General features: G+C 36.6%; 8 protein-coding genes, 1 long non-coding RNA gene and 2 pseudogenes across 16 annotated transcripts; 4 read left to right on the forward strand and 7 right to left on the reverse strand.

The window, feature by feature from the left end:
• The first annotated feature begins 3,435 nt into the window (after positions 1 to 3,435).
• LOC132160942 (uncharacterized) lies at positions 3,436 to 5,975 on the forward strand. The gene is made up of 3 exons (XR_009438087.1): positions 3,436 to 3,715; positions 3,806 to 3,870; positions 3,985 to 5,975. It is a non-coding gene; the product is annotated as an uncharacterized LOC132160942 (long non-coding RNA).
• Positions 5,976 to 6,042: 67 nt separating this feature from the next.
• Positions 6,043 to 10,751, forward strand: LOC132160941 (MTRF1L release factor glutamine methyltransferase-like; annotated as a pseudogene).
• A 1,232-nt stretch (positions 10,752 to 11,983) lies between these two features.
• On the reverse strand, positions 11,984 to 16,333 carry LOC132160943 (cytokine-inducible SH2-containing protein-like). The gene is made up of 3 exons (XM_059570693.1): positions 15,757 to 16,333; positions 15,062 to 15,216; positions 11,984 to 13,196 (listed from the first exon to the last, which is right to left on the reverse strand). The coding sequence occupies exons 1-3, from the start codon at positions 15,774 to 15,776 to the stop codon at positions 12,706 to 12,708; spliced, it is 666 nt and encodes a 221-aa protein (XP_059426676.1). The 5' UTR covers positions 15,777 to 16,333; the 3' UTR covers positions 11,984 to 12,705.
• Positions 16,334 to 17,364: 1,031 nt separating this feature from the next.
• Positions 17,365 to 30,445, reverse strand: LOC132160944 (twinfilin-2-like). 2 transcript variants are annotated; one of them, XM_059570694.1, is made up of 9 exons: positions 29,955 to 30,366; positions 24,157 to 24,335; positions 23,627 to 23,722; positions 22,832 to 22,936; positions 22,707 to 22,721; positions 22,133 to 22,258; positions 21,888 to 22,038; positions 21,672 to 21,793; positions 17,365 to 18,169 (listed from the first exon to the last, which is right to left on the reverse strand). In XM_059570694.1, the coding sequence occupies exons 1-9, from the start codon at positions 30,049 to 30,051 to the stop codon at positions 18,002 to 18,004; spliced, it is 1,059 nt and encodes a 352-aa protein (XP_059426677.1). In that variant the 5' UTR covers positions 30,052 to 30,366; the 3' UTR covers positions 17,365 to 18,001. The 2 variants fall into 2 exon arrangements, with proteins under 2 accessions (XP_059426677.1, XP_059426678.1); XM_059570695.1 differs by lacking the exon at positions 22,707 to 22,721 and having other exon boundaries at positions 29,955 to 30,445.
• A 1,984-nt stretch (positions 30,446 to 32,429) lies between these two features.
• wdr82 (WD repeat domain 82) lies at positions 32,430 to 37,962 on the reverse strand. Its single transcript, XM_059570696.1, has 9 exons — positions 37,571 to 37,962; positions 36,558 to 36,655; positions 35,914 to 35,980; positions 35,726 to 35,825; positions 35,523 to 35,639; positions 35,274 to 35,429; positions 35,111 to 35,180; positions 34,883 to 35,025; positions 32,430 to 32,861 (listed from the first exon to the last, which is right to left on the reverse strand). Exons 1-9 carry the CDS (start codon positions 37,729 to 37,731, stop codon positions 32,832 to 32,834), a joined length of 942 nt encoding a protein of 313 aa, XP_059426679.1. The 5' UTR covers positions 37,732 to 37,962; the 3' UTR covers positions 32,430 to 32,831.
• A 666-nt stretch (positions 37,963 to 38,628) lies between these two features.
• Positions 38,629 to 41,316, reverse strand: LOC132160487 (ciliogenesis and planar polarity effector 2-like; annotated as a pseudogene).
• Positions 41,317 to 46,721: 5,405 nt separating this feature from the next.
• Positions 46,722 to 128,430, reverse strand: LOC132160947 (calcium-dependent secretion activator 1-like). 7 transcript variants are annotated; one of them, XM_059570703.1, is made up of 31 exons: positions 127,825 to 128,428; positions 107,687 to 107,800; positions 104,785 to 105,117; positions 93,487 to 93,567; positions 92,905 to 93,138; positions 89,656 to 89,777; positions 83,912 to 84,023; positions 81,975 to 82,114; positions 81,284 to 81,350; positions 80,952 to 81,060; positions 80,536 to 80,748; positions 68,976 to 69,112; positions 68,704 to 68,891; positions 67,342 to 67,443; positions 66,252 to 66,315; positions 65,916 to 66,039; positions 63,802 to 63,870; positions 62,958 to 62,990; positions 60,970 to 61,076; positions 60,437 to 60,466; positions 57,802 to 57,958; positions 57,501 to 57,642; positions 56,381 to 56,542; positions 54,122 to 54,277; positions 53,845 to 53,992; positions 53,332 to 53,406; positions 53,146 to 53,229; positions 52,899 to 52,931; positions 52,692 to 52,799; positions 49,325 to 49,429; positions 46,722 to 48,035 (listed from the first exon to the last, which is right to left on the reverse strand). In XM_059570703.1, the coding sequence occupies exons 1-31, from the start codon at positions 128,161 to 128,163 to the stop codon at positions 47,859 to 47,861; spliced, it is 4,065 nt and encodes a 1,354-aa protein (XP_059426686.1). In that variant the 5' UTR covers positions 128,164 to 128,428; the 3' UTR covers positions 46,722 to 47,858. The 7 variants fall into 7 exon arrangements, with proteins under 7 accessions (XP_059426686.1, XP_059426682.1, XP_059426680.1 ...); XM_059570699.1 differs by lacking the exon at positions 63,802 to 63,870; XM_059570697.1 differs by lacking the exon at positions 62,958 to 62,990.
• A 16,154-nt stretch (positions 128,431 to 144,584) lies between these two features.
• On the forward strand, positions 144,585 to 149,771 carry LOC132160489 (synaptoporin-like). Its single transcript, XM_059570161.1, has 6 exons — positions 144,585 to 144,663; positions 145,599 to 145,763; positions 147,201 to 147,319; positions 148,267 to 148,465; positions 148,614 to 148,805; positions 149,257 to 149,771. Exons 2-6 carry the CDS (start codon positions 145,740 to 145,742, stop codon positions 149,572 to 149,574), a joined length of 852 nt encoding a protein of 283 aa, XP_059426144.1. The 5' UTR covers positions 144,585 to 144,663; positions 145,599 to 145,739; the 3' UTR covers positions 149,575 to 149,771.
• A 19,374-nt stretch (positions 149,772 to 169,145) lies between these two features.
• Positions 169,146 to 171,283, reverse strand: LOC132160949 (green-sensitive opsin-1). The gene is made up of 5 exons (XM_059570704.1): positions 170,828 to 171,283; positions 170,514 to 170,682; positions 170,026 to 170,191; positions 169,691 to 169,930; positions 169,146 to 169,571 (listed from the first exon to the last, which is right to left on the reverse strand). The coding sequence occupies exons 1-5, from the start codon at positions 171,186 to 171,188 to the stop codon at positions 169,458 to 169,460; spliced, it is 1,050 nt and encodes a 349-aa protein (XP_059426687.1). The 5' UTR covers positions 171,189 to 171,283; the 3' UTR covers positions 169,146 to 169,457.
• A 16,551-nt stretch (positions 171,284 to 187,834) lies between these two features.
• On the reverse strand, positions 187,835 to 198,091 carry LOC132160950 (sodium- and chloride-dependent GABA transporter 2-like). The gene is made up of 15 exons (XM_059570705.1): positions 197,907 to 198,091; positions 196,963 to 197,156; positions 193,287 to 193,421; positions 192,659 to 192,799; positions 192,500 to 192,581; positions 192,210 to 192,342; positions 191,461 to 191,595; positions 191,245 to 191,348; positions 191,028 to 191,152; positions 190,662 to 190,774; positions 190,432 to 190,569; positions 190,223 to 190,325; positions 189,892 to 189,992; positions 189,422 to 189,592; positions 187,835 to 189,302 (listed from the first exon to the last, which is right to left on the reverse strand). Exons 2-15 carry the CDS (start codon positions 197,150 to 197,152, stop codon positions 189,147 to 189,149), a joined length of 1,827 nt encoding a protein of 608 aa, XP_059426688.1. The 5' UTR covers positions 197,153 to 197,156; positions 197,907 to 198,091; the 3' UTR covers positions 187,835 to 189,146.
• Positions 198,092 to 199,406: 1,315 nt separating this feature from the next.
• On the forward strand, positions 199,407 to 208,513 carry LOC132160951 (sodium- and chloride-dependent GABA transporter 2-like). The gene is made up of 16 exons (XM_059570706.1): positions 199,407 to 199,588; positions 199,706 to 199,781; positions 200,960 to 201,159; positions 201,318 to 201,452; positions 202,338 to 202,478; positions 202,555 to 202,642; positions 203,520 to 203,652; positions 203,915 to 204,049; positions 204,658 to 204,761; positions 204,973 to 205,097; positions 205,175 to 205,287; positions 205,526 to 205,663; positions 205,794 to 205,896; positions 206,312 to 206,412; positions 206,547 to 206,717; positions 206,806 to 208,513. The coding sequence occupies exons 2-16, from the start codon at positions 199,759 to 199,761 to the stop codon at positions 206,875 to 206,877; spliced, it is 1,782 nt and encodes a 593-aa protein (XP_059426689.1). The 5' UTR covers positions 199,407 to 199,588; positions 199,706 to 199,758; the 3' UTR covers positions 206,878 to 208,513.
• The last annotated feature ends 3,580 nt before the right edge of the window (positions 208,514 to 212,093 follow it).

Consider the following 212,093-nt stretch of genomic DNA (forward strand, 5'->3'; position numbering starts at 1 on the left):
TAATTGTAGAGTATCACAGGCCATGAAACCAGTGCAGTGTTACTTTTCCTGGCAGACATTACCAGTTTCCCTTAATTACACACACACACACACACACACACACACACACACACACACACACACACACACACACTGTGAGCTATTATCACAGATTTGCTTTAAGGACCAAAAAAAGTGTATAAAAAGCTACATGTTTTTTTCTCGCTACATCTTTTTTCTTTTTAATAGTTTGAAACATTTTCCTTCCTTTGATATTGTTCTTTAACCCCCTTTATTTTCATTTTCTGTCCTCTTTCTATTACTTCTACACTTCTCTCAATCTCATATTTATTGCCTCATTCCTCTTTGTTCATATAAGGAGAGACATTCTGACAGACAGTGTTTCAGGGGAAACACAGGACTTACAGTTTAAATCATGTGTAGTGCTGCTCACAGATAGACTGAGGCTACACACACTGTAACCCCTGCAGCACACAATAACAATCAGTCCCATCTGTCTGACAGCACCAGTCCTCCATCCCCGTCTCTCCTCACGTGATCTCTGCAGTTCTCTTCTCTAACTCAGACTGCAAACAACAAGTCCTTTCAGATGCTCTATCTTTGAAGTTTGTGTTGTCACAATACTGGACAATGTGCATGAAATAAAATCTAAGCTCTAAGATGTATATAAACAATTACTAATAGCCAAATAATAAGTTGTTATCTGGAAGTTATTACGCAAGTAAATGAAATTAATCAGGAAAAGAGGCACATTCGGGTCAAAGATGCGTCACGGAATTTCAAGTAATTCAAAAATCATATTATTACATCAGTATTGTTTTTATCATATTGCACACGCAAAACAATCGAAAGGGGTCTTTAGACCTGCTGCACCTTAAGTAAGAATTCATGGACTTTAAGTGGTTTTCAGTTTGAGCTAAATTATAATGTAATTAAAACCAAAATACGTAGCACTTTTAAACATGAAGTAATAATGCACTTGCGCTCTCTAGTGGTCATTTCAGATCTCAGTTGAGGGGATAGCGTGAAATGATATTCAGTTTAACACATTTAATTGAAGCGTGTAGCATAAATATAACAGACAAAACAGCGTTTTCATTGAAACGTTATGTGCCTTTCGTTTGGTTGCCGCGTTATTCTATTATGGCTTTTATTTTGAAATCTGTAAGAGCATTGATGCGCACTAGTGACAGGAAGTCCGCTTCATGTACACGAATCGGTTCATTTGTTCATTTCAAAGCACTAGTTCAAGCAATAATTCGTTTACTGTATACTTTTACGTCATTGCAGTGGAACCTGACATCCATTCCAATGAAGTATTTTTAGTGACATAATGTTGTTCATTAAAGTATTTTTTCGCCCCATCAAACAGCTACTATCAGCTCATTATGAAACGGACAGGTCTGAGCTTTCTCGTGATAGTGAATAAGTCAGTGTGCCCTTATTTCATATATTATTATTAGCATGTAAGTTTCATTTGCCTATTAAATCTTAATCTTAATAAAGCAAGCTGTCTTGTTGAAGTATGTGCAATTTATGGTATAACAACCCATATAAAACGTGATTTAAACTACTGTACCAGACGTGAAGGGGAATGAGGTTTATTCGTGCTTCAAACGTGTCGACCAAAAAAGCACCTGTTAATAGTCTAGCGTAATTCTTCTAGAAAAAATCTTTTACTCTTCGGTTTTTTGTCTACTCGTTGAGAATTGGCGTCTGTGATGATAACCGGTTTCCAGGACACATGACGAAAGAGTTTTGTAAACTGAAAAGCATCAATTTAATTAATGAGTGAAATAACAAGGCCGCTCCGGTTCGTTGAATTGATTCAAATGATCCGACAGACTCATAAGATCGATTCGGACATTAGTGGCACACGGCGTCTGATGTTACTTGGATCAAAAAGCTAAAACATGCAAGTTACATAATTTCATCGGACAGCTCTTCCACGAATGTAGCAGCTCAGCGCTGATTGTTAGCTCGATTAGCTTACAGTACAGAACGATCATGTTCCAGACAATTTGGATTCTCAATCAATTCATGCACAGACAGAGTGGAGTGTCAAAACACAGAGTACGTTTTGAAACCCTTATGTATTTAAAATACAATAGCTCTAATCAAATCAGCAAATCAGGGTGTGGCTGTGGTCAAGTGCAGCAGAGGGCGCTGTTGCTCCTTCAGCAGACTGCAGTGTCACAGCAGAGAAGGCGATCAGACTGTGGGCCCAACACTTCACACTGCACGGCATTTCAGAGCCCGGTCTCTCAAGCCAGTACATAATATCTCATGTACTAGGCGAAAAAACTGAGAGTTTCAGTGAGTTTTAGTCTTATGTCCCCTATAGTCCCCTATAGTCTATAGTCTAAGACACTTAACCCCTAGTTGCTCCAGAGGCGTGCAACCTCTGACACACACATATATATATATATATATATATATATATATATATATGTGAGTGTATATAGCAATTGTAAGTCGCTTTGGATAAAAGTGTCATCTAAATGTAATGCTATGCTATAATGCTATTTACTAAAAATCTGTTGTATAACTAAAAAAGTGTGCAGGAATTTAAATAAATAAATAAAGTTACTTTTTTAATTCGCTCCCATTCCTTCCTCTTTACAAAATCAAAGGAATGCCTGTTTCCCTTTCCATGACACTGTGTCCTTGTCTGTCTTTGTTAAAAGCTGGACACTCTCACTGACAGGGAGAGAGAAAAAGTCTGGGAATTATGCTCTAAATGCCTCACAAGGTACTACGTTTCATTACAACTTTACTGTTTTTAATGATTAAGGCCCTGTACACACACGCGAAGGCCTTCACAGAACTTCATTAAAGTTGTTTTGAATTTAGTTCTTCAAAATGTTATTTGTCATCCATTTACTCTCTTTAGATTAACACTAAACCATTTCCAAGGACTTTTAACTTCCACCCACTGATCATTTGTTATTAATGTCTAGCGAAGGACAAACTAGTGTTTCAACCGGTATGTTGCACTAATGCATATGTGCAAATAATAAAATGAAAAATTGGTAACACTTTACAATAAGGCCACATGAGATGAGGTTAGTTTCTGCTTGAACTAGCATTAAACAAAACTTTAGTTACAGTTTTCAAAAATACAGATGTTGGTTAGTTAGTTAATGCCAGCTTAAATAATATTAGCACTAACATAATATTTTTGTTCACTTTAACTGATGTAGTTAACTAATGTTAGCAAATAAAAGATTGCTACCACAAGATTGTACGAAGTAAATAAAGGAACAATGAGATGTAAACAAAACTGAATGAATGAATTGACACGTTCAATACGATATTTCCTTAAATTCACAAAACAAAACCATTTTACTCTAGATATGGGACTGATATTATTTAGTTAGCTGATTCGTGAAAAAGAAGCTGACAATTTGCAAAAACACCAGAAGATAGTGAAACAGAGGTGAAAAACTTCAGTGTCCTAGTTAGCACATGTCTGAATATCGCAAAAAAAAAAAAAAAAACTGAGAGTGGACTTGAGATGGACGTGACTTTTTGGATAAACACAGGCTGTGTGTTTGAAAACATGTATTTCCATTTGGACCCGCTAGTTTGTGTGCGTGTAGGAGCTGGTTAGTCTGGTTCACAAGGAACTCCGCTTGATGCAGGAGGAATCGCACACGACTGATTTATGATATCTGGAGCCATCTCTCTTAGTTTACTACACAGCATTCCACAGGTTTGCACTCGCCGTCTTTGTTTCTAATTATTTATCTTGCTCTTCCAAGTAATGTGTCATCTTTAACATCTTTACCCACGATTCTTTAAGCTCAGGGTATTTGCTTTGTATCAAAGCCAGACAGCAGTATGTCTTACAACGGAAAATGCAAACAGGTGACCACCAGCACCTTTGACTATATGAAGCTTCTATATTTGGATCTTAATGACGTGATGATTTACTATTTTAAGTCTTCCATATGTGTCATCGTCCTCTTTTGTTTGTTCCAGACTGGGTCTGCAGGACAGACTAGATTTTCACCATTTATATGTGCTTTAAGGGTAAGAGTGATTCAAATGACACAGAAAATCCCACTCAGCAATGACTATAGTCATAACAGTTAATTATTATTGTGAGACTGACTTCCTGCGAAAGTGTCCATTTTTGGTCAGCAGCACACAACAAACGTCATTTCTGGTCAACTTGCCTATTTTCCGTCCCTGACTGTTATCTGGTGATTAATTGTTAACAGCTTTTACACACAAATGTCACAGGAATGTTTTATTGCAAGCTTATCAGTAACATAATGCAGATACATAATATATGTTACTATTCACATAATAATAATGTGTAATAATGTAATTCTAAAAATCAAGGCTTCAGGCTGATGTTGTGCTTTCACATGGACGGTTGTGGCTCTAAACAGAAAATAACATTTATGTCACCACATTGAGTATTTCCTTTAGAAATGGTTATAAAATGGTTCTCAGGAATAAGCTATCGAGATCTGTTACCTACTTAATCGTCATGAAATTGAATTAAACGAGTATAACCATAAGATGTAATTTTTAAGATCCAAATGAAAATGAATTTAGATGGAACACACACCGAAAGTGTATTGCTAAACTGTTCAATCATCTGGATTCAGTTAGCCTTTCTAAACAGAATGTGCTGACTGTTTGTGTGTTCGTCTTGATCTTGAATCTAGCCTGACAGATTTGAATAAACAAAGGTTAAGGTTCATTTGACGAAAGCTGACGGAATGGAATATTTCTTAGGGAAAGTGTCCTTTTTTTCTCTCTCTCTTTCTCTTTAAGAAAGCCATAGGGAGATTAAATCCAAGTCAAAACTAAATGTGTTTTGCACATGTAATTTTGATCCTTTGTTGGACTCTGTTAAGTATATAGAGAGGATCTGCAGCGTGAGGGAGTGACTGGCATCTTTGATTGTCCCTTTTCCTTGATTTTCTCTCTGTTTGTTATGATTGGCCGAAGTGAAAAGCGCATTAGTCACAAGCAGACCTGCACGTAATCCACAGCTTCAGAATTCCACAGAAAGCTCCACGGATTCTGTAAAACTTGAATGTCAGTCATTCAAAATACATCCCACGTTCCTTGTATGTTTATTTACTAAATATTGTGGCTAAATTTCATCATGCTCTCAAATGCCAATAATAAGCTCCATTGTCCATATTCCAATACATGACAGAAAATTTCCACCCACGATCCGTGAAGAAACTTTAAAAAGAGTTCAGAGATTCATTGTGGGGCCTTATCATAACATTCATAATTGATTTAGCATTAGCTTGACTTGAGCGCTGGTAGATAATCGAGAATTTGACAGATCGAGCCAGACGGTTCAGCCCAAATCCTAGAAGGGCCTCTAAGGTACTGACATGGAAATGTTCTGCTAATTCCAGGGATTTATTGGGCTTTTCCTGTTAAAGCTTGTGCCTCTCTTCCCACTAGATGGCATTAAAAACACTTAAAAACTTAAAAAGCCTGCCTGAATGCTAAACATCAGATTTTTAACTGTCTGTGGCCTACCCACATTACTATTATTAGATTCTGAGATGAACTTGTTTGCTCTTTAAATGCTGCACTTCACTGACCACGTAAATACAGGTGCTTCTGCAGAAATGTTACGTTAAAAAGTAAGTGTTGTTTTGGGTACCAAGAGTTGTGTTTATTGAGCTAGCAGGCATAAATGGAGGCTTTTCAGGCTTATTCATGGTTCATTGACACTAATATATGTTTTGACAGCCAATTGTATACGTCATATGCTGTATGTGTGAGTACAGTACACATACATGAGAAAATCAAATACTGTCTTACTACTGTATGTACATATAAATAGCACCTGATACAGTTTAAATTGTATATAAAATATACGTGCACATGCACAGTGCTGTTCAAAATTTAAGTAGTGCTTTTAAGAAGTCTGTTATGCGCACCAGGGAAGTATTTATTTCATACAAAAAATATATAGTAAAAACAGTAATATTGTGAAATATTTTTACAATTGAAACAACTTGTCATTTAATTGATTTTTTTTTTTTTTGTGATGTCAAAACAGAATTTTTGATAGCCATTACTCCAGTCTTCAGTTTCACATGATCCTTCAGAAATCATTCTAATATGCTGGTTTGGTGGTGCTCAAGAAACATTTGTTATTATTTTTAATATTGAAATCAGATGTGTTGCATAATATTTTTTTGGAAGCCATAATACATGCTGCTCTGTTGCATTTTTGAAATAGAAACCTTTTGTAACATTATAAATTCTGTTTGATCAATAAAATACATCCCTGCTGAATATTAATTCAAATCACTTTGACCTCAAACTGTAACGGTAGTGTATATATATCTATATATATGCACAACTCCTGAACATATCCCAGAAACTACATTTTACATTCGTATAATTCTTTTCTTATCTGGTCAGTATTGTTATTTAATGTACAAGCTTTTAATGTCCAGTGCAAATACTCGTTTTGCATTTGACAACGAAAGAATAAAAATGTGTTTTGTATTACCAGACGCAAATGCGATACTGAGCAAATGCTTTCAAGTCAGCAGCCCTCCCTTCTTGCTCAGTCAGGACATGGACACTTTACAAACAGAGATACTCAGGTTAGGCCAACATGCTCAAAATGTTCTTTAACCTTTGTTAAACATGCCTGTTTGAGAACGTCTCAAGTAACCTTTTAACCGTCCCCACCTCTTCCCTTGCAGGTTTGAAGACCACAGTGCATTGGAAGGGGGTTTGGACGGGCTGTCTGTGATTTGCCCAATTCTGTCTCTGAGCTCGAAGCTCTCAACTCAGTGAGGGTAAGAAGTGTGTGTTTGTCTAAAACCATCATTTGTGGTCTGGCAGAGAGACTGGTTCACTTTGAATATTCTTGTGTGTGTGGCCTTTTAGCCGAATGCTGTATAAATAGTATGGTATAATCGCGCTAAGAAGCTTTCCCAGCATATCTTAAATGCTTCAGGGAATCGAGTGCTACACAGTTCTCTGTAGTTCAGTAGATAACAGTATTCCAGGGACTAGAGCATTCTCCCAGTGCTCATCCCACCCTCATCACTCCCAAGACATACACATACACACATGCATACACAATAACAAATTGTGTCTTTGGTGATGAGTTGCAAAACCTGTCTTGTGTAAAGTGATCATATTCCATAGCCGTAAAATGACAAATTTAATAAGCATTTCAGCAAACAGATGAGTGATAAACTCAGATTGGCCTGAGTGCATTGCACGTGTCATTCTTCTAGTCCTTGAACGTCAGATGGTCTATATAGGGTTTCAGATTTCCTTGGGTGTCTTATGTGTCCACTTAAGACTTGGTTCTTTCGAAGAAATGGCACATGCTGTCCGTTCATGTCCTTTGAGAACCTCTATTGAATGGGGTTATATATCCTAGCATTAGCTTTCAGATTTTCCATCTCAGACATAGTATTCTTCATGATTAATGCCTTACGAGATTGTTTACTTGGTAAAATGTCTCCTCCACTCAATCTTTTCGCTTTGAAATGCTTTTGTCTGCCCCAGGCGTGTTTACCTCGAGGTCGCCCCATGCCATCCTCCAGTCATTCAGCAGCTGATAGAGGAGAGGAGGCTGGGGTTGCTTTATCTGGAAACCCGCTGTGACCTCACCAACAGGTCAGGTTCTTCTGCTAACATGACCTACCTTTGTTTTGTTGAGTTTTGCTACAAATGCCTGTCAAATGTATATTTGCATTCCATGAATGTTTCTTCCTAGACAGGAGTCCGTGTTACAGTGTGAGTATGAGTAATATGGAAATACTAAATAGCAAATAAGAGAGAGAGAGGAAAAAAAACATAAAAACTGTGATTTCAAATCATGGAAAATCTTAAAAGTAGTTAAGTATCACATACATTTTTATAATGAAAATTTAGTCATATATAATATTATTTTTATTTATTTTTTCTATATATATATATATATATAATTTCTATTTACATTTGTTAAAAAAATTACATTATATTAATAACAGTACTACTAAATATAATATTTAATAATAAAAACTCTTTTATATATATATATATATAACATTTTTTAAAATATAAGAAAAAGTAATTTTATGTACATATAAATGAATATTTTTATGTGTGTGTATTACAGTATGAACAGTCGTGGCCAAAAGTTTTGAGAATTACATAAATATTAGTTTTATTAAGTTTGCTGCTAAACTGCTTTTAGATCTTTGTTTCAGTTGTTTCTGTGATGTACTGAAATATAATTACAAGCACTTAATACATTTCAAAGGCTTTTATCGACAATTACATGACATTTATGCAAAGAGTCAGTATTTGCAGTGTTGGCCCTTCTTTTTCAGGACCTCTGCAATTCGACTGGGCATGCTCTCAATCAACTTCTGGGGCAAATCCTGACTGATAGCAACCCATTCTTTCATAATCACTTCTTGGAGTTTGTCAGACTTAGTGGGTTTGTGTTTGTCCACCCGCCTCTTGAGGATTGACCACAAGTTCTCAATGGGATTAAGATCTGGGGAGTTTCCAGGCCATGGACCCAAAATTTCAACATTCTGGCCCCCGAGCCACTTAGTTATCACTTTTGCCTTATGGCACGGTGCTCCATCATACTGGGAAAAGCATTGTTCTTCACCAAACTGTTGTTGGATTGTTGGAAGAAGTTGATGTTGAAGGGTGTTTTGGAACCATTCTTTATTCATGGCTGTGTTTTTGGGCAGAATTGTGAGTGAGCCCACTCCCTTAGATGAGAAGCAACCCCACACATGAATGGTGTCAGGATGCTTTACTGTTGGCATGACACAGGACTGATGGTAGCGCTCACCTTTTCTTCTCCGGACAAGCCTTTTTCCAGATGCCCCAAACAATCGGAAAGGGGCTTCATCGGAGAATATGACTTTGCCCCAGTCCTCAGCAGTCCATTCACTATACTTTCTGCAGAAGATCAATCTGTCCCTGATGTTTTTTTTGGAGAGAAGTGGCTTCTTTGCTGCCCTTCTTGACACCAGGCCATCTTCCAAAAGTCTTCACCTCACTGTGCGTGCAGATGCGCTCACACCTGCCTGCTGCCATTCCTGAGCAAGCTCTGCACTGGTGGCACTCCGATCCCGCAGCTGAATCCTCTTTAGGAGACTATCCTGGCGCTTGCTGGTCTTTCTTGGACGCCCTGAAGCCTTCTTTACAAGAATTGAACCTCTTTCCTTGAAGTTCTTGATGATCCTATAAATTGTTGATTTAGGTGCAATCTTAGTAGCCACAATATCCTTGCCTGTGAAGCCATTTTTATGCAACGCAATGATGGCTGCACGCGTTTCTTTGCAGGTCACCATGGTTAACAATGGAAGAACAATGATTTCAAGCATCACCCTCCTTTTAACATGTCAAGTCTGCCATTCTAACCCAATCAGCCTGACATAATGATCTCCAGCTTTGTGCTCGTCAACATTCTCACCTGAGTTAACAAGACGATTACTGAAATGATCTCAGCAGGTCCTTTAATGACAGCAATGAAATGCAGCGGAAAGGATTTTTTGGGATTAAGTTCATTTTCATGGCAAAGAAGGACTATGCAATTCATCTGATCACTCTTCATAACATTCTAGAGTATATGCAAATGGCTATTATAAAAACTTAAGCAGCAACTTTTCCAATTTCCAATATTTATGTAATTCTCAAAACTTTTGGCCACGACTGTATAATTATATTTTGTGTGAATGAAAATATTTGTTTTGTTGTTTGCTTAATTTCAGTGAAGTTTGCAAGTGTCTGACAAACATGTGGGAAAATGTTTGGAAGTAATAAATGTTCATTCCATGAATGTTTGTTCCTAGACAGAGTCCTTGTTACAGTGTGCTTACATGAGTAATGTGGAATATATTTGCTATTGAGCAAGATGTACTCAGGCATTTGTCTTTCGTGGAAGGTTTTAACTACGGTAATTTATTATTATTCCCATGAGAGGAGAAAAAAAAAGGAAATTTCATATAAAAATTCTGATTATATAAAATATGTGTGAGCTTTTGTCCAAGAAAAGCTGCCTCATCGCTCCATTATTTGTTGTAATTTTCCATATTCCATACAAAAAGCAGCCTGTAAATGAAACTAATGCAACCTTAGTAGGCAAATCTATTACCCTGTTATCTATGGGTGCCAAGTCAGCAGTATTACATGTTTATAGTATACTGGTAAACACACTATTCTTTTTTATTTTATAGGCCACAGATTAGCATTTTACAGAAGAAAGGAGAGGATGGATGAACCGAAAGGATAGTGGAAAGACAGGAATAAAGACGATCATTTGGTATAACACCACACTAGGTAGAGCTAGAGATTTCACCATAAGCAGTTGCCCATTAAAAAAATGCCTTCAGCCAAACTGCATAGGGCACACTGCCAGTCTTCTTGCCATCCTGCCAGTTCCCAGCATGCACTGACTTAAAATCCCTGTCAATCCTACCGAGAAGCTCGTTCTTGAAAGCCGGCGACCACGGGTTTCTATTTGTTTTGTGCTGTAACCTTCTGTTTTTATAGTTTCTATGTTCACTTTCCTTTTAATTGGTGAGTGTGTGTGTGGCTGTGGTTTGTTGTGGTGAGATTGCATTGATTGTATGTGCTCAGTGTGCAAGTGTCAGGGTGCAGTAGGCTGAAGGTAATTATTGAGGCCTTTTCTAAGAACTCCCCCTCCCAGTCCTGCACTAGTCTCTCCCTGGAAGTAATGCGCTCATTCTGTGAAACAGCTGGCCCATTGCCGCTAGCTCGCTTGCCCACAACGACAGATAGACAACACGACATGCTCCGCTACCGCAGTGTGTACAAGTATTCTGTCTTAGTCTGCTAATGAGTGCAACAGAATTTTACACACTGCCTCTTTTCTGTGTATTAGAACATAGTCTAAAATGTATTTATTTATTGTTCTTGTAGACTTGCAGTGCTATAATAATATTTTTTATACCTTTGTTTTAATGCTTCAAAATTTTATATTTGTATCTATAGCAACAGTTTAGACTGGAATCTTATTGAGTAGATAAATAAGAACCTTTTTCAGAGCAACTGTTAAAATAGATTTCATTGATTACCTTTTAATACAGTTCTCAAATTTTTTGCATATAAAAGTTATTTACATCACCAGCAAATTTATGTAAGTTTGCGCAGCACTGAGATCGAGTTTCAGAAAAAGCTCTGCCTCGGTTTCTGGGAAATTCTAATCACGGTGCACAGTAAGAATGATTCACTATGAGGACAAAAGGATGGAGAAACACGGTTTCTATGTTACTGTATACAGCTTTCATTTTTCATTATCAATATTCTGTCGTGCTTGTTCATCCCACAGCTTTCTTTTCAATACATTCATTTCAGCAAACATAAAAAAGGAGGCGTTTCAAATTGCTAAAGCTTGATGGTACAATATATTGATTCAAATATTTCTTAATGGCTTATATTTCTAAAATACAAATGGATGAGATTTTAAAAATCCCTTGTTAAATCTGTAAATTAAAACAAAAATTATAGGCGTTTCTAATTGCAAAACCTCTACATATGACAAAAGTGCTACAACATTTTAAAATAACTTGTCGTTTCTTATATTCAATAAATAGAAAATATTTTTAAAATCCCATTTTGTTATTAAACTTATAAAACATTTAATTAACGGTGATCTTTCCTGGACATCAGCTGTAAAACACTTATGGCCCTTGCTCAGAATAATCTTGTATAACACATTTTGTCCAGAGATGATTAACTAAATTGCAAAGCAATTTCATGCACATTTGCTCATCTAATAATCCTATTATTCTGAGATTATAATTTTGAATGACCTGGTTTGATAATCTTACTGGAAGACCAGTACGTAGAAGAGATTGGAGTCTTGTTTGATTCTCTGTAGCACTTGTGTGAAAAAAGGCTTTCTTTTTCTAGTTACTCAGCATCTACTCTCATCATTTTTTCCTTTGCCATGCATTTTACATAATTGCACTTCTATAAATAATTCTTAGAATTATTCTCAGAAGTAGCAAAAGACACCAATTTAATGATAAAATACTGGATAAATCCTTATAAAGTAAATTTGATTGTCACTTTTATTAGAAAATGAAGGATTATTCATCCATAAATACATACAAACTCCACATTGTGGGCATATAAAAAAAAAAAAAAAAAAAAAGGGATGTAATTCTCGATTAAAATAGTCCAAATAAAAACCCAAAATCACTGCATTTTACTTTCAAGGAAAGAAACAATTCTAGTCAAGGCAGCGCAGTGACTAAGCTCGCCTTTATCGAGGGCTGAAGACCAAGCTACGCATGTACTTCTCGTGAGCTCAGAGTTTCAGACAAGATCAGTGTTCTCATTTTGAACCGTTGCTAAAGGGGGTCACGTGACCAGTACAAAAGTTTCATGAACATTCAATTCATGTCAGACCCCAAGCCTGTGGTTTAACCTCTCACACTTTTAACAGTATGACACAAAAGTGGAGTCGCTTGCTTCTTCATGAGTTAATTTCTGGACATGGCTTGAATCAGTCCAACTAGGGTATATCTATCGATGAAGATAGACTTGCTGACCATCAAAAACTTGCTCCAGAAACAAGAGTCACTCTTCAAGTGGTTAACACTGGTTTTTGACCCAAACCTCTGATTAGGGCTGTGCATGTAACTTGCCGCCGTCAAAACATCAGCATCCAGCTCGTGACTGGCCGTGGTGTGCATTTCCATGGCGATGTCAGAGCTGGAAAGGGTAATCCTGAAGATACTGCAGTAACAGTCTTGGTAGAGGCAGGCTCTCTGTGCAAGTGGTGTGTTTGTTGATTACCAGGCGAGTGAGATGTTGCAAAGAAGGGAAGGCTTGAGGACGATGCATCGGCCGTTTGAGTTTTAGCAACACCGCACATTCCTTGGGGACCGGAGATGTTACGTGATCAGACTCCTCTGTCTTTTCCTCCTCCACTTTGTTCCTGGAGCCCACGTAGTGCTGCACGAGGCTGGGGATGTTTGGGAAGGACTGCAGACGAGATCTGGCCGGGGAACTGGAGTCCAGACGGAAACGTCCCAGACTGTACTCGATGCGAACGTTCGTGGGACCGCGACCAGTTTTAACTGACAGTGTCAACATATAAAGAGGGTGGCTGCTATCCCGTATCAGGAAAGTTCCCTCCGAGGCCCCCTGTAGGACAGAGTGGGCCTCATTGGCAGAGATGGCACCCCAGTACCAACCTGGAAAAAAAAAAAAACAGGAGGGATTATTGATATGGAGTTGTTATTGGAGACTTTATACAAAAATCACGAGAGGTCAGAGAGCTGTACGGGTCCGATTTTGTAAATCCGCACCCGCCCGTACCCGCAGTGCTTAAAACCGCATCCGACCCGTTTTCCGACAGCAGCACTAATTAAAATCCGCACCCGACCCGCTTAAAATAGAACCGACACCCGACCTGCACCCGAAATCAAATCAGTTAAGCCAATCACATTAAACACACTTTTTTCAAATTTTATTGCTAGGTCATACAGAAGTTATTTATGGAAAACTCTTTTTAAAAGTTTTATCAATCAATTGCCCGTATTTAATAAATAAGAAGCAAATATAGCAGACAATGTAATAACCTTAGTGTAATTGACAGAATTACTAAACAAATATTTTGCTACCTAAAAGTTAAATATTTTTTGTGTCACGCATGCATGCCATTCTATTTGCCTCATATTAAATATAAAACGTATGTGGAGTGATATTTTTCCAATGTCTGGACTCCTTTAATAATGGAGTATATAAACAGACGTTTCAATATATTGGTATTAAATGCATTTGAGAATTTATATTTCACGTTTTTACTGCAAATGTCGAAATACGTGCTCTTTGGTCCATCAGTGCTTGAGTCACTGATCACATTAGAATAAAATCTCATAATAAAATACAAAATTGACTGGTTTATGAATGTATATGCATGGTTCTCATCAGTCGGAAATACAGATAAACACTTTCATTTGTTGTATTTTTGATCCTGAAAGAAAACAGAACAACAAAAGAGCGAATCATACCACCGTCTGAGGTTGTGCTTCAAGTCGAACGCACCCATTTTTAAATCGTTCACAGCTGAGCATCGCGAGAGGCGGATCTGCGCCAGAGCGCACATGTGAATGAGCTGCACAAAGTCATTTTCAGATGCAATTAAAAAAAAAAAAAAAACAACAACCCTGGATAGCCTAGATTAGGCCCATATTCACAAATGTGTTAGCTATGGAATGAAATATCTGATATTCCGATTGTACATGCAAGTGGAAGTGTATTGTTGTTTAAAACCTTTATAACGATCGCGTTAGTTAAGCTGTATGCGCGATATAATTTTATGACACAAATTTTGAAATAGGCTTAAAATCAAACATTTTAATTCAGATTCTAATATATATATATATATATAGAAAACAAAAACAACGAAAAAAAATCTCTTACATCTTTTACATCTGTTAACTAATGACTCATGCAGCCATTCACGCGGTTGTGATTTTTTAAAAAGTGGAACGTAGGCCTATTTTTACGTTTGCACGTGACTGTTTTGAACCCGTGTTTAGACCCGTGTTTCCCCTGTGTCCGACCCGACCCGCACCCGACAGTTGGATATTTTTCACCCGTTTCAGCCAAATTTACAGGTCACCCGTCCAGTGCAGGACTCTACGAGAGGTCATTATACACAGCAGGTGCCTTTAGAGGCCTTTCAAAATGTTCTATTTTTTTAGCATGTCCCCACCCCGGTTTCCAAATTCTCATGTAATTTAATTAATTAGTTAATAAAAAATTTGAATTACCAGTAAGCTAAAAAGTACATTACTGCCTTACTGAAATAAACATTCTATCCCTAAATAAAAAGTAATAATTTACCTTTTAATTATAGCTTAACACTTGATTAAACCGTATACTACAAAACCATAAGGGAAAAGTTGTGTTTCATAGAATGACACTTCATTTATGTATTTATGAATGAATGAATGCATACATGCATATATGAATCCTAACTGCCATTTTGTTATAATAATAATAATAGTTATTATTATTATAATAGATGCAACTTTTTAAATGTGTATTCTACCTGATGCATCCAGATAGGAGAAATTATTGGAGATAGATCTGAAATCTTTGCTGGGGTCCCATAAGGCAACAGTTGCATGAATGCAGCGAGGAGAGGAGAAGGTCACCACCGGAAACCGGACCATTGGATCGGCGGTGTCTTGCAAATGAGCTGGCCTGGGAAAATAATAATAATAATTTAAGTATTTAATATGCACAGAAAAACACATTTAAAAGAAACTGCTTACTCAGCTTTTTCATTTAGTTAAACTAAATGTTAATTCTTAATAAGTTTACAGAGGCATAATAAATAAATAAAAAAAGAGACCCAAAAAGAAGGTTTTGTTTTTTCCCCCCGTTACCTTATACTTTATTAATGCCACATTAATTATTATATTTCGTGTTAATACACATTAATATAAATAAAATCAAGATTATTCATTAGGTTGAATTATTGCGGAAAGATTATAATCAGACGGAGGTGTTTCACGGTTCCAAAAAAAAGAAACCTTTTCAACAATAAACAGATTACGTATGTATATTTATTATTGTTATTATTAGTAGTAATAATAATTTAGGAGTCGTTTTGTCTTTCACACAAAGCTTAGCTTCATCAACAAGAATGTGTGGTATTTCGTTAATGAACTATTATTAGGAATGTTGTTATGGCTGTATTTTGTTGTGATAATTTAATAAATATGGGTCACTAAAACTCACCCTTGGACGCACAGAATCATTCTCAAGACGTCTTGTTTGATATCGTCCGGATTCCTTAAAGTTTCTTTGTTCCTGAGGTTTTTACTCGGACTTCCAAAAATAATCTAGTCTTCCTTGAGCGATGACAAACAGTTCACAGCGTCAGGACTGTCACAGTACTTCAACAAACTACGCGAGTACGTTAGATAACACGGACATGGTGTTGATAAACGAGCGGTGTTTCTGTTCAGCTAGAGTCCTAAAACTGAACAAGAAGCGGAACACTGCAGGGTTTGGCTTGTTCACTTCGTCTGACTTCTCAGAATTGGTTTTCTGAGAATCCCCCCGTGTTTAGCGCCTCTGACGCCATCGGCAGCACAGCTCTGTGAAACCCACAGAATCAATCTCCTCTTCTTTGTCATTCAAGCATACAGCAGTCTCGTGAGTAATGAACTAGCACTGGAATGGTCTTTGAATGACTCATTTGGAAGTTTTATTATGGTGATTGTCGGTAATTGCTTCCTGGTGTTTGTGATTGAAGTTTGAGGATGAAAACGGCGTTTCTCGTTAAACCGCGCGTCAAGCGTTCCAAGAACTTTCCAGGAAAGCTGAGCGCCTGCCCTGCGTTAAGCCAATAAGGTCCCTCCCCTCGTCAAGGCCCCGCCCCCTGTAGCTGTCATCGAATTAACCATTTGTTTACTGCTGAAATCAGTTTCTGAATAAAGACAAATCCTCTTGGGACCCAGAAAAACATTACTCGTAAATTTGAAATTTAAAACATGTATTAGGCCCTTACATTGAAAGACTGTTGTATTTCGTGCACATTATATACATTTTGACGCTTTAATGCCTATACGTTTTATTTAGTGTTTCTGACGGAGAGTTTATTCTAAACGCGTGTTTTCACTGCCATCTAGAGGCCATGAGGTGTATCCAAGATACAGATTAGCAGGAATGCCCTTTTTGCTTTTTTTTTTTTTAAGAATACATCTCGATTCACTAAATAATACTGACCACCAAACACTCAGTGAATGTTGTTTTTATTTATGCAACAGTATGTTCATAAACAATAGAAGAAAGGGCTGTAGATTTTTATTTACTAATAATTAGTTTATTTTTATTAAGATTATGTTGTAAATGACCTGTCAACCTAATCATTGACCAGCCCACAAACACAAAAACAAAAAGAAGACAGAAAAAAGAAAAGAAAAGAAAGAAATATCCATGTCAATGTCATCCAGGAGAACCATAATACCCATAAATAAAATACATTAAACCAAATAAAATGTGTTTTTTTTTATTGATAAAACTCTACACTTTATTTATGCTGACAATGAATGATTTTAAATATTTCACTTGTTAGTTGCTGAATTATTCACTAAATTGGACATTCATATTCTCAATGCTGGAAAAAATTTGATATGTGACAAAAATGTTTTATTTGGAATTGTTCTGATTAATAACAGAAGTTTGTACACAAAACTGTTTGACAATGGATACTGTGGACCATGATGTAAGTCAATGACTGAAGATATGAGACATGTTAAAAGAAATTGAAAACCCAACTGTAACTAGTTATAAAACAAAAATTGTCATATCATATTTTAAAAAATATGAATCCTGAAATGAATTTGGATCAAATGTCTAAATCTGAACCTTTTAACATATCCGATTCTTGCTAGATATCTGTTACTTAACCAACTAACTCTCACGTAGCCAAGTATAACATTCTGTCTGCGTGTCACATTTGGCTCTGGTGTGAATGTGTAGGTATGAGTGTATCTTTTTCTATGAAATGGCTGTAGGTTCTGTAGGACTTGTGACTGCTTCAATTTTAAAAAAGCTTCTTGGATAAAACGTATTTTATGTTTTTAAAAACACATTTAAAGCATAAGCGATCTATCATGTTTTACAATCAACACTTTTAATATGCTTAAAATGATATTGTGTTTTTAGTGCGTATGTATGTATGAGATTATGTAACAAAAATATGCTCAGAAAACGTACAGATAAAATAAATTCCTGAGTTTTTCCTCTTAAATATGTGCACATTAACACACCAAATGAATAAACACCTAATAACATTAAGTAAAAAGTAATACAAGCCAAAGAAAGTAAAAAAAAAAAACAACAACAACTGAGTATTCCAACTTTTCCTTCACACTCTCTGCAGGATGGACAATTTACCCTGCAAACAGGCATAAAAAGGGAACATTTAGGGTACAACTAAAGTTCATTTCTCTCTTCTTCTTGCTTTCTGTCCTTCCTAGCTGTTGCCACCATTCTCTCCACCTCCCTTGATCAGACGTTTGTTTCCCCTCTTCCCAGCAGGGCCACGAGGTTTGGCGAATGCTTGCTTGTGGGCATGCTGCTTAGGATGGACCTCATCATACAGATAGTCCTCTGTCAGCTCCTCTCCACTATCTATCTCCAACTAAAATGAACAAGGACACATTTACAAACACAAAGATTTAGAAAAATCTGTTTGGTCACCTTTGTATTGCATAGAATATATTAAGTATATAACTACATATAAAGTGTCTCCTTTTCATTAAAGTCAACATGGAAAGACATTTATAACGCAGTTCATTCCATATTGTGACATATTTCTTAATAGAATAAGATATTGAGTGAGAATTCACATATCTGACGCTGGACCACAAAATCAGTCTTAAGTGTAAATTTCGAAATTGAGATTTATACATAATCTGAAAGCTGAATAAATAAGCTTTCAATTGATGTATGGTTTATTAGAATCGGACAATATTTAGTGAGAGATACAACTATTTGAAAATCTGGAATCTGAGGGTGCCAAAAAATCTAAATACTGAGAAAATCACCTTTGAATTGTCCAAATGAATTCTTAGCAATGAATATTGCAAAAAAAAAATTAGGTTTTGATATATTAACAGTAGAAAATTAACAAAATATCTTCATGGAACATGATCTTTACTTAATGTACTAAGGATTTTTGGCATAAAAGAAAAATTTATATTTTTGACCCATACAATGTTTTTTTGGCTGTTGCTAAAAATATAACCCAGCAATTTAAGACTGGTTTTGTGGTCCAGGGTCACATATAAATACAATCTTCTGCAATGAATGGGTGCCATCAGAAAGATAGCCGAAACAGATAAAAACATCACAATAATCCACAAGACTCCATCACTTAACCTCTTGTAAAGTGAAAAGCTGCATGCTTATTTTAAACACATCCATCATTAAGACATTTTCAGGGTTCCCACTCTTTTTCAGAGATCATTTTCCAGGACTTTTCCAGGACATTTCAAATTTCATGATGATGGGAATAAAATATAAGGATCACATATTCACAGCCTAAAGTAATATATTCCTCTCTCCTCTCTTAGAAAAAGCATACAATTTATGGCTATAACCCAACTATAAAATCAGAAATGCACCAAATACACACACACACACACACACACACACGTCTGGTTCACTATCCTGCTAGAGAATCTCCTTAGACATAATGGTTTTTATACTGTACAAACTGTATATTCTATCCCCCTACACTATCACAGAAAACTTTTGAAATTTTAACATTTTCAAAAAAACATCTAGTATGTTTATTGATCCATTTCCCCCATGGGGACTGCTGGCTGGTCCCCACAATGTAGATGATCTCAAGTTATGCTATCCTTGTGGGGACCATTTGGTCACACACACACAGCTTCTGAAGGTAAACTCTACACTTTATTTTAATGAACACATTATAACGACTGCACTTTTTTACTGTTTGAGTTGGCTCAAACTCTCTTGCAACTTTTCCAAGCTTTGTTTTAGAGCTGTTAACTCCTCACTTTTGTCTGCGACACTTTTTCGATAGGCATTTGATTTTGTCAGTAAGGTGAAGTCATGCTTTCTCTCTGCCCCGACGGCCATTTCATCTGCCTCTTTCTGCATGGTTTCAATGCTTGGTTTCGAAACTTGTCCCGCCTGGAAGTGTAAGAAACATTTTGGAATTCTGCTTTATGGTGTGTGTAGACGTGTATTAAAAACATTTTGTACTGTGCAAGAACCTCATCACACTGAGGTGCAGTGTACCAACCAGCATTGAGCAAAACTTGCAAGAGTTTTTGAAACATTTCTCTTGAATTATCTCTGTTTGCAACCATGATCACAGGGTCAAGGGAGCTCAAGTGCCACACAGCTGGGTACATTAGGGGACTTCTCTCCATCATTTTCTTGCAAGTCATGGAAAGGAAGGAGACATTCTTTTTTGAACAGCTGAATTTTTACAGGACGTTCCTTCCTTGTGTTAATTAATGTTCCTTATTTAATAAAAAAACCCACTAGTAATAATCTAGTGTTTTAATAAAATATCAACGAACAGTATATCACAATTGTATAAATAACGCAACAAATTTAATGTTTTAAAATAAATACAATTTAGAATAGAAAGAGGAAAGGTAAGATGCTTTAAAAATTAAACTATTACCACCAGCAGATGGCAGCAAATAACAGTCTTAATGAGTGAATCATTGGAATCACTCTATCAAACGATTCATTCAAAACGCTTTAGGAATAAAGAAAATGACGGTCTTCATGAATGGGTCATGAATCGTTTCTCAAAGATTCAGTCGGCAAAGAAACGTCACTGTACTGTTTGTTGCTAAGAGAAACGTCTGTTTGGAACTACTAGGTTGGTGAAACAGAGCAAACAGACAATAGTACAATAGCAAACGTGCCTTTATATATACGTTTATATAAGTACTATTATATACTACCGGCCTCCGCCTCATGTTCACAAGTCTGTGCTGCACTATGAACATGCAATTATCGCTGTGCATCGCGTCAGCATTTCATTTTCACTTCCTATATCGTTCATAAAACAGGTTTGGGGAATTTGGGTCTGATTTGTCATGGGGATGCAAGACGCTCCAACGATTCTAAATAAAATAGACTTAACAAATCGATAACCTTTTCTCAGGCAAATGCCGTCACTCATGCTGTAATTCGCCGTGCAGACCCCTTGCACATGCGTATCAAAATAATTACTTTACAATAATATTAACATGTAATTAAATATTACTTCCATACCAGTGAACATTTGCTGCAAACATTCGAGCACTTAGTTTCTAGCACCTGAAAACCGGCAACACGAGACAGCGTCATACGTCACAGGGGGCTTAAACAGGTCACGTGTCAAAACTCAGCATCCCTAAACAGAGCGCTTTCTGTTACGTTAATTGTTTCAATCAGTTGTCGGTCAATTCTTTAATGATCAAGACAACAAGATTTTTTTCCAGGACAATCTATGTTTTCTCTCATTTTCCATGTGTTTTCCAGGACTGGAAAATTGGTCATTAATATTCCAGGATTTCCAGGTTTTCCAGGACGCGTGGGAACCCTGATTTTAATCTTCAAACCATTTCTTCTGGATAAAATATGCTTTCTGCAGTGAAAAAGTAATTCTGTCTAGATCAGGAGCAAAGTATGCACAGATCAATTGCTCCAAAAACCGTTCTAAATGGATGTCAATGGATTTTGATGTGAGGAACAAAAAAAGGGGATGGACATTTATTAACATTAACATTATTATGGATTATAGACTCATATTTTGGCCAGAATCAAAGATTTGAAGTTAACATCTTGAATTTGTTTCTTTAAAAATGCAACTTTTCACTTAACAAGACATTAACTGATAGACTGGAGTCATGCGGATTACTTGTGGATTATTGTGATGTTTTTATTAGCTGTTTGAACTCTCATTCTGATGGCACCCATCCACTGCAGAGGATCCATTTGGGTGAGGGAAGTGATATAATGCTCAATTTCTCTAAATCTGTTCAGATATTCATCTAAATCTTGATTGGCTTGATTGGAGTAAGCAGGGATGTGTTTAATTTTATTCTGACTTTTAATGAAGTTCTGAGCTTGTAACTCTTATGCTGGGAGAAATACTTAGTTTTTACCTTTTTAGCCACTTCTAGATGGAAGTCCCTCTCTACTTCTTCCAAAAGTCGACTCTTACAGCTGGAATACAGCATCCTTTCCTTGATGCTGCAGCTGTATCCTGGCATCGAGTATATGAACACTATGAAAATGAGAGAGGAGGACATGAATAGTTTGCATAACTGTGATACATAACTATACACAATGAGGTATGTATAAGGAATTGAGTGACTAACCCACAGACTCGAGGTAGTCTCCCTCATGTGAATGTTTGTAGAGGAAGAAGTGGTATCTGGGTGTATCGAGGGGGATCCGGCAGGGTAGGTCACGGATTTCTGTTGGGCTGGTGTGCACGAGTTCAATTGTCTCCTTCTCTGTATCTAGCTTCTATATAAAGAAAACAAGAAATTTAAAATTTATAGTCAGTTTGTTAAGAAAGTATTTTGGTAAGAACATATAAATGTGTGTGTCTGTGTCATACTAGTTGAATGTAGTTGATGCGTCTCTCTGCCAGCTGCTGAAGAGCACGTTTAGCATCGGCTTGTAGCGGGAAGGCAAGACCCTGCAGAGTCTGATGTTTGGGGTCCACACTGATCTCAGTCTTCACCTACAGACAAAGACACAACCAGTTCGTTGCCAATTTCACCACTGTACATTATGTCCTGCCATTTTTAAAACATTTTCCCAAACAATTCCAATGAGCTACCCTGGCCTAGTAATATTTATTTTATTTATTTAATTTGTTTATGCAGGTCAGAGATGGTGGATAAGAGTGGAAAGAAAAGCAAAGTATTAATATGCTGGATGAGTGTTGATGACCATGGCCATGTGGATCAGAGTAACAAAATGTTTTTAAGATAAAATGTTCTTATATGTCAAGAAAATAATGTAATGCACTGAAGAAAAAAACTCTTCATGGTCCAAAAAGCTTACTTTTCTTTAGGCAAAATATATATATATATATATTTGTCCTTAAAGTTGGAAGTACGCTGTAGTGTACACAGCACACATACACACAATACTATTTTTATACTTAATCTAACGACAGTACTCACCTGTTTAACTCTGCCCTGCAACCACAAAGATTGAACATAGAATATATAAAAAAAAAGAGCTGAAATAGTTCATGGATGTTTACTACGATTATGCTTTTTTATGTATGTCTACAGTCTTTTCTCACCTCTGTGATTTTAATTCGCTGTAGCTCTTGTTCAGCTGCTGTCAGAGGAGCTGGTGCAGAACATGAAGTCACATGTCTCAGGTACCCCTGAAAACAAACGTCCTCCTGGTGATGGTGAAAAAAAGACAAAAAGCTTTATTTTATGTGCATTTTTTATGTTAATTTGCCAATTATTTTAATAACTCAGAAATAAAACACTTTTTTCTTTATAAAATATGAAATATATTATTATGTTTATATTAATAATTGTTTTAACCAATGTGAATAATTAGTAATCAACCAAAACTGATGTTTAAGATTACATTTAAGTTAATTATTGAATTATAGATTTATTTCTGGCTTTCCAGACAACCTGAAACAGTCCTTTAAAAATATAAAAATGATAAATACTATAAACTAAATATACAACTTCCTCCCATAAAAGTAGTTTGTTCACTATTTTATGTCAATGTATACTATATATTTATCCCTTTCTGTGTTGACCATGACTGGTAATCATTTCCAAGAACATTGCCAACAGCCCCAAGTGTCCAGTTACTAAATTAAGAAACATGGTGGTCCACTCTGTAAACTTTTTCAACTGTAAATAATCCAGCATCAGGGTATTTGACTGACAGCTGAAGACAGACGACAGCTGGTCAGAGTCCATACATCAGCACGTTTGTCATTATAATTTCATTAGTCCTTCACAGAGGTGAAAATGTAAAGGTTTGCATCTAATATTTAAAATATTAAAAAACTATAGACAAAACTACTGACCAATTTTACTACCATAAAATATTCTTCAGCTAGTACCTCGGCTGTGCCGAAAATTTCATCTTTGACGTGTCCACCACCAAACTCTTTCTTAACTGTGGCACGAGTGGCAGCATACAGCATCTTTTGCCGGACCTGTAGCAAAAGACAAGTTATCACTTTATTAAATAAACCATAACAAAATAAAATTTTTGTTTTTTTAACAATTATCACGTGATTACGTTTTTACATTTTCTGAAAAAAAAAAGGGCAGGGTATTCTACTGGGGTTTCTAAAATGTACTGAGTGTTTCAATACATACAGATGCAGTTGCTAGTGTGTTCTGATTGGTTGCTAGGAGGTTGCTTTAAAGTCCAAAGAACCCTATTTCGACAAGCATGCAAATAAGATTGTTCTATCTAAATATAATAAAGGTTCTTGAGTGGTTTTTATTCTTCGGTATACCAAACCTTCTTACAGCTGTTTTTGTTTTATCTGGAACGCTAACAGTGTATGTTTATTTGAACAACTGAATGAGCTGTTTCTGCTAATCAAGCTTCACATCGTCATGTCTGGATGTTAAAACTTACAGGAGACTGGTCAGGTGACCAGGAGATGAAAAGCCACTCATAGCCTTGAGCGTTCTTGGTGTCCAACCGGTATAGAATGTAACAGGGCTCGTGAGGGTCCAGCAGAGGGAGCAGGAAGTGGTCATAGTCTTTGTCCCAGCTCTGACGTGGCTCTCTGTATGCCCCCAGCACCAGCTGCTCTAAAACACACATTAAACAGCTTTCTCATTACAAACCTGGTGCAACCAACATCACACACAACAACCCCAAAAATCAGTTGTGTAATTTTATATTGCATCAAGTAGATCAATTTAAATGTGTTTAAAAGGCTAGGCTTGGGTAATGGCCTGCTGCTGATAACAAATAAGTGAAATATTATCCATTATCTACATCCTGCTATAAAAAGAGCATGACACACCTTGCATCTCACACCCAATATAGCACAAGCTGCTTAGTTCACCTAGAGACACGTTCACACTAATACACATGATTTCAGCCTCCAGTTATTTATATATTAAACAAACCAGTACTGAGGGATGTCTGATAACACAATATATTCTTGTCACTAATATAATGATAATCATCTCATCTTTAATGACCTGAAACATATTGTATCTTACATATGCAAACATACACTTTACTTTTAATAAAATTGGTCAATGGAAAATTGATAATACGTCTAATATTATTTCATATATAATATAATATAGAACTTTTATAGAATATGCAGCATTATAGATTATGTAACCATAAATTATTCACAATATAGAAAACTATGACCAACTTGGCACATAGAAAGTCCACCATTATTAAAGGCAAAAACCCATAAGCGATTGTTGGAAAATGCACTTAAGGGACATGGTGATAGAAAAAAAAAAATTAGATGAGATGAAAATTTTTATTTAAACACTTCTGAGTTCCTCCAAGAACCTTTGCATTGACTTGCAAAACTTTTGTGATAGAAATAATATGAGGACAATGGAAAAAAATAGTTCCTATTGCATACATAGTATGATAGTATTTTGAACACAATTTATATTGCAACATATGAGAATATATCATAAAAGACATAAAGTTACAAAAACATTAAGAGTTCCATTGAGAACAATAACAATCAGATTTTTTCGCTACAAAACTGTAAATTTCCATCATAAAAGGCTCATCATCGCAACAGTTCTAAGAAGCAAGTCATGCTCATATGAAAAGCAGCGTTCATATTTATGAGTCTGGGTTTTCTAAATTCTCTGCACAGTGACAGTCTAGTGTATAATGCAGACCACTCACTTTTAAGACAGGTTTTCAAATAATACTCCATTATGAATCCAGTGGTAACCATTCTAATATAATGAGTGATTAGATCTCTCTATTATTTTCGATTATATCTTGACTGTATTCTCTCGTCAGATAGTTAATCACCCCAATAACACATGAAAAACAGCACAGCATATATAACTGATGTAAGCACTTTTAATGTTACAGATGATCCTACTGGTTCTCCGTGTCCTTAGTCTATTGTCTCATTTTACAAACTTCACACTGATCACATCACACTCAAGCGCATGTTATTTGCTTCCTGAAACGTACAACCCAGAACACCCTCTGTAACCACTGTAATGTAGCACTGGCTTCATCTTTTCTAATGGGTCACTTTTCTTCCCAAATGCTTTACCGTTTCCTGTAAACAGTGTGCTGTGCTGGTGCACATCCTCCAAAGCCCTACCTCAGCTTTCAGGCATCAACACAAAGATTAACAGCTATGGTTCTCAGTATTCATCTCTTATCACATCAATAATCTACTTACCAGTAAATCTTCCCACTTCCCTCCCTGCTGTCCTCAGCTTTTCTTCATACATAAAGACATAAGAGTGCTAATCTAATGGTTTCTGCTGATTTTAATTAAAAGCATTGAAAATGTTTACATTTTATTAATAAATTATTATTTATTTTGAATTTAAAACAGTAAAAAAGGTTTTTGAAATCAGCTGGACATAAAAAATATATATGTAGTTATTTGGGTTAATGTTATGTAAACAGTTCATCCCAAAATCAAAGACAAATATGAAATGACATTTTGCATAATGAAAATTAATCATATTTTAGGACCATTTTTTCATTACAATTACTGCACTGCATCCTTATATAAGTTTATATAATAATATTTCCCATTATTCTCAATAGTGCATTTCTCTTTAGATTGTGAAATGTTAGAATGATAATTATTTTTGTATATGAATATATATACACACGTACAGCAGTATTAAAAATTTATGATAAATAATCATAATAAATGTTTCTTAAGTGCATACATATTAGAATGATTTCTGAAGGACTGTATGACACTGAAGACTGGAGAAATATTGAAAATTCATATATGCAATTATAGGAATAGATTACATTGTAAAGTATATAAAAAAGAAAACAGTTATTCTGAATTGTAATATTATTTTACAATGTTACTGTTTTTACTGTATTTTTTTAATTGCATTTTTTGCATTTTGACAAATACATCCTTGGTGAGCATATACAAGACATCTTTCAAAAACATAAAAAAATATACCAAACATACTGTATATAAAGTAGTGCTGTCAAATGATTAATCGCGATTAATCGCATTCAAAATAAAAGTTTTTGTTTACATAATAAATGTGTGCGTGCTGTGTATATTTATTATATATATATATATATATTTAAAGAATATAAATTATTTAATTATAAATAATATAAATAATATGAATATACATATATTCATGTAAATATTTTAAAAATATATACATGCATGTATGTGTATTTATATATACATAATAAATATACACAGTACGCACATATACAGTATATTATGTAAACAATTTTTTTTTATTTAGGATGCGATTAATCATGATTAATCATTTGACAGCACTAATATAAACCTTATATAAAACAAATATTTCATTATTGGATGTGCTTATTTTAAATTATTTCTAAATTATTTCTTAAAAATCTAAATGGTCCTACAACATGCTTGCTTTCTTATTCATTCATCCATTCAATCTATGAATTTCATTCTATGACTTTGAATTCAATTGCTCATGTGTTTTTCAACAAGGACAAAGTTGTTGGTTGCACTGCTGTACACTCCTTTGATAACTTGTTAATCAAGTGCAATCATGGTCGAGGCCTGTTGATTAAGGCATCTAAAGTTTGTGCAGAGCAATTGAAAGATTTTGCACCTAACTGAAATAAACCTTTAACGAGCACACAGTGAAAAACAGCTAGCACGTCAATAACCAGATCTAGCTCAAACATCATCCACCCACATACACGTTACAAGTCCGAATGACGTTGGAGGGGGATTTCCTGATGGTCTTTTGCAGCAGCTGCTATTCTGAGGTTGCACACATTCCAGCTATCAGCACAGACACATACTTTCCATCAGCCTTTTACTCACCCCTTTAACAACACACTTACAGAAAACTGTTTGCACATATGTGCCAATTCAAAAAGACAAACATATATCTGCCTTCCTCCTGTCTCCCTGAGTTCTGTCATACAAATACATTCATTGTAAAGAATACCACACATAAACACAATCTGGCTGAATAACTGAGTGTCCACACCTCACTGCCTTCAAGACTACAGCTCAGTCCTTTTCCTATCACCATGAGCACAGACAGGTCCTGACCACGTGGCCTGTGCTAACCACTAATAAGTGTTGGGATACACATGTGACTCAGTCACCAGAAAGATCCAAAACTGCATTGACCTGTTTTATCTTTCCTGAAATATCATCTCTGTGAGACTCAAAGGAACCCTATGAACCCAAAACAACTCAGTCTATTCAGATCCAGACGTTTTCACACACTCCAGGCGTCAGACAGACAGCAGACGAAACATAGAGTGACAACCAGCTTGACGTTTATACATCTGTGGCTAGATTAGGCTGCTGGGTGTTAGAACAGCTGGAGCTGTCCAAAATGACTGAACAGTAAACCTTTTATACCTAATTGTATACAACCATCATGTAGCCTGGACAAAATGGTCCAACATAATTGCATAGTTTCATGTGAAATGCAACATAAGTTTATTAAATCACTAATAGTTTGAAGCTAAAGCAAACTAAAAGGTAAAATGAACAACTCATTTTCTCGAAATATAAACTATACTATATTCAAACGTTTGGGGTCATAAGGATTTTTTTTACGTTTAAAGAAAAAGCTACCAAGGGTACATTTATTTGATCAAAAATACAGTAAAAATAGTAATACTGTGAGATAAAATTACTATTTAAAGTAACTATTTTCCATTTGAATATATTTTAAAATGTAATTTATTCCTGTGATAGCAAAGTGTCACATGATCCTTCAGTAATCATTCTAATATGCTGATTTGGTGCTCAAGAAACATGTATTATTATTATCTATAAGCAAAATGGTTTAGCTGCTTAATACTGTTGTGGAAAACAAATTGTATTTTATTCTTTGATAAGGAAAAAAATTAAAATAAGATTTATTTGAAATTGTAATCTTTTCTAACATTATAAATGCCTTAACTGTTATTTTTGATCAATTTTATGCATCGTTGCTTTGGAAAAAAATATATAATTTTTTTTTCGAAAAAAAAAAGTCTTATGGACTTCATTTTTTTTTCTGAATGGTCAAATACTTCAATCAAAATCACATTTTGTTCTGTTTCGTTTGACTGGAGTCATGTGAGAATACATGCACGCATCACAAAGTCATGTAAGGTAATGACAGAATGACATCACTCAAATTCGTTTTGCCCTTTTCTTCCCAGCAACTGGATCTTGTCATCTGATAGTAAGCTAACATTTCAACAGTACCTGACACTCTGCCTTGAACGCAAATGCACTCTTCCACACGCACTTTTATTGCAACAGAGACCTGTGCAATCCCTTAAGAACCATTCAGTTTCCACATCAAATGATATGTCATCTGACCTACAGCAGCATGTGAACACAACCAAAACACATTGTGAAATGTGTTTTCTTACTATTTACTCATGTCAAGTGACACCTGGACGGTAAAACAACAAACAAAAAATCCCACCTAAGAACAAACAATAAAAAAACAACAAATTCATATAAAATTAACAATTGCAAAATTAGATAATCAAGTGACAAGTGGATAATGTGACAATATATCAATTCATTGTATAAAGTAACAGTACATTATGTCTAATTTTGTCCAAGTGTCTTTCTGACATCTTAGTTGTTACTTAAGTACAGATTGTAGTTGGATCTCACATCGGCGAAAAGATATTATGGTACATATACAGGCATAAATGACCAATTGACCTTTAAACATCTGAGCTCAGCTGAGCTCTTAACCGTTTAGAAAGTGAAAATCAAGGCAAATAATTGAGTGAACACTGAACTAATAAAAGGCACCAAAAGGTATTATGGTACAACCATGTTTGTTTTTTGGACAAGATATAGTGTAATATTAATTAAGGTTGACCTTGGAGTTGAATGTAAATGCTATGGTACATGAATGTGGTAATCGTTGTAGCATTGTATTGCCATTTGACACCCTTAATGTACATAAGTACATAAGTGTCATACTAAAAGTGTCATAACACTATTGGAAAGTGTAATCCCATTAAACACTAATATTTTAGCCTTCATTATAGGATTATGATAGTTAAGGTTACTTGAGTGTTGAGCTACAAGCAGGATGTTTACATGTCTTGAAGTAAGCTTGGTTTATTGGTCAACGTGTGCAATAGCATTTTTCACTCACAAGATGATCTCAATGCCTTAACCTTTTCTAATTCATTAAATTCTCTGTAAACCTCTGAACCCCTCAGACCCTCTGCTCACTTACCGTCTCTGATCAACACCTGGACGAGGCGTCCGGTTCCACTCCGTGCCCGGGCCAGAAACTCCCTCAGCTCTTCTGTAACCACCAGAACCAGAAACATGGCGGGTCAGTGTGGTGCCTTCCTACCCGCCAAGGGACCTTCTGAATTTGGATTAAGCTGGACGCACAGGACGGGTCACCTGGACGATCTTCTTCTTACAAATGATCTTCAATCAGTGCCAGAGCTGTGAATTATATCAGAAACAATGTAAAGGCAGCAGCATGAAGTGAGAGTTTGGTGTTTGAGAGACTGTGTGCTATCCAAGCGAGAGGGCATGTGAGAGCAGCAAATGTGTGAGAGAAGGCTCTTGTAACTAGGACGGGATCGTGTGTGCTTGCAGAAGGAACCTGATCCCTCTTGCCCCAAATTTAGCAGGCACACCGTCTGGCCTCGGGTAACAGCCTGACCATCCCCCAGCACGGCCCCGGGGCCAGTTGTTTAAATCTTTTGATATTAACTTGAAAATATTTTATTTATGATTCATTTCATGCCCCTAAACCACACTGCAGACTCAAAACTCTTACCACCCTCCTCTGGGCAGGTGAGGAACTGCATTACTGAATGAGGTAGTTTACTATGCTGTTATTAGTCAGCAACTTCCCAGCATAATGATTTCGCTCTCTCATTCATGGAGATACTTTGTTTATAATACTTGTTTATAATGTTCCAGATCCAGTACAATTCTAACTTCTCAAAAAAAAATTCTGTGGTAATTAACAGCTTGATTCTGTTATCCATAAATAAAAAAACAATACAACATATTTCTGTATGTTCCTTATAGTATTTTTACAGTTGCTAATTACTGTTTAGTTTGATTATTATGATGAAAAAAAAATTACAAAACCACATTCTAAAAATAAAGTGTTTGCTAAATGGATGAAACAACAACAAAAAAATAAAAATAAATATGAGAACCTATGATTAAATAAACTGTATTCAATATTATTCTAATTATTTTTACCATCTTTTTTCCATTATACTGTATAAAGCAGGCCTACAACTTATTATTTGTAAAATAAAACTTATGTTATTGCTTTTGGAAATGACCATTTCTAGGAAACTAACCTTAATCAGACATATTGTTATGCGTTTTAGTTCAGTTTAGTTCTAGATTTTGAGCTCAAAGTATGTTAAATGAAATTGTTGCAAATGTTCACATCTCTCTCTCGGCGAGTACATTCACCCACTTGGAAGGGTTAAGATTTGTGTAAAATAAGCCTACTTCATTTTGACGGGAGGACATTTTTGCAGAATATTCTCGCACCCTGTTCTCGTCTTGAACCCACAAACAACATGAAAATACAGCTCGTCATCACTGAACGGCGCAAAAACACAAACAAGATATCGGTGTAGCTCGCAGCCCCCTCTGTTGGTGAAAATAATCCCTACACGACTCCTTTTATTTTTAACAATGTATTTTAAATTAAGGGCTGTTTTGAATGTGCTGTAAAACAGGGACATCTCGGTTTAGTCGGATTCAAGACACCAAAAACGCGATTGTCTCCGATAAAAATTGTCATCTTAACGTAGACTAAACTGAAATGGATAGTAAATTCATCTTCTTTGATGTGAAAAACAACTAACCGGTGCTTTTGGAACTTTATTTTTACGTAAAGCAACAGAATTTAGATCACATCCGCTGTAATAGCCGCAAAACATATTTCAGCGTGAAAGTAAGGCTTTCAGGGTGAGGCGTTGAACAAGTTTTAATATTATTAACATGACCGAACCAGCGTCTTGAAAAGCTGAATTCAAGCGATGCTTCCTAAATGCACAAAATCATATATTTCCACTTTTTAGACAATTTGACCTTTTCTTTGCATGCCTCAAGTGTTCAGTTCACACAGACACAGTTGGTTCTTTTGTAAACACTTTTTTTTTTTAACACACCTTTAAAAATTGTTTTGAGGAAATACAAAAATAAAACTAAATAATCCTATTTTTTGTATTCAGATATAATTGCATATCATTTTTAAATTAGTGGATTTCATTTAAACTGACTTCCAAATAAAAACAAAATTAAGATAAAGTTGGATACTAATAAAAATTAAATTCTGTGACTTAAAGGATCCTATGGCGGTCATTAAACCTGCTGACAACTAACCAAAGAAAACAACTGAAAACATCGATTTGGATGCAAAGTAATCTCTTGAAAGATTGAATGAATTAAAGAGGTAACAGCTACAATAACACCATCTCCATTTGAGGCAATGAATTAATATTCTCCCCCTTTTCTCTCAAAATCAGCATAAACACTGACACAACTGTTTCCTCAGTAAGTGCAGTGTAACTTGACCATTAATGAAACTCTAGAGGGGTGGTCAGTGTGTATATTTGTATACAAGCAATGAAAAAAATGCCAGTTTTGCAAAAGCAAACTACAAAAAACAAGAAATCAAATCCCAGTAAAAGAACGGCTTAAAAACCACATCTTTGGACAATTTTATGAACATGTTTAATTTAAAAATGATTCCATTGACATTTCTTCAGACTCACAGGATGCTAAACCTACAGATGCTGAATTCTGATATAATTTGATTAGCTAAGATCAGATCTGCAGAAATGTTTCACTTCACCTCCCGCACAAGTCAATTTGATTGAGCATTTTGTTACAACCTTATAAACAAAACAGAACATTTGAACAGATTACTTTACAGTGTTTTACAAAACAGTTTTAATGATACAGATATAAAATGAACAATGAATTACAACTTGTCAATCTATTTACAGGTCAAAAGTCTGATGGTGAGCAACTCCATGTGTGAAACTCCCAGATTAAAGTGAATGATGCCGCCTGCTGGAAGAACACGTCACAGAGGCTGATGCCTGACAGCGGCCAATCAGTCATCAATTGTAGGTAACCAGAATGCCTGTGGAGGTGAGATTTTAGCATACATATGAAGTGGTTGTCAAATGGTGCACAGTGACTACTACAGTAGGTCTGCACGATTAATCAAATGCGATTGTAATGCATATCTTCCAGTGAAGCATGGTTTTGTGATCAGAAGCAAATCTCCACCCGAATGCCCGAGGGTGCTCTCATGCTGAAACTACAAATATGCCCCAAAGAAAAAAGGAAATGAACGTTGTTCCAGGGTTGTTGCTAGAAGGGATACCGCCGCGACTGGAAACTAACAATGTAGCCATAGTTCACTGACAAGCTATGCAAACGACTTTCATAATTGCGCAGTTTAATCGGTCTGCGATTATGAAAGGGGCATTAGGCAAAAGCTGCAATATTCATGCATGGATTTGGTCAGTGAAGCACGGTTCTATGATCAGTAGTAAATCTCCCTCTGAAGGTCAGAGGGCGGTAGTTGGGTAAACAGAAGCTTTAACTTTTATTGATTCAACGTGACTATAAAACACACGACTATCACGGCTTTGAATACTCTGAAATATGTTGCGTGCCTTATTCTGTGTAAGAAGCCACATCATCTCACAGAAGAATTTATTTTAAACATACAACTGACGTTATGAAGGGAGTTTGGAGAAAAACCTGTTATTAAATAGGGGTGGGAATCTTTAAGGACTTCACGATCCGATCCAATTCCGGGAGTCATGTTCCGATTCCAAAACGATTCTTGATCTACATTTGTTCCTATTACATCCTTGCAACTTTACATTTTAACCAAAATTGCAGTTTCTATGGTTTTTGTTTAGAGTTGGAATCTCTATATGTCAGTACTGCCATCTTAAAAATAGGGGTGCGAATCTTCAATGGTTTAACGATTCAATTCAATTGCGATTATCATTATCAACTCAGTATCACGATGCATCACATTTTCAATATTACTGCACATGGCTACATTTTCATATAAATTTTATATCAAATTTAATTTATGCAATTTTTTTTATTATATAGGCAGACTACTTTTTAAAACAATTACTTATTTAAAATAAGTGCTCTTTAAGTATCCGAAAGTTTACAGACAATAGGCTAGATATGGAGTTCTTTTTACCTCAGCATTATTGCCATTTTCTTATTACTGATGAGGTCACAAACAGTGGCAGCTTTAACAGGCTGCATTTACACTAATTCTGATTACAGAACCAGCTTTACTGACAAGATGCGCACGACTACCACATGCGATTTATCATGCAGCCCTACCTTTTGCCTAATCACAATTTCGATTTAATTTAGATAAATTGTGCAGCCCTAGTATTTATACCACCGTAATTTGGCCTGCAGGGGATATATGGCAAGTTTTTAATTGCTCTGAGCACCCATTCCTCCTTTTAAGGAATATTTCACCAAAAAAAAATTAAAATTTACTCAACTTTAGGCCATCCAAGATGTAGAGGAGTTTGTCTCTTCTGAACAGATTTGAAGAGCTTAAACATTATATCATTAGTACACCACTGGATCCTCTGCAGTGAACATGTGCAAATGTGTCAGTGGATTGTGACATGAAAAGGACAAAAGGGGGTGGGACTCCAGTGTTATTATGGATTATAGTCTTGTATTTTGGCCAGAAGGTTAGAGAAAAAATCCCTTTATTGGTCTGTTTCTTACAAACGAGCAGTTTTTCACTTTACAAGACATTAATCAATGGACTAGAATAATTACTTTTAGATAATTTTGATGTTTTTATCAGGTGTTTGAACGCTAATTCTGATGGCACCCATTCACTGTAGAGGATCCATTGGTGAGCAATGTCGTTAAATTTCTCCAAATCTGTTCTGATTAAGAAACACCCTCAGGTCATTTAAGACGTAGATGAGTTTGAGTACATTTTCAGCAAATCCTCCATAAATCCAAACAACAAATAAAAACTACAAAAATGAACATGCAGTATATGTTTCACCAGTGTAGGGAGGGTGTTATTCCATCTGGACTGACCTATAACAAATATATCAGATTTATTTCTACTTTATGGTTCACTCTTACCATGTTAGAACAGGCACTGGCAAAGGTCATGAATTTGGGGTTAAACTGTAGACAGGTGACTGGACCAGTGTGCTTTCCATCAAGAAGTGCTACTTTCATTCCACTCTCAGCATTCCACACATGGATCTTTCCATCTTCAGATCCTGGAAAGCAAAATGTTGAGGAGACAGGCATCACTCTCTGTGAACTTATCCCTAGTCCTTTCAGAATCTATTGGTGAAGACTTACCGATCATGACGAACTGAGAGTCCGGCGTGAAAGAAGCCTCTAGAATGACACCTTTACTGTTGTTATAGCCCTGCAGTGAGGACGAAAGACTCCATGAGACACACTCTTAATCTTAAACACAAACTTTGACAAAAGCCTATTCAAAATGACACTAATTTCTCACCCCAAATGAGTGGAGCACTGCTCCTTTGAAGGCATCTAGCACTCTGAGTGCTCCTCCATTGGTGGAGACCAGAATGAGCTTTCCGTCATTGCTGAACTTGAGACCCGTCCATTCACATGTTCGCTCATACTGTAGTTTAAATGTGGCGAATGGACCCTGAGGCAGAAGGTGTGATACAAATGAATACATTTTTACCATTTAAAAAACAGATATCACTACTGCTTCTAGGATGCAGTTTAATACGATTACCTTATCAAAGGAGCGTAGATCGTAAAGTTTGACCATCTCAGAATTCACTCCTGCAGCAAAAATCAACCCCTCTGGATCAAATGAACACACAGGCTTCCCTTGCAGGTGCATGAGGCCCTGTAAACACAACCAAGATTCAAATCTAGCATAGACTAACAAGAAAAACACACACTAAACCAAAATAAAAATAAAAAAATGCTTACCTGACAGTTAGGTGAGCGAAGGTCCCACAGACGAATAGTTTTATCAAGTGAGCCAGAAATGAATGTGTCATCAACAGGAGACATAGACAGAGCAACAACCCTGAAACAAGATACAATACACAAACACAGGCGCTATAACTCGAATGCCAATAAACAAGAAAAGAAAAATTAATGTCACAAACCCTCACCTCTTATTGTGTCCAGGAAAGTATCGAATGTACTTATTATCATGTAGGGACAGGTATCGAATAGTATCTGTAGTACCACATTGGTAGTGAGAAGAAAATATCAGTATCATCTCAAAGGAAAGCTATAAGATTTTACACATGAATTGATCAAATGTACTGTATATGGTGTCAGATGAACAGGCTCAACCCTGGGCAAGGCAGTAGTCTGTACAGTTAGCTCCTTAACAGGGCAGAATAACAGACCCTAAAAACTGTACAAACAACTACCTCAACCCAGAGCAGGCACAGGCAGAGCATCAGCAGTAAAGCTTTGAGAAAATCACTTAAACAACATTAAAATAAACTAAACAAATGATTATAAGTAATGAACACCTAAATACAAAAATAAGAAAAACAAATGTGCATTTAGTGTAACTTAATATGAAATCATATTATATTAATATGAATATCAAATATATAGAAAATGTTATAAAAATTGTCTACTTTTGGGTAAAATAAAGCATATCACACTGCAGGAACATATTCATTGTTTTTACTGACCAAAAAAAGGGTACAGTTAACATTTTATCCATAGTATGGCAAAACTGAACGGCATAGGAACTGCAATGCAACATAATATAAAAAGACTATATAAAGAGTCCTACCATCAATCTTGTTGGAGCTGTAGACGACAGTGTTGGCGGCATGGGTGTATCTGATGAGATCCACACCATACTTCTTACTGTAAAGCGTCCGTTTGGGTCTGATATAAAGGACAAAATCGGAAATAAATAGGTTAATTTTATAGCTTATTTAGATACGCGCCATTCTGTGTGTATTATGAAACACTTAACATTAAAAATATACTGGACTTTACAGAAAGGTCACAAGGCGGGCTTTGAAGGAGGCGTGGATGCTAACGGTTAGCACGCGACCTCTCATTCAGACTGTTCATTCGACTCATTTTCGCGAATCGGAATTCGTTTCAAAGATCCGGTTAAAGATTTGGCGGATCTTTTACGTCATTTCGTAGTACTTGACAACCTAGCGAGGCATATTACTATAAATCCATACAGGTTATTAACCGGTGATGACTAAAAATTCATGTGTTACAGTTTATTTAGTTGCCGCAATGATTCAGCGCATAAAAACTTAAAGACGCTGGGTTCATTGAGCTAGTGAACCGGTGTTCTGACAAATAATGCTACCTATCAGATTATGCTAGCAACACTGTATTTATCATACTGTAAGGGTAGGTTTAGGGTTGGGGTAGGTGTACATGTTAATAAAGCCTCACACCTTATTAATATCATGCATGAAGCAAAATCTGATAGGTAACACTTTTCGCTATCGAATTATGCTACCATTGGTTTTAATGGGAGGTGGCATTTTTCGACAAGGCAGCACAAATCGACAGAACACCGGCTCAACTGATTCAACTTAAACGAATCTGAAATCGCTACCGTACATAAACATGTCCAAACTACAATACTCTCTATGAACTGTAAAACTCATAAATCTCCTTTATTATTACTGGGGTAATCTTAACCTTTCACATTTCTCACAGTAATGCCCCTGTAACCAAATTCAATGTTTTAAAGCCCGTTAAGACCAAATCGACATGGAACACCAGCAAGTTGTAGAAAAAACCACAATGAGGAATTTATAAGCGACTTACTTTCCCTCCTGGCAGTCGTACAAGACAATCGAATCGTCATCGCTACTCGATATTACAGTTTCGCCATTTGAACTGAAGTCAAAGCAGTTGATTTTGTCCGAGTTCTCTCGGAAAACCTTCGCAACCCTGAAACTCCGCAGCACATTGTCTGTGAGCTTCATTGTGGCCTTTCTGCCTGGCCAGGCGTTATGGGTTGTTTAGTTAAAAACAGCGAGTAGATTGGAATCTGACTTATCAGTGCTGTGTGTAGCGAATGTTTTATAATATTTTTTTTTCAAGTGAAAATAGTATCAGATGTACATTTCGTTCACGTTAAAAAAGCCCGCCGACAAAATTAATCAATGAACCGGTTTACGAAAAACGAGATGAAGCTAGAGGGAGTAAAGCGGAAACAAAATGGCCACCACACCTGCGGATGTTTCAGAATAAAAGCCCCATGTCGACTTCAGCTTAAAGTCAAAGCAAGAGGAAAAATTATTTAAGGGCCTGGTTTATTGTACACGCTTAACATTGAAGCCTTCTACAGAGGGTATTCCGTAAAAGACTGTTTCAAATAAATGCAGGGCTGAACAGACAGAGGATTTTGTTTACACCCTACAAGATGAATCTGTTCTCTCTCATATATGATATGCTACATTCTGCACATTGACATCATACTAGCCTCACCCAAAACCCCTGAAGCAGCCACTGGTATAAAAGTAAGCACTGCACTGATCTAAACAATTACAATGAGCATCAAATGCTCACCAGTTACAAAGCAGACAAAATCCCTGCTGATGTGGACCCAATGTCAGTCACATCTTCTCTAGAGAAAGGTGGTTTGTTGAGCATTGAAGCCCAAAAGCATACAGCAAAATGCTTGCCAATCATGGATTCATTCAAAGAAGTGAAAACCTAATTCTTGGATGAATTTTTAAGCATTTTTTTTTACTTTAATCTGTTTCCTTCTTTCAGTATTGCACTAAATCAAATGGGTTATAAAAAAAAACAAATGTTAAAATTTGTATTTATTATTCACTTCATTATATAATGAGGTTCATGAATATATGCACATAATGTTTTTTTGTTTCAACTGTCTTGAAACTACAAGCAAACTCATTTCATGACATTTTAATATTTTTGTTCACCATTTCTTGACTCACAGATATTTGTCACTGACTGAAATGACTAATAAAATGATTTAGAAAGTGAAAAATAGTAAGCGGTATTTAGAGTGTTTCCATAGCAGCAAATTCCATCCATGAATAACCAATCCTTGTGAGATTGAACCACAACACACATACAAGCTACAATGATCTGTGAGTCTGTTCCTCTGAGAGCAGCCTGTGTGGAGATGGACACAGATGAAGCAGCCATACAGTCTTGGTGCCACAGGTTTTCTGCAAAGGACATTTAGTAGAGGTGCTACTTCACCAAGCCCTGCACACACAACACCTCCTGCTCGAAAGACCAGAAGACCCCAAACCTCTTGAAAACGTGTCACGTTGCTCTCTGTCACGTCTGTGTGCAAGTCAAATCTGCACTGTTAAGGGCCATGACAATGTCACATCAGTCTAATTTTAGTACAATATTTTAAAATGTTTTTATTTTTATATTTTCCATTTTCATTTTTGTCAGTTTTATTATAATTTTTTTTAAATATAGGCCTATCTATATAGTTTTTATTATTTCATTATTTTAGTACATTTTATTTCAGTTAGTATTTATTTTATTCACATAATCACACATAATCACACATGAATTTGAAAGTAATTGTCAAATAAATGCTCTCAACTGGTAAAGGATACTTGGTGTCAATGACCAAGTTAACCACTCGATCCGAATGTTTTGTGATCCCTGATATCTGATTTGAAAGATCATCAAAGGACTGGAGCCACGATCAGTGAAGGAGAAAAGGATGGCATCCACCTTTTCCTTACAGGACTAAAGAGAGATAAATGACACCATTAAATATCATAGCCTACTTTAAAATTATACATTGAAACACAAAAATGAAAATTTACTCATCCTCAAGATGTTCCAAACCTGTATGAGTTTCTTTATTCTGTGAAATGACGAAAGAAGATATTGATGGTAACCAAAGTGCTGCTAGTCCCCATTGACTTCAATAGTATTTTTAGCCCATACTATGGAAGTCAATGGGGACCTGCAACTGTTTGGTTACCAACTTTCTTTAAAATATCTGATTTTATGTTCCACAGAAGAAAGGAATTCATACAGGTTTGGAACAGCATGAGAGTAATAAAGTAACTCAGTAATATGATGGAGATGCTCACCATTACCATGTGGTCAAATCTTCGTATTGCACTTTCCCCACAATCCCACAGCTCAAAGCGGAAAACAACACATGGCCACTCTCTTTTAGTCTTACAGTTTTTTTCGATTGCTAAACGACAGTGAGCACAACTGGAGTCACATGTGCAAAACTCTAACTACAGTCTGCACAGCAGCAGTTCATGTGGACCAAACTCTAGTTCGTTTTTCATTGCTTGAACACAGTGTTCAAAACTCTACACACTTATCCCACGACTTTAACCACAACCTGCACAACACTGTGGATTTACAGCACTTTGTTCAAATGCTAACACACTGCTGTCAAAACTGTGAACCACACATTCAAAACAGAATACATTTCAAACACTGCTGATTGCAATTTCAGGATTAGCCCTGAAAATTATTTGTTCGAATTACAGTATGTACTTTTAGTTTCTACCTTTTTTTTCTCATTACTGTAATTCCGTTAATTACTGCAGACTAGTGAAGCAAACTGCTAATTTTCATTTACCTTAAAGAATTGTTATGTTCTAAAAAATTTGATAAATCATGTGAAAGAATGTCACTGTTTTCTTTGAAGAAAATATGACTTTGTATGAAGTCACTGAAATTGTTCAAACAGTAAAGATGAACAGTTTGTATTTTCTGTATTAGTGTTTGATGCTAGTGTTTTTCCTCTCAGTGTGTTCTGAGTGACAGTGTGTGTTATCTCACTGAGGGTTGTGTGTAGTGTTTGGCTGCACTGAGCCTGTTTTGAGCCATGTGTTAAGAGTTGGGTTGCTTGGAATGAGTTTTGCAGGTGATGTGAACTGTTTAGCTCAGGTGACTGTTGGCAGTGCAGACTGTAGTTAGAGTTTTGCACATGTTGTGCTCACTGTCGTTTAGCAATCGAAAAAAACTGTAATGTTTTTAAAACGTATTCATCAAAAGTACCTACAATAAATGTCTTCAGGAGAAAATCTTTTTAATATAAAATAATATAAAATAATATAAAATAAAATAAAATAAAAAGATGTACTTAAGTCATTTTAAATGTATGGGTTGTTTACCTGTGGTCTCATTTTCCGGACATTTTGTCGAGACAGACGGGCAGCAAGAGCGCTTTTCCCGACTCCGGTTTTCCCTGAGGAAGACTTTGTAGCGAATGACATCATCATTCATATGAGGAGGTGTCATTGGCACCTCCAAGAGCACTTCACAGTAAGTTTTATAAAAACCACTCAGTTATATAAAAATTCACTTATATGTTGGATGTAACAAATACTTATTTTTGTTGTTCTTTTATTAATCAAAACAAGAAATACCTGACCAGAGTAAGGTAAGAAACATGATGCCTAACTGCTGTATTCATGGTGATCATCCTTACCAAACTTTCGCCGTTTCTTCTTATGCAGAATCCTGCTGAAAAACTCCCTGCTGTCTGGACAGCGATACCAGTCCGACACGATTTTGGATCCAAGTGGGACAGACATTTTAATTTAGAGAAATCAGATAAATTAAGAGGCTATTGTGTTTACAGTATTTCACAATTGCTAAAACACTAAACCCCATTCTCTGAACCCAATGCTCAGTGGGCTAAACCCATTTGTTGAATCAGTCACTTTGTAGGCAAAATCTTAAAAAAGTTCAGGTAGTTAAGACACTGTTTGCAAATCCCATCCACTCTTTTTGCAAAACTCTAAACACATTCTTACTCACTAAAACACATTTTGCACTGTGTTGCAAAATGGTAAATACATGTGGCAAAAGTTAAACACAACTACAGCACAACTGTCATCATTTACACACAACAATTCAAAATTGTTCACACTTGTTTCTAATGATGTGATCAAATCAGTTCTAGAATATAAGCCAGTACAGGTGGCCCAGGTATGTTGAGTGTTGATACCACAATGGATGGAAACAATGTGAGAGGCAGAGGAGGAAGAGTTTGTGTAAGAGGTGGTGGACGAGGAGGAAGAGTACAAGGACAACTGTGGCCACCATAATCAGGACATTCAGAGAAGAGAACAGGTAAAGGTATTGTTTTTCTAATTTGACATTTGATATAGTACATCAGTTTGTCAATAGAAAGTCAATAGATTTATATTACATATAAATGTGAGGTCCATTACTATTGTTTCTGTATGTATACATTTGTAAGAGCATTTTCCCTTTTGTCGAATTGCAAGACTACCAAATGAGGTTGGAAGGACTCCTTTGTTCTCCCAACAGCAAGAGGCTCTCATTGTTGATATGGTCCGTCAAAACAATGTCATCTGACTGCGTGAAATACAGCAAAGACTTGTAGAAGACAATGGAAAGTTTGAAGCTATCAACAGTGTCAGCCCTTCTACCATTTCCCGTGTCCTCCATCGCAACAGGGTAAGCATCAAGTAAGTGTACAGAGTACCCTTTGAGCGCAATTCAGAAAGGGTCAAAGATCTATGATATCAGTATGTGCAAGGAAGTGTACACTTTCAGCACTGATGCTTACAGTACAAGTTTGTAGCCTACAGTTATTGTCCTATACTGTTACTGTAACTGCACTACATTCTAGTGTATGTAAATCAGGATTTATCTCTTATATATAGAGGGTGTTTGAAATGGATTGCTTGGAAAGGCCCCATGAATATATTTTTGTAGATGAAGCAGGGTTCAATCTGGCGAAGAGGAGAAGGAGAGGCTGGAACATAATTGACCAACGTGCCATTGTGGAAGTCCCTGGCCAGTGTGGTGGCAATGTCACCCTATGTGCAGCCATAAGCAATGGGGGGGGGGGGGGGTTCTCCACCATCGGGATGCTGAGGCAGAATGAGTCTCTCATTGACTTTGATTTTGCAATTGCACAATGTTTTGTGTAACACGCTTTGCATTTAGAGTTGTCTTTGTTCTTTGGGCTTACTTTACAGTTTTTTTGGATTGCTTACACACCAAAATTAAAAGTAGTACACTATTAGCAAAACCTTACACTCAAGAAGCAAAACATCAGCCCATATTTGCACAACTATAAGCACATTGTCAACCTCACACTTGTTGCAAAACTCTACACACAGTGATTTGCAAAACACTAAACACACTTAACATACATTACACACAAAAATCTATCATGAAGTCACTTCCTTGCAATACCAAAGCACTGACTGTCAAATTACCGCACCGTCCAACCAATTGGTTCAACACAGTCATCAGGTGTGGAAACAATTGTTTGCTCAATTGTAGACACACCAATCAGGTGTATAAGCACTATAAAAGTTCATTGGTCTTCAAGCACAATGGAAAGAGTCAGACAAGGACAAGAACGAGGAGGAAGAGGAATCAACAGAGGAAGAGAAAGAGATGGAGGCCATGCTGGAGTTAGAGGAAGAGGAAGACAAGGTGCTCAAAGAGGACCGAATCTGACGAATGAGATCCGCGCAACACTGGTTGACCACGTTGTCAACCACGGCCTGACGCTGAGGGAGGCTGGACTGCGAGTACAGCCAAATCTAAGCCGATACACAGTGGCAAGTGTGATAAGAACATTGACTGGAAAATAGGTATTGTAAAAATATCATCATATCAAAAACATCTGCACAGTTTCAGTAACTGCTTACAGTACTGTATTCTATGCACTATCAGCATTTCTGTTACCTTTTCCTGTGAAATTACTGTACTATTGTATACTGTTTTTTTTCTACATAGGATTGAGGGTCAGGAATGACAAGGGGGAAGGCCTCCTAGCACAGCACAGAACAGCACGAGTGGGAGATAGTGTAAAGGCGATAATTCAGACACACACAGGAAGTTTTACCCTTGTCATACACAAGTAACAGACTTACACCAAAAAGTCTTATAAAAATACAAAATTTATACAACAAATAAATAAAAAAACTAAACACTTGTATGCATAATCAAGAGCAAAAAAAAAAAAACATTAGATGTAACTGCTACAATTCAAGGGCTCGGAATAATGTCAATCTGGCGCCCTGGTTAGACAGCGAATGAGAAGGGCTAACACACAAACCACGCCAATAAAGTCATATGTAACAGCACACAGTCACACGTGAGATTTACACAGCAAGGGCAAATAGCAAGTTTAAATACCGGTGTAACACTTCAAAATAACCCCACACATTAAGGAATAATGGTAAAACTAAATTGGTTTGATCAGTACAAAAGCCCTAAAACCAATTCACATATAACCAATTAAAAATAAAACCCAGACGAGCAGCCAGTATACTCCTAGACCGAGAGAAGGTTACATAAGCAAAACATCACAATTATATTATGCATGGAGCGGAGTTTCATCGACACAGTTCACAGTCTAGTCACTCACGACCCCGCCCACTTGGCGCTTGTAGTGTAAAGGGAAGAGGCGCTAGAGGTGAGGTGATGGCAGCGACCCACACACGAAAATCCCAGCTCCAACGACTCCCAGGATTCGGTGACCAACGGGAGAAACCGGAACTGTAGGGCCGAGCTGAGAGACAATGGGAGGGCAATCAGTCCCAAATAAACACGTCAGTGCCCACTCTTTCGTAAACGATCAGAATTACCACTTCCCTTAATATGAGTAAATAGCGCGCGTTGATTGTTCTCGTGGGCCTCTCGCTTTCAGGAGTCAATCGCGTTTCGTTGTCACTGCGTGGAGTCGAATATCCAACACATCGGCACAAAGGCAGTCGAGCTTGTCTCGTTACGGTCTCTCTCACGGTCCAGGAACGCCCCCAAAGAACTGCATGCTGGTTCTTATATTCAGTGGATCTACTAATCGCGTTGTACCACTGGCTCATCAGTAACATTGAACACACCTGCAACCACAGACTTGCAAATACACATGTACACCTGGTAGACATTAACCCACCCTCACAAGGTGTCAGACAGTCAGTGTTATCCTCCCGTTACAATTGTAAACATGGTTTTGGCCAACAATGCTATAACACTCAATCAGCTCCAAGCTAACATTGTCAATAACCACGTCAGATTCAACAATATCCATCAGGTCTCAACATCAACACTGGCACGCATCCTAAAAAAAAAAAATATTCAAATGAAGCAAATTTATCGAATGCCTTTCGAGCGCAATTCCGAAAGGGTGAAATGACTGCGGCATGATTATGCAGAGGTATGTATGTACTCACTTTAGCAGTGTGATCTTGTATACTGTCTCATATCTTTTACTGTACTGTAATATGTATACTAGATCTACACTGAACTACACAATTTTGCCTGACACTGTTCTTCAGAGAGTTTTACGAATGGATGGAGAAGAGATTCAGCATGAGTTCATTTACGTAGATGAGGCTGGGTTCCACCTGGCAAGAACACGAAGGAGGGGAAGAAACATCATTGGCCACAGGGCTATAGTCAACGTCCCAGGGCAACGTGGGGGTAATATAACACTCTGTGCAGCCATTACACAGAATGGGGTCCTCCACCGCCATGCCCATATGGGCCCTTACAACACAGCACTCATACTTCCATTCTTGGACCAATTGCACAACATAACCGCAGCAAATCAAATCGATATGCAATACATTGTTGTCTGGGACAATGTGTCTTTCCACCGCTCTGATGGAGGTAGCAGCAATACAAGGATGGATTCGCCATTTAAGACGTTTCTTTCCAAGGTGTCTTGCTAATTACAATGCTAATGCCTGCGATGTTGATGAAATTCTCTGGCCAGATCCAGCTAGGCGAAGAGACAATGTCTAGTGTTTTTTTTTTACAGTAAACTTGCAGTACAATATGTAAAGTGACATTTTGTTATGAATCTCCATGTCAACATTTTGGGCTTGTTGAGAAGTAAATGAGTTTCTTCAGTCTGCAACATTGGTCTTGTGTTTTGTTTGGTGAATTTACATTATATTTGTACTCTGTTGATGGTAGCCTACTCTAATCATAGGGAAGTAGAAGTGCTAAAATTGTTTTAAGTTTATCACAGCAGAGTGTAACTCGTGCAAACAGAGCATAGTAATGTGAAACGTGTGTGTTTCATATGGTAAAAAAAGTGTGGTTTTTACAGTAAACAGAAGTGTATACTTTTTACAAGAGTGTTTAATTATGCAAAGGATCTGTAGTGTTTTGCTAATTGGGTGTGTGGTTGTGCTAATTGTGTGTAGTGTTTTGAAAACACGGGCCCTGTTTTGAAAATCGTGCTTAAGCAATCCAAAAAAACTGTATTTTTATGCTGAAAATACAGAAATTCTATACTGTATTACTTGCAGTACTTACAGTTTGCAATATATTTGCTGTAGTTGTGAGTTATTTACTTTTATGGCAAAATTATTTTCTATATGCAATTAAAAAAATTATCTGTAACTACATGCCCTGGATGCTGTGTTGTCAATTTTTTGATATAGTGTCTAATGAATGCTGATGAGTGTTTATATATTGACTGGCTGTGTTTATGTTTTGAAAGCATTGTTTGATTTTGAGCACAGATCAAATGGTTTTGAAGCAAGTGTTTGATTTTGCCAGAAGAGTCCGGGGTTTTGTGAATATAGTTTAAAGACTGGGCTTTGTGTTTAAGAATATTTTTGAGAATATGGGTGAAGGTTTCAAGAAATGTGTTTTAGCAGTTGTGAAATACTGTATTACGTGATATTAAGGTACTTTATCTGCGAGAACGTGAAGCCAACTAGGTTAAAAGTCATGATGAAATACGTCAAAAATGTCCATTACAAACCATTGTAACGCCAATGAAACTGGTAAATATATATATATATATATATATATATATACACAGACACACACACACATATATATATATATATATATATATATACACACACACACACACACACACACACATTATATATATATATATATTATTTTTATTTTTTTTAAATAAAGGATGGAGGTTATTGAATCCACATTCGCAATAAAGAAAAACAAAATCTACAGGTAGCAAATATTAGTACATCATGTTATCTTTATTGAGAGGCCACAGCTCTTGCATATTACAACTGTTGGCTTTGATAAGGCAAACGCAAGAATGAATCCACCAGCTAATTGACACAGAAAAACAAAACAAAAAAGCTTTTGGAGAAGGTGGATCCCACAGGCATGCAGCAATGGCTCAGAATGCAATGTACAGCATCGTATATACAAAAACAATAGTGAGACCCCAAAAATGGCACATAGCAGTTTCAACAGTTCTACCATCATAAAGAGAATGACTTTAATTGGACATACAAACTTAAAAAAGAGAGATAGAGAGAGATCCTCTGTAAAAGTGAAACTGAACCAAAAATATAGCCGTTTTTCGTTGTCATTTCTGACATCTAATTAAAAGACGTCTCCAATGAGATATCAAAATGGAGGTATGGCGATATTGCATTTCTAGAATACCAATTCATTTTCATTTTAAGATGCCTGTGAGACAATGCCTTGTTGGATATTTGTGACATAGGGCCACAGAGCCGCGACACAAATAAGGAAAAAAGTACAATGGATATGTGGATATGTGCAGACACCGAAGACATTTACAGTTAACAGTTTTGAACTTAAATACAGAGGTTCATTTTTAGTTTTGAAGCAGTTGGCATCCACTTTAAAAACAGACAAGACAAAGAAAAGGCTCCATACACTCATCTTCACAACAATGTACCATTAATGTATGTAAGAGTACGTCAAAGAAGCGCCATATATGTAATTGCATTGGACAGGGACACACCTAATAATCTCACTCGACATTATCAAACAAATGGTACTCCATATTGCTTAGGAACACATAGAAACAAATTCCTCAAATAAATGAGTTGAAAAATTGGTGCTAGTTTGTTGTTCTTTATTATGTTATGACACAGCTAAAATTGCCAATCATGGTCTTTGCAACGTTCTTTTTACTCTTTAGTACAATTCTTTGATTTTTAATAGTTTTTTAGCTTCGTTTGTGGGCAATTCGAGCTGATGGGGGGAGATCCTAGAGTGGCTAACAGGGTAATCAGAGTTGATACATGCATCTTACGTTATCAGGCTAAGTTTAAAGTGTTGGGGTAGGGTTGGATAGACGGGTCGGGTTCAGGGTGGCACCGGATGGCTCGATGCTCTAATCGTCCTCCTCGTCTTCCTCATCACTGTCTTTCATCGAGATGCCCTGCATGCCCCCCTCTCTGACAGAGGCAGTGGCTTCCTCCAGGGTCAGTCGGTTCCGTACCGTATCGTACGCCTTGCTGTTCAGTGTAGAGTCAAGAACGCCTTGCAGCCTAAAATCTCTGTATTTCTTCTACAAGAATGGGAGATATAAGCAGGCATTATACACACTATCAGGGTTCTTTGCCCCTGAATGTTTAAGCTAAATGCCTGTATGTCAAACAAGACCAGAAAGAATAGTGATACTAGGGATACAAGCTATTACAATTCTGGACAGTACTGATAAATAGCTGATATTAAAATTCTATACTATTTTGTCCAAATTACCTACAGTGGCATCTAAAAGTTTGGAAGAATTAAGATTTTTAATGTCTCTTATGCTCAACAAGGCTTTATTTATTTGATTATGTAACAGTAATATTGTGAATTTTCAAATAAACTGTATTCTATTTGAATAGGTTTTAAAATGTAATTCTTGTGATGGCAAAGCTGAATTTTCAGCAGCCATTAGTCCAGTCTTTAGTGCTACATAATCCTTCAAAAATTGTTCTAATATGTTTATTTAGTGCTCAAATTATTCATAATGGTTCTTATAATTATTAATGTTGAGATCAGATTTTGCTGCTTAATATTTTTATGTGGAAAATGTGAACCATTGGTTTTAAGGTTCTGAATAGAAAGTTCATTGAACAGCATTTATTTGAAATATATATATTTTTGTAACGTTATAAATCTCTTTCTTTTCTTATTATTATTAATTTCTCTTTCTTTTTTAATAATAAACCACATTTTTAAATGTTAGCATAACACGCTTTCCATAAAAATATTAAGCAGAAATGTTTCTTGAGCACCAAATCAGCTTATTAATGGCTGCTTTGCCATCACTAAAATAAATTACATTTCAAAATATGTTTAAATAGAAAAGTTATTTTACATTTTACTGTATGCTGTAATGCAGCATAACAGACTTCTTTCAAAAACATAAAAACGTAATTATTCTAAACCTTTGGCAAACAGTGTAATTTCATTTTTAAATATTGCAAGTGAATTTAGGAAGCATAACATTATAATGCACAGTATGAATGTATAAATGTATTTTTATGTTGAGATTTGTAGTGTTATTAAATTATTACAAACTTAAAGGGAGTGTTATATGACAAATATATATGAAATATATTCTACATGTAAGAATAAGGGCAATGAGGATGCATAATTTAATATATATATATAACAGCAAATACCCAACAGACCAATACTGATAAATTAAAGAAACTCAATATGGTACCAATTTTGTGCATCCCTAAGCAAAGTCTTAATCATAGAACGGAATCTAGAACAAGACAGTGTGGTTTTACCTAGACTACAATCATACCACAACAGCTTCAGAGCATAAGCACTTCCATGTAACTTAGAAAGAATTACCTTTACAATCCTGATGAGGATTTTGAGTTGATAGACATGAAGCTGTTGGTCCATGCGCTCAGTCAGCCAGGTCGCCAGCAGATTCATAGTGGCTGTATACCATTGCTGCAAAGCACAAAAACACAGCATTCTCCAGCAAAACACAGACAGACAAACAAACTCATGCAAGAGACCAGCATGTGTAGACATACAACATAAAGACATACAGTAACAGCCAAACGCGAGTAAACCCACAACACACATATTCACACACACATACAATGATACCAACATTTTTACAATCACACCCTCACTTAAAATCAAGATTATTAAGACAAAAAATTAATTCAAGAGCCAGAAGTATGACCATCTGAAAAAAAAACAAATCATGCATTAGGAAATTGCATAAATAATAAAACAAACACTTACTATGCCCTACATTTACAGCTCAATACAAATCAGGTTACCTGAAATAAGCTTGAACAAAGCCATATTCTAATCAAGTCTTCAGTATTTGAACAACTGAACATATAAAATTTGATGCTTTCCCCCACCCCTTCACCATTAATCATGCTGAATATTATAAAACAGCACCTGTGTATGAATGACTGTGAACTTGAAGGTTTAAAAAGCAGCACTGAACCCAAAATCATACTCTAAAGAACCCAAGATGCAAACAAAATTAGTGCAGTCACAATCAGGATTCTCTGAAACTCATAAAACATAAGAATAAGGCAGGCAAAAGAGTGTTGTACTGTTATCTTAAACCATATCTTCATTAGGAAAAGCTCATATTCATGGATATTCAGAATGCTTGTAGTTCAAAGAGAACAGCACATGTGTGGTTCAATGAATGATGTAAACTATCATCTAGAAGAGGAAGTGCTGTATCCTATGTGCACAAATCAATCTGAAGAGTTTTGAAGTGGGATATTATCAGTTCCCAAGAGGTACAAATAGCCTTTACCATTTAGCCAATCCTTTTATATGTATATATAATTATATTACACATATGATTTCTTATTACTTGATATGTGACTGTGAATTAAATCAGATTTCTCGCTGTATTAGGGTCATCTGATGGTTTGATCAGCGATTTCTCTTTACATCTGTCCACTTCAAAGAGGTGACCGGTCGGAGCGTGCAGTGCATGCAGAGAGTGCAGGTGAGTGTACAGGGCAGAGAGCTGTGTGTGTGCATAAGGTGGGATTTTTAGGTCATGCTAGAAGATGTACACAGGAAGATTATTTGATTAGAACTCATGCCACTCGACAGAATGTGATCAAACAGCAGGACATTTAGAGATAAGTTCCACTTTGTCCTAGTAGGAACGCAGAATGAATCGGGATGCTGTCTTTGGGTTAGGATAATGTGAGTACAAAGTGTTAAGAGAGGGAGAATGTTATGAAAATTACATAACAGACGTACAGAAATGCAGTTGCATGCGATCAAAATCTGTAACACAAGTTGCATAATACAGCAAAATCACCACCATTCCCCGTTCAGACAATAGATGATGCTGGAAGAGAGATATTCAGCTTGGAAAATGGAGAGCTTCAGATTCCATTAATGTTCTAGTCACAAGATAGGGGATTTATTAATTTATTTGTCTGACTTTTATGCATGTATGCAAGTAATAACTTTCCTCAACAAGATGCAATACTTTCGGTTAGTGGCTTGTTCACATGTCTAATCTTGAATGTAATTTTAATAGTTGAATTAGCAAGTAAAAGTGACTAATACAGTTAATTGTTTTTGACGTACAGCCCTCAGCTGAATATGCCTTTTGACACCTGACCTCATAAGACCACACTGAACCTTACAAATTTCCACAATTTCAGTCTGTTTGACGCAACTGTCAAAAATTCAAGCAAAATTTCAGTTAAACAGAAACATGCATTTTTCTAGCTGCTATTCATTAATTTGCCAATCAACAGTCATTATATGACAGCTGCCCCCCCTCAATTTTACCATTTTAATAACTGCTTTTGATTTCATGCCTCTGAGCCTATCACTGATGGTGATTAGTTTGGACAGAATTCTCGAGAAGACTTTTTAATAGGGACAGACTGAAACTTGAAACTATAAAGCAAAAACAGGAGGAATCGTGCCTGATTCATTGTGGGTCTTTGAGGTTGGACGTTTAATGCACTTAGCATAGGGAAAAAAACCTAATGCACATAACAAGCACTGAATTTTAAATAAAATAATAAATTTAGATCCATGCATAAGATGTGTGTTTCACAAATGTTCCAAACACAAGCAAGTTAAGCTGCAAAAAAGTTATGGAATAGACTCCCTAACAGTCAAACAGACACTCACACACACACACACACACTTTTTTCCACAATATTCTGATACATACAACTCAAAGTATGGTATGACACACACACACACACACACACTCATATTTATACAGGAAACAAAATACAGAAAATTAAGTAATAATAAAAACGCTGACAAACCCTCACGCACACACACACACACACACACACACACACACACACACACACACACACACACACACACACACACACACACACACACACACACACACACACACACACACACACACATTTGTATCTAAAACAACCACTGGTCCACACATCTGTAACATTTCTTATTAAAATATATAAACATACATGTATGCCATTGTGTAACGAAGACACATGTTCACACAATCACAAAGGATTATTTTTCTAAATAGGACAATGCTCTCTTATACTCTGTGTCAGATGGTATTTAAAAATTAGGGCTGTCAATCTCTTACAAATGTTTTATTAAATTACATGCATATAAATATTAATATTATATCAATATACAAAGTGAAATAAAGTGTAATTTTATGAAAAGCGATGAGGTATTGATTTCTTAAGTTGCAAAATATATAAAAGTGATCCTATAAGCTTAAATTACTTTGATGGTTTGAAAATGTTCTTTTTTTAATAAGGTATTTAGTAAAATTGATTTGCTGTCAAGGATTTGGTAGTATACGTCACACTTTTCAGGTCAAAATTAAATAATCGACACATTTGAGAGCACTGTCTTATAAATAATCCACTTGGTGACACTTTGCCTCTTAAACAAGAAACCGCTGTGAGCATAAAGTCCAACGCACGTTAGCTAACACAACATCAGAGCACAAAGGTCCAATGCATCGTGGCTAATGAAACACCAGAGCACAGAGAGCTGGAACGGGAAGTCACAACAATGAGACATTAGGGAGTTGACTGAAAGCTTCAGGTCATGATTGGCCTTATGTGTCTGGATGTAAGGTCTCCAGGTTCGGCACTCAAAATGTGACTTATCCCTCATATGCCCCATTGTTTTGCCACATTTTGGATGGGCCCTCTTATGCTAGGCACGGAGGTTACGGCATCTTACTTACATCAAATAATCTCTCTATATACACCTCCTCATTGACCTTATCTCTCAGAATATCCTGAGAGTGACGGACAAAGGTCACATAGCCATCCGCAACGTCCATCCCTGGTTTCTGTTGAAGAGGGAAACCAGAAACAGAAAATGTTAGTTTTGTATGGATTTGAATGAAGAAGAAATATTAAGTAAAGTATTTTAACATTTTTATACTCACTGGGACATCCACATATTTTGATGCTGCTTTCACCTGAAATGAATAAAAAGTTTGTATCAAGCACTTCTGAGTAAAATCACTCTCCTTTTAAATAAGTTTAACACCTTAAGTAATTTTCAATGTACAGTAAAGCTACGCACCACAAAAATGACCAGATTAAGTGCAAATTACATTTAAAAAAAAATGTGCAACTTTAAAAATCCAGCATGGTTCATATTAGAATTGGAAAAAAGGAGATAATTCTTACTGTGAAGGAGAGGAAGGAGGAGAAGAGAGTTCCCTCATCATACCTGGAGATCTTGGCAAGTACGCTCTCCAGAATGACCACAAACTGTTCAGGTGGCACAAAACCAATAACTCAATGACAAATAATTCAACAAGAGTTATACCGATACAGTACTCCCTTGACGCCAACCATTTTCTCAAAACCTACCTTTGCCACCAAAAAGGAAATCATGTCTTTTACACTTTCTTCAATAAGTTCATCAATTTGAGAGTGGTACTGCTTCTAAAAAGTAATGACAGATTTGAATACTTAGACAAACTTATACAGTGGATTTATAAAGCCAAAGATAAATTCATACAGAAATAGAAAGTATGGTCAAATCCATATTGAACATAAAGTTGCCGGTGCCTGTACAACCAAATTCACACTTGTATGCCATTAAAATACATTGATTTACCAATTAAAACATGCATCCTTGAAAAATGGAAGAAAATAATGTCTTTGACCCTACATGAAATTGTAATTAATTGAGGCGTTATTATTTTTCTCATAATTTTCTAGACATCTTGTATTCTAGACATCTATTTCTGTGAAAGTATTCTCACAAAGATTTGCATAATGTTATTAAATCCCAGAAAATGTATTAGGTTTCTTTGACTTTCTTTGACAGTATAGATCAAGCTTTTGTATGTCACAACAGTCAGAAGTTTTGCCAATTACCTCCTGGCCCAATTCCATGGCACAAAGTTTAGCAGACTGGTCCTTGGCATCCACCATCACATTGAACATGGTACATAAGGACAGTGGGATGCGGAAATCTGTGGAACGGCTGCTTTTGGTCAGCTTAGATTCAAATGCTGCCCTGGTGCTGTTGACCAGCAAAGGGTGTGAAGTAAATTAGTCATCTTGCATGAAATTTCATTCATATTTCAAAGACATAATTTTAAAATCTTCATGTATAGCTTCAATAGTTTTGTTAATAGAGATACTATTTTACCGTTTAACGCTTGTCTCAATCATGTCACTTGACATAAGCTTCATACGGTTATCCAAATGTTTGGCAAACTCTTCTTCTGGCCAATGTAGGTCCCTGATGAAGGTCTGTAGGGCATCCAACTTCCAGAACAGATCTTCTGATGTTCCAGAGCCATTGCTGCCAGGTATAGTAATTTATTAGAGGTCAAAAGTCTCAAATATTAAGGAATTAAGAAAGATGCAGAGTATCTAAGACTTTATAAGATTGCTTTATTTTAACCATACACCAACTGGCGCTCCCAAAATTTGACCCTCAGAATTGGCATGTTTAATTTAAAGCGAATGTAACCGCACAATCAGTCCATGGCAAAATAAAACACAGGTGTGTTTACAAAACACATCAATAACCTTGCATTGTTGCTTGGTTATTATACCTTATAGGACTGACCTGAATTCATGCATACTTTGCTCTGTCAATTTGGAAGGGGTCTGGGAATGTCATGGTGAGAGAAGGCTTGCACAGATAGAGTTACAAACTAACAGATGCTAAATAAGATGGTGCTTTAATATGAAGCTAATGCTCTTAATGACATCTGTTACCTAGTAGGAGAATCAATGCTTTCTTAGTGTTAGTGTTTATTGTTAAAGACAACTCTATATGGAATGTAATTCTTAAAGGGATAGTTCAGCATATATGTAATTTCTTTATCATTTACTCACCCCTATATCACTCCAAACCTGACTTCCTTCTTTCTTCCTTGGAACACACACACTGCACAAAGATATTTTGGAGAATGCCTTTGTCCATAAAATTAAAGTAAATGGGGTCCAAAACCTTAACTTTTATTGTATGGACAAAAAATGTTTGGATATGTTTTTCAAAAAAACACAGAAGATTTGGAATTACATGATGTGAGTAAATGATTTTAAAACTTTGGGTGAACTGTATGTTTAAAACAAATATTGAAGTCGGTAAAGGGTAAGGTCTATTGACAAAAATGGAGGAAAGATCAAGCTCTCTCTCATCACCCACACCCTCTGAGACTAGGAGCTCCCAAAATCAAAACACATCATGCAGTCAACTCTGAGGACGCTGCCATCCTGAGTAGAAAAAGGTGTAATAAGGGCCAGGGTTAAAGAGTTAAAACATAAGAGTGAATTATGTTTTATGGGGACTGCCACAATCTTGGAATTCGTTAGGTTCAAGACCAAGTAGAACTGTTTGAAATTCCTCATTGAAATGGGTTTGATTCGGTGACCTTATACTGCAAATGTGATGTTGTTCTACTCTATTTGTTGAAAAAGAAGCCAACTCTGATGTTTGAACTCTTTAGGTGTTAGTTTCTACTGCCTTGGATGCCAGCTACACTGAAGTAATATCTACTTCAGAGCATCAGCTACCAACGCAATGACAGAGCTATGACCAGGCAGGGAGTTGCACCAACCCACACCCACTGGTAACTTCCACACAAAACAAACCCAGTGTCTCTTCATGTTTATACCACCTTTTCTGTCTCAGCTATCCTTCAGAATCATTTTTCTTACCATTGACATTCTGATGCTTATACCAGCTCAAACCCTAAAGTCCTAGCATAATTCATGCAGGCACTTATAGAAAGCACTAACAAAAGGAATTTTAAATATTAGCTAAATATTGACTACAACAGAATTGCTTAGAATAGAAACACTGAAATGAACTTTTTGAAATGACTAAATACTGAGAAAAACAGAAATGAGGAGATAACTTTCAATTAAAAGAAAACTTGTTTTTATTTTTTTTTAAAGTTGCTATCATTATTGTTTTATTTATGGTTTTAGTCCAAAAATAGTTGCAAAGTGTGTTAACTTTCAGGCCATCTACTTGTTAGTTTGAATGATAGAATTTTATGTGAATACAAAGCATTGGCTTGGCTGTAGGTTTGGGTTGCAATCCAGATCTCACCACCTCAGTCTAAACTCAATGGCATGCACAATGAGGAAAATTAAAAGCTTTTCAGTTCTCATTTCAAATAACAGATCACATGAGCCTGTCTGTCAAGTCTGTCTGACTTGACATGAGAATGATTCTAGAGGTGAGTCATCTTGCCCTGTAGGTATTCTATAGAAAGAACACAGAAAGTCTGATATAGCCATCGTTTAAATGTCTTTTAACTACTGACAAGTTTAGCAAACATCTTGCAATTCAGTGATACTTAATGGGAAGTTAACTAGCCCCAAACATTTTCATGCCAAGAAGACTTTTGAATACAACAGATCTCAGGTAAATGCATTGAATACACACTCAGAGTCATATATAGCAGCCATCCAGGACGGAGTGGAAAAGCTAGGCATTTGTGGAAGGTTAACAGATAGTCCTGCTACTGGCACGGGAAGATTTGGTACTTTGGGAATTTGGAGGTTCACATTTGGTAGATTCACATTGGGCAGATTACTTGTTAAACTCCTGCAGAAACAGACAAAAAAAAAGAAACAAAAGTCCATAACAGTGGCAGTGTGGAATGCTGCAAATAAGCAATGTAAGACAGTACAAAAAAGAGAAACTGAGAAATGCAAAAGACCATCTTCACACATAAAGAGCAAATGTAGGGAAGGAATCTAGAGCACATTTAAACAGAAGACCTGAGTAGAAAGAAACTTGTGGTCAATAATATCGACAACAGCACACTTATATAAAAAGAACGTAAAAGCAGAATTTTTCCACAGGAAGAACAAACATCAGCTTGAAAGATCTGAGGACAGTGGTGGGGATTTAGACTTACAAACAGACAACAAACAAATGAGGAAAACTATACTGACATATGATTCTCAAGGGGCATACACTTAATTGTCAGAAAAGTATTCTGTTAGGCTGGGAATATTTGGGTAGGAGGTATCTTTTCTAAAGATAGCAGGTTATCTAAAGATTGTTATCTGTTCGCTGGGAACTGGTATGAAATCATTAAAATAAACACGCAAACCAAAATCAAGCATGACAGAACAATTGATTAGGACATAAAAAGCATTCTGTTTAAAGCGCACAATATGAGGGTTAGTTCACAAAGAAAAGATGGAAACCTGCAAGACACTGACTGAAGTCTATCCTGATAGATTGTGGACTTGTTGAACGTCCTCTGATGTTTGGCAGCTTTCTCATATAAGGCATGGTTAAAGAGGTTACTCGAAGGAATGACATTTTTTGCAATGGCGTGAACAAACTTTCAGACTTTACCTGAGAAATCTAACTGAATGCTAAACAGTTTCATTTGATTAGCTGTATAGTTTTGCAGAGGATATGCCTGTCCCTGCAATCCCAAATATATATACACAAGTTGTTTTTTAGATATTTGTTTTGTGATGTTTTTATTCTGAAATGCCCTGGCTCCCGGTCACTGCACACATTGTTGAGCAAGTGGTGGTCTTACTTTACAGGCTCCCATGACTCCCGCTCAAATCCCCTGTGAATGGACTGAGCGATGGAGGATTCCATAAGATCCACATATCGCACCACAAGAGGGGCGTACAGGTCCTGCAGATGTTTGTGGAACTTTCCATTACACAGGTTATCTGTAAAACCAGAAAAAAAGTAGGTTATGACAATTATGAAAGTAACATGCCCAACTTCCCAATTATAATCATTTAATTAGAATGATAACACATTTTAGTAATTTTGGGGAATGACAATACTATCAGAACTGTTAACCAAATGTTGCAAGAAAAACTTACAGTCGGTACGGAGGAAATCGTTTAGAAGCTGAAAGAGTGGGAAACTGTCCCAGCTCTCGGGAGACTGGATCTCAAGAGCTGCATCCATTTCAACTCCATAGAGTGACAGGAAGTTCTCGGCATGCTCCACCATCAGGTCTGACCACCATGCAAAGGCCTTGATAGTCCAGTAAAGGAAGAAAGAATGCAAAAAGAAGCAGAGAGTTAGAAAATCACAAATGTATTGGATAATCTCAGGTAAGAAAAAGATTGTAAACTGGTTAAGTGTCTGCCATATGGTATTTCACATATTCAGTTTATAATTCTACTTCTAAAGTAATGGCTCTTCATTTGATCAGTAAGAGTTAAAATGAAGAGAAGTAAGAGTTTTTGTTCTAATTGGTTCATATTTTGCTTCAGCGTTAGAGGTCATTATGTTAATTAACTAAATAGATAAGGCTTTCAAGTAAACAGTTTACAAGCGTTATGGTGATCAGTTTACCATTATTGAATTTAAAACTTACATTAGACCATTTATAAATTTGCAACACAGAACATTATACTATATATATATATATATATATATATCTTTCAAAACAAAGTCTAAATATTGTAAAAAAAAAAAAAAAAAAAAAAAAAAAGAAACCTTTCACCATAAGAAGTAATTGATGAATCTTCTATCAATTATTGCATATCTTAAGAATTCAGAGGCCCTCAGAAGAAACATGTAAGTCCAAATAAGACGAAAAATTAACGAAAACTACTTTAATAAGATGGCCTGACATTCAAGTATAAAAAAATGACAATACACCTTAAATCTTGTGTTGCAAATGTGTGCATATTTGTGACCTGAGGTCATTTTTCCTATATCAGGTTAACTCCCAGTGGAGTCAAGATGCCAGAGGAGGTGCAGTTCTCATGCAAGTGAGGTAGAAATCCCTGCATGCTTTTGCCCTCCAAATGGAAGATGTAGTTCAACCGTTCACATCACTGCATCCCTACCCTTGGGATGGGGATGTGTCTTGCAATCATGCAACATTGCCATCCCTGATACACCAAAGTCTGCAAGTAAGCAGTCGACTTCTTTACTTGGCAATGCATATGGTTTGCCTGAATATTCTTTAATCTCTCAAAGTGACCATATATTTTGGGCCTGTAGTGGGGGATTGAGCTGGAGTTTCTTCAATCATTTAGGCTTGCTTGCAGTCTTGGCATAAAACACTTTTCTTCTAATAAAACAACCGACCAGTGATAAACCCATTCAGGGAATTTATCAGCCTTTTTAAGAGGCATAATCCTTCCCTTTGGTTGCATGCTCTGTCTTTTTTTACCCCTCTAAACCCATAGCTTCAAAGAGCCCGAAAACATTTCTCCCAAATCCGTTCTGCTATAGGGATATCAAGCTCTAAGACTAGACTTACCATAGAACTTACCTGCAGGCTTCATAATACTTGAAAAGCTACATTGGTCATAACGTTGGGACCAACAAATATAGAATTTGCTAGTGTAACAGTGCAATGCAAATAGCTGAGCTTAACCAGACAGACAAGTAAAAAGTGGGGTAGAAAGCGATAAGAGGCGCCAAATCCAAGCAACCCATGAATCTTTCCCCAAGGCCCTTCTTGCTAATCTATGAGCACTGGGTAGGTGTTAACATTAACACCCATCTTGACTAAATACAAAAATCATACTTTAAATTAAAATTAGCAAGAGCGGCCCTGGGAAGAGGGCAATGTTATGACATTGGTTTGGTCATTTTGAGGAATTGTGAAGTCCATGTGCACTAGCAGAAGGCAACACATCTAATTGGGAGAAGTTAGGGTGACACAACTGGGTGGCGGGTGTGTAAATGTAAACATTCCCCTGGAAGCAAAGGAATCATTGAGCATTGACCTTGCCAGTCAGGGACAGAAGCCTTACAAGTTTGAAGGGAGACTTGACAGGCACAATGCTGAGAGATTAAGACGAACCCATGTCAGATGCGGCAAAACATTCCTTCATGTTGTGAGTAACAGGACATTACAGGGGAAGGGAACCCTTCATAGCTCATGCACAAGCCAGTAAGGGGCTTTTTCACTGCATTCATTTTGACCACATACCTCTTTTCCCTGCAACATCACCATGGAGTGAATGGTGAGGAAAAACATGAACATGTAAAGCGTGATGTATGTGCAAAGTGTTAATGTGTGCACAAAATGTTGATTATAAACAATTTTTCTCAAAAAGTTTTGATAAAAAGTAACAATTGCAAGATTTAATTCAAATATTAGAAGATATAAAGATGCAATTACTGTATGTTTGGTTGAAATGGCTTTCTATATTATAATGTATGATGCCACCAGTTGGGCAGTGAAGCATTGTAGTTTTAAAAAGTAACAGATCTACAGATGGTTCTACCATAATGTCTTGGCACTTAAACTAAAATATATTATGCTCATTTGTGAATCAGTGTGTGAGGAAGGCGATATTTAAGAATTTCCCAGAAACCCAAGAGACCAACTCTTTATCTCAATTTCATCATGCTCTTTAAGCACCGTCTTGCCCCATTCCACCCAGACATAACAGAAAAGCCCTTAACTGCGTGAATCGACATGCTTGAGGGAAAAGTTACACTATGTGATGACAGCTTAGGAAAAAAAGAAACATGATACTGTACCGACTGGTCTCCTGTACTTGTGACCGCAGCCTGTTAAGCATATTCAGAAAGATACAGTAAATCTGTAAATTTTAGGAAGACCATGGATTACCTTATACTTTAAATTGCATCTCGGAATAAAGCCAATTATGCATTTGTTCTTGGAGTAGTAAATGCTGAAACATGCCAGTTATCATAATTACAGCTGAAACCCATGCTTGACTCTCTATTCATAATGCATCTTCAGTTATGTTCAGTACTAGCCATTCCAAAGTAATCTGTCTAACATTCAGAACACAGAAACAGTCTGTATATTCTGAGGCTTTCTTTAGAATATAGATCCAGGTAAAGTGGATTAGAGACCTGGATCTCACGGGAGAGTGAACTCTTGCCGTCACACTCATTTCCACCAATACAAATTGCATTGTGCAAACTGCAAAGCTGACTTTTTTTTATTAGAGAGGAGCCACTGGCCATTTAAATCAGCTCTATTTTGTATTAAATAAAAAAGAGAGTGAATGTGGGTGAAATGGAGAGAAAAAGTCCAGACTCACCTCAGCATGATGGTCCTGGTTCTGATGTAGCACTTCAATGACTAACTCTGCCAGGCGGATGACATGCTCCAGTTTTTTAGCAGGCGTAGCTAGGTTAGCTACATTCTCTGGAGCAGAATGATGGGAAGAAGAGGGATGGTTAATATTACAGTGATTGATTAATATATTTATCCTATGAATCTCTGATGTCATGAGCACTACAATGCAGTCTGAAGAAGCTAAGGTCATAAATACCTAACTGAGCATGCAGAAATGACAACACTGTTGATGACACTCATAACACTTCAAGAAAAGATGCCTAACTGATATCGGAGAAAATAATGGACTTTTTTTGTAATCTCTGAGGCAAAAAAATAAAATAAAAATAATAATAATAATAATTGTTTGGCAAGCTTGCAATTAAATTGGGGTTCAAAAGTCTGAGACCACAAGTGGTTTTGCTTTTTTCATAATTGATACAGACAGTATATATATTGTGATTACAAAGTATATTATTAGCATTATAGTTGAAGTAAATACAATATTAACACATTTTCATAGTATTTTGGTTTCTCTTTTTTCCCAGCAGCTTGAGCTGCATGAACTCCAAACCTCATAATCATGTTCTCCAGCATGATTTAATAATGTTTCAAAGAATACCTTGTGCATCAATGTACGCTAAGATGAAGAAATGCAGAATCTTTACAATTACATATTTACATCATAACTGTTCCTAAAGCCTAAAATGTCAACTACAGGATTGAATTCTAGATGTTTGATGTGAACACAGACATTTGGACCCCACTGTAAAAACCTTTAGCTAATACTGCATTTTTATGTATCTAGGTAAGTTACTAATAATTTGTAGAACTTCTCAATGCTGTCTAGAATTTAAGGTCAACACATGAGAGAAAAAGCAGACCAAATTGTCAGACATATGCAACACTTTGATGAAATGAGGACATCTGGGCGGACACACAATAGTGTTTCTGGTTTAACACATTACCAACTTTTGTCTGAACAAGATGAAATGAGAAAATAAAAAAATAAAATAAAATACCAACCGACTCAGCAATGCTGAGGTCTCCACTAAAGGAGAAAAGAAAATCTTTAATATATTGACTGAAATGCTACTTCAGTCATGAAGGACATTACTTATTTATCATTTAGTCTGACTCTTTAATCTTGGTGTCTAGTGTGTGTAACATTCACTTTTATGCCATTGGTTTATCAGTCTGTTAAATTCATGGCTTATTAACGGGGTTGTGGGGCACTGTACTGAAATTTACTACACTCTGAACCATTAATATCTGATATAAACTCATTCTAACTCTTCCTAAGGCCATGATGTCATCAACACAACATGATAAAGTAATGACAATGGATTTGATGATAATCTAAGATTATCATTATCCAAATTTCATACTTTATCTATTTCCAATGTGTCTAAAATGTTCTGGTCATGTCAAGTTTCTAAGACCAGGACTGGGAATTAATGAAGCAAAACATCTCTTAAACCTATAAAGATTTAGAGAAAACAGTTTGCAGCAAAACCAGTTGAGAACTATTTACTTAGATAATCTATGGATGCCAAGATTCCGATATTCTTCAATTATAATCTTATTCCCAGTACTTCAGTGAGAAACATTTGCATTCATTCTACCCTCACATTTTAACACATTGAAAAGACTGCCACTGAAATATTTGTGAAAGATAGTATTACTTCTTGTAAGTCTGCATAATGTAGCACCATTAGGCAGACTGTTCACTACTAAGATTTTCAGTTTCTATTTCTAAAATCATAATATAACACAAAATAAGTTTTTACCCAAATTTTGTGTATATTTTTATAGAAGAATACTATCTTCACAAAAAAAGTACAAGGGAGATCCTTGTGTCGTGGTGTGTACAGGACTTTCAGACTAAAGACATTTTCCCTGTAATTGTGTCATGTGCATGTGCCAGGATGTGTTGAAGGGGACAGGGGATGACGTCAAACATAGCTTCACCTGGATCCTTCTGATCCTTTAGAGTTTTCTCAACTTGAGAGAGAAAGAGAGAGAGAGAGAGAAAGAAAGAAAAAGAGATTTAGAGCAACATAAGAAGAGGGAGAAAGAAAAGGGAGAATTGGGGGAGGAAAAGGAATCATTCCTCAAGGTGGCACGGTTTAGCCCAAAGTTGGTGCAGCATCCCTGTTAATTTCACTCTTTGTTGCTCTCCAGAGAATAATTGTGGATTTTATATAGAATAATAATAAAAAAATAAAAACAATGGCAAACAAACACACATTTAGATATTTACCTGGAATGACAAGAACAAAATACACAGCAAAATATCAACTGAACGACATACTGAACAAAGAGACAATAGCCATTGTTCGCATGACAAATCAAACACAGTTGTAGTAATCACGAACAAGACAAACTTGTGATGTTGGAACACATAAGTCATAGCTCGTACACGGGTGCTAACTCCTGCTCTCCTGGAAGCTCAGTCACCTGTTGATGAGTCTGGAACCCCCCAGTGAAACCACCTACCACACCACAGTAACGATATACACTCAGACAAAGTAAAATAGCGAGCAAAGTAAAAATGCATTCAAGTCACAAACATGAGCTTCAACCAAAAACGAACAAGAGGAAGATGAACAGATGCATCAGTCATGTCGTATTACAAACAGATGGAAATCTCTGCCAAAGGAATTGGAATCGGAATGTTATTGATCGTTCTCTACTCAGTGTCTGTCATCTGTGTGAAAATGGCAAAACAGTAAATTTCCCAAAAGGATGTGACATGGAAGACTGAGTTGATGAATGAGAGGTAAAGAATGAGGGGTGCGGAGTTGTTACTCACGGATGGTTAAATCCATCACTTGTGTAGCCAAGGAGTAGACAGGATGATCATACATTTCCCTCTTTTTTCCTAAAGAAAAAGAGGATTCCGGCATGCAAGAGTTTGGGGTCAGAGGAAAGGGGGTCAAGGGTTGAATATGGTGAAGGGATGTCTTGTGTTAAGGGAGGTTCTCATCAAGAAATCAGTTGTCGGAAAAGTTTGGATAATACAACATAATGTGGTGGTTAAACCCCTTAAACCACAATCACCCTTAAATTCTCACTTAGAGACAGTAAAAATGAGGAACAAAGTGGAAGTGGATAACTTTTAAATATGCACTACTGTTCAAACGTTTGGGCCCAGTAATTATTATTATTTTTTTAATTAATGCTTTTATTTAGCAAGGATGCATTAAATTGATCAATGTTTTTTTTTTTTTTATAAATAAAATGTTCTTTCAAACCTCTACAAAAATATTGTTTGTTTTCAACAATAATATCAAAATCAGCTTATTAAAATGGTTTATTGAGGATCATGTGACACAGAAGTAATGCTGAAAGTTCAGCTTTACCATTACAGAATAAATTAACTTTTTTTTAGTACTGAATAAATAAATGTAAAAATATAAGAGTTATTTTAAATTGTAATAACATTTCACAATATTACTGTTTTTACTACATTTTAATCAAATAAATGCAAAAAAAGTTAAATCATACTGACCCCAGAGTTCTGAACAGTAGTGTATTGTTCACCCAAAAATGAAAATGTTGTTATTTGAAACACATACGATATTTTTCTTTTTTCATTGGATTTTACTGATATTAAATCGACTGATTTGTATGCTACTTTTTCAGTGTTTTTGTACTTTTCAAACCTTTTCAGAACGACCAGACAATTTGGTGTATGGAAAAGTGCTGCTTAGATAGTCAGGAAAATATATTTTTTGTGTTCCACTAAAGAAAAGAAAACAATATGCATTTCAAACAGCAAATCTGAGTAATTTATGGCAGAATCATATTTGGGTGAGCTGTTATTTTAAGGATATTGCACCAATTTCGTGAGAGAACAAGCATCAAAAGGCCCTGATAACGTGTTCTAAAAGATTGTCAGCCATTTGTGGTTTGTCTCTCTGTTCGAAATAAGCAACAGAACCAACGATTTGATGAAGTAGAGGGTATTCATCCAGAAAGAGGATTTTAAACATCCTCAAAACCAGCCCACAATGCCTTCAACTCCTCTTCAAACAGACACCTCTCCTTACTGCCCATCTTTTGCTTCTTAGTAAGCCTTTTTCACGCTTGTTGCCCAACCTGGAATTGTTTCATGAATGCTTCCCTCTTCATCTCACTCCTCTTTCCCTCAACCTGTTTCCTATAATGGGCTCTTCCTCCCTTCTACTGCTCCTTCCCACATACTTCATTTATTTCACTGCAAGATCCGTCCCCATTTCTATGTCCCTCTCTGACTAATTTTCCTTGTTCCTTTTCCTCCTCCGTAACCATTTCTCTACCCTGGTGTCATTTATCATCCTGATCTGAGCCATAATAATAGAAAAGGGAATGTGTGGAGAGCATCTGAAAAATGTCCAATAGTCTGTTATTGCAGCAGATAGGAAATGGTAAGAAGCTCTTCTTTGTGTGGATTTGAATGCATTTTTACACACAAGTCCACAAAAGGAGAATGGACAAGAATACATTTAAACTTTTCTTGAAAAGAAAGAGAGAAACAAAAGCAGTAATTGCCTTAGAATAAACAAGTATATTATTCCAAACAAGACAGATGCTGTGCAATTCAAGAATGTAGTCTGGTGGTAAAAATAAAATAAAATAAAATAAAATAACAAAAAGCCTATGTATATATTAACTTGCAAACAACCAAAATACATCTCCAGTTTAGTTACCCAAACCTAAATTTATTTTCCTCTCACAAACTGAAAGCAGAAGAACAGATTATTTACTCAAAGCACTTTATTCAAATATAGACCACAGTTTATGCATTTAATTGATTCAAATGGATGGAAGCAGAGTAAAAAAAAAAGTCAAATAAGTACAAAAGTTCCCTTCTGGTTCAAATCATAGCATGGTTAAGTGCTTTAAAATCATAATGCTGTGAAAGAAGAGGGCAATGCAAGTCACCTTCCACTCTGGCGTAGTCAGTGATGCGCTGGTAGTTAATTTGAGCTGCTTGCTCTAAGCATTTACGAATGACAGCCTTGACTTCCTCTTGCGGGACTGGGGTCACAATGTCCTTCATAAGCACCTGTGAAACAGGACAAATCCAAATTCTAGTGGCATAAATTTTGTTGTTCTGGTATGAATGAGTCATAGTTTAAATTTTTTTTTTTTTTATGTGCAATGATTCATGGCAGAACAAGTAAACAGACAGGCGGTACTGAACAAAATACCATCAATTGCTTCTCTTTTCCTTCTATTGCTGCTACTCTGAATCTATATAAGCAATGTTGTCATTACCCTCTCCAGCAAAGACAGAGTGGCTTTCAATGCTCCCTCAGGGCGACCGAATGGAAAGCAATACCTACAACAAAATAAATTACATAGAAAATTGTAGAAAATCCTATACAATTATTTTTTTGCATGTAATGTTCAGAAAACTACTGAACAGAGTACATCAACTGTTCTCAACTGGTGGGTCAAAAAAATGGGTTATGGACAGCAAGAAAAAAAACACAGTGCTACATGTGAATAATACAATGTTGCTGAAATGCAACCCCTTTGAAGAAAAGACAAAATGCTTCTCATATATTTTATGGCTGACCAGGGGCGTTGCACAAGATCCTGGGCCCTATGCATAGGCAGTCCTGATGGGCCCCCATGCCCCCCCCCCACCCCCCATGAAAATATCCAGGTAAAATAAAATATCCAGACTTTTCAAGGGCCTTCTCTTCCTTTGGGGCCCTGGTAATCAGTACTGGTTTTACCCCCAGTCCAACGCCCCTGTGGCTGACATCAGTAAATTCACTGACGTCAGTAAATTCAACCCCTTTAAAGAAAAGAGAAATGCTTCTCACATCTTTTATGGCTGATGTCAGTAAATTCAAAATCTTCATTATTTTTCTCCAAATGAAAACCATAAACAAAACCTTAGAAGGTAAAAGACTGAGCAAAATGAAAACGCATCCAAGGTGTCTTGTTTGAATTGCACAGGCTATAATTTGAGCTCTGTTGGTGAAATCACATAGATAAGTTTATGCACATAATGGCTGTGCATTCCTCATATTCAGCCTAATATAATATTTGGCTCATCATTTGTTCCATGCATTAAGCTGATAAATCATTTACATTTTACATTACATTTACAAAACCTTGGGTTTCCCTACTCGGCCTAATAATTTGCACATAGTTGGACCTATGCAGTCCATGGTGATATATTTTTTTATTGTATGATTTTAAAAGACATTTTTGTCTAGTTCTGTAGACAAAAAGATTTAATGAGGTGTTGGATCGTCACTCAATGTCCAATATAAAATCAAAAGAACTGCTGATGTATATAGTCTTTCTGCTTGTGAAATGTTCAATAAAAGTCTTACATCTACATACTCACCTAAAGTTTGTGATCTGATTCTCCAGAAGGACACGTAATCGCTCTTTGATTTCCTCAAACCGTTCTTTTTCCTCCACCGTTACTGTTCCAAGACCATCAGGCCTGTTTTACAAGCAAAACATGCCATTATTTGCAAATTGATTAGGAAAAAAGATCAATGTTGAGTCAAGAGGAAAGTGATACAAATCAAAAGAAACTCTTGAACTGGTGTATTTGTTATTACAACAACTAATTATGATATTACATAATTGCTTTTTAAAGTCCTGTATATTTTCAGTGAAAGCTAATCACACCACATTAACATTTCAGTATGCAGTATATCACACTTGTAACAATAAAATACAGGCCTGGCACACTGAGTGCAGAAAGAACATCTAACCAGAAGCAATGTCTGGCTTTCTTAAATCTAATACACTGGCTATAAATGTATTTGTCCCCAGCAGATGGGACCTTGATGTGATACTCTTGGGGCGCATTCTTTCCAACTCATTTTTTATTTATTTACAGCTATTGATGTTACAATACTCCACTTGGGCATCATATTGCATTAAAATGTATTTAATACACACTCAGCTGCAGCACAATAATAAATATACTTTCAACAAGTCAGTGGGAAGAGAAACCTAAAGTAAACATGCTGTACAAGTGCACACAGGCTTGAATTCAATGAATTTAAAATGATCCTACTTATTGCAATGAATCGGTCAGTAATATTGCTGTGAAAACAATCAAGCTTTTAGGGTTTTCATGGTCTGTTACATGCGTTTACACTTTTAAATTCACATTTTATGTTTATTGGTTGAAGGGTGAGTAGAATAATGTAACTTCATTGTACCCAGTTTTTGAAATGTATATTATTGTGGTCATAGACCAAACCCTTGATTGATCATAGTCTTACCTTGTGCTTTCAGGGGCCAGCTGTGTTTTACATTTCCTCTTTTTTTTTGACTCCTTTTTCCCGCCTGACTTTGAGCCAGCCCCCTGTAACTCAGACCCCCTCTGACTATCAGGAACATGTAATGAATGAGCAACACAATGAGATTTCAAAGTAAAATAACAAAAGGGAAAAAAGGAGAATGGAAAGTGTAGTGGCTGAAACAATACTGCTGTGGTTCGAAAAGTGGAAAAGAAATGAAAAAATGATTGAGAACAAAAGACACAACAAATCAAACAAAATTTGGCAAAATTATAAAGAACATTCACAGGGAAAAATATAATAAATGCTAAAGCAAAAGTGCAAAAATATGCTGATGACTTGCAAAGGGCCCTTGGCTCTCCACCCTTGTTCCTGCTGCCATGATCCATATTTCTCCAAACATCTAACATCCAAGTAATTCGGTGCATCCGTATGCAGGCCTGTACCTGTTGCCGTGAACATGGGAGGCACAGAACGCAAAGCTGTAGTGCAGCAACGTCGGGTCGATCATGTTTCCGGCATCTGCCCTCTCCAGAAGGTCGCCAAGATAACACAGATGTCTGTGGCATCCTCTCACCCCATTCCGAGCGCAATATTCATCCAGAACAAACACCTGACCCGGGCTAAACCATCCCTACAATTCCAACAAATGGGTAGACAGTTTGGAAATGTTGCATATAGTTGCTTTGCATTGAAGTCAGTGCAAAAAAACACTTACCAGACATGCAAAGTTGTCATTTAGCCTGTGGTCCAACGTGAGCCTCTGCACCATCTCGAACAATGAGGCATGATCAAAGCTACATGGGTTAGCTGAGATAAACTCATCCATGCCGTGCTTCTGTGCCCTGTCAGCATCTATTCCAGCCATTCATGGGAGAGGAAGGGAGAGAGGGTGGGTTCAAGGAAGAGGAAATTAGCAAACAGCAAGGAGAATGATTTGTTCTCCTCCCACCACTAAACTAAACACCTAGAATGAGTACTCTATGGCAAATCAAGGACATTGAGCTTTCACATTGTCAACTTGCAGCAAAAGTCAAGCAGAGTTCAATCGGACCTAGCAAATGTGGAACTGAGTAGTAACCCTCAGCTCACATTCAGTCTAGACGTGCATGCATGAGCTGATCTGGGCATGGTCTCTTCATATTCTTTCAATCAAAAGCTTTTCAGTGTAAAAGCCACCGATGGCATTGAGGAAGTGGTGCAATTCCAAATGAAGAATTTTCATGTATTTTCTTTTGCATGGATACAATAGATTCTGCCATTCGCAATTTCAAAAAACACTTATTTTGAGAGAGAAGATGGATTGTGTGCTCGTAAAAATACTAGTAGCATTTTTGATATGATTGACAAACATAGAATTTTCTACTGTAAAATTAATAGCACATCTGCAACAACTAAGTACTGTATACTCAAAAGTTGTTTATGATGTTTATGATGATACTGAAAGACCCATGAAATGGCTTGCCAAGCACAGTTTTCTTTTTCATTCTAAAGATTTGATTTGACAGATACAGCATATTTTTGGTCTAATTTCTGTTAAAAATCTGTTTGTTTTTTTTTTTTTTTACATTTACTAGCATATAAACTACCATTTAAAAGTTTGGGGTAAGTTCATGTTTTTGGAAGAGGTTTATTTAATCAAAACTACTTTAAAAACAGCAATATTGACAATTTTCAACCATTTTCAATTTTAATATATTTTAAATGTCATTTATTCCTGTCAATGGCAAATCTGAATTTTCAGCATCATTACTCCAGTCTTCAGTGTCACATGATCTTTCAGAAATCATTCTGCTCAAAAAACAGTTGTGTTGCTTAATATTTCTGAAGAAACTGTGGGTTCAGGGTTTCTTTGATGAATAGAACGTTAAAGAACTTATTTAAATTTATTTAAAATAGGATTCTTCTGTAATGTTAAAATGCCGTTACTATAACTTCTGATCAATTCAATGCATCAAAAGTATAAAAAATAATAAAAATAAAATACCGACCCCAAACTTCTGAACAGTAGTGTAGATGCTAATAGAAATGACATAAAAGCCACAAAACAATTTCATGGGCTTTTTAATATGCTAAATGGGGGGGGGGGGGGGGGGGTCAACTAATTAGTCTTTGCAATTTTCTAAAGTTCTATGCGCATATATTTGTCGGAGAAAGTAGTACAAGAAAAGTTATTTAAAAAAAACTGGCCCCTTGATGAATTACCTTATTAGCAACAGAATGATAGAATCTAAATCTGTGCAGTGATGAGCGTGCTCTAATGAGAGAAAATGTGAAGAAAGAATGTGCATCGTGTTACACCAATGATTAGGGCGTATGTCTAGATAACAACAATGATCTCACACCTTTTTTTATGAAGACATATGGCTAAAAATAAAGTGCTTAATCTAGTGGAGGACAAATAAATACTATCCAGATCTGTTTAATTAGAGGAACTTGGATCAAGTTATGTTATCCTTTGGCTGAGTAAAGCATTGCTACAATTATAAAGACATAGACTAAACTAAAAGAGAAGACAAAAAAGAAAGAATAGAGGCACAGGAAAAGACACAAGATTGAAGGAATGAAGAACTCACTGAGGAAATTAGCTAGATAGACAATGGACAAATTGAATGGGTTGAGAAAATATAAACATGGCAAAGAAGCCCTATGACTAAGGAACTCAGGATGATAGAGAAAAGAGAAAAAGGAAGTGTAAAAATATATAACAGACTCGATGAGTTATATTAACCATGGAACTGTGAAGAATTAAGAAAAGATAAGATAAGCTAATTACAGGGTAAACCTATGAGATTTAAGGATTTATTAGCCTTATTCATTTGCATGTTTTCATTTCATAATTATACATTAATTAAAATAATGTACTTCTACAATCCACACAGTTTTGAATCGGCTTATGCACAACCGTTGTGCTGCATTCAAATAAGGCTAGGACTTATGGGGATGCTAATAAGCTAGGAACCATTATTAATATTATTTTACTACTATCAAATTATTTTTTAGTGGTTGTATATGATATTAAATTGAAAATGGGTGTCTTTTACATGCAGTAACACAGTGATACACTCCACTGTGCTTTCCATTGTCATGCAAGAAAAGGAAAGAGGAAGAAAAAAATTGCAGTAACACTTTCCGCTTGCCTATCCATTAGCATTTTGTATTTTTCTCTTAGCATTTGCAAGTTGACAATACTGGAAAAATTTTCAGTGTGTTCATAAGGGTTGCTGAGCACACTGACAAGCAAGCCACTTCAGTGGCATGCCAACAGGCTAGCATTACGGTTCTAGTGCAGGTACACGGATTTAGCAGGAAGCCAACAGAGGCTACAAAGTAATTACAAAGTAATTAATTCATTCTCTGGAATGGAGGATAATCAAAAAAGGAAGAAGATAAACTTGTCTTTCCATCAGCATCTGAATGGATAACATGACATCAAAATGCTCAGCTACTCAAGCAGTATAAGGGCAAACACACAGGTGCAAATAATGAACTACAGTACATCTCTGCTAAGCTCTACATTGGGTTTAGGGGACCACTTCAAATAGGCCCATTTCCACCGGACGAAAGATAATCAGGAGTATTTCTTGGTGAGGAGGGATGGCAGTGCCTGCTCCTTCACATTGGCATTCAGAATACTCCACTTACATATTTGCCAACTCTTGTGAAGCTCAAGTTCAACAATAAAGAAATTAGTTGAAAGGCAAGCGAACCCTCAAGAGTAAAGTCCAAGCAGTCAAAAATGTTGCCGTAGACAGAATTGATTGTCAAAATGCAATCAAAATTTGGATTAGTTACTCATCCATGCAAAGACTGTCTATTAAGTGACAAAAGAAACTCTTAAATTCTCAGAATTGGCTCAAAAGATTAGCAGTCACATGTTTTTTTTTTTTTTAACTAAATGCCACCTAATAGTCGATAACCAATAGAACAAGACAAACCCCCTTCCACTTTACTCTGAGGGGTCTTGTGATGCCAATGATGTTTTTGTAGAGAAGGCAATTATGCAAATAAATCATAAACCATATTAACTTAGGTAAATGATAAGTACAAACGCACTAATTTACATGCAACCTAAACTGGCAAGAATAATGAAAGTTTAAAAAAAAAAGTTTTTTTAGTTTTAACCATTATCAAAAAGTTCAACGGAAAAGTAAAATAAGCTACTTTGGTCTAAGCCATGAGTAGTGAGATTTGAAAGGAGCAGAAAAAGAACAAGAGAAAAAGGATAAAGAGAGCACGTTGCATTGGTCAGATAATGGTTTTAGGATTATCTGACTGGTGCTAGCTAACAGGTTAGCACTTACCCTTGAGTCCAGCTAGAAGACAGCAGGGTAAGAAGGGACAAACCAGAATAACATAAAGACTAGCAACAAGGCTGAAGGAAAAAGCAGACACGAAAACCCTGACTCCACTACAGCTGCAGGACTAAGGAAGGGTACAAGCAAAGCATGAACGGAAAAAAAAACACAACGTAAAATACAACGACCTGTATTCAACATGATAGTGCAGTTTGAACTGGTGAGTGGTCAGATTGAGTAGTGAAAGAAAGAAAGAAAGAAAGAAAGAAAGAAAGAAAGAACGAACGAAAGAAAGAAAGAAAGACTATATTTTGGTGTTTTACGTTGTGCTCTGCTGCAGCTGATTTTGACAGGATTCTCACAGGTGCACTGTATTACTGATACAATCTAAATCACTGAAATATTTACTAACACTGTACTGGCAAATACACTTACCTTCAGACATATATTTGAATGCTGGTCAAATGTGTATTTGATGCCAGTATCAGCTTCTAAATTAATTCTATGAAGGTACTGCATCCAATAAACAAGAGAATAAATCCAGTATCTATTTAAAGTTCAAATTATAAGCCATAAACATAATTCAGGCTGTCAGCGCACCTCAGAATATCACAGCTTTCAAAGTACAAAAACATTGGTCACACTTTGCAATAAAGTTCTATATGTTTAAAATAGCTAACATGAAATAACATTTTCAGTTATTTATCTATAGGTTAATGTCTACATATACATATACATTTTAACAGTTCCATAAATTAACATTAGTAATGTATTATGAATGAACATTAATTATTTATATATTAACATGTATATTTATATTAACAATATCCTAGATCAATAACCCTCCTTAAGGAGGGAGAACGGAGATGTCACATTAGTGACCAACGAATTGGGATCTCGCTTTTAAGAGACCAATCTACTTCCAGTTTAATCTAAATGAGCCAATGCACAAAGTGTAAGCATAAAAAGGCAGCAGGTGCAAGGCATACCAGGTTTTCACTGAGGAGATGAGCTGGTGAACCGGCCGCTCAGTGGTGGTACAGCAGCCGTGGTAACATGACGTTATGTCTCCGTTCCCTGAGGGTTACATATGTAACCAAGATGTTCTCTTTTAGTCACTCTTGACATCACGTCAGTTACTTACGAATTGGGATTCCCTACAAAAGCGCCATGGATGCTGCCCCTATGTGATATAAACATATATGGGATCCACTTAGGTCTCACATATAGAACCCAGCCTTCGGTTCCTTCTAAGGATTTATTGAATGAAGGCCTGGCGCTGGACAATGTGCCATGTTTGGCTGCCGAGGGGATGGAGGAGCTTGACATTGTCTACAGTACAGACACCCTGGAGCAGTTATAGCAAGCTCTACAAATATCTGTCAGTGCCACAAGCCAGTGCCCAGGAGGATGCAACACTTCTAGTAGAGTTAACTCACAACCTGAGTGGGCAGGGCACATCCTATGCCTGATAAGCCAGGGTGATGGCATCCACAATCCAGTGTATACCACAATCCAAATGGCCTTCCCATTCTGCCAGACTCCATAACAGACAAAGAGCTGGTTTGATGTCATAAAGCTTTCTGTCCAGTCTATATAGCATCTTAAGGCCCAGATGGGACAAAGCAAAGCTAGGGCTGGGTCTGCCTCCTCCTGGGGGCAGCGCTTGCAGGCTCAATCCTGATCCCTGAAGGGATTAGTGGGAACCTTAGGCACATAGCCGGGCTGGGGCCTCAGGATTACCTGGGAGTCATCTGGCCCAAACTCTAGGCACAAATCATCAACTGAAAATGCGTGCTGGTCCCCTACCCTCTTGATGGAGGCCAGTGCAAGCAGGAGCAGAGTTTTCAATGAAAGAAACTTTAGCTCGACTGACTAGAAAGGCTCAAATGGGCTCTGCTGTAGTGTTTTAAGCACTAGAGACAGGTCCCAAGAGGGTATGGAGGGGGGCTGGGGAGGATTTAACTTTCCCATCCCCCTAAGAAACCTGATGACCAGGTCATGCTTACCTACTGACTTCCCTTCCACGGGTCATGGTTAACAGCATTTGCAGCAACATAGACTTTAAGGGTGGAGGGAGACAGCCTTTGCTCCAGCACTTGCTCCAAAAAGGAACGCATAACCCTGATCGGGCATCACTGGGGGTCTTCTCTACAAAAAGAACACATCTCGACAGTGAGTGCCACGCTGCCACACCCACCTCGGGACTCGGCCATGAAGTTAGTGCTGAAGTGGTCTCATATGCAATACTCCTTACAACCACCTGTAAGTGCCACTGCAGCTGCCATATGTCCCAGGAGCCTCTGAAATAATTTTAGTGGGACTGCAGCCCTGCCCTTTAACACATTCAAGCAGGTCAGCACTGACCATCCATGTTCCTCTGTCAGTGTTGGGGAGTAACTAGTTACATGTAACGGCGTTACGTAATTTAATTACAAAATAAATGTAACTGTAATCAGTTACAGTTACTAAGAAAAAGTGAGTAATTAAATTACAGTTACTTATGAAATTTTTAAAGATTACAAAGGGGATTACATTTCACACATACACATACAGATTTAAATGATTTCTTCTGAGACACACGGCCCTATAATTTCCGCGATGCAGAAACATAGTCTGGTTCGTAGAATCCAGTCATAAAAAGGGGATTGCTATTGCCTAACGCGGACAGAATATGCCACATTTTGGACAAATAAATCAAAAGTAGGTCAGTACACTTGAATCAAAGCATGGAGTAGTGTCTACGAATATTGAGCCGCAAAAGACATTATGAATCCTGCACGTTCTGAATGTCTGTGGAGAACAGGCGCGGACCGGACATCTGGAGAACCGCGACAATTCCCGGTGGCCTGGCAGACGATTTGTCCCGCTATTTTAATATTATTATTGTATAATTGCCTGCCGAATGTACTGTACTAAAGCGATCATTTCCGAATCCGCCTTTCGATAATTACATCTCTAATAATTCAATTCTAATAATTCGGTTAGTTGTGACTGGCAATGGTTGGGCGCGCGCGCTCTCCGCGCCTCCGCCGAACGGTTTGGATCAGACTCAGAGTAATCAATGCAAGAGAGAGAGACCGGAGTGGACTGTAGCGCACAGCTGGAGCAGAGAAGCAAAACTACTGTTCAGGGTTTCCAGTGCAGGTCAGTTTCATCTGTAAAGATGCTATAGTAGTTTTGTATTTGTTCACTTAGTCAAGGAGCAACAGCACATTGATCACACTCACTCAAAATACTGCATAAACGACATCATTATTATCTATTGTAATGTTGCAGTAGTAATTAAGCTGAAAAATAATGAGATTTTATTATAGGTTTAGTTGAAGCTACGACAGACAACTACACAACCCTTACGAAAATGTATGTTTTAATATTTTGCTATAAATCCAGAGACAAAAGTTACTATTGCCACAAAGCACACAATACACCATGCCACAAATTAAAAATTATTTTACAAATGTATTTATTTAAAAACAAATACAAATGGTAATCCATTTGCAAATAAATAAAACAAGGTTAATGTACTTTTATATAATAAAAGCATGGTAAATTTGTGTGAGAGAAAAACATGACTCATGAATAAGGATTTTTCTATAAATATATTGAAGTGATGCACTCATTTTGACATGTAGGCAATTTAGAAAGTATAGTTTTGTTAAATCTTGAGTATTGAAGTCATGAGAGAGATGGATAACAGGGCAAAATAAAGAGACTGAAGAGAAAAATAGAAGTGAAGGTGCAGTTCAGGAGAGAACTTTTAATTATTTTGCATGTCCCCAAACTAAAGATTTATACCTTTTTTATGTCAGGCCCATACAAAAAATAGTGTTGTCCATGAATTTGTTTGTATGAGTTAGAGATTTCCTGGTCTGAAATTTTTTTTCCCAGTCCACCCCTCATGGAAATTGATGCAGACTTAGGCCTACTGAAGCTCGGAGTGTTTTCGACCTCTGCCGTCTCGATATATTAGTACATGAACACATAAACACAATCTCTATCATGAATCACTTCATGAGCATTTAACTTGTTTTGAGAAAACTATCATCATATACAAAGAGCAGCAATGTTTCAGGAGTTTAGTACACAGAATAGGAGGTATGCTTATTACATAAACATATTTGAGTTGATGTATATGCTTTTATTTATTATTTTTTAATTAACTTTTTCTTTCCAAACTATTGTTAGAAGCAGTGTTTCCTGTAACTATGCAAAGATTTGGTTTCAAAAAAAGTTTCACTAAACAATTTCTTATGATTTTAAATTTGCATTGAACTTCAGATCAATCTTAAAGTAAAATGCATAACTAAAGTCTGATTGTGTGGTGGATGTGTTCAAATTTGATCATCATAATTCAAGTGATGAAGGATGGTGAAAGTCTGACAGTATTGAGCTCTACTTTAAGGTTAAACCTGCATAGTGTAAATGTTGACTAACGGTTGCAAATAAACATTTATTAGAGATTTTTAAAAGTAATCAAAAAGTAATCAAAAGTAATCAGTTACATTACTTTAATAAAGTAATTGAAAAAGTTACACTACTATTACATTTTAAATAGGGTAACTTGTAATCTGTAACCTATTACATTTCCAAAGTAACCTTCCCAACACTGTCCTCTGTGAAGCTTGCTGTCTGTTCAACCAATCCAAACCCCATATAGAGAAATGAGATCCAATGGAGATCTCCATTGGGGAGAGTTTGCTCTTTTCCAGGTGACCCGAATACCCAACAGGCTGAGGTGCTGTAGCACCAGGTCGCAGTGCTCGCACAACTGATCTCGAGACTGTGCTAGTATAAGTCAGATGTCAAGATAGTCAAGGATGCAAACACCCTGCTCTCTGAGGGGAACAAGAGGGGAACAAGAGCCCCCTCGGGGAGACTAGGACAGCCCGAAGGGTAGGACCTTGTACTGGTATGCCCTTTCTTCGAATACAAACCACAGGAATGGTCTGTGGTGCGGAAGGTGTCCTTCATCTCGGGGACAGAAGCACCCAAAGATGTGTTTCTGCGTCAAAATCTTGAACGGTAACTGGTGAAGGGCCTGGTTCAAGACATGCAGGTACCCTGTCTTGGGTACAATGAGTAAGGGTTAAAAAAAAAGCCCGTCCTCATATCAGCTGGAGGGACCGTCTCAATCACATCCTTTGCCAGTAGGACTGTGATCTCTGCATGCAAGACAAGAGCATCGGACACTTTCACTGTTATGAAGCTGATGCAGCTAAACTTGGGGGACTCCGGGCAAACTGAATCATATAGCCAAGGCTGATGATGAGTGAGGTCCGTGGAGATTTCAGTGGAGATTTCCACTCGAGCCCTACCCTCTCGGCGGCTTAGGAAAGCATAGCTGTTATTTCCGGATCCGATTCAGGCATTGCTACAGTCCTGGAGGACGGCAGCACAGCCTAATCTTCCTCTCCAAAAAGCTCCAGCTCACCCTCCGATGCAGCGATCTCCATCCGATCGTCGATGAGGAACGCCAAAGTTTACTGTTGGTATGCTCCTTGTAGAGGGCCCAGCACACTCCATTGACAGCTTAACTGGAAGCGGAGTGCAAGAGGAGCGATGGTCCCCTGAGGGTTGGTTCCCTGGAGGTTTTGCCATCACTGTTACCCTCAGAACGCCTGTGCTACTGCCTGAAGTAGCCCCTGTTGACTGCCGCCATGACAAGAACTAGATCAGGCAGAGGCAACAGAGCTCCACCCCTTTGAGGAAACGGAGTGTGGCCCACTACTCCGAGATGATCATCTTCCCACAATGAGAACATGACTCATTCATATACGCTATCTCAGCATGCTAAATGCCCAGGCACATGAGGCAGCAATCGTGACAATCACCCAGCACAAGGTAATGACCGCATCCAGAAATGCCCAGTTGATACAATGTCTATATCAAGACCCACATCATCTTTACAAAGATGTAACGTCAAGTTTGCCTCTTAACATCATCTTTAAAAAGACGCACCCGTAAATGCTCTTTTAGAGAAAAAGCTTTTTATGCTGAAGCACGCAGGGGATATGGCCGCCTGCAACACAAACAGAGGGTAGTGCAGCCTGATCTGTGCAACCCACTCGACAAGGGAAACCACCACCACTGAAGCGCCGTACTGCCAACACGAAGAGCTCTTAAAGAGCGTGCTGAACTCGTTCAGTCTTCTTCTCTCCAGACAGCAAGCAGTTTCGGGCATGAAATCCATGCGGGCCAAATGTGGGCCAGATCTGGGCCGAAACTGCTTGCTGTCTGGGTCTCAATAGCAAAAAGCTGGTATGCATGGCACCTGCTGCCTTTTTATGCTCACACTGTGATCAGCTGCAAATAGATGCAATAATCGCATGCCAATGTGCATTGGCTCATTTAGTTTACACTTAAAGTACATTTGTCTCTCTAAGCAAGATCCCAATTCGTCGGTCATTGACGTGACGCCTTGAGTGACCGACTGAAAGGGAAATAATGTTTCCAAAGTGAACCATATAGTAAAGTGTTATTTTTTTTGTTTTTGTTACCAAAACAAAAATACTCAGGGATTGCACTACCGTTTAAATTTTAACTTAATCATTGTGTGTTATTATCATACTTAGTAATCAATCAGAGTAAATAATGTATATTTAATATATAAAATCAAATGCGGTTATCAGAACCTTCATAGTATTCTAGAATCTGCAAAAACCTCCTGCAGCAAAGAGATTGCTTGTTGGTGTGTGTATTGCATGTTTTATGTTCCACTACTCTGTGCCATTCAAGACCACCTGGGTTGAAAGGGAGGGTGAAACATTTACACAGTGTAATAATGTTTCAGAAGGGAGAGGGTCTGTCTTATAGTGAGAAAACTGAATGGCATCTGAACTTGTGAGGGAATCATCTGACCACACGAAACATTCACAAACAGGATAAATAAATCAATGGAAAAACACAGAACCTCTACCTTTAGATTTTGTATATGTGGTTAAAAGGTGAGTTATATTTAACTGAAAACTTATTTGAACAGTGTAAAAATTCCTTTAAGACACATTTTGTGATATAAGACATTGCTATGGACAGATGCTGAATTAGATGCACACCAAAAGACAAGGTTCTGAATAGCAGGATCTATTATTATTTTGATGCTTCAAAGTGATTTGATATCAGTGTGAAGTACTATATTTTTTTACTTTAACAGGTGTTTAAATTGTTGGTGAGAACATTTAGCAGAAAATATATCTTTAAAAGGTGTTAATAAAAGTTTTAAAGGGACAGTTCACTCAAAAATGAAAATTCGGTCATTATGTACTGATGCTTGTGTCATTCCAAACCCCCAGAACTTACTTTCTTCTGTGAAACACAAAAGGACACAGCATGAAATTGCATGCAAATCAACAATGGACAGGGTTCAAGCTTCCATAAAATCATTAATTAAGTCTTCTGGAGAAATATAAATGCAAAAAGTATGTGTTCTACAGAAGAAAGTAAGTCGTATGGTTTTGAAACAACATGAGGGTAAAATATATCATAATGTTCATTTTTGGGTTAACTTTACCTTTATAAATAGAAGCTGGTATTGGCTGACCACTTTAAATTTTTATATTATATTATATTTTATTTTATATTATTTTATATTAGCTGAAAAGCCTTACATATGGATACTAAAGCTAATCAGGAGTGCATAAGGGCAGTAACAAAGACATGGACATTAAAATAAACACATTTTCCCACTCTACACACTTGATCTTACCTTTTCCTGCTACTTGTGTAGTATGCTGAGAAGGTAACATTGCTATGACATATTGAGCTACTAATTCAACATGAATTAATTATTCATTATTAATCTGTTCTATCTACTGTACTTTAGCCCGAAATTATGTATTGTCACTATATGTGAGTGGTTGTGGGGCATATATTATATTAAAAACCCTTGCTATTTATTTAATTTACTCGCCATCTCAGCTTCAGTCAATTTTTGTCCTGATTGACATTGTGGTGAAATGCTTTACTAGTATGTTTACTTACAGAACTGAGAGATGGGGGCATCCATCTGCGCCGCAGCTCCACCCTTAGAATTCAGTTTCTGGACCTGGGTGGGTGGGACGGGTTTGTGTGATTGGCCAGTAGCTCGATACATGGCCTGCACCCATAGGATGCGGTCCTGCTCATCATCACTGGCAAAGATCACAGTGTCACCCTCCTTCACTGCATTGAAGAAAGCCCGGCCTCCATCCAGACCTGTACACATAGAAATAAAAGAAGTCAACTTCAAGTAAATTCATGTTGGTGGATACACCAAAAAAATTGTTTGCTGTATTACAAAAAAAGCAAAAACAAAGATGTGGTTTATTATGTTCCACTAACGTCTGAAAACCATAAAGAAAGAATAGTTTCATTAAAATCTGGTACATAAGAGTAATCTGTGTCTGTAGGAGTATTACCTGGCTGTGGGTCAGTGTAGTCCACAGTATAGCCATCTAACTGCAGCAGCTCCTGTGGTTCTGACTTCTTCTCTCGATAGCTGCAAACGGCAAAGGTATACTGACTCACCTGTAGGAGAAAGATAAACAAATAGTATTAAAATGCTTAATATGCCATATGAAGCCCATTAGATTGTCTGGGTTACATCTGTGTCATATGAGCTACTTAAAATTGTACATGGTTTATCAGGCCCTGATGACCGCAAAGGCACTTCATATTGAAGCCGAATCAAAACTTTGTTACATTCATCCTATTTTACACTCACTCAATTTAAATATATAAAAAGATATACCTGAACCAAGACAAAGAAGCGCTTCTTCCATCGTTTCCAAACATTTTTGCCAACAGCCCATAAATACCTAAAGGAATAATCACAGTATTTTACTTCAACTCATACATACTCTCATACCCTACCATTCAAATACTTGGGTTCAGTACGTTTTTTTTTAATAGTTTTATTCAGCAAGGATGCGTTCAATTTTGCAAAAGTGACAGTAAAGACATTTATAATGTTACAAAAGTTTTTTATTTTAAATAAATTATGTTCTTTTGAGATTTCTATTAATAAAAAAAAATCATTAAAAAATATATATCATGGTTTCCACAACAGCAATAATGTTTAATTTCAATATTGATTATAATAATAAGAAATGTTTCTTGAGCACCAAATCAGCATTTTTATTGATTTCTGAAGGATCATGTTATACTACAGACTGTAATTATGACTGCTGAAAATAGAATAGAATACAAAAATTTCACAATATTTTATTGATTTTACTGTATTTTTACCAAATATATTTAACCTTGGTGATCATAAAAGACTTTTAAAAGAAAAAAATCTTACTGACCTCAAATGGTAGAGAGCAATAAAGTACATAGTGTCTCATTATATCATGAAATAAAAGATGTAATGTCTGGATGATACTGTTTTGAAATGCGATCTCCAAATGAACTGAAGACTTTTATTGATGAGTATTCCTTACCCACAAGCTTTCATGTTCTGAGGTTTGTCCATGCGCACAGCCAGTTTGATCTTCAGATCTTGATCAGGGCAGGCCTTGGTCACAGTCATCTTGTGGAGCTCTGCCTGCTTTGGGCTGTTAGGAGTCGGGTGAAGAACCACCTAATCATTCAACAAGAGAGGATCATGATTATAAATCCATCTGATCACAATTCCTAACACCAGACTGAGCAATCACAGAGTGAGAAACAAAGCTATCACCATTAATAAGAACAGCAAATCCAAAATTAAACTTCTGTAATTATTTACTCTCTCAAATGCTGTTCCAAACCCGCATGACCTTCTTTCAGGACACAACTTCCATTTTTGGTGAGCTATCCCTTTAACATGTAATCCTATAGCTAGTGTCTGCCCTGGAAACTCTAGACATTTTCACACAAGAAGCAATTCGTAAACGGATAAACCGTTTGTGTGGGTATGGGAAAATATCCCTGAGTCTGGGTATGAGCTGATAATGACATATTACTTTGCCAGTCAGCGTTTTCAGAGAAATTCTCCACATTCAGTTAATTTTGGCTCATGTGGCTGTGTACTAAGAGTTAAACTGTTCAGCTCTTCTCTTAGCACCTTATCAGAGAAGAGCCAGTTTCTCTCGTATTTTCTCCTGTGTTTTTCATTATCTCTTTTCTCTGTCTGAAAAGTTGGCATAATCTATTTCTTAGCTAGAATTAAAAGCTTAGAGATGCCTGTCTACTTTAGTCTTGATGGAGACACATTTTTTAAACACTGTACCAATCTAGCATCCGTCAAGGTCAAAAAGCATATTAACAGTGTCATAATTAGAGGACCCTCAGTGTCCTTGAATGTAGAATGTTTTTTAGATTCCAATTCATGAATTCTAATTAAGGTTGCAAAAAAGATGGAGAATTGCAATTTGAATTTGGATAAAATGTACATTTAAAAAGAAATTACATTGCTTTAGGTTTTAATAATAACATACACACACACACACTACTGTTCAAAAGTTTATGGTCGAAAGATCATTAAAATGTTTTTGAAAGAAGTCTCTAATAATCACCGGGTCTGCATTTATTTGATCATAGATGATTTTTCAGTAGCTATTACCCCAGTCTTCAGTGTCACATGATTCATGAGAAATCATTCTAATATGCTGCTGAAACATTCTCATAATTATGAATGCTACTTAATATTTTGGTGGAAACCATGATGCAGGGTTCTATTATGAATAGAATGTTTAAAAGAACATCCTTTATTTGAAACAGTTGTACTGTCACACTTTTATGGCTGAGTATCAATATTATTATTTATTTTTTTATTCTACGGACCCCCACCTTTTGAACTGTATTTGTTCAGTTGAATCATGGTAGAAAATCATTTCCAAACTATAACTGAGTACACTATAATTTACTCAGTATTAGATAACAATTAGATTAAAATTTTATATTGCTTAGTTTGTATAAAATTATCTGAAAAATATAGGCATTTGTGATGCATGTGTTTAACAGCATTGTACTTATCATAGCCTAGTTAATAAACAAGTATAATTAGCCCAATTAAAAAAAAAAAAAAAAAAAAATCCAGAGTGGTGAGGTCAATTCGATTCGAATTCTAACTCTTTAAAAGGAAGCCTGTTTTGTTCAATGGGAATATAACCTCTAAATGAAAAACAAATATTCACTGTAGAAACAGAACAGGGATTTGATCTGCTTCTTGTCATTCTTCTTGTTTCTTTACAGGGATTTTCAAGCCTGTATATTCTTTTTTAGCCACAGGCATCAATCAGCAGGAGAACAAGGCAAATTGAGAATTATAAAGTAAGACATCACTTCTATAACACCATAACAACCACAAATAATCCTCAAACTCAAAAAAAAAAAAAAAAAAAAAAAAACTGATTGACTGATGTCCAAAGCCACGAAAAGAAGGATCGAGAGTTACCCGGCCCAGCTCCTTGTCCTCCAGGGCCAAGACCCCTGTGCTCTCTGTGAAGAGCTTCACTTTGACTGCTGGCAGAGGGTGTGTGGTGGTGAAGTCTCCTTGGGTTCCCCAACTGAGAACACACATACACACAAACTCCATTGATGTCCTTGATTTTAGGCTTCTACAATATTTATTTTCTACACTCATTTTCATCATTCTCACACACAAACACTACAACCACCATGGTGTTACTTCAAGGGGCTCTTGCACCTGCCCAAAAACCCCCTTTAAGATGTATAGGAATGCCAACATATGGCTTTCTCCAGGTATCATAGATCTCCTTGACACACGGCCGCTCTTCATAACTTTATCACTGCGTAACCGCTGCGCACAGGGATATCTCGCAGCCCTTGTTTTCATTGTATTACTTTGATCAGCGAGGAAAATAATCTCCGCAGTCCTGCTCGGCTACACGACAGGGCTGATGAAATAATTCGCTAACAAATCATTTGATAAGGTCGTAAAAATCTCATACTGAATGTCAAGTGCATGCGAGACGGACCAGTGAAGTGTATCGTCTGATGTTTTTGTACATAAATGCTTTCAGCAGAGGATATTCTCTGGTGATTAGTGCTTTTGTTTTTGTTTATTTTTTTATATATATATATTTTTTCTAAAACGCCGTAATGATGGAATTGTTTCTTACAAACAAAGAGATTTTCACTTCACGAAACATTAATTAATGGACTGGATTACTTTTATTAGCTGTTTGTACTCTCATTCTGACGGCACCCATTCACCGCAGAGGATCCACTGGTGAGAAAGTGATGCAATGCTAAATTTCTCCAAATCTGTTCTGTTGACTAAAGAAACTCATCTACATATTAGATAGCCTGAGGGTGAATACATTTTTATTTTTTTTGTATTTTTTTTTTGGGGAGAACTATTCCTCAGTAAACATTATTAAACATTCTGAAGCAGGAAGAATTTGCTATCTTTACTTTTACTTCCCAGATTTCCCCAGTTTACAGTCAAATTCATGCTACTCTTTAGCATGTCAATGAAGCAAAAGAAACCTCAGTATAAACTTTATTTTCTAGTGTAATTTTTTTTTTTAAGCTTTATGTACTATTATTTTTTCATCCTAATGTTTCTGTGGAAGCACTGCATCCTTTAATTCCTTTAAGAAATGTCCCACTATGCTTTCCTCCTCTTTATGGCCACTAATCCATATGTTGTGTTAAGCTTTCATAAAGGGAGAAATATAATAACTGTGCAGCTCTGCTATCTTCAACTTGTTTATAGGAGATCAAACTCTAGTGGGTCTCAGCAAGAAATTACTATAACTCACAGACATGCTTTAAACAATCAGTATTGATATTATAAATAATAAATGCACAAAATCTTAAAACACTATGATGCAACAATACAGAAACATACACCTAGGAAATCACGGGTAGACTCTCTCCTGCACACTCACACAGGGTGAGGGGTAGAGTTGGCCTAGTAAAACCCATAGACAGTAAAAGAAATGGACACAGCGACTCCATTGGATTCAACGGAGAAAAATGAAGTCAATTGGAAGCACGCACTTCCTGGGGGTCAAGCGTACTGTGCAGACTCAAACTGAGCTTGATGACGTAGATGTCACGTGAGCAACCTGTACGTCTTCAAATCGCTGTGCCAAGAGAAATCTGAATCAATCTTGCAGAGAAGGCGAGCGTAAACAGGTGCAAGTTTTGGTAAGTATTCTGATTAATTATCTCCCTTGACTTTATGCCTCCACGTCCCCCCGATAGCCTCATAGACAGTAAAAGATTGTCTGCGAGCTTCTCCTCCTGTCCATACGGTTATTTCTCTACTGTGCGACAGAGAGTGGCTGGTTATGACGCAATCCTTAGCCTATTTTTTACAAAACTGTTTCTATGGGACCATAACGTAAGCTAGAATGTAATGGAGCCTTTTATACATTTTCGTGTTTCTTTAGAAATAATTAATGGACAAATGGAGCCTTTAAACGCCTCAGATGTAAAGTTATTCGCTGTCAAAGTGACGCCAAAATGAATGGGAGTCAATGGAATGCTAACAGCAGGTGGGGGTCCGCTAGCCAATGGCGGCGCCCAGGGGTGCTTCAAAAAAATTTGAAACCCTGCCCCCCTGGTAAAACCAAAACACGTGACATGATCTGCTGCCGTGGAAACAGGCTGCACATTTCAGAGGCAGCAGTCAAATGAGACAGAAAGAAAAAAGGGGAGAGCGAAAAAGAGATGGAATGCAAAAAGAGAAAGCTAGCGCAACAGGAAAAAAATCTGCTATGTGTGTGGTGGGAAGTGTGATTTATCACTGGGAGAAGTGAAAAATGCAGATTGAGCAATGGGTGAACACAATCGTCAATTTTTTTGATGAACACTAGGGGGCAAAACATTTCATAACGGCTGGGCGGTTGAGAAAGGATTGAGTCTATTAGCAAAAACTCTTTTATTTGCAACAAAGTGTGATTAATATGTGGTAATGTGCATGTGAAAATATGAGCTTGAGGAAAATTTGCTGGCCAAATGTTTGCTGCTATATTTTCCTAAGGGCAAACAAGGGATATTAAATATTTTATAACAGAAAGGGAGGAATTCACAAGGAATGAATAGCACCTTCTGATGATTTTCACTTCCTGTCTGTGTTGCTGTAGCAAAATATGCACTTAAAGAACTATGGAAATGACTGTAGGTAATGACACAAATGCATTCAAAAAATCTATGCTGATGCAATTTTACTTTCTGCAGACAGTAACAGTACAATGGGGAATGTTGTGAATGTGGTGCAATGAATATATATATACATACATACATACATACATACATACATACATATATATATATATATATATATATATATATATATAATAGATAATTTACCATCTAAAGAAAAGATACATTACAAAGACTTAATTTAAATGCACTAGCATGCTATTCTGAATTCAACTTCTGCTTGACAGGTGGCTAATGAATAAGAATCAGGTTTTTGCACTGATAAATCGCAAATAACTGCAAAGTCTTATGTTAATGAAGAAAGACGTTTCGTTTCTGGTTGAGTGTATATGGTTTCCATGGATATGGATGGGTTAGCATTCTAACAGTGCTAACGGCGAGTATCAGAGAGGTTGCTGACACTGCACAAGGCAATGCATGGCTGAACTGTGTGTGTATGTGTGAAGGTGCCTTTGGGACAGTCCAAGATATGTTTATTCTTGAGCAGCTGACTGAATAACTTTTTCTAAGTACATCTGAATGTCAAATTTCCTTTTCTCGTCAATTCTGCTGTCTCTTTCGCTATCTTGTCCTCCTCTTAATCTCTCTGCTTCAGCATGTCTGTTTGATGTGACACATTCTTGTGTGTCCATTAGCGCTGTTATGCTTTGCCAAAATGAGCCAATTCTCTCTGTTTCCAGCCGCCAGTGACAGCATGAATACATGAATATAGACTGAGTTCTATGACTCATAATCATAAGGCTTTTATAAGAGCTAAGTGCTTTACAGTTGAAAGAAGAAAAGAGAGAGAGAGAGCGGGAAGCAAAATTTTTGTCACAAGAAGAGGAAAAGAATAAAGGGGAGCAGGGGAGCTTTGAAAGGATGTAGAGCTGGGCGATATACTGAATATTTATAATAAATGTACAATATTGCTGGTGACGTAAAAACAAACAATATTGTGAATGTTTGATGTGTTGATTGCACCATCTAAATTATTATTATTAAATTGAACTGAATCGACTGACTCGAGTTAAAAAACAACACTACTCTATTCAGTAGTGCTGCTTATTAATTGAACTTGATCACAATTAATAAACTTTGCACAGTTATTGAACTGAACTGAATAATGACACTATATATCGTCTTGCCACAGCTGCTTTATAGCACAATTTGGATTTGCATAATTGATTCTGTTCTTTTCCAGTTTAATATTGTAATGTTTTTTTTTTTTAAACAAAGCATTATAAAAATGAAGGTGACTTGACTTGAATGTTTTAATAGCATCTTTTATTTGATTTCAGTAGCAAAAATTGGTTGGTAAGTTTGGTTAACTTCAGTTCAATTTAATCAGTAAAAACAAAAATCAACTCAAAACTCGGATTCAATTATTCATTTGTATCAGCATTTAAAATTTTATTTTTGCATGGTATTTTTCAACTAATATTTTTTTTTATAATTAAAAATATGACATTAAAAAGTGTTAAAAAAGTATAATTTAAAAAACTGTAATAATATTAAAATATATGTAGCTAGCTATTAGTGTTTTATCTATTACTATTTATAGGCACTGGTGCCAAATAAATAACTCATTCTTGGGATCACTTAGTGAAAAGCAATGTGTAAAATGTGTTTTTTGTTCTTTATTTAGATTTTTTGCTATATTGCCCTTGAAGGAAAGCATAGAAAGGAAAAAGGTATAAAATAGGGGGAAGAAAATGTCCTTGAAGACTATGCTTAATTGTAAGTTTTCCTCATTTGTGGTTCAAGAAGGTGACCTTGTATATGAAGTATGTGAAGGTTGGTGTGTGTGATGATAGAATCTAAATGCTAATTCTCACGTGATGTCATTATTCTTCAGGAGTGCTGGAGGCTCTCTGTCTCTCTCTCTCTCTCCTTCGCTTCTCCCCCGTCCGCTGGGATACGCACTCCTAATCAGTTTCCCCACAGCTGATTACTTTTCTGAGGGGACATGGAGGCTGTGTCTCATATTCTCTGATTCTTTCTCGCGCTACCATGCTCCCTCTCGCTCTTTAGCTCGTTATAAACTAGCATCTGATCCAATGATGGAACGTAGGGCCCAAAAATAGGTTGTTCATCCCTTGAGTAACTGCCTCTGGCCAAATAACAGTTCTAGTTGGAGGACACAGCACCTGAAACTGCACTGCCATTAGAAAAATGTCCCATATTGTGAATGTAATGCATGCTGAGAATGTGAAAGATTGTATATTGTATCATTGTGACATGTCTAATTTTAGAGAAAATCTACTAATCCATAGGAAATCTACAGAACCTATAACTAACATGTAGCTTTTTATTAGCAATAGAATGATTAATTAATGGATAATATGAATTTTGAGTAAACATTTGATAAAAGAAGTATTTGTATACATTTTGACTTGACATCAGAGACCTTCCACATTGCTCTCCAGATGTCAGCATTAGCCACCGAAATACTCATATTTACATAAATGTACACATATGTTAAAGCATTTTAACACATGAATGTAAAACTATAAAAATATACTCTTATGTTCAAAAGTTTGGAATCACTAAGATTTTTTTTTAAAGAAATTACAACTTGTTCAGGAAGGGTGCAATAAATTAATCAAAAGTGACAGTTAAGACATTAATGTTGCAAAATATTTCAGTTTCAAATAAATGCTGCTTCTGGCCACTGAAAATGTAGCTGAGCCATCACAGGAATAAATTATGTTTTAAAATATATTACAATAGAATTAATTGGTAAATTTAAAGTTAATGTGTAATATTTTTTTATCAATATTACTGTTTTTACTATATATTTGATCACATAAATGAAGCCTTGGTGAGCATAAGGGTCAAAAATCGTACCAACCCCAAACTTTTAAATTGTAGTGTAGATGTTGATTTTGATAATCAAAATCATTTGAATCTTAAAATGAATTACAAATGAGTCATTAAAACGTATTTACAGTAAAAAAATTTTTTTAAATTAAATAAAAATTAAATAAAAAGTAGGAGAAAATAAATAAAGTGGCATACGTGGGTTTGGAGGCCTCAGCCTGGTCCGTCTGTAGCTTCTCTCCACCTTCCACCTCCATTGTGCAGTACACAATGCGGTTGGGAGCCAGCGACTTCAACCCCTGAACTTCCATAATCACCACCTACACAAAAGAAAAAGTTGGTTGTATTTTATATGCCGGTATAGTATGTTTTGCACATTCCTTTGGATGCTGTTTTAAAAGCTCTTATTTCATTAGCAGCCAATCAGGATCCACTCAACTTCTTGACCACATTATCAACTTTTATTATTATTCAACTTTCTTGTTCTTGACACTCACTGAATAAGCACTGTTTACGTCTGGAGCAAAAATCAATCTTCACACCCAGAGCACCTATAAAATCCGGCAGCTCGTAGCTCCCCAAAACAAAATAGACTCCAAAGACAGAAGCCAGGCTATCAAATCCATAAAACACTGCTCGGTCAGCCTTTGTGACTACTAAAGCCATGGCACGTTATAATCAACTGCCCTGAAAACGAGCTTGCTCAAGATAATATAATTATAGCAAAACCTGAGACTTGAGAGGGGAGATTTCTCAGAGGCATTCGATATTCTCAGGAATCATTTATCAAAAATGCAGTATAACCTTTTTTTTTAATATGCTGCAGCCCTTTCTGTCTACAGTCTATCTATAATTTATGTGATAGCAAGGTCTGGAAACTCAGTAAAGAATCTGTCTATTAATTCGAAATGATGAGAGGCAAACCCTTAAGACTACCAAAAGATATTTACAAGTGTGGTAGTAGCGCTTTTTGAGATTGTAGCACTTTTTTCAACTTTGTAACATGCTACATACTATTTTTACAGAGTTTGTTCAAATCAGCACATTTTATCAGTTCAAAGGATACAGCTACAGCTAAAACCTAAAAATACTTGGCAAAGATGTTGCTTTGATGGAATTGGCACCAAAAATGCTTAAAGGAATAGCTCATTCAAAAAATAAAAATGTACTCACCCCACGAACCATCCAGGATGTATTAGAGTTTGTTTGATCATCAAAACAGAATTGATAGTCCAAACAGATGATAAAAACACACCACAGTAAATCCACATAACTCCAGTCCATTAGTTAACATCTTGTGAAATGAAAAGCTGTGTGTTTGTAAAAAAAAAAAAAAAAATCCATTAATTGATGGACTGGAGTCGTGTGGATTATTTGTACAACCCGAATTCCGGAAAAGTTGGGACGTTTTTTAAATTTTAATAAAATGAAAACTAAAAGACTTTCAAATCACATGAGCCAATATTTTATTCACAATAGAACATAGATAACATAGCAAATGTTTAAACTGAGAAAGTTTACAATTTTATGCACAAAATGAGCTCATTTCAATTTTGATTTCTGCTACAGGTCTCAAAATAGTTGGGACGGGGCATGTTTACCATGGTGTAGCATCTCCTTTTCTTTTCAAAACAGTTTGAAGACGTCTGGGCATTGGGGCTATGAGTTGCTGGAGTTTTGCTGTTGGAATTTGGTCCCATTCTTGCCTTATATAGATTTCCAGCTGCTGAAGAGTTCGTGGTCGTCTTTGACGTATTTTTCGTTTAATGTTGCGCCAAATGTTCTCTATAGGTGAAAGATCTGGACTGCAGGCAGGCCAGGTTAGCACCCGGACTCTTCTACGACGAAGCCATGCTGTTGTTATAGCTGCAGTATGTGGTTTTGCATTGTCCTGCTGAAATAAACAAGGCCTTCCCTGAAATAGACGTTGTTTGGAGGGAAGCATATGGTGCTCTAAAACCTTTATATACCTTTCAGCATTCACAGAGCCTTCCAAAACATGCAAGCTGCCCATACCGTATGCACTTATGCACCCCATACCATCAGAGATGCTGGCTTTTGAACTGAACGCTGATAACATGCTGGAAGGTCTCCCTCCTCTTTAGCCCGGAGGACACGGCGTCCGTGATTTCCAACAAGAATGTCAAATTTGGACTCGTCTGACCATAAAACACTATTCCACTTTGAAATAGTCCATTTTAAATGAGCCTTGGCTCACAGGACACAACGGCGCTTCTGGACCATGTTCACATATGGCTTCCTTTTTGCATGATAGAGCTTTAGTTGGCATCTGCTGATGGCACGGCGGATTGTGTTTACCGACAGTGGTTTCTGAAAGTATTCCTGGGCCCATTTAGTAATGTCATTGACACAATCATGCCGATGAGTGATGCAGTGTCGTCTGAGAGCCCGAAGACCACGGGCATCCAATAAAGGTCTCCGGCCTTGTCCCTTACGCACAGAGATTTCTCCAGTTTCTCTGAATCTTTTGATGATGTTATAAACTGTAGATGATGAGATTTGCAAAGCCTTTGCAATTTGACGTTGAGGAACATTGTTTTTAAAGTTTTCCACAATTTTTTTCCACAATCTTTCACAGATTGGAGAGCCTCTGCCCATCTTTACTTCTGAGAGACTCTGGTTCTCTAAGACAAAGCTTTTATAGCTAATCATGTTACAGACCTGATATCAATTAACTTAATTAATCACTAGATGTTCTCCCAGCTGAATCTTTTCAAAACTGCTTGATGTTTTAGCCATTTGTTGCCCCCGTGCCAACTTTTTTGAGACCTGTAGCAGGCATTAAATTTTAAATGAGCTAATTAAGTGGATAAAAGTGTAAAATTTCTCAGTTTAAACATTTGCTACTTTATCTATGTTCTATTGTGAATAAAAAATTGGCTCATGTGATTTGAAATTCCTTTAGTTTTCATTTTATTAAAATTTAAAAAACGTCCCAACTTTTCCGGAATTCGGGTTGTAGATTATTATGATGTTTTTATCAGCTGTTTGGACTCTCATTCTGATGGCACCCATTCACTGCAGAGGATTCATTGGTGAGCATGTGATGTAATATAAAGTTTCTCAAAATCTGTTCCGATTAAAAAAAATAAATAAATCAACTAAATCTTAAATGGCCTGAGGGTGAATACATTTCCAGCAAATGTTAATTTTTGGTGAACTACTCCTCCTACCACTCTTTACGCATCTTACGTTGTCTCTCAAGTTTGGTTATTTGTTTAACACTTAATGGTTAATTGTATGCAAAACAGACAAGACAGAGATGTCAAAAACTTTAACCAAAGAAATTCAAATGCATGGAAGCTTTGAGCAGGGCCACAACTAAAAATCACACTCTCTCCCCTGGGCCTGATGAGATGACATACTATGTGAACCCTGCCCTTGAGCATAAAGCTAACACTGCCTGAAGGCTAGAACAGTTCTTACCTCAAGTGTGAAAGACAGCACAACATCAGACTTGGACAGTTGGTTTTCATCTTCCTGTCCCATATCAATGATGGAGGTGTTGTGTCCCCTCTTTAGCTTCTGCAGTTTGAACTCTCCTCCCTTTGAAACCGGCATGCTCTCCAGGTTAGCCATCAGCTGGTTAACTGAGCTCTTCAGCCCCTCGATATACATAGCCTCCATCTCCTTCGACACAAACTTGGGGAATTTGGCAGCCTGATTTTTTTAAAGAAATAGCAAATAAGTAAATTCTAATATTTTTTAATTATTCCAATTAACAATTTAAAAATTAAACTAATTTTAGCATTTTTAAAAACTATTATTTTGTCACCTTGTATGAAAGAAGGCTTAACTGAACTTAACTCAAAATGTCAACTTGACCCAAAAGATATTCATTATGGAACAAGTCCTACTTGGCAAATTCTTGTCGGTTTGAATTATAAAGGGAAAATGTGGGTGCATAAACTGAATTGGCTGATTTGCAATGGAATGGATGCCAGTTCTGTTTACAGCATGTCCGGTGCATCTCTGTCCACGTGTATGTGATCAAATGATGAGACTTACCCGGGCAATCTGATCAGCCATCTGCAGACGCCCATCCAGTTCTCTCCTGATCTGAGCTGCTTGCTCGTCCAGATTATCCAACTGCAACCACACACACACAAAGTAATATACTGGTTACCATTAGCACTCAAACCTCCACACACTAATACCAACCTATACATCTCCAGAAGGCATCTAATCAAGTCTGACCCCTGGTACAGCTTTCTTGCACCACATAGTGTATGTGACATAATTGGGTCAGATTGAAAAGGTAAATTGGAAACACACATCCTGAAAGCAGAAATACAACTGTTCCTAATTACTCTAAGTGATTAAAACTGATAAAAGTAACTTTCATTCATTTCAATTAAAGTGACATAATAAAATATGAATATAACATTATATTAAAACATAATATTTATTAACAATAATGAGAAATATTGCATTGGCAGCTGACTAAAATGATTTTAATATGATGTATCAAAACTATTTAAAAAAAAAAAAACCTTAATGACAAAAGCACATAAAATGAATAAAACATGAAAATGAAAACTGAAGAAAATAAAAATAAAAAAGCTAACAATATTAATAGATATTTAATATTAGTATATAATTTACTATTCATATTTTCAGTACTAAAATAACACTGATCCTTTGTTCATTTGTGAAATAAAAATGTAACAACGAACAGTTGCACTTCTCCCTTCAAGATGCCACCGACCTTTTCATCAAGTGATTAAACCTTTTAAAATATTATTCACCGAAATAAAACTGAAATAAAATATAATATAAATTTCACATTGGATTAGAGAGTATAAATGTTGCTTTGACAATACTGTGAAGTATTAAAATGACTGTAACTTAAACATTCACTATTTGATTAAAGGAAAAGTTCATTTAATATCTGTTACAAAGAATTTTTTATTCATACTTTTCACTTTTACCAACTGACGTATCCCAAAATGTATATCTTTATATATTTCTTGTCCTCAAATTCCACAGAATTCTGTGACCCACACACAGCATCAATAAAAAAATCTAATATATTCCATCTGTAACAAATTTTTGCTCTGCTCGAATATACAGCCTCTCATACATAAACACATGGGTATAAATCCTGTCCTAAAGCATAAACTATATCACACCCACAAGGGCCCTGGGGAAGATGGAAAACCCCAATGGAGAGGAAAATCTGATGTGCTGGAATAGGAAATAATCTCTTCACCCCCGATAACTCTGTTGCACGTGTGTGGGCGTGAATGAGTGTCACTGTCTGTTTGTGTGTTATGACATCTGAAGCCTCCCCATCCAAAGCCATCACTTCCTGTCTATGTCACTCTCTTGCTCCTGTCCACACAGAATCCATGGGCGACAGCACCAAGGCAACCCTTGCCATGGCGACAGTCAGTCTGGAGTGGGAAACCCTGTCACAAGGGGCAGAGTTGAGTCCTCATCCCCAGAGCCCTGTCTATCTTTTGCCCTGCTCTCCAGAGGCTGTGTTCTAATTAAGCATGGCTCAGCAAATACAGGAACCTTCTGTGTGCGCATTTGTGCTAGTGCAACCCCTGGAATAGAAGAAGTGCATATTTGGAGCAGAATTCTCCGCCGAATTGTGTTCAACTAAAAGCTTTTGTTTAAATTATTGATCAAAACCCCTTTGGTCTTTTAAAGTCTGCATATGGGCTTCTCTGAAGCTAAAAATGCCAGAGTGAACTTTGATGGCACATTGGGAGGACTACAATGACCTTATGACCTGTTTCATGATCGCATTGTTCTCCAGGCTTGCTCGAGGGAGAGTAGTTGCGGAAGGGCGTGCCATAATATTTGGAAACAGGCAACCTCTGCTCTCGGTTTATGCAAAATGAGCATCTTTCTGTGGTTCTCGAGCATTTCATGCACGTATCTAACAAATAAGCCGTTTTAAATAATTTACAGGAGACATCGGTAAACACGACTGAAATGCTGGTCAGGAATCACCTGGTAGTACAATTACAAACAAGGCAGTAAAGCTCAATTTCCTCATTTATTCTGCTCGCTTCTGTTCTGTTTGAAGGTAAACGGCTCTTTCATCAAAAGCCTAGTCTTAATAATAGATGGCAAACACAACATGGAGGTCGGGTGTCTGTCTGTACAGAGGTTCATCATTAGTTTATTTACCTCAGTTCTTCATTCAGCAGCTGTAACTCTGGTGTAAACGCCACGTTATGGGCATCTGTTTAACTAAACTCACTGATACAGTGTGTGACATTTCACATCAACGCATATTAAAGCAACGAGCCAAGGGAAGTCATGCATTATATTGATTTTACACTAATAAATGGTAAGTGTTGTTAAAGCAGTCATCCTTAGCCTTGCTAAAAACACTGTAATACACAGCCTTGAGTAGATTATTACTTTTATACAAAAAGCAGTATAAAATGCATCAATGTTTAATAAATTCAAATATATGTGGATATGAGGAAAACAGTTAATATAGTAATACAAAATAATACAAAGTAATCACAAAAAAAAAAAGATTGCACCAAATAATGCAGTTGTCTCTTAAGTGAATTCAAATTCAAGTACAGGAAAATAAACAAAAGGTTCCTTAAAAATTCAATGAAATAAAAATTCAAGGGGATACTTATAGCTTGAGTCTTATGCTTAAATGCTCCATTATGGACAGTACATTAAGTCAAATGTGTTTACCTTTGACAAAATGTATTGTTTTTGGACGGGATGTTTTATGGAAAGTTTAGCAGAAAGAGGTAAATACTTTCTGAAGGCACTGTAACTAAATCGAAAGCTCTCTTTGCTCTTGTTGGTCTCTACTGCAAGCAGCAGTGGCGGACTGGGACAGTAAATCAGGCCGGGAATTTGACTCCACCCCAGGCCACCTCTGTTGCTGCAGTCACCACCACCCAATTCATGTGTCCACCAGACTGCTAAACTCTTTGGCTCTTTCAGGTGTTTGAATTGGGTTATACTTAAAAAATAAATCAAAATCCTTAGACTGTGGATGGGCAAAATAATCAAATGAAGTATCAAGAAGTATCAAGGCATTCACTGTCTCTATCATCTTTCCCTGAATCCCCCTCTCTCTCACTCTGCACATTGAGTTTCTCTGCAATATGAAATAAGCACTTTCAATAATCTATATTAATTATGCAGCCATCAATTGTATGTCCCAATGATCACAGTCCTACTACTGATGATCTTATAAATCATAAAAGCACATATTTTTCTAAGAGTATAGTCAGCATGTTAAGTTTTGCTTATAGCTTAAACTTTACCTGAAGGTTCCTGCTCTGACTCAAAAGCTGAACTGTCCACCCTCTCTTGTTCAACAGCAGGAGCACTAGCAGCACTAGTGCTTCTGTTGCTTCCTTCGTCACCTTCAAAATAAATAAGCATTGTACACTAGGTTACAAACTGTAGGCTAGAAATGTAAAATCAATTTCTGGTCAATTTTGGCACTAAAAAAATACTGTATCCCCATATGTAAAACAGTGTGCTAGTTTGTCATTAAGATGCTCTTTTAAAACATCTATCATTATATACATTTGTAATTATATATATATATATATATATAATTAAAAAAAAAATTTAATATAGATTTTATCTATTGTAAGTCGCTTTGAATGAAAGCGTCCATCTGCCAAATGATTATGTAAATATTAGGGTGGAACAGTTCAACTTTTTCACAATTCGGTTTGTTTCACGGTTTTAGAGTCACGGTTTATGTACCGTTGTATGTGCTATGTTTATTTAAAAACTATACTTTCAAAAAATATATATATTATCATATTATTAAGAATATTCTAACTACAAGCAACAGCACAAATAAATACAACAGAGTAAAGATACAAATAAAATAAACTGACTGTCAGGGGTTTTTTAGGTAGGTCTTGCATTAGTTTTTAGGTACAGAAATTAAATAAAGTAATCAAATGTAAAACAGCATTGCATTTTGGACTATAAATTAAAGATTATTCTTTATTAAAGTTAAAAAAGCTTTTTAATCAAGAGCAGTGAGTGATTTCTTTGTTGTTGCTGTTCGATTAATATACTGTCACAAGAATGCACTAACAGTGTTCGTATTAGTATTGAACAACAGTGAATGATTTGTCCAGGGTTTTTTTTTTCTTTTTCTTTTTTCATCGCTGTTGTAATGTCTGGGAATCCAGAATGCGCTTCCATCAGCAGAAACATATATTAACTGAACCCTGTTTGTTTTATGTGTTATTTATAGTAAACCATATTACAGATGCTTTGTCAGATTTAAGTTGAACAGCGGTCCCAGCGCGTGCCGAACCGTGTGTGGTGAACTGAACGGTTCGGTTTTTTCAGTGAACCGTCCCATCTCTAGTAAATATAAATGTAATTCTGACCGACCTGCTCCCTTACTAGCGAACATGGCTGGGATTTTGCACCAATTTGCTGCGTCTGTGGCCAGGGCGATTTTCTAAGATAAAGCCTGCCTCTGGTTATAGCCAATTGCCTGGTATAATCACCAGCTCCAGACACTGAAATATAATTCAAAGGATCTTTAGCATTTGACTGCTTTTTGTGTAGTTTGGACCCGGTAATTCAAAAGACATCCCTGTTGGCTTTAACGTACAGCAGCCAGCGTAACAGGCACAGGGTTCGAACGGTAATGTTCGCTTCAGTTTCATGATCTGATGGAGGCGGCATCTCAGCAGAGGGAGCTCCCGACAGCTGTTGCCCCAATTCCTCGGTCCTCACCGAGATCGAGCGAGTGAAACTCAGAGACTCACAGCATCAATAATGCATTCACACATTTAGATTTGCTGATGGCAGACTGTGTTCTCAACCTTGCTCCTTTCTTCCTCCTCTCTCTTTCTCGCCGTTTCTGCTGTCACCACACTCTCTCACAGCATCTCTCTCAACAACCTCTCCACCTGTCTTGATTCTCTCTCTTCCCTTTAAGGCTCCTCTGCTGCGTGTGGGAAAGTGACATCTGTGACATTGTGTGAAGTAATAGGGCAGACAGCATAAGATCGAGTCATGTGACTAAACCCTACAGCATGACCTTCAGCTGTCCACTGATATATTCGAAAAGTCTGAACATCTTGGCTACTCTATTATTGATCTACTGGCCAGTCTGGCAGATAGGAAGTGACAGAGGTTTTGTGTGTGTGTCTTTTTTGTGTGTGTGTGTTCATGGGTAGGGATAGATTAGAAAACATGTTGCAATGGTCAGCAAAAGCAGGCTATTAAGACACACCAAAGAAGAAGAAAAATGAAGGATTTGTAAGGCCATTTTACACAGTACAGAGGAATTCAGTTCATTTTCAATGGGACAGAGGCGGCAGAATGGAGGTGGCACTGAAAGCAACACTGGTTGCTGTGCTTGTGCTCAAAAATGATTTGTTGTGCATGTGGAAAGATTAGAAAAGAAGACATTCAAAGGTAAAATATGTCTTTCCATTGCTTTTATAAACAATAAAACATTTTTGTTGTCAAAAAATGCTTTTGCTGATTTTCCTAAGCTATATAAATCTAAAAAAAATAAAAATAAAAAAATCATATTTCAAAAATAACATTTATATAGGCTGATTTTTATTTGTGCTTATACACATGAAAATAACACATTTAATGGTCACTAATGCAAATCAGTCAGCTTCTATACAAACACGATGCTAGTCTAAAAATAATGGTGCATATTTATTAATGGTGCATATGGCAACATAAGTATTAAGATGATCACAAGTTGACATTTTTTTCATGATAATTCATGTAATGTAAAAACTAATGTATTTGAATCAATTCAAGTATATGCTACTTTTTAAAAACTAAAATCATAAAAATAAATCTATATAATAAGAGCAATTTAGTTGCAAAGGGCTGGAATATAATATTATTATAGTATTTGCCTCATTCACAAAAGCACTTTGCTTTTGTTTGCTAGATTTGTGCAATACTGGGTATCATTTTATTTCCAACATCACATGTATGGAAAACAAGAAAGGTAAAAAATATATTAAAAAAAATAATTGGTCACACTTTATTTTAGGGTCCAATTCACACTATTAACTAACCATTAACTATAACTTTTGCCTCAATTAACTCCTTATTTGATGCTTACTTATAGTTTATAAGGTAGTTGTTAAGTTTAGGGAATTGGGTAGGATTATGGATGTCATGCATTATATGTACTTTTTAAGCACTAATAAACAGTAAATATGTTAATAATACACATGCTAATAAGCAACTAGTTATCAGTGTGAATTGGACCCTATTCTAAAGTGCAGGGGCGCTGCACAAGATCCCGGGCCCTATGCATAGGCAGTCCTAATGACCCCCCCCGAAAATATATATTCTAGACTTTTCAAGGGCCCTCTCTTCCTTTGGGGCCCTGGTAATCAGTAGTGGTTTTACCCCCAGTCCGACGCCCCTGCTAAAGTGTTACCAAATAATTTTACTGCCTACCATGCACTGTATAAAATGACTTTAAGACAAAAAGAGAAGTAGCAAATGAGAGACATAAAAATAAAGAGACAGGTAGACAGAGATATGCTCTTAAATGGCTGATGGTTTCCTTTTTTCTAGTTAAGAGTCAAATATGCCAGAGTTCGCCATGTACTATAAAATAATGAAAGGATAGAACAGCAAAACTGTTCTTTTAAAAAGGGCAGAAGCAGCCCCATTCTTTTGAAGGTCTGTTAGGGGAAAAGACAACCAATTATGCACATTATTATATAGAACAAATGCATTGTTTCAGTGCATGATAGCATAAAAATGTGAATGATCATTTGCAGTGTGTGTGTGTATGTGTGCCATAACCCTGCTGGTTCATTCTGAGCTGTTGATTAGTGGAGCACATAATCAGCTCCTGTCACCGGCAGCAATGAACCAACCTTCTCTCTTTCTCTATTTCTGCTGTTACTGTTACCAACATACATTAAGAAACGGCTTTTGTTGTTGGGTCAGCTGGACTGATATGGGTTGTATCAACTTTTCCAATTACTCCTGAGGAGATGAACAGGAGCTTTAAATGCAAAGCAATAGAGCTGACAAATTAAAGGAGCTTTTAAAGTGAGAGAGAGAGGGAGGGAGAGAGGGAGAAAGACAGAGATAGAGGTTGTCTGACAAAGCACAATATCACTGCCAGTTTTCATATGCACGCAATAATTACTGTATGTACTGTAGGCTTGGCAAAGACAACATACTGCTATTGTTGAAACTTATGTTAGGGTTTTCTTATATGTGCTGCCAGTGTTTCATCATCTCACATCGGCTCATTTACTGCGAATCAAGCTGTTCTCTTTTATTTCACAATAAGAGTATTATTGTGATAGAACATGTTTAGTATTTGAAAAATCCTATTGCAATCATATAGCAACGGCAATGTTGTCTATGGAAAAAATAAAAAGTGATTTTGTTCTCTGTTCACTGGAAGAGGTTTGAGTTGGTTTTTATTAAGGCTATAACTGTCACACTTTATTTTAAGGACCAATTCTTGCTATTAACAAACCATTAACTTGACTAATTTGCTACTTATTAACAGCAAGGTATTTGTGTAGTATAGGTATTGGGTAGGATTAGGGATGTAGAATATGGTCATGCAGAATATGTGCTTTATAAGTACAAATAAACAGCCAATATGTTGCATGCTAATAAGCAACTAGTTAATAGTGAGAACTGGTCCCTATACTAAATTGTTACCACTGTAAACTCTTTTTAGACTGTAAATATGAGACAATTCTTTACATATATTTTTAAACCGTCGGAGAAGCTGACATTAAAAGCTACTCATGTCCCCTAAACAACAAAGAACAGACAACAATGAGAGAAAAGAAACAGGAAAGGCTGAATGAATCTATTCAGTAATTCAATGAGGAGGCTCTTGGGAGCACCAGAGGTGTGCATCACAGAGAGAATCTATTTGTGACTGGAGGGAGATGAGCTTGAATGGACCAGTTTATGAGCTAGCACTAACTACAGCGCACAGCACATTCACTGTTTTCTATTATCTCAAAGAGATTTAACTTGACTTAGAAGCAATTCAAGCAATAATATTGAAAAGTAGTCCAACGTTACCCCTGAAATGCAGTTTTATGTTATCCGTATGACTATTAGGAATTCAGCATTAGAGTAAAATGTTATGACTTTGCTTTCAGTCGCCAAGGCACCAGCAAACACTAAATACGCCGTCTCGGTTCCTTTGTTTGCAAACAATATTTGCCGAAACACTCCCACCACAACTGCCCGCCATGGTTCATTAACTATTGCCTGACGAAATAATCAGAAAGCAATCCTACACTCATACTCATCCATCCTAATTTGACAGGTTTCCTGTAAAAGGTTTCTGTTTATTAATGCGCAAATGGCTGATAATAACACACACTTTGAGATGGTTCAGTACCTCTGCATTTAAATGGCCTGGAATATCTGCTGCTGAAATAAGCAGTGAATACATACCTGTATAGTATCAGGTCTAGCATAATTTGTTTGCAGATGTCACTTATTTTAATGTTCTATTGTTAACATAGTCATATTTAAGCATTTAAAATGTCCAAATACTTTTTAGGCTTGCTGTATGTATAGCTTCAGCTCTGAAAAATGGAAAAACAAAGCCAAAAGAAAGATTGGCCGTGAACGTAATGCAATGGATTGTTTGTTTTTATTTGTGATGATGGGTATGTGTATGTGCAGGGCAGTCAACAGCTCAGTTGCTCCAGCTGAATCCACAGAGCACCAGATAATTTTTGCCAATTATGTGTGATTGTGCTTTCATTAAATACACTGCAGGTGGTGTATGAAGCATCTTTTGGCAGCCAAGAGAAAACGCCTCCTACACATGGCCTTGTGATCCACACAACAGAGTCCTTACTGAAGATAAAGGGAAAGAGCAAGAGAAAGGTTTTTCTAGGTTTGATGTGAAGCGGCCTGATCGATTCTTGTTTACTTTGTAAATAAACTGACGGTAAACACGTTTTTGATACTGACTCGGAAATCCAACCAACTGCCTGCTGTGAGATCAGCTTAAAGTGCAAGTTGTAGCATTTCTCAAATCATCAAAAAATATAAGTAACCTTTACCGAATTAGTTTTTCAAAGCTAGTATAAATCGATGCTGATTGACCAGCTAATTGATGATCTCCCAAAGCAATTACAAGGGCTTTTTGATCATAAAAAGCACTGATCTTGCCAACAGGATGATATGACATCCAGCCTCTGAGTCATCCCAAATCTGCGGCTCTGATCTTTTCAAAGTGCGTTTAAATTAAAATAGCTCTTTTAGCTGTGTCATGAGTTCTCCATCTACTCCAGAAAGCATTTGCCTTGGAGGCTTCTCTAATATAATCTCTTATAAGCCAAAATCTTGAAGATATAGTTTTATGACCCTTTCTTTTTGTATCCATTAAGCCTAACAATGAACTGTGAAATCATTAAAAAAAGGTCTATATACTACCGTTCAAAAGTTTGGGGTCAGTTTTTAATGTTTTTGAAAGAAGCCTCTTATGCTTGCCAAAGCTGCATTTATTTGATCAAAAAGCCTTTAAAACAGTATTATTGTGAAATGTTATATAACTGTTTCCTGTTTTGATATATCTTTTAATATAATGTATTCCTGTGATAACAAAGCTGAATTTTCAGCAGCCAGTCTTTTCAGAAATCATATTTTCAAGAGCCATCATCATGCTTAATATTTTTGATTGCTTAATTTCATTCCCCAGAAGAAAGAAAATCACATAGGTTTGAAAACGCACATAAGTCTGAGTAAACGATTACAGACCTTTCAACTATTTCTGTAAGAGTATGTAAAATTCGACGATATAAAAAAGTGCCTATGAAACTGGCAGAAAATCAGAGGCGAAACATTGTTTGTTTGCCACAGAAACAGTGCTTGCAGGTATACTTGTCACACAGAAATGGTGAAAAATGCTGGTTGTGTGCTTATTTGTCGGCAGATGCAGCAATTTTGCCCCTGCCAGCACTGTGATGTTTTGACTACCCTGACATGAACGCTGCCAGGACTGAGGAGATTTTATGCTGAACTTCCCTCCTACTTGTTCCGCTCCCCTCGCTTGCTGTTTGTTCATCCATCGAAAAGACATGCTTACAAGTTGATATATCAATGATTTCTTGCCGTCGCGTTTCCCCAAAGGCATTTTTCAGTGTGTTATAGATCCCTTAAGTGCTTTCAACAAATGCCTATTTGGCCATATTTACAAACTGAGGATGTTTAATTAGGATAAGGAAATAAACTTAGTCTCCAAGTAAATGCTCTGTAGCATCCCATCTGAGCAATATAAGATCCATTAAAAACCAAATGGACTAACACACACTTTAGCTGTGTTTTTGGCTTTCTGAGTGACAAACATTGGGAGACAGTATGCTAATTTTCCACCCTGAAGTCTGAGTTAGCAGGAAAAGTGGGTTAGCCATCTTCAAAGCACATTTGAAAGACTGAGATTTAATGGCGGAGGCTCAGATGAGATCTCTCTCAATAAAGCTGAGGAAAAAGACCTAAAATATGAAGACTATAAGCGTCTGCAATTTTATAAGCCCAGTGCTTTTCATATGGATGTACCTTTTGGCTTAATACCTTTTAAAGTTGCTGTCCTAGGGTGATGTGTTTATTTTATTCAATGTTCAAAAAACATTCCCGTAAACTCTGAAGAGACACATTCAAAATAACTTTCTGTATTCCTAAAGAATGCTATGAAAACTTCAAAAACAAGCCATTTTATTATTCGTTTGAATACAGGGACACATGCAAATTGTTGTTGATTTAGCTCTCTTCATCCCCAAATGACAGTAATTTCTGTACTTCTAGACAAACATCATACCTGTGCCAGCACTGAAGTTTTCTTGATTTATTATAAACCCAAGGACAATAAAACCAAAGCACACCCTTCACTTGAGAAAACACAAATTATTTTAGATCTAAAAATCTTATGTTGTTTGAAGTAGTCATCAGGGACCTTTGCCTTACTTAGATCTCGTTACAATGGGGATCTTACCATAACATTACACTGCGAACTAAGGGGAGGTTAAAATGACGTGTGTATTTGCATTCAAAGTAGATTGAGTGCAACAGCTTCAAATAGAACGCAAGGGTCTTGAAATGCACAACGAGGAGCGTCGCAACAGCCAAGGCATCATTCCGATGCATAAACCAACAATTAAACAACAGCAGAAGAGGAATGCTAGATCACTACGTGCTTGAATTACACTTTCATTTCAAGGCAAAACTAATAAAATACAATCCATAGTTTATACATACAAGTCTCTGTTCACCCAAAATAGTTTATATAACCAAAATGTTGTACAGGTATATACTGAGTCAAACAGCTACTTTCCCACCTACCTGGCAAGCCTGGTACAACAGCTGGTGCTCAAACTTCTTGATCCCCAGGATCATTTGGAACATCTCGTAGAGCTGTTCTTTGCTCAGGATGAGCTCGGAAGCAGCGCTGGCTGTCATGCGCTGCTGTGCCTTGCGTGGGTCCTCGTCTCCACGGTAGATGGTGTCAAACTTAGCCATCCAGGAGCTCAGCACAGTCTCTTTGCTCAGACCATCGATCTCTGGCAGGCTCCGGACACGTTTCTCGATATGACGCTTGAACACCTCACGACAGTCCAGAGCAGATAAACCTCCTGTTTGGACCATCTTAGCAACACGGTCACTCTTCAGAAAAACCTGCAGTTCACACAGACAAGGGGAAGGCAAAAAAAAATTCTAAATATATTCAGAATTGGAGTTTTGTGATTTTTAGTCACGTACATGTGCTATATGCTATCTTAACATTGACTTTTAACTGACCTTTAAATGTACAAATGTGATTTCATTGAATAAAATTAAATAAATATATTTATTTAATAATATGGTCCAACTTTATATTAGATAGCCTTAACTACTTAATACTTACATTTAAATTAATAGTTTGGTACAATGCACTTATTGTGTAAATACATGTTTTTACATTGTACATATTTTAAAAATACCTGCATGTAATTACATCTGAAATTAATTTCTGTAACTGCATTTATAATTACACTTGTTGACCCACCCCTTATACATTAACCCACCCTTAAACCTACCCATACCACCAAACCTGTCCCTAACCTTACCCGTATCCCATCTTAATAGCAGCAAAAGTGTTTTGCTATGCAATATAAACACAATAACTACCACCTAATATAAAGTTGAACCAATATTATTCCTTGAGTATAATACTATATTAATCTAACTGAATAATTAAAGGCTACTGGCAATTTTTGTTAAAAAAGTGATATGTACAATTCAATAATTAACCTAAGACAAAAAAACTGCACTTGCCAAGTCATTTCATTGGGCCTTTAAAGGTGAGGTGGTGATAAAACCAAAAAAAAAAACGTGCCCTTCAAAAAGTTTCACTTGGATAACTTGAAAACATTCACTGTGTTTTCAATCACTCCAATCTGCTAGAGGAAATTATGCCTCAGCGCTCCTTTAATATTCTATGCTGTGATAGATACAACATCATCTACAGTGATATACTGCAGTAATATAAGCAACGTCATTAACGCCATGGAAAGCAATGGTAACTGTAAAATTTCACAGCTTCGAAATTATGGGATCAGTGTGGGCAAAAATGCTGCAGTCCTATGGGCTCTCTCTCTGAATTATTCAGGAGATATTTTCTAATTCAAACCAGAATAACGGGAGAGAACATTTGTGATTTTATTCTTTAGTCCAACTGAAATGACTGTTGAGTTCCAACTGCCTCCTCTTTTCCTATACGCAATGTTTCAAATCTGGTTTTATAGAGGTGCGAGTTAAACATGATTTATGTTCTTCTTAACAATTGGATTTCTTGGCAGCTGCTTTTCTTCATTCCTTTTAAAAGCCCTTCTCATTCTCCATTCAAGAAGACAAATAGAGATTTAAATTGCTGTCTGGTCCCAATCCAGACGGCAGTTTACTATAAGCTTCTCTTTCGGTGGCCTGCTATAACAAACTAATTTGGAAATTTACAGTTCTGCAAACAAGCCCTGCAATGGCTTTTCTGCTTGTATCATTATAGAAATCTGAGGGGGAAAAAATTTGCATGTTTCAGAGAAGTATTGCTACAGTCTAAAAAAGTTTGTAAATATAGGGCACAAAGTATTGTGCTAATATTAATTTTACATATTTATTTTCACAGGTGGTTTACCTGTATTACAAATATGGTGATTTTAGGCTTAAAGGAAATGTCCTGGCATGAGATAAGCAGTCTTTTCTGTTTTTCTACAGATTTAATGAAGTGTAGCCGTTCACAATTTGCCCATTTAATAACTAATTGCTAACTAATTTTATCTGCAAGTTGTAGGCACTATGAAAGACATACATTTTCACTTACTGTATATGCTTAGCTATTAATTCTTGCATATGTCTGCACACTAGCACTCATACTGTATACAGCACTCATGAGAATATTGTAATTGCTACTGGCTACAATAAATCATTACTTACATCTTTGGCAATTAAATAAAATGCACAGATATTAATGATTTCACATGTGAGGCAGCCTAAAGTATTTTAATAACCACTTTCAGCCATATTGCGCAAGTAAATTACCATGCACAGAGGCCCAAACCACAGCAACAGGACCACAATATTCGAATCCATTAGAATAGCAATCTCTTCACAGAGCATGTGTAAAGACTTATGTTTTAGCTACGGAGAGTCGTCACCAAAAGGGCTATTTAGACACTCTCATCTCTATGGTAATTCACTTAGAAAAAAGTTGTGTCATCATCTAAATATTTTGTCTAATCTGCAGTGCGGTAACTACTGTACAACGGCTATGTAACATTTCGAAAACACATTGTATAATAATCAACGGGTCATTGTTGTTTGCCATCAGTAGCCTGTGCTAATTGCCTGAAGGCGAGGTTAATATGTCACAACCTTACATGGACAGAGACACCAAACCTAATTTAATTAATTCAGTGCACCATTCTTAGTATTCTTAAAATTCTTAATTATTCTGTGAAATTTACAGTTTAACAACATTCCTCTTTGACCAATAAGGAAACCACTACATTCTTTTATCTCTGGTCAAATATCACATTAAAATAGGCTGATAAGTCTGAGGCACCAGGTTTGAGGCTAAAGTGATGCTTAAAAAAAGGTTAAGAGTAGATATTTAAAAAGGCTGAGCAACCAGTAATGCATTGAAGTGATTCCTTGAGCAATACAAAGGGGAGTTTGCACCATTTATTTTACTGTTGCAATGATACTTCACCTCAAAATAGCTCTGAACTGCATTGATGAAGGCTTCATCTGCCACAATCTGTGTGTCTCCTTTGAGAAAAGACTCGAAGCGGTCTTTAGTGGTCTGCAGCTGCTGCTTGGTGATCTACAAGGAGAAATAAAAAAAATTTAACAATGTCAAAATTCAGATAATTTGTGATTGCAAAAACCCCAACAATATTTCATAAGACCAGTGCATTCATTCATAGTTATTACAGATAATTCAATATAAAAACTGTTAGCTTTTAATCATTGACTCAATCTAAAATGGTCTCAGTTGCATTTGTTATCAGATTTTGCACACTCAGATATGAATAAAATTCTATTACGGTTCAGGACTAAAGTAAATGATGTTACCACAAAAGGGTTAGAGATTTTTCAGAGACGAATGATAAAAGCAAAGTATGTTTCTTTTTTTATCAGGAGACATTGAATACAACCTTTTTTTTCCTGAAACACTCCCACAAGAACATAGTCTCTTCTCACGTCTACACTAAAAAATACGCTTTCTGCTTTAAGCTAAAAAAAAAAAAGAAACACTCACCCTCTAACTCAATCACACACGTTCTCTCTATTCTCACAGCCAGAAATCTCTAGCTACATCTCTCTCACACTCATTCTCTCACTCGCACAGTCTAATTTTAACTTTCCCTTTGCAGAAATTGTGTACTTAAATCCTTCATATTTTTTATATATGTTGATTTTTCATGCATAATACATCTTATTTCACTGCAAGCCTACAAACGCTTCTACTTCCCTCTCTCTCTCTCTCTCTCTCTCTCTCTCTCTCCTAATGTGATTCATCACTCTCCCTGAATGTCATCAGGGCACAAGATGACAGAGTGACGAACGAGTAAGCAACAGAACGAGATAAGTGTTGTGAAGGAGAAAAAGAGCAGACCCAACAGTATCCTCCTCCTCCTCCTCACATAAAGCAAAAGAGCGAAGCACTGACAGTTACAATACCACTGTGTTTTATGACAGTGGATATCAACTGGTTTTGCATCAGGGCCCAGATTTTACAGTGGACAAAATGCACCCCAGCACCATGAATTGCTTATCATATAAATACCCCCCCCCCCCCCCCCCCCCCAAAAATAAAAATCACTCAGTCAAAAATTAAATTTTATTTCCAGATATATTTATTAATACATCATTTTAAGTATTTATGAGTATTTAAGTATAAATTATATATTAATGTTTTTCATTCAATATGAACTCATATTAACATGCATTATTATATTATCACTTACATCAAAATAGTTGTGTTAAGATTTTTATTTATGGTTTTACTTTCATGTTCCACTGAAAACATAAAAGCAGATGTGTTTGGAACAGTATAAGGGTGAGTAAATGATGACAGAATTTACATTTTTTTATGACCTACTGTATCCCTTTTAACATTACTATGAACTGCACAACAATACGCAAAATTATGACACGACAGGTTGAACAGGAAAATGGTCAATTCTGTAAACGCATAAACAGCCGTGTGTGATTTATCAGCCTAACACATGGAGCAAACAATCAGCAAAATATTGTACTAGGCTGCTGAATATGAGAAGTGTGCATAAACATATCTATGTGATTTCAGTGCAATTACCAACAAAAGCAATAAGTTAAAGCGCAAAACACATTGTGGTCAGCACAAACCATCCCAACTGAACCAGTATTTAATGTAGTCTGGTTTGTGTTTTCTTTTCATTTGTACACAGTACATTTCACATAATAATTTATGTATTTTTTTCCTCCTTTTAAACGGGTCATTTTATGTGATTTCATGTTTTCCTTTGTCTCTGGAGTGTTACAAGCTGTTCATGCATAGATAAGTTCAGGAAGGTAAAGTCACAAAGATTAAAGTCTCAAACCCAAAGAGATATTCTTTCTAGCATAGTATACCTTAGTACCACATGGCTCTCTGGAATACTTGATCCTGATTGGTCCATCATGGCATTCTATGGTCAAACATTTCACATAATGACCTTTGAACTGTGTATAGGAGCACATTCTCATGATTTCCAACATAGCAGTGCTAGTTTAATGTCTTGCGTATCCCTCCACTCTTTCTTCTCATGTAATAAAAAGCTAAAATCAATATTTCATAGGTTTTTATTTATTCATTTGGTAAGTACCAGTGCAATAAGTAGAAGAATTTACAGTGAGCCAGTGATTATCACAAAACATAAACCCCCTCTTCTTCTAATCATCTTGTCAAAATACATTTTGCAAAAATGACTGGTTGACTTTATGTTGTCCCTCACATACAGTATTTTTATCTATATTGCAAAGTATGCATTATTTCTATGTATGTGATAAAAGGCCAATGATCTGCATGATTATATTATTTTTTATAGTGTAAGTCACAGTTTTATCATCTCACTGAAACATTCAAAACCTTTAAATGTGCTCTATTGCTCTGTCATGCATACAATATGGTGGTTTGCTAAGCATAGCAAAAAACACAAAGTTTAACAAGATGTTATGTTGCCATTCGCCTTGAAACCACCAGTTTGACAAGATATAAAGGAAATGGTTTTCTGTGTGCAAGTGTGTAGGAGGAAGGTGGAAAAGTACAAAGTAGCATGTGCCTGTGAGGCATCACAGCACCATCTGTGTGTTCATCTCTCTGCTACTGTCCCCTCTCCTTTACACACACATAGAACAGTTGACTTTATCTGCTTTCTGAACTGTCTGTACAAAGAATACTATAGCCCTGAAGAACAGCTTGTAGCCCTCAATATTTCAGAGTATGCTTTTCTCTTTGTTATTTTCCAGGATAGTTTTTATGAAGGCCGTGTACAGGCACACAGAAGGTTTGACAGGTCTGGAGTGTGTGTGTGTGTGTCTGCATTCTCCATATGATGTGAATATAACATCCATGTATATATAATGAAGACATTCAAATGCAGGTGTTTAAAGGCCCCATATTTTTTCCTGTGTTGATATAATTCATACTGGAAGAGGAAGCTGAAACTAAGGTCATCAAAGTGAGGGCACACTGTCTATGAAGAGACAGATTATACTTTGTCTGTTAAAAGTTTATTTTGTCAATGTTTTGAAGTTCATTCGCATATCTATGGCCTTAAAACTAACAGACAAGGACTAAAAACCTCTCTATTGGTCGCACCTTTAATAGTATATAAATAATGGTAAAATAAAGGCTTTATGCATTTTTGTGTTTCGCAGGTGTAACACAATATAGAACATCACCATTTTTTGGAATAATTACATTAGGCTGTATGAAGCACCATTATATTTCTCTCTATTGAGCCCCTAGATGCAGGTGTGACCAATAACCATCATCATTCTAATGGTACCTCCACCCCCTTCCAAGATTTCCCATTAATTCCCTCTAGATCCCTCTTATCATGATTGCCCTGTAACAGACTGATTCATTTGTACACACTCTGGAGCAGACAAAGACATACTGTATTTCACCACCAGGGGAGAATGCAAGTTCATTTTAAATAAGTAAATGCTTCCCTACAAACAAGCACAGCAAACCTATTGCTCTTTAAAAATAAATAAAAATAAAGCATTGAAAATCATAATCTGATTTTTGTCAGAAAGAAAGAAACATGCAGCCCTATATTGGTCTAATTAAAAGGTTGAATAAGATTTTTCCTCCTCTGCAACTGACTAGCAAGAACCAATATATCTAGTCCCATTGTAACATCATGTTTCTATAGGAAATATGTCAACAGAATGGAAAAAAGTAATTTCTCCAATGAGCAATTTGGTAGAATCACCTAACAAAACAGAAATAAAAGATGGTTCATCTGGGCTTGAACATTGCTGACTTCTTGCCTTTTCAGCTACAGATAATCAGACTCGTCTCTTTGGAAATACGATCGTAGTGCTTTTTACTTCAACCTCACCTGATGAATCCATTCTCCTGTTATAACATTATCATTTCAGCAGCCGTATCTTATTTATAATGTCCTTTACATTTAGTTTGTGTCAAAAACAAAAGTGTACATTTTCTTTTGTGTGAATGAAGAAACAGCAGAAGAAAATGAGGCACTCTATCAGTGTGTGCGTGTGCACACTCCGCAGCAGACTGCAAAGTCGTTAGTAATTATGATAATTGCATGAGTGCAGCAGCTTTTGCTGTGGGCCAGAGATGATGCATGAGAGAGAGAGTGAGAAAGAGAGAGATAGGAAATATGGATGAGTGATTATAATGTTACTCCACAGAGGGGGAAGTTTCACATTTGTATTCAATCATTAACATTTTTCATATTTTCATAAAAGAAAAGAAAGTCAAATAAAACCAAATTTCATTTTAAGTTATCTTAAAGTGAATGTATTTCTGGTTTTGGGTTTTCAATTTCATTAGAATTTTCAATTTCAACTACATACAAGCTTGGCACCAAAAAGGAGGGTAGATGGGGGGGGGAAGCAAGTTACATAACTGAATGGGGGAGTGAAAATGGAGGTGTTTGCCAAATTTAGACCCAGACAACTAAATGAAATGGAACAAGAGGCTGAATTTAACACGCAAAGCCAAATTCAATATAGCACTCTTATTGTAATAATTTGTAAGTACATTATGTTCAACTTAAATGGATCTTCACTGGCTTTCAGAGTTTAGCATTTTGATAAGGCTTTTTGAATGAAGCATGCTAAATGAAAGAAAAATTATTAACATTGATATTATATATATATATATATATATATTAATATATTACATTAATATATTAATAAATAACATTAATATATTAACTGGTAAATTTCTTATGTTCAACAGTGCTGCATTTACTGAATCAAACAAAAACTAAAAAAATGTAAAACTGTTATCTATTTTAATATCTTTATCTTTATATATCTTTATACAACAATACATTTATTTTGAAAAAAATCCTACCCGATTCCAAACTTTTGAATAATATTCTACAGTTCTTTCAACATCTGGAAAGATAAAATGCAATTCCATCTTTGGTTTCCTGAGTGACAAACTATTGAAAAAAAATTATATTATATTATATTATATTATATTATATTATATTATATTATATTATATTATATTATATTATATTATATTATATTATATTATATTATATTATATTATATTATATTATATTATATTATATTATATTATAAGTAGTAACCTAAGAGTCAGTAATTTGTGTTGCTTTTGTAAGCGGGCATTGGTGTATTGCAAAATATACCATATAAATACTTTAATATATAAATACTAATATTAAATCATTACCAGCCATTTTCACTCTGCCAGTGGCAATAAATTGAAAAATCCTTTTAAATTTAAGACATGAAACATACTTTATATTATACAATCACAAATGTATTATATATGAGGGAAAACTGAAAGAATGAGATTGTGTGGTTAAGCGATACAAATAGTGCGATTCTACACAAACTCATTCTGTTGTACTGATGATGCTATTAGTATTGTGTGCCAATGAGAATATAAACATATCAAATACAGAAGAGGTCATGCACTTTCTAGCAGACAATTTTTAATGCTTGCTGTACAGTGTATGCAATTAATAATCAGAACAATAAGCTAACAAGCACATAGAAACAATCCACACACAGACACACAAAATCCTTGAATGCAAAGCCAAATTCAATATAGCACTCTTATTGTAATAATTTGTAAGTACATTATGTTCAACTTAAATGGATCTTCACTGGCTTTCAGAGTTTAGCATTTTGATAAGGCTTTTTGAATGAAGCATGCTAAATGAAAGAAAAATTATTAACATTGATATTATATATATATATATATATATATTAATATATTACATTAATATATTAATAAATAACATTAATATATTAACTGGTAAATTTCTTATGTTCAACAGTGCTGCATTTACTGAATCAAACAAAAACTAAAAAAATGTAAAACTGTTATCTATTTTAATATCTTTATCTTTATATATCTTTATACAACAATACATTTATTTTGAAAAAAATCCTACCCGATTCCAAACTTTTGAATAATATTCTACAGTTCTTTCAACATCTGGAAAGATAAAATGCAATTCCATCTTTGGTTTCCTGAGTGACAAACTATTGAAAAAAAATTATATTATATTATATTATATTATATTATATTATATTATATTATATTATATTATATTATATTATATTATATTATATTATATTATATTATATTATATTATATTATATTATATTATATTATAAGTAGTAACCTAAGAGTCAGTAATTTGTGTTGCTTTTGTAAGCGGGCATTGGTGTATTGCAAAATATACCATATAAATACTTTAATATATAAATACTAATATTAAATCATTACCAGCCATTTTCACTCTGCCAGTGGCAATAAATTGAAAAATCCTTTTAAATTTAAGACATGAAACATACTTTATATTATACAATCACAAATGTATTATATATGAGGGAAAACTGAAAGAATGAGATTGTGTGGTTAAGCGATACAAATAGTGCGATTCTACACAAACTCATTCTGTTGTACTGATGATGCTATTAGTATTGTGTGCCAATGAGAATATAAACATATCAAATACAGAAGAGGTCATGCACTTTCTAGCAGACAATTTTTAATGCTTGCTGTACAGTGTATGCAATTAATAATCAGAACAATAAGCTAACAAGCACATAGAAACAATCCACACACAGACACACAAAATCCTTGAATGCAAAGCCAAATTCAATATAGCACTCTTATTGTAATAATTTGTAAGTACATTATGTTCAACTTAAATGGATCTTCACTGGCTTTCAGAGTTTAGCATTTTGATAAGGCTTTTTGAATGAAGCATGCTAAATGAAAGAAAAATTATTAACATTGATATTATATATATATATATATATATATTAATATATTACATTAATATATTAATAAATAACATTAATATATTAACTGGTAAATTTCTTATGTTCAACAGTGCTGCATTTACTGAATCAAACAAAAACTAAAAAAATGTAAAACTGTTATCTATTTTAATATCTTTATCTTTATATATCTTTATACAACAATACATTTATTTTGAAAAAAATCCTACCCGATTCCAAACTTTTGAATAATATTCTACAGTTCTTTCAACATCTGGAAAGATAAAATGCAATTCCATCTTTGGTTTCCTGAGTGACAAACTATTGAAAAAAAATTATATTATATTATATTATATTATATTATATTATATTATATTATATTATATTATATTATATTATATTATATTATATTATATTATATTATATTATATTATAAGTAGTAACCTAAGAGTCAGTAATTTGTGTTGCTTTTGTAAGCGGGCATTGGTGTATTGCAAAATATACCATATAAATACTTTAATATATAAATACTAATATTAAATCATTACCAGCCATTTTCACTCTGCCAGTGGCAATAAATTGAAAAATCCTTTTAAATTTAAGACATGAAACATACTTTATATTATACAATCACAAATGTATTATATATGAGGGAAAACTGAAAGAATGAGATTGTGTGGTTAAGCGATACAAATAGTGCGATTCTACACAAACTCATTCTGTTGTACTGATGATGCTATTAGTATTGTGTGCCAATGAGAATATAAACATATCAAATACAGAAGAGGTCATGCACTTTCTAGCAGACAATTTTTAATGCTTGCTGTACAGTGTATGCAATTAATAATCAGAACAATAAGCTAACAAGCACATAGAAACAATCCACACACAGACACACAAAATCCTTGAATAAATGAACGAAAACAATACCAGCAGCACTGTAGCTGCAAATACATGCACAAACACTGTCAAATAATATGAACCCTCTGAATGCAGGGCTCAATCGTCAAAGCTGATTTGGCTTAGGAACATTAGCATCACATAAGTGCCCTAACGAATCATTCCCCAGTTTCACTGGATTCCTTGGAACTGATCTGCCAAAGGGGAACAGAGTGTTCTGCATTGTCCTGCAGTCTGCAACTCTTTTCCTTCTCTCCCCTCCCTGCGTCCCTCCATGGCATTTTCTATGTTTAGCATGATGCTCAGAGCGCATAGGGGCTATGAACCCACAAAGCCATTGCTGAAGATAGCAGCTGGTTAGTTTTGGTGTATCTGAGCCACAAGGCAGAAAGACTGGCCATCTACTGTGCAGTCCCCGCAAGCACAAAACATCCAAATTTAATAACCATGCAAACCAGCTTTTAGCATTTCATATATGCTATTTGAAGGGCTCCATTTTGGATATAATTTGAATTTGAATCCTTCAGCATAACTGAACTCCAATTCATCAACCATATTTAAGATGATTATGGTAAGTCGAGTAAAAAAAAAAAAAAAAAAAAAAAGAAATTAAATAGAGGGATGAAGAAAAGGCAAACCCCAAACAGCTAATATTCGTAAAAATAGCTTGGCTGCAATTGTGACAATGTCTTTATATAGCAGTGTAATAAACAAAGATTTTGAACAACTTACATTTTAGACATGGTATTTCTGGAGTAAAAAACATAATCCTTTAAAATATATATCCTCCAGTAAAGTTCCTTGATTAGGCCTATTGAACAATGTTTTATCTTTTTTTTTCTCTGTATTCACCCACTTGTTCGAACTAATGATATAGTATTGTTGTTCTTTAAATCTTGCAAACAATATATAAAACAATAACAGAAAAAAAACTAATGGTCAGTCTGTTGTTTATAGAACTCTTGTACAAAAGCAAAAATGACTAACAGCCGGGCTGACATTCAATACTACATCTCCTTTGCTACCTCGCAACTTAAGCCCTGTAATAAAATATTCCTTTGTAAAAAAAAAAGAAAAAAAAGAAAGAAAACTAAGCATATACAGGATTTTAGCAGAAACATAAAATAAATATTTAAATCCCTGGATCTCAGCTGTGTATGTGTCTCTTTGTGTGAGAACATTGTCTGTCTAACACTCTATCGGCGTATTGACAGCACAATAAGATTGTGTGATGTAGGATTTGGGTGCGGGTGAAGTATATCGGCAGAACAGAGTATAGCGCTTCAGCGGATTGTGAAAGTGTAGCACTTTAATCACACTACCAAAAGACAGAGCCCAAAGCCAGCCTTTCTTTGACAGAAGTGTGCTAGGCAAAAAAGGGACATGTTCAGAGTGAGTAAGGGAGTCAAGTGGGGGAAATGATGGGAAAAGCTAAAAGTCTCATGTGATGGAAAGACAGAGAGCGCCTTTAGAAGGTTTTGGTGCTTCTACGTGAGCTGAGAGGTTATCTAAGTATGAGACAGTGTTTGTGTCAGAAAAAAACTACAGCGTGCTCAGTCTTAGAGTTAATGGGTGTGTGTGTGTGTGTGTCTGTCTCAGAGAAAGCTAATGTGTGTGTGGGTGAAAGCACTTGCCTGAAACTCCACTAATCCAGCTAAAAATAAGAACTTGTGCCATGTGACACACAGAGTCTGTAAGATGGCTTCTTCCCGTGAAGAATTAATGGAAGAACAGAAAAGATGCAGTCAGTGCAGACAGACTATGACAAAAGCAACATTCACATGTCTCCTCAGTCAAATGAATTCTGAATGCAACTTAAAATGCAGTTTCAAACATATCTATTAAAAACATTACGTTAAATATAATTATTATTAATAACTATTTAATATGAAATTATAATTAACATAATTTTTCGCCATGACTTGTTGGACAATTTCAAGAAATAACTTGCAAATTATACCATTTTAAGTTGAGTGACATTTGTATTTCCCCTAATGCAATACTCAACTGTTTTTAAGATATTTTGAGAAAAAAAATCATGTGTCATCTTTCATGTGTCACACCATAGGACATGACGTCACACTAAAGGACGTTTTTAAACAAAACAAAAAAGTCTCTTAATAAATCAGTATGTTACTGAAACTTTTCTTGCCCCCGCTGTATGTGAGGAACAGCTAAATATGATTTATATACAAACTATGTGAATGGATTTTTTTAAACTATATGTCTACTTTTTAAGGCATCATCTTGATTTTGTTTATTTTCTACTTTGATCTTTTAGGATCTCCTCCCTTCTGGTGGATTCCTGTTAATTTTCCCTATATATTTCTTGTCCTCTATCTTCCTGTAAATTCTCTCCCTCAATTCTTTCTGTCTCAAAAATAAAGCATCACATTTTATACTTATTTTTATGACACTTTATAACAAGTTTTCTGTAAAAAAAAAAAAAACATCAGAAAATAGTTTAATTAATGATATTATTATATTTAAGAACACTGAAAATTATCAAAAAAAGAATAAAAATGAATTAATTATTAAAAATTATTTTAAAGAGACCTTGTCCTCTGGTGTGACATCGTTCTCCTGTGTGATAGGACAGGCGTCACACCAGTGGACATTTTCTGTCACACCATAGGACGTTTCAGTCTTTTTCCGTCAGTTAATGAGCTTGCTATTCCAAGCTAACCTGTCATTAGCAGTAAGCAAGACACATTTGCATAATTTTCCATGATTATGTAGTTTAACATGCCGTTTTTAATTAAAAAATATAATTTAGGGGTGTTACACCCAAGGACAACAAAACATAACACTTTTGTAGTAGTTCCAAAAAAGTTAAATACTTGAACAATTTTGAGACAAAGATATACCATGTGCACATGGCATGGGCCTCACTGGGGGCTTCGTTAACAGGACCATGAATGGGGTCCTTCAACTAGTTAAAGTTGTCTCTTAAATTTGGTGATTTAAAATGAGGATATGGTGTCACACCAGAGAACATGGTTTTTAGAGACAAAATGTATCAAGTTCCTACACTTTCAGAAATATATGGATGAAAAAAAAATATTGCCATTTAATAAAATAGACACTTGTACAATTATGCCAGAGGTATCTGTATCTGGGCAATAAGCGCAAAGAAGCCACGGTTTACAGTACATTTATAACAGCTAATGGGCGTTGTTAGGCATGACGAAGTGGAGTATATATAGGCCTACAGTATGTGTGTGTGTTGTAAAATTAAGAAATGGTTAGGTTGGGTTATATCATCAAAAATATCTCTATAATCAATATATTTATTGCCTTTAAATGCAATAAATGTAATCATTAAAAATGTTCAGTGACAACAAATTTACCTAATCTGGTTTTGTTGGGTTTTTGTTTTTTCAAGAAATGGTTATGTTTAGAGGTAGGGTTAAATCAATAAATCAATCAAAATAATCAATAAAACTCAATCAAAAATATCTATATGATAATAAAATGTGCCTTACATAATTATAATATAAATGCAGTATAAATAATTTGTACATTTCTAAAGTTGTGTACACGTAAAAATATTATTATTTTTTTATATATACATGATGCTGTGAGCATGTTTATATAATTTCATTGTACGTTACACATACCCAAGCATACAAAAATGCATGCCTAGATGTTACACCTGAAGTACAAATCAAATTGAAAGGGGGGGGGGGGGGCTAAATCAACTATCAGTGAAAAAATATATTTTTCTCCCTTGGCCATGTCTTATAACATCTAGGCCACAAAATGGGCCAAAGACTGCATCTATTTCCCCCTTAAAAATAATAGGATAAAAGAGGGTTATGAGGAGCTTTCATGCTAAAATGTAATGGATGCTCTCTTCACGTGTTCACTGTTGAAATAGAGACCTTGAAAAAAATAGAAGGTCATATCATCCTGCCAGGAAATACAGAAAGAGGGAGAGACAGGCAGTGAAAGTAAGGAGTGCTGCCGCTTAATGGATTATAGGATATGGAAAAAGCTGGATGGGAAGGAGGAAGGGAGAGAAAGAGTGTGTGTGTTCTGTTTTAAGGGGGATAGTGGAGGTGTGTGTGGCGGTGATGGCATGAGAAAAATTCTGTCACATGCTTTAGAATAAGGGCCCAAGCAGCTCTCTTAGACAGACATGGCTGTAGTGCCACAACAACTAGTAGCTACTGTTGTTCATCACACTAGACTGTGACACCATCCTCCACTCTGGCCAATGCTACTTCCTTTCATCCTACCCTCCATGCCTCTAGGCGAAAAACCTGCAGATTTATCTAAACTACTGTTCTGGCTCAAGACTAGTGATATAGACCTACTGTATATATACAGGCCAGACTGATTAACTGCCTGTTTTGAGATTATCAGCATCAGACAGCCAATAACTGTTCCCACTTGGCTTATTAACCCTTCCTTGTGTCAGTTGTGTCCAAAATCTACAAACAGCCTTAAAAATGAATAATAAGCATTTGTGTTTTTTTTTTTTTTTTTTTTAGAATTTTGAGAAAATATTGTTATGTAACTTTATATGAATGTGTAAATCAAAGTTTAGACCATTAACAGATCATATTATTTACATGTAAACATCAAACAATTTATAATGAATTAATTTATTTAAACACTATACAATATGTTGTCAGTCACCTTTTTTATTTTGTAATGTTCCCAGCTTTGGGTCAAAAAAGCATTAGTTGCACATTAAAGCATATTAGAAACATACAAATTAAACATACTCCTTTGCGTGGCAAGTGAAATTTAACATATTTAACAAATAAATATTATTAATATGTAATATAATTTACATGTAAACACCCTACATTTAGAATAACATAATTTCATTATATGCTATATGGTGAACACAACTTTAAGTGTCCTTTTTATGTTTTTCAGCTCTGGATAAATATTTTAGCTTTGGTTGTACAACATATTCAACATATTCCTTTGTACGCCAAATCAAAGTTAGTTTTGGTTCGCTTCCACACTGTAAAAACTGGAGGCTTGTTATTATTTTTCTCACCACTAATTGAGCCGTCTACCTTCAAAGTGCACAAATATGAGAAGCCAATTAGTGCTGAATAGCAACATAAATTAAACATAAGATTTGCCTCTAATTGATCATGGGCAGGACACTTTATTTCCATGAATATTAGAAGTCTCATTAGAAGCTTTATTAGGGGAGAATTAAGTTATCCATAGCCCCTGAAATATAAGTGTGACTGCACATCCATGATTAGATATTATCTTAATTACAGAGACAAATGCACAAGTGAGAGCAAAAAAACTCACCTTTAATCTTATTCAGTCTTAATATTTACAGAAAAGTGCTCCCATTGCTTGAGCAGATGTCTCTCATCTTGCCATCTTTCTCAGACCTCTCTCGGAGCAACACTTATTTAAATAGCCATGAAAATTCACACATGTACAAACTCATACAAATACAGACTTCCACCCATTCCACAAAGCCCCCTTAAAAAAATGAACAAAAATCAACACTTTTTTTTTTCAGCAAAACCAAACATTTTCAACCACACACTGCTCTGGCTCTTTATAAATGTAAATAGACTGTTCCAAAAGTTCAAACACAGCTTTCAAAATGAGCATTGATTAATGAGTATGGATGCAAAACATTTTGTCCACATTTACATGACACTGAAATGACCTCTATGTATTATATTAGTCCTCGTATTATATTAGATTTATTTCTATATTATATTAATATTCAGACTACATAAAATCATACAAATTTATTTTTTTTATGTATATTTATAATTTTGTCTATTCATCTAAGTATTGATATATCAGCATCATTCATAAATCTAAATTTATCATTTTAAGAGCCCTGGGCTAAATTTACTCCAGAGCTGGGTCATAAGTTAATTAAAGCAGCACTAAAAATAACCACCATTTTTTTCACTATTTAATAATTCACACTTAAATTTGAATGACCTGCTACAGTATATAAAGGAGGTTTAAGGACCTTCCAGCTGGATGTTTATTACTTCTGACAAAATGTCTCTGCCAGTCTCTCACGCTCTCTTCCTCTCTTACCTGTCCTTTTCTCTCAATGTGCTTAATGAACCAATAAATTTCATCCATCTCACCCTGTTATATTAATAAGGTAATTTCAGAATCTCCAAATCTCTTCTGAGGAGATCCAGCTCTGGCCTTTCAATCAAACATCCTCTTATCTCCACGGGATTGTCTCCTAACTAACTCCTGCTCTATCCAGCTGCCATAACCGCTGCCGTCTCTCAGGCTCTCCTAATCTCCTGTCTGACCTCCACTCTCTTTCTATTATTGTCATTGTCATTGCTGTGTCTTCAACCTGTTGCCTTCACTAAGGACCCTTATGTCTCTTATATATTCCCTTCTCTGTATTATTAAGCATAAGAATTATAGAGAGATTTTCTTTTCCTTTTTAAATTTAAATGGTTTTTGAAATTATTATTTTAAAGAAAACAAATGTATTTTTGTAATATTTTGTAACGTCACTTGGTCCAGTTTCATATATGGTGCCCTTTAAGTGATTTTTAATTGTTTTGAGTGGACAATTCACACATTTATGTCTTTGCATTGGCTAAATAGATCAAAATTCTTTGCTGAGCCAGTCTGAAGACTTTGATGTGCTTTCTGCCTGTCAATTATTTTGGGCGTTTATGCCACCCGTATATGGGAAGTAGGAATCTGACAGCGTGATAGCTAAAACATTCTTGTTAGATGACATATTTACCTTTATTGTCAGTTGTTAGTCTGTCATGCAGGAATGCTATTTTCCTACTGTTGTTTTTGACAACACTGAGATTTGCTACTGCTGTCCTGCTCCATCGTTAATTAATTTTTGAGGGTGGGTTTTTAGAACAATGGGGCGTATCTGTTCATACTGCAAACAAACTGGTTTCGTTTAACAGTTAAATGTCTGGTTTCATGCATTGTGGAAAAACTGCAAAATTTGCTTACATAACTGCTCTCTAAAAGGCATTTGTCAGTAATATGGCCTACACAGAAACCAAAATAGCAAATATAATGTGGATCCATTAATCTCGCTCATCCTCACTGACCTGTTTTAAAGTGTCATAAAAACAAAGGTTTTTTTTTTCTTTACTCTTCTTTTAATTTTTGGTCTGTATCGTTTACTCTTAATCACAATAATCCGTTGTGCAGTCACGTTCTTCAAATCAAAGCCCATCACAGACAAACCCAAAAGAGACTATTTGTCTTGACGGATTTTTATGTCTTTCTTCCCTCACATTTTTTTTTGTTTTCACCGCTCTATAAATATGATTTATGCTTGATTTATGAAAGCTGGTTACTTTATATTTTTATTATTCAGAGATTGTTTTATATGTTGATGCTATGAAAATCCTCATGAACTGGAAATGGAAATGGATCAAGCAATTTGTTTTATTAATATTTGTTCTTGTTAAATTTCCATCAGACATTTTATATAGCTGTCTAGCCTCAAAGACATTTTTCTCTCTACTGTCTCGTCATCTCCTCATTTCACATTTCAACACTGACCAGAAGCTCTCCTTTTGCTGACCTGTCTTTCAACATGTGCATGTGGGCTTGCGGCAGAGGTTTCTAACACACACACACAATAGATGCTGGCAGTGTCGCTCCGTAAAAGACCTCAATTGGAAATCAGTGGAGAATGAAACTGAATTTGTGAGCCTGGCAACTCAATGCAGGCATGGTAACTTCATCCATCACACAAATCTGCTCTGATTTTCCTTTCTCTCTGAACAAGAATAAAATCATAAGGCCAGCAGGCCAACCCAGTGGGGCTTTCAGACCATAGAGGAGCCCTGTAGGGTCATTCTCGTTGGGTTTGATTGTGCTAAACACTCTGAAACACAAGGTTTGATTGAGTTCATTCCTCATTCACCCATCTTTCTTGTACTTGCCTCCTATAATAAATGGAAATATCTTTCAGTATCTCCTTTTGCAAGCCCTACAGCAATGCAGACATTTAACCGGTTTGTAAAGCCTTTTATGTGGGACAGGCATTATTTATCCGAGATAGACGCTATAAACAGACCCTCATTTTAATGTGTGAACACCAGACATTTCATTAATAAAAGTCTCTAGGTGATGCATCTCATTTGAGACCAGCAGATCAGTATATTTCCATTTTATTCATTCATAACCCTTTGTTTGTGATACAATCCATACATGTACTGTATGCACATACAGTATATTTCCTCATACTGCGTATCAAAACAACATAGGTTTTAGACTTCAAATACGTATCCACTAAAGGCTTGTACATAAATAAAAGGCCTAGCTGGGAGTGACAGTATAACACTGCAGTCCCTTTGTGCCGTTTTTCACAAGGTCAACAGCCTTTACAAGGTGTGACTGTGCAACACAAACAATAGTCAAGCTAAAACTGTCAACATGTGATATCACACGCAAATGCACACACCAGCAGACAATAATACAGATGTGCAACCTCAATACTGATGTGTGTATCTTTATATCAGCATAAAAGCTTGATCCTGACTTAATTTAGGGATGGTAAAAAATAATAAAACAGCTATGACAACATCTGAAATTTACAATATTTTAATGCAGATATTTACATATATTCAATGCAAATGATATATATATTTGGATAAAGCATCTGCTAAAAGAAAAAATATAAATGTAAATATACATATCTTTATTCTGCAAAATACAAGGACATTTTCCTTCACCATTGCTGCATTGTGCTTTATGATACCAGTTCAGTAAACAAGATTCAGTAAGATTCAGAAGTATTAATATGACAATATGGGCAGATATTTTGTCAATTTTTGTTTCACCAATGAAAACAGTTATGAGCAATATTACAGCAGAATGCCATTGTGAGTCTCCAAGCAAAAGAGTTTTTTTTATCTGAATGAATCAGCTTTGCTGAAATGATTGAGTGAACAGCTGCATGACTCACTCATTATTGGTCGGTTCCTTAAGAAATCAGCATGTTTTAAGGAATCATTTGAATGAGCGATTCAAATGACTCATAAAAACAAACACTGTTGTACTGGTGTAACAATGCAACTTTCAGCTGCTTATAAAGATTATGGAATACAAGGGCCAGAGCTAACTTTTGTATATCTATATCTATTTATCAATTAATTATAATATTTGTTTGTACATTTATATATGTACGCGCTTTTTGAAAGCAGATCCTATCATGGAAACAGGTAATTGTGACCCAGAATACCAGGTAATTAGTTAAAAAACAGAAAAAGAGGACGATCAAAATAAAGATGAAGGAGAAAAGGGTACAAAAGGAAACCTCATCTGCAAGTAAGTTCAGCCGAACTGAGACAAAGATTTGCTTAGCCAGCTAAGTAAAAGACAATGAGCCCTTGAAAGCTGTCACTGCTGGTATTATTCTAGGAGGTGTGATCTCTCAGCATGATGTACACACAGGGAAGTATGTGCTGATCTAATGAAAATCCTAACCCTTCAGTTTATACAGTAGGTGCATTATAAAGCTAGAAGGTCTGGAGTGTGTAAGGGCCTCTGATGTGCCCTTGTTATGAGACCACCTTATCTGCTGAAATGGGGGGACATCTACCATCTATCAGTGATGAAATCAAACACGGGTAGGATACAGATAATTGAAATTCTATCCTCCCCAAGGCCTGTAAACAAACCTGCTGAGCGATCACTATCGTGTGCCTGTATCGTCTAGGGTTCAAGCGAGGGCTGTCCGCCCAGACCAGAGGCTCACGAGAGCAGATACAGGGTGAGTACAGGAGACGCTGCTGACAGCAGACAAATTAGTCCAAGGCAAAACACACACTGTACAAGTGACCTTCTGGACTTAAACTAGGAAAGAAAATGAAATACAGAAACATTGAGGCTGTCATTCAACATTATTGAATTTTATAATGAACTGGCTGAGCATTGGAAGGCTGAGTATCGAGCAGTTTGCTGAAGAGGTGTACCACGATAAGTCCTTTAGATGCACCAAACTTAGATGCTCATCCAAGCTAGGAAGGTGGCAGCATGAAGGAGATTTGATTTTCTTCATGATAGAAAATCTGATTACTTAATGAGACATATGCTACAGCCATTACCTTCAATCCCCTGAGCTCCAATGATATCACATTAGCTGAATAATTACCCATAAAACTAGTAGTCAAGCTTTCTGAAAATAAAGTAGCACAACCCAGAGATTAAAAAAAAAAAAAAACATTTAATGAATCTTAGTGATATCCTTAAAAATTATTTGTTAGAATCCAGTTTTTGCAGTTTTTTAACACTCCAAAAAACAGCAACTTAAGTGATTTTGATCATTGTAAATGATAGTTTTTTTTTTACTTTAGTATGCTATTTTGTATAACATGGGCATTAATGTGAACATATGTGGGGTCATTTTCCATCATCTATATAGGCCTATATGCAATGATTTTAAGTTCAGATTTATATTCAGTGAGTAAACAGAAAATTGTCATGCTGTCATATAGCAATAATTAAATATTATTAACCTACTGTATGAATTATATTGGGAAAAGTTGATCTTAAAACGACTATAGCACAACATGATGCATGAATCTATGTAGTAGACTAGCCTTTTTATAAAGCCTCTTATAACTCAATGTTTTACCATTAACCATACTTCTCAGTGATGCTAGTGCAATCATAAATTCAGTTAAAAAAAAACTGAATTATTCAACCATGCTCTTTATAGATGTCCTTTATGTCGATGATTCACATGACTGATTCTGAGTCACTGAAATGATTGACTGCAATGACTCTTTTGAAACTAAAAGACCTCAACAGTGACTCAACTCTGAGATCCGTTGTAATGACCCAAATTCTACCTTCCCTGACTCACTCATCTGAACCAGCATTGTGAAGATCAGAACTTTGACTTCCTGTAATGACCAACAGCAGGCACTTCAGTGAAATATTATTGATCGCAGCTTTTACATGTATAATGGCTTGTTAGACCTCATGTGAGGCTGCCTAGCATTGAATAACAATACTGTGGGACAAACACATTATGTTTTTCAATGAGGTCTATAGTGTTCACATCTGACTAAGCCATATTGCATAACAAAATCTTGGACTATATGCTGCTATGCAGGGTAATCCCTAGCTGACGTGGGGCCCGGTGTAAGGTAGGAATCGGGGCCCCCCTTGGTCCATTTGTGATCGCATTCTGGGGATGGGGGTGCGGGGGTGGAGTGTGGGTCCATTCGCCATGAGGCCTAATGCGACCGCACCAGCTGGACCCCACTAAGGACGGCCCTACTGCTACGTTGACAATGTCAGATGGCTTTTCATACATCATCATACATGCTATACTGTACATCCCAAAATAAATTTTCACTATACATTTTTCTTCTAATTTCTCATACTGTGAAATAGTCAGGTCAAATCCATACTTGGTTTTATTTTCTAAAGCTTTTAGTTTTTTTCCTATTTATTTAAAAGCATACGATAGCAAATGCAATTGTCAGAATAAGAATGGACAAAGGAACAGATGTTTTTCCTTTTGTCACCTACAGCAGTAACTCTAGCTGTTAACTGTGGTTTCAGAGCATGTTGTAAATAGTCAGGGATCAGCTTGGATCAATAACTGAGGGAAATTGGATGGGACCTTTGAAAGATACCTCTTTGAACAAGGAAACATTTTATGGCAGGATGGCTATAACAGGTTTCTTTTGTTTCATCCAGTCTTAAGTTAATTGTATGCAAATAAAACTCAAAAAAGCCAATTTCTGAACAGGAGTCAGATTTATTGCAATTCACTTGTTTATCAACAGGCTTTTGAGTAAAACAGCCAAATGAAAGAACCCAAAGAAACCAAAATATGGTGAACTATACGAAGTTGTTTTTACTTAATCGTATTTGATTTTACAATGATAAATTAAGATAAAGTATTTCCATAATCAGGTGACATGACAAATACGTTCATTGTGTTTTTCGACCTTCTGAACAGTGCATCCCGCGTTCGCATCCGTTATACCAAAAGTCACCTTGGAAGATAAATGAGTGTCGCGAGAGATGGCGCAAATGGAACTGAATATCCTATGGCCGCAAGACTGCACACAACCTCTGACTTCCAATGCGAACGAGTCACATGATTATACTACGGCAATGACACCGCTTTATTTTGGTCCATCAGACTCTTGAAGAATATCTATAATTAGAGCTCGTCTCGTGCGGCCGATTTTGACCGAAAGTGCACGAATTCCTTCGGGTTTTGGGTCTCGCGACAGGAGCTCTTGAGCTTTAAAGCAGGCTAAAATGAAGCCTGTGATTTTTTTAGGTGTCCCATGCAGGATATGGTGATTTTAGAAATTCTCCCTCACTTTAAGAGTATTATCACCTGACATACGCACGGGGATTCAGTGCAGTGTTTGCTGGAAATTGCATGACATAAAAGGTGCATTATGATGCATAACGTTTTTCTCAAGGTGAGATCCGGACACCTCGCGCTCTTACCTTCAGCTGTCGCCTTGCCATGTCTGTCGGCTGCTTGGCGTTGAAGGGATAGGCGATGCATCGCATCACAAAGACATAGAGTTGCAGCTTCTTCTTTCGTTCCTCTTCTTCCCGCTGCAGTTTCTCCACGTCTTCCTTTTCCTGCTCGCTGGCAGCCGACGGGCTCGGGCTGGATGGTCGCGCACTGGAGCCTCGCGTTGCGGGCTGAAGCCTATCGGAGCTCTCGCTGGTCCTGCTGGGGGAGATGCGAGAGGAACCGGACTGAGGAGCCATCACCTCTCGGCTTTCCTCCTCCACTATCCCGTCCGATTCCTCTTCGCTGGAGGATGGATCCAACATTTTTGCTCTCGGACGGCGCTCGCCTAACCGTACAAGTGAATTAAACGCACGATGGGATGTTTACGGCGTGGAAACCTATCAGTTTGTTGACGTAGCGTTCGGCATTCAGAGGGCTGGTCGACTGGCGGTGAATTTTTAATCTCCTGAAACACTTCGGGTGCGGAAGCAGACACTGCAATCTCTTCACACGGCCAGAGCAAAGATGCTGCTGCATACGTGTTCTGTGCTGTGCCTCCGTTCGCCAGTCATTGCGAGAGACTCGGGAGGAACTGGGATGGGAGGGGCGCGCGCAATGAAAAGAGCGAATGGTGGCCACTTCCTGCTGAGTCTCGCGTGAGACGCAGGCGCTGTCCGCGGTGCTGGATGAAAGAGCGGGTCATTTCGGTCGTAAAAATGGTGAGGATCGTTGACACCGAAAATGTGCTGTTATTTCATTTGACCTCTGGACTTTACTCACAGGACAGGGACTTGCCAAATTACATCACCATATTTCACATATTTTCACAAGTCATCACAATTGTGAACTATTTCTGTAATTAGTTAACTATCCCCAATGTTGGGGAGTAACTAGTTACATGTAAGTAAATTATGTAGGGTGAATTCAGGTAAAGTGGGCCACTTTTTGTAATTCGTGTAATTAAGATAACTAGATGTTTTTTTATCTACTTCTTCTTTTTTTTCTTTTTTTTACTTTTGTTCACTTTAAGGTCCAGCAATAATATTTCAATTTGAATACAGTTCACATAAAGTGTTATTTGCAAGATATATATCAATAAATATTCTGAGGTCATGTACTCCAGACAACTTTCTTTTCAGGTAAAGTGGGCCAGCTGGTCTGGTAAAATGGGCCATCCCTTATTTATCAAAAAAAAAAATCCTTCTGCATCTTAATTAAAAACACATCTCTGGACCACAAAACCAGTCATAAGTCGCACAAGTATATTTGTAGCAATAGCAATAGCCAACAATACATTGTATGGGTCAAAATGACTGATTTTAAGTACAGATCATGTTCCATTAAGATTAAGATATTTTGTAAATATCCTACTGTAGATATATCAAAACTTAGTAGTATCCATTGCTATAAGGACTTTTTTTTTGCACCCTCAGATTCCAGACTTTTCAAATAGTTGTATCTCAGCCAAATATTGTCTTACGCATCAATGGAAAGTTTATTTATTCAGCTTTCAGATAAAGTAGAAAAAAAAAACGTTTAATTAAATTACAGTTACTTATGAAAATGTTAACAATTACAAAGGAGGTTATATCTGTAATTTTCGCAACACTGCTAACTCCCATAATTTATTAAAAAAGTAGTTTTTTAAAGTTTTTTAAAGTTTTTTAAAGTTTTTTAATAAATTATGGGAGTTAGCAGTGTTGCGGACATTACATTTCTTCACCTCAGTAGTCTTTCTTTGTCCAGCACCTGCCAGAAGGTGGGATGTGCACACAATAACTCTTTTTAACATATATCTGTAATTTTTACACACACCCCCACATACAGATTTAATTGACTTATTGCATACATTTCAGTGACTGCTCTAAAATATGAGACACCAATGTTTCAGGAGTTTAGGACACAGAATAGGACACATGCTCATTCCATAATTGTTTTATTTCCTATTTGGGATTATGTATATGCTTTATTTTTTTAAGATTAACTCTCTTTTTTTCAAGGAATTGTTAGATTCCAGTATCATATATTAAACTATCTCTTGTTATGATTATAAATCTGCATTTAACCTCGGAACAATCACAAAGTGAAAAGAGGTGATTAAGTCTGAATTTGTGGCTTGCAAATTTGTGGCTTTGCCTTCAAATGTAATTTTTATAATCTTGATTAAATTTGATGAAGGATTTTTATAAATCAAGCGACAGTAATCAGTGTTGTGTATTACAGTAAGGTTATCCCTGCGTAGTTTACATATTTAAAAATTATTAACAGTTGAAAACAATAGAAATTTAGAAATCAAAATATAATCAAATATATTCAGTTACATTACTTTAATAAAGTAACTAAAATAGTACACTACTTATTACATTTTAGATAGGGTAACTTGAAGTCTGTCGCCTATTACATTTCCATTGTAACCTTCCCAACACTGGCTACATCCTAAAACATCGTAAAACACAATATATACATAAAATAGCCTATATCCTATTATGTAATTTTTTATGCTTTTACACTGAAAAAAAAAATAGTGAAAACAATTTTCACTCTGAAATTGCTAGAACATTTTACAATCAATTACAAAGAATCTTCTGTGCTTCTTGTGGTGACTATAATTTGTTATTATTCATAGGCTGTATTCTAGTCAAAATATCATAATTTGATATGACTGAATCAACCTGAATACATTAAACCAGTGAAGGTGATTTTAAAGTTCAGAAAGCCAAAATGAAAAAAATATTTATTTATTATTATTTATTAAGTAGACATGACATTATCCAGTAGTTTGTGTACTGTTGGACTAAATTTGGATAAATCTTTTACTTTTTACACCTCAGAGTGACTGTCCTCAAATGTTTTGCCATTTAGCAGAAGCTTTTCTGTCCAATGCGAATTCCCTTACTATGGCAACAGACCCTCTGGAGAAGCCTGGGGTTAAGTGTTTGACTCAAGGCGCTTTGGTGGTAGGGGTTTTGTTTGTAGTCTAAAGCAACACGTCCTAAGGTCATTTTGGGGGCTTTTCTGGAGGAGCAGCTAGTCAAAGAGCGACAATATCCCAACATAAGGTGTTTCCAACCGTATCCACAGGGGACAAAATCAATAAACAGCAGACACAAAGAAAGAAAATCAGATAAATTATGTTGGCAGCTGATAAAAGGATTATTACTCTTATGTGAACCCTGCTCTTTCTCAACTATGACATGTTAAACAACATTCACGGTAAAAGATTTAGGATCTTTTGCCTTCAAAAACAAATACATATTTCAGTTAGTTTTTGACAGCACTAAATTTTTTACATTATTTGCTTACATTCTTGCCATCTCGTGACTGTGACAAATTTTATCATCACACACAGCCCTGCAGCAAGAATTCATCCTTGACTATGTACAGTCATATAGCCATATATCCAAAGGCTTATGTGAATTTTCCTGATGGATAGGGGAAATGTACTTTAGTCGTGTTGACTGCATTTTGATCATTTATCAGGAATATTCACCCACTATGAAATCAAAAGCAAATAGTGCAGATAGACAGTGTTTAACATGACAATTGTGTAATAAGTATACAGAGAGACTTCAGGACTTGACTTTGGACAGTTCATTTTAATAAAATAAATAATTATCACTGTTAATATATATGGGTGTGTGTAATTTACATTTTAAAACAAAGTGTTCAGTTTACCACAAACCTTGTTTTGCTCATATAATTCAAAAATTCCATTATAAACCCCCATAGGGAAAAGTATTCCAGGTTTTAACGTCACATCTGCAGCACTCTATAGTAATGTATTAAACAAAAAGGTTTTAAGCATGAGAAGGCTATAATCATAAAAACATTGTTTCTGAAACTACTCAATATTGACATGAATAATCTCTCACTGTGTTCATCTATATGTTTTCCTTTCAACGGATTACTAACAAATAACCACACTCTGATCATTTAGTGAAAATATGATTTTGAAACTGTAACATAAACATCATATTCTTTATGTATAATAAATGTCATCATCACACACAGCCCTGTGGCAAGACTTAGTCCCTGGCTATATAGTCATACAGTATATCGAACGGCTTATGGGAAATTTTCCAGATGGATGGGGAAATGTACTCCAATCATGCTGACTGCATTTTGATCATTTATCAAGATTATTCACCCACTGTGAAATCAAAGTAGAGCAACAGATAGTCAACATTTGACAAAGACTTCTGGACTATTCATTCTAAGAAAAAGGATAGTGAAAAAGTAAAAGAAGATCCTCTATAAAAGTTGGCAAACAGAAATACCCTTCAACTGTAACATGCACTTTGTTCTTTGGGCTTGCCAGAGAATTGGCAGTTAAGACTATAAATATAAAGTCCCGATGGTTCAGACTATCACACCAGATGTTCAGTTAAAGCGGTGCTCTCCAAAAACATGTCTGCATGTTCACACATTTGCTAAATATAGCTCAATGAGTGTTCAGTTTATTTCAGAATAATCACACTCCTCGAATGTGTCGATGAACCTAACTGATATGGAAATATGTTCTGCTGCAACAAAAGCAATTATACAGTACACACAACAACCCACTTTTTTATTGTAAGGATATCATATTCTCACCGAACATATACTCACTCACTCACTCACTCACTAATTGAATACACGTTTACTAATGCTTTTTAAAAAATTAATAAAAGAATCTGTTCTCAAACCAAATGACTGCTTCATGTCTGGCTCAGTCAGGAGACTGGTTCATCAGATTATACAGGCCATGAAAGATTCTCTTTGGAGGTCTGCTACAGGTAGACCACAGGTACCACCCCACTTCCTGTTCGGGCTTTCTCCAGTGGATGTTGGCACAAATGGTTCTCCAAGTCCCCCATCACCCCCCCCCCCCCCTTGCTCCATCTGCAGCAGCACTCTCTCTGCATCTTAACCATCAATAATTGATTTGAGCTTCTCTCTGCCCTGCTTTACTTCAGCTTCAATGTATGTCTTGCCATCTCTCTGATGGAGGAACTTGTATAGTAAAGCTAATATTGGCTTGCAGTGTTTTTGGCTTGGAGAACAAATCCATTTCTGGTGATGTTTTGTATTAGGGCTGTGAATCTTTGGCAAGGCAGCGATTCGATTCGATTACGATTCATAGGTTTTCGATTCGATTCAAGAACGATTTTTGCAATTTTAGAACGATTCAATTAGATTCGATTCACAATTAAATTCGATTTGATTCGATTATAACGATTCGATTCTGCATTCTTTAAGTGCATTCATGGGATTATTTAAATGCTTCTACTAAATTCTTTAAATGCTTAGTCAGGGGGCAAATTACAGTAGCATTTATGGTTAGAGAACCATAGGTTATAAAAAAAAAAACTTTTGTCCATTGTTAAATGATAGTTTTATGATGCGACATGGCATACGTAAAAATGTATGTAAGCCAAGTTTTTAAAAAAGAGCTTAAAGAGTATTATGTATAAGCTAACATTTTGCCACACCAGGGGCGTAGCCATAATTTCAGAAGTGACAGAAATGTCAAATACAATCATTTTATGTATGTAGCCTATATAATATTAATAATAATAATAATAATTATAATTATAATTTTTTTTTTTACAAGGAATTATCTTCTTTTTTAATTACTTTTAATTAGCTGTAATAAATCAAATAAACTGCTGGACAATGATCAATCATTTGTAATCGATATTTTTTTCCTAATGGCAATTTTATGATTGTTTTATATACTAGGCTACATTTAATTAGCAATTATTTAAATTTTCTGCACAGAATAAGGTAGAAAATATACTTTATAGTTTCTGTACTGTAATAAATGTCTATTAGCACTGCATCATTCATAAATTGTTTGTGGATTTCATCAGTTCATTCTGCTTTTATTAAGTTTAGCTGCAGATATAGCCTGGCACGTCTTTGAGAGCGAGATCGCTTCTCTTTCAGTGTGAAAACGTCTTCATCTCTATTTAACTTCTTCTCTCCTTCAGCGAATGATTCTGAGAGAAAACGTGCCAGATGTCCGTTTGCTAATGAAACAAACGCTAGGCTACTTTCATGCATATTATCAGATAAATCTCGTGCTCTTATTTGAAGGTCGTTGTTAATGCTGTGGTTAATTTTAAAAGTTTCCTTCGTATATTCGGTTCATCCGCATTGTTTAAACACATTTATCATTCAGTGGAACTGTGCGTATGATTTAGACACTTACATTTCTGCTCCGTCCATGCAATAAACACAGCTGTCGACGGCTCCGGTAACTCCGTCGGTAAGATGCAGAGAGCCATTGACAAACTACAGAAAAGTAAAACTACTTCACGTTAGCATTACTGGCCACGAGTCCTATAGATCACACGTCAGCTGCGTCAGAGACGAACGGAGCGCTAGCGCAATCCTGTGACAGTCTCAGGCGGTAGGCCTAAACAGTGGAGCGCGTGAAGGACAGATAAGAGACACGATTCACGAACACTCTTCAAAGTCTCCATTAATTCGTGCGTGTAGTAATTTAATGTGTATACATTTTGAAAGCATTGAATCGCTATAAAAATCGGGTTCCTTTTCAGGAACTCGAGCTGCGTCGAAACGCTTTTGGGGAACGTCCCTGACGAGACCGACTCTGAATATCGTGTGCAATCAGTCCATCGGAAAGGCGTGACGTCACGGGCGGGGTGACGTAGCGACCAGGAAGCTATAAAAGCACGTGCCGTGCAGCTGGCTTCAGCTTCGAATCTGTCAGCAAATGCTAAAACAGCTCAATATGCCTAAGCAGAAGCAAAAGACCAAACATTTGAAGGGCGATTCCAAGCCGCGTTACAGACTGTGTGTTCCTCCCTGCACTCGCTACATTACGAGCGGGGATACACACAGGCTGTGCGTGGCTTGCCTGGGATTGAAGCACGCTGAGTCGGCTCTCGAGGGGGCCGACTGCCCGCATTGCGAACGTTTGCCAATGCGGACGCTTCGATCCCGGAGGGCTCTCTTCGAGGAGGGAGCCTTCACCAGCGTTCCTCGCGGTGCTGGCCCCGCTTCTGCCGAGGCAGAGCGGCTGCTGCACTCGTGGGGTTCGCAGGTGGATCTGTCAGAAGGAATGGAGACGGGCCAGTCCTTATCTCCTTCCTCATCTGCCAGATCCGGCGCCCAAGCCCTGGGTTCGGAAGCACGCTCGTCGGTTTCTTCCCCCCAGGGTGAGGGATCAGCTCTTCACCTCTCGTCCTCCGAGGAGGTCGATGTGGAGACTGTTGCTGGGGATTCGCCACCCCTGTCGCCCCAGTATGAGGAGCTTTTGGAGGTGGTCACGCGTGCAGTAGATAAATTAAAAATCGACTGGCCTGCTGAAAAACAGACTGAGCCGCAGAGAAGCAAATTAGACGAACGCTTTCTGCGGCCGAAGCAACCACCTCCATGTCGGAGCCTTCCGTATTTTCCCGATCTCCATGATGAGTTATCGAGATCGTGGAATCACCCGTATTCGACCCGCCTCTTTGGCCCTGATTCACTATATTATGGCAACGTGATGGGGCTGGGAGAGCATGGTTATAGAGCGATGCCACGGGTTGAACAGACGCTCGCGGGCTATCTGTCACCCGGTTCGGCCTCGTCTCTAAAGGCTCCGACATTGCCCACTAAGCCGCTCCGAGTTACATCATCGCTAGTGGGCAAAGGTTATGTGGCAGCAGGTCAGGCTGGGGCATGCCTTCATACTATGGCAGTCCTGCAAGCTTATCAGGCTGACCTGCTGAGAGATGTCGATGAGGGGGAGGGGATTAAGTCTGAAGATATTGAAGAACTCAGAAAGACCGCTGATCTCTCCCTCCGCGCCACTAAGGAGACCGCTCGCGCAATTGGGCGGTCTATGGCAGCCTTAGTGGCCGCGGAGAGGCATTTGTGGCTGACCCTGTCAGAAATTAAAGAACGAGACAGGGTCTGCCTCCTGGACGCCCCGCTTCAAGCCTCGGGCCTGTTCGGCGACACAGTTAATACTGTCGTCGACAGGTTCCAGGAGGCGCACAAGCAGGCGGCGGCGTTCCAGAGTTTCCTCCCTCGTCGCTCTCGTGGTGCATCTGGGCGGGAGATGACCACACCACATACCGGCTCCTCACACCGGGAAGCGCAAAAGCAGAGCGTCGCCACTCGTGCTCCCCCACGTCGGGACCGAGGGCAACGACGCTCTGAGTCGGGGGCTTCTAGGGCGAAAACCGATTTAAGATCTGTCATCGAAGCCCGGAAGTCCTCGACGAAAAGATCCTGACGCCAGGATCCAGAGGGTAGCCCCTGCTGGGGTAGAGCGCGGTTCACCTCATTACACGGTGCCCGTCTCACCTCAGTACCCTCAGGAGGTCGGTCTGCCAACCCTGCCAGAGTTTCAGGGCGCAGCGGCCTCCAGCGAGCGCCACCCCCAGTTACTTCCGCCCGTGAGCGTAGCGGAGCTGGGATGCTCGCCGCCCCTTCGGGGGCCTCTTACACCAGAGGTCAGTCTCGAGAGACTGATTCCCTTAGTAGATTATTTAGCAGCGTGGAAGCTACTGCCAAATGTATCTCAATGGGTCCTGCGTACAATAGAAAGAGGCTATTGCATTCAGTTCGGTCATCCACCACCGAAGTTCAACGGGGTTACACCGACTGTGGTCGGCCCCCAGCAGGCTCTGGTTATGGAACAAGAAGTGAATACCCTATTAAGGAAGGAGGCCATCGAGGTGGTCCCTCCTCTAGACAGGGAATCCGGATTTTACAGCCGGTATTTCATAGTTCCAAAGAAGGATGGGGGGTTGCGTCCGATCCTAGACTTGCGTCTCCTGAACCGCTCAGTTATGTCACTGAAGTTCAAGATGCTCACTGTCAACCAGGTTGTAGCTCAAATCAGATCCGAGGACTGGTTTGTCACAATAGATCTCAAAGACGCATACTTCCACATATCCATCCTTCCACAACACAGGAAGTTTCTGAGGTTCGCTTTCGGGGGCAAAGCTTATCAATATCGAGTACTTCCCTTTGGCCTCGCACTCTCACCCCGCACGTTCACGAAATGTATGGATGCGGCTCTGGTATCCCTCCGTATGCAGGGCATCCGCATTTTAAATTATATCGATGATTGGTTGATCCTAGCTCAATCAGAGCAGATGGCGGCTCGACATCGAGATGTCGTTCTCGCACACATGGGGGAGCTGGGTTTGAGACTAAACGCCAAGAAGAGTGTACTTTCTCCAGTTCAGAGAACCACCTATCTAGGCGTAGTGTGGAATTCAACCACGATGCAGGCACGCTTGTCTCCTGCTCGGATCAAGTCGATCCTCACATCAGTCGAGAGAGTCAAAGAAGGCCAGTCACTCACTGTCAAACAATTCCAGAGATTGTTAGGGCTGATGGCAGCTGCGTCCAACGTGATACCTTTTGGCCTGCTGTACATGAGACCCCTACAGTGGTGGCTCAAGTCCAAGGGCTTTTCCCCGAGGGGAAATCCACGTCGAGTTATCAAGGTCACGCGGCGGTGCCTTCGTGCCTTAGACATGTGGAGGAAACCTTGGTTCTTGAATCAGGGCCCGGTGCTGGGAGTTCCTTGTCGCCGTGTAACGCTAGCGACAGATGTGTCCCTCACCGGTTGGGGTGCGGTCATGAGCGGCCACCCTGCCCGCGGTCTGTGGAGTGGTCGCCATCTAACATGGCACATCAATTGCCTAGAGATACTAGCGGTCTATCGAGCATTGAAATATTTCCTCCCAGACCTGAGAGGTCACCATGTGTTGGTGCGCACCGACAACACATCAGTGGTCTCTTATATCAATCACCAGGGGGGTCTGCGTTCGCGCCCCTTGTACAAGCTGGCACACCAGATCCTTCTGTGGTCCCAGGGCAAACTCCTCTCGATCAGAGCAGCGTATATTCCTGGGAGATTGAATGTGGGAGCAGACATACTGTCGAGACAGGGGCCGAGGCCCGGGGAATGGATGCTTCACCCCGAGGTGGTGAAGCAGATATGGAGAGTATTTGGTACAGCCCAGTTGGACCTCTTTGCGACTCAGGAGACATCGCAATGTCCCCTCTGGTTCTCTCTAGTTCATCCAGCTCCTCTGGGACTGGACGCTATGGTACAGACCTGGCCGAGGCTTCGTCTGTACGCTTTTCCCCCTATCGCTCTGCTCCCGGGAGTTCTGGCGAGAGTACGCCGGGACGGGGCCCGTCTGCTACTAGTAGCCCCGTTCTGGCCGGGCCGAGTATGGTTCTCAGATCTAGTCTCGCTCCTCGACGGCTCTCCGTGGGAGATACCGATCAGGACAGACCTACTCTCACAGGCGCAGGGCACGATAATTCACCCTCGCCCGGAGTTGTGGAAGCTGTGGGTGTGGCCCCTGAGGGGGCACAGCTGTTAGCAGCTGGTCTCTCAACCGAGGTTGTTGAGACCCTACTCCAATCCAGAGCTCCCTCTACGAGGAAACTGTACGCCCTGAAGTGGAAGCTCTTCACTTCATGGTGCAGAGACCGCCAGCTTGACCCAGCAGACTGCCCAGTTGGTACAGTTCTGGAGTTTTTACAAGCCAGGCTCTCTGCGGGGTTATCCCACTCCACCTTAAAGGTTTATGTGGCGGCCATAGCTGCTTTCCACGTCCCTTTCAATGGTCAGTTAGTGGGTAGACACCCCCTAGTTACACGTTTCCTCCGCGGTGCGCTGAGGCTGAGACCTCCAGTACGATCCCGTGTTCCCCCCTGGGATTTGGTTGTGGTTCTAGAGGCTCTTTGTAAAGCTCCATTCGAGCCAATACAAGATATCTCAGATAGACATCTGACACTTAAAACTGCCCTGTTACTGGCAATCACCTCACTAAAGAGAGTTGGAGATCTTCAGGCCCTTTCGGTGGCCCCTACCTACTTAGACTTTGCCCCTGGTATGGCCAAAGCATTCTTATACCCTCGAGCGGGTTACGTTCCGAAGGTTCCCTCTGTTACACCACAACCTATCGTACTGCAGGCCTTCTGTCCTCCTCCCTTTCGGGAGCCAGACCAAGAGAAGCTAAACTGTATGTGTCCAGTGCGAGCACTGGACGCATACGTCCACAGAGCTGCCCTGTGGAGAAAATCAGACCAATTGCTTGTTTGCTACGGTCCTTCTAACAAGGGTTCTCCTGCCACCAAGCAGACCCTTAGTCGTTGGATAGTCGAGGCTATCAACGTCTCCTATGAGTCCTCTGGTCTTCCCCCTCCTTTGGGGGCCAAGGCTCACTCTACTCGGAGTATGGCGGCCTCCAAGGCCTTCTCAGCAGGTGTGTCCCTCTTGGACATCTGCAACGCTGCGGGGTGGTCCACGCCCTCCACATTTGTCCGATTTTACGATCTTGACATGCGAGCCACGCCGGGCTCTTCTGTTCTCTCGTCTTAGCTGTGCTCTTTTGACTACACACTAGGCAGGGATTTGGAAGTCTGGCAGCGTGGGCACATCGTTCCCCAAAAGCGTTTCGACGCAGCTCGAGTTCCTGAAAAGGAACGTCTCTAGGTTACGTATGTAACCCTAGTTCCTTGAAGGAACGAGACGCTGCGTCGCAGAGCCATACTCCCGGCACCCCTGCCGGCGCTTGCTTCCCTACTCGAAGCTGAAGCCAGCTGCACGGCACGTGCTTTTATAGCTTCCTGGTCGCTACGTCACCCCGCCCGTGACGTCATGCCTTTCCGATGGACTGATTGCACACGATATTCAGAGTCGGTCTCGTCAGGGACGTTCCCCAAAAGCGTTTCGACGCAGCGTCTCGTTCCTTCAAGGAACTAGGGTTACATACGTAACCTAGAGACGATTCATTCGATTCTTAGCATTTTGAATCGATTACTGTCCAAGATCGGCGATTCACGATTCAAAAATCATGTTTCAAGATCGATGCATATGAATCGACAGGGTTTGTAATCGATGCATCGAGAAAACGAGTGAATCGTTACACCCCTATTTTGTATGTATTTGTTTTTACCACATTTATATTATATTTATATTATATAAGTTAGCACATGCACAACATTATATTGTCTAATCATGCATTAAACATTTTAAAGGCCACACCTTGTATGTAAAGTAATAGTATTTAAAGTAAAAGCATGCTTTGTGTTTGTTTACATATATATATATATATATATATATATATATATATACATATATTCATTTGGTGTTTGTGTGCATGTTACATGATTTCAAATTAGATATCAAAATCTGACAATATGTCAGTGATTAATTCACAATAGAGGCAGAAGCAGTTCATTTAATTCTCTCCATATCTTCTTCTGCGGAAAAAGACAAAATGGGTTATTAATAGAATGATTTGAGCTGACCTGGACCCTGCCATTTTCACATCCTTACTCCGCTCCTTTTTTCCTTAGTCTACTTTGACTTTAATACCTTAGCCATGACAGTTCCATAATTGCTGTATTTCAGGATTCTTACCAGGCCTCTTCTCTCTCTCTCTTACTCTGTACATAAAATAATGCTGAACACTCAGAAGTGTCAAGCCAAATCAAACCCAGGAGTCACATGACCCATCAGATTATAAATGGATGGATGGGTGGATGGATGGATGATAGATAGATAGATAGATAGATAGATAGATAGATAGATAGATAGATAGATAGATAGATAGATAGATAGATAGATAGATAGATAGATAGATAGACTGTAAAAATTAGTCTTTAAAATAAATTTATATATTGATGAAAATAGCAATATGATAAAACAAAAAGGAAAGTTGTTCCTTTTCCTGGAATGTTTAGAATTGACTACATTAGTAACATTTCTCGTTGTGTTCATCTCTGTTTTGCTACTAAAACATCACTGTCAATATGACTTAGAACTGTAACAAATATAAATGATTAATTACATTCTTTATGTCCTATATTTTAATATGAGTCTAACATACAGGCCGCATTCTCTCTCTCTCTGCCTGTATAACCATAAACAAGCTCTCAAAATGCATGCACATCTGCGTACTAGATTCAGACATGCTAGACACGTTCATTCTACAAACATCTCCTTATAAACATTGTTTCCTTGCTCTGTGTAAGGCAATTAGACTGATCTCAAAAGAAACAACACTGAGGGGATGGGAGTGTGGGAAGAGGTGCAATGTTCTGGTAATCAATCAATTGAACAAGCATCATTTGCATATTCATCAATTCACCCCTCCAACCCAAAAGAACCTCCCTCAAATGACAGATTTTAAACAGTGAACACATGCACATGTATTGACAAATAGATTTTCAAAGGGGGTTCAGTTCAGACTCTTAAGCAAAACCAGTTTAAACTCTTCCATGAAAACTGAAACATTTGATGGTTTCTTTAACGCATAATGTCATTGAGTAAATAACATCTAAAAAAAAAGCTCAGCCTTTCTTCTTGACTGTGTGACATTATTAAACTGTGTTTGTGTGTGTGTGTCATATCAGTGGGTCAATGGTAAAGGCTGAATCTGAGTGCTTAAAGACGTGGTTGTAAAGCTCTCATAACACTTTGAGTCTCTCAGTCTTTTTATCCCTCAGTCACACTTTTCTTTCTATGTTCAAACAAACTGATGAAATAGGATATTTATTTACAAGTATGATGAATGCACCTATTATTCAGTTTCCATGACCACATGCACGTCTCTGCAGACATTTAGATCTATATTCATCAGACACAGTATATTCAAGTCCTCGAGTTTTATTGATCAGAATTAGACCTACTCTAAGTGGAACAACTCACAACAGCTCCTCACTTATGCTTCAGTTATCTTTCAGATGTATATGGTTCATCAAAGACTACACCGATACGATGAGACCAACTACATGCATGCTTCCAGGCATCTGTCTTTTACCTCTCTGTACCCTTTTCTAGAACAGAGCCAGGTTTAAGAGGACCATTATTTCTATAGAGCTCTTTAATGCACTGGTCCTTGATCTGGTACAACACCAGGCAGAACAGCAGTGACTCTAAAAGCTACGTCTGCACTGTTAAGTTCCCTCGTTCTGTCTCATCTTAGCACTCACCTCTTTCCATATCTATAATTACAGCAAAAGAAGAAGAATGGTGATTAGATGATGATCACTCTAGAATGATCTGTGATTCTCAACCAGAGCCAACTTATACGGATAGTTAACCCAAAAGAAGATATTTAGAAAATGTATAAATAAATAAAAAATTGTCCATACAGTGAAATTTAATGAAGTCGGTATAAACACTGGAGCCAGCAGGCTTTCATTGCATGGAAATGATGACAATTTCCATTTTTTAGATGAGCAGGTTCCAGAGAGGAGGCTATAGCTACTTGGATTTTGCCTTATTAAATCAAATGGAAATTACGATGAAGAAAAGAGCACAATAAAATGTGTGAGATTTGAGTTAGCCAATTATTATTTTTTAGGATTGAATGGGCACATTAAAAACGTAATGCACTGTTAACGAACCCGCGCTGTTGTGGACATCGTTGTCACTATGGTTACAGGTGATATTCGCGGCAATCGTGAGAGTCAAAAAAGGTTTGACACTGATCTTTTGACGTAGCCTACATGAGAGTCATGTATTGAGCAGGTTAGTTGTCAATACCAAACACGTTTATTAAATATTTTTAGTTGAATGAGTCATTGTAAAATTTGAGTCATATTGATGATAATGTTAAATAATAGCCAATATGATATAATACAAGTTTGGTTTGGTGTTGAAAGGGCCATATGGGGCTGTAGGCCTATAATACAAAATGTTTAAAAACACTGTTTATATCACAGTTTAATTACACTGAAACATGCATTTTGTTTGTCTGCTATTTAACAGCAGGTACAGTACTTAAGTCTTTTTCTTTCTTCTCCCTTTTGTACCTAACCTAGACAGGAACAGGAGAGAAGAAAAAGCCAGAAAAAGAGTAATTAAATATGCAGTGAAGAGCAGCAGCACTTCAGGCGTGGTATAAAACTCACTGCTGTCAGAGCTTTAGACCTGCCATCCAACAGGAAACACTAACTCCTTCCTTATTCTGAGAGACGTAAGCCAGGATATACGCAATTATTTGAACACAGAGCATTTAGATGAACATACAGGGATGAGTAGGAAGCTATTGTGGTCATTTTGTCAATTTTAAACACAATACAATTTATCAGTCTTTACCCATTACTCAATCGTGGTGTATCACCTCATAAAATATTAATACAGCTGACATGCCTAAAGACATCAAGTGCTTTGATTTGCTGAACAGTGCAGCACTGCATACATGTGATAAAGCAAACCTGCAAAAAGGATTTTTTTTCCCCTTTCAGCAGCATAATAAAACCCTATTGTTGGCTGCATATTATGACACCTCTACTGTAATTAGGCACTCTGAAATTCTTTTTGTATTATCAATTTATTCACTTTTCTTATCTTATATTCAGTACAAGCATAATTAATTATGTTTAGGCCTACCACATTATCATTTCATAGGAATATTAAAAGGAATATTAAAGGTAAATCTTCTGTCTGTGTTGTAGAATTGCTTGGTTGTAAGCTGTTTCTGCTGAATCTCTTTTGCTGTAACTATGCTTACCATGATGTAGTTTTGTATCTCCCTAGTGTAGGTAAGGAGTTTTCTTGCCAAAGGTTGCCTGCACTATTGGCTCCATTCTGGGACATATATTTGTTGCCTACCTTAATGCAAAAATCCCACTGTATGTGAGCAAAGAGCTGATAGGAAGCCAGAATTAAATTAGCTTTGAGTGGATCCTGGCATTTGAGTGATCTAAAGCAATGAGCCAGAGAGAGAGAGAGAGAGAGAGAGAGAGAGAGAGAGAAAGAGAGAGAGAAAGAGAGAGAGAGAGAGAGAGAGAGAGAGAGAGAGAGATTGAGTGGGGAAAAAGAAGATGGAGAACAAGACAATTGTTAAATAATGTCATAATTGGGTCCATTTACTATTTTTACGACACACGTTTTCGTGACAAAGTGTTTACTCCTCTAGCTTTTAGCAGAGAAAGCTAACCACAAAAACAAGAAAGATGAGGAAGCCACAGAACTTCACGTTACTTAGTCACTCTTAAAAATTAATCATCATCATTAAAAGTGAAATGTGTTTTTGTGCCACTAATGCCTACATTATGACTGATAAAACAGAGCATTAATGCTGCTGTAGAGCTGGTTTGAGTTGTTTCCACATCATGTTTCTGCTTTCCTCTCTACACTGTGTATCATCCACTATTAAAAAACAGCAAAAAAGGAAACCTAAGAAACCAAACTTAGAACTACTATTAGAACTAGTATACCGTCAGAACAATTTTGAAACTGATATTTCAAGGTAAAAGCTTTCATAAAGTTGCTTTAAATCTTTGCTTTAAAGGCATTTCCAACACAACAGTCCTCCTAGTGGAGAATTAAAGTAAGAGCACCTTATAATTCAAGAGGTAAATACAACAGGACAAAGAAAGCACAGAAAAGTCACATGAGAAGTCAGTGATTGTAAGAGTGTTTGACACTCTTATAAGAATCATGAATAAAATATAGATATAAATTTTCATAAATTTAAAAACAGATGTGAATTCTGAACGTTTGAATGAATATAACTCAGGAAACAGCATCGAACAGCAGATGGCAGCATTGTATAACAACAATAAAATGTGTGAGATTTGAGTTAGCCAATTATTATTTTTTAGGATTGAATGGGCACATTAAAAACTTAATGCACTGTTAACGAACCCGCGCTGTTGTGAACATCGTTGTCACTATGGTTACAGGTGATATTCGCGGCAATCGTGAGAGTCAAAAAAGGTTTGACACTGATCTTTTGACGTAGCCTGAATTCTGAACGTTTGAATGAATATAACTCAGGAAACAGCATCGAACAGCAGATGGCAGCATTGTATAACAACATAACATAACGCAGTGAGTATAAATGTGGAATAATATGATCATCTTTCTTTCTTTCTTTTTTACTGCAAATGTGTATTAGGGTTTCTTTAATTATTTTTTGGCTCTGAAAATTAACTTTTTACTGATCAAAGGAACTATTTGGCTCAGATCTTATGAAGCCACTGATATCAGCTTTGATTCTACTTTCAGGGCACTGTTCTTTATTCATGACTTGCATTTATAATAGCTAAAAAGACACAAGGTGCCTACAGGAGAGAAACATGAGAGAAACGGTCCACATGTAATTAAGGACACCTGTAGGCCTATGTGTTCTATTTCATTATTTTATTGTGTCCTTAAAGCTGGCTGAGACGAAATGACTACAATAAGTCCTAAAAAAATATGAAAAAATAATTAAATGTAAGTTAATTTTGATCACAAATCTTTCCAGTGTGATTAAATAGCTTATGATGTGTGATAAATCTCTTTCTTCAATCATTTACATACACAAACCACATATTTTGTTATCAAGCTGTCAAAAATGTGTAAGGAAAAATGAATTTACCAACAGTCTAGATTCCACGTTAATCATTTGCAATAATTAATGAATATAGTGGGCCATTACTGTGGCAGATTTATTGTTTATGATCATAATTATTTATGTCCTGCATGTAAAACACTGAGGTAATGGATGTAATATACCCAATACATCTGTTAAGGATTACGTAATGTGAAGTTGATCTAGATTATTACATTTTTAATTGCATATTTTTCAATGACTAAGTCTTAGTATGTACAGAATATGTGCATATTTACATACACATGTGCAATAGGTCTGTATTTCAAATGATCTGCCAGGGGTCTGCGTGTAGTATGTGTGCCCCTTATTAAGTGCATCTGTGTGTGTGTGTGTGTGTGTGTGTGTGTGTGTGTGTGTGTGTGTGTGTGTGTGTGTGCATGTGTAACACAGAGCAAACACACACCGTGCCAGTTTCCTCTGTAGAAGCATCTCCATGGTATTCACTCACTCAGTATCTCTGGGTTTGGCTGGCAGAGGAGCTCAACTCTTCTTCATAGACAGACTCACAGGCTGATGCTTAATCCGTTTCATCAATGTGTATGGTCATATTTGCTCCGGTAAGACCTCTCTTTTTCTATAACCTACAAGTATTAGGAATTGTATTTGACCAAAATGTATTGGCACAATTATACAACTTATTTAAAACTTTAAATTAAAAAAAAACAACAACAACATTTATTTGTATCTTTTTTTTCTATTCAGTATTAACTGACTAGAAATGTAATATGATTTGAAAGTGTGTCAGTAAGCATTTTCTCATAATTTTACAGTAACAAGATAAAGTGTTTAATGAAAGTAAAGTTCGGACAGTATTTTGTGCAGTATCTCATGGTTGCATTCTCAAAATAGTATTTAAATGCATGCAAATATGTCCATCAGGAATCAGATTTAATTATTAGCTGCTCTTTGGGGTCGCAGCATCGGCTCCCTGTTTGTAGTCTCTCTTGCTTGAATAATTCATCTGCTCATGTTGAAATGTGCAAAAGATCGATGCCATCCAGCTCTTTGACAGATTTTAATGATGAATCTGAGCTGAGCTAAATGGAGCATGATTGCATGTTTGTATTTGCCATACTATATATGCATGCATATTTAAGTAAAGATGAGGAAATTAGTGTGTGTGTGTGTGTGTGTGTGTGTGTGTGTGTGTGTGTGTGTGTGTGTGTGTGTGTGTGTGTGTGTGTGTGTATGATTATGTGTCCATGTTTCTGGGTGTGCTGGCAACCCCAGGGTAACCTTTGCATAATTCAATGGGTCTCGTCAGAGACTCATCAAAGAAGCTACCTATTTTCTTCTTTGCTTTATGTGTTCTTTGTAAGTATAATTAAAATATGGGATGTCTGTACATGTGATATTAATTAAATGTCCATGCATTTCCAAAGCAATTTTCATATAATATGGAGAAAGAAATAGCATATTACATTTTTAAAAACTCTCCATCCTTCTGTGTCTCTATGTCTTCCTTTGACACACACAGACCCACACACTCATAGCATAAGTATTCCTGACTGTATTTAATTAATATATACAGTGAAGGTATTAAATCTTAATTGAAATGGCCTGCTTCTTTCACCTGCTGTATCATATTATCGGAAACAGAAAGAGAGGAAGGGACTGTGGAGAGAATAGCAGGAGACTTGAACACATTTCTTATCAAACACCTGTGTCCACAAAGAATAAAGCCCTGGCACTTGTCAAGTAAACCTCCAGCCTTTTCATTCATTATGCCAAACACAAACTGAATGGGTGAAAAAAATATTCAAATTGTGTCAGACAAAGGTGTTAGTGCCGGGCATCCAGGTCTACAGTTAAATCAGAAAACAGCTGGATAATTAAAACAGAATATTTAATGTTCTTTGAGGTTAATTTGTCTTTACTTTGTGTGATGAAGTAAAGCTACCGATTAAGAGTCTAGAGAACTGATCTTTGTCCCTTCCACTATAGGCTTATATCTTCAGGGCTTTTCACTAATTTTTAGCTTTTTTCTCCTACAGCTTTTTGCTGTTTTAGCATTTGCAACATGTGGGGGATATTCTGGCCAGATAATGGTTAAAGTAGAATGTTTGAACAAAACCCAAAGCAACATCAGCATCAGCTTCAACTACCCATTCCGGTAAGTTTTCTTAAGATTCAAGATTCAAGAGATTCAAGATTTTTCTTCGTCACATACAAGATTATATATAGCATATATAACCAGCAGTGAAATGTGAGTAAATTACCACAACTCAGTATATAAGTATTATACTGCATGTTATACTGTAAACATGTGTTATCAGTTTATGTAAAAAGACTTGATTTTATATTTTTGGTTTAGTTTTGTTTTAAATATTAACTTACAAAATTATAACCTACACAATGAAAGTCGTGTAAACATGCAATCAGTAATGTCTTTCCTTGTTAATTTTTTTAACATATAGATAGTTTTAATAAAGTGGTTTAATTTCTGTTATTTTAGTTTTTATATACTATTATAGTATTTATTAATATTTAAGACTAAGTTTTAGTCTTAATTTTAGTTTTTGTTATTTTGTTATGTCATGTTGTCATTTTTATTAGTATTGGAATTTTCTATTTTGTTTATTTCTATTTCCATTTCTATTATTATTTTAATTCTAGTTTTTAGTATTGCAAACTATTTAATTTCTAATGCAACATTTCTATTTTTTTTTATAAATTTTTAATCTAATATTTATGATTTAATTTTAAAAACAAAAACTATTTTTTGTCATTTTCATTAAAAATAACGACACCAAAACTGGTCATCTCATGAAGGCCACTATTTTGAATTCTTATGACCAGCCAAATATGATTCCCTTTTATCTCAGTAACACCCAGTTATTGACTGCTTTCATTTGTAGGATAAATTAATCATAGCTAACAACCAATTGTAAAATGCAATTGTAATTAAAGTGAGTGACTATTTTCAGGAGATATTTGACATATTAGTGGCATCCCATTGTCTTAGTCTCGACTTTACAAAATTACAAAAAGAAACTGTGCTTGAAAAAAAAGATGATGAGCTTAAAACATGTTGGAAGAGCAAATGTTTTCTCTTCCCAGACTCCAACAGGTACACTTCAGTGCTCCTCTGTGTGAAGGAACCAGGAAAGAGACTCTCTTTCTCGAGGGGGATAATGCTTCATCTGCACAGTTCTTCGTCACTGTGTCGGTCCTAGCTTTTCTCTATTCCCTTTTGGCCACAGTTGTTTACTTCTTCTACCAGAACAAATACAGAGAGAAGAACAGAGGTCCAGTAGTTGTGAGTGCATTTCATAATTTCTGTAAGAAATGTATGCTGTAAAAGAAAAAGTCTGAGAGCACATACAGTGCTGAAAAGCTCAGTATAACTCAATTGAATTGTCAAGAACTCTTTCTGTTTATACTCCTCTTCTTTTCAATCCCCATAGGATTTCTTGGTGACTTTAGTGTTCTCTAGCCTGTGGCTGGTAAGCTCAATTGCCTGGGCTAAAACTCTGTCTGGGGTGAAGACAGCCACTGATGTGCATCAAATCCTGCTGTTAATGTCTGCTTGCAGAGCCCATGAGAACTTATGTGAGGTCTTGCAGGAGCCCATCTGGACGAATCTCAACATGTCTGTGGTGAGTACATTATTTGTACACAGTACTGATATGGGGAAGAAGAAAATCATATAAATTCATTAGCAATTGACATGCACTACCTTTTAAAAATATGGGGCCAGTAATACTTTTATTTGGCAAAGATGCACCAAATTGATCAAAAAAGACATTTATGATGTTACAACTTCAATTGAACTCTATTCATTAAAGAATCCTGGGTGGATACCACCACAGAACACCCTACAAACCACCCAACACCCTCCTATCAATAAGATAGAAACCATCCACAACAGCCTAGCAACTGCTCTCAGACTTTTTAATGTATTTAAATTGTTTTAAACCTTGGCAGGGCTTATTCAAGCCAGTATGTCTTAACAATCCTTTATCTGATTTCTTTTCCAATAAAAATGACCAGTTTACAAATAGAAAATGTTATATTCCATAATTTGAATTCCTCCTTGTGTGCTTACAGGCCTTTGGTTTTTTGAACTTCTTCCTTTGGGCTGGTAATATCTGGTTTGCCTACAAAGAGACAGGTTTGCATAAGTCCACTAAGCGTCATCCCTCCAGAACTCCCTCTGAGAAACGCGACAGCTTCAGGCAGTACAGTCAAACCAGTTTTGATCAATCTGTAGCTGGTTTTGGCCAGAGGCTCTACAATCAAGGGAGTTTTGACTTGTCAAGCGGAGGCTTCAGCCTACCCCAAACCAATCTAGGACAGCCGATGCTTTACCGACAGGTGGGGAGTCCCACATCCAGAGGCCCTCTCATATTTGTTAATGAGATGTGAGAGAGAGTATGAGTGTGGAGCACAGAAAGGAAAGAGAAGAGTTTTCTCAGTCATAATACAGATAATTTGCCTTTGTGGATGTGATATTTCTATCGTGATGTAGAAGTTGTGACATTTTTGTAGATATCAGTCTACATACTGTTATTTATTTGTTTACTAAATAATTAAGTGCCATTGAATTGAAAGCTCTACCTTGTTAAAGTATATATACTTTTTTGCATATTTATAAATATATATGCATATATAATATATATATATATATACACACACACACACACACATATAGACATATATACACATATGCATATGAACAAATTAATTTACCATGTCAGATATGGTTCTGTGATATTTTTGATGGCATTTAGCATAGTACGCCTATATTCTAATGGTCTGTTTTATGTTTAAATATTTCATTTACAAAAAGTGCAGTGACAGTACAATGGTAAACACATTGAATGGCAAAACTATGGTATTTAGAAATGCCATTTATTTTTAGCTTTCCCAATTTTAAAGGATAGTGTCAGACAAAATATGGTGTTCTTTTTGTTGGAAACCCTGTGGACTGAGGATGATGTCCAGTCGGAGATCTTTTTAATGAATCATTTTGTCTAACCATACATGGTGTTCAGAAAAATGCATGCAAAAAGATGAGATAAAATCAAATGCAAATCAAATCCGTTGTTCCAATTTACTGTAATTGTATAAATGTTACTATGTTATACTGATTGTAATAAAAGTAATAAAGTAATAAAATTATTCTTGTTCCTCTAAATTTCTATTGTTTTTATGTTTCATCATGACCATGCTACCATTAGCAATTCAGATCGTTCCTGGAAAAACAATGAATGTTAAATGAACAATCTTAGTAGAAATTTAAAAAAGAAACACAGAAACAGCCCCATTTGGGGACTTATAGTAAATTATATTTTAGTTTATTATTGCTTGTGCAGTATCTTTGTTTGCTGCTTCTTTTACAAAAGAGACAACCTCCATGGCTGAAGCTACATGTTTTCCCCATTAAGACTTTTAATGAAGGGGTGTAAGGGAGCAATTAGGATCTTTTGGCCTGTCAGACTCCTATCAGAGCCATGTGGTTAACATCTCCATATCTGCAGAGTATATCCAGCACTACAGTGAAGCTAACTGCTTGCAGCTGATCCAAATTGTAGCTTTTAGGTGATCATGAGATTTTAGACACTGGCATGTTGCTTGTGCCAAATTAAAGGTTACCACTGAGAATCTCTACAGCTGTTCAATTACAGGCCTTGGACAAAAAGAGTGCAATGAGCACTTTAAAGAGCTTGGTAGAAAACAGAGATAAATGACAATAGAAAGGCTGTAATGCATATATAATTTTGATTAACAGGTGTCAAATAAAATGTACATTGTAAATATTGCCAGTATTTTTAAAGTATGTAACAGTATTTGATAAACTCCAAATACTGTGAATACTAGATTATAGTGCAAGGCTAAACTATAAATAGTTCATTCAAAGTAGTTCACAATTTGATTCTGACAGCACCCATTCACTGCAGAGGATCCAATGATGATGTGAAAGGAATGTAATGCAAATTTTTTTCCAAATCTCAAACTCATCTATATCTTAAATTAACTTTTTGTAAAGTATTCCTTTAAAGAGCACCTACATAGTCAGTTAATTACATAATGGCAGAATTAACATCTTACATGGTGACACCATGATGATGTCGCAGTGGCAATTATGTTTTACTCTAGAGGACGCAGTCTAAGCTAATCATAGACTCAGCTGAGCAAATAAAAAGACATCATGTTGTTTGATATAAGGAGGTACAAGTGTATGTGAAGAGGAGGCTGGACTGACCCTCGCTGTTCCTCTACTGCAGTCCAGTTTTTGTCATTCTGTTCATCCATCTGTCACTTCTGGCTCTTCGACAGGGTCATGGTCATAGGCTAAAGCAGCAGCTACATAAAGTACATGATTTTAGTTGCAGCCACCATCATCCATTACCTAAAACCACAAATAAATGCTTGTCTTGATTTATAGAACTAATTATTCCAGTAATTACCACAGTACACAGTGTAGAATAAAAAATTCACACAGACTACAGAACGGTATGCATTCAACTTTAAAGCAATATCTAACATTACATGACTGTAGTATTTTTCTAATTGTAAACATAATTATAAATCATTTCCTAAGAAGAAAATGGTTATATCAGGGAAGTGGTATCATACATTTTATTTTATTATTATTATTATTATTAATTTTATTTTATAAAAAAAAAAAATTGACTGTCAGGATTAAGAGGCCAGGCTTTTTCCAGCCTCAAACACAGGTCAGTATTGACTTATCAATATTTTATTTTATATTTCATTTTCATTTGTGACATTTTCCCTTATAGCAGCCAAATCAAATACAAGTACTCACTCTGACCCTAAAATAAAAACAAATGTAAAACAAGAAGAAACTATCAAATACATACACACATAACACCTACACAATGGGGCAAATGCTGTGCATAGCATAGCAGGACACTGGCATAAATGTGCAGCTTTCACAGAAGGGGATGAGAAATGATCAAAGCTTTTTTCACTTTCCAGTTCCTGCTGCTCCTGCTGTTTCTTGTCCTTCTCACAAATCCTCTTACAGGGTTCATATGCATCCCATACCTTTTGCATCTTTGTGTTTTACTCTAACTTGTCAAACTTGGAATGTTGAGTTTAAAACAATCAAGACAATTCTGTTATTATTATAAACATTGCTCACCATGACTTTTTAAACTTGTATTTTTTACCTCTTCTCAAAGGGTCAGGTTACTATAGGTTTTTTAGAGGTTTTGTTCATAGAAAGTGGTCTGTATGCTTTTTGCCTGTGTGAAAAAAAATGGGAAAGAAGCGAGCTATATTAGGCACGATCGATTTTATATAGTATATACGGTATATAGTCAATCACAGAGTATCCATTTCCACCTGCCACCTAAAGGTGTCGCCAAAGGAATGCTAGCAATGTTGAATGTCAGTGCTCCAGCTCTCTCCTCAGAAACAGTGACATGCAGCTAAAACAATCTGTCTGAAACAGGACCATTGTCATGCCACTCAGTCAGTCAACAGAAAAAATAAAACAATTAAAATCAAGCAAGCAACTAACAGAAATAACATTATCTGTGTACGTGTAGGAAAACATATCTCACATGTAACATGAGATGGCTTATTAAAACTGGAATGGCTGGTAGGAAACATCAGAGCACCCCTCAATAATGTCACTTTTCTGGAATGATTTTGGCCTTTCGTTGGACTCACACTTTTCATTTTACTATATTACTTCACAGGTAAGCTGAGTCAATTTTGGGAACAATCTGTTATACAAAAAAAGAGCAGCTGTTGCTTAAATCTTTGGCAATGGCATCTTGAACTGATTCCTATTCCTTTATGAAATGATCAAAATCACACTGAAACAAAATGAAACTGAAGTTAATTGTTGAGTAAACTTGAAAGCTGTAAACCACAACTACCATCAAAGCATTATGTCATAATCTAGACTTAAACAAATTCAAACTTCAGACATAACCAACAATTTAATAATTCTTATGCACTGCCTTTTATGATTGTACAGTATATCACTTTCAACCATAGCTCTATCAGATGCTATGTTATACTTTTTAACTGCTAAATAGAATGAATAGGACTATGGGACATAATAGGCAGTAAAGGATTTAAAACTGATTTAAAAAGGCATCTTAGTAGACATATTAAGTATAATTTGGACATTCTGACCTTTTTGTTATTTCCTTATAAATAACTGATCCATACATTAAATCCAAGTTTATTTTTATAGCGCTTTTCAATTCAATTCAGTTAACGGTGTAACTAAACAGACGATAAACACTATTATACATATAGTTTAGAACTTCACTTGACTGCTTTATGACTGCTTTATTAGTAAATGACTTTTATATGCATTTACAATTGGTGATAAAGTTTCTTTGCAATGTTCAGCCTCAAATGTTCCACTAATACTCTACAATCACCCCATTGTGTTTTAGCTTCACTCTATAATGCATGGCCAATAGTGTACAAGTATATACACTCTAAAAATGGCTGGGTTAAAAATAACCCAATTGGCAACCCAGCGCTGGGTAAATATTGGACAGAACACGTGCTGGGTTAAAGTAACCCAGCATGCTGGTTTACACATTTTAACCCAGCATGCTGGGTTATTGAGAAAACCCAAGATAGAGTCATTTTTACCATTTGTGTGTTTGCATTTTTATGGTTCTGGGTTATTCTTGCTGGGTTATTCTCATAATTTCACTTTTGCTTAACAAAGCAATCATGGATTAATAAATAATGAAGAATACTGGTTTAGACTGTTAAAAAATTATTTTAATGCCATCTGACATTCACAAATTTGTTCCAATGACAAACAACATGCAATTTTCCCTTTTTTTTTCAGCAAATGCAAATGCAAATGCAAAAAAAAAAAAAAAAACAGAAATACAGTTGCAATAAATTATTTCTGAATGACCGGTGTCTAGCTGTTTAACTATTACATTTTGACATGTTTAGCTATTTAAATACACAGTGAAATTACATTGACAATTAACATTTTTTAAATTTAAATGTAAAATAATTTAAAGATGTCCTAAAATTCATATCAAGTATATAAAGACTCCTATGTAGGTAGATGTGCACTGCTTAGGGTAGTTCAACATACATTACTGTATTACTGTATTACTCACCCTCACGTTACAAACCCCTAAGACCTTCGTTCATCTTCAGAACTCAAGTTAAGATATTTTCGATGAAATTCGAGAGCTTTCAGACCAGGGTGAATAATTAATGACAATTTTAATTGTTAGGTGAACTATTGTCAAACACTTAAAGAGTAACTAAACCCTAAACCAACTTTTTTTAGTTAATGATCTATAAGAATGGGGCTTTATTAGTGCTGTTCATTGATTCGAGTAACTTTTTTGACATTCGAGTATAAAGTGTTTTAATTCTACAATATATGGTGTAAAAACGTGTGAGTGCTGCCCTCTTCAGGTTGAACGGTGGCTACTGCAGTTGATTTTTCCTATTGGATGTTGCGGTGGCAAGTGACGTAAGCGGTGGCAGGTGACGTAAGCGGTTTCCAGCTCACCACGCCCCTTGGTACGAGCTACCACACCCTTGGCAGTATAAAACCATCAAAATCACTGTAGTGAGTCAGGAGCTGGAATTGCGAGTATTGGTAACGAGTCAAGGATAGACTATTATAGCATCTATTTAGCTTAGCAATTATATAGTTATTTAGATCTTCAAGTTAGCGTAGATTTATCAGTATTTAGTACAGTGGTCAGGATGGTACGGAGGTGTGTTGCTAGTTGTGACAGCACTGCTGGACTGCATAGTTTACAGGCAGACTTTAAAATTAGGAGCCAGTGGTTGCATGCACTTGGGCTGGAAGACCGCAACTTCCCGCCTAGAGCTCGAGTGTGCAAACTGCATTTTACACGGGATTGCTTCTCCAACGCAATGGAGGTGGAAATGGGCTTCTCCATACAGCTCGCGCTGAAAAGCGACACGGTGAGGGAGTTAAGACCGCAGTTTGAGCCAGCGGCTGGAATTAATATGAACAGACACCTCGACACCCTCCACTTCAGGTGAAAGTGGGGGAGAAAAGTCCTCTAAATCAAATGATCGCTCTGTTGCAAAGCTACTTGCGTCACTACAGTCACTCTCCATTTTAGCGTCTCTGACAGCAGCTGTCAATCAATCCCTCACTGCGAGTCTCAGGATCATGCTGCACTTGCTCAGCCCCGCCCTCGGTTCGTCCCCTCTATCTCCGCTGTGATCTGCCCACTTTTCAGCATTTTTCAAATATTGCAAGTGGGTGGAGTCAGGCTCTGAGCAGGGGTTTAGTTACACTTTAAGCTTTGAAGCAAAGATCTACACCTGAGAGCAGTGTACTCCGCTATAGATCCTGTCTATGGAAGGACAATTTTCAAAAGGAATTGCAAATTATATTTTCAATGGCATTTTCCACATGTGACAAATTGTGACATAATCCAAACACAATTGCAAATCTTGAACAAAAACACTGTTTTGAAAACACTGAACAAAAATTACTGTTTCAGTTTTAATGAATGCACAGTGTCTGCCAAATTTCAAATGAAAAAGTCCATTTGCAGCTGTATTTTCCATGTATTATGAGTAATAAGTAATAAGTAATAAGTCATATTGAACAAATACTGCATCATAGCAGCTTTACAGTATTAAATAGGAAAATTGTGTGTAATAATGCAAAGGGACAAAAGTAAACACTCAATTTTCAGTTAAATTCAGTTCATCATTGATTCAGTGATGTATCGTCCCTCTGTGCAATTAAGTCGATGATATCGCTTCATATTAATTATCCCCAACTAAGGAAAAACATCGGTGACAGAATGGAGAAAAAACCTTGGGAGAAACCAGGCTCAGTTGGGGGGCCAGTTCTCCTCTGACCAGACGAAACCAGTAGTTCAATTCCAGGCTGCAGCAAAGTCAGATTGTGCAGAAGAAACATCTGTTTCCTGTGGTCTTGTCCCGGTGGTTATCTGAGACAAGGTCTTTACAGGGGATCTGTATCTGGGGCTCTAGTTGTCCTGGTCTCCGCTGTCTTTCAGTGCTTTCTAGGTGCTGATCCACCATCTGGTCTGGATACGTACTGGATCCGGGTGACTGCAGTGACCCTCTGATCTGGATACGTACTGGATCTGGTGGCTACGGTGACCTCGGAATAAGAGAGAAATAGACTAATGTTAGCATAGATGCATCATAAGAACAAGTACATGATGTGTTATTAATTACCATGTCTGTTTTTTCATTGTGTCGCACGTGTTACCTGCCAAACTCAAATGGAATCGCAATTACATTGGCATCTGAATTTCCAATACCTCACATTGAAAGCTGTCAATTTTTCTCAGAGGTGGGACCATACTATGGAGAGTGTTTTTATTGGGAGGTGACGTCACTCAAAGACAATTGTGCCAAATGCTTTGAACAATGGAGGTTAAGGCACTACTAAAGGCAGCTGCCGCTCCGAGAGATGCGTGTTAAAGAACAGACAGTGCAACCCGGATCTCCCTATATTCCTGGCACCTTACACAATAAATAATTCTGTCATTTTTACCTCAAATGCAGCTACTATCCCCTGCTAACAGTTAGAGCCACATGGTACTATTAGTCAATATTCACCATTAATCAAATGCTTTTCACCTGAGGAATAAAATATACGGTAAGATGCAAATAGGTAAATAAGAGTAGAACTGCAATGTTGTTTTGCTGACGTGCATCAGAGTGCAAACAGTGAGAGATTTGGGGTAAAAACTACAAAATATCTCCCAATACAAACACGCCCTTATAGTATAGTCCCACCCTTGACACAAATTGACAGCTTTCTGTGTAAGGCATCTGAAATTCAAATGCTTTTCAATTGCGTTTGGACTATGTCATAAAGTATGCGTCCACATGTGGAAAAATGCAATTAAATATACAATTTGCAATTCCTTTTGAAAATTGTCCAGAATATCCTTACCTGTCCATTGATTATGATCAATGCCTGAGAGATCTGCTGGCATTTTTAAATCGCCATGACAATGGGATGGGGTTTTGTGGACTCTGCTCAGTTAAGGAATTACATGTTTGTTTCAACCTATAAAATAAAGTAAAAAAAAAACTAACAAATTGTTTTAATTTGTTAACTGTTAATAACAGTGATTCAGTTCAATTAACTGTGTGAAGTTCATCATGAAATTGAGTCCATCATGATTATTTGTTAAATTCACCTATGAGTTGGTCTACAGAAGTGGAATATGCTATAGTGATTGGCTGAAAGGTGGGCTTTCAAACTGTCTAATCAATGGGATGTTCCAGTCATTATACATCACAGTTTTATGTTAATATGCTTTCAATATCAAACACACAGTCACTGGCACAGATAAGGGAGATCACACTGCATGCGAGCACTAAGACATTTCTATGACAAGTAGTGATGGGAAGTTCGGATCATTTTACTGACTCGGACTTTTGAGTTTCGTTCAGCAAAATGAACGAATCTTTTTTTGAGTCATTTCATTCATTTTAGCAAAATGTAATTAAAATGTTAAGTGCTACTTCCCCAACACATCTAGTACTTACGCAAACGTTGATCACAATAAAAACAATACAAAACTAAAATGCTATAAGATACAAAAAAAATCATTCTTTACCTGGGTCTTTAGTCTGTGATTAGCTCACCTCACCTCTTATCTGACAAGAAGTCCTCGGGTTTAAGTCATTCCTTAATCACGTGACAGCCCCATACGCAAAACTAACGCAGTCTTGAGCCGGAAAGAGAATTGATTAGTTCATCTCATGAGTCTTTCGGGTCTCGGGTCGAGTTTGACTCGTTCCTTAATCACGTGACAGACCCATACGCAAAACTAACGCAGTCTTGAGCCGGAAAGAGAATTGATTAGTTCATCTCATGAGTCTTTCGGGTCTCGGGTCGAGTTTGACTCGTTCCTTAATCACGTGACAGACCCATGCGCAAAACCAACACAGTCTTGAGCCGGAAAGAGAATTGATTAGTTCATCTTATGAGTCTTTCGGGTCTCAGGCATCAATTCTTCAGTTTTTTTCATCAATTCAATTCTCTTTCCGTCTCAGATTACATTGGGTTTAGTGTATGGGGCTGTCACTTGATTAAGGAACGAGTCAAAAGCCCGATAGACCCGAACTATGAACTAATCAGGCGGGAAGGAAGTCGACCGGAAGTTGAAGTCGGCCGTGTGCCGCCATCTTGTAACAGAACTTCACTTGCGTTAGCATCCCATTGACTCCCATTCATTTTGGCGTCACTTTGACAGCGAATAACTTTACATCTGAGGCGTTTAAAGACTCCATTTGTCCCTTATTTATTTCTAAAGATACACGACAATGTATAAAGGGCTCCATTACCTTCTATGTTACATTATGGCCCCGTAGAAACAGTTTTTGTAAAAATAGGCTAACGATTGCGTCATAACCACTCGACTCTCTGTCGCACAGTAGAGAAATTACCGTACAGACAGGAGGAGAAGCTCGCAGGCAATCAGGGAGACGTCAAGAGAGAAGCCCATAGATACAAGCCCTGGCGTTACATTTTAAAATACTATACAAAATAATTAATCAGAATACTTACTCCTGCTCACTCACGCCAAAGAATTCCCCGCTCAAGCTCGCCGTCTCTGCAAGATTAACTATGGCAGTTTGCACGCACAGCTACTAGAAGATTTACATCTGTCAGACAGGTTGCTGACGTCACCAAGCTTAGTTTGAGTAAAAGAAATGGACACAGCGACCCCATTGGAACTCAATTGAGACAAGTGAAGCCCATTTTTAGCGATTTTTAGCACTTCCGTTTCTGACGCGCAGACTCAAACTAAGCTTGATGACGTCAGCAACCTGTCTGACAGATGTAAATCTTCTAGTAGCTGTGTGTTCAAACTGCCATCGTTTCAGACTTCAGTTTCAGAAATTCTCATATGGACTTTTAAAACAGTTCAATACGTTTTTATGTCGTCTTCATCTTATAAATCATATTTATTAAATATTGTTTTACTGTATTTACTTTATTGTTAATATAGAGTTTGTGTATGTTTATTTTGCATGACTTTCTTTTTTATACAGACCTTTTAGAGTATTCAGCAGCATAACCTATTCAAATGGGCATTTTTAATAACTAAAATGTTAATCTTAAAAACATACAATCTAATGTGGTCATAAATGTATGCTCCTATACAAATGATACATAATACATTATGTTCCTCCATTTGTTTGGTTTCTTCATATTCTCTAGTTTATTTTGCTGTTTATACTTCACCTGCATGTGGTAAGCAAACTGCTAACATCTTGCTGTAACTTCAACTTAACAACTTGACAACATTCTGTTCACTTTCAAATAGTTGGTCTAAATCACAATGTAAATCCAACAGAATTGTGCTTTTCTGTATATGAAAATCAATGGTGTTATGTTTAAAATGTTAAAAAGAGCTCAGCTGGAGGGTACTGTAAATCTTGTTGCTGAAACCTTCTTAAAAAACACATACCCACTAGTGAATTTCTTTATAGGTTACTTTTATCATTTTGTATTAGCAGAAACACCCATGTCATACTGCTAAAGTATATATCCAATATGTTATCTTGTTTGGGAAGACAACCTTCCAAAACACCACTTATACACACATCTTAAACGCGTGTTAATACCATTAATACATAGAGTTACTTAATCACTAAATCATGAAAACAATGGAAATCACTGATACAAATGTTGAGCCAAAACTGAAAGTGGACTTAAAATGGTAATTGCAATTGTTGCTAACTATAAGTAATAATGAATGGAACAGGTGTTGGCTATGGTCCCATGGTTCCTTAGGATATATAAAGAACCTGCATTACCCTGTGTAACACACAACAAAATGGACAACGTAACCATTAATGTGTTAGACAGCAAAGGCAATGTTGTCATGCTAACGGTTTCCTTTCGCTGAAAGGATGCAAAATGGTAAGTAAACCACATGACTGTGAAATAATTACAAGTCACCAATGATTTGTGCAAGGGTTTTATTTATCATTTATTCCCCCAGGTCAAATGTTCCTTTCCTCTGTCATGGAGAAAGTATCAGCTGTTGAAACAAAAGGTACACATTTACTTAATGAACAAGAATATACAGGAAATAATTCTTGAGTGACACTGGCCACATCTACAATCTTCTCTCCAAACAGCTCTCCTCAGTGGCCCAGCTTGTGCTGCAAAGCTTCTCCAACCTCCTATTCCATGTCCCACTACCTCCATACTACCTCCATCGCCGGCACCCCTAAACCTCAGTTTTGTGAAACTACCATCCACCAGCCAGTGCCCCATTACTACCACTAGGCCCCCTGTACCACCTCCACCATCCCCCAGCCAGTGCCCCATTACTACCACTAGCCCCCCTGTACTACTTACCTCCACTGTCAAGGACCCACCACCTTCCACTCTGCAACCTGGTGCATCCACTCTGAAACCCTTCAGCATCCATTCAACCTTCATCCCCTTCCTTCCAGTCAGACAGGCATGAATCTCAAGGTATTACATCAAATACTGTAAGGAAGATAAATAGCAATACTGTTGTTCAATTACATAATTTTCTTTGTTGATCTATTTCTCTCCTTATCCCCTCCATTTTACAGAAATAACACATACAATGACACTATTTCTACTGGACCTTACAAAAACTCATCAGCACCTTTATTTTCAAAATGGCATTCTATAAAAAAATACAAAACTTATTCTCACTAAAGGGCTACAACTTGTCAAGTGAGAAAATTCGAAGACAAAAAAAACTAGCAAACATATTAACTACTTATAAGAGAGTGAAAGACAGGCGCCGTGCAACTGGGGAAGGGAAGATCACCTGGGAGTACTATACAGTAAGTTGAAGACTGCTTTACTTTGTTTCTGAAATAACATTTTCATGTGTTACAAGACTGAAACATTGGTCATTTTCATTTTACATCCACCCCCACCAGCTAATGGATGAGTTATTTGGGTCATCGGGGATCGGTACTGCACCACCTGGCACCATTCACTCCACACCTCTGGGTTTGGAAGAGACCTCTTCCACAAGCAGGCCCACAACGTCTTCTCTTCAAGACCAGCCGGTAGGTGCTAGTATGGATGAACAGCCAGGAACTGCTACCATACCAAATGCAAAGAAGAAGGCAAAGACGACCACAAGCGTTACAATTCCTGGACGCTTATGAAGAGCATGCAGAGAGAAGGACTGCTGTGCTTGAGTCCCTAGTAAGGCCAGATCTGGAGAGATGGCGGGGACTTAATTCAAATCTTTACTTTTCATCTTTTGTTTTGTATGTTAAGTATACACATACAAGTTATATCTGGCCACAAATCTGGTCTCTATAATGACATGCATTAGTGTTGTGGGGTTGCTGGGGGTATGGTTCATCATCAACACCATCACCTACCACAACAACTTGATCACTGGGCTCTAAACAAAGATTATGCAAAATGCAGCAGGCTGAGACTGCTGAGCTGATATTAGAAATGCTTCTCATTTGCAGGTAATGGAGCCTCCTAAACTTAGATTTTAGAATTCCAAATGCATGCTCAATGACCACGCAAGCTGCATTGAGCTTTCTGTTAAAATATCTTTGCCTAGCAGACAAGTGGCCATTGTCTCTATAAGGCCTCATAAGTTGAGGCAACAAAGGGTAGGCAGAATCCCCAATTATGTGCATTCCCTGTGGAACAAGTGAATGAGGATCTTCTTCAAGAACACGACAAACTTCTGTGAAATGCTCTGGCATCATGCCAACTCCCAGGGTGACCCACACTAATGTGACAGAAGCGCCGCTGACTGTCACAAAACCCAGTTAAATTTACAGAATAAAACTGTTTCCTATTCATGTATGCTAGGGGATTATCACAGTGGGGTCTCATTATAGGAATGTGACACCCATCTACTGCACATACAGTGTTGGGGAAACCTGCTGTGTCAAACCCTAACTTTGACATCTCCAGCCTTTGACCTCTGGGCCAGGATATGTGGTGGGGCATGTATGTGTTAATATTGTAACAAAACTCATGGAGATGCTTGGCAAGAGTGGATTTTGACATGTTAAATCTATCTTCCACCCCACGATATGACTCCTGATTCACCAATGTCCAAAGGCAGGCAAGAACACTGTTCGTGAGTGGCAGTTTGGTCTGTTGTAAATTCATATACACAGGACCAAGGGTAGTGATGGCATCCTGCAAAGGTAGAAAAATAGGTAATCAAGACAACATGCTAACACTTGTAATAGTTCAATGAATTTTATTCAATTGGAAAAGTTGCTGCTTAAGTTTTTATAATAGCAATTTGCATATACTCCAGAATGTTATGAAGAGTGATCAGATGAATTGCATAGTCCTTCTTTGCCATGAAAATTAACTTAATCCCAAAAAAACCTCTCCACTGCATTTCATTGCTGTCATTAAAGGACCTGCTGAGATCATTTCAGTAATCGTCTTGTTAACTCAGGTGAGAATGTTTACGAGCACAAGGCTGGAGATCATTATGTCAGGCTGATTGGGTTAGAATGGCAGACTTGACATGTTAAAAGGAGGGTGATGCTTGAAATCATTGTTCTTCCATTGTTAACCATGGTGACCTGCAAAGAAACGCGTGCAGCCATCATTGCGTTGCATAAAAATGGCTTCACAGGCAAGGATATTGTGGCTACTACGATTGCACCTAAATCAACAATTTATAGGATCATCAAGAACTTCAAGGAAAGAGGTTCAATTCTTGTAAAGAAGGCTTCAGGGCGTCCAAGAAAGTCCAGCAAGCGCCAGGATCGTCTCCTAAAGAGGATTCAGCTGCGGGATCGGAGTGCCTCCAGTGCAGAGCTTGCTCAGGAATGGCAGCAGGCAGGTGTGAGCGCATCTGCACGCACAGTGAGGTGAAGACTTTTGGAAGATGGCCTGGTGTCAAGAAGGGCAGCAAAGAAGCCACTTCTCTCCAAAAAAAACATAAGGGACAGATTGATCTTCTGCAGAAAGTATAGTGAATGGACTGCTGAGGACTGGGGCAAAGTCATATTTTCAGATGAAGCCCCTTTCCGATTGTTGGGGGCATCTGGAAAAAGGCTTGTCCGGAGAAGAAAAGGTGAGCGCTACCATCAGTCCTGTGTCATGCCAACAGTAAAGCATCCTGACACCATTCATGTGTGGGGTTGCTTCTCATCCAAGGGAGTGGGCTCACTCACAATTCTGCCCAAAAACAAGGCCATGAATAAAGAATGGTTCCAAAACACCCTCCAACATCAACTTCTTCCAACAATCCAACAACAGTTTGGTGAAGAACAATGCTTTTCCCAGTATGATGGAGCACCGTGCCATAAGGCAAAAGTGATAACTAAGTGGCTCGGGGGCCAGAATGTTGAAATTTTGGGTCCATGGCCTGGAAACTCCCCAGATCTTAATCCCATTGAGAACTTGTGGTCAATCCTCAAGAGGCGGGTGGACAAACAAAAACCCACTAATTCTGACAAACTCCAAGAAGTTATTATAAAAGAATGGGTTGCTATCAGTCAGGATTTGGCCCAGAAGTTGATTGAGAGCATGCCCAGTCGAACTGCAGAGGTCCTGAAAAAGAAGGGCCAACACTGCAAATACTGACTCTTTGCATAAATGTCATGTAATTGTCGATAAAAGCCTTTGAAACGTATGAAGTGCTTGTAATTATATTTCAGTACATCACAGAAACAACTGAAACAAAGATCTAAAAGCAGTTTAGCAGCAAACTTTTTGAAAACTAATATTTATGTAATTCTCAAAACTTTTGGCCACGACTGTACAGTACATGTAGTCTACCTGAACACACACGTAACATTAGTCAAACATTTATTATCAGTGTTTTATGTTGAATAGGGATTTGAATTAAATAATTAGTCTATACAAAAGTGTTAAAATTTGAGTAAAACTCATTTATTTATTCGTCAGAATGAGTCATTCTCTCTAATTAAACCAAAATAATAACAATTATTGTTAAAAGGCAAGCAACAAGAGCTATTGATTACAAAAAACACCCATTACATCATTGCAAAGACTTTAGACTTTCGATAAAGTATTTTTATTCAACATATAATTTTTTGTTTCTAGGCATAGGTCTAGTAACTTTAAAGCTAAATTGATAATGTGTCTATAAATTGTTTTAAAAATATACTTTTTACATTTAACCTTTACTCACCTTCGTTGTTCATCGTGCTCAATGTATTGCAAAAATAATGGATTTTCTATTGCTTCCAGCTCGTCTGCGAACAAGTAAGCAAAATCCACGTGATCTGCCATGACTGACGTAATTGCAGCAAACTACGGGTGCCACAACGTGTCCGGCTTCATATCTCCGTTTGCAGCTCCTCCCCACCTGCACGCGACTACTCTCGCCGATCGGTTGCATCCAGCCGCAGCTGATGTCGAACACACCTATTGACAAGTCACGCAGGTACTGGGTTACTCCATAGCTTTAAAACAGTCCATATATAAACACTTATAGGTGTACCAAAGTGATTAGGACAAGTCAAAATCACGATCTGGAAAATGGGTATATGATGTTTAGGCTCATAAATTATGTAAATTCTGAACACAAAGTTAGCTTTAACTATAGCACGAAATAAAAATATATGTGCGTTTAACGTTAGTTGATTATCACTGACAAATAATTATGTAAAATGTATTATAAACATGAACTTACCGTTAGACGCCTCAATAAGACTTCACTCGACGAGTTTTTCTCTCACAAATGTATCCATGTGCTTTTCTGACAGGAAAAAATAACATTTTGAATTATAACTTGTATGTAAAAAGACTTTATAAATCACACAAGCATCTAATCACCTCACTAACGCGGCCTACGTCACTCGCTGTGCATGCGCGCACTTTGAAATGCCCTGAGACGTCGATTATTTTGTTCGAGAATTACTGAACCGGTTTATTTGAACCGGATCGTCGCTTCTTTTAGACCTGCGGTCCGACTATATTGTACGTAATTTGTATGATTTACATGTCGATATGGACAAATGCAGGCATTTACATTAGAGCAGAAAGTCGTATTCACTTATTTGAACTCATTTGACTCACTTAAATGTTAAATTCGCTTTTCAGTGTTTCACTGTATTAATCTGTTGTCTCAGATACCTTAACACGATTATGCGAGTAACGTAGGTTGGCCGTTTGAGGTAAACTGTTCATCATTTAAACGTACAGTATGGGATTTTTGGCCACCAGGGGTCACTCAATCAAAATAATAACATAAGACATACTTTGATGACGTCGGGAAAGTGCGTGGGCTCATGGGAGTTGTTGTCATTGGAACACGCGCTCTGTCGCTCCCCACATTCTGCACTCATTCTAACTTAGTATTTTGACAATCACGTCTTTTCAAACGGAGAGATATATGAATTATCAGACCCCTATCAAATCAATATTCCATCTAGCTAGTAGTAATATATGTTAAAAAACACGGTCGCCTTTCGTTAATAATTATAATTACATTTATATGATATTGAACAAGATAGTGAACTGCATTTGAAGTTACTTTATCCAGCTAGATATAGAACAAATGTGGATTTACATTATACTATACATGAGAGCTAGTCCGTCTGCGTTTTACACAAGACATCATCGTTTCACAAAATATACGGATAGATACAGTTAGCTGAATGGATGCATACCTGTTTATTAGAATGCAATCGAGTTTGGCATCTCTCTGTAGTTTCAGCTTGTCACGAAGCTCTCTCCATCTTGGAAATGCAGCTCCAATATTTACCCGTGTCTTGTTTCTTCTCTTGTCCCAAAACCTTCTCGGGTCATTTATTTCACCCGTACATTTGCGCTTCACAGAATGTACAGGCAAAGCATAATCATGATCCATAACTAAGTTATTGATTGAGGTATAAATACTAATATAAACAATATAAATATAAAATATAATAGTCTCGATCAAGGCTAGCTACTACTTTTTCTTCTTCGTCTCTTCTTTGCTTCTGTTCACCTTTGTATTTGGCGTTCCGCAGGAAGTTAGATAAACTAGAAGGGTCAAAGGTTATATGACGCCATAGACGGGCGACAAAGGGGTAATAAAGAAACGTGCTGTGTCTTCTAATTAAAGTATAATTTTCTCCGAATTTGAAAGTTTGTGGAAACTGTTAGGATAATGTAAGTACACAACTAAAAAATATATAACATAGATATAGGGATTTCTACTATTTTTAAAGCAGAAAAATTACATATTGTGCCTTTAACGTAAATAATGTTGGACTGTAGAAGTTTAACAGTATTGTTGCCACAAAAAAAGTTATAATTCTGCCAATTTAAAATAATTATTAATGAAAACATTAAATAAACTTAAATTAAACAGTTGTTCTTCCAAAATGATAGTTGGGGAGCGATTTAAATATCTTCAAGGCGCGTTAAATAACCCAGCGCTGGCCTGAAACAACCCAGCGACGCAACCCAGCAGGTTTAACCCAACACCTGGTAAATTGAAACTACCCAAAAGTGTTTAAAAAGAAATAAAAGAACCCAACAAAATGACCCAACAGACTCAGCCCAGCATTTTGGGTTAAAAAATAACCTAGCCGTTTTTAGAGTGTAAGAGCACCATATCAGTGTGATTCTTGTCAGTCCCAAAAGTGGGACACATTTTCCAGCTGTATCCCTGACCATTAGCGCACATAAAAGCAACAACATCACCATAATTACAGTCATTTGATTAATTGCAAGTAATTACTTTGTTTCCACCATACAAGATCACTGGAGAATTGTTTTATAGCTGCAAAAATTCCTGCACGTGAATATCCAGACATTTTTGTATTAACAAGCTTGTTTTTATATATTGAAAAATCGATTCCATTGTTTAGAGGGTAATTTGAGAATGCAGCTGACATTTTGGGAATGGATAAAGATCTGAAGCCCTTGACAGTTGAAGGCCACTACAAAAATGCAAAAATAAATGTGAGATTTACACATTTACAAATACAAGATTTTTACTCCAAGCAATTGTCCCCTCTAGAGCTGCATGTTGTTTATCTAACTATTTAATTATGTAAAAAATATATACTGAATTTATATATTGGACAGGACTGCATGTAAATCTACTCCATGCTTTGGGAGAACCAATTAGTTTAAACTCATAATTCCTTTAGCCAGAGGTTAGTGTTCAGTACCACAGTTGGGTGAGCACCTTGCAAATTGGCTTAAGCAGATCTTTGTCTTATCTTTAAATTGTTGAGTCGTGCCCACTGAGAAGTCAATGCCATTCCTACTACCAGAGCCTGATCGCGTAATCCTTTGAGAGATAGTTGTATCAGGGCTTGATGAGTTACACTTAGAAGACATGATTGCAAAGTGCAATGAGGACACCAAGGTGCCGTGAGGACAATTTCCAGAGAGATAGAAACAGACAGTGAATGGGGGGGGGGGTGCATTTACATTATCAACACAAACAAAGAAATAAGTAGAAATTTCACAGTACTGTCAAAGCAAGGCTAGATATGGGATAGTGCATGTAGACAAATTCCTGTTTTTTGCTTGTTGACAGTTAAAGATTTATTATCTGCAAGAGGATTCTTGCTGCATTCAGTCTGACAAATAGGATTAGAATGCTACAATAAAGCAAAGAGTAAATTACTTCATCAAATGCTTACAAATTACACTTAGTGAGTCAAATGTTAGAAATAAGCATTTGATCACGAGCATACTTTACCTGTTTATTGAGCAGCACATACTGTAGATGATAAAGTTGAATAGGCAGCAGAACTGAAAGTTGAAATGACAGACAGAACAAACATGTACCGTAAGAGTGAATTGCTGATATTGGAGACCATTTATCATTTGAACAATGGAAGCACTTGAATGAAGAGATTAAATAAAGGTATTTTGATCATTTTGCCTTTCTTATTTTAAAGCAGTTTTGCTGCGAGGGCAGCAATTATATACTGTAAATGTAACCTTACTGGCATAGTAGTTTGTTGCTCTATCAAGCTGCTTCAAGCAACACATGCTGTTATGCTCTCATAAATGTCACTGCCTTGCCACTGAACATCCTTTCTCAGAATCAGGATTTGTAATTACTGACATCATTTTCTGGTTAAGTAGGAGAACAGACACAGTTATTGTTTAAAATTCTTTATGAAGACCAGCAAGAAAATTAGTCATGTCAGATTAAAATGAAAGTTGTTTAGAAATGTCAATTTCACAAGGTTTGATTAATTTAATATTACAAATTCTTAGCATTATTAACCCACTTGAAGGCTTGCTGTATATTTCCCTAGTTAGAATGCTTGAAAAATCTTTCAAACTGCCTGATCGTTACCATGGATTTTCCATTTTCTCCAATCATGTGAAGACAAAATTACAGACGGCATTAAAACATTCTCATCAGTATATTAAACCAAACAAACAAACAACTACTAGCTACTGTTTATACTGTTCTAGACTTGAAAAATATATAATTCACTACTTTTGGGGATTCCAAAAAGGTCCATTTTTGGCACTGAGCTAAGGTGCTACTGATTCTTGTTTATATCTGAGAAAGCGAATTCCTGGAAGTTGTTAGTGTCTGCTCAATAGCATTATGTGTTAGCATCACAGAGGTCACATCAGGATCTTTTGGCAGGATCAGAAAGGTATGAGAAATCGGTGCTGATGTCCACACTGTTTATCTCAAAAAAAGATCACCTAGCTGCTTCAGTCAACAGTCTAGCACAATTGCAAGTTTAAAATAGCTGAGTAGGGCTTTTTGTAGGGATTTCATACTGGGTCTGACATATAAAACACACAGTGATTTATGGACTGTAAATGTGTTCAATTTTGTGCATTCCAAAGTTTTGTTTACATTTGTAAACTTTGTCTATACAGTACATTGTAGTCTGAATAGTGGATAATCTATATGATGTGTACTATACTATTGCTTGTAGTACAGATAAAATATCAGTATCTTATATACAGTATGTGGGAGCAAATAGAATATTCCATCAATTCATAAATAATAGAAACACAAAAGTATTTAATGCCAGTGTTTATTCCTATGTATTTCTTTTTCATTATTTACAAAATACATATGTACATTTTAGGCAAAAGATACAAATGCTAGCCTCCTGGTGCATAAAAATAAAACCACAATTCAAATGTTCACTGATCATCCAATACTTTTAAAGTTTGCACACATCAACGTCTTCTGCGTGCTCCAAATTAATGGTGAAAGTGAACACAATCAAAAACTAATCCAGCTGTCTTCTTTTTTTTTTCTTTTTTTTTTCAGATGCTCAAATTGGTCAATGACTAAAAGAACATAATCTGTGAGAGGTCCAAAAGTCTATGCTGGAGATACAGAGGACACCTCCGTCTTGCTGGTGGACACAGTTGAGGACTCATCATCGCCAAGAGGGTTCTTTCCACAGAAAATAGTGGTCAGCATGCAGTTACGGAACTGTAAGGAACAAAGTTTGATTTAGTAGGTTTATTTTATAGAGACAATAGAGAGAGAAGAGAGAGAAGAAATGAAAAGGGATGTCTGGGATCTGTAGGACAAGTCTGATAAATGTTTACCTGTTTGTTTAGCAGCACATAGATAACAGGGTTATATAAGGCTGAGCTCTTTGAGAAGAAGGCAGGAATAGCCATGAACTTTGCACTGAAATCTGCTCCCTTATTAAAGAATATCCAGGCAGCAACAGTGGCATAAGGGGTCCAAGCTATCAGGAAGCCAAAAACCATCAGGATGACCATTTTTGTCACTTCCCTCTCAGCTTTCTGGGTGGATGCTGAGTCCTGCTGTTGAGCTGCAGCCTAAGAGAGTGAAATAACCAAGGATGATAACATTTTAACATAGTATTCCAGTAATGGGAAATTTCCAGAAATTTTCAGGAAGTGACATTTCATACCGCTTTGACAGTGCACACAAGCCGTCCATAGGTGAAGAAGATTACAGTGACTGGCAATATAAAATGGCAAACGAACATGTAGATGACATATGATTCATTGTTGTAGTCAGGATTCAGGGTGTAGTAGTCTGGTCCACATGAGCACTGCATTCCCTCAGGGATATATCTGTTAAAGACATGAACCTGATATTATGAAATTTCAGTCTGAGTAAAGATCGTACCGGTAAAGATTTGAGACTGTTGTACTTAGGCATGTAAAAAGAACTACATTTAGTACAATAATTCAGTAAAAATAAATAGATCGTTACATGGGGAAAAAATACTTATTTGCTGCTTTAAATTGGGAGTAAGCCAATGTTGTATTCCTACAGGTACATACTGATAAACGATAAACGTGTTGCTTTCACATACCTGAGGTTCAACTGAAATGTTTTTATAATCAATGCACTAAATATCAAAATGACTGCAGAATGTCTTTTTAGACCAACCTGGACCATCCAAACAAAGGGGGAGCTGCACATGCCAATGCCATTACCCATGTAAATGCAATTCCTGCAAAAGCATGGCTGGAAGAGAATTTGAAACTACCCATTGGTTTGCAAACCACAATGTATCTTTCGATGGCCAGCACCACAAGAGACCAAAGGGCAACTTCACCTGTGTAGCAAATAAAATATGAAATTCATTAACACTCACAAGTGAAGTTTTCCCATATTGCACATTGACATTCACCTAAATAATTCCTCACAGCCGTTAAAATAAAATAGAAACTAACAACAGAAAATTACGCAATTTTCCTTACCTCCAAGAGTGGCCATGAAGCCTTCAACCGCACAGCCAGTTGGTCCCAGAACAAAGTAGCCATTAATTGCTGTGTAGAAAGTGACTGTGAATCCGAAACAAACCATGATTGTACCAGCCACAGCCAGGTTGACCAAAATGAAGTTGAGAGGTTGCCTGAGCTTTTTGTGTTGAGCTGTAACCACCAATGTAAGGCCATTGATGGGTAGACCCAAGGACATGAGGAAGAAAAGGTAGAGGGCAAGGAGTTTAAACTGCCACGGTTCAGCTAGATAATACTGTGGATACTCAAAAGGACTCCTCACTAGCCCGGTCCTGTTGGACATGGGGACATAGAAGTTTTTTCCCTCAGTGCCGTTCATCTTTGCCCACTATTGATCCAGAGGAAATAAAGGATGCAATCTGCTGCTGTGGTACAGCTGAGTGGCAGCCCTTCACCTGGATGCATAAGGAGTGTTTATATATCCCTCTGAGGTTCCTTATAAGGGATAAATCCAGTAGCGTAAGATAGGGAGGGTGTTGCAGTGTGGGATTTGAATGATAAGAGTAGACATAATCAGTTTCAGGCTAATTACCCGGTAGAGCTTTGGATCTTTGAAAGTTCTTTTGACTTTTTTGGTTAAGAAAATTAGGCCACGATTTTGATTGTTAGTACAAAGTGAGTTTAAAAAAAGCTGTATTTATTTCAAGGATAAAGTGTAATTTAGATGTGAAAGTTGTCTGATGTAGTAATCATTAAAATATTAAAACACAACACTGATGTGCATTTAATTTCAATGTTACACTTCTGCTTTTTTTTTTTTCGTAAGCCTCTGTCACAGAACCTCTATCCTGCATAGAATTTTGTAATCTTGCTATAATTTCAGGGCCGCTGCTGGCCAAATAGGTGCCCTAAATAGGATTGTATTGTTGTGCCCCCTCCCTCAAATATTATGGAAGTAATAATTATAATAAAAAAACACCTACTAGGGGTCAAAATAGAACTTTAATAAAATATAAAACAATTGTAGCCCTTGACAGTTATGTCTATGAATTTATTAATACAGTTGTCTGATTGATTTTAAAGTCTCAAGGATTCAGAAATATCGCAAAAGAAAATTATGCAGTTTTATGATAAAACCATAGATAATTTTTGTAAGGATTTTGATGTCCACTTGGTTGTTGTTGTTTTTTTTTGTTTTTTGTTTTTTTTAAGAACTTAATGAGGCTGTGTCATCTATAGCTGAAAGGTGGCCAAAATTCGATATTAAGTGGATGTAATGTTTGGTCAATAGCATTTTAAACAGCCTATTTGATCATATAACAGCAGCATTTACATGGCCATTGGCTCCCTTAGTAGGCATTTGTAATAACATGTACATAAATTGTTTATTTTTTATTACATTATGTATTTTAATGTTATTCAATTAAACCGTAAAATTATTATTTAGCCAATCATTATTGCCTCATTGTTTTTATACATTGTAAGTAGTTCTTAAGGCTGTTGTTAGCTTATAGGTATATTTATATAAGCCTAGCCACAATTTTATATATATATATATATATCTTAATACTTCTTTGTAAATTATTAATTGAAGTAACAAAACTATACCATACTCGAACCACGATTTTTGGTATTCATGTCAAAACCATGGTTAATTTTCGTAAGGGAACATGGAAACTCAGAGAGAATATTAAATTCGTTTCTGGTGGTGAATTATTAATGACATTAAAACCCGTCATTACGTCAGCAGCCCAAAAAGTTTCACGGGATTATGATGTACCTGCAAGTTATGCATGGGCTTCGTTTTCATCTTTTCACGGGCATAGTTGTCCATCAATGATCATTTGCATTCAGCTGCAAACATGAGGTGCGAGCGGGTGCGAGCGAGGATGCGGGAATGGCTCATCATGTGTGTTTTTTTTTTGTCTTTTTTTTTTGTCTTTTTTTTTAGCAACTGCGTACTCTGCGTATAGGGAGCGGTGGGACTATATAATTTGCAATAAATAAACTACTAGCATAAAACAATTGTTTATACGATTTGTTTAAAAATGAATGCTGCAAGGTGGTGTTTGTAAGTGGATAATGAATTGTCAGTCTGCTCTTCAGTTACATGAATACTTAAAATATTGTGCATGAATCATATGTTAAACTACTATAATAATTTATAATATATATATATATTTAAAAACTTGATTTTAAAAGATTCTGTCTTTGTAGTATAATGGATAACGAACAGGAAGTGGTAGGGAAAGACACACGAGAAGAAAGTGCACCTTTGAACTCGGAATTGTGCTGCGCTCCAGAGAGATTACCATAAGGCTACGTACAGGACACTCGCTATATTTCTGCACTTTATGGATCAGTTGTATAGAAATAAGCAACGTCAATAGTTAGTCTTCCACATAGGAAAATTATACCGGGTTTGAAAGACAAGGGTGATTAAAATAATGACAGAATTTGATATTGCAGTATTTTTTTTTTGTGACTCATAAAAATCTTTACCCAATAATCGTCAAAGGTTGGGAAAGTAATGAAATGTTTAAACTGAAATCATATGATAAATAAATGACGTTAAGGAAATTCAGACTGTTCGCTAATAGATTGATATAGTCTGATTCACTCTGAACAACCAAACATGCTCATATCAGCACAGCTGCCATGTCGTAACGCATTTTAATATTTATCTCATTCTTTATTCTTTATTTTGCACATTGTAGAACAATCGTTACATTCTCAAAGCTATGAAATAACACACCTGGAAATATGATAATTAATATAATGGGTCATAGTATCCTAAACGCACACTCGAAAAGTGAAAAAACGTCAAAATATCACAATGCAACATATCTGTAAAGTAGCAAAACAACATTTTATTTTTCTTTCTTTTTATTTTGGAGTGAAATAGGAACTGGACATACAGGTAACCTTTAAAAGTAGCCTATAGGCTACGCTGTACAATTTATAGGCTATCGCTTTTCTAGAGCTCAAAACGCTTTACAAGCAACAGTAAACATAAACGGGATCAAAACAATAAAACATATATGAACTTTAGACACTACGCAAATTCAGAAAAATGTGAGTCAAACGGAGTGAGAATCAAAATCCAAACGAATTAAACTGCAAAAACAGCATAAAAAGTGTAATCCGTTGTAAAGTGAGGATCCTTGTTAACCCTCATCTACCACTCCACTAAGGCAAGACGAACCCCAAGAAATACCATGAAATCCACAGCAGCAACAGGTAGGTGGGCAGGCGAAAAGCTGACCGCGAACACAAAAACAGTTTGTTGAGATCCAAGAATGTCGGTTTGTCTGAGATTGTGAAATAAATTTAAACGTACATTTAAAACAACTGCAACAACGAGACAAGATACAAACATAGCCTATGGATCAGTTGTATGTGAGATCAGTTGTATCCGATGTGAGATGGAAGCTTATGGAAGGCAGATGGGGCCAAAATCCTTTAAACAGAAAGCATGAAGTTTGACCGTGCCATGACGCACTGTTTGTCCACGTTAACGAAGGTGGACGGGGCCAAATGTCTTTAAACGCAACACATAATTTGATGGTGTTAAGATGCACTGTTTGTTCAGGTTAATGTGACAGCATTAATTTACCAATGAAACTGCTGTATTTGAGACTATATTTGCATATGTGATGCAATGATAGATTGGTATGTAGCCTATACAAACATCAGACATCATGTTTATTGATGAAGGATGTAGTAATGGTACACATAACACCAGACATTATATTTACTCATGAGTGATAATCGAGCGCCAACCTCCCGCTCTCTCTCGTGAGGCCAATAAGGAAGTGACTAAAACTGCAATTCATCGACTGGCCGCTTGAGGCTGGCTGCAAAAGGGAGTCAGTCCCATAGACTCCCCATGTTAAAATGCCCAACTTTACAGCAGGAAAAAACATGTTTACAGCCTGGTTCAAAAAATGATTTTGGTCTAAATAGCTAATTTTGCCCTTCATGACAACTGTGAGGGGGGTGAATTTTTTTATAACTCATCCGTTTAAATTATATAAAGACTTAAAGTTCTGCATAATTAAGGGCGTGGCCACTTGAGTGACAGGGAGATTGCCACTGCTGACACTGCCGTCGCGCTAGGTGGGTGTGGCTACAGCAACTAGCTCCCGCCTTTTTGCCCATTTTTGATTGTCCGGGAGAGTCACGCGGTGACGCGCTGCCAAGATGGCCACGGCCCGCTCTACACACTTTAGGCTTCAAAAACTCTCTTCAGGAGTCTACGGGTGACGTCACGGACACTACGTCCATGTTTTTATACAGTCTATGGGGATAATGCAATGGTATGCTGCTTGATGTCAGTCCAAGTCATGTTTTGACATGTCCCTTTTAACTACAAAGAGATGAGTCCTAGAGACAGATCTCCTGCGAAGACCTCATCAACTATACACCATCAGCACAGATGCTCAGCTGACCATGAGAGCCAGATGAGTTCCCTGCACAAACCCTGTGGCGACCTCTTCACCATGTGATGTATTCAATTTTTAAGTGGAAGGAACTGGATGGAAAATGCCTTCCCTTACCAAATAAAAGTATACTTCAAGTTTATTTTATTAAGTATAGACCTACTTAAGTAACATTCAAGTATATTTTAAGTATACTTTATGTAGGCCTAGTAAGTAGCCTATACAAATATCACTGTAATAGTATAATACTTGTAAATGTAATATTTCAATACTCCTTGGGACTAAATTGGCCCACTTGCGAGTATATAAAAGTATACTTTAAGTGAACTTAAAAGTATACTGACTAAACTAATTAAATACTTCTAGCATTTTTAGTACACTCTGAAGTATATTCTCAATAAACTACTAGTTTAGTAGTTTTATACTGCAAGTATACATAAGTTTTCTTTAATGGGGTCATATGATGTTGCTAAAAAGAACACTATTTTGTGTATTTGGTGTAATGAAATGTGTTTATATGGTTTAAGGTTCAAAAAAACATTATCTTGCACATACTGAAGATTATTGTTGCTCCTCTATGTCCTGCCTTTCTGAAACGTGTCATTTTTATCCAAAGCTTATCGGGATGAAAAACAAGGTGTGCTCTGATTGGCCAGCTATCCAGTGCATTGTGATTGACCGAATGCCTCAGTGGCTATAGTGAGGAATGGCCAGTGGCTTGCAGCAATCACATGTGACAACCCCAGGCTGGATATTGTCCTCTTTTGAAAGGCCAAAGTAGTTTTGCTTTCACAAGGAAACACACAGCATCTCCACGACATTGCACCAGCGGCAACAGCAAGAATAAAAGCTATGCCTTCTTTCTTTGCGTGAACATTTGGCTAATGTTATGCAAATCTTCCCTCGTCGTGACAGACGTGGGGGCATGTTTGAACAAGCCGTTTTAGGGGGACGTAGACAAGTTTTAACTTTTATAAAGAATATCTCTTTGGATTTGAGACTTTAGTCTTTGCAACTTTAAAGATCTTCTTTATGCACCAAGAGCTCCGAAGAGAAAGGTCATCATATGACACCTTTAAGTGAACTCTACATACTTTAAGTGTAGTACTATGTCCCTTTATAGGTATTCATTTGTATATATTTTGTTATATGAATATCTGAACACACAAAACATCTGCATTTTATTCTAGCTTCATGCATTCTTTTTTTATAAACAGTTGAATAAGTTTCATAAATAAAAAAGAATGAAAGAAAGAAAGAACATTTTGAACAAAAATCTGAAAAACAGACCAAAAAAAGACTATGAATTGGATTCAGAATGATAATCAAAACGTAGATGGAATCGATCAACACCCCAAGGTTTGGGAGTCATTACTGTACCTCTTCATGGGTCATCATTTTATTCCATAACATTACACAGTTTTGCTGTTTTGCTGTTTTATGTCTGATGATAATCTTAGATTACATGTGGAAGCATCTTTTGTTTCGGGTTCTTCTTCTCTTGTGTTTTGGAAATGCTGTATAGAAGATGTGTAATAGTACCCCCTACCATATAACAATGAAAACATTGATTCCCGGAGCACAAGTGTAGCTTAAGTATATTTAGAATTTTTATAAGTCAAGTATACTGTCGTTTAAACTTCTTTTTCATAAGGGTTAACACACAGCCTACATGTGCATGTGTACACATTCAAAAGAAAGAGTTTTGGCATTGTTTGCCTTCCATAGAGGCCGAGGAAGCTTTAATCAGATCATTGAGCTGTAGAGTCTTTTATCCAAACTAACTAACATCCAAACTAAAGCTTTTATTGACCATATTTTTCAATGCTGAAGTAAACTGTTTTCTGTGAATGTGCGGGATCTCCAATTTATTAGCTGCTGTAGGGAAATTGGGAGAAGTGCGACAAAGTGCACTAAATGGTAAAACAGTTTGTGCTACAAAACAGTGTTTATAATTAATACTAGACATTAAAATAATATAGTAAGAAACACCAGTCTGCAATATCAAGCAGCAAAATTTGTTGTTTTGTACAGCTAAAATTAGCTGGAAGTGGATGACACCGGAAGCCAGACAAAATAAATTTACAAATGGCCATTCTCACACTAGTTTTAGCCTAGGACCCGTTCCTATGTTGAACAGCAAGTTTGTTAAACATGATCATGAATTTTCCAGTGCTATTTTTTTTTTGGCCTGCCATACCAGTGCCAATTTCTACTGCCATTATTGGACGACTTGCCAAGGTGCTATTGACCTTTGTTTGCTCTGACTTTGAAAGAATATTCCTGGAGATGAATCTGTTTTTGTCTGCTCTTGTGTCTGGCTATTGGTTCTTTGTCTGAGCATCATAAATGTCACATTTATGATGCACATGCATGGTGTCTTTGTTAAAAATAAAGTATGCACAAGCTATTGTTAAGTAATTTCAGTTTCAATATCATACAGTATATATGTGTGTTACTAAACTGAAGCTTAAATCAATTCATAAATAATGAAAACAAAGACATTTTAATGCCAATATTTATTATTTATCCATTCTAACTTCATTATGTACAAAATATACACACATTTTAGGCCAAATTCTATCCTTACAGTTCATTAAAACATTCATTGATAACCCATTAAATCCAATAAGCCTTTTCACCAGTTTGTTAATCATATTGAACACAATCATAGAGATGCATAACTATTTAAACTTAGTTTTTTTCTATTTTCTTTTTTTTTTTTCAAATGGCCAATTTGGTCAATGAGTAAAAGAACACAATCTGTGAGAGGTCCAAAAGTCTATGCTGGAGAGAGGACACCTCTGTCAAATAAAATAGTGAGATTAGTTGGACCCAAATTATAGGACAACAAAATATAAGTGATCCAACCAGTCCAAAAACATACAGTATTATTACAACTGCCAACTTTAATTGGCAGTATTAATTTTTTTTCAGTTGTTTACCAATTTTTACTCCACCAAGTAAACAAGATAACAATGAGGTTATTTTAAGTTAAGGGCAACTTAAGCACAAATTTAAAAAAAAAAAAGGAAAAAAAGATGAACAATATGCTGAGAGACTCGCTTTTATTATGCCTGAATGTTATTTTCTTAATTAGGCTTCATCACCTCGCTCATAACCTGAAAAAAATATATAGGAGCAGAAAAACACTGAAACGGTGCTGCATACATTATTACACACACTATTCTTGCCTGCATATGACTGTAAATAATTCAGTGTGCTGTACTCACATATATCTACCCATCTTGGTACAAAGTGCTTTGGATCATTTTTATTTTAAAAGTATATGTATATGTATTTTTCAAATTTCAAGTTTCTAATTTACCAGAAAATATAGATGTGCGTCTTTATCATTTATTCTTCAGCCTACTTTGCTTTATTGAATTGCTTTATGAGTGTGTTTTACTGATCAGGCACCCATCAAAACAGGGATAATAACCGGTTTGATGCATTCAGGGGATGTTTGAAAGTTTGTTTAGCCATCCAGCTGCAGAGGCTAACAAATGCTGGAATTCAGGTTAGGGTTTAGTATCTTGTTAGGGATTCTGCTCACTAGGAATACACAAAGATTAAAGTAAGGCAACTGGCTGATAGGATGGCTGGCTGACCGGCCATACAGAATATAAAATTTGTATATAATTTAAACATAAATGCTACATCCACATTAAGTTTGAAAATGCACATTTTTATGATGCAATATTTTTAAACCTTTCTGATATTATCGCCACATGATATTTTAGTGTGTGCGATGCAACGACAGTGAGAATTAATCTAGCCAATCATAGTGCAGATGGTATAAATTGAAAAATCATGTATTCCCTTGCGTGAACTTTATTCATGAAATTAATGTGAGAAAACTAATTTATTTATTTTTTCACTGTTGGTCAGGACTGCCTTTTGAAAAAAAGTCTTGTAGTTTGTGCAAAGATGACAAGTGCCTTGCTGTATAGTATGAGTACCAGAGCAAATCAGGTAGTCTTACAGTGCTGTAGTGTGAGTTGCCCTTAGTTTCTAAAGCGATGAACACCACTAAAATCCAAGCCACTTTCATGGAACCTAATCTCAGGGTTGGCACAAACCTAGTCTCAACCTCAGACGTCATGCCCACGGACCGTTGGCTAAACGTCTGATGCATATGGGACCCAAAGGAGTGTCAAGGTCATCATCAGACTGGTTAAATTCTACATGATTTCCGGGAGACGTTCCTTCTCACGAAAGAAGAAAGCTGTAGTGCTTACAACTGTGATTGGTTGTTTGACATGTCGGTGTGACGAGTGGGGCGGGGCCGAGGGACGTGGGAACGAGTAGCGAGGCCGGTGGAGTGATTGGGAAATGAGCGACACCTGCGACCCACCACAGGTCTCGAGTCCCACGAAGGAGATGGAAGGATATAAAACTGGAGCGCTGTTTTGTGTTTATTTTTGATTATTAAAGTTTCATTTGATTGTCCGCCGGTTCCCGCCTCCTTCTTCCCGATGATTATGGAGTTTTTATTATTACAGTCGGTCAAACAGCCTCACAGGCGGGCCTTAGCCAATGAAAGCTGCCATGAATGCCAGACCTTCAGCCGGTGTACAGACCTTTCTGGCAATGTAGCATTTATCTGACTGTCTTTCAGGCCTCTACCAAATACTACACATCTGCAGTCTTTTGTATGTTCCTTATCATACAGTTCTCCAATTACTGAATAGCAACATTGCCAAAAATGTCATAGTCTCCTTAACTGCTGATTGTAATCTCCATATTCTTAAAAATGCATAGAACCATTAATGTTGTATAAATCTTAATATTTGAATATTAAAATATTCATTGCTTTATAACTACAAGGGTTGGAAAAAAACACCCATCATTACATGTGATAACTGCTACAGTGATTAACTTTTATTTTATCATTTCATTGTCTAAATTCTCTGGGAGGTTGTAGATCAGTGTAGTTGTGTTCAGCCGCTGTTGGAACAAGCGGTCATGAAATGCATGGTGACTTGTCAGATTTCTACAAAAGAAAACAAAAAAACGTACTAAAATAAATTTAATGCCATTTATGCTTAAAACAAGTGACAAAGAAATCTCCAATACACCTAAGGGCTCTTCAAATAATTTTTTTTTGTGTAATTGTTTGTGCAGATCATTAGATTTAACCTATATATACTGATCAGCCACAACATTAAAATCACCTGTGGGGTACATCTAACTGTCAACGATGTACTAAAAAGTACTTTTTTCTTTGTATTTTTAAAACATTTCACATACAGATGGCAACACTGTCAAAATGATCCCTGTTCACATTGATCTGTAAAAACAACTAAAAAGGCTGTATTTTTAATGACAGTTTACATGAAGAAGACCTCAGCATTGTTTTCATGAATTTGCACTTTAAAACACGTTTTTTTTATATATATATATATATATATATTGCATTTTCAGAGCCCCCAAAACACTATTGTCATGTAAATGAAAGGCCAAAAAAATCCTTTCTAGTTGAAAATGGTGTTGTGTAAACATCCCTCATATTGTGTACGTGCCTGTTATGGTGCCTAAACAGCTCTGATGCATGGAGGCATGGACTTTACAAGACCTCTGAAGGTGTCCTGTTGTAATCCGGCACCTAGACATCAGCAGCAGATCCTATAAGCAGTGCAAGTTTTAAAGTGGAGTCTCCATTGGATTTGTTAATTCAGCACATCCCATAGTTGCTCAATTGGATTGAGATTTGGGAAATTTAGAGACCAAGGTAACACCTTAAACTCTTTGTCATGTTTCTCAAACCATTTATGCTGCTGAAAGAGGCCACTGACATTAAGGAACACCACTGCCGTATTCACTTGTCAGCAATTTTAATGTTGTGGCTGATCAGTATATGTGTTAATCAAACCATTATTTTAAATTGCACTAATCATGTAATCAGTCTCTGTATTCCCTGGGAATGAACCCATGACCACTGCTAGCACCATGCTCTATTATTTGACCTACAGTAACACATTCTTGAAATATAAAACCATAACTGTTACTGAAGAAAGATTTTTATTTACATGTAAATATGATATACAATATATTTTCTTTAAAGTATAGGACTACAGCTGTCTCCTCAGGTCATAGCAGTATATTGGTGCTAATTCTCTTACCTCAAGACTTCTGGCCAAAGAGCAATCTGTGACAAGAATAATAGCTTAGATCTAATTATCTACTTTACGCTATTGAGAGTGAATTGTTTTAACAAACTTACCTTCCTTCTCTTCATCACTGCCAAAAACACTCATGATGTATGCTTAGAAAATCAAACACAGATCAATAGAGAAGGTGTAGTGAGGTACAGTTGAGCGTTTGTGAGTTTTTGTTGACTTTTACCTTCTGGTCTATTGTGGACTTCTGATGAATATATAATTATAATATTATCCCATATTTACATTTCATTATTATACAGATTTATTGGGGTGAAATATCCCTTTAGGATTATACAACCTTTTCATATATATAAAATTTATTAGTGGAAGTGAAGCTAAATGACAAAATCTTGATGATCTTATCCATACTTGATCATTAAAATTGTAAATATTGAGTTGTAGTTGGAAAATCACCCGAAAAGTCCAGTCCATCCATCCATCAATCCACCAGTTATTCTTCAAACCACTTGTAGGGTCACAGGTGTGCTGGAGTCTATCCAAGAATCTTGGCCGCAGGAGTGGGAAACACCCTGGACAGATGGACTGGAAAGTCCCTTTGCTTTCAAATAATGTCTTATATGATTGCACAGTAAATTCTGATGAATAAATGGTGCTGGCCAACTTAAATAAGTCATTATGGATACACTTTGATTTACTACAAATCATCCGATTGATTTGATGTTTGTAAAAAATTTTTTTTTTTTGGCCAATTAAGATGTCAGCAATTTGCTTAATTGTAAGTATCATCTGTTTTGGTGTGGATCACTAACACTTCTCGATACTTCTAACAAATGTAGGTGCCCTGCTCTACATTTAAATAAGTTCTGGAACACCCTTTTACTGTTATCATATATTGCTGAAAGATCACAGTCACACTGAATGAGGTGGATTCACCCCTAAAAGGATCAGCAGACCTTGACCCAGCAAGTGACTCAATGTCAGCATTTAAATATTGAAAATACACTCTTAAAAAACAGCTCTTATGCATAAAATGTAAAAAAATTTACAGTGCAAAAGAATCATACTCCTTTTTATCAGTTTCATTTATTCCATTTCAAATTGAAAAGCATGCTTAAAAGAAGCTGATCAGTGTGAAACATAATGTCATAGATGATAATATATTACACAGTATTAACATGTTAAATATTCACTAAATGGGCTTGAATGAGACACTACCCATGTAAATGAGTGAGCCATAAGTGCCACCTTTATTAAATTACTGTTAAATTTGAACTACAGTTTATATTTTTAAATCATATGCAAAATATGCATATGTTTACTTGGGCTATCATAAACCTCCATTCAAATTTTATACTTATGTTCTTGAAAAATATAATAACCAAAACATTTATAAATTTTTCTACAAATTGAGAAATCCACAGTCTTGACTTTTAAAGGTCACAGTTAAAGAAAATGAGTTTTGCACTTAAGCAGAACATAGGTCAAACAGTAAAGCGCATGTCCCATCTGTCAGATTAACATCTCTGAAGTGTGTCAACACCTTCAAGAAGGATTTCCAGTCACAAGTAGCTTGTGATTATCCCATTACAGGCACAAAAAGGCCCTGACAAGCTGTTAACACCATTGCTGTTTGCATCCTCTCCTAATGCCTCAATCCTGCCTGATTGGATTCACACCTTCTACGCAATAGCAAAGCCTTTCTCATGCCGAAGGACCAGAGCCAAACCAAAGCATGCACATGGCATCTGTTCCCCCTGACTGTAGTAATGTCCTCTGGAACACACCATCCACAATTCTTCACTTTAAGAATTCATACATTTTATGCTATTGGTCACCGTGATTTTGCCAAGTAAGACATATTCCTGGATCAACATCTTTTGATGATCCTGGATCAACATTATTGTCCAAAACTATAAACTTAACCCAATCCCTGCCCCTAAACCTAACCCAACCCATATTTTATTCCTGAAATCAGTGGGAAATTATGGCTGATTAACAAGAGTGTAGAAGCACCTAACCCTGATTTTAAGCCTAAAACAGATATTTCTTGAAAAGTTAAATCTCAATTCTGACTGGTTGATTGGAATGTTGTTCCAGGATCGAAAAGGATGTTGATCCAGGAACATGTTGTACTTGGTAAAATCAGGCTCACCTTATGGTGATATATATATAATAATACGTCACCGTGGACCACAAAACCATTCATAAGGGCTAATTTTTTTAAAGTGAGAGTTACACATCATCTAAAAGATGTATAAATATATTTTCCATTGATGTATGGTTTGTTAGGACAGGACAATATTTGCTCGAGATACAACTATTTAAAAATCTGGAATCTGATGGTGCAAAAAAAAAAAAAATCAAAATATTGAGAAAATCATATTTAAAGCTGTCTAAATGAAGTCCTGAGCAATGCATAAGGCCTAAAAAAAAAAAAAGTTTGGTTCCGGTTGGTTGTCAGTTGAGGTCATTGGTCGGTAGGGATTTAATTTTTTTTTTTTTTTTTTTTTTTTTTTTTTTTTTTTCTCCAGTGGCAGTTTTACACACACACACACACACACACGCGCGCGCGCTGATTTTAAATGTGTGTACCGGTACTTTTACGACAGTGATTCTGTATTCCCGTTTAAAGTCTGTTGTTGCCATAGACACGCAAAACGCACACACACACACACAAAAAGCCTTCGCGGGAGTTTGACAGGCGATCTCATAGTAGATTAACATGGAGGATTTGAACTTGAAAAACGGAGTGTACAGACATCTTTTTGTAGTCAAACAACATTCTTTGTTATGTTCATTTATGTGGTTTATTTGATTTTGATGCTATAAATTAACTAGAAGCAAGAGACGATCAGTTAGTTTTAACTGATGATCTAACTTACAGCGATCTGTTCGACACATTCAAGAGCCACAAAACGGTATTTATTGTTTACATTTCTTTAAAAAATGACCACATTTGAAAGGTGAAATAACCAAATGAGACTTTGTTTCATATTAAAAGTAAGCTGGTAATGTTAATGTCCTGTCTGTCAGCATGTTGTCAGTGCCCTCTCTGTTCCGCGATATATTGTTGACTCCCCCCTCCCCCCGTGTTTCTCTTAATGTTACGATTTCCAAACCTTAAGTTATAGCTCACTTTAGGAATTGACAGTTAAAGGGTTTTGATGCAATACTTAATTGTTTTTAACGGATTACTTAAGTGTAAAACAGCATTTAAAGGAAACTGTAATTTAATTAACGATGTGTGAAAGACCGTTCTTCCCCAGTCTCATAAAATAAATTTGGGTCGCACATAAATTGACAGGGTTTTTTTAGGCCTAATAGTGATCCAAAAATACGTTTTGATATATTTACTGTAGGAAATGTACAAAATATCTTCATGGAACATGATCTTTACTTAATATCCTAACAACTTGTGCCATAATTCGATAATTTGAACCCATCTAATGTATTTGTGGCTGTTGATATAATACAAATATTGCTACCTGTAACCCAAATGGGTTGACAGTTTCTGATCCTTATTTTGTGTGGTTTAAAGTCAATTAAAAGTGATCATTAAGGACCAAATGCCAAACCATGTGCTAATGTCTCAAACCACCAGTCTCAAATTTCAATTATAAAAACAGAATGATATTTTTTTTTTCCCAAATTGCTTCGTTGAATATTGTGATCCATATTAAAAGCCAAACTCATTTTATTGCGTATAAGTCATTGTTTGTAGATGTTGATGAAATGTTGTTAATAAAACTTCAGTTTATGTTTTGGATGCATTAAAGTTATGGACAAATGTTGGCATTAGTGCTAAAATGTAATCCAAAATCCAAAGCCAGATTTTTGTTTGTTGTTGTTTTTTTTTCCCGAAACCTGGATGCCAGCCTTAACTTAATCGTGATTGCAATGATGTCTGGAGTGGTTCCACAATTTATTCACACTTTCACCCAAAATACCCCACACCACACCAAAAAAACAGCACACATAGTGCTGAAAATAATTTCTGTATAATACCAAACTTACATGCACTACCTAGGTTTGGAATTGAAGCAATTTTAATATTAGCTATTAGTGTTATTCTATCAGTTAGGCTGCATTTATATGATCAGTAAAAACTGTAATATTGTTAAATATTATTACTATTTAAAATAACTGTCTTCCATTTTAACATATTTAACAATGTAATATATTATCGTTGTGGCAAAGTTGAATTTTTAGCATTCATTTCTCCAGTCTTCAGTGTCACACAGTCCATCAGAAATCATTCTAATATGTTGGTCTGATGCTCAAGAAACATTATTACCCATATTTAACAGTTGTGCTGCTTAATATTTTATGACAACTATGCCACAAGTTTTTCCCTAGAATTCTTTGATGAAAAGAAAGTGCACAAGAGCAGCATTTATTAGATTTTATTATTATTATTATTATTATTATTTATTTTGGTACCACTCAGAAGTGATCAACTCTTACAAATAAAGAATTTTCAAATAAAAAATCGTAATGATCCTAAACTATTGAATGATAATAAATGACTCGTGTAGTATTTGGGACATCTGGTGCTTTGAAAGATTTTTCCTCTGCTTGCAAATGTGATTGGAAATGAGCTTAGCAAAACTGTTAGAAAAGGATAGTTAGGTGTAGGTGAGAAGAAAATCGCCGTGGGAGGTTAAAGGTGTGAGGAGAATGTAAAAAGTCACACGTCACTTAATAGGGATTTAGCCTCTAAACAGTGTGTTTGGCATCTTAGCGCTCAAGGGCTTATCACTGATCTGACTCTGCAAGGAAGCCACTATCATGAACAGGAAGTTGTGCCGGGCACTAGACTCAAACCAGGTTAGCATCCAGTCTATATGCAATTACCCTAATGGCCCAGTTGAATGTGCAGACCTTACATCATGTGTCTGTTTGATTATGTAACTGTAACCTGACACATATACACATTTATTTTAAAGGGACAGTTGAGGCAAAAATTCAAATTCCTCCTTTGTTTTATTATTTATTCACCATTGTTGTTGTTCCAAACCTGTATGACCTTATTTTTTTGTTCCACAGAAAGAGGAACATCATACAGGTTTGAGATGACATAAAGGCCAGAATTTTGATGGCAAAAATTTCATTTTTGCCTGAACTATCATTTTAACAGTCTTGCAAACATACTAACATTTATTTTGTAATAGTGCTACAGTACATATACATAGACAGAAAAAAACAAATTCATCCGTCTACAAACATTGCTATTTTCCCATAATATTTACAGTGGCCTCATGCTCATGAAATATTTGGATATTTAAATCACACATGCAGCAATATATGAATGTCATTTCTTCTGATAAAATATCAAAGAATGTGTGATTTGTTTTACAGACAAATCATAAAACAGTTTAATAGGTTTGATATGAATTATGCTGTTCAAAATGTATTTTGGTAGATGCCACTTGGTTTGACATAATGTTATCTCCTGCAATGACATTTACACATTTTTAAGTATATGGCTTATGTGTCCAACTACTTTTGGGTCATTGTGTCTATCTATATTATGCACAAAATTATGAATTCATAAATATTAACACTTTTTATTTCTAAAAATGTCAGATGAAGGAGGCTGGAAGCAATTTTTGCTGGATAGAGGAAAAGTCATTTAATCTCAGATTGGTTTGGGGCCATTTTATCATCCTGTTTAGTCACCTTCACTTAGAAGCTGGACAAGCTTTTCCTGATCTCATTATGGGGCTGTGGTCACATTTACCCACTATGGCCTGTATATCAATCCAAAAGGACATTCAAGACCCCTGAACTGTTTCCCTGCTGTTTTAAATATAGCCTTCCTATCATATCACGCTTGGGTCCCATAACTGTGTAATAAAGTCCAACACTTTGATTTCAGTACATACGCCACTGTTCAAAAATTTGGGGTCACTAAGATTTTGACATTTGGCAATTTGACATTAAAATTGATATTCGACTAGCTATAAGCAATTGCAACTAAATGTCAACTAACTGGCATGTTGACATGAACTTGAAAAAAAAGGTACTTATAGTCAGTAGAATGTTGTGGGAACAATAAATAATGTGTTAGCAGATATTAAGCAGACAGTCTACTAATAATGACTGGTAATTGACAAGTAGTTGCAAAGTTACAGTAAGCAGAATGTCTAAAGTGGACTATTTAAAAATAAAGTGTTACCTAAATTGTTTTAGACAAACGTTTTTTATGGTCATGAAAGCTGCATTTATTTGATCAATCAATCAGTCAATAAAAATAAAAACAGTAATAGTGCACTGCTTAATATTTTGTGCAAACCATGACATTTTTTCCAGGATTCTCTTATAAACAAAGTTGAAAAGAACAGCATTTATTTGAAATATTTTATACAATTTACTGTCGTTTTTTACCAATTGAATGCAAGTATTTATATCTTTTAAAAACCTCAAACCTCTGAATGGTAGACTTGACCTACTGCAAATAATGTGACAATCCTATTTATTGTTACATTATGTTGTATACAACAAAATATCTAGAAGTAAATCATGCAATCCCTTTAAAAAAATCAACTTGACTATATAATTATCAACAAATAATAGGTTTATGCCATTGCACATTTTAGCAGAAACACCTTATCTGAATATTGGTGTCTGTCTGGTCATGGCCCTGGGTCTAAATATTGTCCAGTAGATGGAGCTATTCAACAATCTCTGCATGGAGACAAAAATACACTTTTTATGTCCAGCAGATGGTGCATTCATTCACATTTGGACAAGCTAAGATCTAGTCCATCAAAATATAAAAACAGTTCCATGAAGTCTGTGTTCTTGGAACGTGAAGGTTCATGACTGTCCATTGGAAGTCTGATTTTTGATTAACCTGTTTCTGTTATAGTCTATAACAATACACTTCTAAACGTTTATATAGGTTGATTGAAGTCGATGTCATTGCTGTAATGTCATTAGTTACCCAGCAGATGACGATCTTGCATGATAAAGTGTATCCAAAACTTTTGTCATTAATTTTGTCTAAAGTTAACTATAGCATAATACACTTTTACATAAAAAGAAAAATAACACAATTATTTGTATTTCTATACTTACTACTCTCATTTGTAATTTTCACTTTTTATACACTTTTTTTACATGTCAGACAAACACACTTCATTCTAAAATGGAAAGCTGAAAAAAGCAAAACAGAAGGCTTTCAATGCCCTTTTTGAGGTAACACTTCAATGCATTTATAAAGAGCAAACCAGTCTTGTCCTGTCAATTCTACAGAAATACATATATTTGAATTTATTCTCCATATGACTTTATCATGTAGGCCTAACTGTATGATCAATTAAAAACTGTTGCATTGAAAAACGTTTCAGCACTTAACCATCACATGATGTTCATCACAAAGCTGTAAACATTAGAGGGACCAAGTTATATATAAACCTACATTAAAACTGGCACTTAATACCGGAATTTGTGTTCTATTTTGTAAACCTCTCCTACTTAAACTTGATTGGCCATCTCAGTCATTTTGACACTGACAAGTGCTGTTGGATGCTGAGGCAGACAAGCTTAAAATGTAACTTTTAAAGTTACGAAAATATATTTTGGTCATCCTAATAACAAACAGGACAATGTGGCCATTTCTAATTATTTTCTAATTATTGGGGTGATTTTACCCCTCACTGTCTATGGTGGTTATGGCACTGGTGCATCACAATGCCAATCCAATGATAATGGGTTAAGAGGAGGACAAGATCAGGAGGGCAAATACAAGGCTGAAATGCTGGACAATCAGACAATGTCTCTGTGAGATAATGAGTTTGGTGTATGAACAGTTCGTAAAGTCAATAGGTCTGTGAAGGTTTCAAAAGTAACAGTGTTTAGCTTCTGTTTTGGGTGTTTAGGATCCGGCAGGTCTTCAGCAGGAGTACACAAGGCTCTTACTCTCTGATATGACAAATGTATTAAATTATGCACAGTGTTAGTTATTTGGGGGGGGGGGGAATTATATATATATAACAGAAAGGGCATTAACAATGTAAATATATATATATAACAGGGCATACCTGTTGCATAGACCCTGGCGTGGTGCAAACCAAATAAATCATCCACAGTGGAATTAGTAGGGTGGAGGAAAGGGTGAAGAAGCCACCAATCGCATAACCCCACCAGGGGTACACATACACATTGTTGAACTTCAGAGGGGTGTATTTAATCAAGGAGAAGATAAACGTTCCCTAAAAAGAAAGGAAAAAGAATGATGAGCAATGGGGAGCTGTCATTTAGTTTGGTATGCTTTGTCACACTGAGTCAGTGCACAAAGACTCAGAACAGGAGAAGGTCTTTCTTGTGTTTTGAAGTGCTGTCAATGTAAAGACAGAACCAAATGACAAGTGTCAGACACAGGCTCACAGGTGGCAGACAAACCTCTTCCTACCTCTATGTACTGGTCTGCGGATATTTTGTGGTTACAGTATGAAAATAAAGTTTTAAAAAGCCACAGAAATAGATTTCAAGGGATTTAAATGATACTCACTGTGCATATACCAGGTGTTAAATATTTCCAGCAACACTTCATGAAAGGCCAGGGCCGATATCCAATCATATCCTCAATGCTGTCATAGAGACGATCTGCACCTGAAATTAAACCCAGAAGTTCTTAAAACTCTAAAGTACGTTGTAAATCATTTTATCACAGTACTTTGTGTTCAACACGCTTTTAATGTGCTAGGAACTGAGTGTACTGTTGTGTACTGTAAATATTTATACAGAGGTACAGAGTTGCAAATAAATACATTTTTCTCATTTGTGTACATTATCTGCACTTTGCTTTTTATTTTTTTTACAGATTCAAATAAATGATTTACCATATACCCATCCAACACAGATAGACTGAAGGATAGCGAAGGTAAGAAGAGTCATGCCACTACAGGCATAATAGTCAAAAAGCTGGAAGACATACAGGCCACCCTGGGAGTGAAACAGAAAAACAAAGAATTTGCTGACAGAAATGACAGGTACTGCAGATTAGTTTTTTTCAGTCAACCATCTTTGTGTTCTCATTTGTTAATCTCACCTCTGTTACCATTAGCAGACCAACAAGGAAGCTGGCAGCACTTATGAAGAGGAGAAGAAATTTTCGCCGGTGTCCAACTTGGAAGAAGGAGGGATACATATCCGAGATAGCAGTTACCAGGGCTTCATGATACACAAACTGATACAATAGAATAGAAAAAGCTTTAGGATATCCATAATACGATATAATAAATTAAATATAGAATGACCTATATTGCTGACTATATTTACCTCACTATCCAATCCCAGGAATATGATCATGATAAAAAAGAAGATTGCCCATAACTGAGGCAGGGGCATCAAAGCTATAGCACGGGGGTAAGCAATGAAAGCCAAACCAGGACCTGCCACAAACAAAAGTCATTAAACGAATCCCTCCACGCCCCACTTTTTTGATAAAACCTAATCACTGCATGTAATGTGAATGGCAGTGTTTAAAATAGAAAAGTCAGCAGTACAGTTGTGTAACCAAAGGTATTGCAGTTACAAGACCCAGAGCTCTTACATAACATGATTTTCAAGTTTCTGTATGCTTATTTTATGATATAATAACCTTCCATTGATTTAAGAAACCTGAATCCTTAAATATGATTTTACCTGACTCTGCAACCATTGAAATATCAATTCCCTGTTCATCTGCCATGAAGCCCAGGACTGAAAATATAGCAAAACCAGCCACAAAGCTAGTTACGCTGTTGAGCAGACACAAGTATACACAATCTCTGAAAGACAAATGGTAAAATAAAAAATAAGTGCAATTTACAATGAATATACCACTGGTGTAGAGAGTATGCTATTAGATCATATGAACTACCTATAGCAGTTGTTCTCATATTTGTTGTAGCTTCCCAAAGCAGTCAGTACTCCTGTACAGACTCCATAGGAGTAAAATATCTGACTACCTGCATCCATCCACACCTAAAACATCAAATATTGTTTTTATTATTTCAAAATCCAGTTAGTCAAAATTCAACATCACAAAATGCAGATGTTTTCAGCGAATAAAGGGCAAAAGAGAGCAACTCAGTGCCTGTGGGTCTTTGAGACGTGTTGGATCAGGGTAGAGGTAGAATGTGATGCCATTTTTCGCTCCAGGAAGAGTAAGGCCACGGACCAGCAGCACTACCAGCATTAAATAGGGGAAAGTAGCAGTGAAGTAGACCACCTGAAAATAAGAGGAAGAACATTCAGCATGTTCCTGTGGCTTAAGTGCTACAGAGTGGTGATGGCAACACCAACATCATGGGTTTAATTCCCAAGTTTTGATTCCCAAATGTAAAAACAATTCTGGCAAAAAATATCTGTCTAATGCTGAACATAGCATTAGGTAGAAGTAAGCTTATTCACATTAAGATATATATTGAATAATTTAATTGAAAAAATTACATAAGATTATTGTATGCACTGTATATGTGTGTGTGTGTGTGTGTATATATATATATATATGTACATACATAAACACACACACGTAAACACACATTTTAATTTGATTATATTTTGCCAATGAATGTATGAACGAATTTGCCCTAATGTTACGTAAAAGTGATAGTCATTGATTTTTTTTTTTACATCAATTCCTGGAAGAGAAAGATTTAAATTGTACATAAATGTTAAAGTTATTTTTTTTTTTTTCTTTCTTTTTTTTTTTTTGGAAAGGATAGCATGACATGAGGTTCAACACGCAAAACAAGCAAAACTATAAACACATTCCACTTCCAGCTCACATCTTACCATTCACTTTGTGATACATATCATTAAAAAGTTGGACAAATTTCTCACCTTGCCTGTGGACTTCACTCCCTTCCACACACAGAAGTAGCAGATGATCCAGGCCAGCAGGAGGCAGAGTGCCAAGTCCCATCTAACATTACCAATCTGTTCTATTCCCTCAGACATGCCCAAAATTCTTCTCCTGTAGGCAAAAAATATGGAATCACATTCTTTTTTACAAGCTTTATTGAGAATCATTTTAATTAGCTGGATGATTTTTGTAATCCCATGTTGCCTTAATTGCGTAATTCTAGTAAGCATGTATCCAGTTTACTGGGGTGCTATTTTAAAAAACTTACTCCCAAAACTCAATAACAGGAGATGTGCTTTTCTCTGGAGAATATTTAGTGATGTTGCTTTTGCTGAACTCTTTGCAGTTCTCTAAATAAAAAAGGCAAAGGTTATTCAAACGACATATCCCATTATTATGATAATTCACACTGTTATATGTGAGATACCCGTGTTCCAGTAGTTGTTGCAGCTTGCCCATGGCAGCTCTGAACTGAAGGATGAAAAGAGGTAAAGGAAAGCCCAAGCAAGAATTATGATGTAATAGACTCCTGTATAGAGGACAACAACTTGGCTACCATAACCAAGACCTGTGAATATAAAGAAAAAGTAGCAAAGTACTAAAGTAAGAAGCTGTAATACATTCACATTGAAAAGGGCTCAAGAGTCTCAAATGATATCAAAAGTTTGGAGTGAGATTACATCTGTTTGGGGAGGAGACACTCAAATATTCCCAACAGCAGCCCCTCTGCCCCAATTCTCTTAATTTTTTGCTAGCAGTTCTATTTTACCTATTGTTCATAATTGACCAACACAAATATAAATGAAAACAATTGGTAAATCTGATAAGACAAATTTATCCAAATAAAATAAATCATTTTATATATTTAAAAAATAAAAATGTATTAAAAACAGAAATATGAGCCAAATGAACAGCAGTTAACAGGAAAAGTTATCCCTTACTTCTCACTCAGCGGAAGAAATACAAGGTGTGGCGTGTAAGTGTGTGAACTGGTTGAAATCCGTGTCTCATGGTAAATGTGTGAGAATTGAGAGCCCTGTGAGAGCATTGTTCACCTTCAAACAGTGGACAGATCTTCCTCCAGCACGTAATTCCACCCTGACTGGTGAACTGACCGAGTGAGGTCTCCAAAAAGAAAAGTGGAATCCCACAGGTGAAGAGAAACAGCACATACGGCACAAAAAATTCACCTATATGACAGAAGGATTTATTAACACATAACAAACTTATACATATCAAAATACAATATGCAATATACAAAAAACAATATGTGACCCTGGACCACAAAACCAGTTTTAAAAGTGTCAACTTTTTGGAAATTGAGAAATGATTGTGAAATTTATACATCATATTGAAGCTGAATAAATAAGATTTCCATTGATGTATGGTTTATTAGGATTTTTACAATATTATGCCAAGATACAACTATTTGAAAGTCTGTAATCTGACGGTGCAAAAAAAATCTAAATAGGACTACTGAGAACTCTTTAAAGGTGTCCGAATGAAGTCCTTACCGATGCATATTACTAATAAAAAGTTCAGTTTTGATATATTTATGGAAGGAAATTTACTAAATATCTTAATGGAGCATGATCTTTACTAACCTAACGATTTTTGGCATAAAGAAAAATCTATAATTTTGACCCATACAATGTTTTTTTGGCTATTGCTACAAAAATTGATTTTGGGGTCCAGGGTCACATATATGCATCAAAACTCCAGCAATACACTGTGACATTTTAATTTAGTCAGTATTAGCTCACCCCATAAAGAAAATAAAAGGGTCTAAAAAGAAGACATTTTTCAAAACAGGGGATTCACAAATTATTGTTTGAATTCAAAGTAATTTATATGACAAAACGACAACGTGTTAAACAAAAATACCTTATTATACCATATCAACCAAATTCTAAAGCATTTATAATATGGCACTTAACAGTCATAATAAAAATAATTAATTTTTCATTTAAATTTGCAATGTAAGCATGACAACAATACATATGCATACTGTTCAAAGGTTTGGGGTCACTATAATTATAATTTATTTTATTTTATCATAAAATCCAGTAAAAACAGTAATATTGTAAAAAAAAATATTAAAATAATAATTTATAACTATGTTAATTTATGCACTCAACACTTGGTCTGGGCTCCTTTAGCACAAACTCCAGCATCAGTGAGGTGTGGCATGGAGTGATCAGCCTGAACCACTGCTGAGGCACTATCTAAGCACAGGTTTCTTTAATAGCAGCCTTCAGCTCATCTGTATGGTTGGATCAACTGTTTCTCATCTTTCTCTTGGCAAGCAAATCAAGCACAGTAATATCAAGGTGAGCAAACCACTTGGAAATGGTTTTGGTACTGTGGGCAGGTGGTAAAGTCCTACTGGAAAAGAAATCAGCATCTCCATAAAGCTTGTCAGCAAATAAAAGCATAAAGTGCTCCAAAATCTCCTTGTAGATGGCTGCATTGACTTTGGACTTGATAAAACACAATGGACCAAAACCAGCAGACATCACGGCACCCCAAATTATCACTGACTTTGGAAACTTCACACTGGACTTCAAGCAGCTTGTATTATGTGCCTCTCCAGTCTTCCTCCAGACAGAGGACTTTGGACCACAGAGCATCAGTCTAGTTCTTTTTCTCCTTAGCCCAGGTAAGATGCTTCTGAAGTTGTTTCTGTTCCAGAAATGGCTTGGTATCCCTTTTCCTGAAGACATCTGAGCATGGTGACTCTTGATGCACTGACTCCAGCTTCAGTCCACTCCTTGTGAAGTTCTCCCAAGTGTTTGAATCGGCTTTGCTTGACAGTATTCTCATGCTTGCAGTCATCCCTGTTGCTCGTGCACCTTTTCCTACCCATTTTCTTCCTTCCAGACAACTTTGCATTTAATATGCTTTGATACAGCACTCTGTGAACAGTGGCCTTTTAGTAATGACCTGTGGAGGTCACTCATTGTGGAGGTTGTCAATGATTGTCTTCTGGACTATTGCCAAGTCAGCAATCTTACCCATTATTGTGGTTTCAAAGAACAAGAGTTTCGCTTTTATGCTTGAGGGGGCACCCACTGGCAGATGAGCCATGGACACTTTTTATTTTTATTTTTATTTTTTTTTTAAAGTTCATTAAAAAAAAAAGTTTGGAGCACTTTTTTTAGGCCAGCGGCATAATGAATTGATAATTTATGTTTGATCAATTCATAGTCTTCTCAAATCATCACCACTTGCCTAAAATATATATCAAGCATATCACAATGTTTGTTTAAATGTTTAACCTAGATAAATGTGCGCTGTCAGACGCATATCCAATCGTCTGTGTGGAGTGAGGCTGAAGCGCGCTTTGCAGGACATGGAAGCACCAGCGAGATAACTTGCACTTTTTTCTAACAGTTGAAACAACTTAAAATACGCAGTCGTTTTTGCTCATAAAGGTAAGAGTAATACATCATTCGGTCTTGAACGGTAATGCTTTAAAATCATCACCCAAAATAAAATTAAAAAAAAATATATATATATATCCTCGATTCTTCTTATCTGGCTCGGCTCGGTGTTCATCTTCAGTTCTCTCTTCACAGCAGTTCAGTCAGTGTACTGTTTGAGTGCATGCATTACTCCGGGATATTGGTTTGTTTGAACTCAGAGGGAGTGTCAGCCACATAAAAAAAGTTAACAGCTTAAGTCATTTGTGGATTAATGGGTATTAGAGATGCGAACCGTTTAAAACGATTCAGTTCGATTTGGTGAACCCTCTGATGTCACATGGACTACTTTGATGATGTTTTTCTTACCTTTCTGGACATGGACAGTATACCGTACACACAGTTTCAATGGAGGGACTGAGAGCTCTCGGACTAAATCTAAAATATCTTAAACTGTGTTCCAAAGATAAACGGAGGTTTTACGGGTTTGAAACAACATCAGGGTAAGTTATTAATTACATAAATTTGCTATCTGGGTGAACTAACCCTTTAAGCTGAATACTGCATCACACGCTATATGCCATCGCTTCAAATCGTCTGTCCAATTCAGACAGAAATGACCCAGCCCACCCCTAAACTCCGCCTATGCTCAAATGTAAATATTCTGATATTTTGAGATACTGGATTTTTGTCTTTTATGAGCTGTAAGTTCTAATCATCAAAATAAAAATTACAATGTTTTACTTTACATGTAATGAATCTAGAACAAATGAAATTTGTACTTTTTGTATGTTACAAAAAAAAACTAAAATAATTTTTTTTAGATGCACCTGTGTGTGCGTGTGTGTGTGTGTGTGTGTGTGTGTGTGTGTTAGTGCATGTGTGTGTGTGTGTATGTGTGTGTATATCATTTAATGTTAGTGATTCTTTTTCTTAAAACAGCACAGTTGTTTATGTATTTATATGTAGTTATATAACTTCATCCAAATGAAATTGGCCTGTTTTTTTCCCTGGAGAAACAGCACCAGATCAGTGTTTATGTGGATATTTTATGCCAAAAACACATAATGTCTGGCACTGATCTTAAGCCATAGACATTGAGACTCATATCCCAAAATATTTTAATTATAACAAACCACCACAGAAAAGCCCTAATAATATCTGAAAAGCAGTATATTTTATCTTCTGTGTAGGCTATCTGAGAGTTTTGAACATTTTTAAGATAAAAATATTATTTTATATTAAGAACATATGAAAACCCAGGAACATAAACACCATAAAACAAGATTAAATATACATTTTCACTCACCCCCTCCATTCTTGTAGCACAAGTAAGGAAACCTCCACACATTTCCCAGGCCAATGATGTGCCCTATCACCGCCAAGAGAAACTCCAGCTTATTAGACCACTGCTCTCTTGCCTGAGGTTTAGGTCTGGCCTGCACTAGGGCACCATTCATGAGGTTTAACTTCCCACCTGGCCTTGAGCTATGCTCCATGATGCTAATAATGGGTTGATAAACATATTTATAATCCCAAATATATGTCATGTAACATATTTAAGGCATAATGAAGAAAGGGGCCCATATATGTTTGGGGTAAATGTGGGCCCCATGAGCTCATCTGTAGCAAGTGATAACATCAATAGACTCTGCAAACAGATGCATATAACTGCATGCAACTAATGATAGCGCAGTTGTTGTCTATTGGAATATGTCCACATTTGGATCTTTTATTGTACATAAATGAAATGTTCTGTCTACATCTTTAATATTCTCAGCAGCCTAAAAAAATGCATATACTAACTTGCATGATACTGTAGTATAAAAGAAGCACTTCTACACTTTTACTGCAGTAAATGAATTTAAGTCTGTTATTAAATTGTATGCTGTTTTATCAAATTTTGTTCTTTAATACATCCTTCAGAAATATTGTGCTCACCACAATCAGATATTAAAATCCTGAAATGTAATTCAAATCTTTAGAAAACAACATCTCACATATATATATATATATATATATATATATATATATATATATATATATATATATATATATATATATATATATATATATATATATATATATATATATATATATATATATAAAACAGCTCAAAACTGCATGGCTTTACTTACAGCTGAAACCATGCATTTATTTAATTTTTACTTTTTTGGAAACTACAGTAAAGATGCTGTTTTACTAAATTAAAGTGTCAAGTAATAATGTGACAAAAGAGTAATCAAAATATACCTTTAATTTGTGAAGAATCCGTCTTGTATGTCTGTTTTATGTAGTGCCTGTATCTAGGTTGGCAGTTCAAAATAAATAATGTCCTCAAAGAGAATGCCTGAAGAGTGGCCAAACCGGCTTCAAGAGCTCCTGAACAAGAACTGTTGGTCCTAAGCTGTTGGTCTAAACCCAGGTTTAGTATTCTCTGCTTTTCAAAAGTTGTAAACAAGGCTTTATGCCATAATCAGAAAGTGTTTTCTGTGTCCCCCTGTTTTATAGCATGTTTTTTTCCGAGATAAAAAATAAATGTCTTATCAGTAGAGCAACTGACAACCAATGGGTTTCTTTCTCTCACCCTACTCTCTCTGGCTATTTCTAGATCTTTCTCCATCTTTTATCCTGTCTGACAATTTTCCAATAGGTCCAACACAGCTCTTTCTAAAGTTGAATTACTAGTAACTGGACACCATGCCATTTGTATTGTCAAATGAATTCAGAAAATAAAGAATGATTTAATACCTTAATCAAATGTCCAGCTTGTGCTTCATTAAGCTATGTGTAAGTGCTGCACAGCCCATATAACATTCTCTCATCATAATCCTCCAGAACTACTCATTAAAGTGAGTGCTTGTAGAACTCAGCTAAATAAAACACATTAGGCCTACATAAAAACAGATGCTGGAATATTGATCACAATCATTTCCTTTTTGGAAAATGTTTAAGGAGAGATTTAATGATAATTAATATTGTTGTTGGTAAAAATCTGACATTATTTCAGTATCATGCAGTAATTTTAAAATAATCGCATGTCTACGCGGTTTGTGAAAACGCCATTTACAAAATCAACAGTGTCCTCTTGTGGTCGACTATGAGAATTTTCCCAAACATATACTGACTCATGTTCGATAAGAGCCTTGAAAACCATGTGAAAGTAAAAAATAAGCATTTGCATGATTGCATTACAGATGTATTGTTTAAGTGTATGATTGATTATAGTAAGCATTTTTCCCCATACTACCATTGCCAGATTAGAGCTATGTTTACTAACTACACATGAGAAACAGGTTCCTGCAGTAAATGAAAACTGGAAAACCCGGAGTGGAGCTCCAGCTGACTGATTACAGAACGTTCGAAATCAATCGCTCCGTTCCATTCAAACACCTTGCTCCAGACCGGAGGAAGGTCTGCGTTGCTTGGTGACCAAAAGTTTGATGCTTTACTTCTTTTGCAACTATTTTCGTTTGCAGAAGAAGAAATATAACAAAAAATACATATAGAACACGTCATGTTATTATGATATTGCGTAATTATTGCTGGGTGCCTATCTGCATCAATGCTAACAGATTATAAACAATGTTGTTTACTCGTGTTGAGGGGTAACTTAACCCTTTTGATTTAATGTAAGTAACAGGTTTGGCAATAAACATGACAAGATGACCGTATTTAGAAACATGCAGTCATTTATTGCTATATAAGCTGCTGAGCTATAAGCCCCGCCTAAAACACACACTTTATACACACACATGTGATTAAGCTTGCGGTTCTGTAAGGACTCGTTTCCCTTTACGAGAGGAGGAGAGTGTGAGAGGGGTGGGCTTCAGCGACTGTATTATAACGACCGAATCCCACTGAATTAAGCGTAACTTCATGGCCAAGGTAAACGCGGTAGACTTCCTGGACTTTTGACCAGTCGCCTCCAACAGGTAACAGCTCTGTAGCTTTTGTTATCGGTCTATAGCGCTGAGGTTAACTGCGTAGTTGAACTGTTTTCTATCTGGCTTTTGTTTTTGTATTTAACTTGCCGTCCGGCGTCTCCGCAGCGTGGGTTGAAGAAGAGCACAAGTGTTCAGCTGCTGAATGTAGGCCAAAGGGCATGAACAAAAGCGCAAGAACTGAGTGAGTTTCCTCTTTCTCTGTATGCAGTTCATCAGGGACAGTATCTCTGCTCCGTGACGATCGTGCGTCAAGGTTACTTCAAGTGTTGCTTGTGGTTATAATTAACCAAGTACAGGAAAGTTATTTAATAAACGAACATGTATGTCTTTTTTTTACCTGCCTCATCCTAGATAACATGCCACCTGTCACAATACAATTAAAATATTAAATCACTTGAATGTTATTCATGTTGGTTTTATACTTAATTTTTTTATTTTAACTTATTTTAATTATAAAAATATATTTAAAAATAACAATACTTTTACAAATATAGTTTTCATATTTATTTGTACATTTTAGAGTCACGCACAATACTTGTTTTAATGTTGTTCCATTAGACTTAAACATCCATTTTCTTTAAAAGATAAATAATAATAATAATAATAAATAAATGACCATGTGCTGTCCTGAGGGTCTGAAGGGGTCCTCTTCTGGCACATGACAAAAAAAATGGATTGTGTTACTGACTTTGATTTCTGTTAAAATTTTTCACATCTTCATAAGGGTCACAGCACAAGAAATAAGGGCAAGAGAAGGGAATGTGACTAAGCACCCTGCAGTGCCTCCTGTTTTGGGGACACAAGATTATTTCAGCTGTGAGGGGTTGTGCAAACAGCATGTACCAATTGACCTCTGCATTTAATAAAAAAAAAAAAAGAAAAACGCATACAAACAGTGACAAATGCATTAAAATACAGGTGTGAATTAGAGTTTGGAGTTTATAAAGAAAATTTGAGTGTGTATTCTTCCAAAGAGTATGCCCAACTTTAATGGAAAATCTTCATTTATTGTTTCAACAATAGAATCTGGTGTTTTAATAAATGTCTTTGGTCAGATCCACTGTGGCAAGTATGTTCTTATCTAGCGATATATCGCACTAAAAGGTAAACACAAAAAATTAAGACCAGCCACAAATTTGTGGTTGATGTCTGTCACTGCTTTTGGAAAAGTAGAAACTTGTTCTAACTTTGACCATAATTATTTGAAAAAATGTAAGAGCTGGAACAATCACATGGTACTGAACAAAGACTCATTGCTGTTTTTGACCTTTACATGTTTCAATTATCGCTCTGTTCTAAACTTTGTTTGTGCTTCTCTGCCATCCATTTTTTGACAGATGTTTGCTTTTTTTATTGCAGTGACATGGAAATGCAGGATGATCCAGATTTGCAGTTTAAACTGGCTTATGCAGATTCAGAAAGAATTGACACAGGCATTAAAACCAGAGCGAGAGGCCAGTGGTCCAGTAAAGTGGAGTTTATCTTAGCTGTTGCTGGCCAGATCATTGGTTTGGGAAATGTGTGGAGATTTCCATATCTGTGTTACAAGAACGGAGGAGGTTTGTAGTACTGTGGTTTTACTGTGTGTGATCTATTAAAAATCCAGTAGAACCAGTTCAATGTTTGTTTATTTATTTATTTATATATCTAGTTATTAGTGTCTTATACTAACGTGGTGAACATAAATGTCTAAAAACAGCGGTTTTTTTTTTTTTAGGAGTGTTTTTCATTCCATATGTGGTCTTTCTGTTTGCCTGCGGCATTCCTCTATTTCTTATGGAGACTGCTTTGGGTCAGTACACCAGCCAAGGGTCTGTTACCTGTTGGAGGAAAATCTGCCCACTATTTGAAGGTGGGTTTTCATTGTTCACTTTTAATGTCATTGTTCATGTACAATAGAGTAAATGCTTTTGTATGTCAACCACAGTGCTATAAAGTTAGATGTGTGTAGTAAACATGCTGTGTAGATAAGTGTTTAGTAGACACCCAGCTCACATCAATATTGAGGAATAGTGGTCTGAAGTGTGAGAGGGTTCCTGTTTGGGTGCATATTAGGCACAGTTTTGTCATGTTTATCATGTATGTTTAAATAACATGTGAACAAACTCCTTTTCTAATGGGTCAGCATCCTCTATTTATGCTTTCAAAATTTGTTTTGCTTTTAGTTCCTTGAAGTATCAGCTCTCCATATTTACAGAAAATGGCTGGATGAAAACCACACACACACACACTACTTAACTTCTTATTGAATTTCCCAGTTTTAAGTAGTTATTTAAAGCCATTACTTGCAGTTGTTGCAGTTATTTCTAAATATATAATCTAGTAATAAATTAATACTTGTAATAAAACTGTATGAAATTGCGTAAATTTGCTCTCAGCCTGAACTTCTGCCATTAATTTCTAAATCTTATTCCCAAATGCCAAAATAAGTCACCCATAAATAATTAATTTGTTTGATAAGTTTGTGATTGGTAATTCCAAGCCAGGCAATGGTCATACATTTAATAGTGTTTCATTTCCAAAGATTTTGTTAATTCATAGTTCTTCAAAAATAATTAATTCAATAAATTATTGTTAAACAAATAATTATTTAATTTATATAATAGTATGTTATATGGATCTCTCCCAACACATTTAAGCTAAACATCAAACAAGCTGGTTTAAAATGTTGATCAGTTATTGTCATCAAAAGAAACATCCAAAAAGGGGTTACTTGTTTTGGCTTGCTTCTTTATAGGTCTGGGTTATGGGAGTCAGGTGGTTGTCTTCTATTCCAGTGCTTACTACATCGTCATTTTGGCCTGGGCTTTCTTCTATCTCTTCTCCTCTTTTAGTGGTGAACTGCCATGGGCTAGCTGCAGGAACTGGTGGAATTCAGGTATGTTATAAAATGAGTTACTTTTTCGTTTTCAATAGATCATGCTTTTTATAAACCATTCCATTCATCTTTACAGAAAACTGTGTTGAGTTTGACCGAATAGGAGGGATGAGAAACCTGAGCTTTATGGAGAATGCATCATCACCTGTTAAAGAATTTTGGGAGTAAGTTTATAAAATACCCAAACATTAGTTAGTTAGTTAATTTAAAATGAGTAATGAATAAATTGATGAGTGCTTAAAGGTCATAGTGCAATCTTAAAGGTTCCATAGTGAATCTAAAACTTTTCAGTTATGCTCTGCTTTAATTATTAACTGTGGTGAGCAGTATATGTTTCTATAGGGGGCCATAGTAAAATCACATTTATAATCATTTAAAGTACAAGTAGTGCAAGTATAATCAATTTAAAGAGATAGTTCACCCAGAAATAAAAATTACCCATCATTTACTCACTGTCAAGCCATCCTGTGAGTATATTCTAGGGGGGTTAATAAAGGCCTTCTGAAGTGATCACGGTTTATAAAGTTTTAAATATGAATATTTTTCTTACACAAACACAACAGTTTGCTTCAGAAGGCCTTTATTAACCCCTCGAGCAATGTTGATTTGCATTATAAAGCGTGCAAGAGCAAGGATATTTTTTAATATAACTCAGATTGTATTCGTCTGAAAGGAGAAAGTCCTATACACCCAGGGTGGCTTAATGGTGGATGAGTAAACCATTGGGTAATTTTCATTTTTGGGTGAACTATCCCTTTAAATGAGTAATATACACCCAGTGTGGCTTAATGGTGGGTGAGTAAACCATTGGGTAATTTTCATTTTTGGGTGAACTATCCCTTTAAATGAGTAATATACACCCAGTGTGGCTTAATGGTGGGTGAGTAAACCATTGGGTAATTTTCATTTTTGGGTGAACTATCCCTTTAAATGCCAAATGTGTAATAATAATAAATGCAAGCATAACTTTCAAGTGTAATTCTTGTTGATAACGCAATTTGAAAATAAAGTTTTGCGAATTACAGAGAATGTATTTTGTAGGAGGCGAGTATTGAAAATAACTGGAAGTGTGAATGAGCTGGGCAGTTTGAGATGGGAGCTGGCTCTGTGTCTCCTGCTGGCCTGGATCATCTGCTACTTCTGTGTGTGGAAGGGAGTGAAGTCCACAGGCAAGGTGGGAACTAACTGAAAATGTACTTTTCAGAAGACCTTTGTTTTTGTGTGTGTGTGTGTGTTGTGTGTGTGTGTGTGTGTGTGTGTGTGTGTGTGTGTGTGTGTGTGTGTGTGTGTGTGTGTGTGTGTGTGTGTGTGTGTGTGTGTGTGAGTTGTTACCTCAGTCCTCACGTAGGCTGTATGTATTATTTACATAGTCCAGTTGATACTGTTTACACAGATTTAAATCAGGTACTCTGGATGCACTTGTCTTTATTTTTCAGGTTGTGTATTTCACTGCTACATTTCCATATGTTATGCTGCTGGTGCTTCTGATTCGGGGTGTTACGTTGCCTGGAGCCATTGATGGCATCAACTTCTACCTCTACCCAAATCCAGCACGCCTTACAGACCCACAGGTAGGCAAATCTTAAGTCTCATATGAGTGCTGAGGGCAGTAGACGATTTAAGCATTTTTCAACGTGAAGACATTTGCATCTAAAGACATGAAAAGTACTTTGGTCAGTCCATCAGACCAGTCAAATCAGTGGCTTAGAAAAACTAGTTCCCTTTTCACAATGGCCACAATATTGGGATCACACGACCAGTCTGATGTTACTCATTTAACTTGCTTATTTCACAGGTTTATTACTGGACATCTTTAGTTAAGGGAATACATTTATAAAAGATTAACTGGTGAATAGTGTGTTTCTTTTAGCTATGTGATGATGCATCTACATCTGTCAGTGCTACTTTAATGGTATAAGACTACAGTTTTATCAGGCAATGACACAAAAATACATAGAGCTTATATTAAACACAAGTTAGTAAAAATAATTTGTACAACTAATCAAGCTTTTGAAATAACTAATCACTAAATAATGAATCATCAGTGAAACTAAATCATTTCAGAAACATGACTTGGATGTTTCTGAGTGTAACCAGACCAGACTATTCATGTGTCTTGTATTGTTGAATACCTAACGGATTGGTCTGTAGTTTTGAACTTGCCTTCTCATGCCTTTAGGTATGGATGGATGCTGGAACACAAATATTTTACTCATACGCTCTCTGCATTGGGTGCCTTACAGCTTTGGGAAGCTACAATAAATACAACAACAACTGCTACAAGTAAGCGAAGTGAACCCATTGTTATGAGAAACCGCATTCAATTCAGTTTACATTTAAATCCATATATGTGTATTTAGAAATATTTCTGTAGGCAGTAGTTGTACTTATCTGTATATATATGCAGGATTCAATTTCAGAAGTACATTATGCAGTCAGATATTACATTCGCTGTGATAAGTTTTGACAGCATGCTTTGTCTTTCTGCTTGTAGAGATTGTGTTTACCTGTGCCTGCTGAACAGTGGAACCAGTTTTGTAGCTGGCTTTGCCATCTTTTCAGTTTTGGGCTTCATGGCCTTCGAACAGGGGGTCGATATCTCAATGGTAGCCGAGTCAGGTAACTTAAACAACAGTGTCTTCTTTATGTCATGTCCTTTGTCATTTTCTACACTTTCAATTCACTTGTTTTGCCAGGTCCTGGTTTGGCCTTCATTGCATATCCACGAGCTGTAGCTATGATGCCTCTGTCTCAGCTGTGGTCCATATGTTTCTTCCTCATGATTATTCTCCTGGGGCTTGACAGCGAGGTGAGAGCACATCATCTCTCAAGTACATGATGTGTTTGACTGTGTGAACATTTCAGTTAGGTTTTTATTAACTACTTCCCAGGTGAAGCTATTTAGCATAGCAGATATATATATAGTATCCTGTTAAAAAGTCCCGTGTTCATTACTTTTGTGCAAGCAGCATACTTACAGTAAAGGTGTTGTGCAACCTTTTTAGGCCATTACTACATTAAAAATTACACCACATTCTCTTTTTCAGTTTGTGAGTTTAGAGTCTCTCATGACAGCCATAACAGACATGCACTCCAACTTCTTCCTCCAAGGACACCGTCGTAAACTCTTCCTCCTCCTCATTTGTGTGGGCTGCTTCTTCATTGGCCTCCTGATGGTAACCGAGGTGATTATGTTCATAATTTGGTCATTTCTGTGGTTTTATTTTGTTTTTAAACATTTGAAAAATAATTCGTTTTTATCTGAGAAATCTGAGATTTCTGATCAATGTGATCTTTTTTGCATTGATTCAATAGGGTGGCCTGTATATCTTCCAATTATTTGATTACTATTCCTGCAGTGGAATGACCCTCCTCCTGTTTGCCATTGCACAGTCAATATGTATTGGCTGGTTTTATGGTGAGTAATAACACTGAATCGGCACAGAAAATGTATAACAATTCTTTGCACAACTGAATATTTTAATGTTCTTCTTCGATATTTGATCACCATTTGTTAAATAACTGCAGGTTTTTGTTTGAAAATACTGTCAAAGATAGCACAACTTTTCTAATATGACTCTGCCATAGTAATTGGTGCATTTAAATGCCTTCTTCAAGGACACTAGTGGTGCTAAAGTCACCTTTATGTAAAACCTGTAGCTTTTGTGTTGTTAACCATGATTTCCTATCAAAGTCACCACCATACTTCAGCATCCATACTGTTTATAGTAAAGTTGGGTCATGTGTCATAAATAATAAGAACTGAGCATCTGTACTGTTTTGTGTATGATTTCTTTAAAGACCTCTTGATTCCAATGTCTCTGGTTTTTCAGGTGATGATCGTCTGTATGAAAATATTGTAGACATGATCGGTTATCGTCCTTTGCCACTAATGAAATACTGTTGGAAATATATCACTCCTATTGTGTGTATAGTAAGTGTGTGATTTACTCTCATTCACTGGTCACGTTAGGCATAAAATGCAGTGATATTTTAGTTCTCCACCAAAGTCTTAATTTTATTTATGAACATTCAGCATTAATTCAGTACACATCTTTGCTCCTTTAGGCCACGTTTGTCTTCTCTTTGGTAAAATTCACTCCTCTAAAGTTTAACAACACATTTGAATACCCCTGGTGGGGTTATGCTGTTGGCTGGTGGTTTACCCTTTCCTCGACATTGATGGTTCCCATATGGATGATCTATGTCATCCTTATCACTCCTGGTACACTGAAACAGGTAATTCCATGTATGATTTAACAGAAAACAACACTAAGCCATGTTCAAAATACTGAACCTGCATCTATATGCTTTCACATTTTTTTAGAGACTGCATGTCCTTTGCACTCCAGCAAGCGATCTACCTTTGACATCAGAAAGACGAAAAGAAACCCTGTGACCCCAACAGACAGTACAACATGTCCCATGACTGACAGAGAAACATTGTTGGGGGGTGGGGGGGATAGTGCATCCTTGGGCTGTATTTTGGACAACTTTTGATATCATTAATGCCTTTGAAGATACACATTCTCGTGATATCTCAAGAAAGCACAAACACAAACTGTACGTGACTGTTTTATAAGTTATTGAACTTTCCTATCTTCTATTCTCGATTACAAGAAACTAAATGGTGGATTCAAACTGGAAATGAAAAATATAAGCTCCACTTTCATGTTCGGCATTATCTGAGTAAAACTCAATTTGACGTCATTCTTATGTATGATAGCATCAGCAACTTACTGTATCATAAACATTCACAAGATATCATTTCTTCTGAAGAAGATTGAAAAAAACTGTTTATTATCATGAGGGAGTGGATCAGCCCCATTTTGGATGGACCAGTGATTATTACAATTGGTATATGATTAGAAAACTAACTAACTTTCAGTTAGTATCTTGTACTAGTAGTATAGAACATAACAGTATTTTAGAATAGTAACTATATTTTTAAATTTTTTTATGGGTCAATCATACAACACTTTTGTTTTGTGCCTATAGTCAAGTGCTTGTGTTTTAAGAAAGTGTTACAGAAAGAAAGGTATGTTGGGGGTTATTATATTACAAATATTACAACATTTGTAATCGATTCAAAGAGAAAAGATCCATCAAAAAAATTGATCCATATTTTGCTACTTAAATCTGCTTAGATGTACAGTCTTTTAAACTATATGTTTAGTAAAATACATAATTTAAGGGAATATCTATAGGTAATTTAAGTTTATGTACAGTTTTATAACTGATGCTCTAGAAAGGCCAGTGGTTAATGTTCTAAAACGCTCTATTCAAATCAATAGTCAAATGAATGCTGGTTGAAATATGTTGGTGACAGCAGCAGTTTTTTTTTTTTTTGGCTTCTAAAGAAGTTCTGATGCATCCAAGCAAATATTAAACAACTAGGTGAAAGGTGAAAGCAGGTTGAGTGTTGAATTCTTGGAAAAGTAGTTAGAGAATAACATTAGACACGATTGCTGTCAGACATCACATACTGCCAGTTATATACTGTACTGCTGTTTTACTGAGGTGACTTATGTAATTTATTAATAGAAATAATTAACAGTGTAGTTGACATAATGACATTCAATGAAAATCCTATGTTTGAGCTGTCACTTCATTCGCATGACCGCAGGAGATTAAAGTTATATGCAGATTAATGGGAAAAAAACTAAATCTGAGTATATATCAATATACTGGTGGATGGTACAGTTTAACTTTGCAACTTTTTATCATTTACAAAAATGAAAAGCCAGTGATGATGCTCTTCTTTAGTCTACAACTGGGTTAAAGGTTTAAGGCCTCCATTTGTAAACAGACATTCTGGCCAAAAAGTCACCCAAACACTGTTTGGCAGAGGATGAAAGAGCAGAATGTTTGTGTTCCGGGGAATGGATTTCTTGTGATATTGATATGTAAAGTGGGCCAATTACATTGTCGTTTCATTTATGAATTATGCCTGTACACAGTTTGGTTTCTAAAGCAGAATATTATATATGAGTAATGACATGCTAAAGTGAATAAATAAACAGAACATTTCGATACTATTTGTTAAAGTGGTTATTTTGAAATAAGTATTTACATGGGTATAAGGTCCCTCTAGCTGCCTCTATGATAAACTTCTTTTACCATTACCATAAAAAATGGTTATAAATATTCACACACACATTATATATATATATATATATATATATATATATATATATATATATATATATATATATATATATATATATATATATATATATATATATATATATATATATATATATTTCTAAAATAAGACCTTTTGTCTTTCTTGTACCCTTTGTAATAACTGTATGTTCTAAGACACAAATAACTGTTCACAGTTAAGCAACACTATGTAACTTTTGGCTCTCTAGTTTATAAACTAGATCTGCATGCATCCCGCGGAAGAATATTCTAACCTGAGCTACTTCTCTGAAGTTTCTGTCTATGCCGATTCACTGAGGTATGTGTTACTCCGCAGTAGTGATGGGAAGTTCGATTCTTTTCCGCGAACCGGTTCTTTCAGACGGTTCGATTCAATAAACCGGTTCACCGGTTCTTTTACGCTCGGCGTAATGGCGTCACGTCTATCAAACATTCAAATATATAAAGTCAGTAATCATAACTTTAGTCAGTTAAAAACCTCATAATCATGAAAAGTTTACAATTAAGTTTTACAACAATGCACCCAAATACAGTAACAACAACAACAGTAACAGTCATCTGGCTCGGCTCGGTGTTCATCTTCAGTTCTCTCTTCACAGCAGTTCAGTCTAAATGAATTACTCAGGGATATTGGTTTATTCTGACTCAGAGGGAGTGCCAGTCACGTTAAAAAAGTTAACAGTTTAAGTAATTTGTGGATTAATGCTTATTGGAGACGCGAACCGTTTCAAACGATTCAGTTCGATTTGGTGAACTGATTCAACCGGTTCACTAAGAAGAACCGGTTAAATTGAACGATTCGTTCACGAATCGGACATCACTACTCCGCAGCGGTGACCGTTAGCTCAGGTTAGAATGTTCTTCCACGGAATGCGTGCAGTTTTGAATATTAACCGCTTTAATGCAACGGATATAATTTCTAACCGTTACTGACACCAGTGGCCGTTAGAGGAACTGCAGGAACTGTAAGTTTTTAACTTACGAGTAGTGTCCGTGGGTGTCTGAATTGTATGGAATAATATCGCGGACATTATTCAAAAGGCATTGCAAATTGTATTTGCAATTGCGTTTTCAATTTGTGGACGCATAAAATGTGACATAATCCAAACGCAAATGCAAATCGCGCATTACCGTTTTCATTTTCGATTAAGTGAACGCACAGTGTCTGCCAAATTTAAAATGGAAATGCAAAGTCCGTTTGCAATTGTGTTTTCCATATCTTACGAGCTATGAGCCTGTCATATTTAAATAGCAATATTAATTACCACATTTGCCTTTTCACTCTCTCTGCACTGTGCATGTAAACTGCCAAAACTCAAATGGAATCGCAATACCTTTTGCATTTGAATTTCCAACGTCTACACGGAAACCTGTCAATCAAGTGACAGGGGTGGGGCCATTTTATTGGGCGTGTTTGCATTGGGAAGTGACGATTGTACTAAAATGTACCATGTTTTTACTAGGGTAAATATGAGTTAACGATAGTGTTTATAATTAAGCCACAGTAGCCACAAATGTACAGTTGTCTGAGACGTTATGAAATGTTCATTAATATCATGAACCATAAAATGTAGTCAGTGTTCTGCTATTGTTTATTTTCATAATAAGTAAACACAGGCCAGTGCTGATTCAGTGTAGCTGAGTGGTTAGTGACTGTCATCTCTAACGGCATACTATCTTTTAGCGCGTGTTCGAAACCCGGGCCAACACAGACGTTCTTTATTTTTTTGTTTATCCTACTAACTTCAGCCGCTGATTTCGGACTTGCATCCTCAGTAGTTCAGACTTTGTGCATTCGACTCGGGAGTGTGATGTCTGCGAGGACGCAGTGTCCGGTAATTCTGCAAACAGCAGCGTACTTGATAACATGTCAGCTCGCCTTGACTACTGCAATTTTCCTCACTGTATGATCGCCCGTTTGGCGGCTGAAGTTAGTAGGATAAACAAAAAAATAAAGAACGTCTGTGTTGGCCGAATGGGAAAAACATTTTAAAAGGTACTTTATCTCAAGTGTATGGAATAATATCGCGGGTAATCCCGGGTTTCGAACATGCGCTAAAAGATGGTATGCCATTAGAGATGACAGTCACTAACCACTGAGCTACCAAGCTATACTGAATCCTATTATGAAAATAAACAATAGCAGAACACTGACTACATTTTATGGTTCATGATATTAAAGAACATTTCATAACGTCTCAGACAACTGTACATTTGTGGCTACTGTGGCTTAATTATAAACACTATCGTTAACTTATATTTACCCTAGTAAAAACATGGTACACTTTAGTATGATCTTCACTTCCCAATGCAAACACGCCCAATGTGGCAAAATGGCCCCACCCCTGTCACTTGATTGACAGGTTTCCGTGTAGACGTTGGAAATTCAAATGCAAAAGGTATTGCGATTCCATTTGAGTTTTGACAATTTACATGCACAGTGCAGAGAGAGTGAAAAGGCAAATGTGGTAATTAATATTGCTATTTAAATATGACAGGCTCATAGCTCGTAAGATATGGAAAACACAATTGCAAACGGACTTTGCATTTCCATTTTAAATTTGGCAGACACTGTGCATTCACTTAATCGAAAATGAAAACGGTAATGCGCGATTTGCATTTGCGTTTGGATTATGTCACATTTTATGCGTCCACAAATTGAAAACGCAATTGCAAATACAATTTGCAATGCCTTTTGAATAATGTCCGCAATATCATTCCATAGAATTGTGCTGGAGGCTGGTCGCTTCTTTCCATCCGCAGAGTCCATTTGAAAACACTATTGCCCCTGCTTACTATAATGGCTGGCGTGCCGTACTGTTGTAAGCCCAAGTAGACGAGAACGCGCATGACGTCACATTTTGTGAATTTTCGCGCCAATTCGGGCCCGACTCCTCCACACACACTACAGGCTGATAGAGGCAACCGTGGTGGACAGTCGAGGTGTCATTGTTTTTTTTACATCATGTGTAACTGTCAAAGGACATGTTTTTTTGTTGATACGTGTATTAATGTTTTTGTTATAAATTAATGTGAATTTGAGTTCTTTCAATTTAAAACAGCTGTGATGTTTGAAAGTCTATATTTATAATGTATGCCCTTTGAGGTCTTTAAAGTCAGGGGTTCTTTAAGATTTACGTCGAAAACGTGATGTGTCACATGACCCAGTTTAGTTTGGAGCGGGTCTGAGTCATCTTTGGGTCAGAACGAATATGAATGCAGAGAAACGACACGTAGCCTTGTCTGAGAAGGAATTGCTTGATCTGCATGGTTTGAGAGGCGCACACGGTAATTTGCCTTTATAATGTTTATAGTGTTGTTTTATATTACTTTTACGTGTAATGTGATGTGCTATTCATGATGTCGTATTTCTGTTGCAACATTCACGTGTATTTCAACGGACATTGGCTCGTGGCCTTTATGAAGGACTAAGAAACGCATAGTTTGATT

This window comes from Carassius carassius, chromosome 17 (genome assembly GCF_963082965.1).
Source record: "Carassius carassius chromosome 17, fCarCar2.1, whole genome shotgun sequence".
NCBI lineage: Eukaryota > Metazoa > Chordata > Actinopteri > Cypriniformes > Cyprinidae > Carassius > Carassius carassius.

Bases quoted from the DNA above. Each gene is read 5' to 3' on its own strand.
- LOC132160943 (XM_059570693.1), bottom strand. From the start codon at position 15,776: ATGATTCTGTGCGTCCAAGG. The intron at 15,217-15,756 runs GTGAGTTTTAGT...TTATTTTCCCAG, and splicing joins ATGATTCTGTGCGTCCAAGG to GCCAGCTCATTTGCAAGACA. The intron at 13,197-15,061 runs GTAGAATACACA...TTTTTTTTCCAG, and splicing joins CTCCTATCTGGATGCATCAG to GTTGGTACTGGGGTGCCATC.
- LOC132160944 (XM_059570694.1), bottom strand. From the start codon at position 30,051: ATGTTTCTGGTTCTGGTGGTTACAGAAGAGCTGAGGGAGTTTCTGGCC. The intron at 22,937-23,626 runs GTACTAGCTGAA...CACCATCACCAG, and splicing joins AAATTTTCGGCACAGCCGAG to GAGGACGTTTGTTTTCAGGG. The intron at 21,794-21,887 runs GTTAGTCACTCA...TCATTTTCATAG, and splicing joins AGACTACCTCGAGTCTGTGG to TGTTCATATACTCGATGCCA.
- wdr82 (XM_059570696.1), bottom strand. From the start codon at position 37,731: ATGAAGCTCACAGACAATGTGCTGCGGAGTTTCAGGGTTGCGAAGGTT. The intron at 35,981-36,557 runs GTAGGACTCTTT...GTGGTACTACAG, and splicing joins CAGCTCCAACAAGATTGATG to ATACTATTCGATACCTGTCC. The intron at 32,862-34,882 runs GTAAGAGTGAAC...TCACCTCCACAG, and splicing joins CCAGTGCCTGTTCTAACATG to GCATTCTGGTTACCTACAAT.
- LOC132160947 (XM_059570703.1), bottom strand. From the start codon at position 128,163: ATGTTGGATCCATCCTCCAGCGAAGAGGAATCGGACGGGATAGTGGAG. The intron at 61,077-62,957 runs GTGAAGCTATGT...ATTCTGCTCCAG, and splicing joins AAAGGATCAGAAGGATCCAG to AGAATGTAGCTAACCTAGCT. The intron at 57,643-57,801 runs GTAAGTTTTTCT...CTGGTTTTACAG, and splicing joins CGATTTCCTCCGTACCGACT to ATAACCTGTGTAATGGAAAG.
- LOC132160489 (XM_059570161.1), top strand. From the start codon at position 145,740: ATGTGTATGGTCATATTTGCTCCG. The intron at 145,764-147,200 runs GTAAGACCTCTC...TTTCTCCTACAG, and splicing joins GTATGGTCATATTTGCTCCG to CTTTTTGCTGTTTTAGCATT. The intron at 147,320-148,266 runs GTAAGTTTTCTT...TTCTCTTCCCAG, and splicing joins AGCTTCAACTACCCATTCCG to ACTCCAACAGGTACACTTCA.
- LOC132160949 (XM_059570704.1), bottom strand. From the start codon at position 171,188: ATGAACGGCACTGAGGGAAAAAACTTCTATGTCCCCATGTCCAACAGG. The intron at 170,192-170,513 runs GTTGGTCTAAAA...TGTCTTTAACAG, and splicing joins CCTTTGTTTGGATGGTCCAG to ATATATCCCTGAGGGAATGC. The intron at 169,572-169,690 runs GTAAACATTTAT...TGTTCCTTACAG, and splicing joins ATGTGCTGCTAAACAAACAG to TTCCGTAACTGCATGCTGAC.
- LOC132160950 (XM_059570705.1), bottom strand. From the start codon at position 197,152: ATGGAGCATAGCTCAAGGCCAGGTGGGAAGTTAAACCTCATGAATGGT. The intron at 192,800-193,286 runs GTGAACAATGCT...TTATATTCACAG, and splicing joins GATCTGTCCACTGTTTGAAG to GTCTTGGTTATGGTAGCCAA. The intron at 192,343-192,499 runs GTAAGTTTTTTA...TTTTGCCTACAG, and splicing joins CCTGTTATTGAGTTTTGGGA to GAGAAGAATTTTGGGCATGT.
- LOC132160951 (XM_059570706.1), top strand. From the start codon at position 199,759: ATGAACAAAAGCGCAAGAACTGA. The intron at 205,664-205,793 runs GTGATTATGTTC...TTGATTCAATAG, and splicing joins GCCTCCTGATGGTAACCGAG to GGTGGCCTGTATATCTTCCA. The intron at 206,718-206,805 runs GTAATTCCATGT...ACATTTTTTTAG, and splicing joins CTCCTGGTACACTGAAACAG to AGACTGCATGTCCTTTGCAC.